General features: G+C 42.3%; 1 protein-coding gene, 2 long non-coding RNA genes, 1 other non-coding gene and 3 pseudogenes across 5 annotated transcripts; 5 read left to right on the top strand and 2 right to left on the bottom strand.

Moving 5' to 3' along the window:
- Positions 1 to 46,510: 46,510 nt before the first annotated feature.
- LOC134809960 (uncharacterized) lies at positions 46,511 to 101,080 on the top strand. Its single transcript, XR_010156919.1, has 3 exons — positions 46,511 to 46,594; positions 98,402 to 98,467; positions 98,875 to 101,080. It is a non-coding gene; the product is annotated as an uncharacterized LOC134809960 (long non-coding RNA).
- Positions 87,828 to 222,000, bottom strand: ANKRD55 (ankyrin repeat domain 55). Of its 2 annotated transcripts, XM_016953294.3 has the most exons (12): positions 221,907 to 222,000; positions 221,522 to 221,612; positions 172,149 to 172,271; positions 164,025 to 164,155; positions 158,589 to 158,698; positions 147,730 to 147,790; positions 131,664 to 131,792; positions 114,760 to 114,944; positions 104,454 to 104,621; positions 98,966 to 99,630; positions 90,325 to 90,417; positions 87,828 to 88,129 (listed from the first exon to the last, which is right to left on the bottom strand). In XM_016953294.3, exons 2-12 carry the CDS (start codon positions 221,577 to 221,579, stop codon positions 88,008 to 88,010), a joined length of 1,845 nt encoding a protein of 614 aa, XP_016808783.3. In that variant the 5' UTR covers positions 221,580 to 221,612; positions 221,907 to 222,000; the 3' UTR covers positions 87,828 to 88,007. The 2 variants fall into 2 exon arrangements, with proteins under 2 accessions (XP_016808783.3, XP_016808785.3); XM_016953296.3 differs by lacking the exons at positions 158,589 to 158,698; positions 164,025 to 164,155; positions 172,149 to 172,271; positions 221,522 to 221,612; positions 221,907 to 222,000 and adding an exon at positions 152,023 to 152,154.
- On the top strand, positions 111,604 to 132,087 carry LOC104006443 (uncharacterized). The gene is made up of 3 exons (XR_680179.5): positions 111,604 to 112,093; positions 114,270 to 116,560; positions 131,529 to 132,087. It is a non-coding gene; the product is annotated as an uncharacterized LOC104006443 (long non-coding RNA).
- Positions 113,500 to 113,609, top strand: LOC112209300 (U6 spliceosomal RNA). Its single transcript, XR_002944047.1, has one exon. It is a non-coding gene; the product is annotated as a U6 spliceosomal RNA (small nuclear RNA).
- Positions 123,979 to 125,496, top strand: LOC107974737 (large ribosomal subunit protein uL22-like; annotated as a pseudogene).
- Positions 181,117 to 182,475, top strand: LOC738164 (glycoprotein-N-acetylgalactosamine 3-beta-galactosyltransferase 1-like; annotated as a pseudogene).
- A 49,218-nt stretch (positions 222,001 to 271,218) lies between the features above and the next one.
- Positions 271,219 to 272,508, bottom strand: LOC100608916 (26S proteasome regulatory subunit 4-like; annotated as a pseudogene).
- Positions 272,509 to 285,721: the final 13,213 nt, after the last annotated feature.

The raw sequence follows: 285,721 nt of genomic DNA, 5'->3' as shown, positions 1-285,721 counted from the left end.
TATGTGTTAGTGAATTTCACAGGATCACATATGTGCAAGGGGGCCAGGCTCGGATCAAGGGGGTATGTGGCTGCTGGCTCTGATTTTTGTTCTGCTGGGCCTTGGTGGAAGCAACCAGTTGGGCAAATAGAGCCAGGCACACTATCCTTAATGTATTAGACAGTTGGTAATTCTTTGTTGTTTATGATGATAGGTTTGATAGGAATCTCTGGACATGGAGATAGAAAACCAGGTGGCTCTACCATTTATTAGTTCTATAACTATAGACAGATTACTTGTCTCACCTGAACCCCCATTTCCTTATCTGTAAAATGGAAATACAATCTCTTTCAATAAGTTGTTATGAAATCTAAATAAGATAATATATGTAAAAGTGCTAGACATGGAAAAATATTTTATAATTTTTAAGGTATATTATTATTGTTGTTATGATTATCATTACTAGTAAGTTTAATCATGGAAGACTTATGGACTGACTAGTAAACTAGGATAACTTAGTGGGGATCTGTGGTTTGGAGTCTCAAAATAATAATGAAAGCCTAAATGTCAGACCTTTTTTTTTCCCCTGAGACGGAGTTTCACTCTTGTTGCTCAGGCTGGAGTGCAATGGTGCAATCTTGGCTCACCGCAATCTCTGCCTCCCGGGTTCAAGCAATTCTCCTGCCTCAGCCTCCTGAGTAGCTGGGATTACAGGTGCCTGCCACCACGACTGGCTAATTTTGTATTTTTAGTCGGGACAGGGTTTCTCCATGTTGGTCAGGCTGGTCTTGAACTCCCAACCTCAGGTAATCCGCCTGCCTTGGCCTCCCAAAATGCTGGGATTATAGGCGTGAGCCACTGCGCCTGGCCCAGACCTTTATTTTACACACACACACACACACACACACACACACACACTGCAGTTTGTTTCACTGAAGACATTGGGACTTGGTTTCAATTAGTTTCTGGTTCAAACAATTAGTTAATGGCAGGATCAAGATGATAAACCACTGTTTTGGCCAGGCACAGTGGCTCATGCCTGTAATCCCAGCACTTTGGGAGGCCGAAGCGGGTGGATTACTTGAGGTCAGCCTGGCCAGCATGGTGAAACCCTATCTTTACTAAAAATACAAAAATTAGCTGGACATGGTAGCGGGCGCCTATAATCCCAGCTACTTGGGAGGCTGAGGCAGGAGAATCACTTGCACCCAGAAGGTGGAGGTTGCAGTGAGCCAAGATCACACCACTGTACTCCAGCCTGGGAGACAGAGAGAGACTCTGTCTCAAAAAGAAAAAAACAGCAAAAAAATGATAAACCACTATTTCAAGTAAATGTGAAATAGGACTGAGTGTTGAAGCAGCCTGAATCTGACATTAAATCCTATGGTGACCTATCACATGGAGACACAGAGGCTTGCGGGCAAATAACTGAAGTTCTTGATAACTAAGCTTGATGGAGGACACAGAGAGATTGTTCAGGCTAAGAATCACCAATGGATTTTTGTCATTTTAATGATATTATTAATCTGTAAATGTATTGTTTAAAAAACATTGCCATCATATAATTCTTGTTAATTGCTTAGGATAATAAATAATACCTGCCATTTATTATTAATCACCCATTACATGCCAGGCATTCTACTTAAATCATGTCACTTAATCCCTTCGACCATCTGGAAAGTGGCACTACTGTCCCATTTTACAGATGAAATCAAAGCTCAGAGACACTAGGGAACTTGCTCAAGGTCACACAGTGGGTAAATGTCAGAGCCAGGATTCTAATTCACATTTGTATGACACTGAAGCTCAGGCCCTTTCTATCACTTACAGTTAATGAGTGTGGATGACCCAGAGACTAAGATTGTTTCCTTCATGGCCACATCTTTAATTTCTGCCAATCTGAAAACAAAACTTCTGCACAAGCGTTAGTGTCCTTAACCAGAGCTGCTTGCCCAACACAGTCCACACCATTAAGATTCTCTACTGCAAACAGGGCTTTCGATCCTTCCCTTTTACAGTGAATTCACACTCAGTTTGACCCCAGCTCTCCAAAGTTTTCTATTTGATCTTGTTTTCTGTTTTCAATTTTCATAAGCATGTCAGATTCCTTTCTTGAATGTGAAGGGGAGGAAAAGAATCATTATATAGGCCGGGCGCGGTGGCTCACGCCTGTAATACCAGCACTTTGGGAGGCCGAGGCGGTCGGATCACCTGAGGTCAGGAGTTCGAGACTGGCCTAGCCAACATGGTGAAACCCAGTCTCTACTAAAAATACAAAAAAATTAGCTGGGCGTGGTGGCAGGCACCTATAGTCTCAGCTACTTGGGAGGCTGAGGCAGGAGAATCACTTGAGCCTGAGAGGCATAAGTTGCAGTGAGCCATGATCACACTGTTGCACTCCAGCCTGAGCAACAAGAGCGAAACTCCATCTCAAAAAAAAAAATCATTATATAAAGTCAAATATGGATACCTTTTGTTTGAATAAACATGAGAGGTAGAGATTAGGGCAAACACTCAGGTTAAATAGGATATGGCTACTGCTTAGGGTTAAAGCATGACAATAAATATTTTTAGACAACTAACTGAAAGACAGGTCTGTCCTCTCATTTTCCTGAGACCCATATACATACTTGAACATTAAGCAACGGGTCCTGGAGAGGGAGGTAAGAAGTATTTCACATTTCTATAATTTTGCTGAAATAATCTTACATGTAGAACATACACATCATGATTTTTTTTGGAAAACCTCATTCCACATGGAGGGCATTTGGGCTGTGACGGGGTGGGCAGATGACTAAGTCGGAGTCAGAACATCTCTATTTGAGCTCTGTAACTTCCTGACTATGCAGCCTTTGGCAAATCACATAATCGTTCTGAATTTCACTTTCCTAATCAGTAAAATGTGACTAACAACAGCTGTCCCTGACTATTGCAGAAGGATAGTATGAGGGCCAAATGGGAGAAGAGATGGGAAAGGGCTTTCTAAACTGTAAGGTGCTGGGCAGATGTTAAGAGTTAATGTCAACTCTTGGAGAACATCCTAGCTTTGTGTATTACTATGCGTGAGAAGGTGGCAGGCTGCGGAGGTGGTGGTGGTGTGCTAAGGAGGATACTGGCAGTTTTTATATTCAGATGCTAAATCACAGCTGTTGAGCAGGCAGAAAGCCAGGGCAAAGCCTGCTCTCTCTAGCTGCACCTGAAACCCCAGTTTCCTCTACCCTGTTCACTAACTGCCCTGCCTATGAGCAGGGAAGTGTAAGGCCCTTCACCTCCCACAATCACAAGCAGGAGGGAAAAAGCCAGCACTGAGCCACAGAAAGGCTGAGTCACTAGTAAAAACTACCATTTATCAAATGCTTACTATGTGTCAGGCAAGATGCTAAGCATTTTACATATATGATCTTATCTATTTCTCATATCAGCAAATAAAGCTGGTCTGATTATTATCCCCATTTTACAGATGAGGAAAGTGAGAGTCAGAGAAGTCAAATGACTTGCCTACGATTGTAATTAGACAGGAGTCTCTACCAAGAGTCAAATCCAGGAGATCTGATTGTAAAACCCACATCCTCAAACACTAAGCTATACTGCAACTTCTGGTTGCAACCTCACATGCTCAGCTTCCTGCCACCAAACACAACTCCATTGGTGGTATCCAGTTCCAAAGACAGCAAATACAGAAAAGGACTTTGGGCGCTGATGCTGGCCGGGCAACTCCATTTCCTACTCACCACGCAGACCTCCCTTAGTACAATAATGTCCTAACTTGAGGAGTGACCAGGCATTTACCTGGTAACCTGTATCTTCTCAATGGGGAAAGAAAAGGAGAGCAGAATATGTTTGTGCCTCGAGTGTCTGGCTAATAGTTGTCATAAAGTTGTTTAACTCTAGTTAGGCCACAGCAGAATTAGAGTTATACTTTTTTTTTTTTTTTTTTAGACAGAGTCTTGCTCTGTCTCCCAGGCTGGAGTACAGTGGCTCAGTCTCGGCTCACTGCAAGCTCTGCCGCCCGGGTTCACACCATTCTCCTGCCTCAGCCTCCCGAGTAGCTGGGACTACAGGTGCCCACCGCCACGCCCAGCTAATTTTTTGTATTTTTAGTAGAGACGGGGTTTCACCGCGTTAGCCAGGATGGTCTCGATCTCCTGACCTCGTGATCCGCCCGCCTCGGCCTCCCAAAGTGCTGGGATTACAGGAGTGAGCCACTGCGCCTGGCCAGAATTAGAGTTATAATTAAGGCAGGACGTGCCAAGGTGATCACAGCCAAAGGTCCCACTGTGACCTGGGAATGCGGTTGTTGCTAGCAGCGGCAGCAACTGGTACTTCACCCAATCCCTCATTTCCATAGATCAACACAATCTCCATCTATAGCAAACATTTACTTAGCATCTGTGGAGTGCCATGCTCAACATCAGGTGCCAGGAACATACACATGATAAGGCACTTTGACATGAGAAAAAGCAGTAGAAGGAAGTATATAATAATAACAGATTGGTGCTTCAGAAAGTACATGAAATTGAATTCTGAAGAGGAGGTGATATGGTTTGGCTGTGTCTCCACCCAAACCTTATCTTGATTTGTAGCTCCCATAATTCCCATGTGCTGTGGGAAGGATCTGGTGGGAGGTAATTGAATCATGGGGGCAGGTCTTTCCCACGCTGTTCTCATGATAGTGAATAAGTCTCACACCATCTAATGGTTTTATAAAGGGGAATTCCCCTACAAAAGCTATCTTGCCTGCTGCCATGTAAGATGTGACTTTGCTCCTCCTTTATGTGAGGCCTCCCCAGGCTTGTGGAACTGTGAGTGAATTAAACCTCTTTCCTTTATAAATTACCCAGTCTCAGGTATGTTTTTATTAGCAGTGTGAGAACAGACTAACACAGAAGGTGGTGACAATTTGGGATGGAGTAGTCAGGGTAACTTTTATGAAGGAGGGAGTGAATAAGACTTTGAAGGATGGGTGAGACTTGACTAAATGAGAAGGGATGGGATTGAAAGCAGAAATGTCAGAAGAGATGATATTGTGGGAGAAGGTCTAGTGCAAAGATAGGTTCAAAACAAGTGAGAGTGAGCACTGGTGTGTTAGAATGCTTTCAGCTATTTGAAGTAGAAATGGCTTAAACCAATTATTTTTTTCACGTAGTCCAGAGGTAAAATGGGCTTCTGAATTGCTTGATTCAGCAGTCAAAGTGTGCCATGAAAGAACCAAGTCCTTTTCATGTCTCTGCTCTGCAGTTCACAGAGTCATCGCAGAGTCAGGCAATATGCTCCCTTGTTCATATCCAACGAGAGAGATTGATTTATCTTTCCCAGAAATCGCAAACTAGCCCCTCTCTGTATGTCATTGGCTCAGGCTGGCTTGGGACCTGCTTATTCCTAAACCAATCATTGATAAAAGAAATGAAATATTTTAATTGGCTTAGACTGGTGGACTAAAACTTTAGCCTCCATTGGAGGGCTTGTAAAAACATATTGCTGCCTGCCCTACTCCAGAGTTTCTGACTCAGTGGGCCTGGGGTTGGAATTCGCATTTATGATGCATTACCATGTGATGCTGGTGCTGCAGGTCTGGGGCCACAAGTTTACTTTTTTTTTTTTTTTTTTTTTTTTTTTTTGAGACGGAGTCTTGCTGTGTCACCCAGGCTGGAGTGCAGTGGCATGATCTCGGCTCACTGCAACCACTGCCTCCCAGGTTCATGCCATTCTCCTGCCTCAGCCTCCCGAGTAGCTGGGACTACAGGTGCCCACCACCATGCCTGGCTAATTTTATATATATATATATATATATATTTTTTTTTTTTTTTTTTTTTTTTTTTTTTTTTTTTGAGACTGAATCTCGCTCTGTCGCCCAGGCTGGAGTGCAGTGGCACGATCTTGGCTCACTGCAAGCTCCGCCTCCCAGGTTCACGCCATTCTCCTGCCTCAGCCTCCCGAGCAGCTGGGACTACAGGCGCCCGCCACCGTGCCCAGCTAACTTTTTTGTATTTTTAGTAGAGACAGGGTTTCACCGTGGTCTCGATCTCCTGACCTCGTGATCTGCCCTCCTCGGCCTCCCAAAGTGCTGGGATTACAGGCGTGAGCCACTGCGCCCGGCCTTTTTATATTTTTAGTAGAGACGGGGTTTCACCATGTTAGCCGAGATGGTCTCAATCTCTTGACCTTGTGATCCTCCTGCTTCGGCCTTCCAAAGTGCTGGAATTACAGGTGTTAGCCACTGTGCCCGGCCCCTTTTTTTTTTTCCTTTTTTTTGAGATGGAGTCTTGCTCTGTCACCCAGGCTGGAGTGCAGTGGCGTGATCTCGGCTCACTGCAACCGCCGCCTCCGGGGTTCAAACGATTCTCCTGCCTCAGACTCCTGAGTAGCTGGGATTATAGGTGTGTGCCACCATGCCTAGCTAATTTTTTTTTTATTTTCAGTAGAGATTGGGTTTCACCATGTTGGCCAGGCTGGTCTTGAACTCCTGACCCTGTGATCCGCCTGCCTTGGCCTCCCAAAGTGCTGTGATTACAGGCATGAGCCATTGCTCCCGGACCGCAACTTTCAAGACCACTATTGTAGGATAATTAATTGAGGTGGAATAGATGTTGGGGTATCAATCCATGGTCTCCTATAAATGTCCTGGTTTGCCTGGCTGAGCTGGTGTAATTATGTCCCCCTTTACTGTCAAAAGTGTTCTGGTTCTTTTCTTTTCTTTTCTTTTTGAGATGGAGGCTCACTCTGTTGCCAGGCTGGAGTGCATTGGCACGATCTTGGCTCACTGCAACCTCTGCCTCCTGGGTTCAAGCAATTCTCCTGCCTCTGCCTTCCGAGTAGCTGGGACTACAGGCATGTGCCACCAAGCCCAGCTAATTTTTGTATTTTTAGTAGAGACGGGGTTTCATCATGTTGGCCAGGATGGTCTCGATCTCTTGACCTCGTGATCCGCCTGCCTTGGCCTCCCAAAGTGTTGGGATTACAGGTGTGAGCCACCGCGCCCGGCCGGTTATTTCATATATAAATTATGTGATCACCTTACCACACAGGGCTTTGAGTTCAAGTCAAGGTTCTTTCACTACAAGTGAACACAGGAGAGTGAACCAGTATTTGTCAATAAAATGTGTGATTCCAATTGGGAGATCTCTTCTTTTTTCCTTGTCCAAGGATCTATAAGAGACAGAGAAAAAAGCCATCAGTATAAATCATATTTCACATTAAGTATCCTGACTGATGTGTTTTAAGGGCATTGCTTTTAATTTATATGGAAACTATTCTTATAAATATAGCTTTTGCTATCCTTTTTGCTTAACATTCTTAATAGCATGATTTGATTTATAAAAAAATAAGGCATTGATTGCAACTAATTCATTTTATGTCTTAAGTTCATTGACTTATAGTTTTACAAAAATGTGAAACGTGTATTAAGCTAAACTATCATAGTTTTAAAACATTGGTCATGGCTGAGCATAGTGGCTCACACCTGCAATCTCAGTACTTTGGGAAGCCAGGGTGAGAGGATTGCTTGAGGCCAGGAGTTCAAGGCCAGCCTGAGCAACATAGCAAGACCCTGTCTCTACCAAAAAAAAAAAAAAAAAAAAAAAAAAAAAAAAAAAAATAGCAGGCGCCTGTATTCCCAGCTATCTGGGAGGCTGAGGCAGGAAGATCACTTAAGCCCAGGAGTTTCAGGCTGCAGTAAGCTTTGACCGTGCTACTGCACTCCAGCCTGGGTGACAGAGTGAGACCTTGGCTGCAAAAAAAAAACAAAAACACACTTTGGTTATAATGCAGGTCACAGTTAAACAGAGTTCAGAAATAGTGTTTGTTGCCAAGTATTTCTGGTTCATCCAGAACTAAGAGTTTTTTATTGAAAATTAACTATATCTGGCAATCTTAGTAGAGGCCATGTAATTTCTGAGAGCAAATAGTGAATACATATTTTTGTTTTTCTTTCTTAATCTAGTTTCTTTTTCTTGTTTTTTTCTACCTAAAGGTTGCCAAAGACTAAGTTTGAAATTATCTTACATATTAGATACCTCCAATCTTGTCATGGAATTAGATGTAATCTCTTTAAGGTCTTTCTTCAGAAATTGATTGCAAGCAGTTTGGGATGCCACTTAAGAATTTGCTTAAACCACTTCCTCCCAACCCCACAAAAAATCACAAACCCAAGCACAATCCAGATGAGAATCATAAACATCTCACTGCTCTTTGCAACAGCATGAATTGTGAAATTTTAGTTAATCCAAGAATTTTTTAATGTTGTTGTTTTAAACCTTTTATTAGATTTTCTTCTTATGCCAAAATAACCACATATGGTTCCAGTCCTTCAGGATAAGGACAGTTTGGGGTAAGTCTAATAGAATAGCAACATTTAAAAAGTTCAAATATGGTAGAATTGTTTTGTTTATATGGTAGAGATAAATTTTTGAGTTAGAGAGATCTAGCGGTCTTCTGTTCTAAACTTACATTCATTGTAGGAACCTCCTCAACATCCCTGAGAGAGAGGGTTCTTTAAACTGAATTATTAATTCCAGTAATAGAGAGGCTGCAGCCTGACGGGGAGGGGTGGCATTGGTTTTATTGTTGAACCACTTTAGCTAGTTTTCTTACAGTGAGTTACACAGTGTCTCCCAGTACAGTTTGTGTTAGAGGACTATAGACTATGCTATAGACTGTACTGTACCCTCCTCAAATTGATTTGTTGAAGCCCTAACTCCCAACGTGACTGTATTTGGAGATGGGCCTTTTAGGAGGTAATTAAGGTTAAATGAGTTCATAAGAATGGGATCTTGGCCAGGCACAGCGGCTCACGCTTGTAATCCCAGCACTTTGGGAGGCCGAGGTGGGTGGATCATGAGGTCAGGAGTTCGAGACCAGCCCGACCAACATGGTGAAACTCCATCTCTACTAAAAATACAAAAATTAGCCAGTCGTGGTGGCACACACCTGTAATCCCAGCTAATCAGGAGGCTGAGGCAGGAGGATTGCTTGAACCTAGGAACTGGAGGTTGCAGTGAGCCGAGATTGCCACTGCACTCCAGCCTGGGTGACAGAGCGAGACTCTGTCTCAAAAAAAAAAGAATGGGATCTCTTGACGGAAAGGCCATGGGAGGACACAGTGAGAAACTGTGGCTATCTGCAAACCAAGAAGAGAGCCCTCGTTATAAACCAAATTGGCCGGAACCTTGATGTTGGACTTCCCAGCCTCTAGAACTGTGAGAAATAAACCTCTGCTGTTTAAGCCACCACTGTGGTATTTTGTTATGGCAATATGAGTAGACTGAGATAGGCTATATGTAATGCCTTTTCTTATTTTTTTATTTATTTGTTCTTGAGATGGAATCTCGCTGTGTCACCCAGGCTGGAGTGCGGTGGCACGATCTTGGCTCACTGCAAGCTCTGCCTCCCAGGTTCATGCCATTCTCCTGCCTCAGCCTCCAGAGTAGCTGAGACTACAGGCACTCGCCACCAGGCCTGGCTAATTTTTTTGTATTTTTAGTAGAGACAGGGTTTCACTGTGTTAGCCAGGATGGTCTCCATCTCCTGACCTCGTGATCTGCCTGCCTTGGCCTCCCAAAGTGCTGGGATTATAGGCATGAGCCACTGTACCCAGCCTGTACTGCCTTTTCTATACCACATTTCTCAGCTATCAAGCCAATCCTAACACATCTATTCTTTAAAATTAAACTTCACAGGCCAGGCACAGTGGCTCATGCCTGTAATCCTACCACTGTGGGAGGCCAAGGTGGGTGGATCACCTGAGGTTAGGAGTTCAAGACCAGCCTGGCCAACATGGTGAAACCCTGTCGCTACTAAAAATACAAAAATTAGCCTGGCATGGTCGTGGGCACCTGTAATCCCAGCTACTCAGGAGGCTGAGGCAGGAGAATCACTTGAACCCGGGAGGCAGAGGATGCAGTGAGCCAAGACCACGCCATTGCACTCCAGCCTGGGCGACATGAGTGAAACTCTATCTCAAAAAAAAAAAAAAATTAAACTTCACAGTGAGTTCCATTTTTCTTTATTTGATACAATTTCCAGATTGTTGTTCCAACTTGCTGCCCACTTTGAGATCACATCAGTTTGTGTCTACCTCATCAAAATGATGGTGTCTAGAACTGAACATAATATTTTAGGTGAATTCTGATTAATGCAGAATATATTAAAACATTACTTTCTATGAGCTGAATTCCATATCTTCTTCTGGGCCACACATAATATAGTGTTGGTTTTGCTTTTTCAGAAAACACATTATATGCAGGTTAAACTTGTTGTCACATAAAATATGCATATTTTTAAGATGAGCTTTTTTTCTGGGCCTTGTAATCCAGTAGGCTTTTGGATTACCAAGTATGAAACATAACGAAAAAGTGCGAATGTTTAGAGGAACCAATATTTCACCATGCAGATGTGAACTCCAAAAAAAGAAAGAAGCAACAACAAAAACCAAAAAAAAAAAAAAAAAAAAAAAAAAAGAGATAAGATGTTAAATCCAAGAGCTAGTTGGTTTAATGGTAAAATGAATTCTGTATTTGAAACCTGGCCTAGTACACATAACTTCGTACTCAAAAATTGACGCTGTATAAAAAACGTTAGACTGAGTGTTAGAAGAGATGAATTTAAATCCCAGCTTTATAAGTGATGAGCTAAGTGGCTCTTGGGAAGTCACCTACTCTTTCTAAGCCTGAGTCTCCTTATCTCTTTACCTGTAAGGAGTTGTAGCATACCTCTCCTAACATACAGGAAAACACATACACACAAACACATGCCACCAGTTACCATCTACTCTCACGAGTATTTTACCAAATAAAAACATTTTAACACCAAAAAAAGGAAGAACAACAGAATTTCAGGATGACAATTGGCAAATATACATGCACATTTCCTTTAAGGCCTGGTGAAAACTGTCACTTACTAAAGGACCTTTTGGAAACTACTGAACTAGATCATCTCTAAGGTCTTATCTAGACCCTCAAGTTGGGTGTGGGGCATCTGAACACTGGATAGTAGTGAGATGATAGATTTGGGGGTGTAAAGTTATTCATTAATCTATTCATGTGTTAAATCAACAAATATTTATTGAATACCCACTATGTGCCATATATTTAAAAGCTGGGATATATCAATGAACAAAATAGACAAAAATGCCTGTCCTCACGGTACTTATATACTGGAGGGAAGAGACAGAAAACAAGTAGTAAACATAAAACAGAAGGCAATTATAGGCTGGGCGTGGTGGCTCACGCCTGTAATCCCAGCACTTTGGGAGGCTGAGGTGGGCGGATCATGAGGTTAAGAGAGCGAGACCATCCTGGGCAATGTGGTGAAACCTCATCTCCACTAAAAATACAAAAATTAGCTTGGCGTGGTGGCGTGCACCTGTAGTGCCAGCTACTTGGGAGGCTGAGGCAGGAGAATTGCTTGAACCTGGGAGGTGGAGGTTGCAGTGAGCCAAGATTGCGCCACTGCACTCCAGCCTGGCGACAGAGCAAGACTCCGTCTCAAAAAAAAAAAGAGGCAATTATATACAGTGTACTACTTTGGAAGATGCTGACTGCCATGGAAAACAAGAGAAAGCAGAGCAGGCAGGGTAGGCAGGGAGTCTGGGGACATTTTTCTGGTCACAGCACAGCAAGGAGCACTGGATCTCATTAACATGATAGGCACATTTTTTGGCTTCTACTTATTGCCTCAAACCTAGCCATGAGTAAATTGATTAATTTAGAAATTTATTACTTATTTCACATATTTAATATCTCTAATGCAGGGTTGTTGTAGATCATAGTAATTAATTCAGCTTGGGAAATTGTCACTGAGTTATTTATTTAGAATAACAGCTTGTGATTTTATTAGGGGTGTATCTGATTTTGAAAATGCCTTAATTCAATCAAGTGATTAATCATTTATCATTTAGTCAATAAATATTTATGGATTGCTTGTTATGCAGAAGGCTGAATTATATGTGCATGTATTAAAGTTATAGCTATAGAATTATTAAGTCTAGAATTCCTGAGTGTTTATAAAGGTGGAATTAGGTGCTGTGAAGTATTACAGAGTTAAAAACGGCAATATTTTTAACCCAGAGAATATAGCGTATTTGTTTGCTAATTTGCTTTACAATTATCTAAGAACAGGTTAGTTGATCTCACAATACTTCTCTGGTAGATAGGGTAGCATATTTTCCTTATTGCATATGTAGGGAGACTTGAGATTCCAGGAAGTTAGATGCCTTATCCTTAGTCACTTAGGGAGTGTAGTGTCGATATCGCAACGAGGACCTTAGGTTTCAGGGGTCATTGTTTAGCAACATCTGATCTTGAGCCAGTTGGTATAAGAGGACACATACCTTTGGTTCCTGATCTCTCTGGGAGACGGGGGTCCTTTAATGTGCCCACCCAGAGCTCCCCTTCCACAGCACCCACCTCTTTCTGGATTCTACATCTTTGATGCCAAAAGGCCTCAGATTGCAAAAATTATTTGGTGCTTCAGGTCTTCTGTCTCAGCGAATGGGGTTCAGGCCTCCCTCTGGTCTAGGTGTCGGCAAGTACAGAAGGAAGGTGGAGGGGTAAGAAAGGGGGCAGAGGAAAAGGCCAAAAGAGAGAAACTACCATGTTCATTTCAGCTCTTTCATCTTCCTGCAGCTCGCAGCTTACTAATTATTATTCTCCTTCCCAATTACAGAAAAAAGAGAAAGGATCATCATAAAGAGATTCTAGAAATGTGACCTTGACCATTTAGCTTTTGGGAATGACATGTCTAGCCTTAACTTTTGGACATTTTTAGCTAGCAATTTTCAACTTGGTTACAAAATGAGCAGAAGAAGTATTACCCTATGAAGGATTTTTTTTTTTTTTGAGTCGAAGTCTCGCTCTGTCGCCCACACTGGAGTGCAGTGGTGTGATCTTGGCTCACTGCAACATCTACCTCCCGGGTTCAAGCAATTTGAAGGAGATGTATTAAAAATACCTGAAGGGAGCCAGGCATGGTGGCTCATGCCTATAATCCCAGCACTTTGGGAGGCCAAGGTGGGCAAGTCACTTGAGGTCAGGAGTTCGAGACCAGTCTCGCCAACCTAGTGAAACCCTATCTCTACTAAAAATGCAAAAATTAGCCAGGCGAGGTGGCGCATGCCTGTAATTCCAGCTACTTGGGAGGCTGAGGCAGGTGAATCGCTTGAACCCAGAGGCAGAGGTTTTAGTGAGCTGAGATCATGCCACTGCACTCTGGCCTGGGTGACAGAGTGAGACAAGACTCCGTCTCAGAAAAATTTAAAAAATAAAAACAAAATAAAAATAACTGAAGGGAGGTTGTCAAAATATGGATCTCCCCCCTCTCCCAGGATCTCATTCTAGCAAAAGTTCTCAGCCTTGGCTACATATTAAAATCACCTGGAGAACATTCACAAAATGCCCAGGTATACAGCCTACCTCTAAGAGGCATTCTGAGTTCATTGTTCTGGGATATAATCCTGCTGATATTGTATTAAAGCTCCAGGTACTTTTAAGGTGCAGCCAGGATCACTGCCCTGGCGATCCTGAATTACTGACAGGAGTGTGTCCTAATCCTGGTGTGCTGCCCCCAGGTGTGTTGGAGTGTGGAGAAAAAAACTCGAGAACCATTAATCCAGTGTTTCTCAAAGGGTGGTCTGCAGAACAGCAGCATCGGCATCACCTGGGAACTTACTAGAAATGCAAATTCTTGGGCCTAACTCCAGACCTACTAACTCAGAAACTCTCAGGGTGTGACCCAGCAATCTAGGGTTTCAGGAGCCCTCAGGTGATTCTGATGCATGTTGAATTTGAGAACCACTGTCCTAATCTAACCTGTAGTATTCTGAACTGATAATCTGAATATAATTGAGTTAGATACCTTATTTTCTGATAAAAAGAACATTATATCTATAAGCAGGTGTAGGGAGCTTTGTTTAGCTAAAGAAATTAAAGTGCTATGATAGGAATGTTAGACATTAACTAGAAAGGAATCTGGGAATAGGGGCAGAGGTTGTTCATGATTTTCTTTTTGAGGTACAGGATCCTTCCCAGAAAAATCACACCATGTGGTCAGCCATCTTCTCTCCTTGAGCTAAAGCTCTTTTTGTGTTGACTATGAGTTTATATTTTAACCTACTCCAGGCAAACTCTTCCCCATAATCAAATAAAGTTTTCAAAGACAGTGAAGATTAGCAAACAAAGCCTTGCATTAGACAGAAGGGCTGGGAAACGCTAAAAGCAATCTTGAGCCAAGATGTCTCCCTGGTAATCCAGCAGGTCCACCACTAGGATAGTAAATAACTCTGATGACATCATGGCATGATGTCTGGTGACTCTCGGTCACCACAGTAGGGGCAGAAGAGTGAGGTTTTCTGATCCACTGATCCATTTGGTCCTTCAGTGACCCCGTTGGCGCTGATAGAATCTTTTTTTTTTTTTTTTTTTTTTTTTTTTGAGAAAGGGTCTGGCTCTGTCACCCAGACTGGAATGCAGTGGTGCAATCTCGGCTTACTGCAACCTCTGCCTCCTGGGCTCAAGTGAGTCTCCTGAGTAGCTGGGATGACAAGTATGTGCCACTACGACCAGATAATTTTTGTTTTTTTGTTTTGGTAGAGATGGGGCTTCACCATATATTGCTCAGGCTGGTCTTGAACTCCTGGGCTCAAGTGATCTGCTGGTTTTGACCTCCCAATGTGTTAAGATTACAGATATGAGCCACTGTACCTGGCTCATAGAAATTTTTTTTTTTTTTTTTTTTTTTGATACGGCGTCTGTCTCTGTTGCCCAGGCTGGAGTGCAGTGGCGCGATCTGGTCCCACTGCAAGCTCCGCCTTCCAGGCTCACGCCATTCTCCCGCCTCAGCCTCCTGAGTAGCTGGGACTACAGGCGCCTGCCACCACGCCTGGATTTTTTTTTTTTTTTTTTTTTGTATTTTTAGTAGAGACGGGGTTTCACCATGTTAGCCAGCATGGTCTCAATCTCCTGACCTCCTGATCCGCCCGCCTTGGCCTCCCAAAGTGTTGGGATTACAGGCGTGAGCCACCGCTCCCGGTCAGCTCATAGAATCTTTAGAGAAGAATCTTTGTAGGTGGGATGATACCCGCTTCTGGACATCATGTGAATCATCATGTTTCCAGCTTTTAAGCATATTAATGAGGATTTGAACAATGTCTTAAAGCAGGAGTACTGTTTTATTATGAAAGAAGCTTCCTCGTTGACAAACTTTTCATACAGAGTCAAACTTCATTCTAATGGCAATAATTATTATATTATAAGAAACTAGGGGGCCGGGCGTGGTGGCTCACGCCTGTAATCCCAGCACTTTGGGAGGCCGAGGCGGGTGGATCACGAGGTCAGGAGATCGAGACCATCCTGACTAACACCGTGAAACCCCATCTCTACTAAAAATACAAAAAATTAGCCAGGCATGGTGGCGGGCGCCTGCAGTCCCAGCTACTCGGGAGGCTGAGGCAGGAGAATGGCGTGAACCGGGGAGGCGGAGCTTGCAGTGAGCCGAGATCGCGCCACTGTACTCCAGCCTGGGCGACAGAGAGAGACCCTGTCTCAAAAAAATTAAAAAATTAAAAAATTAAAAAAAAAAAGAAAGAAACTGGGATCATGTTGAATTTGCCTGAAACAAATCCAAGGAGTTAGATTGCTTCAGAGGTCACCTGATAGAAATAGCTCATAAATTCCCTAGGAGTAAATCACTCTTACTAGGCCTGAAGACATGCTTCAAGTCAGAATGTGATAGTAATGATTCACTCTGGGATTTCATTTCAAGCCACAGGAACTAAAAATGCAAGTAGAGTTCCCAATGCGAAACGCAACCTGTAATCTTAATCCATTTAACTTCCTCAAATAGCTGTATTACTCAAAACAGCTGATTTCTTCATTGAGCATAGATGAATTTCCTCTGTGGCAAATGTCACCGTCTGACCCAAGGATATGTCTAGGCCCTCCTTACCACCTGTGAGCTCTCCTTCAAGGAAAGGCTGTTGAGCAAGCCCAATTGGTCTAGTTAAGAGCCTGTGCTTTAGAATCACTTAAGAGCCTGTGCTTTGGAATCAGATTACCTGTGTTGGAATCTACCAATATGGTTTGGTAGGAGCGTATTTTTGGATGTATCTCTTAACCTTCCTAAACTACAATTCCCTCAACTGGAAAATGGAGAAACAATAATACTGACGTCATAGTATCAGCAGTTGCACAGGATCTGGTATAAAGGTGGTCAGGTATAAAAGTGGTCAATAAATATTAGTTCTTATTTAAGGAGGTAATATTATAATGGTTAAGAGGAGGATTTTAAGGCCAAATTGTCTAGTTCGAATCCCAATTCTGCCGCTTACTTTGTAAAAGTTACCTAATCACTTGGGGCCAAGGTTGAGGACAGGTGCCTGGGAAATACTGGGAAGTACTCCAGGGAATAAATGAGAGCCTCCAATTTTTATTTTAATTTATTTATTTATTAAGATGGAGTTTCACTCTTTTGCCCAGGCTGGAGTGCAATGGTGCGGTCTCAGCTCACTGCAATCTCGGCCTCCCGGGTTCAACTGATTCTCCTGCCTCAGCCTTCCAAGTAGCTGGGATTATAGGCACCTGACACGACGCCCAGCTAATTTTTGTATTTTTAGTAGAGATGGGGGTTTCACCATTGGCCAGGCTGGTCTCGAACTTCTGACCTCAGGCGATCTACCCACCTTGGCCTCTCAAAGTGCTGGGATTACAGGCGTGAGCCACCACACCTGGCAGAGGCTCCAGTTTTTAAAGAAAAAAGGACAGCTCCGGAAAAGGGATTGAATGCAAAAGTTGTTCATCAGGAATTCTCATTAGTTTACAGGAATAACACTGAATAGTGATCGGCTATACATTGCTGAACTGTAGGCTATGAGTTATGGTGTCCAGGATATGGCATTTTTTGGCTCCTTTGTGTCAGTCTAGAGCTCATATAGCAAGTGGCTTCAAGAAGTGATTCTTGGGCCGGGCGCAGTGGCTCACGCCTGTAATCCCAGCACTTTGGGAGGCCGAGGTGGGCGGATCACGAGGTGAGGAGGTCGAGGCCATCCTGGCTAACACGGTGAAACCCCGTCTCTACTAAAAGTACAAAAAATTAGCCGGGCATGGTGGCGGGCGCCTGTAGTCCCAGGTACTCGGGAGGCTGAGGCAGGAGAATGGCGTGAACCCGGGAGGCGGAGCTTGCAGTGAGCTGAGATCGCGCCACTGCACTCCAGCCTGGGAGACAGAGTGAGACTCCATCTCAAAATAAAAGAAGTGATTCTTTAGCTTAAGGGAAGAGTGATAGTCCTGTCACATTTCAAATGCCTCTCTGGGCATGATAATTTAAAGGGGCTTGCATGCCTCAGATGCAAATTTCTTTTTCTTTCTCATAGCACACTAGGAGAGGGTACAAATGAGGCCCACCTATCGTGTTTTAAATACTTAGAAGTTGTACATCAAGTTAAATAACTCTTAAATAAAATGTTTTCTGTTCTCCTATCTTGACAAATATACCTTCATAGCAAACTAGGTTCAGGTTCAAATGTAGAATTTTTAGAGTTCCACACCAGAGGTTGGAGGAACAGAGGGAGCCAGCCCCTGGACACTGGGTCCTGGCCTCCAGCTACTTCTCCTACCCAGCTTCTTCCTGCACCCAGCCCTAGTGTCCAGGGCTCCCCAGCCCCCATCCCATACACATACCTGTGGTAACAGTGTGCTACATGGAAATCTCCAGGGAAGTGTCAGGTAGATGCTCTGGAAGTTGGTGTGCGCTCTTTGGGCAAAAGAAATTCCAGAGTCAGCCGAGCACAGTGGCTCACGCCTGTAATCCCAGCACTTTGGGAGGCCCAGGCGGGCAGATCATGAGGTCAAGAGATCAAGACCATCCTGGCCAACATGGTGAAACCCTGTCTCTACTAAAAATACAAAAGTTAGCTGGGTGTGGTGGCACACGCTTGTAGTGCCAGCTACTCGGGAGGCTGAGGCAGGAGAATAGCTTGAACCAGGAGGCAGAGGTTGCAGTGAGCTGAGATTACGCCACTGCACTCCAGCCTGGTGACAGAGTGAGACTCTGTCTAAAATAAATAAATAAATACATAAATAAATAAATAAATAAATAAATAAATAAATAAATAATTCCAGAGTCCAGGAATGCATTCTGAAGTGGAGTATTATGGACTAAATGTTTGTGTCCCCCAAAATTCCTGTGTTGAAGCCCTAACCCCCAGTGTGGCTGTATTTGGAGATAGGGACTCTAAAAAGGTAAGATTAAATGAGATTATAAGGATGAGGTTCTGATCTGATAGGCTTAGTGTCCTTATAGGAAGCGACATCGGAGAGCAGTCTATGCACAGGCACTGAAGAAAGGCATGTGAGGACAGTGAGAAGGGGTCACCTGCAAGCCAGGAGGAGGGTACTCACCAGAAATGGACTACACTGGCACCCTGCTCTCGGACTTCCCAGCCTCCAGAACTGTGAGAAATACACTTCTGTAGTTTCAGCCACCCAGGCTGTGGTACTTTGTTATGGCAGCCTGAGCTGACAGTGAGTGTGGGGCTGGTTCCTGGGGGACACACCCCTGCAGACTCCTTGGTCTGTGAGGAAGAAAGGCAACCAGAGAAAAGCTAGAGTCTCCTCTAAAGAGCAGGCCTTGGTGTAGGGACCCCCTTGAGCTGCAAGGACGGAAGTGCTCTTCAAAGGTGCTCAGGGAGAAGTGGAGAAATGTTGAATTTCATGTATACTTGGCCTGGGCAGAGAGACTCAATGTGGAAATTTAAGCCAAGAACTAAGTGGACCTGACAGTTATGGTCACAGGCTGTTTGGCTAGAAATTATCTTAGAGGTCATCTAGCCCTCATACAGTTAGAGAACTGAGCTCCAGGGACTTTCCAAAGGTTGAACAGAAACTTGTTGAGATCATGGCTCTCTAAAATCTCAGGCATATACCTTTGTATGTGTTAGGTTATAAAAGTTTCCCAATTTGTGGATTAACTTTCAGAGGCCTGCTGAATTTGCCAGGAGGAGAACTTTGAAGAATGCATTAAGAATTCTTGCTTCACTGCAGGCCAGAGCTACTTGTGTTTGCCTAACCTGGAGCTGATGAAACAAAGCATCTGGTTAAAAAATTATACATAAGGCCGGGTGCAGTGGCTCACGCCTGTAATCCCAGCACCTTGGGAGGCTGAGGCACGTGGATCATGAGGTCAGGAGTTCGAGACCAGCCTGGCCAACATGGTGAAACTCCATCTCTGGCCAGGCGCAGTGGCTCATGCCTGTAATCCCAGCACTTTGGGAGCCTGAGGCAGGCGGATCATGAGATCAGGAGATCAAGACCATCCTGGCTAACACAGTGAAACCCTGTCTCTACTAAAAATACAAAAAATTAGCCGGGAATGGTGGTGGGCGCCTGTAGTCCCAGCTACTCGGGAGGCTGAGGCAGGAGAATGGTGTGAACCCGGGAAGCGGATGCAGTGAGCCGAGATCACGCCACTGCACTCTAGCCTGAGCGACAGAGCGAGACTCCATCTCAAAAAAAAAAAAAAAAAAAAAAAAAGAAAAGAAAAGAAAAAAAGAAAAAATGCTCAACGCCACTCACTGATTATCAGGAAAATGCAAATCAAAACCACGCTGAGATATTATCTTCCCCCAGTTAGAATGGGCATTATTAAAAAGACAAAAACAAAAACAAAAACAAAACACAGATGCTGGCGAGGATGGGGAGAAAAGAAAACTCATCTCCACTGCTGGTGAGAATGTAAATTAGTACAACCACTATGGAAAACAATGCAGAGATTTCTCAAAGAACTAAAAGTAGAACTACCATAGCATCCAGCAATGCCACTACTGGGTATTTATTCAAAGGAAAAGAAATCAGTATATTAAAAAGATACCTGTACTTCTTTATCAAAGCACTATTCATAATAGCAAAGATATGGCATCAACCTAAGTGTCCATCAGTAAATGAATGGATAAAGAAAATGTAGTGTATATATATATATATACATATATATATGTATACACACACACACATATATATACACACACACAATGGAATACTATTCGGCCATAAAAAGAATGAAATAATGTCATTTGCAGCAACATGGGTGGAACTGGAAGTCATTATGTGAAGTGAAATAAATCGGCACAGAAAGATAAATATTGCATTTTCTCACTCATATATGGGAGCTAAAAAAGTTGATCTCATGGAGGTAGAGTAGAATGATAGGTACCAGAGGCTGGGAAGAGTGTGTGGGTGGGTGGTGAGGATTAAGAGAAGTTGGTTAATGGTGAAAACATACAGTTAGATAGAAGGGATAAGTTCTAATGTTCAAGAGCCGAGTAGTGTAACTATAGTTGGCAACTATGTGTTGCATATTTCAAAATAGCTAGAAGAGAGGACTTGAAATGTTCCCAACACATAGAAATGATAAAGACTCAAAGTGATGAATACCTTAAATATCCTGACCTGATCATTACACATTTTATGCATGTAACAAAATATCACATGTACCCCATAATTATGTATCAAAAAATGATCAGAAAGTATAAACATATCTTACTCAGGCTTTGCCTATGCTTATCCAATGAAATTATTTTTAAGACAGAAAGCAGGCCAGGCACGGTGCCTCACGCCTGTAACCCTGGCACTTTAGGAGGCAGAGGAGGGTGGATCAGCTGAGGTCAGAGGTTTGAGATCAGCCTGGCCAAGACGGTGAAACCTCATCTCTACTAAAAATACAAAAAATTAGCCGGGCATGGTGGCGGATGCCTGTAATCACAGCTACTTGGGAGGCTGAGGCAGGAGAACTGCTTGAACCCGGGAGGTGGAGGTTGCTGTGAGCCAAGATCACACCATTGCACTCTAGCCTGGGTGACAGAGTGAGACTCTGTCTTAAAAAAAAAGACAGAAAGCTGATATATTTTATCTTTTCCCAGTAGAGCTCCAAGTTTGCAGATGTTTTCTGCTTACAGCTTGGGCAGTCCAGGTAGTTTCCAAACCTCTCTCTTCTATTTCCAAGATAGAACTGTGGCCCTTTTCCTTCACAGTAGCTCTGCCTTGGACAGAAATGATCAAGGGCCACTACCACTGCTCTTAGATTTGAGTAGATAAGATTTGGGGGGTATCTCTAACTGGTATTCCATTTATCTCCCCAAAAGAGTAAAAGTGGCTCAAAATAATGTTCCAAATAATTTTCTCAAAACAATATAAGGTTCATTGGCTTTTTCTCATTATAAAAGACATTTTTGTTCTGTTTTGTTTTGTTTTTTGAGATGGAGTCTCGCTCTGTGGCCAGGCTGGAGTGCAGTGGTGCCATCTCAGCTCACTGCAACCTCTGCCTCTGAGGTTCAAGTAATTCTCCTGCCTCAGCCTCCCGAGTAGCTGAGATTACAGGTGCACGCCACCACACCCAGTTAATTTTTGTATTTTTAGTAGAGATGGGGTTCACCGTGTTGGCCAGGCTGGTCTCGAACTCCTGATCTCAAGTGATCTGCCCAAACTTGGCCTCCCAAAGTGCTGGGATTACAGGCGTGAGCCACTGTGCACAGCCTTGTTTTGTTTTTGAGACAGGGTCTTGTTCTGTCAGCCAAGCTGGAGTACAGTGGCACTATCATAGCTCACTCCAGCCTTGACTTCCCAGGGTCAAGTGATCCTCCTGCTTCAGCCTCCCAAGTAGCTGGGACTACAGGCATGCACCACCACACCTGGCTAATTTTTAAATTTTTAGTAAAGAGGAGGTTTCGCTAGGTTGTCCAGGCTGATCTTGAGCTACTGAGCTAAAGTGATCCTCCCACCTTGGCCTCCCAAAGTTTTGAGATTACATGCATGAGGCACCATGGCTGTCCAATAAATATTCTTAACATGATTATCTATTTCTAACTCTAATATCCTTAGAAGTGATTCTTAGAAGTGGAGTTACTATGAAAGAGCCTTAATACTTCAAGTCAAATTGCTTTTCGAGAGGCATTACCATTAATTCCAGCAACAGCAGTGTAGAATAGTGCCTGTTTCACTACATCCTCCTGGATAGACTCTTGCCTATTAGTGTAGCACTGGGATCTGACTTCTGAATCAGCCTGTCTAGAATTGAATTCCAACTCGACCACTTCCTAGCTGTGTGGATTGGGAAAAGTTGCTTAGCTGCTCTATACCTTGGTTTATCTTTGTTCAAATGGGCATAGTAATACTGCCTACTTCATAGAGTTATTATGAAGTTTAAAATAATATATTACAGGTACTCAATAAAGGCTAGTCTATTACATTAATAAAATTATCTTCCAATTTGACATGTGAAAAACTGTACTTCATTGTTGCCTTAAATTGCATTCTCTGATTACTACTGATTATAAACTTGAAAAATGTTTATTGGCTAATTTGTGTGTGTGCATGTCTGTGAATTGACTATTCATTTCCATTGACTTCTCCTAATTGTGGCTGGTGTTTTCTTGTTATAGATTTGTTGGAGCTCTTTATATACTGACATTAATCTCATGCATGTCATATACACAAGTAGTTTTCACAGTATTTAATTCGCTTCTAATCTTTATGATTTTGGGGGTTATACAAATGCTTAAATTTCTATGTAGTGAAAAGTGGAATCAAATATGATAATGTTTTCTTTGACTTTTTTTTTTTTTTTTGAGACAGAGTCTTGCTCTGTTGCCCAGGCTGCAGTGCTGTGGTGTGATCTCAGCTAACTGCAAGCTCCGCCTCCCAAGTTCATGCCATTCGCCTGCCTCAGCCTCCCGAGTAGCTGGGACTACAGGCGCCCGCCACCACGCCCGGCTAATTTTTGTTTGTATCTTTAGGAAAGACAGGGTTTCACCGTGTTAGCCAGGATGGTCTCGATCTCCTGACCTCGTGATCTGCCTGCCTTGACCTCCCAAAGTGCTGGGATTACAGGTGTGAGCTACCGTGCCTGGCTCTTTGGCTTTTTTAATTGCTTTTTCATTTAGAAATCCAGCTCTCTTCCCAGGTTAGTTTTTTTGTTTTTGTTTTGTGTGTATGTGTGTAGAGACTAAGTCTCGCTATATTGCCCAGGCTGGTCTTGAAACCCTGGTCTCAATCCTCCCACTTCAGCCTTGCAAAGTGCTGGGATTACAGGCATGAGCCGCCATGGCCAGCCCCATGTTAGTTTATAACACATAATTTATTATTCATAAATTGAATTTTTACATAGTCTGAAGTTTGTTTTGAGGTTCCCTAAAAGATTCCATTTTTAATCAATACTACTTTAATTATTCTAGGTTTAGAATAGTTAATTAAATAATAAATAATTAAATAAAATTATAAATAGTTAAATATTAACTGTTAAATTACGGATTGTATATTTATATTTCTTAATAATATATAATTTATTATTAATTATAATTCTAAATTAAATTATAAATAGCTAATTACACTATAGTTAATTAAATAATTAATACCTGATAGCCTTTTTTTCAAATATTTCTTAAAAATTCTTGAATGCTTATTCTTTCAGTTTATTTATTTATTTATTTTTTTGAGACGGAGTCTCACTCTGTCGCCCAGGCTGGAGTGTGAGTGCAGTGGCGCCATCTCGGCTCACCGCAACCTCTGCCTCCCGGGTTGAAGCAATTCTCCTGCCACAGGCCCCCAAGTAGCTGGGACTCCAGGCGCGCCACCACGCCTAGCTAATTTCTTGTATTTTTAGTAGAGATGGGGTTTCACCGTGTTAACCAGGATAGTCTCAGTCTCCTGACCTTGTGATCTGCCTGCCTTGGCCTCCCAAAGTGCTGGGTTTACAGGCGTGAGCCACTGCGTCTGGCCTCTTTCAGTTTATTAAGCATCGACAGATGTTAACATCTTGACAAGATGTTAAATTTTAACATCATGTTAAGTTCCCACAGGTGAATTTTTTTTTTTTTTTTTTTTTTTTTTTTTTTTGAGACAGGGCCTTGCTCTGTCACCCAGGCTGGAGTGCAGTGGCACAATCTCGGCTCACTGCAGCCTCTGACTCCCTGACACAAGGGATCCTCCCACCCTAGCCTTTTGAGTAGCTGGGACCACAGGTGCAAGCCACCACACTTGGTTAATTTTAAAATTTTTTGTAGAGATGGGGTCTTGCTGAGAGGTGGCAGCGTGCTGGCAGTCCTCAGAGCCCTCACTTGCTTTCGGCACCTCCCCTGCCTGGGCTCCCACTTTGGTGGCATTTGAGGAGCCCTTCAGCCCCCCCACTGCACCGTGGGAGCCCCTTTCTGGGCTGGCCAAGGCTGGAGCCCACTCCCTCAGCTTGCAGGGAGGTGTGGAGGGAGAGGCACGAGCGGGAACCGGGGCTGCGTGCGGCGCTTGCGGGCCAGCTGGAGTTCCGGGTGGGCGTGGGCTTGGTGGGCCCCGCACTCGGAGCAGCCAGCCACCCCTGCTGGCCCTGGGCAATGGGGGACTTAGCACCCGGGCCAGTGCCTGCGGAGGATGTACTGAGTCCCCCAGCAGTGCCGGCCCACCAGCGCTGTGCTCGATTTCTCACCGAGCCTTAGCTGCCTTCCCGCGGGGCAGGGCTTGGGACCTGCAGCCCGCCATGCCTGAGCCTCCCACCCACTCCATGGGCTCCTGTGCGCCCGAGCCTCCCCGACGAGCACCACCCCCTACTCCACGGCGCCCAGTCCCATCAACCACCCAAGGGCTGAGGAATGCGAGCACACGGCGCGGGACAGGCAGCCAGCTCCACCTGCAGCCCCGGTGCGGGATCCACTAGGTGAAGCCAGCTGGGCTCCTGAGTCTGGTGGGGACGTGGAGAGTCTTTATGTCTAGCTCAGGGATTGTAAATACACCAATTAGCACCCTGTGTTTAGCTCAAGGTTTGTGAGTGCATCAATCAACACTCTGTATCTAGCTGCTCTGGTGGGGCCTTGGAACACCTGTGTGTCCAAACCCTGTATCTAACTAATCTGATGGGGACATGGAGAACCTTTGTATCTAGCTCAGGGATTGTAAACGCACCAATCAGCACCCTGACAAAACAGGCCACTCGGCTCTACCAATCAGCAGGATGTGGGTGGGGCCAGATAAGAGAATAAAAGCAGGCTGCCCGAGCCAGCATTGGCAACGTGCTCGGGTCCCCTTCCACACCATGGAAGTGTTGTTCTTTCGCTTTTTGCAGTAAATCTTGCAACTGCTCAGTCTTTGGGTCCATGCTGCTTTTATGAGCTGTAACACTCACCGTGAAGGTCTGCAGCTTCACTCCTGAGCCAGCGAGACCACGAACCCACCAGAAGGAAGAAACTCCAAACACATCTGAATATCAGAAGGGACAGACTCCAGACGCGCCACCTTAAGAGCTGTAACACTCACCGCGAGGGTCCGCGGCTTCATTCTTGAAGTCAGTGAGACCAAGAACCCACCAATTCCGGACACATTGCTATGTTGCCTAGGCTGGTCTCGAAATGGCCTCAAGTGATCCTCCTGCCTCAGCCTCCCGCAATGCTGGGATTACAGGAATGAGCCACCACGCCTGGCTGACAAATCTTTTAAATTATATATATATATACGTATATATATACGTATATATATACACACACATATATACGTATATATACACACACATACGTATATATACACACGTATATATACACACACATATATACGTATATATACACACATATGTATATATGTACACATATATACATATATACTCACATATATTCGTATATATACACACATATATATACATATATACACATATATACGTATATATACACATATATACGTATATATACACATATATACGTATATATACACACACATATATACGTATATATACACATATATACGTATATATATACACACATATATACGTATATATATACACACATATATACACATATATATACGTATATATACACACACACATATATATTTTTTTTTTTTGAGACGGAGTTTAGCTCTTGTTGCCCAGGCTGGAGTGCAATGGTGCAATCTCGGCTTACTGCAGCCTCCACCTCCCTGGTTCCAGCGATTCTCCTGCCCCAGCATCCCGAGTAGCTGGGATTACAGGCATGCGCCACGATGTCCGGCTAATTTTGTATTTTTTTTTTTTTAGTAGAGATGGGGTTTCTCCATGCTGGTCAGGCTGGTCTCGAACTCCCGACCTTAGGTGATCCGCCCACCTCGGCCTCCCAAAGTGCTGGGATTACAGCCGTGAGCCACTGTGCCCGGACTTAAATTAGATTTGACTTAAAGCTACATATTAATTTTGTTTTAGGAACATGGAGTATTTCTTCATTTATTACAATTTTATTTTTTAAAGTTTTGCAAGTTTGCTGCTGTTTTTGTGGTTGTTTTCACATAGGCATACTCATTTCTTGCTAGGATTATTTCTATAGTTTTAAATATTTTTGTATTATATTTGGGCTTATTACTCCTATTAGGTTGTTTAACTTACTGATGGTATATGGAACATTTATAGATTCCTGGATATTTTGTATTTGATGACACTGAAGAACTTTCTTAGGAATTCTGAAAGGCTTGTAGTTGAGCCACGCTGGGTTTTCTAAGTGCCTAATCCAATCATCTGGAAAAAACATTAATCTTTTCCAAATCATTATGTCTCTTATTTCTGTTTCATGAATATTTTCAGTTGCTGAAAATGTGTGAAAAGTGCACTGTCTAAAGCAATCTCTTTTCTGCTCTCTTCACTCCTACAACAAATACAGTGAACTGAGGATGAGGTTGGGGGAGGGGAAGAAGGAGAGGAGCAGGGCTGGTGCTTATCTGGGAAGCGCAGAAGATGCCTTCGGGCTGCAGGCAGCAGTTTCTGTAGATCTAAGTGCTGGCCAGGGGCTTCCCAAGGCAGCTGTGGTCTAAGCTACTGATTTGCTGTATCAGCGATCTGCCACCTTCCTTCCCCTTGTTTTCTTGCCCTCTGCCTCAGCCTTGCTCCTCTCTCCCCAACCTCCCTTCTCAGCTCTGCTCCTCTCTCTCTGCTTCCTCAGTAGGGATATGGCAGTGGCCACAGCCTCTGCACTGAGGAGAGAACTTGCCAACATGTTTTTTGCTCCAGTAGGAGCTCGTTCATCTGTGGCCAAGATCAGACCTTGGCTCAGTGGCATGGGCTGCTTAGTGCACCTACCCTGATGTAATTCCTCCCTCTCTCCATCTTCCCTGCTCCCACCTTCCTTTGAGCCATCATCAGCTATCACCTTGACTCCTGCAATAACTTTCTAAATGGCTCTCCTCCAATACATTCTTTTCACAGGGCAATATTTTAAAAACATAAATCAGAATACACTCCCTTATTAAAAACCTTTCAGTGACTTCCCATAGCACTTAGAATAAACATAAACTCCTTAACGTGGCCCTGTGTGATTGGTCTCTTCCAATCTCTCGTAGCCTCTTGTACCACCTCTCCTCTTGTTCTCTGGAACACCGCTCTGTCTTCTCTTCTGTCCCTGGAACACACCAAGAGTGTATTCACCCTAGAGCCTTTGGACTTGCTACTCCCACTGTCTGGAACATCTTCTCCTAGCCCTTGGTGTGTGTTTGCCTCCTCATTATTCAGGCCTCATATGCAATATCCATATTCCCACCCTTTCTGCTCTCAGAGCACCCTGTTTGTGTTCTTCATGGCATTTACCATAATCTGTAATGATCTTGTTTATTTGTTCACTTATTTGTGTCTTTGCCACCTGGAATGTAAACTCTATGACAGCAGATAATTTTGTCTTGTTTACTTCTGATTTCCTGGAATCGAGAACTGTGGCACATAGAAAACACTAGAAAAATACCGTTTTTGCCTGGGTTCCCTCTATAAAATAGTCTGTTATCAGGGGTTGCATGCATTTTGGGAAGTGAATCATGCAAGAGGAATGAGGTTGGGGAAGTAAAACAGTGAAGGAGGGAAGGCCAATACAGATATCTGTTGTAAGTGGTCACTGCAGTGGACTACTCAAGACTGGATTGTGATGATGGGCATCTTCTGTGAAGCCATGTGTCTAAGAACTGTGCATTCTAGGGACAGTGGAAGGTGTATCTACCCACCAGATTCTGTTTCAGCTTTGGGTCAAGGGCTTACATTTCCATGGATGCATGTAGGACCAGCGACATGATTTGCAAGGCCCAGTGCAAAATAAAATTACAGGTCATTGTTCAAAAAGTATTCATAATTTCAAGATAGAGATAGTAGAGCCCTAAACCAAGAATGAGGCCCATCTGAGCACAGAGTCCTGTGCCACTACACAGGCCTCGTGCCCTTGCCCTCATGTGCTAGGCCAGGCAGGTTCCTGCAGCATCCCACTGATGTCAGAGTGTCAGAGAAGCCCCAGAGCATGAGAGCTGGAGTGATGAAGCATGGCTGAAGTCAGGTGCTGTCACGTTACACCTGTAGGAAGCAGGTTGCACAGCAGTGGCTGGAGCAAAAGGTGGACTGAGAGGATGTCAGGCCTTGTCACTTGAGATAACAAGATATCCAAAACAATAAATGAGTTTAGAGTTTCTACGGCTTACTGTCATTTGCCTAAAATTACAGAAGACTTATATGGTAATTTTGAGAGTAATTATTCTTGTAGTTTTGATTCCCATTGAGTATGATCATGGTATTGATTTAAATGACTATATTTCCTATGTGAGAAGCCCTATTCCTTATTATTATTTTTAATTGAGACAGGATCTCACTCTGTCACCCAGGCTGGAGTGCAGTGGCACAATCTTGACTCACTGCAGCCTGCGCCTCCTGGGCTTAAGCAATCCTCCCACCTCAGCCTTCCAAGTAGCTGGGACCACAGGTGCACACCACTACTCCTGGCTAATTTTTTTTTTTTTTTTTTTTTTTGGTGGAGACAGGGTCTCATCATGTTGCCCAGGCTGGTCTTGGACTCCCGAGCTCAAGCGATCAGCCTGCTCTGGCCTCCCAAAGTGCTGGGATTATAGGAGTGAGTTATTGTGCCCGGTTCACAATTTTCTAAGACATCTTAGATAGAAACTCTGTCCAATAGAATGTTCTGTGATGATGAAAAAGGTCTTGTCTACACAGTTTAATATGGTAGCCAATAGGCACATATGGCTATTGAGCACTTGACCTGTGAGGAACTGTTGGTTAAATTTTATTTAATTTTAATTCATTTAGGCCAGGCACGGTGGCTCACGCCTGTAATCCCAGCACTTTAGGAGGCCGAGGCAGGCGGATCATGAGGTCAGGAGTTCGAGACCAGCCTGGCCAATGTGCTGAAACCCTGTCTCTACTAAAAATACAAAAATTATCTGGGCGTGGTGGCTGGCACCTGTAATCCCAGCTACTTGGGAGGCAGAGGTTGCAGTAAGCCGAGATTGCGCCACTGCACTCCAGCCTGGGTGACACAGCAAGACTCCATCTCAAAAAAAAAATTAAATTAAATTTAAAAAGATTAATTCATTTAAATTTAAAGCACCATGTGGCTAGTGGCTACTGTATTGCAGAGTGCAGCTATTGATAGTAAACGACACTTGTACATTCTACCAATGGTAAAATTCAAGTCTTTACTTCTGTTCAGTCTCTCTGTGAGCTCCACTAACTCAGTAAGTTATCTCAAGCCTGCTTTATTTTAAGGCAATGGATTCTAGATCCAGGAAAAAAAGTTCCATTTCCCTATCTTGTGTCCAAGGCAGACATAGCTAATTGACCATGGCATTTTTATTTTCTCTGAGTTTAGAAGTAGCTTTGTCATCTTTCTCACAGTGAGGATCTGGAAAGCCACTACTCATTGAGAGGGGGTAACAATAAACTCATATTTATTGAGGGCTAACTGCGTGCCAAGTACTTTAAGTTACATTAGAAGTAAATCCCAGTCCCTCCAACCACACAGATCTGCATTGTCTTCTTTGTGTTGGGAACCAAGATACTCTTCCAACTGGGTTGGATGTCAACCTGCTCAGCCACCTCCATGGGACAGACCAATCAGTCATTCAAAGGACAAAGGAGTTTATTTCTCCCCTCACAATATTTGACAAAACTTAAAACATTGATCTTTCCATCTTCATTCCACTACAATAATTGTATGTTCATAATGGAGACTGGACATGGGGAAAGCAAAGTAAAAGAACATTTACTACGTGTCAATGTCAGCGCTGTGCAGGATGCTTTAGACATTTTTGTCATTTAGCAGCTATAGGAACCACATGGACAGGATATATAAAGCATCTTTAGTTTGTCCTTTTCTGCTGTGCCTCACAAGAAGTGAGTAATTAATTTTGTCAGAGGGTGTTTAATTCAGTTTACTTATTAATTCATTTACTGAGTCGATATTAATTAAGTGTCCAGTAAGTGCAAAAAGCAATGCTAGGTTCTGGGAAGCCACATAGACATCAAGGTCCTGGCCTCAAGACATTCAGCTTTGTGGACTATAAACGCAGTATAATGAGCCATGGCAATACAGGGAAGAGAGAGTTTGAGGAGACAAGGAAGGCTGCAAAGAGAAGGTGGCCTTTGAACTAAGTGTTGATGAATAAAAAGAATTCACCAGGTAAGAAAGGAGATTCTAGACTGAGGTAAAATTATGTGTGATAGCATAAACACAACAAAACCATATGGAATATTTCAGAAATGGCAAGTGTTTTAGTGTAGTTTACCAACACTAGAAATTCTGCTCTTGGAGTGACGTATATCTACTTATAATGGTACATTGTAAATTACTTTGCCATTGCATGATGAACTCAAAGCGTATATAAGTTAAGCTGTCAAGAAAATATCAGCATATTATATTATTGAAGTAAAATCAGAGGGAAAGTGATCTACTGCTAACTAGCTATCTGACTGCGGGCAAGTAAGCTTGGTTACTTTAGGTTTTAGTTGCCTTATTTATAAAATGAAGAGGTTGATGTAGAATGTATTATTTATCCTCTCCACTATTCTAAGAAGCAACAATAATACCAAGGGCTTATTCTCAGAATGAAGGAAAGAAGAAAATCAACAGGTACTTACTGAATCTGCCCCTAGTAAGTTGACAAAGGAAAGGAGATAAGTATATATTCATTGTCAATTTGCACAAAACAATTAAAAACTGCTAAGAAGATATTAAGGTGTTAGTTTGAACTTCTGAATTCTTTTTTTTTTTTTTTTTTTTTTTGAGACGGAGTCTCGCTGTGTTGCCCAGGCTAGAGTGCAGTGGCGCGATCTCCGCTCACTGCAAGCCCCGCCTCCCGGGTTCACGCCATTCTCATGCCTCAGCCTCCCGAGTAGCTGGGACTACAGGCGCCCGCCACCACGCCCGGCTAATTGAACTTCTGAATTCTAATGGCTGGGAGAGGGTGGGACATGGTAGGGAAAAGTGCAGATATGAATCTAAGAGGCTCGTTTTGAGGAAGGACTGCCAGATTTGTACAAAGCAATCAGAAAAAGGATACTACTATGCTCTTTCAATATCTTGTTCTTCAAAAACAAAAGTGATCATTCCTGGAACTCTGATAAGAAAGATTCCAGTAGGCAGGTCAGCGGAGGTTCAGCCAGGAAGGCTGTTTATTTACTTAACATTGCCATTGCCTGGACTGAAGAGAGATAATCACTTTTAGTTTCAAACTCGATCTAGTCTATAACACATGGAAAGGGATTTCATGTGTTTTCTAGGAAGAAACAGATGTTACCCATAAAAAACAAAGCAAAAAACCCCAAAAAATCTATATTGCTATTGCAAAATTTGAGTGTGAGAACTCATGTCATATTCATACACGATAAATGCCATATGTTATTTGTATAAAGAAAGGTAATAATGCATTTTCAAATAATTAGTTAAAATAATTTTGGTTGGTCAAAACTGTATTAGAAGATGAATTCTCTGAGGCCAACTGGTGACTGTCTGAGGCTCCCACATTTACAGATTTTATGTTATTTCAACAAATATCCATGGAGTGTGGGAGAGGCACTGTGCTAGGTGCCAGATATACACTGGAGGATGAAACAGACACAGCCCTTGTCCTCATGGAGCTTAGAGTCTGGTAGGGACAACATACCTACAAAATAAACACCATAATAGGTATTTCATTCATTCCTTAAAGGAAAACAACAAAGATCGGGGGTGGGGTGGAACTAATTCAGGGCAGGGCAGCCAGGAAAGCAGAGACCCTGGCTACTCTCTTCACTGACAGTTAAACAGATCCATTCAGCTGTTCACCAGGAATTTCTCAGTGTAACTTTCAGAGTAAGAGTAAAACAATTCCTTTTTTAAGAGACCAGGGTATCCCTCTGTCTCCCAGGCTGGAGTGTAGTGGCATGATCATAGCTTACTGTAACCTCAAACTCCTGGGCTCAAGTGATCCTCCCACCTCAGCCTCCCAAGAAGCTAAGACACCAGGCACATGCCACCACACCAGGCTAGTTTTTAAGATTTTTTTGTAGAGACAGGGTCTTGCTGGTCTTGAACTCCTGGCCTCAAGTGACCCTCCCACCTTGGCCTCCCAAAGTGCTGGGATTATAGGAGTGAGCCACCTCACCTGGCCATAACACAATCCTTTAAGCATCTAAGGGATTTAAGTATCATTTCAGGGTTTTGTGGTCACAAGAGTTTTAAAATCTCCATCCCTGACAGGTGAGTCAAAAACTATTCTCATTCATGGCACCCTGAACCACATAAAAATAACAATGTAAACCATACATCATTTGGGGATTGCTGGTTCCCTCAGATTTAGACGACATTTCCTGAAACCTCCCCCATCCCATGCTCAGTAGAAGTCAAGGCCCATTCCAATACTTCTGCAAATTCCATAGGAGTGGCTCTGACTCTGAACTCTTTGCTTTTGCAAATGGGTTTAGATCATGGAACATGTTGCTTTACTATAAATGTGGTTTGTGTTTTATGCCATGTTAACCTAGATGTGAAACGTAGTCTCCTTTTGATTGCCACAGAGCTCTTTTCTTTTTTTTTTTCCTTGAGACGGAGTCTTGCTCTGTTGCCAGGCTGGAGTGCAGTGGCGCGATCTCGGCACACTGCAACCTCCGCCTCCCAGGTTCAAGCGATTCTCCTGCCTCAGCTTCCCGAGTAGCTGGGACTACAAGCACGTGCCACCATGCCCAGCTAATATTTTTGTATATTAATAGAGACAGGGTTTCACCATGTTGGCCAGGATGGTCTCAATCTCTTGACCTTGTGGTCCTCCCGCCTTGGCCTCCCAAAGTGCTGTGATTACAGGCGTGAGCCACCGCACCTGGCCAGAGCTCTTGTAGGACATTTGTATGTATAGTAGGTTTTTTTAAAAAAAGATTTCAGAGGGGATGAAGTGAAGAAGAGGTTTGTATTAGTCAGGATAAGTCAACTGCTGTAACAAACAAGCCCTATTATAGTAACTTAGCAATAATAACAAAAGGATTCTTTCTTTCTGATATCACTGTTCAGTGGGGACTGGAGAGGGCCTGATCCATATAGTCCTTCACAGACTGGAGCTCTTCTCTGGCGGCTTCAGAATCTTCTAGGGTATTAGAGTCCCCAGCTTGATTCTCTGCAATCAGCCTGCAGGAGAGGGAAAGGCATGTGGAAGAACTGCTAGATTTGAAGAGAAGTGTTTGAGGAGACAAGGAAGGCTGCAACGAGATACTTTGGGAGTTATATTGGCCACATCTGGAGGTGGCACACACCACTTCTGCCCACTTTCCATTAACTCGTAGTCATATGGCTATACCTAACTGCCGTGGAGGCTGGGAAATATAGTTTAGTTTTGAGGCCAGGATGAAAACAGCTTTTGTAATCTGTCTCTGCCACAGGATTTATTCTGTAGTGGCACAAACAACTTCAAATTTAACGTTTAATCTCCTAGTTTTTAGGAAGTCCTTGGCCTTCTCACTTCTATGGATTTTTTTTTTTTTTTTTTTTAAGACAGAGTCTCATTCTGTCACCAGGCTGGAGTGCAGTGGTGCGATCTCAGCTCACTGCAACCTCCGCCTCCTGGGTTCAAGTGTTGATCCTTCCTTAGCCTCCCAAGTAGCTGAGAGTACAGGCACGTGCCACCAGGCCCAGCTAATGTTTGTATTTTTAGTAGAAACAGGGTTTCACCATGTTGGCCAGGATGGTCTTGATCTCTTGACCTTGTGATCCACCCACCTTGCCTCCCAAAGTGCTGGGATTACAGGCGTGAGCCACCACGCCTGGCCTACTTCTACGGATTTTTAATGTAATTTTCAGACTCATGCCAACTCCTCTTCCCCTCTCCACTTCATTCCTTCCTTCCTTCCCTTTCTGTCTTCCCATACGCTAATATTTTTGTTATTTTTTTTCTGGCAGAGTGTATTCAATGACCCCTCATTGCCTTGTCTCCAACAGGCTACTGATGTAACTGGGCAGCTTAACTTCGACATGCATCTTAAAACCTGTTTTCCTTTCTCTTAGGTTTCAAGATATAACCTTGACACAAACTGCAGAAGCCTTTTTCCCTTAGCCTTAAGATATCCATGTCCCTCCCCTTCTCACCATATATACTCCCTTCACATTTACCTAACTGTATGCTAGTATCTAATTATGTGCCTTCTTAGAAGTTCCCGGGGCTAATCTTGAGACAGGCAGACCAAGCCTGAGACCCAGCTGCAAAATTTGAGAGATTACTTCAAGACAACTAGTCAACAACCCAACCATTGTTGAGATGATGATGCCAGCCCACGCTCCAGGTAGACTGGGACCCAAGATATCCAACAGAACAAGACATGCAGACATTGTACTCAGCACAATTCTTGCCTGCCTTCCATATCAAGCTCCCCCCCGCCTTTTTTTTTCTTTTTTTTTTTGAGATGGAGTCTCGCTCTGTTGTCCAGGCTGGAGTGCGATGGTGCAATCTTGGCTCACTGCAACCTCTGCTTCCCGGGTTCAAGTGATTCTCCTGCTTCAGTCTCCTGAGTCGCTGGGATTACAGGCACCTGCCACCATGCCCAGCTAATTTTTCGTATTTTTAGTAGAGATGGGGTTTCACCATGTTGGTCAGGCTGGTCTCGAGCTCATGACCTTAGGTGATCCACCCGCCTCAGCCTCCCAAAGTGCTGGGATTACAGGCGTGAGCCACCATGCCTGGCAAAATTTTCCCTTTCTAAGCCCTTGCCTTTCCCCCTAAAATCAAAGTGATTACTTTGGAGGGCATCAGGCTACTTCCCCATTGCTAGATTTGGTTAATGAAGTCACTTTCTTTCTGCCATACCTCACTCATGTTAACTGTACTCTGCAAACGACGAGCGACCAAACCTGCATTGAGTTACACTGAGACTCTCACCATCCATCTAACTGTCTTATTTATATAGGCAGGAGGTGGGAAATACTGGGTAGAAGAGGGCAGGGTGCATGGTGAGGGCTCCACCCTCAAGCATGGACCCATGGCCCTAAGTGAGCACATGCATTCCTGTTTTCCCATCTGAATGTTGCCTTTTCCCAACCACCCTGGCCTGCCATGCCCCTGGCCCTGTACCCATAAAAACCCCAGGCTCCCCTGTCAGAGGAGCAGAATGGTGCAGCAGAGAAAGAGAAAAGTGTCTGAATGTTGAGAGGAAAAGAGGCAGCTGGACACCAGAGACTATGGTTGGAGGGGAGTTTGGCCAGGGATGGTCAGAGAGGAGTTCCTCTGGGGACAGCCAAACTCCAGGGGAAGATGATCTTCCCACTTCATCCCCTTTCCAGCATCCTATCCCACTGAGAGCCACTTCCATCACTCAGTAAAATTCTCCACATACACCACCCTTCAATCCTGATTCTTCCTGGATGCTGGACAAGAATTTGGGACGCACTGGGTGCAAGAACTCAAAAAGGCTGTCACACTGACTCTTCACTGAGGTGTTTAACCCTTAAGCCCTCTGTGGATGGCAAAAGCTAAAAGAGCATTGTTTATAACACGTGCCTTCTGGGGCTCCAGAGGTCCCGGGCAACACCTAGATGCTGCTGTAGTCTGGTACGGGGCTTGTTCCTACCAGTACCCAAAGGCACTCACCCCGGCTCCTGCACCTGCTCACCTGCGGCTCCCTCTCTCACAAGGGAGTTGAGTATGGAGGTAAACAAGCCACACCCCTGTTGCAAGGCCCGAGAAGGGGTCAAAGGAACTCTCCCATCTCATTATCAGAGAACCAAGGCAGTTCTTCGCTAGAGAATTCATTTATAGGACATCACATTTGAAACCCTCTGAGGCCTATATGACATATGGCATATGTCTGTATTTCTCAAACTGATGTAAACTATATTCTTCGGACTGTGGGACTTTATGCCTGGAAATTCCTGAAGCCACAAGCTAAAAACAACCTGTTTTTAGCTCAGAACAGTTCCCCCCAGGGCTGTGTCTGTGCTCTTCCCCTCCTTTTGGGAGAGTTGTTCCTTTGCACCCTACTGTTTTAATACACAACTTGAATCTTCTAAATATGATGGGTGTGTTTGCATATGTATATTATATTAATTCTTTTAATTAATTAAAACTGAAATATGGGCCCACAAATCCACTGCTTGTGTAAAGAAACAAAAACAAGAAGTGGAGAGGAAAAGTTTTCCTGTGGTCATAAGCTTTTCTTTTTTTCTTTTTTTTTTCTTTTTGAGATGAAGTCTAGCTATGTTGCCCAGGTTGGAGTGCAGTGGCTCAAGCTTGGCTTACTGCAACCTCTGCCTCTCAAGTTCAAGTGATTCGTCTGCCTCAGCCTCCTGAGTAGCTGGGACTACAGGCGCCTATCACCATGCCCGGCTAATTTTTTGTATTTTTAGTACAGATAGGGTTTCACCATGTTGACCAGGCTGGTCTTGAACTCCTGACCTAGTGATCTGCCCGCCTCAGCTTCCCAAAGTGCTGGGATTATAGGTGTGAGCCACTGCACCCGGCCTACAAATATTTTTATTTTTATTTTTTTTGAGACGGAGTCTTGCTCTTTCGCCCAGGTTGGAGCGCAGTGGCGTGATCTCAGCTCACTGCAAGCTCCACATCCTGGGTTCACACCATCCTCCTGCCTCAGCCTCCCGAGTAGATGGGACTATAGGCACTCGCAACCACGCTTGAGTAATTTTTTGTATGTTTAGTAGAGACAGGGTTTCACCGTGTTAGCCAGGATGGTCTTGATCCCCTGACCCTGTGATCCACCTGCCTTGGCCTCCCAAAGTGCTGGGATTACAGGCATGAGCCACCGCGCCCGGCTGCTCGTAAGCTTTTCAGTCATCCTTTCCCTTGTCCTTCCTGCTTATATGAAACAATAGGTGCCCTTTTCTTTCTAAGCTATTTAAGATCGTATATAAGTTCAAAATATGGTCTGTCACAACCAAAAGAATTCTGATTCATACAATAAACATAGCAACTTTCCTGAAGAGTCATTTTTTACTATCAAATTTTTGCAAATCTCCCAATGTCATTTTTATTTTAAACCATAGATATACAGTTGTTACTCAATATCCATGATGGAGATTGGTTCCAGTACCCCCTATGCATACTAAAATCCATGATGCTCAAGTCCCTAATATAAAGTGGTGTTGTATTTGCATGCAATCTATGCAGATCCTCTTGTATTCATACAATGCAAATGCTATGCAAACAGTTGTTATGCTATATTGTTTAGAAATAATAAGAAGAAAAAAAGGTACCTACATGTTCAGTACACAGTACAGATGCAGCCATCGTTTTTTTTTTTTTTTTGAGACAGAGTCTTGCTCTGTTGCCCAGGCTGGAGTACAGTGGCATGATCTCGGCTCACTGCAGCCTCTGCCTCCTGAGTTGAAGCAATTCTCTGCCTCAGCCTCCTGAGTAGCTGGGATTACAGGCACCCACCACCATGCCTATCTAATTTTTGTATTTTTAGTAGAGACAGGGTTTCACCATATTGGCCAGGCTGGTCTCGAACTCCTGACCTCGTGATCCACCTGCCTCGGCCTCCCAAAGTGATGGAATTACAGGCGTGAGCCACCGCGCCTAGCAGCCAACCATTTTTTCCCCCTGAACATTTTCCATTGGCGGTTGGTTGAATTCATGGATGCAGAACCCATGGATATGGAGTGCCAATTGTATATTATTAAACAGAATGTCGGAATATGCTCTAGGTCTCCAGGGCTGTGCATTCCTACCTAGAGGCACTTAGGTGAGAAAGTTGGAGGACTGCTGTCACTGTTTTAAGCTTAAGACAGGGTCAAATTACTTTTTTCCTTCTTGTATATTCCTTCATGGGGGAGGAACTTTTGCTGGGAACCTGTGAAATGATGAGCTTTTTATGCACTTTCTAGTTGGATGCATTTTTGAGATGTGGGGCAACAGAAGCAGGAGCCTGCAAGAGAGCAGCAACATCTGAAAAGTCTGCGGAGCCATCTGGCTTCAGGGGAATTTACTTAGTTTGCTTCCTGGAAGTTGTGATAAAATTTATAAATAATTTATAACACAAGGACTTCAAGAGAGGCATATTGGAAAACTCAGTGCTATCTCAAACTGTCTGGAGCAAATTATAAGCCTCAGCTATCTCCCCCACTACAAAAAAAAATGCAAGTTTTGAATGGAAAGGAAACACTTGTAGCTCCATTTCCTCTCAGGCACAAGCAGCTCTAAAAAAAGAAGCAATGTGAACAGAGCGTCTCAGAAAGAGTTGCAGCTATTGTTTGCAAAGTAAGGAGGAAGCAAAGCAATAATATTAACAGAAATAGTTTGAAAATAGAGCAAGCAAGGAGAATTGCAAAGTAGAAAGTATACCTAAGGGGGTAGAAACATCAGATAGGCTCTACCTCAAGGCATGGAGAGATCTTTGTTTGTTTCCTTTGTTCCACAGTTGAAATTATCTTTATCTTCCAATCTAAACATTGCTTACTCTTTGTTTCTTTTCTTCTTATTTTATGTGGGAGTTTCTATTTGAATTTTAGTCATGTTGTTTTGAGTGGATGATCAGCCACAGCAGGATATGCCTTTTTGTTTTAAGTGAGATTAAACACGAGTTAGATGGTAATCAGTGAGGCTGGTTACATACATAAATATCTGCACATTATTTTAATGTTTTCCATAGTTGTAAATTTTCACAGAGATCCATGATTCTATGAGGAGTCAGTCTATTATAAAATATGCTATCTACTCACTTTGAATCTTGTCTAAGTTAACCTCTTTTCTTTTCTATAAAATAGGTATTGAACTTTATGAAAAGAACCAAAATGATCTTCACTGGAGTTGGTTAGGATCATTAGCTTTATCACATAAAAGCTTCTGGATTTTTTTGTTTATTTGTTTTTTATTTGGGGTTTGTCTTAGTCTGTTTTCTGTTGCTTATACCAGAATACATGAAGCTGGGTAGTTGATTTAAAAAAGGAATTTATTTTTTACAATTATAAGAAATGAACTTATTTCTTATAAGGCTGGCAAGAAGGTCAAGCCTGACGCTGACAAGTCCAAAGTCACGAGGCTGAATCTGGTGAGGGCCTTCTTGCTGATGGGGACTCTCTGCAGAGTCCTGAGGTGGTACCGGGGTTGAGCATGCTAGCTCATCTTCTTCCTTTTCTTGTAAAGCCACCAGTCCCCTCTCATGAAAACTTGTTGATCCATTAGTCCATTAATCCATTAATCCCTCTTGACCCAAGCACCTCTTAAAGGCCTCAGCTCTCAATACTGTCACATTGGGGATTAAATTACAACACGAGGCCAGGCGTGGTGGCTCACACCTGTAATCCCAGCACTTTGGGAGGCCAAGTTGGGTGGATCATGAGGTCAGGAGATTGAGACCATCCTGGCTAACCTGGTGAAACCCCATCTCTACTAAAAATACAAAAAATTAGCTGGGTGTGGTGGCACACACCTGTAGTCCCAGCTATTTGGGAGGATGAGGCACGATAATCGCTTGAACCCGGGAGGCAGAGGTTGTGGTGAGCTGAGATTGCACGATTGCATTCCAGCCTGGGCAATAAGAGTGAAACTCCATCTCAAAAAAAAAAAAAAAATTACAACACAAGCTTTGGAGGGGATAGATATTCAAACTATAGCAGGACTGATCTTAAAAATCAGTTGCTAAACATTATGTTTTGTTAAACATGTTTCAGTTGTTCAACATGTTTTGTGCTAAATTCATAGACTGTATTTTGATCACATCAGTGGGAATGACTTTCATATCAATGGATCAAGATTAATTTGATGAGATAAAGTATAACTCATTTTAAAGAAAATTCTAAAGTCACTACATATGGTGTGGTGATTTCAGCTTGGCAAACACTAGAACAAAACCATTATGTAGCCAAAGCCCTGTGGTCTGTCATATACTCAAATACATACCATATGTGTTGTGTCAGCATGCCAGATTACTTTTGTACCTCTACTCTGTGGAAAATATTCAAATGCTATGGTAATGACCAGAGAAATAGTAATGATAAGTCAATGAGTCCCGAGTGTCCAAAGTGTAACTTGAATGGATTAAAGAATAACTAGGTTGTCTAACATCATCCTGATATGGACAGGAGGCAGGAAAATACTAGGTAGAAAAGGATGGGGTCCCTGGAAAGGGCTCTACTCTCAAGCCTGGACCCACAGCCCTAAATGAGAGCGTGCATTCCTGTTTTCTTGCCCAAACGTTGCTTTTTCAAAACCACCCTGGCCCACCACACCCCCAATCCTGTGCCCATAAAAACCCCAAGGGTCACTGGCAGAGGAGCAGAGCGGAGTGGCAGAGAAGGTGAGAAGAGAAGAAGCAGCTGGACATTGGAGAAAAGCAGTTTGATTTCAGAGGGATGGTTTGATGGGTGGGACTTTGGGGAAGAATTTGGCTGAGGATGGCCGAACTCCAGGGAAAGATTATCTTCCCACTCCATCCCCCTTCCAGCTCCCTTTCTCACTGAGAGCCACTTCCACCACTCAATAAAATCCTCCTTGTACACTACCCTTCAATCTGTTTATGTGACCTGATTCTTCCTGGATGCCAGACAAGAACTTAGGTATAAGAGGGCAGGGTATAAAAGGCTATCACCTTGACCCTCCACTAAGCTGGTTAATGCTTAAGCTGTTCACAGATGGCAAAGCTAAAGGAACACACTGTAACACACACCCTCTGGGGCTCCAGGAGTCACGGGCAATCCCTAGATGCTGCCACGGGATGGTAGGGGTTTCGTTCCCACCAGCGCCCAAAGACACTCACTGTGGCTCCTGCACCTACCTACCTGTGTGGTCTGCCTTCAGCAAGGAGTTTGAGTGCTGCAGGCTGAGTAAGTGAGCCACCCCTTTGCAAGTCCCGTGAAAAGGTCAAAGGAATGATCCCATCTCAGTCCTATGAACTGGTTCCCCAAATAGGCTGCTCATCAGAAACCAACAGAGAGGTCTAAAACTTTGTAAAATTTAAATCTAGTAAAATTCACACTTTTGGGGGCTCTATGAGTTTTGACATATGCTTGTCACTACCACCACAATCAAGTGACACAACTTGGGGTAGAACAGTCCATCACCCCTCCAGAAATGCCCTGTGCTACCCCTTTGTGCTCAAAACCCAGCCTCAGCCTTTCAATCCTGGAAACCACTAATCTGTTCTCCTTCACTATGGTTTTGCATTTTCCAGCATGTCATATAAATGGAATACAGTATGGAAAATGGGTTGTATCCCTGCGTATAATACACTGGAGAGTCATCCTTGCTGTTGCATGTTTGTTCTTTTTAATTGCTGAGTACTATTCCATTGTACAGATGTATCACTGTTTCTCTGTGTGTTACTCAACTGAGAGACATTTGGGTTTTTACCAGGTTTGGGTGATTATGAATAAAAATATTATAACTATTCATGTATATAGTATATACATGAATAGTTATATACTATTCATATATATATGAAGTATATATATGAATATATATATTCTTATATATACTTATATATATTCATATATATACCTATATATTCATATATATGTATATATGAATATATATGGATATACATATGAATATATATGAATATATATATGAATATATATATCATTGTAGGAACATGTTTCCACTTATCTTAGGTAAATACCTAAAAGTGAGATACCTGAGAAGTTTTGAAAAATATTCCCCTTCCCATGGATTTGCAATTTCTTCAGTATGGGGCCTTGGAATATATACTTTAAAAATGCTCCTTTAGTGTAATTTCTTTGTTTTTTGGAGACAAGAGTCTTGCTCTGTTGCCCAGGCTGGAGTGTAGTGGTGCAATCTCGGCTCACTGCAACCTCTGTCCCCCTGGTTCAAGTGATTCTTATGCCTCAGCCTCCCGAGTAGCTGGGATTACAGGTGTACACCACTGCACCCAGATAATTTTTGTACTTTTAGTAGAGACGGGGTTTCGCCATGTTGGCCAGGCTGGTCTTGAACTCCTGGCCTCAAGGGATTTGCCTGCCTCAGCCTCCCAAAATGCTGAGATTACAGGCATGAGCCATAGCCCAAGTGTGATTTTTTAATGGGTAAGGAATGTCCTTGCGAGTGGTGAAACTTCTTGGAAATAGTTAGAGGTAATGATTGCACATTGTGTATGTACTAAATGCCACTGAATTGTATGCTTTAAAATGGTTAATGGTTAATTTTATGTCATATACGTTTTATCTCAATTTTTAAAAAACCTAAAAAAATGTGCTCCCAGGTCATTCTGATATTTGGAAGATCTGATCTTGGAAGGTTGTAACTGGCTGGACTTTATGTTAAAAGATCTTTATTTATTTATTTATTTTGAGATGAAGTTTTGCTCTTGCTGCCCAGGCTGGAGTGCAATGGTGCAATCTCAGCTCATTGCAACCTCTGCCTCCTGGGTTCAAGAGATTCTCCTGTCTCAGCCTCCCAGGTAGCTGGGATTATAGACACCCGCCACTACACCCAGCTAATTTTAAAAGATCTCTATACTGATCTCAGCCTCTGGGTCTTGGTCCAATCTTCTCCTTGTGAATCTGTAACAAACTGAATTCTCTTTAGAAAGTTTGAGGAATCTTAAAAAATTGTTGATAGTTAGCAGGTAAGCCTGTAGCTTTTGTGCTATCTTGGAGATTGCTCCTGGCTCACATGGACCCAGAGTTCTGAGGTCATCATCTCTGCTGTGGTCTAACCAGAGCTCTGAGGGCTCAGCATAGGTCTGGATCCAGTTTCTCTGAGTGGAGTAGCGTGGGTGAGATCCTTCTTACCAGAGGATTCGCAAGGCTAGACTAGTCCTAGAGTCTGTTGAGACAGTCTACAGAATAATTTTGAGTGCTTGGGATTGACTGGCTATCAATTTGCATCTCTCTGGGGTTTTTACTATTTACCAATAGATATACAACTGGTTATTGCAGCATCGAAATAGATCCAATCTCATTCATTGGCACAAGTTACACCATAGAAGACCTTATATTCATAACCCTGACCGTGTTAGAGTATGGCCAGGCTTGCAGATATGAGAAAAACTAGCCGGACATCCTTACGGGACAGAGTTGTGATATAGAAAGAGCATAGGATGATGATAGTCAATACCTTGGTTCTGGAAGTTTCTTTGTCTTTAAAGACTAAAGCAGAGGCACAGAGTCAGAGAGTACCCCCTGTTCTCTATGTGCATCCATTCTCCATTCTAGTCTTTCTTCAGCCTCTGCTGCTATAGACACCCCTATGTCCTTATACTTCCTGTTTTTGTCTTTTCTGTGCCACTTGAACTTTGAGCCATCTGTCAAACCAGGGGATCCTTATACCCGAACACTTTCTTCTTCTGCGTTTTGTGTATGCCTAGCCACTTTGAGGATGAGGGAATAAGCCAAAGGGAGAAGGTGGTTGGGAGTTGGAGCTCAGAGTTGAGCCCTGTCCCTATGGAATTTCCTAAGCTGGCACCACAGTGGGGTGTGGGGAGTGCTTCTGAAAGACAGGCATCATCCCAAGCCCCGTGCAAGTTGGAGCTCAGAGTTGAGCCCTGTCCCTGTGGAATTTCCTAAGCTGGCACCACAGTGGGGTGTGGGGAGTGCTTCTGAAAGACAGGCATCATCCCAAGCCCCGTGCATCTCAGGTAGGACTGAGTCTTAGACTATGAGGAAGACATAGTTTGGGCTCCTTATTACTACCTCCAGAGGACCTAGCATCTACGGGGAGTCTTTTCTCTTCCCTTTTCTTGCCCTCTGGAATGGAAGCCTCTTCAGATAGATTCATCTCATTGTTGCAGAATTTTAGACGTTTGTCTTTTCCATTTGCTTGGTCATCTTGCCTTTTCCCATTAGGTTTCATGACTTGAATCATGAAAGGGCAGAAAAGCAGACAGTACTCTAGTTAAAATAAAACAGAGATGGAGGGAGGGTCCTGGAGAAGAAGGGTACTGTGTATGATGCTGGGGGGAGGAAAGAAGAGATGAGGGAACCGGGGGTGGGACCACAGAGAGCTTATAATTCTGACCTGAACTTGTGAAGAAGAGATCATTGATTTGAACGTTCTGCCATCTGCCTAGATTGCATTCGAACATGAGTAAGAAGAGAAAGTTACTGTCTACCACATATAACTTTCCTTTCCTACCCTCCCTCGATTTCTCAGACTGACTCAGGTACTGGAAGCATTTACTGAGGACTTGGCCATGGGAAATGAGAGACCACCAGGCAAACTCGCAGGGAAGATGATTTGTTTACTGTCTCTATTTCTCTTTCTCAACGTCTCCCCCGAGAACCTGGAGTCTATAGATTTCCACAGTAGAGAGCTCTGGCTCTCTACTCTAGTAGGACTTTGTGTACTGGACCATTTCTGACCACTTCTGTTTTCTCAACATTACCTTTTCTGTCTCCGATCCTCCCTCTAGAGTTGGTGTGAAACTAGACCTAAGGTGTGGTGAATAGCAGGGTCTTGACATATTTGCCCTTTCTCAGTTTCCAGGTGACAATTTATTCTCTCCTCATTATTGCCTGAAGAAATGAGCTAAGCAAGGTGTGAGGAAACATAGTAGGGCTGTTGGCAGAGATATCTTTTGATAGGGGGAACATTTAAATGGATATTTTGAAGGAAATTGGCTTGAATATATTGACCTGTGTATATAACTGATCAAAATTCTAGAGTATTGCCAGGTGTGGTAGCCTGTGCCTATAATCCCAGCACTTTGGGAGGCCAAAGAAGGAGGATGGCTTGCGGCCAGGAGTTTGAGACCAGCCTGGGCAACATAGTGAGAACTTGTCTCTAAAAAACTAAAACATAGGTTGGGCGCAGTGGCTCACGCCTGTAATCCCAGCACTTTGGGATGCCAAGGCGGGCGGATCACAAGGTCAGGAGATCGAGACCATCCTGGCCAACAAGGTGAAACCCCATCTCTACTAAAATACAAAAAATTAGCCGGGCATGGTGGCGGGTGCCTGTAATCCCAGCTACTCCGGAGGCTGAGGGAGGAGAATCGCTTGAACCCAGGAGGCAGAGGTTGCAGGGAGCCGAGATCGCGCCACTGCACTCCAGCCTGGCGACAGAACAAGACTCTGTCTCAAATAACTAACTAACTAAATAAATAAAAATTATTGCATGTGGGTTGTGCACCTGTAGTCCCAGCTACTTAGGAGGCTGAAGTGGTAGGATCATTTGAGCCCAGGTGTTTGAGGCTGTAGTGAGCCATGATTGCACCATTCTACCCCAGGCTGGGCCACAGAGTGAGACCCTGAGTCTTAAAAAAAATTGGCCAGGCGCGGTGGCTCACGCCTATAATCCCAGCACTTTGGGAGGCCGAGGCGGACGGATCACGAGGTCAGGAGATTGAGACCATCCTGGCTAACACAATGAAACCCCGTCTCTACTAAAAATAAAAAAAACTAGCCGGGCCTGGTGGTGGGTGCCTGCAATCCCAGCTACTCAGGAGGCTGAGGCAGGAGAATGGCGTGAACCCTGGAGGCGGAGCTTGCAGTGAGCAGAGAGCGTGCCACTGCACTCCAGCCTGGGTGACAGAGCTAGACTCCGTCTCAAAAAAAAAAAAAAAAAAAAAAAAAAAAAAAAAATTCCAGAGTGTTATATCCATCCAGTAAATGGTTATGGAGCTCTCCTATAAATTACTGACTCAAGGCAATTATTGTCTGGAATTTAACGAGAGAGAGAGAGAGAGAATTTGACAAACTTGGCTGGCATACACATTGATGATCCTTAAGGAAAACAATAAAACTGCCTCACAGGCTGTAAGGGAAAGCACACACTGTAATGACATCTCAGCAACTCGTAGCACAGTGCACATTTCCCACAAGGCTGTGGTTCCCCGTGTCCTCACCCGCCTTGGTTGTAATAGTGGCTAGCAGGCCATGTTCCATCATTAGTAACATCTCTCTTTGTGGGAATAGTGGTGTAATTGTGGACAGAAGTTCATGTTGAGTTCTATTTATAGCTTCTGGTGACTCATTAATATGTTACCTTAGCAAAGGGTAGCTCCAGAGCCAGCCTTTTATTACTGTATTAGTCAAAAACATTCTCACTGGGGTATTCTGATACAATGAAAAACAAACTGTAAAACACTTCTAGCAATTTGCATGTCAGCCTTTTAATTGGTGTGATATTAGCACCCTTGCACGCTTTATTGGAAGCTACAGTTGTCAAAGGTACCCATGTCTACAAGTGCTTACCAACATGTAGGTTCTGTGTTAAGGGAAAGAAAAAAGAATCCACTTGTAGTCTTCTGAAGAGTTAAACTCGCAGTTGATCTGGAAAATATGTTAACCAACCTTCAAAAGTATTTCCGCTCCCGGAAGTCTTCAAGCCCTCTGTGACTATGCCCTTTGTTACATTTTCACACATGTGACCTTCATACTCACCACTTTGATTCCAACAGCGAAGTCGAAGTCGTGGTCAGGAGTAAGACTGAGCTGGGTAGAGATAGTAAGGTAAGACTTTGAAGCTGCTGTACTTTTATCAATTCAGTCTGAAAAACAGTCTCTGTGGTTAAGCCCGTTAAATCCCTTGTGCTTTCATAGCAGCTTGGCTAAAGGTTATTACTATGAAGGCTGGAGGGAGAGTGGGAGATAACTTCGACCAGAGAGCTCTCGCTGAAATGGGTTCAAAGGAGTTACTCATCTTCTATTCCCTTTAGCGGAACCTCATAATCAGATAGCACTTACTCTGTGCTTTGTTAAAAATATAGCATACAGGCGGGGCACAGTGGCTCACGCCTGTAATCCCAGCACTTTGGGAGGCCGAGGCGGGCAGATCATCTGAGGTCAGGAGTTCAAGACAAGCCTGACCAACATGGAGAAACCCCGTCTCTACTAAAAATACAAAATTAGCCGGGCGTGACGGCACATGCCTGTAATCTCAGCTACTCTGGAGGCTGAGGCAGGAGAATCGCTTGAACCTGGGAGGCGGAGGTTGCGGTGAGCCAAGATCACGCCATTGCACTCCAGCCTGGGCAACAAGAGCAAAACTCCGTCTAAAAAAAAAAATGTAGCATACAATGAAGCTACCAATATCAAGTGCTAGCAAGGATTTGGAGCACTTGATATTTTTAAGAATTTTCTTACATTGCTGACGGGAATGCAAAATGGTACAGCCACTCTGGAAAACAATTTGGCAGTGTGAAAGGAAATTAAATCTTGGGATCCCAAACTCATTAAGCCAAAGGGAAAAGTCAAGCTGGGAACTGGGTCACACAAACCTGCTTCCCCATTTTTGGTTCCTAAATAAGATGGCTACAAGATGAAAAGCTACAAGCTTCCCCCATATTTTGACCACAAGGAAATTCCTTGTGAGCTGCAAGATCTTCTAAGGTGTTTCTGTTAAAATTTCACCATGGCAATGTAAACTGATCCTTATCTTTATGGATGCTGTCACCCCTGGCCCACCAGACACAAATGCATATCAGATTGTTCTCCTGGCCCATTTTCGTCTATGTTATCTTATGGAAAATGCAGATTCCCAGCCAGGCGTGGTGGCTCACACCTGTAATCCCATCACTTTGGAAGGCGGAGGCTGGCGGATCATGAGGTCAGGAGTTTGAGACCAGCCTGGCCAACATAGTGAAATCCCGCCTTTACTAAAAATACAAAAAGTTAGCTGGGCATGGTGGCAGGCGCCTCTAATCCCAGCTATTTGGGAGGTTGAGGCAGGAGAATTGCTTGAACCTGGGAGGCAGAGGTTGCAGTGAGCCGAGATCGTGCCATTGCACTCCAGCCTGAGCGACAGTGCGAGACTCTGTCTAAAAAAAAAAAAAAAAAAGCAGATTTCCTGCATTTTTTCCTCTGCCCCATTTGTCTATGTCATCTTATGTAAAAACTGCAGATTCACTGAGCCAGACAAAGGCATGAATGGCTATTTTTCCTTACCCTGCTCTTACATGAAAATTGTATACATCTCAATATCCTGCCCTTTCCCCTTTAAATTTGGAGCCCTCAAAATCATCTTCAGAGAAAGGCATAGACCTGTCTCCCAGGTGTGCAGCCTTAACTTTGGCAAAATAAACCTCCTAAAATTATTGAGACTTGTCTCGTCATTTTTCTTGATTGACAGCAGTTTCTTACAAAGTTAAGCATACACAAAGCATATAACATAACAATCTCACTCCTAGGTATTTACTCAAGAGAAGTGAGCAGGGAACGGTATGAGGTAGGTACAGAGCATTCAGGCAGAGAGGATCACCTGCAGGAGAGTGACAACTCTGAGGAGGTGAGGAGACAAGGCATTGTCATAGATGGAAGCTTATGGGGAGGCAACGAGATGAGGCTGCAGGCTGGGCTTTGTGGGCTGTGGTAGGAATTTTGGTTTCTATTCTGAGAATGATGAGAAACCATTAAAATGATTTAGGCAAGAGGGTGACATAATCAGATGTACCTTTTTAAATGATCAACCTGGCTGCAGTGTGGAGAGTGGACTGGAGGGAGGCAAGTATGCCCAGGGAGGTCATTGAGTTGTCTGGGAGAATTCCTGATGGGGCTTGGGATAGGGCTGTAACCTTAGAGATGCTCTCTTTTAATGCCCCAAATACCCCTAGGAAGGTTTGCACTGATGGCTTTTTTTTTTTGAGAGTCTCTCTCTGTTGCCCAGGCTGGAGTGCAGTGGCGCCATCTCGGCTCACTGCAAGCTCCACCTCCTGGGTTCATGCCATTCTCCTGCCTCAGCCTCCCGAGTAGCTGGGACTACAGGCGCCCACCACCACGCCTGGCTAATTTTTTGTATTTTTAGTAGAGACGGGGTTTCACCGTGTTAGCCAGGATGGTCTCGATCTCCTGACCTTGTGATCCGCTCACCTCAGCCTCCCAAAGTGCTGGGATTACAGGCGTGAGCCACCGTGCCCGGCCTCACTGATGTCTTTTATATAATAATATTTCTAGTAGAAACAAGAATAATGAATCACTTCTTTTCAAATACAGATTATAAAATACTCCATATATAAAAAAGAATTTATGTGATATTAAAGGAAATTAAATAACATAAAAAAAATCAGGACTTTCTTTCCTTTCTTCCTTTCTCCCCTCCCCTCCCCTTCCATTCCCTTGGGGTCTTTCTCTGTTGCCCAGACTAAAGTGCAGTGGCACAATCTCGGCTCACTGCAACATGCGCCTCCCAGGTTCAAGTGATTCTCCTGCCTCAGCCCCCTGAGTAGCTGGGATTACAGACAAAAGGCATGCCACCACACCTGGCTGATTTTTTTATTTTTCCTAGAGATGGGGTTTCACCATGTTGGCCAAACTGGTCTTGAACTCCTGACCTCAAGTGACCAACCAGCCTTGGCCTCCCAAAGTGCTGGGATTACAGGTGTGAGCCACCACACCCGTCCCGGTATCAGGACTTTCTAATAGTTACAGCTTGTAAGCATTGGAAGAGGCTGGCTTGGGAGGTGACGGGAGGCCAAGCTGTTGACAATTTGTCTAAGGGTGTGGAAGAAGGATTCCCAGGAGAGGAGAGAGGTTGGGTAGTTGACTGCAAAGGTGCTGATCCTAAAATCCTCTGCCACAATGCAACAAAAAGCAAAAATATTTGTTACAAGCAAAGCTCTTAAGGGGCATTTGAAAACCTGGGGTGTTGGTTTCTTAAAATCAAATGTGGAATTGTAGCTCCTGTTTTTGGTGAGTCCTTTGATTTTTGGAACATGTAAGATGGAACCATGTACATACATATACTCACTTATATAGCAATAAATGTGGTGGAGGTATTTTAATTTCTTGAGTCCCAGAGGTAGTGGGTTAAGAGCAGAGTGAGAGATTGGAATAAGGAGATGGTTGCAACGATTCCTTTTTCTATTCCACAGAAGCAGCTCACAGACTATGACTTGTGGGCCAAATGGCACTTGTTTTGTATGACCCATGAACTAAGAATGTTGCTTACATTTTGTTTGATTAAACTTTTAAATTTGAGGCCAGGCGTGGTGGCTCACACCTGTAATCCCAGCACTTTGGGAGGCTGAGGTGGGTGGATCACCTGAGGTTGGGAGTTCGAGACCAGCCTGACCAACATGGAGAAACCCCATCTCTACTAAAAATACAAAAAAATTAGCCAGGCATGGCGGCCCATGCTTGTAATCCCAGCTACTCGGGAGGCTGAGGCAGGAGAATTGCTTGAACCCAGGAGGCGGAGGTTGCAGTGAGCCAAGATTGAGCCATTGCACTCCAGCCTGGGCAACAAAAGCGAAACTCTGTCTCAAAAAAAAAAAACAAAAAAAAACTTTTAAATTTGAGGTAATTCTAAATTCACTTGAACTTATAGAAGATACATTACAGAAAAAAAACAGATAAAATATACTTCATCAAAATTAAAAACTTTTGTGCATCAAAGGACACTATCAACAGAGTGAAAAGGCAATTCACAGAATGGAGAGAAAATATTTGCAAATGATAATCCAATAAGGAGTTAATATCCAGAATATATGAAGAATACTTATAAATCAAAAACGAAAGTCAAACAACCCTATTAAAATATGGTTAAAGGACTTGAATAGACAATTCTCCAAAGAAGATACATTAACGGCCAATAAACAAATGAAGAGATGATAAAGACAAATAATCATTAGAGAAATGCAAATCAAAACCACTTCACATCCATTAGGGTGGATGTCACCAAAAATAACACATGTTGATGAGGATGTGAAGAAGTGGGAATGCTTGTGCCCTGCTGGAGGTATGTAAAATGGTGCAGCTGCTCTGGAAAACAGTATCACATTTCCTCCAAAAATTAAACACAGAATTGCCATATGATCCAGCAATTCCACTTCTATCCAAAAGAATTGAAAGTAGGGACTTGAGCCGGGCGTGGTGGCTCACACCTGTAATCCCAGCACTTTGGGAGGTCAAGGCGGGCAGATCACCTGAGGTCAGGAGTTCGAGACCAGCCTGGCCGACATGATGAAACCCCAATCTCTACTAAAAATACAAAATTTAGCTGGTCTTGGTAGCAGGCACCTGTAATCCCAGCTACTCGGGAGCAGGAGAATCCCTTGATTCTGGGAGGAGGAGGTTGTAGTGAGTTAAGATCGCGCCACTGCACTCCAGTCTGGGTGACAAAGCAAGACTCCATCTCAAAAAAAAAAGGAAAGCAGGGACTTGAACAGATATTTATACAGCAATGTTTATGACAGCATTATTCACAATAGCCAAAAAGTGGAAACAATTTAAATGTCCATCAATGGATGAATGGAAAAACAAAATGTGGTATATACATACAATGGGATATTATTCAGCCTTAAAGAGAATGAAATTCTGATACATATTACAGCATGGATGAATCTTGAATACATTAAGCTAAGTGAAATAAACCTGATACAAAAGGACAAATATTGTGTGATTCTACTTATAGGAAGTGCCTAGAGTAGTCAAATTCACAGAGACTGAAAAGGGGCTGTGGGAGGGAATAATGAGGAGATATTATTTAATGGATACAGAGTTTTATTTTGAGGTGATGTAAAAGTTCTGAAAATGGATGGTGGTGATGGTTGCATCATAATGCGAATGTATTTACTGCCAGTGGATTATAAATTTAAAAAAATGTTAAAATGATAAATTTTATGTTATGTATATTTTACCACAATAAAAAAGAAGTAATACAGAGAGATCCCATGTGCTCTTTACTCAGTTTTCCCCAACGGTAACATCTTATAAAATTATACAATATAATACACAACCTGTGAGGTGCAGTGGCTCACACCTGTAATCCCAGCACTTTGGGAGGCCGAGGTGGGCGGATCACCTGAAGTCAGGAGTTTGAGACCAGCCTGCCTAACATGGGGAAACCCCGTCTCTACTAAAAATACAAAAATTAGACAGGCGTCGTGGCACCTGCCTGTAATCCAGGAAATTGACAGTTATATAAACCCAAATCTTATTCAGACAGCCTCAGTTTTACATGTACTCATTTGTGTTTTTTTATTTTAAAATTATTGAAAATGATAAAAAGTAATATTTTGTGACACATAAAATTGATATGAAATTCAAATTTCAGTATTTGTAAATAAAATTTGATTGGAGCATAACCACATTCCTTCATTTATGTATTTTCTTTTTCTTTTTTTTTTTTTTGAGACGGAATCTCACTCTGTCACCCAGGCTGGAGTGCAGTGGCACAATCTCTGCACCTCTGCCTCCTGGACTCAAGTGATTCTCCTGCCTCAGTCTCCTGAGTAGCTGGGATTATAAGCACATGCCACCACACCCGGCTAATTTTCATATTTTTAGTAGAGACGGGGTTTCGTCATGTAGACCAGGCTGGTCTCGAACTCCTAACCTCAGGTGATCCACCTGCCTCGGCCTCCCAAAGTGCTGGGACTACAGGCATGAGCCACCGCGCCCAGCCCATTTATGTATTTTCTATGGTTACTTTTGTGTTGTAGTGACAGAGTTAAGTAGTTGGGACAGAAACCTATAAAGCTTGAAATATTTATTATCTGTCCTTTATAGAAACAGTTTGTTGACCTCTGTTCTAGAGTACAATCAGCTGCCAAAAAGAAAAAAAAAGGTTGTGAGTATAAAATTACTTAAGGGAAATGACTGGATAACGTGTTTAAATTTGGGCAAATGAATCATAATGAAAATGGTAAATTGTCAAGAGTGGTATTTATGAAACTTAGGTTGGTGCTACTTGGCCTTGCTGGGAACTTTGATTGTTCCCAAGATGCATTTGCTTAGCTCTTCTCACCAGGGCGAGTATTGAGTATTGTGCTTTTTGGTTCCCATGCCTTTGTACCAATGGATATGCTTTGATGCAAGTAACAGAAAACATGACTAAATGTAGTTTAAATTTAAAAATTTGTAATACCCCTCATTACAATTTTAGAAGAAAGGGGATTCTGGAGTTGCTTAACTCAACAGCTCAAAGATGAGATCAAGGACACAGGTTCTCCCCACTCTTCCGCTCTGCCATTTGCAGCTTGTTCTTAGGTTCACACCCCATGTCCTCAGTGTGGCTGTGGTAGTTCATCATGACCTAAGAGTGGAAGAGGGGAAGAGGCCTGTCCTTTTCTTCGTGTTCCATTGTAACATGATGTGATGAAAATTATTCCAGAAGTTCCCTACAGACCTCCTTTCTGAGTTAGTTCCCATACCTCTTCTAGCCTTAGTAAGGGGACTAGAATACCATGATAAGGCCTAGACTAATCAGAATTCATCCCTAGATAGAAAAGGGGGCCAGGCCCAGTGGCTCACGCCTGTAATCCCAGCACTTTGGGAGGCCAAGGCAGGTAGATCACCTGAGATCAGGAGTTCAAGACCAGCCTGGCCAACATGGTGAAACCCCGTCTCTACTAAAAATACAAAAATTAGCTGGGCATGGTGGCATGTGCCTGTAATCCCAGCTACTTGGTAGGCTGAGGCAGGAGAATTGCTTGAGCCTGGGAGGTGGGGGTTGCAGTGAGCCAACATCGTGGCATTGCACTCCAGCCTGGGCAACAGAGTGAGATTCCATTTCAAAAAAAAAAAAAAAGGTAAAGGGCCCAATATTTCAGAAACACACAGAGTTATCTAATTCTTGAATGAAACTGGGATTTTGCTAGCAAAGAAAAATGTGGGGGGATGGATGTGGTGGCTCACACTTGTAATGCACTTTGGGAGGCTGAGGCAGGTGGATCACCTGAGGTCAGGAGTTCGAGACCAGCCTGGCCAATATGGTGAAACCCTGTCTCTACGAAAAATACAAAAATTAGCTGGGTGTGCAGCATGTGCCTGTAGTCCCAGCTACTCAGGAGGCTGAGGCAGGAGAATCGCTTCAACCCGGGAGGCGGAGGTTGGAGTGAGCTGAGCTCCTGCACTGCACTCCAGCCTGGGCAACAGAGCAAGACTCCATCTCAAAAAAAAAAAAAAAATGTGGGAGAATGAATGAATGTGGGAGGTAACAAATGGTGTCTGCCATAGCCATAACTTGATGTCTGCAACCTCAGTTGTGGCGTTCACCATTTTCACTAAGCACAGGTGTGTAAAAATGATGTGCATATATTATTATTTTATTTTATTTTTGAGATGGAGTCTCGCTCTGTTGCCCAGGCTGGAGTGCAGTAGTGCCATCTCAGCTCACTGCAACCTCCAACTCCTGGGTTCAAGCAATTCTCCTGCCTCAGCCTCCCGAGTAGCTGGGACGACAGGCGTCCGCCACCATGCCTGGCTAATTTTTTGTATTTTTAGTAGAGATGGGGTTTCACTGTGTTAGCCAGGATGGTCTCAGTCTCCTGACCTCGTGATCCGCCCACCTCGGCCTCCCAAAGTGCTGGGATTACAGGCGTGAGCCACCTCCCCCGGCCTGTGATGTACATATATAAATGAGGAGATCTAAATGACTAGACTTCCTTTCTTTTTTCCTCCTCCTTCTCTTCCTCTAAAAACTGCAAGCCAACATGATGTGTCTTCTAGGGGCATGAGAGATGGAAAAAGAAAGCCTCGGCTTCCATGAGACTTTGTTCAGTGCTATGATCTGAATGTGTTTCTGCCAAATTCCTATGCTGAAATCCTAACTCCCAAGAAGATGGTACTACGAGATGATTGGAAGGTGATTAGGTCATGAAGGCTCTGCCCTTATGGGATTAGTGCCCTCATAAAAGGGGCCCCAGAGAGCTAACTGCCTTACCCTTTCCCCATGTCAGGACGGAATGAGAGGGTGCCCTCATCCAAACACTGAATCTGCTGGTGCCTTGATTTTGGACTCTACAGCCTTCAGAACTGTGATAAATAAATTTCTGTTTTTTATAAATGACTCCATCTATAGTATTTTGTTATAGCAGCTTGAAAGGACAAAGACGTTCAGTTTAAATCATGAATACAGACCCATTTGTACCAAAAATTAATACAGCAACAAACCTTTACTGAACACCTATCATGGGCCAGCTTTTGGGGACATAGCAGTTTAATAAAATAGAAAACCCCCCAACCCCTATGGAGCTTACATTCTACCAGGCAGATTCAGTGTATTAATCTCTAATGTGCCAGTTCACTATCTCCTTCCATCTGAGTCTTAAAAGTATTTTTTTTTTCTTTGAGACTGAGTCTCCCTCTATTGCCCAGGCTAGAGTGCAGTGGTGCAATCTCAGCTCACTGCAACCTCTCCGCCTCTCAGGTTCAAGCAATTCTCATGCCTCAGCCTCCCGAGTAGCTGGGATTACAAGCACCCACCACCATGCCCAGCTAATTTTTGTATTTTTAGCACAGACGGGGTTTCACCATGTTGGCCAGGCTGGTTTCAAACTCCTGACCTCCAGTGATCCGCTTACCTCAGCCTCCCAAAGTGCTGAGATTACAGGCATGAGCCACCGTGCCCAGCCTTAAAGTACTTTTTTGAATGTTGACTTTTCTTTCTTAGGTGATATAATTTAGTAGTAGTCATCTCAATTTGTGGGTGGAAATAAAACACTTAGATCATTCTGGTTTATGCAGAATCTCAAATTTACCCACAGCCAACCTGCCTCCTCTTTTGGAAAACAGGAGAAAAAAATCCGAGAAAGGGATCGCTGATTGAAATAAACAAAGAGGGCCGGGCGCGGTGGCTCACGCCTGTAATCCTAGCACTTTGGGAGGCTGAGGCGGGCGGATCACGAGGTCAGGAGATCCAGACCATCCTGGCTAACACGGTGAAACCCCATCTCTACTAAAAATACAAAACATTAGCCAGGCATGGTGGCGGACGCCTGTCGTCCCAGCTACTCGGGGGGCTGAGGCAGGAGAATGGCGTGAACCCGGGAGGTGAAGCTTGCAGTGAGCCGAGATCGCGCCACTGCACTCCAGCCTGGGCGACAGAGCCAGACTCCATCTCAAAATAAATAAATAAATAAAAGAAATAAACAAAGTGGATCAGCGGTATCAATGAGAAGGCTTCTAGGAGAGTGCAGCTGGAGTGAGTACAGGATGCTCTGAAAGGCGTTTGGGGGCTGAACACTTATGTGATAGGGGCACAGAGCAAAAGGACATTAGAACGAGAAATTCAGGGGTCATGGTGAGACTGTTCTCACTCTGACTTGAATCTGAAATCTTGACTAACGAGAAGTTTGAGATGGGGGCTAGTGAGGTTGGACCCTCCAGAGGAAGACTGGCTTGACCCAGGTTAACCCAGTGACTCATTCCTCTGCTAGGCCACTGCTTTCCCCACCCTAATGTCTGTCCTTGCCTGCTTCTTCCAGGAGGTCTTCTGTGCCCACAAACATAGCTCAAGTCTTGAAGCACATCCAGGGGGTTTGAGCCTCCCCCTCCCACGGTCAGAATCTCTTTCCTGTCTGAATTACTTGAGATGCCATTTGTAGGGCCAGAGTGCCTTCACACTCTTCCAGACTTGAGAACCTTCCCTGAAACTTCATTTGTATCCACTTGAACCTGGGTACACGGGATTGATATCCTACGTGCAACTGGGATCCTGCAGGTGCCCTTAGAGCATCAGGGCTTTATTAGAAATGAGGGTGGGGAGAGATACAGGGAGAGTAGATTCCGAGTGTGGCAAAGATGGGTTAGAAGCAGTTGTCATCATTAATATTCTCTGAGGTTAGTGACAAAATGCTGGCACACTTGACACTCCCAGTGAGCAGGCAGAAGTATGAGTGTGAACAAGGCAAGTGGGAAGGAACAGGCAGATAACATCAGGTCACAGTTACCTTCTTTCTTTTTTTATTTTTTTTTCTGAGACGAAGTCTTACTTTGTCACCCAGGCTGGAGTGCAGTGGCACAATCTTAGCTCACTGCAACCTCCGCCTCCCGGGTTCAAGTGATTCTCCTGCTTCAGGCTCCTGAGTAGCTGGGTTTACAGGCACCTGCCATGACGCCTGGCTAATTTTTGTATTTTTGGTAGAGATGGGATTTCACCATGTTGGCCAGGCTGGTCTCGAACTCCTGACCTCAGGCAGTCACCTTCTTTCAAAATCTTTTTTTTTTTTTTTTTTTGGTGTGGTATGCACATATTTTTTGCTACAAATCCAGATACCCATGATAAAACTATAACCAGAAAGCCTTTATGAATGGTTTATTAAATCATATCCCTACTATCTCAGGAAAGGATATATAAAATGTAACAACATATCAAGAATAATAATTAGAAATAAAGGAATAAAATGGAGTCAGGAATGTGACTACAAAAACACACCATAATTACTAGGCATGACCTGGCTGCAGATTTAACTTTGGGCTTACTAACAAACAATTCAAAGTGAGAACTGTGGCTGGTTATACAATTCACATAGTTGATAAGATTAAAAGGCCAGTGGCCCAAAAGTAGTACAATCATTCCTGGAACGAAGACTAGAAAAATTCTTTGGAGAGCCCCCAGGAAAAAGACAGGGTGAAATGTTGAGTAACGTGCTCAACTATATCCTTAGAGGAGATTCAGTGACAAGCTCTTTCTAACAGCATCTCTTGGTCTGGCAAATTCCTGGGACAGGGTGGGTAGAGGTGGTGGTTTCTTTGAAGTATCGGTCTGTGTCCATAACTTTGAAGAACCACAAACATACTGCCAGTTTAGGACATGTCAATGTTTTAGTAAGGAAAAAATATAACAGTCTATTTTCTAGTAGAAGGAGAAAGCCCTCCCTTCAAAGCCCTAATATCACCGATTCCCTGCCAGCACACACACACACACACACACACACACACACACACACACACCTCTAAATGTTCAATCCATAGCTTGGCTGAATGAAGGAAATGTTTTAATGTAATATGGGAGCCACCAATTAAGGAAATGAGGACCTGAGAGTAGGCAATAAATTGAAATTAAAATTATTCATTCTTAAATAATGGTGGAGCCAGATATTATGCGAGGCCTGAAGCTTATACAGTTTTAGGCGCTCTCTTTAAGGAAAAGAACATACAGTTCTGAACATAAAAGATGGTATGAAAATAAATATATGGAAAGAGGAAATAAATCACAACAAATGACTGGAGCCACAGAGATCTACATCCTTTTCTTCTGAGATTAAGTACTTTACCAGAAATGCTTACAGAGAAACACTTCCTGATTGTAACCTGCTATCCCTTTCCTACCGGCAACTAACCCCCAGCACTAGCGGGGGCCTGTGCAAGTGAGGCCCCCCACCTAAGCTTAAGTTTCATTAATTCATGGCTATATAGAAAATCGTCTCAATTCCCATACCGAGTCCATCATCATTTCCTAGAAGACTAAGCCTCTTCCTTTTCCTTGATACTGCACACTTTGAACTGTTGTTGATAAGATCCCAAATAAATCAATGCCTTTATTTCTTTGAAAATGACTTCATATCCATCTGGAAGAAATAATAGCTCCCAGTCTCATTCTTTTTAAAGTGATCATGTGTCCTCATTCAGCATGCAGGGCTCTAAATTTGGGTATCCTTGGCTGTCATGTGACAGAATTTCCCTAGAAGTGTTTTGGGACTAAACGGGAGGAATGTGAGATTTGCTCTGTTTTGTAAAGCAAACAGCAGGAAGTTGGGCAAATCTGATAAATCTGAATGCATTTTCTGTACTATCTTGTCCTCTATTCAAATCAATTTTATTTTTTCTTCTTGGATGAGGAGCCATAATCAGGTTTCCATTGACAAGCTGTGAAAATGTTGACTACAGTTCTGTAACTGAGTTGAAAGCAGAAAAGCCAGATGGAAAAACAATCTCCAACCTGAAAAGTAAAAAGCAAAATGTACTTCTAGAAAAATATTGCATGTGACTTGGAGAAAAATTAGAATAGGATCTGCCTATTTTAAAATGAAACCTCAAGCATGTGGTTTAGGCTTAGGGTGTTTCCTCTTTTTTTCTTGTAATTTTACTCTGAGATTGAAGCAGTGTTGGCATATTTGCCACACAATAGGTTTCCTGTAGTAGGAGGAAAGAGTCATAGGTTGAGTTTATATGAAAAAAGGCAAGGCCCGCTGATGATCATTTAACACAGAATGTAAAATGATCAGATTTTTTAAAAGTAAAATATCAGTTGAACGTAGGAAGATTCCCCAATATGCTATGGTGCCTTGTAGTAACTGAGTCCTTGCAGCTGCCTCCTGGCAGTGATTCCCTCCCAGACCTCCAAAAGGTTGTATGTGCTGGGGAACCAGGTAAGTGTGAATACCCAGTAGGGACAGGGCTCTGATCCAGGGCTGGAAGGCAGCGCCTGGGATCCTCAGGGCTGATTTAACAACCTTCTGATCCATGGGGTCTCTGGGGAAACATTTTAGAATTGACATCTTTGCTTGGAGACCACAGAGCTGCCGATAAGAACATAGCAAGCTTATCCACAAATGTGTTTTTATAGGAAATTTTGTGTGGGAAAGAAATGGGGAGGAATATACAAGAAGAAAAGAAAGAAGGAAGGGAAAGCAAACCTAAGCTCAGGTCCAACGTAGGGAGAAGAAACACTTGCTAATTGTTTTGAGGCATACAACTACAATGAACTCTCAGTAAGTCAGAATAGTCTCAAAGAGATCTGATCTGAATTAAAATGTAAACTAGACAATAATTTTTAAGGTAAATATAAATTTATTATTTTAAGGCATACTCCTTAATACTTAAATAGCTGAGAAAACAAGTAGAAATCCTCCTGGGATTGCTCAAGTGCCTTAAGGAAAAAAATTGTAATGAGGACTATTAATTGTTCTTATCTAAATAGATGCTGCTAAAACTACTTTAAGTATTTGAAAACTTCGTTTCCTTAAGAAGCTAAACATGATTTCAGCATTTGCTTTGCAAATCTTATTTTTCAAAATATTGCTTTGGCAGATTTTGGCTTTCTATTGAAATTATAAATTATTCTGTACTCTTTTAGCAGGGTGAGAAAGAATGTGGTCTTATTCCATGTGGGATAGATTAGTATACTGTAGCCATATATGTACTAGGCTCTGTACTGATGTCTCTCTCTTTTTTTCTTTTTTTTTTTGAGATGGAGTCTCCCTCTGTCGCTCAGGCTGGAGTGCAGTGGCACCATCTCGGCTCACTGCAACCTCTGCCTCCCTGTTTCAAGCAATTCTTCTGCCTCAGCCTCTCAAGTAGCTGGGATTACAGCGCCCCCACCACCATGCCTGGCTAATTTTTTTGTATTTTTAGTAGAGACAGGGTTTCACCATGTTGGCCAGGCTGGTCTCGAACTCCTGACCTTGAGCGATCCACCCGCCTCGGCCTCCCAAAGTGCTGGGATTACAGGCATGAGCCACCGCGCCCGGCTTGGATTTCTATTTGTGTGTTTTTTTTTTTTTTGCATATGTTTTTTGAGATTAAAATTTTTTTTTGAATTGGTAAAACATTTGAAAGAAATTGAAGAAACCCAGTAAAACATTTAAAAGAAATTAAAGGGCATGAAGTGAGATGTACATAAAATAAGTCTCCTTTCCATTCTTGTTCCCTAACCTTTTTCCCCAGAGTCCCCCATGGCTCACCAGTTTCTTACGTGTGCGTTCTAAGATATTGTGCTGAACATTTAAGATATAATATCTCATTTAATCCCATGTGGTAATTGACTACATATTGTCATCTTCATTTAATAGATGAGGAAACTGAAGCACAGAGCATACTTGCCCCAGATCACAAGGAAATAAGAGAACCAGGATCAGAGCCCGCACCAGTGCATCACTGCTTTACATCCTCCACATTATCTTCACTCCAGATGGCCACAAAGCCTGGTCTCTACTTTCTTGTCCCCACCCCTCTGCTTGTTTAAATTTGACTCATGCTTTAAGGCCTTGTTTAGAATAATGACAGCATTTACTGAGTGCTCACTATGTGCCAGGCACTTACATACACTATCTTATTTAACCTTCATAATAGCCTTAGGAGGTAAGTAAGTATTATTATCTCCATTTAAGAGAAGTGAAGCTGAGACTTAGAAAGCCACATAGCTAGTAAGTGGCAGCATAACACTGCCATGCTGGTCTGATCTGAGGCCCTAACCTCCCACCTCCGGCCCATTCACTCACAACGTTCTCCCCAGTTTGCAGTGATTTCACTTCTAGGAATAGCCTTAGCACTTCTTATCACAAACCACGATGGTATTTGCTTGCAAATTTTTCTGTATTGTTCTTTGGCAGTTTAACCTCCTAGATTCTTCTCTTTCAACCTTGCTGTCCACTCCTAGAAAGCAAAGACTCTATTTGTAATGCTCAATCATAATGCAATTGTACAAATCCTACTGAGACCTTACAAAATAGAACAAGAAAATGGACTAATGAAAATGGAACTCTTTAAACTTCAGTCTGGAATTACATCATTGGCATATTTAGCTTTTGAAAAATCAAATATATGTGCACTAGAATAAGTGAGAGAGGAAAAAGGCAACTTGGTGAGGTGGTACTGTCTGCCATTGCTCTCCCAGGCTCATGCCCCAGGGTATGCACCAGGAGGCTGGCACCTGCCTTTGCTGGATGGGCTCTCCATTTCATGGGTTCAGAGTACCTAAGTACCTGTCTCTGAGTGTGACTCTATTGCTTCAAGATGAATTTCTCTCTCTCTCTCTCTTTCTCTCCCTTCCTTCCTTCCTTTTTTTTTTTTTTTTTTTTTTTTTTTTTGAGACAGAGTTTTGCTCGTTACCCAGGCTGGAGTGCAATGGCACAATCTCGGCTCCACAATCTTGCAACCTCCACCTCCTAGGTTCAAGCGATTCTCCTGCCTCAGCCTCCCGAGTAGCTAGGATTACAGGCGTCTACCACCACACCCGGCTAATTTTGTGTTTTTAGTAGAGACAGGGTTTCTCCATGTTGGTCAGGCTGGTCTCGAACTCCTGACCTCAGGTGATCTGCCTGCCTCGGCCTCCCAAAGTGGTGGGATTACAGGGGGTAAGCCACCGCACCCGGCCTCTCTCTTTCTTTCTTGTCTCACTCTCTTGCCCAGTCTGGAGTGCAGGGTACAATCATGGCTTACTGCAGCCTCAACCTCCTGGGCTCAAGTGATCCTTCCACCTCAGCCTCCTGAGCTGCTGGGACCACAGGGGCATGCCACCATGCCTGGCTAATTTTTTTATGTTTTGTAGAGATGGAGGTCTTGCTATGTTGCTCAGGCTGGTCTGGAATTCCTGGTTTCATGAGATCTTCCTGACTCAGCCTCCCAAAGTGTCAAGATTACAGGTGTGAGCCACCACGCCCTGCTTCTTTTTAAAAAATACAACATTGGCTGCAAGGTGGCTCATGCCTGTAATTCCAACACTTTGGGAAGCCGAGGTGGGAGGATCGCTTGAGCCTAGGAGTGCTAGACCAGCCTGGGCAATATAGTGAGATCCAGTTTCTACAAAAAATTTTTAAAAAAATTAGCTGGGCATGGTAGTGCATGCTGGTTGTCCCAGCTTACTTAGGAGGCTGAGGGAGGAGGATTGCTTGAGTCCAGGAGTTTGAGGCTGTAGTGAGTTATGATCATGCCACTGCACTCCAGCCTGGGAGACAGAGTGAGACTCTGTCTCTAAAACAACAACAACAACAACAACATAGGGCAAGCAGGACATGGAACTAGGTTCAAATGCTGGAAGAAACTCTGACTCTATATCTTACTTTTAGGGAAATTAAAGGGATCTTAAAATTGAGCATACACATTTTTTACCTTTAGGACCTAACCCAATCTAAGGTGGCTGCATTTTGCCTAAAGTTGAAGGATTGTCCCTAGCCAGAAAAACTTCAGATCCCTTTAGTTCACATTCCAACATTGGGAAAATAAACTTGAAAAGTATTTTCCTTAGCAAAGAAAGATCTGGGTGTGAAACAAAGTTCATTTTGTTTTGTTTTGTTTTGTTTTGCTTTTTTCTTGATCATCAGTCTCCAGTGCCAATGTCTCAGTTTGCAGACTAACTGTAATTACATGTGTGGCCTCTCCTTAGGAGAAACAGCAACACACTCTCTGATGGATCAATTTGGCATAAACTGTGAAGTAAAAGGGATTCCATGCTGGGTGGAAGGTTGGACCAGAAGTTCTCCAAGTTTCCTTTCAAACCTCTCTGTGGCAGTATTCCAACTGTTCTAAGGCCATTGTGAAAGGTCTTCTGAGTAATTTATGGCCCCTTTTTTCCTTTAACCAAGCGCATTAGATGATCTCCAGATGTCTCTGTTATTCCTTTTGGAAGCAGTAGGGTCCTGGATCATTAGCTGGGCTGTGGGGACCGCTGCCTGGGAACTGTGAGGACATATTTAACCTGCTGATCTTGAATGTCTCTAGTTCCTCACTGGTCTTGCCTGCCTCTTGTTAGGTCAAGGCACTCATAGGAAGTGGATTAGTTGCATTTAAGGATAATTAAGTGTTGTTTGAAAAAATATTTGGACCCCGGGGCCCCAAGCAGGGGTAGAGATTTACTGTGGAGCTCTTTCCTGAAAGCAGAACAGGGATCTGGAACTCAAGGCCAGGGCCTTTGGGTTAGGAAAGCGGGGCACCAGGATGGGTGATGAGATTGGCTGGGGAGGGCTACCAGCCCCTGCCTTAAACTTTGGGCCTGCCCAGCAGTCTCTGTGTCACTGTTAAGGCCATCTTCACCTTGTGGTGACCCAGTTTTGGCTTTTCTGAGAAAAGGCTTTGTTGAGGCCAGGCGTGGTGGCTCACGCCTGTAATCCCAGCACTTTGGGAGGCCGAGGCGGGTGGATCCATGAAGTCAGGAGATTGAGACTGTCCTGGCTAACACTGTGAAACCCCATCTCTACTAAAAATACAAAAAATTAGTCGGGCGAGGTGGTGGGTGCCTGTAGTCCCAGCTACTTGGGAGGCTGAGGCAGGAGAATGGCGTGAACCCGGGAGGCACAGCTTGCAAGTGAGCCGAGATTGTACCACTGCACTCCAGCCTGGGCAACAGAGGGAGACTCCATCTCAAAAAAAAAAGAAAAGAAAAGAAAAGAAAAGGTTTTGTTGGCCAGTGACCCCTATACAGAGACCCTCAGAAAACTTGTTCTCCCCCTCTCAGATTTTACACCACTCCAGGGGTATATTAAGCTAGGTTGCCACCTCCTCTGATGACTCTCTTTCCCGTATCCCCTTTTCCACGTCGTGTTCTGCCTGCCTTTCACAATAAACTGTTATCTCCTGAAGAAAAAAAAACTGGATTTTGCCAGGGGAGGTGGCTCATGCCTGTAATACCAGCACTTTGGGATGCTGAGGGAGGATTGCTTGAGGCGAGGAATTCAAAACCAGCCTGGGCAATAAAGTGAGACCTTATCTCTACAAAAAAAAAGTTAAAAAATCAGTGGGGCGTGCTGGTGTGCACCTTTAGTCCCAGCTACTTGGGAGGCTGAGGTAGGAGGATTGCTTGAGCCCAGGAGGTTGAGGCTGCAGTGAGCCACGATCATGCCACTGCAATCCAATGGGCGACAGTGAGACCATGTCTCCAAAAAACAAAACAAAACAACTTGGATTTTATTCATCCCTCCATTCTTGGCTCTGAGCCTGGCCCATAGTCCTGTAAATTGGTGTTGGGGATCTGCCCGGGGACCTGTATGGGAACTTTCCCCATCTTCCTATATTGTCCTTGACTTTTTTGTTTATTTGTAACTTTTAAGATTGCACATTTTCAAATAAACAGAAAGTATAGAGAATAGTATAATGAATACTCCTTTATCCAGATTTCCCTTGATTGCAACACTTGCCATATTTACTTCATCTGTTCTTTTCGCCCAAATATTTAAAAGTAGATTTCAGATATAATGACGTTTTACCCCTAAATACTCATGTATGTGTCTCTAAAATAAGGATGTCTCCCCACAGAACCATAATACTGTATTCTATATTATTATCACACATTATCACACCTAATAAAATAAATAATAGTTCCTAGCCTGGGCAACATGACAAAACCCTGTCTCTACAAAAAATAAAAAATTAGCTGGGTGTGGTGGTGAGCGCCTATAGTCCCAGCCACCTGTGGGGCTGAAGCAGGAGGATCACTTGAACCTGGGAGTTCACTGCAAGGCTGCAGTGACGCATGATCACACCACTGCACTGCAGCCTGGGGGACAGGGCGAGACCTCGTTCCCATAAAGGAAAATTAGTAAGTAAATTAATTAATGTAATAGTTCCTGGCTGGGTGCAGTGGCTCATGCCTGTAATCCCAGCACTCTGGGAGGCCAATGCAGGCGGATCACTTGAGCTCAGGAGTTCGAGACCAAGCTGGACAACAGTGAAACCCTGTCTTTAAAAATACAAAAATTAGCCTGGCATTGTGGCGCGTGCCTGTAGTCCCAGCTACTCTGATGGCTGAGGCAGGAGAATCACTTGAACCTGGGAGGCAGAAGTTGCAGTGAGCCATGATCGTGCCACTGCACTCCAGCTTGAGCGACAGAGCGAGACCCTGTCTCAAAAAAAAAAAAAAAGTTCCTAAATATCAACTGCCCTCAGAAAGTCTTTTATAACTGGTTTATTCAAACCAGAATCTTCTCAGGGGCAACACATTGCATTTAATTGTTTTGACTCTAGTTTTTCTTCCCCTTTTCCTTCATGCTATGTTATTGACTTATTGAAGAAATCAGGCCAGTACTTTTGAAAGTCCCATTTTCACGGTGCTATTTAAACTTCACCAGACTCCCAAGGTAGAGCTGACTTAAGGAAACATCACAGCCACCACCGTGGGAGTCTCCTCCACTCTAGGAACCCTCCATTTCTTTCTTTCTTTCTTTTTCTTTTTTGAGATGGAGTTTCGCTCTTGTTGCCCAGGCTGGAGTGCAATGGTGCGATCTCGGCTCACCACAACCTTCGCCTCCTGAGTTCAAGCAATTCTCCTGCCTCAGTCTCCTGAGTGCTTAAGAACCCTCCACTTCTATCCTCCTCTTTCCTCCCATCATCCTGGAGCAAATCCCCAGGGCATTGAAACCCAAGGCTAAAGGCTCATCTATCCCATGCTCTCTCATCTTTTGCTTGGAGGTCCATTTCCTGGCTTTGCAGTCAGCTGGTGTGAGCTTTCCAATAAAGCAGGGCCTGGACAGCTCTCCCCACAGCTGCCAGCAACAATCTCAGGAAGCCCCAGGGTCCTTCACTTAAGTTGCTGTCAAAGCCTTTGAACTTGGGGCTCTGGGGCTTCATTATGGGTAGCAGCAAACAGGAGCCACCATTTTTCAAAATGAAGTTAAAATCCTCCCCTTCTAACTCAATACATCTCTTAAATTCATCCCAGAAAAATAACCTGTTTTCCAAGTGACGTTAGATTCAGCAGCACCACCCCTACCCTATTGCCCCTGGGACTGATGATCTCCAGGCAGATGCTTCGCACCAGTGGCTGCTCCTGCCAGTAAAAAAAAAAAAAAAAAAGAAGAAGTTTCCATTGATTTGCTTGAGAAATGTAAGTTTGGGGCTGTAGTCCCTGCCGCAAGGTCAATAGAGAATTGTCTTGCCTGAGGTGCCCCAGGAAATCAGCCAGGAAAAGCAGGGATCTACTTTTCATTTCATAGGTAAGGGAGGGGGTGAGAGGCTGGGGCAGGGAGAGAATGGAGAAGGGGAAGGTTCAGATAGCTGTGTGTTTAGATCAGAGGACTTGGGCTAAAGTCAGCAAGAAAACATGAATATTCCAACACAAAGAGGAGTGGAGTTACGCCATCAGGGGTGTGGGCTGGAAACCCTAAAAGGACAGTTGCCTCCAGCTTGACATAAGTGTCTAGCTGTTTACTTTGGCTCACTGGATTTCTCTTTTTTTGAGACAGAGTCTTGCTCTGTCTCCCAGGCTAGAGTGTAGTGGCTCAATCTTGGCTCACTGCAACCTCCACCTCCCGGGTTCAAGTGATTCCCTTACCTCAGCCTCCCTAGTAGCTGGGATCACAGGTGTGCACCACCACATGCAGCTAATTTTTGTATTTTTAGTGGAGATGGGATTTCACCATGTTGGCCAGGCTGGTCTCGAACTCCTGGCCTCAAGTGATCCGCCCACCTCACCCTTCCAAGTGCTGGGATTACAGGCATGCACCACTGCGCTTGGCCTGGATTTCTATTTGTGTGTATTTATTTTTACAAGGAAAAACTCTCCAACAGCTATGTTTCTATAGGTGGAGTAGATCACATTTTATTCTTCCTGAACATGGTAAAATGTTTCACAGGCAATTAAGAGTGGAGAAGAGAGAACTTTATACTTTTAACTAAATTCTCAATTTATGGATCAGTTAAACCTTTTCATTTTCTGGCTCTTCCTCTTAATTCTGTTTCTTGTTTTTCCTTTCTCTCCCTGCAAGGCTCCCCTTTTTGTCCCCACACTCCACTTTATTTTCCTACTTTTATTTCAGTGGCTGGCAAAATCAGAGTGTTATATTTGATTTTGAAAGAGTCACTATGGAAGCTTAGGCAATCTTTTTCTCTAGAACGTTGAGTAAGGTGGGTCTGAGCCTGTCCTTTTTGCAGCAGCTTAGGGAGGGTGTGTGTCCATATGTGTGTGAGTATAGGAGGGGGTGAGGGAACCCAAGTCACCCCCTCTTTGCGAGACACAAAAACCTGATCCCCAGAGTAGGGGCAGAAGGCCAGGAGTAGGAGAAGTTTCTCTGTTTACTCCTTAAGATCTGGTGGTTGGGGGCTGTGCGTCGTGGCTCGTGCCTGTAATCCCAGCACTTTGGGAGGCGGAGGCGGGTGGATCACCTGAGGGCAGGAGTTTGAGACCAGCCTAACATGGTGATACCCTGTCTCTACTAAAATTACAAAATTATCTGGGCATGGTGGCGGGCGCCTGTAATCCCAGCTACTCAGGAGGCTGAGGCAGGAGAATCACTTGAACCCTGGAAGGCTGAGGTTGCAGTGAGCTGAGACTTCGCCATTGCACTCCAGCCAGGGCAACAAGAGCGAAACTCCGCCTCAAAAAAAAAAAAAAAAAAAAAAAAAAGATCTGGTGGTTGGGGCATTTTGGCAAATAGCTTGGCCACCACTTTATTATATGGTTAGTTTTGAAAGCAGATTGCTGAGAATGACAATGAAAGACAGAACTTACACTTTTTTTTTTTTTTTTTTAAGTGAGAGGAGCAAGGCAACTAGTTAGCATCTTCAGGTTCTGGATAACCTGCAGTGTGGGCTTCAGGAAATTGACTAAGGGAATCTGAGAGTAGACTGCACTGGCCCTCTCTGGACTTCGACCTTTAGGTTCTTTTCCCCTTTTCCTTTGCCTCTGCTTCTCTGAGGTCAGCACTCACTTCAATAATCCTGTCCCAGGGCCACCAGATCTCCTTGAGCTTCAGAAAACCCTCCTCTCACTGTCCTTCCCCAATGTTTCAATGAATGAAGGCTCACTGAGCATCCAGCAATCAAACCTGTGATCCAGGTGGCACTCGGAATTCAGCAGTAGCAGTGGTGGTTCCCACACTGCTCACTGGACCTTGGCTAAGACACCACCTGGGACCACAGCTGATGGCTGGGTGTTAACACCTACCTATTGAAGAAAGGAAAGAGAACAATTAAATGACAAGTTTTGTTTTTACTCCTAAGTGAAACCACAATCAGGGATAATTTGTGATCGTAAAGTTGGCACATATACCTTTTTTTTTTAATCAGGGGAATTTTTCTTTTACTTTATAAGAGAAAATTAGAAGCCACTAGACAGGAACTCACTCAAATTCTTGCCACAAACTTACCTGCAGAGGAATTCATCATTTCCTCCTTCTCCTCCATCATAGTGAAAGAGACATCTCATTGACAAAGCCAGTTCTGAGGCTCTAAATCTCTCTTGCAGCCTCATTGACTTTGCTGCATTGCAAGTTCCTTTTCTCTCTTGATGCTTCACTTGCTGCTGATTCATTGCCATCAGCATTTAAACAAGCCCAAGTGTCTTCTATCCTTAAAATCTTACCCTTCCTAGCTTCCCCACCCCTTTAATTCACTTCTTTATCTGACTTGTTTTGGTTACAGTTAAGTTTATTGAAACAGGTGTCCACATTCACCACCACTTCCTTACCCTCCACCCTGAAACTCTCCTTGAAATCTGGCTGCTGCCCCAACATTCCTCTGACACTGGTCCAGCCAAGATCACTAACAACCTTGTTGCTCAATTTTAGGCTGTTTTCCCAGCATTATCTGACTTGAGCTCTAAGTAGCTGATACCAGTGACCATGGCCTTCTTAAAAGTGTCTTCTAGCTGGGTGAGTGGCTCATGCCTGCAATCCCAACACTTGGGGAGGTTGAGGTGGGTGGATTGCTTGAGCTCAGGAGTTCAAGACCAGCTTGGGCAACATGGCAAAACCCCATCTCTACTAAAAAACAAACTGAAAAAAATTAGCCAGACATGGTGGCATGCGCCTATAGTCCCAGCTACTCAGAAGGCTGAGGTGGGAGGATCACCTGAGCCTGGGAGGCCGAGGCTGCAGTGAGCCGTGATTGTGCCACTGCACTCCAGCCTGGGTGACAGAGTGAGGCCCTGTCAAAAAAAAAAAAAGAAACTGTCTTCCTTGGTTTGGTGACATCTATCTTTTCACCACCACTTCTTAGAATCCTTTGTGGGCTATTTTTCTGTTAATATGTTCATTGTAGAATCTTTGGGAAATTAAAAAAAATAGTCTACTTGTTATCTCCACATGGAAGTCTTTCTTTCTTTTTTTTTTTTTCTTTTTTTGAGGCAGGGTCTCACTCTGTCACCCAGACTGGAATGCAGTGGCATGATCATGGCTCACTGTAGCCTCAACCTCCCAGGTCCAGGTGATCCTCCCACCTCAGCTTCCTGAGTAGCTGGGACTACAGACATGAGCCACCATGCAGGCTAATTTTTCTTTTTCTTTCTTTTTTTTTTTCTTTCTTTTTTTTTTTGTAGAGACAGTGTTTCCCCATGTTGCCCAGGCTGGTCTTGAACTTCTAAGCTGAAGCGATCTGCCTACCTTGGCCTCCCAAAGTGCTGGGATTACAGGCATGAGCCGCCATGCTGGCCCCCACATGGAAGTCTTAGCAGCATTTTAGAATGCGGACATCCTAAATAGAGCTCATCATTTCCATTCCCAAGCCTGCTCCCCAACTATAGTCTCTTTCTCAGTGGATGGCTCCATCCTTTCTCCTGTTGCTCAAGCCAGAGTCCTGATGTTATCTTGGACTCTTCCCTCTCCCATATTTCTCATGCCCAATCAATCATCAAGACCCATCAATTTTATCTCTTGAATATTTCCAAATCCATTTATAATTGACCCTCGAACAACACAGGTTTGAACTGTGGGGATCACTTTTACGTGGATATTTTTCAACCAAACGCAGAATGAAAATACATTATTTGCAGGATGTGAAACCCACTCACATAGAGGGCATATATGCAGGTTCTGCAGGACTTGAGTATGCATAGATTTTGGTATGGAATTGCGGAGTTCTGGAACCAATCCCCCGCGTATATGGAAAGTATGGAAGGACAACTGTACTTTCTATTTTTTTTTTTTTGAGACTGTACTTTCTTTTTTTTTTTTTTTTTTTTGAGACAGGGTCTCTGTCTTCCAGGCTGGAGTGCAGTGGCACTATCTTGGCTCGCTGCAACCTCCGCCTCCCAGGTTCAAGCAATTCTCCTGTCTCAGCCTCCCGAGTAGCTGGGACTATAGGCGTGCGCCACCATGCCTAGCTAATTTTGTATTTTTTAGTAGAGATGGGGTTTCACCATGTTGGCCAGGCTGGTCTCGAACTCCTGACCTCAGGTAATCCGCCTGCCTTGGCCTCCCAAAGTGTTGGGATTACAGGCGTGAGCCACTGAGTCTGTTCTTTTTTTTTTTTTGGAGACGGAGGCTAAATCTGTCGCCCAGGCTGGAGTGTGGATTGCAGTGGCGATCTCGGCTCACGGCAACCTCCGCCTCCCGGGTTCAAGCCATTCACCTCCCTCAGCCCCTCTGGTAGCTGGGACTACAGGCACACGCCGCCATGCTTGGCTAATTTTTTTGTATTTTTAGTAGAATCGGGGTTTCACTGTGTTGCCTAGGCTGGTTTCGAACTCCTGAGCTCAAGCAATCCGCCCACCTCCGCCTCTCAAAGTGCTAGGATTACAGGCGGAGCCACCGCGCCCGGCTGCCGCCGCGTCTGTTCTTACTGCTTCCGTGTTAGTTTCAGTTCCTCTCTTTCTCGCCAACTCAATTTAACAACCTCCTAACTAGTCTTCCTGACTCCATTTTTTGCCCCATTCCTTTCCATTCTTCCTACTACAGCCAGCCTCCTCTGTAAACAGTCACATCTGAGCGCGTCACCCCGCCACCCCTCTATTACATAAACTCTTTGATAGAGGGTAATCCTCAGGACAAGGTCTACATTTGTCAATGTGACCTTCAAGGATCTGCATTTTGTGTTCTTTGCTTGCCTCTTTGGTCTTTTTTCCATCATACCTATCCCCACCCCTTTCAGCCATACTGAACTAATTGTACTATTCTAAGTGCCCCTTCTCATCTCCCAGGTTTTTGTTTTTTTTTTTTTTTTTTTTGAGACGGAGTCTCGCTCTGTTGCCCAGGCTGGAGTGCAGTGGCGCGATCTGGGCTCACTGCAAGCTCCGCCTCCCGGGTTCACACCATTCTCCTGCCTCAGCACCCCCTACAAGTAGCTGGGATCACAGGCGCCCGCCACCAAGCCCAGCTAATTTTGTTTTTGTATTTTTAGTAGAGACGGGGTTTCACCGTGTTAGCCCGGGTGGTCTCGATCTCCTGACCTCGTGATCCGCCCGCCTCGACCTCCCGAAGTGCTGGGATTACAGGCGTGAGCCACTGCGCCCAGCCTCATCTCCCTATTTTTTATGTGTAGTTCTTGAAATTTTTCTTTTCCCCTTCCTGGCTAACTGAAACTCATTTGTTGGATTTCAGGTTAAAGATATGAACCTCTCTTAAAGCCTTTCCTAAATTTTAGGTGCTCCCAGGGCCCCTACCAAAAGTCTTATGCTTTATTGTCAATGCCTGTCTGCTAATGACTGTAAGCCCCCAAGGAAAGGAATACGTCTGGTTGATGGGATCATTTCCCACACCTTGCACAGTGTGCAGCACAAATAGACAAATATTACTGAATATATGATTGTGATTCCAACCACTGCTTGTGGGGAAAAAGTGATTCAATGACATGGTCTGTCCTGAAACATTAAATTTTTTATCCTCACGTTCTTCTTTTTTTTTTTTTTTGAGATCGGGTTTCACTCTGTTGCTTAGGCTGGAGTGTAGTAGTGCAGTCTTGGCTCACTGCAACCTCCGCCTACCGGGTTCAAGCGATTCTCTTGCCTCAGCCTCCTGAGTAGCTGGGACTACTACAGGCACAGGCCACCATGCCTGGCTAATTTTTGTATTTTTAGTAGAGACCAGGTTTCACCATGTTGGCCAAGTTGGTCTCAAACTCCTGACCTCAAGTGATCCGCCCGCCTTGGCCTCCAAAAGTGCTGGGATTTTAGGTGTGAGCTTGCGCTCCCGGATCCCTCATGTTCTTTTCATCATAAAGAATAATATTCACACAGCACTTTACTGGGGGCCATTCCATTTTCCAGGGATAGGGATAGAAGCCAAACAAACCACTTCCTTGTTTCTTCCATTGAAATGATATTGAAATAAGGTCACTTTCATTTGTTTCCTCCTTTTATTCCAGTGGTGATTAAAACTGAAATCACTTTTCCAGGGATTGGTACATAAAAGCCCCAAGGACTAATCACTGATATTAAGCAACACTGACCTCAGGGCGATAGGTTTCCCGGTTATCCTTGATATATGTTGACAATATGCATCTAGCCATTCACTAGATGCCTGGAAATGTTAATGCAAAATTAGCATCACTTAACAACGGTACTTGTTTAGGGGTTGTTTTTAAAATTTTTGAGCTGGTCTACTTGTTTCCTATCTCTAGTAATTAAATGAATAATAAACGAATAAGCTGTCTTTTGGTTTGCTTGCGGGAATGCAATTGCTAGTACTGGGTAAAAGGAGGTCATTGTAGGGCACAGTGAAGTCATTATTTATGAGTTAGTGGAATTTTCAATGGTTTCCTGGAGCAAATAGATGTTTATATGTCTGATATTTTGAGCATATCTGACAGAGGCTGTAAATAATATCGTATCTTACACATCTGACTTTTGTGGTTGACATCTAGGGGGCCCTTTCCCACACTTACCATAGAACAATATGCAGAGACCTAACAGGAACAGCCAGGCTCCCTGGATTAAGCTACTCCACCACTTCCATCTTCATAGAGAGGAAATTGTACGATGCAAAGCTTCTTACTTAAACCACCATTCAGACCAAGGAGAAAGGTGTCAATAAGGTCAATGCTATAGTCAGGATCTGAACTGAAAGCTGAATAAACAAAATTAATATCCTGAGCCAAATCAAAATATTATTTTTATTTTGTTTTATTTTACTAGATCTTAGTTACTTTTTATTCTTAAACTAAAAAACGCATTCAGTGGAATCATGTAAACTCAAAATTGGGTCGTCAAACATTTTTTTCCCCTAGAAATGTTTGAATTGGAATAAAATCAAAGTATTCAAATGTTTCTTAAATAGAGCTTGTAGAGTTGTTTTATGTGAAATCTTGGTTATAACTGAAGACAAATGTCCCTTTGGAAATTTAAATTTCTCTGGGGTTCAGCTGCTTACCTGTATGTGAGTATCATCAAGAATGAAAGAGTAGGGCTAGGCGCGGTGGCTCACTTGTAATCCCAGCACTTTGGGAGGCCGAGGTGGGCAGATCACGAGGTCGGGCAGATCACGAGGTCAGGCAGATCACGAGGTCAGGACCATCCTGGCTAACATGGAGAAACCCCGTCTCTACTAAAAATACAAAAAAAAAAAAAAAAAAACCCAAAATTAGCCAGGCGTGCTAGCGGGCGCCTGTAGTCCCAGCTACTCGGGAGGCTGAGGCAGGAGAAAGGCGTGAACTCGGGAGGCGGAGCTTGCAGTGAGCCAAGATGGCGCCACTGCACTCCAGCCTGGGCGACAGAGACCCCGTCTCAAAAAAAAAAAAAAAAAGAATGAAAGAGTAGGTGTCGAAAGTCCCTTCATCCTAAACTGAGATGCTAGAGTTCCCAGCCAGGCAGGACATGCTAGGAGGTATGAACCAATTAGCCCATTATCCCCTCTAGGCTTCAAATGAACTAGTTGTGACGTTGGGAAGTTGAAAAGTTGATGGAGAGAAAGCCCTGGGTTAAGTTGGACTCCTGGGGCCTTTCCCCCTCATTCTCCAGAGAAGTTTCAAGTCCTCCCCCGCCCCCACTTCCCGCCTACCACCAACCTCAGCCGGAGAGGGGTTTCTAAGAGATGACCATCAGGAGAGACTCACCTGGGAGTAAAGAAGGTGTCTCAGGAGCAAGCTGCAATAGCGCATATCTCCTGAACACCAAATAGGAACCAATATCATCTTAAAATGAATCTTGCCCAAGAAAACTTTCAGAACAGAGAAAGGGCCCCAACAGAAGCACGAATAGTCAGAATCTGGGGACTAGTGGGAGACGTAAGCTGCCAGCCAGAGAGGAATTGTTCCCAGCATGGATGATTGAGTGAGATGATTTTTTTTTTTTTTTTTTTTTGAGACGGAGTCTCTTATTCTGTCACTCAGGCTGGAGTGCAATGGTTGTGATCTCAGCTCACTGCAGCCTCTGCCTCCTGAGTTCAAGCGATTCTTCTGCCTCAACCTCCCAAGTAGCTGGGATTACAGGTGCACACCACCACGCCTGGCTAATTTTTGTACTTTTAGTAGAAACAGGGCTTTGCCATGTTGGCCAGGTTGGTCTCGAACTCCTGACCTCTGGTGATCCGCTAGCCTCGGCCTCCCAAAGTGTTGGGATTACAGGCATGAGCCACCGAACCCGGGCAAGTGAGATGATCTTTTTTTTTTTTTTTTTTGAGACAAAGTCTCACTTCTTCGCCCAGGCTGGAGTGCAATGGCGCGATCTTGGCTCACTGCAACCTCCGCCTCCCAGGTTCAAGCGATTCTCCTGCCTCAGCCTCCCTAGTAGCTGGGATTACAGGCATGTGCCACCACGCCCGGCTAATTTTTGTATTTTTAGTAGAGATGGGGTTTCACTGTGTTGGCCAGGCTGGTCTCTAACTGCTGACCTCAGGTGATCTGCCTGCCTTGGCCTCCCAAGTTGCTGGGATTACAGGAGTGAGCTACCACGCCCAGCCAAGATGCTTTTTAAGAAGTCCCATTGGAGGCCAGGCATGGTGGCTCACGCCTGTAATCCCAGCATTTTGAGAGGCCGAGGCGGGTGGATCATTTGAGGTCAAGAGTTCAAGACCAGCCTGGCCAATATGGTGAAACCCTATCTCTACTAAAAATACAAAAAAAATTAGCCGGGTGTGGTGGCCACACTGTAATCCCAGCTACTAGGGAGGCTCAGGCAGGAGAATCGCTTGAACCTGGGAGGCAGAGGTTGTGGTGAGCCAAGACTGCGCCACTGCACTCCAGCCTGGGTGACAGAGTGAGACTCCATCTCAAAAAAAAAAGAAGTCCCATTGGAGAAAGAGGCAGCATTGCTGTGCCTGGCACCTGCAGGGCACTGAGGCCAGAGCGCAACTCTACTGGCCTTGCGACACTACACCATTCTCCCTCTTCCCCTTGGTCCTTAGGTCTGACCCTGAGGGTCTAAAACATTTGCTTGTGAGTTGGAGAGGAGGTGGATAGGGGAGAGAAGAAGCCAATGATACCTAGTCCTCCACTGCAGGGCTCCAAGCCTGAAGCAAACCTGAGCTAGAAGTTAAGAGAATAAGATAAGAGAATAAGGTTGGAGTTTTATATTAAACTGTTCTCAACTTTTTAAAACAGACTGTTCTCTGGCCTGGAAAAGCTATGGGACCTGCCTGAGATTGTATCTATAGCCTGGAAAAATGATCTATGGAGTAAGTTTACTATGGTGTGATGGGCAAGATCAAAATTGTTTTCATGTTCATATTCTGCTGAGACTAACTTCTTCAAAACATGGGTTACATATACGTTTTGCAATGTTTTGCTTAAAAAAAGTGTGACAATACTTTATGGTCTCCTTTTACATGTATGTGTCGTCTACACACATATCATATATACATAATCATAGGGTTTCACAGCCGTAAGGATATTTAGAGGTGTTCTGGTCCAACATATTCATTTTATAAACGAGGAAAATGAACTCTTATAAGATCTCTTTCAGTTCCAAAGTTTGAGGATTTTATGGTATTGACAAGTACTCATAGAAGACGTTGAAAGAAATCATACTTTTCTCTTAGGGATAGACATTAGAGTATCTTAAAACTAAGCCAGGTGTGGTGGCATGCACCTGTAATTCCAGCTGCTCTGGAAACTGAGGCAGGAGGCTCGCTTGAGCCCAGGAGTTTGAGGCTACAGTGAGGCACCCCAGCCTGGGGGACAGAGAGAGATACTGTCTCTTAAAAAACAAAACAAAAAAACAGTCAAGAATCAAGAACCCTCTGGCTCAGGGAAGGCACTAAGGATACTAGTTGGCTCATTGCTTCTGCAGGACATACAAGAATGATTGCTTTTTAAAAAAAATTAGACTGGGGTACCTGCCAGCCTAAATAACTGCAGTGCTTGACCAAGAGCCAAGCCTAGAAGGCCAAAGACAGAGTTCAAAGATTGCCCTTGTTTTAGACAAGATGATTTCTATTCGCCTTCAGAGAACATTTAGGTCCTACCCTGTCCAGGGATTTAGGCTTGCAGGCTTCTCAGATGCCAGTCTTTTCATGGAGCCGTGGCTCTGCATACCTTGGTTTTTCTCCCACCCCCGTGGCAGGGGAGAATCCAGAAGGATCTTTCAAGCACCTTTAGGGAGGAAAACAGAGAAGGCAATAGCCACGCTGCATTCATCATCTCCTTTTCTTCTGAGTTCTCCATTTAATAGCATCAAATTGCCTTTCCCCTACTGTTCATAAACCATTTCCATGTGTATTATTATAATGATCGGCAGGATGTGGGAAGAGAGAGACATCTCCCAGTACAGCCTGGCAAGCATTCTGCGGTTGACAGAGCACCAAAGATCCTTATAGGTCCCCTTTCCACATCCTTTCTCCTCCTGTGTTCCCAGTGGTCACAGCTCCCAGTAACAGCAGTGACTCAGTGGTTCAAACATCAAAGTAAAGAGGCAATTGTCTGGAGTTGAAAGTGGATATTTAGGCAAACACTGAGAGCAGTGAGGAGTGTGTGGAACTTGGCCTGGAGAAATCCCCTGGGTGATATGCATGGATAGAACCCAAAGTTCAGCCTCTCACTGACCTCTCTGCAACTAAGAGACTGAAGGAGAAGGTGGCTGCAACACAGAGATCTCTGCTTCAGTCCTGGGGATCCCCACTGACAGTTTCGGGTTGACTCCACTAAGAGACACACTGTAGACCAGCTCTGGGCTAACATGCCTCCTCGGCCTCCAAGAGTGCAGATTCCTCCCTCACTAGCCCAGGATGCTTGTCTCTAAGAATTCCAAAGAGGTGTGTCAGCTCTACAACAAAGCCAATAACCACTCTGTTTTGCTGAGATTGTCCTTTACACTTACAGATGATAAGGAGCTTTTCTAGAAAAAAAGAGGTTGTGATAAAAACTTTCTTCCCTTAGAATGTGAGGTGATGCAATGACTGAATCAATTGAACAATGCCCACATGTTTATTCTCATGGCATTCTAGTTATCTCCCATCGTAATTCCAGTCCTAACTTCTTGCTCTAAAGCATACTGATAAAAATCACCTTTTAACAGAATCATTATTGACCTCAGCCATTGTATTAATCAGAAGTAATAACTACTGTAATAGCTTTTATTTTATTTTATTTTTTGAGACGGAGTCTCACTCTTGTCTCCCAGGCTGAAGTGCAGTGGTGTGATCTTGGCTCACTGCAACCTCCACCTCCTGGGTTCAAACAATTCTCCTGGCTCAGCCTCCCGGGTAGCTGGGATTACAGGTGTTCACCACTACACTTGGCTAATCTTTGTATTTTTTTTAGTAGAGACAGAGTTTCACCATGTTAGCCAGGCTGGTCTCGAACTCCTGACCTCAGGTGATCTGCCCACTTCCACCTCTCAAAGTGCTGGGATTTCAGGCATCAGCCACCGCACCTGGCCTGTAATATCTTTTAAATCTTACTGTTTTAATACTAGACAGGTTATTTCTTGAAAATGTTAAAGTCCAATTGGATGCTTGGCAACTGGACTCAGATGGCTTATGCCTAGTGCTTCCACCATCTTTGGGGGCCTCAGAGTCTTCTACTGGGTCCTCTGCATCTGACTTCCCAAGAAAGAGCTTGTGAACTATGCTGTCAGAGGTTTTAGGGAAGCCAGGCACATCACAGCAACTCACATTCAGAATCAGCCCAAGCCAGATTGCTTTGAGCTCAGGAGTTGGAGACCAGCCTGGGCAACATGGCAAAACCTCATCTCTACAAAAAATACAAAAATTAGCCAGGCATTGGTGTCTCACGCCTGTAGTCCCAGCTACTTGGGAGACTGAAATGGGACAATCCCTTAAGCCCGGGAAATGGAGATTGCAGTGAGCCCAAATCACGCCACTGCAACAGCCTGGGCAACAGAGTGAGACTCTGTCTCAAAAAAACAAAACAAAACAAAAATGAAAAACAAACAAAAAAAGAATCAGCCCATGCCTCACCTCACTGCAAGGGGCTGGGAGATGTAGTTCTGCCATGTGTTGCTCAGGAAGAAGAGGAGCCCGTGGTTTTGGTGAGTGCTGTCTTGGTGGCAGCCCACCTCTCTGGGGGAAGCAGTATATACAGGGATGAGGAGGCCAGGGTCTAGAGCTGGACTGCTTGGTCTGGAATCCTGACCCAGACACTTCCTCATCATGTGGCCTACTCCTTTGTAAACTGGGCACAATAATGTTACTTACCCGAAGTGTTGCTGTAAGGGTTAAACAAGATGACTCCTGTAAGTCCTGAACTTAGAGCAGTGGCTGCACATAGTAAACACTTGAGAAACACTAGCTATTTGCAATGAATGTGAAGCCTTTAGACCAAGCCTGGCAGCACAGAACCTCAGCTGTTATTGTTCCTCCTTTCCCTTATTTATGATTTCAACGAAAACTTTTTTTTTTTTTTTGAGATAGGGTCTCACTCTGTTGCTTAGGCTGGAGTGCAGTGGTGCCATCATGGCCCACTGCAGCCCCTACCTCCTGGTCTCAAGTGATCCTCCCACCTCAGCCTCTTAAGTAGCTGGGACCACAGGTGTGCGCCACCATACGCAGAGGGTTTTTTGTATTTTTGTAGAGACAGGAATTCACCATGTTGCCCAGGTAGGTCTCAAAGTCCTGGGCTCAATTGATCTGTCCGCCCCAGCCTCTCAAAGTGCAGGAATTACAAGCGTGAACCACCGCACCTGGCCTAAAAACCTTGTTTTCTGATGTTCAAGGTCCTCCATCTGCTTCTTTGCTTTCCTGTTCTCTTCTTTGCTGCAAATTTAAGTGTCTGGTTCCATTCCTGATTTTGTTTCTCTCTCCTCCATCATACAACCTCTGGCTGTCAAAGTCTTCTTGGCTTATGCCCCACCCTGTGGCCTCCAGTTCTCTCTCCTCTATCAAATACCTCCTGACAATTTCCTGTTAATGAAACCTTGTTTCTATTGCACATTTAAAGAATCTCTCTAAATGAAGTGGAGTGTTCCCCTCTGATTTTCTATTTTTTCCCTTACATTGTATCAATTTTCACAGGGAATAAAACCCAGGAAAATCAGGGCTATTAGCAGCAGCAATCCCAGTAATCAGGTTTATGGAGTCTCTGACACACTGATGGGACAAAGTCAGAAAACAGAACCTGAGATAAGTTTCTGTAATTGTTTTATCTGTGCAATCTGGAGAATTTTGGTTGGCACATCTTCATAGAGAGCTTTATGAGAGTAGGCATTTTGTTATTCATAACTGTAGCTCCCTGGAACAGTACACATAATAGGTGTTCACAACTGGCTTGCTTAAAAAAAAAATCAGTGTTTACTTGAAGAAAGGAGAGTTAGCAGAAGGAGAAATGAGGACAAGGGAATAGATTCATTAAAGCCTACTCAACTAGTTTCTTCTGATATTCTCCACCACTACTTTTTATGGTATTTTTAATTAAAGGATTAAAGTTATCATTAACAAATATTTTTCTTTGCATTAGATAAGACAGTATAGAGAGACTCCGTCTCTATTTAAAAAAAAAAAAATTAGTGGGGCTTGGTGGTGTGTGCCTGTAGTCCCAGGGGCCGAGGTGGGAGGATCACTTGAGCCCAGGATGTCGAGGCTGCGGTGAGCTATTTTGCCACTGCACTCCAGCCTGGGTGACAGAGCGACAACTTGTCTCTAAAAAAATTAAAAAGAAAACAAAGAAAAACAAAAGAAAGTACATTAGTTCTAGATGAAATCTTGCTGTAAAAAAAAAAGAAAAGAAAGGACACTAGCAATGTTGGAAGAGCTAGCATATTTCATGAAAATATATGCCTTCAGGATCTCAATGGTCATTCTGATTCACCAGATTATTAATTTTTCTCTTGAAAATTGTTGAGGCCAGGTGCAGTGGCTCACGCCTGTAATCCCAGCACTTTGGGAGGCTGAGGCGGGCAGATTACCTGAAGTCAGGAGTTCGAGACCAGCCTGGCCAATGTGATGAAACCCCATCTCTACTAAAAATACAAAATTAGCTGGGTGTGGTGGCACATACCTGTAATCCCAGTTACTTGGGGGGCTGAGGCAGGAGAATAATTTGAACTCGGGAGGCAGAGGTTGCAGTGAGCCGAGATCACGCCATCACACTCCAGCCTGGGCAACAGAGCGAGAGACTCCGTCTCAAAAATAAATAAATAAATAAATAAATAAATAAATAAATAAAAGAGAAAGAAAATTGTTGAGAAGACACATTCTCCAGATCAAGTTTAATTGAAAAAAGGCAATTACTCATATGTTTATGTTAGTTAAATTCTGAAGTAACAAAAAATCAGAACAAAGCATTATATTGTATTCATTCTGATTTCTGATTTTAAAATAGTTTGTAAAGTTAACTTTTAAGTGTTGAAAATGGCTGGGTGTGGTGGCTCACACCTGTAATCCTAGCACTTTAGGAGGCCAAGGCAGGTGGATCACTTGAGCTCAGTTCGAGATCAGCCTGGACAACATGACAAAACCCTGTCTCTAGAAAAAATACAAAAGCTAGCTGGGTGTCATGGTGCACGCCTGTAGTCCCAGTTACTCGGGAGATTGAGGTGGGAGGATCACCTGAGCCTGGGAAGCAGAGGCTACAGTGAGCCGTGACTGTGCCACTGCACTCCAACCAGGACAATGGAGTGAGACCTTGTCTCAAAAAAAAAAAAAAAGAAAGAAAAAAATGAAAAAGAACAAATTAAATGTTGAAGATGAAACACAATTGAGAAACTACTTGCTGTTCTGTGCTTTGTTGAGAAGAATCAGCATCCCCCATTCTCTTCCCCACTTCCTACAGTCTCACAAGTCAGATCTTTCCTGAATAGACCTACTGATGAAGAAGTGAGGCCAAATTAACATGAAGTATCATTATGATAAAGAAATAGACAGTGATACCAACACTTATGAGACTGGGGCAGCTTTGCCAGATATATTAAGGTTTCTTTTTTGCCTAACCAAGAAGGTTACTGATTTGTAAGAACCAGTCCAAGTTGGGTGCAGTGGCTCATGCCAGTAATTCCAGCTCTTTGGGAGGCCAAGGTGGTAGGATTGCTTGAGTTCAGGAATTCAAGACAAGCTTGGACAACATAGTGAAACCTCATCTCTACTAAAAATAAAAATAAAAATAAAAATAAATTACCTGGGTGTGGTGGCACATGCCTGTAGTCCCATCTACTTGGGAGGCTCAAGGAGGAGGATTGCTTGAGCCCAGAAGTTTGAGGCTGCAGTGAGCTATGATCACTCCAGTGCACTCTAGCCTGGGGCAACAGAGTGAGACCTTGTCTCCAAAAACAAATGAGCAAAACAAACAACCAAACAACAGCAACAAAAAGTCCAGATTTTCTCATACTCTGAAATTGTACAAACTATGAAAAGACTGTTTGGCTCTAAGCTTCAGGGCAAGCAGTCAATAAATATTTGTTGAAAGAATGAATGAATAAATGAATGAATGAATGCATTATAATCAGCTATTGCTGGTCCAGAACAAGATAAGCCAAGGCCTGAGAATAGGTGCCAGAAAAGGAGATAATGTCCTCTTGACATTAGGACTGAACCCCTAGGAGGCCTTCCTGCCTATCTGAGTGATGTCTAAGGTCTTAGGCCGTATGTTTTAAACTAACCTTACTCCTTACCAACAAACAGTGATTGGTTATATAAATAGCCAAGTAATTCAGACCCATATATGTCTATTTTCTGCACAAAAGATCTGTACTTCGCCTGGTTGTAGAACCCTTGTCCATCCCCTTAATTCTGGAAGAGCTGGTGGAAGGGAAGACACTGTCATGTCTACTTCCTTCCTGACTTGGACCCCATTTCTAGGTGTTGGTGTTTACTTCTTAGTTACAAAGGGGGTTCAAGGGGGCACACATATATTTCCTGAGTGTTCATAGGGTGCAGGGAGTGATAACAAGAGCAGGCATGAAGCCATAGTCAGTTCTGCCTGCATTAAGACCAGGCTGCCTACCTTGAATAGAAAAACTGTCTAAACTGAGTGGTGAGCTGTTAATAGGCTCACAAGGTAACAGGGAGAAGCAGTGATCGTCCAAGCTCATGATGAGCTCTGAGGGGAAATCCCATTTCTGGGTGTAGCTGAATCATGCATACATGTATTACAGCAGTCCCCAACCTTCCTGGCACCAGGGACTGGTTTCGTGGAAGACAATTTTTCCACGGACGGGGTGCGGGGTGGGGGGCGATGGTTTCAGGATGATTCAAGCACATTACATTTATTGTGTACTTTATTTCTATTGTTATTACATACTCTTCATAATGTAGAATCAGTGGGAGCCCTGAGCTTGTTTTCCTATGACTAGACAGTCCCATCTCAGGGTAGTGGAAAACAGTGGCAGATCATTGGGCATTAGATTCTCATAAGGAGTACACAACCTAGATCCTTCTCATGCACAGCTCACAATAGGGTTTGTGCTCCAGTGAGAATCTAATGCTGCCACTGATCTGACAGGAGGTGGAGCTCAGGCAGTAATGCGAGTGATGGGGAGCAGCTGTAAATACAGATGAAACTTCGTTCACTCACCTACTGCTCACCTCCTGCTGTGTGGCCTGCTTCCTAACAGGCGATGAACTGGTACTGCTCTGTGGCCTGTGGGTTGGGGACCCCTGTCCTAGGAGATCTGTGAGCAATGTCTGAAGTGTTAGTCAAGGGAAACGGAGCTCATCCTTCTGAGGCTGAGGCCAGGCCTTGGCTTGCCCATTGCAGAGGACAATTCTCTGGGCTCTAAAATGTGGCTTTGCTTCCTCATAACCTGTCGTTTTTTATTATCAGTGTCTAAGTAGTCAGTAAGTGTCATTGGCTTCTCTTAAAAGCCTTTTGGAAGCACTTTTATGTCACATGAATAGAAGCAATGGAGATAATTTCCTTCCCACCTTCGTTCACTGTTATGTCTTTGGCCCAGGTTCACTTTCCGCACACTGGAGACATTGCTCATGGTCATCTGTTTGTAACTGGGTTCAGTTCTTGGTTTCACTGCTCATGTGGGGTCATTTGCAGTCTCCTCCGTCCTCCTCCCACCTTCCAATCTCACAGTCTACAGAAATTTCAGTTCCCTATCTTTCATGTCAGCCAGTTAGATTGTACCTCATCCTTTGAAGGGAACTGGGAATCTTTCTTTTGCTCTCATTTTCCCCCGTTTGTAGACCACTAGCAGTGGCAAGGTGGTTTACCATTCACCATTAATAAACATTTTACTAGGGGTTTAATAATCAACATGTTATTTCCTGTTTTTCACACATCAATGTGAAAACTACCTTTGTCTCTCTAGCGACAATTGTGCTGGTGTGACATACCGAATGGAAACTGTTCAGCTTTCAAAAACTCACTCAGCTGTCCAAAAAAACCAGGGTTAGACTGGAATGGGGTCAGAATACAAAGGCATTTGCTTTGAAAGACTATAGTTTCTATTGGAACATACAGTTTGTTGACAGTCTTCATCCACTAGTACTTACATTTCTTTGTCAATGTCTAGGAAATATGTGATTCTAACAGAATTCTCTGATTTCAAAATATCATTTTTCCCTTGAAGACCATCAGAGAGTCTCACTACTACATGTGAGAGGTGCTATCATGTTTCTTTATTAATTTAGTTTTTGATTTGGGCATTGTATTTTATGCTAAGGTAAAATATGTTCCTTCTTAGTTACCCCATTTAAACCTAGAGTGGATTCCAAAAGGTTGTTTTCAAAAGATTACCTTTAAAATGCCAGGATGCACATGCTTAGAGACATGCATTTGTAAATTTCAAAAAAAAAAAAAAAAAAAAAAAAGGTAGAGGCAAAAGTAAAATTAATGCTTATGATTGTCTTTCTGGAAGGCATTACAGATGGTCCTTGACTTACGATCATTCAACTTATGATTTTTTGACTTTACTTCAAGCACCCATACAATCATTCTGTTTTTCACTTTCAGTATAGTATTTAATAAATTACATGAGATAGTCAACACTGTTATAACATAGGCTTTGTGTTAGATAATTTTGTTCTGCTGTAGGCTATTATGAGTGTTCTGAGCACATTAAAAGTAGGCTAGGATAAGCTATGATGTTTGGTAGGTTAAGCACGTTAAATGTATTTTTGGGCTGGGTGCGGTGGCTTATGCCTGTAATCCCAGCACTTTGGGAGGCCAAGGAGGGAGGATTGCTTGAGCCCAGGAGTTTGAGACCAGCCTGGGCAACATGGCAGAACCTCATCTCTACTAAAAATATAAAAAAGTAGCTAGATGTGGTGGTGTACACCTTGTAGTCCCAGCTACTTGGGAGGCTGAGTTTGGGGAATCACCTGAGCCTGGGAAGTTGAGGCTGTAATGAGCCATGATCACATCACTGCACTCCAGCCTGGGTGACAGAGTGAGACCTGTCTCAAAAAATTAAAAAAAAAAAAAAATTCGACAATGCTATTTTCAACTTACAATGGGTTTATTGGGACATAATTCCATCATAAGTTGAGGAGCATGTGCATATTTCTCATCATGGTGGGATTTTCTAAAATGAGACTGAGTGCCAAGTTGTGCTGTGGTAGAGCTGAAACGGATAATAAGCTGGAGCCACAGCAATCTATTTATATTGGTTTACTTCCAGCAAGATGAGAACATTGGAATTCAGTGTTTGTGGAAGAAATAACACCTATGTTAAACCAGGTGATTACCAAAGGGGACGAAGAAAAATGAAAAAAAATTAGCAACCCTAACTTCCAACAACTCTAACTGGTTTAGCACAAAGTACTGAGTTGGTGGGCACTTTCCACAAATTGCCTGTATAGATGTACAAACCCAATAAACAAATTCAGGAAGAAGGCTTTGCCCAGGATATACCACACTATGAAATTTGAATGAATTTTCTGGAACAGGAAAATGATGGTTTGGGGATTATATATGTGAATTATGGGACTAGAGAGACCTCACTTTTCTTTCTTTTTGAGACGGAGTCTCGGTCTGTCACCAGGCTGGAGTGCAGTGGCGCAATCTCCCGGGTTCAAGCGATTCTCCTGCCTCAGCCTCCCGAGCGCCACCACGCCCAGCTAACTTTTTTTTTTTTTTTTTTTTGAGACTCTGTCGCCCAGGCTGGAGTGCAGTGGCGCGATCTTGGCTCACTGCAAGCTCCGCCCCCTGGGTTCACGCCATTCTCCTGCCTCAGCCTCCCGAGTAGCTGGGAATACAGGCGCCCGCCACTACGCCCGGCTAATTTTTTGTGTATTTAGTAAAGACGGGGTTTCGCCGTGTTAGCCAGGATGGTCTCGATCTCTTGACCTTGTGATCCGCCCACCTCGGCCTCCTAAAGTGCTGAGATTACAGCCGTGAGCCACCGTGCACGGTCAAAATACATTTCTTTACTTCTTTTGAAGTTAGGCATGTCTACACAATTTGACTTGGCAAATGAAATGTGAGAGTAAATAATGAGATTCACCTCTCATTTCCTCTGGTTTGGTCACCAAAGAAGAACATATTGAAATGGAATCTACATCAGCCAACTCTGCCGGCTGGTATGAGACATGTATTGTGAATAAGAAACAAACCGTGTCAGCCAGTGAGATTTGGAGGTTGTTTATTGTTAAAGTGGAAGCTAGCCTACCCTGACTGATGCAGGCAGTGTAGGGCTAGGTAATCTACTTGTGGATGGACATGGATTCAGAAGTAGCCTGTGACACAGCTGAACAACTTAACAGTCTGATGCCAAACAACTTAACAGGTTGATGCTTAAAGAATGACTCTTCAAAGATGAGAACAGCCCACAAACAAAACAAAACAACACAAAAGGAAAATTCTTCAGAAGCTATGTCCTGAAGCCCTTCTGTTTGTAACAGGACTTTCTTTCCCTCTAGCTACTGCCCAGCTTGGAAGGCTGATCCATACACTTTCTCCTTTACAATCTCTGATTCATGCAACTATCATTGTCAAAAAGAGATTGTGGACTAGGCTGGGTGTGGTGGCTCATGCCTGTAATCCCAGCACTTTGGGAGGCCAAGGTGGGTGGATCACCTGAGGTCAAGAGTTCGAGACCAGCCTGGCCAACATGGCAAAACCTGTCTCTATTAAAAATACAAAAAAATTAGCCTGGCATGGTAGCGTGTGCCTGTAATCCCAGCTACTCGGGAGGCTGAGACAGGAGAATCCCTTGAACCCAGCAGGCAGAGGTTGCAGTGAGCTGAGATTGCGCCACTGCACTCCAGCCTGGGCGACAGAGGGAGACTCCATCTTAAAAAAGAAAAAAAAAGAGATTGTGGACTAATGACATCTTTTATGATTGCTTTATACATTCCCCTTCCTTGCCAACTCCCTCTTTGCCTCTCTACTTCCTTCCTTCCTGAAAAAAAATGAAATGATCGAGTGCCTACTTTGTGCCAGGCATTGTATAAATTTCTAGAAGTGCAAAGCCAAAGGATTGTGATTTGGCCCCAGAGGAGCGTCTATCTAGTTAATGGTATAGTCTAACCTTTCTAAACAAATACTACTAATATAAAGTGGTGAATGTTATACAGGTACTTGAGATATTCACAAAATAACATCTAGGCTCCCAAATAACATAGAGTGGCCATCATCTTATGTGGCTAAGCCTTAAACTTTATGCAGACCTCTAGCACAAATCAATCCAAACAACACATAATTATCTTAGTAAGATCTGCAGTTAGTAGTAGTCATTCAAAACTTTGCTAAGTCTTAAGATTGCGAAAGTCTTGAGTAGGCAAGAGACCATTATTTTGAAACAGAAAAATAGTTAAATATGTAGAGTATTTGAGAAATGTGTGAGAACTGCCTATTCAACTCTGTTGGGCCAGGATGTAGATCTTTCCAAATCACATGACTTCTCCCTGTTGGCACAATCAATCATATCTGAAAATGATGACATATGGAAATAATTAAATAACAAAGAAGAGAGATAAACATTGTCAAGTGACTTGGGCTGTAGCCAGGAACTGACAATGTTAAAAAATATTTTGCAGAAGATTGTACATTTAAAAGCCGTAAACTGTGACTGATCATAGGAATTTATTTTTAAATAGGTTTCACTAGTTCAAGTTAGAATGACAATAAATGTGAAGACATGTTTGTCTGGGATGTGGTTTTTCTTTTTGTTTGTTTTTTGCTTTTATTCAGCAAAGCATACTTTTTTTCCCAAAACATAAAATCATTCAGCAAAAAAACAACCAAAGAACAATAACAAAAAAACAGTGCACATGCCACAAAGCAAACCAAACATAGCTCAGTTTTCCTACTGTTAACATATTTTGTCTTTTAATTTTGGCATGTCGAAGTCACAGAAATTCACAGACTTAATATGCACACCCAAATATTCTAAGTGCTTATTTAGGAAGTATCTTTATTTGGAATAAAGAATTTCGAGTTATAAAACTGATGGCTTATAGAATGCAGCTTACTAAATTGGTCTTCGTTCTTACAAACTAGAGTAATCTTGTCCTTTGAGAGTTGAAAATACATATTCATCTACATTTCTGCAGCAAGTGGCCCACAGTTAATTTTCATCACTGGTGGGGTTGGCAGAATGTTCACTCTCTTCTGCTGCTGTGCTGTGTCTTCGTTGACTTGGAATTGCAGGAAGCACTCGGTTTGTCCGCAGAGGTTCTCCAGATAGAACTGGGAAGAAAAAATAGAACAAGAGACTTTCAAGATTTGCTTCTCTCACAGGAAGGCGGCAGGAGAATTGTATTGTGTTTTAGGAGTGGAGGCATTTCTAAGAAGTGTGTCTTGGTGAGAGCTGGACTGCAGAGAGAAGCTGTGTATGTATATCTTGTATATATATCTGTTCAGGCTTGCTGCATGAAGTCTGGGATTTCAAATATGCACACACAGAAGACTGTACCAAGTTTGATCAAACATGATTGGGCTGTGCGTGCCTGGCAGAGCTCTTCCTTGGAGTGGAGTAGCTGTTGATGTTCAAAAACTGCTCACAAGGCTCTAAAGAAGGCCCAAGACATTTGTACTGTGCTTTTATGCAAACCTCAAAAGGCTCTCAGGCTTCTTTTAGGAAAAGCACTGTGGGCCCTTTCATTTCTTTTTTGTAGAGCTAAGTTGATCAAAGATCTTTATCTTTCCTTCTCTCCTGAAACTTAACTGTGAAAAGCAAAGCTCTTGGGCCCTGCCAAAGAAAACCTCTCTTCGGCTTCTCCAAGCTCCAACAGCATTCAAGACTGAGTGGCTCTTTCCTTAACTAGATGTTTTTGTGGCTACAGTTCTGATTAAAGACAGGTTCGGGCTTGAATTTCATTCAATGATAGAACTGACACCATCCAAAACGTTCACTTTACGCACATCTGTAAAGGGCAGAGGAACTGATCTGTCAAGGAAGAGGTCTTGGTTTCTGCTACTAACTCTCTGTGTGACCTTGGACATATCCCTCTACCTCTTAGTTTCCTTACCTGCCAAAAGACAGAGTTGTACTAAGACCCTATTGTTCATTGTCTTTACCTAAAGAGTTCTAGAGCTCTTGGTTTGTCTCCTTCAAACCCTAGCCTAGGGGAGAAAGACATACTGGATATATACTCTATGCAAACAGTGTGCCAAGTGTTTTACATACGCTATCTCATTTAGTACTCCGATAAATCTTATTAGAATAGCACTATTGTTATGGACGGTGAGGAAACTAAAGTACAGAAAGGTTGAGAAACTTATCTGAAATAGGACAGCTCCTAAATCGTCTAACCTGCACTTAGGAGGATGTGGAGGGGCTGTGTGTGTGTGTGTGTCTGTGATAAATGCAGTGGGGTGCAATTGGAAGAAAAAAAGAAAATAGAATCCAGTAAGTATTGCTTATTTCATGAGGCAGTAGACTCAGTGTCCTGTAGTTTTGTTCCTGGCTCTACAACGGGAATAATAATAAAACTTGCTTTATTATTATTATGCTTCAGACTATAGATATGAGAATATTCAAACTCAGAATCTCTGGGTGGGGGACCCAGGAATCTACTTCACAACAAACACCCCAGGTAATACTTAGGCACACTAAAGTTTGAAGATCACTGGCCCAATGGAGTATATTAATATTTTATATTAGGAGAGTTTTTTTCATATAAAATAAATCAATAATAGCAAAAGTAATCCTGATGAACGGCAATTTTTTTCTGCTTAGGAATGCATGGACTGTGAGTACAGAGGCGATGTACATTTCTATCTGTCCAGTATAGTAAGGAAACCGATATCAGGAGGCCAGTCTTAAGAGAGAATTTTTAAAGCATCTTCCTAAAGACATTAAATAATACATGTAAAAATAAACTTGTTATTGTTTCAATAGTTCAAACACAAAAATTCCTAAAGGGAGGGAGTATTATTTTTTTTAAAAAAATAAGCATTTAAAAAAAGGCTTTAAAGATGGTCTCTGTTTTCCTGTAATTTATAAGTGTTGGCACCTGATGTTCCCTTGAAAAATGAAAGTAGAGCTGGGCGTGGTGGCTCACGCCTGTAATCCTAGCACTTTGGGAGGCCGAGGCGGGTGGATCACTTGAGGTCAGGAGTTGGAAACCAGCCTGGCCAACATGGCAAAACCCCATCTCTACTAAAAAAAATACAAAAATTAGCCAGGCGTGGTGGCAGGTGCCTGTAATCCCAGCTACTTGGGACGCTGAGGCAGGGGAATCGCTTGAACCTGGGAGGTGGAGGTTGCACTGAGCTGAGATCATGTTCATTGCACTCTAGCCGGGGCGACAGAGCAAGACTCCATCTCAAAAAAAAAAAAAAAAAAAAAAGAAAAATGAAAGTAAACGGAAATAACATTTAGTTGTGTCTAGATATGTTAACACTTGCAAAGGAAGCTGCGGAAGATTCATAATACTTACATTTTTGATCTGGTAGGGGAGCTAGGTTGTTCCGAGTGAAAGGAAGATCCCTGATTTTGTGTCTGTTTGGGGAAAGATGCTGAAAATTTTGTCCTGAAGATAAACATATTTGCATCAATTACTTGAGACTCAACCAAGTGCAAATTACAGAATGCAATGGATAAGAGAATCATCAAAGTTGTTACAGATCACTAAATTTAAGGTGGTAACAATAACAATGAAAACAATGATAGCTACACTTTATTGCATTTCTGTTATATACCAGTCACTGTTTAAATGATAGAAAAAGGTACTAGAAATCATTTCTTGAGAGTACTAGTTTAAATAAAATTTTATAAAGAAACACACTGGGTTACTCACCCCATAAAAGTTAAAGTTGAAAAAAAAAGGAAATAATATAGATATGGCATCTCTTATATATTCATCAAATCTTTGATGAAATGAGTGGGTGATGAGTAGAGTATTTTCTTCTAAAGCAGAGTTTCTCAATCCTGGCTGCACATAGGAATTATCTAAGAAGTTAGAAAACATACTGCTTTCCTGGCCACATCCCAGGTTATTAGATCAGAATCTCTGGAGGTGGGGCATGGTGTCAGCTGTTTATCAGCTCCCAGCTGATTCAAGTGCAGCCAGGATGGAGAATCATTGACCTGGAAGACGGAATGGGGTAGATGCACTCGGGAAACCTATTCTCTAACTTGGACAGAAAGCAGTGGTGTGTGCAAGAACCATGTGAGCCAGCTCTTGAGAGCTGATGGCTACATTTTCAGAAATTTTGTGAACTGTTTGACATCACACTAGTGTCTTGAAATCAGCCATGGTGGGTGTATTTACGCAGTGAAAAATCAGCAAGCACAGATTTTTCTCCTGGAAAGCCAGCTGTTAAACATTCATCAATGTACTACTGACTTTAAGATACGGATGTTCGATACTTGAAAATAGAAGGGAACACACAAATGTGATTTAAATCCATTTTAAAATTGACTGGATGGTGTCATGAATAGGAGCTTGGTTGGGCTCTGGGGTCAAACAGAATTAGGCTTGATTCCCTGCTTCCCCACTTTTCAGTTATATGACGTTGGGCAAATGATATTACCTCTCAACACCTCAATTTTTTCATATACAAAATGGTGAAAATAAATAATTGTATATCTTTTCCACTTGTCATGAGGATTAAATTGGAGAACAAGAGTAAAGCATTTAGCTTATAGGGTAAAGTACTCAAAAGACCTTAACAAAAAAAGATTATTTGATCTTTTGCCTATCAGTCTAGTAAGAAAGAACCAGAATTGCTATAGCAATGCTCCTAGACTTTAAGGGTCTTCTGTTGGAGCAAAATAGCATAAGAAAAAAAGAAAAAACAAAAGGATTAGCCAAGAACACCTTGCATCTGTTTAAGTGAATCTCATGGTGGATGGACTGTGCAGAAGCGGCCACCTCAGCAATGTTAGTTGATGGAGATTAAATCTCCAGTCTCCCTGGTGGATATTTTGCCATTATATTTTATCCTTTTGAACACTGAACATCAAATAACTTCAGGAGCCATTATTTACAGAGAAAATATTCCTGCGTAGAATTAACATTAAAATTTATATTAGCGAACAGCTATTTATCCATGAACACTTGAGCAGAAATTTGTAAAACCAACAATGAGATAATAATTATGAGTTATGTTTATGGAACACTTACTTTTGTCAGGAATAGGGATAAATGCTGTAGGCATAATCTTATTTAACTCTGACAATCACTTTTTCTTGTGAGATACATTCTATTATCATCCTCATTTTACAAATGAGGACCTTGTGACTTGGAGGAGTTCTAAAAGTGCTCAAGTCACACGCTAGGAAGGGACACAGCCTAGACTTCAACCCTATAGGGCTGACCCTGTAACTTCTATTATTCTGCCTCCTCTAAGCAGATGGGAGCAGTGGGCAAAGAAGGGCTACAGCAGTGACTTGGAGATGAAGGGGAGTTAAACTTTATTCCATGTTGGCATTTTGCTCAGTTTTTAGGGACAGGGTGGAGCCGTGCATAGCCCAAAGCTGTCTGGTGCTGCAGGCAACTCCAGGGAGTGTTCAGCTTTGGGGACAGGGTCAAGGACCACTGTCCTAGAAAAAAAGGATAGGAAATGTTTTCACAGTTACAATGCGGAACCCGAGGTGACTGCAGGATTAATAATAATAATAATGATAATAACAATAATAAATAGATAATTCAGCAATCATCCATTGAGCACTCATTATATTCCAGACCCTAGAGTACAAAGAGGAGAAAGCAGGGCGTTCAGGAGGGGATTGCAATTGATGTGGGAGGAGAGACAGGTAAACATATGGTTTTGAAGCTCCATGAGTAGTGCTGTGATAGAGTTTGTGAGGGCATTGCAGAGGAAGGAATGGTCCAGAGAAGTTGAGGTTTTCTGGGATCCCATAGACCTTGTTCCAATATCTCCTCTGCCACTTCCTAGCTACTAGCTCTGTGACCTTAGGCAGATGAGCTAACCTCTCTGTCTCAATTTCTTCCAGTTATAAAGAGGATAAAATCTCTCCTGCAATGTTGTGGAAAGCGAAGTGTGTAGGTGTGTAGGTCAGCAAGGTGGAGCTATTCTTTTTTTTTTTTTTTTTTGGAGACAGTGTCTCACTCTGTTGCTCAGGATGGAGTGCAGTAGTGCCATCGTGGCTCACGGCAACCTCTGCCTCCCGGGTTCCAGCAATTCTCCTGCCTCAGCCTCCTGAGTAGCTGGGACTACAGGTGTGTGCCACCACACCAGGCTAATTTTCGTATTTTTAGTAGAGATGGGGTTTCACCATGTTGGCCAGGCTGATCTTGAACTCCTGACCTCAGGTGATCCACCCGTCTCAGCCTCCCAAAGTGTTGGGATTACAGGCGTGAGCCACTGTGCCCGGCCAGGTGGAGCTGTTCTTATTAGCAGTCCTAAGAAAGAGCCATATTTCCTACAGAGATCAGGGTGACCTTCACATATTATGGAAGGTGAGTTTTGAGCTGGTTCTTAAAAGATTGTAGGAATCGGTCAAGCACACAGCGGAGAGAACCCAAAATAATAACAAGGGCCAAGATGTCATAGAATGAAAAGGTATGAAATTGTCAAGAAACTGAGACATATTCAAGGAACTTCTGAAGAGGTAGGGGTGGGGATTTGAGATGGGCGGTGCAGAAGCTGAGCATGACCGTGCCGTGAGGTCTGACCGTGCCGTGAGGTCTGACCATGCCGTGAGGGCTTTGTTTGCCCAGTTTAGAACCCTGGCCTTTGTCCTGAAAAGATGCAAAACGTTTGATGGGTTTAGACAGAGGGATCACAGGATCAGACCTAACCAGCCAGAAGAGTGCATTGTTGCTGAGATAGTCTAGAAAATTCTAGAGAAGGAAGCTCTCTTTTGCAGGAGAAAGGAAATGCACACTTTTTTACTTTTCTTGTGACGGCTTATAAATAACCAGGCTAGCAGACAATACCACAGAGCTTTCTGTTCCATTTTCTCTGAAAGCTGCCTGCAATGAATTAAGCTGACGTGCTCCAAATTCCAAGTCTCTAGGATAAGTGCTTCATCCCCCATCTTGCTGCATCCAACCTCTGACAGGTCTCAATAAATGTTAAGCAATAATCATTACAGCTAAATGTTCAGGGCTGCTGATGTAAGCATTGGATAGTGGCTGCCTGGAATTTTAACAGCAGCACTACTAACTCATATTATTTCTACCAAACCCAGGGCAGGAAAGGAGGAAATCCAAAGATAAAGGGACAATCCAAGTTCAAGTCAGTGCTACAGTGGGATGATTTATCCAACTGCTTTACCACATTAAACTTTCACATAAAGTTTCAACTCTCCTAGACTAACAACAACGACAACACCCACTTCAGTGTAGTGCAGAAGCCTCAGTGATCTCAAAACAATTATTGTTAAAAATGATCACAAAAATAAAATCCGTAAGGCTAGGAAAGCTTTTTTTTTTTTTTTTTTGAGACATAGTCTCGCTCTGTCGCCCAGGCTGGAGTGCAGGTGCGATCTCGGCTCACTGCAAGCTCTGCCTCCTGAGTTCAAGCGATTCTCCCACCTCAGCCTCCAGAGTAGCTGGGACTACAGGCGCCCGCCACCACACCTGGCTAATTTTTGTATTTTTGTATTTTTAGTAGAGATGGGGTTTCACTATGTTGGCCAGGCTGGTCTCGAACTCCTGACCTCAGGTGATCCGCCTACCTTGGCCTCCCAAAGTGCTGGGATTACAGGCATGAGCCACCACACCCAGCCTCAGTGGCTCATATCTATAATCCCAGCATTTTGGGAGGCCAAGATGGGAGGATTGCTTGAGGCCAGGGGTTCTAGACTAGTCTGGGTAACAAAGTGAGACCCTTGTCTCTACAAAAAAATGATGATCAAAAAATTAGCCAGAGGAGGAGATGTGTCTGTAGTTCCAGTTACATGGGAGGTTGAGATGGGAGGATTGCTTAAGCCCAGGAGTTTGAGGCTGAAGTGAGCTATGATCAAGCCGCTGTACTCCAGCCTGGGTGACAGATCCTATCTCTCTCTAAAAAAAAAAAAAAAAAACCCTCACTCTCTTTTGATAAATCAACTATGATAAACACTCAGCAATCATTTAATGTTTGATCAAATGACTAAGCTCCTTTCCATTTTTGAAACCCTATGACTGTATCTAAACATGAGAAGAAAGTCAATTTAAAGTCAGTTGCAGAAGCATTTTAGTAAATCTATACCCCTTAAAGCTGATTTATAGGCTGAAAACACTTGGGAAATTTATCTTATCATGACTCAGTTGCCTAGAATGGCTCCTAGTTATAATCAGCACTCAGAAAAATTGGTTGGAAAAAAATATTTGATATAGGCAGATTCCACTGGAGAAATTCACCTTTCCCTTTCTGCTATTCTGCTGTCCCAGGATTTTTCTAGTTATTTCATTGTGTAAGTGAACAAATCCCCAAACCGTGTTTATTGAATTTCTTTTTATTTCAAATAAGATGGAAATTTTTGGGAGGCACATGTGTCAGAATGTACTAATTCTCCATCTAATATCTACTTCCTCACTTAGAAACAGAAATCCAATTTTGGAGGGATAGCAACGTGGCCAGCTAAAAGACTCCTTGTTGATAGCTGTGAATATATGACCAAAGTTTAGAGGCCAATGAGATGCAAGCGGAAGTGTGGCACTTAAGCCAGATGAGTTCTTAATGGGAGCTGATTCACATGGGGACACGCATTTTTCCCCCTCTCTACTTCCTTCCCTCTGCTCCATCAGCCCCTTGAGGAGAGAAGCCATACATTAGGTGACGGGGCACATAGATGGAAAGAGCCTATGTTCTTATGATTGTGGAGCCACCAAATGTCTGGGAACTGCCTACTTCAGACTTCTTTCATGTGATAGCAGTAAACTTTTTTTTTTTTTTTTTTTGAGACAGGGCCTCACTTTGTCACCAAGTCTGGGGTGCAGTGGTGTGATCTTGGCTCACTGCAACCTCTGCCTCCCAGGCTCAAGTGATCCTCCCGTCTCAGCCCCCCAAGTAGCTGAGACCACAGGCAAGTACCACTACTCCTGGCTAATTTTTTTGTATTTTTTGTAGAGACGAAGCTTAACCACGTTGCCCAGGCTGGTCTTGAACTCCTGAGCTCAAGCAATCCACCTGCCTCGGCCTCTCAAGGTGCTGGGATTACAAGCCTGAGCCACTGCACCTGGCCATGATAGCAATAAACTTCTATGTTGTTCAAGCCCCTGCGACTCTGGGTTTCTTTTACAGGAAGCTGAACCCCATCCTAACTGATATAAAAGAGACAGGCCAAGGCTGTCTTTGGAACGGAAAAAGAACAAGATTTTCAGATTTTCATATGATTTTCATAACAGAAGGTATTCGTTTGGCCGGGACAGGCCTAACTCTGGAAAACAGGATGGGTTGAGGCCCTGAAGTGTCAAAAGGTGGCAGACCACTGTGTTCCCTTCCTGATCCTTCTGCAGAAAAAAATGCAAACACTACCCATGCCACCAGCCAAGTGCTTCAGTGCTTTGTGGAGGAAGCAAAATCTTGACTGGAGTTTTTCTCAGACATCAGGAAACAGCCTTAATGTGCTTATCCATATTTATCCTGTGCCTAAATATGTATAAAAATACAAGTGAGGGAGCCATATTCTACTTCAAAGGCTTCAGGCACTGGGCACATGTCAAAGGGTGAATAGAGTCAAAATCAACTGCATATTAAACACAAAGGAATTTTGCTCATTCTAAAAAAATATATGGCCCTTTTCTACTTTTTAAAAAACATGTTGCGGCTGGGCACAGTGGCTCACGCCTGTAATCCCAGCATTTTGGGAGGCCGAGGGCGGACGGATCACGAGGTCAGGAGTTCGAGACCAGCCTGGCCAACATAGTGAAACCCCGTCTCCACTAAAAATACAAAAATTAGCCAGGCGTGGTGGCACATGCCTGTAATCCCAGCTACCTGGGAGGCTGAGGCAGGAGAATTGCTTGAACCCAGGAGGCGGATGTTGCAGTGAGCCGAGATCATGCCACTACACTCCAGCCTGGGTGACAAGTGAGACTCTGTCTCAAAACACACACACACACACACACACACACACACCCCACTGCCCAACAAAAACCCCCATTGCTGTCTTGGTCTTTCATTTTTCTACTCTTAGAGAAAAATGGCTTCAAGAAATAAATTATTTTTTCTCTTAATCCTACTGTAAGAAAAACAACAACTGAAAGTTGTTTATAAAGCCTGTCTGACACTCCATGGAGAGACGGTGGAGTGGTGTGGACTGGACTGAACTGAACTGGGGACAGTGGTGTCTAAGTGGACAGTGGTTACTCAGATCCAGCCAATTATTGCCATTTGGGAATTTGGGTTTAGTGTTGCCAGATTTTCTAGTTTTTCGAGAGAAGCTAGAATTCTAGATTTTTATATAAAATTTCATAATTTAAAAATATTGACATTTACTTAAAAACAAGCCAAGGTACTGTGGCACCGAACAGGTTTCGGAAGCTGTTTTGCAGCCTCTGCTTTTGAACAATGGTTCAAAGAATCACCTGTGGATCTTTTTTTTTCTTTTTCTGTAGAGATGGGGATCCTGCTACATTGACCCCCTGCCTCAACCCTTCAAAGTTCTGAGATTACAAGTGTGAGTCACTGTACCCGGCCTATGGATCATTTAAAAAATAAAAATAAATTCTTTAGTGTGATAAATTTATTTATAAGGTGGAGAATAGATACATATACATTTGTATAAAAATATAAATTCTATGCCAGGCGCGGTGGCTCACGCCTGTAATCCCAGCACTTTGGGAGGCTGGGACGGGTGGATCACGAGGTCAGATCGAGACCATCCCGGCTAACATGGTAAAACCCCATCTCTACTAAAAATACAAAAAATTAGCTGGGTGTGGTGGCATATGCCTGTAGTCCCAGCTACTTGGGAGACTGAGGCAGGAGAATCGCTTGAACCCGGGAAGCGGAGGTTGTAGTGAGCTGAGATCGTGTCACTGTGGAGGTTGCAGTGAGCTGAGATTGCACCACTGCACTCCAGCCTGGGCGACAGAGTGAGACTCCGTCTCAAAAAAAAAAAATCTTTATCTATATCTATCTATCTATCTATATAAATTCTTAGGCTTGGTGTGGCGGCTCATGCCTATAATCTCAGCACTTTGAGAGACCGAGAAGGGAGGATTGCTTGAGGCCATGAGTTCACCACCAGCCTGGGAAACACAGTGAAACTCCATCTCCACAAAAAAAAAAAAAAAAAAAAAAAAAAAAAAAAATAGCCAGATGTAGCAGTGCGCAACTATAGTCCCAGCTACTCAGGATGCTGAGGCAGGGGGATCGCTTGAACCCAGGAGACAGAGGCTGCAGTGAGCCATGATTGTGCCACTGCACTCTAGCCTGGGTGACAGAGTGTGACCTTGTCTCAAATAAATAAATAAATACATTCTTTAGTGTGATACATTTATTTAAAAGTTGGGATATGTACATATTTCATATCTAAAAATGGAGACATATGTGGGTAAAATATCTCTGGAAGGATAAACAAAAAATGCATTTTTTTTTTTTTTTGACATTTAGCTTTGGATGAGGGGCACTGGATAGCTGGGGAAGACGCAAGAGGGAGAATTGCTTTGCAACCCTTTGGTATGTGTTGAGATCTAACTTAAAATGTGCAAATGTGTTACCTTTCTACATGTGTCCACACAAAGCATGGCCATTTTCCCTGTTCCCTCACCAAGATTTTGGTTTAGTAGGTCTGGGGTGGAAATTGAATGCCTGATTTAAAAACAATCACACAAACAAACTCCTCACAGGTATTTGCCACACACTAGTTAAGAATCCTTGCTAGTGGAAATAGTAATATTCTTGCTCCAATCTGGTACATACCACACATATTTGCTGGGGAGATGAGAAGGCACATATTTGTACTTGATGATTACTTGAAGAGGGGAGAAGCAGAATGTTTTCACAGCTCAGAAATCTCAAATCCAGTGCACTTTGGGAGAAAAGGTGGCTCTAATCACTCATTTTATTCTCACCCTGCCTTCTAGGCTATTGTCACTCCAGTTCCTAGCTTAAAACTGTACGGGACATTTCCAGTATAGAGCCTGCTGAGAATGAAGATGAAATCAAGGACATTACCTGATGACGGATTATGTAGATGGCGAAGGTGTGGTGGCACGGAGACCTCTTGGTGACCAGGCCGGACACTGAGCAATCTGTCCAGCAGCTTATCCGAAGAAGACACAGTCCAAACTTTGTAGGAAAATACCTGATTAGAATCACTCTTCCAGGGGTTATCTAGTAACATCTGGCAGCCAGTTCTGTTATTTAATAAATCCTGCTCACTTCGACTTTTCTGAGATCGCTGGGCCATATGATGAGGAACAGAGCTCAGGCCTGCATGGGAAGTGGCCCTATGGGAGGCTGTTAGGAAGTTATTGCCCAGGGTGATGGGTGGGAGACTCTGCGTTCTGATTGGTGGAAGCCCCTTACGGGCCAGCGGTTTCTTTTCTGGTAAGAGATATTTTGAATTGTCTGAGGTTTTCTTCTTAAATTCAACCATAGCCACCTGATCACCAGGCTGTTCTTGGCAGTTGGTACCCACGATGCTATCAAAGGTGGTGATGATGTCATTGACTTCCGAGGTGTCCTCCTCTCTGTATCGGTCCCTGCTGGGATCCTTCTGATGGGCTCTCTGCTCTTCTTTCTTGTTTTTGCAGAATATTTGGTTGAGCATGTTGAACCGTCTCTCCTTCTTCTGGGGCCGACTGCTCTGGGAGGGAGGGGGTCGAGTAGGCTCTGTTCTATGCGAATATAAAAGAGCAGGGATGATATGTGAGTATGGGAAGTAGAGACATCACTCACCGAAATACCGACCCCCTATTCCACATGCTTCATCAGGTTTTCTGAGATCCTTCCTAGATACCTCCAAAGCCTTCTCAAGTTAAAGGCAGTGTGAAGAACTCACAGTACCCCTGGCAATCCCGCCCAGAAGAGGCTCTTTACCTTGGGCAGTCTTTGCCCAAGGAGGACGTTTCTTAGATTTTTCTTGCTCCTTCAGGGGATATCCTTTCAAAATTTACACTAGATCATCTGTTTTCAACAAGAGGTTAACTAAACTGAAAATTAGCTGAAAGTGTTGTTGTTCTCACATCTCAAGGACAGTCAGTAGGCACGCAAGTTGAAGTCAGAGATGAAGCCTAAGGGTTTGAGTTCAGGCTTCAATGAGCAGAAGGATGGAGGAGGTTGCTGAGGTGGGGGGAGTGTGGTTTTAGGCTTTCTCTGACAGAGATCCTAGAAAACCTGGACCGAGTGCTGACCAACTGACATTATCCCCCTCAGAGACCCCCTCCCCATTTTAAACTAAAACTTTCCTATCGAAAAGTACTTTTTAAAAAAGTATGCTGAAGAACAGGTACGGTAGCTAACGCCTATAATTCCAGAACTTTGGGAGGCTGAGGCAGGAGGATCACTTGAAGTCAGGAGTTTGAGACCAGCCTGGGCAACATGGCAGGATCTCATCTCTAGCAAAAAAAAAAAAAAAAAAAACCAAGGAAAGAAGCTTTAGTCTGGGCTCCAGAGAGGGAAGAGAAGGAGTGCATAACCAAGGTCGGGCGTGGCTGCAGAAGAAAGTGAGCAATGCCCAATGCGCAGGCAAATTATGAAGGAAAAAGGCCAGCAGTTGTCGAGAGGTTCCCCGAGGCACTGTTCTGTTTGTGTTCCTTGGAAAATTCTGTGTGATTCTCTTTTGAGGCTCCAATTGACTTAATGCTTTCTGCGGTATGAATTAACGATGAAACCTGACCCGTGTGTGTGCCCCTGCGTCAGATTGCAACATTACTTTCTGGAGTGAGATATCGCAATCTGCAATTTGAAAAACATCACCACTTATTTTGGATGCATATAACGAATGTTTTCTCTACAGGTCACACAGTGCATCCTTCGAATTTTTATTCCATGATGTAGTCTTATTTTTATTCTTTCACCTTCCAATGGGCTTTTTGAAATACTGAATTCTAGACTCCTAATACTACCAGAGAGAGAGCCCCAGGGCACTTCCGACGCTCAAGTTTCCCTATAAAGAATATGTCTGTGTGAATTGATGCTATTGCAGCATCTTGTGTAAGCCATCTCCTCCTCCTGTTACAGCTTGTGCTTTAGGCCTCTGGGTCTCAAAATGCGGTCCACTGAACCCTTGGAGAGGGATCCCCGACTTTTTCAGGGGTTTATGGCATTAAACTCTATTCATAATAACATCACAACGTTATTTGTCTTTTTCACTGTGCTGCCTTGCATCGATGGTGCAGTAGAGGTGGTGGGTAAAATGGTGGCTGCCTCAGTACAAATCAGGACAATAGTGGCGTCAATGTACTTGCAGAAAAAAAAAGTCCTTTAACTTAATAATGTCCTTGTTTAGGCAGTACAAGTTGTTAATTTGATTAAATATTAACTTGAGTACACTTGTTTGACAAAATAAGAAGCACTCGTAAGCAATTCTACTATATACGCAGGTGTGATGATTGTCTTGGGGTAAAGCAGCTGTGCAATTGTTTGAGTTGCAGGCTGAACCGGACACTTTTTTCACGGAACACCATTTTTATGCCTTGCAGACAAACTATGGTTATGTAGAGCTAAGTATTTGCAGAAATTTCTGCAAAATAAATAAAGTGAAATACACAGAAACAGAGAGTAAAACAGTGGTTACCAGAAGTGAGGGTGAGGTGGGGGAATGGGAGGTGTAGGTCGAAGGGTACAAAGTTGCAGTTGAGTTCAAGTATTTCTCGTGCTTCAGCCTCCCAAGTGTCTGAGATTACAGGTGCATGCCACCACGCCCAGCTAATTTTGGTATTTTCAGTAGAGATGGGGTTTTGCCATCTCGGCTAGGCTAGTCTTGAACTCCTGGGCTCAAGTGATCCACCCACCTTGGCTTCCCAAAGTGTGGAGGTTACAGGCGTGAGTCACTGCGCCTGGCCCATCTGACTAGGTATATTTATATCAAAATATGTATACTATATATATATATACAATAAAAATATATTAAAATGAATAAAGTGGGCCAGGCGTGGTGGCTCACGCCTGTAATCCCAGCACTTTGGGAGGCCGAGGCGGGTGGATTACCTGAGGTTGGGAATTAGAGACTAGCCCGACCAACATGGAGAAAACCTGTCTCTACTAAAAATACAAAATTAGCCAGGGGTAGTGGCACATGCCTGTAATCCCAGCCACTCTGGAGGCTGAGACAGGAGAATCGCTTGAACCTGGGAGGCAGAGGTTTCGGTGAGCCGAGAGCATGCCATTGCACTCCAGCCTGGGCAACAAGAGTGAAACTCCATCTCAAAATAAATAAACAAATAAATAAAATAAAACGAATACAGTGAATATTTCATTTCAAGATAAATAACTGACAGTTATTGTAGCCAATGACAAAAGTCTAGCTTTCAAGCAAAAACTAGAATTTTGGAAAACTTATATTCACATTGTAAGCTTGACACCATCTCAGTATATAAAGCTTGTCCAATAGATTGGTGGTGATGTTAACAAATGTGACTTTTTGATATTGTATAATGAAATGTGTCATTTGGAAGATCTTTATAATTAAGTGAACCAATATTTTCCAAATGACCAATGCAAGGTGTTAATAAAATCACGCATGTGTATAAGACCCATTTAAAGTATAAGGTATAGTAATGTATTCTAATGTGACAGAGTACAAAAAATTCATTGATATGGTGAGAATCCACATTGCAATTAACCTTTAAGAAACTACTGCTTGTTAAGTTTTGGTATCGTATCAAAGAAAAATACACACAATTATCTGAAAAGCCTATTGAGATACACCTGTCTTTTCCAACTACGTATTTATATAAGGCTGGATCGTTTTTATATACATCAATCAAAACATGATACTGTGGCTGGGCATGATGGCTCACACTTCTAATCCCAGCACTTCAGGAGGCTAAGGTGGGAGGACTGCTTGAGGCCAGGAGTTTGAGACCAGCCTGGGTAGCATAGTGAGGCCATCTCTACAAAAAAATTAAAAACCAAAAAACAAGAAAACCCAGCTGGGCATGGTGGCACATGCCTAAAGTCCCAGCTACTCAGGAGGTTGAGGTGAGGGGATCTTTTGAGCCCAAGAGTTCAAGGTTGCAGTAAGCCATGATTATGCCACTGCACACCAGCCTGGATGACAAGTGAGACTCTGGTTCTAAAAAAAATAATAATAATAATAAATAAATAAATAAATAAGCAAACCCCCAAACCAAAAAACAAAACACATTATATCGCAACAGAGAGAATGCAAAGAGTAGATGTGGAACCCACTTTATTCTATTTTTTTTTTTTTTGAGACAGGGTCTTGCTCTGTCATCCAGGCTGGAGTGCAGTGGCACTATCTCGGCTTACTGCAACTACTGCAACCTCCACCTCCCAGGCTCAAGCGGTTCTCCTGCCTCAGCTTCCCCAGTAGCTGGGGTTACAGGCACGCACCACCACATCTGGCTAGTTTTTCTGTTTTTGGTAGAGATGGGGTTTTACCATGTTGGCCAGGCTGGTCTAGCTGAACTTCTGACCTCAGGTGATCCACCCGCCTCGACTTCCCAAAGTGCTAGGATTACAGGTGTGAGCCACCATGCCCAGCCTGCAGCTGTATTCTATTAAGCTTGTATTAAGCTACCAAAGAGAGTTGCCAAAAATATAAAACAATGCTGCTCTTCTCATGACAATATTTTTGTTTTGGGAATAGAAATATTAAATAAAACATTTTATTTTTAATTAAAATATGCTATTTATGTTCACATGTAAATGTAATGTTTATTATTAATTTAAATGGATAACAATGCATATTTTATTAAAAATTTCTCATTTTAATTAATTAATTAATTTTTTTTTGAGACGGAGTCTCACTCTGTCACCCAGGCTGGAGTGCAATGGAGTGATCTCGGGTCACTGCAAACTCCATCGCCCAGGTTCAAGCTATTCTCTTGCCTCAGCCTCCCAAGTAGCTGAGATTACAGGCACTCACCACCATGCCTGGCTAATTTTTGTATTTTTAGTAGAGGTGGGATTTCACCATGTTGGCCAGGCTGGTCTCGAACTCCTAACCTCAGGTGATCCGCCTGCCTCAGCCTCCCAAAGTGCTGGGATTACAGGCATGAGCCACCGCACCTGGCCGCTCAGTTTTAATTTCTAATGCCATAAATATGGACAGATTTGACTCTCATAAACTAAAGTTATTTGGGGGCCCTTAATAATTTTTGAGAGTGTAAAAGGGTCCTGAGAACAAAAGTTTGAGACTCATCAAATTAGGCAAAAGAGGGATTTAGAGGATGTGCCAAAAAGGGAAGAGGAAAGAGAGAAAAGGAAAGAGATTCAAGTTCAGTGAATATTAGGCTGATGGATTTGGGTTCACTACTATCATTTTGCTCCAAGAACACTTTATTCTGTGTTAGATAATGGCAAACGTTAATTATATAATCATTTAATGTCTTTAATACTATGTAACATTAATTATATTATGAAAGTATAATAATATTATTATTGGTTTGCACCTTGGCAATTTAAAACATTTCATCCAAATTTATAAATATTTGAGAAGAATAGAAAAATAACTGGCTCCTGTTGTACTCACCTGCTCTCTTGGGAGAGGAGTTTGACACACGCCGTGTGACCGCAGTACAGGGCATAGGCCAAGGGTGTGCTCTCATTGATGTCCCGCAGGTTGCTGTCCATTCCCAACTCCAGCAGTGACTGGACACATTCGGCCTTCCCTGCAGCTGCAGCCCAGTGCAGAGGTGTCCTGGAGGGGCCATGTGAAAAAAGCACAAGCGTCTGAGCATGTGAATTGTTCAGGCTGCTTAGCCAGCAACAGCTCCTGCTCAAAGTCAGGTTGAGGTAGGGAAAATCTTGTTGCCATTTACAGTATAGAAATAGTAAGTGTTAAATGAGCCCGAAGGATGATGGTGGACATGTGTAGGGGCCTCTCCTCTAGCGCTAAGTATTCCCTGCCATCTACACTCTCTGGCCTTTCTAACAATTTCCTAGAAGAGGAAGTAGTGGGTCAAAGGGTATGAACAGTTTTGAGGTTCTTTATACATAGTGCCAAACTGCCTTCCGGAAGATTGAGTCAGTTTATCCTCCTACTAGCTATGTTTCTCCTCCTTCTGTAATACTGAGTATTGTCACTAACTTTAAAAATCTTTGTCCATTTTGGTAGGCAAAATATGCTTCACTGTCATTTTCCTTTTTATTTAATTTATAGTAAGGTTTGAACTTTTGAAATATAAGTTTGTTTGCCATTTGAGTTTCTTCATTGAAATGACTAATGCCTTTTGTCATTTTTCTATTAAAGTATAAGTGTTTTTCTTACTAATTTGTATGTGCTCTTTATATTAAAGACATTGATCTTTTATAGGTTATGTTTATGAAAACATTTTCTGTAATTTGTTACTTGACTTTTAATTTATTTTTATTTTTATTTTATTTTTTGAGACAGAGTCTCACTCTGTCACCCAGGCTGGAGTGCAATGGTGTGGTCTTGGCTTACTGCAACCTTCGCCTCCCAGGTTCAAGCGATTCTCCCCCCTCAGCCTCCTGAGTAGCTGAGATGACAGGCACATGCTACCACACCCGGCTAATTTTTGTATTTTTAGTAGAGACGGGGTTTCACTATGTTGGCCAGGCTGGTTCTGAACTCCTGAACTCATGATCCACCCGCCTTGGCCTCCCAGAGTGCTGGGATTATAGGCGTGAGCCACCATGCCCGGCTGACTTTCAATTTTTAAGTGATTTTTCTATAAAACTTAAAAAAAAAAATCACATTTAATTCCTTATTCATTTTTTCTTTCTTTCATGATGTTATGTTTAAAAAGTCCTTCATGGCTAGGCACAGTGGCTCACGCCTGTAATTCTGGCACTTTGGGAGGTTGAGGCAGATGGATCATCTGAGGTCAGGAGTTCAAGAGCAGCCTGACCAACAAGGCAAAACACTGTCTCCATTAAAAATACAAAAATTAGCCAGTCATGGTGGCATGTGCCTGTAGTCCCAGCTACTCAGGAGGCTGAGGCATGAGAATTGCTTAAACCTCAGAGGCAGAGGTTGCAGTGAGCCGAGATCACACCACTGCACTCCATCATGGGCAACAGAGCAAGACTCTGTCTCAAAAAAAAAAAAAAAAAAAAGTCCTTCATTGGCCAAAAGGTATAAAAATATTCACCAGTATTTAAACCTTTATTAAACTGTATAACCAGTGTTTTCTTAAGAGAATAAAAAGACAAGCCATAGGCTGGGAGAAAATATTTGCAAATCACATAGTCAACAAAGTATTACTAATACTGGTAATTAGAATATAAAATCTTTCAGAACTGGCTGGGTGCGGTGGCTCACACCTGTAATCCCAGCGCTTTGGGAGGCCAAGGCGGGTGGATCACAAGGTCAGGAGATCGAGACCATCCTGGCTAACACGGTGAAACCCTGTCTCTACTAATAATACAAAAAATTAACCAGGCATGCTGGTGGGCCCTGTAGTCTCAGCTACTCGGGAGGCTGAGGCAGGAGAATGGTGTGAACCGGGGAGGCAGAGCTTGCAGTGAGCCGAGATCATGCCACTGCACTCCAGCCTGGGCAACAGAGCGAGACTCCATCTCAAAAAATAAATAAAATAAAATAAAATAAAAAATTTCAGAATGGAACAATAAGAAAATAAACCAATTTTAAAAATTAGCAAAAGATCAGAATAGACATTTCGTCAAAGAAGATATATGGATGGTAAATAAGCACATGAAGAGGTACTCAATAACATCTGTCATTAGAGAAATGCAAATTAAAACCACAGTGAAATAACAATACACACCTATGAAGATGGCTAAAATAAGAAAAACAAACAAACAAACCAAAAAACCCAAAGAGAACAAAGCTTGACAATAACAGGTGCTGGTGAAGATATGGAGAAACTGGAACTTTCATACATTCCTGGTGGGAATGTAAAGTGGTAACAGCTGCTCTGGAAAATAATTTAGCAGTTCCTTCCGTAGTTAAACACATACTTATAACCTACAAATCCCACTTTTAAGTATTTTGCTGGAGAAATAAAAACTTACATTCACAGAAATAATGGTACACAAATGTTTGTAGCAGCATTATCTTAATTGTCAAAAACTGGAAACAACTCAATGTCCTTCAGTGGGTGAATGGACAAACAAACTGTGGTTCATCCTATTCCAGTAGTACTGGAATACTACTCAGTAGTGAAAAAGAACAGACTGCTGATACATGCAACAACATAGATGAGTGGCAAATGCATTCTGCTAAGTGAAATAAATCAAATAAATCAGTCTCAAAGGATGACCTACTGTATATTTCCGCTTACATGACCTTCTGGAAAAGGCAAAACTATACAGACAGATAACTATTGAGTGGTTGCCAGGGCTTAGGGATGGGAGGGGGCTTGACTATACAGAAGGACATGAGTTGATGTTGGAGTTGATGGAATTGTTCTGAATTCTGTTTGTGGTGGTAACATGAATTCATGCATGTTAAAACACATAGAACTGTACACCATAAAAGTAAATTTTACTGAACGTAAATAAAAAGAACACCAGTATTCTAGATTTATTTGGTTTAAAAATAAAAAACCATGGCTGAGCACTGTGGCTCATGCCTGAAATCCCAGCACTTTGGGAGGCAGAGGTGGGAGATTGCTTGAGCTCAGGAGTTCGACACCAGCCTGGGCAACATGGCAAAACCCAGTCTCTACAAAAAAAATATAAAAATTAGTTGGATGTGATGGGTACATGCCTGTAGTCTTCGCTTCTCAGGAGGTTGAGGTGGGAGGATTGATTGAGCCTAGAGAGGTTGAGGCTTCAGTGAGCCGAGATCCTGCCACCACACTCCAGCCTGGGCAATGGAGCGAGACCCTGTCTCAAAAAACAAAAACTAAACAAACAAAACCTGTGTGTGTGTCTATATGCGTATTTCGGTATGTGCACTGAGGTCAGAGCCAATTTGACTGTTTTTGTAATTACATAGCCAACTTTTCTCAACACCATTTTTTTTTTTTTTTGAGACATAGTCTTGCTCTGTTGCCAGGCTGGAGTGCAGTGGTGCAATCTCAGCTCACTGAAACCTCCGACTCCCTGGTTCAAGCTATTCTCCTGCCTCAGCCTCCCAAGTAGCTGGGATTACAGGCACGGGCCACCGCACCCAGCTAATTTTTGTATTTTTAGTAGAGACAGGGTTTCATCATGTTGGCCAGGATGGTTTCGATCTCCTGATCCGCCGTCCTCGGCCTCCCAAAGTGTTGGAATTACAGGCGTGAGCCACCGCACCAAGCCCTCTTAACACCATTTCTTCATGTGGTGGGATTATATTTTAAGATCCTGATCTCTATACATATTTTCTACCTCGCCTCTTTCCCCTATTTAAGGGGATGGTTGACTTTGTGCTCAACCTCAGGGGAGGGATATTGCAAAGTCAGGAAGGGAAAAGTCTTTTTGCTTTCAAAAGCCAAGCTTGGGACTGAGAGCAACTTCAGAGCAAAGGGAAAATACTTAACTAAACATCTGAATGGAAATGGCTTCCCCAGTACTGGAAAGGTGGTCCCCCTTCAATGGACGAGGTGGGACAGCTGGGCATGGTGGCTCACACCTGTAATCCCACCACTTTGGGAGGCCAAGGCAGGCGGATCACAAGGTCAGGAGATCGAGACCATCCTGGCTAACACGGTGAAACCCTGTCTCTACTAAAAATACAAAACATTAGCCGGGCGTAGTGGCACATGCCTGTAATCCCAGCTACTCGGGAGGCTGAGGCAGGAGAATTGCTTGAACCTGGGAGGCGGAGGTTGCAGTGAGCCAAGATCGTGCCACTGCTACTCTAGCCTGGGTGACAGAGGGAGACTCCGTCTCAAAAAAAAAAAAAAAAAAAAAGATGGTGTGACAAGAGCATAAAGGACCACTGGACTCAGGAGCAAAGGGGTCAAGAACCTTGCTTCACTAGCAGAGATACTAGGAGCGAGGGATGGGGAATGTCTGTGGTTTGTCCAGGCAATGGGACCACAGGCAGGCCAAGATGGCGCCCGTGCCCAAGCACAGCACTGACACAGCTGAACATCATCCGACCTGAAGGGATAAGGACAGAAGACGAGGGGCCATCCTCCATCTCTATTCCTATACACCCATTGTATAAAATTCCAGAACCAAGGCACACACAATAAGGCAAGTGGGGCGGGGGGCTTTAAAAGACGAGTTTAGGTTTCCTACTAATCTAGTGAGATAACTCAAAAATAGAAATTAGGTGAAATTATAGATAAAAATCATTATAACTTTTAAAACTCTGGGTTGTAAAATAACATAAATACTTGATATAGTAAGTGTTCCACCACTTTTTTTTTTTTTTTTTTTTTGGAGATGGAGTCTCGCTCTGTCACTAGGTTGGGGTGCAGTGGCGCAATCTCGGCTCACTGCAACCTCCGCCCCTGGGGTTCAAGCGATTCTCCTGCCTCAGCCTCCCGAGTAGCTGGGACTACAGGCGCCCGCCACCACGCCCAGCTAATTTTTGTATTTTTAGTAGAGATGAGGTTTCACCATGTTGGCCAGGCTGGTCTCGATCTCCTGACCTCGTGATCCACCCGCCTGGGCCTCCCGAAGTGCTGGGATTACAGGAGTGAGCCACCGCACCCGGCCAGTGTTCCACCACTTTTTAAAAAAGATTGTATGCTCCACGTGGGAGGGGAATGGGAGCCTTTCACTCACTGTGTGGTTCTGGCACATATAGAGGCTCCCAATAAGAAGGTCGAATAAATTGATACTTTTGTGATACTGCTTTCTTTATTGTACCAAAGACAAAATAATTCTGGGTAGTATTAGACCTTGATTTTTTTTAACTCTGTGAGTAGAAATAAGAATTTCAACTATTCATTTAAAGAGCACCTACTGTTTTCTAGGAGGTCAAGGCTTGGATTTGTCTTGGATGAAGGAGTCTGCCTGTGTTTTGGTAACCTGTCCCAGTGGGTTTTTAAGTGTGCCTAATGTACAGCAAATACTTCGATCTAAAACAGAAGTTTGAGAAGCTGAAGCTTAGCTGAAGCACATAAAAAGTCAACTTGCTGGGAGATAGAGTTGCATCTCTGAAGATTATGTTTACTCTAAAAAAAGGTTTCTTAAGTGTAGATTTATAGCTGCTCTGTGCCTATGCATTATTATTTTTGGAAGCTGTGGACTTGTAGTAGCTTAGGCAGTTGCCAGCAGGAGATCAGAGTTGAGAGCTTGGAGGTGGCCTAAAGACGATTAGCCCTGGCCATCAGGTCATCCTGGAAAATACTGTGAAAAGGCACTGGACGTTTGATTCTACACATAGTTGTATTCAAGATTGAATAAACTAGGCCAGGTATGGTGGCTAACATCTAGAATCCCAGCACTTCGGGAGGCTGAGGTGGGTGGATCACTTGAGGTCAGGAGTTCAAGACCAGTCTGGCCAACATGGTGAAACCCCTAATCTACTAAAAAAAAAAAAAAAACCCAAAATTAGCCAGGCATGGTGGCGCACACCTGTAGTCCCAGCTACTCGGGAGGCTGAGACAGGAGAATCGCTTGAACCAGGGAGGTGGAGGTTGCAGTGAGCTGAGATCGTGCCGCTGCACTCCAGCCTGGGTGACAGGGTGAGACTCTGTCTCCAAAAATAAAAGATGGAATAACTATATTTTGGATTAAGTACTGATGTCACAAAACTATGTTCTGATTTTTTTCTGGGGGTGTAGGGAGAGGCAAAGGGCAAAGGGCAAGTTGACATTCCTTTTTTGAGATATGGTCTCACTCTGTCACCCAGGCTGGAGTGCAGTGGTACAATCACAGTTCACTGCAACCTTCACCTCCCGAGCTCAAGTGATCCTCACATGTCAGCCCCCTGAGTAGCTGGGACTACAGGCATGTACCACTATGTCCGGCTAATGTTTGTATTTTTTGTAGAGATGGGGTTTCGCCATGTTGCCAAGGCTGCTCTCGAACTCCTGGGCTCAAGCGATTCATCTGCCTGAGCCTCCCAAAGTGCTGGGATTACAGGTGTGAGCCTGGCCCACATTCCTATGAATGGGGTCTTCTGTGCAAAGAATGACTATCCCTCTGGTAAGTCACTCGGGAAATGGGCAGTCCTGGGGCAGGAAAGGAGGTCATGGAAGACCTCTCCTCAGCCTTGTGCAGGGCCTGAACCTTGGGCAGAAGGGCACTTCTGAGAGGGCCAGGTGGTCTCTCAGGCCTGGAGGCAGCCTGGGAGCTGGACAGAGAAGGGCTGGGTTGGGTATATCTGTGAACGGGGTTGGACATGAGTATTTGGAGAGCATATATGTATGTATATTGTGTGGCCCCAGAATTACCAGGTACAGATTGTATCTTCTGTCAATTAAACACCTTTTTCCTGTTATGCTAGAAGCAGCAATTTTATAACATGTAATAGGGCCATGTATTTTTCAACACAGTGATCAATCACACTGCATATTTGAATGTGGCAGATGTGATTAGTTCCATTCTATGTGAGAGAGGTCTCCAGGAGACATTTATTCTGAAACAAGATGGGTCCCCAGCCGATTATGTCCTCCCATTTAGAGAGTGTATTGCCAATAAATTCAGCAGATGGAGGGCTGGATGTTGATCTAGTCAGGCTTACCAACATGTGATGATTCACTCAGAAGCTTTGTGAAATACTCCTTCATGACAATTACTAAGACGGACTGTTTAAATTCCTCTGACCATCAACATGGAAGCGATCCAGAAGAACAGGGTTTTGCTGAGTAACGAGGGGAGCATATAGATAATCTCTAATATACTCATGTCCTTGGGGCCAGTCTGTGGTACCTAATTTCAAGTTGTCTAAACTTTAGCTCCTTCTTATCTCTAAGCTTCAGGATGTCCTGCAAACACAGCCAATCTGCCTCGGCTGTCACAGCAGGGGGCTAAAGGGCAGGGCCCATGATTCAGAAGGAATTCAGCAGAGACAAGAGTGGGCGGATGTGGTGGCCGCTGAATGGCAGGAGATAATGGGTCCAAGGATGCAGCGTTGGTTGAGCTATCAGTGACTGAGGAATGATTAATGAAACATGTAAACATTCCCCAGAGAATTCCCAGAAATACACAGAGAGCAGGACTTGGTAACAGACTTTCCTCTCTGAAGACAAGTAAACTGCATATTAAAGCGGACTGTGACCTCATAGACTGATGAAATTTGAAACACTTAAGCTACATATGCTGCTTCTGGGTTATGTGTTCTGTGTCATATCTTAGGTAAGTACTACAATGTTTTAAGTACCATAGACTTATGATGTGTTTTACTATCTGGGAGGCCTAGTTCTTCATATTTTCCTTCTACCTCTTTTTATTACTACTTTACTTTTCTTTCCTTTTCACAAAAACTTTCAGTAGGAAAAACTTTCACTAAAAAAGAGAAGAAGGAAAGGGAAATCACAATTATTGTAAATGCTTAAAGCGCATAAACCTGTGCAAACTTGGAAAAATTAAACTATTTATTTTTGTTTTTTTTTAATTTTTTTTTGAGACGGAGTCTCGCTCTGTCATCCAGGCTGGAGTGCAGTGGCACAATCTCAGTTCACTGCAACCTCTGCCTCTCAGGTTCAAGCAATTCTCCTGCCTCAGCCTCCGGAGTAGCTAGGATTACAGGCGTGCGCCACCACGCCCGGCTAATTTTTGTATTTTTAGTAGAGACAGGGTTTCACCATGTTGGCCAGGTTGGTCTTGAACTCCTGACCTCGTGATCTGCCTGCCTCAGCCTCCCAAAGTGCTGGGATTATAGATGTGAGCCACTGTGCCTGGCCCTGAAAAATTCAACTATTAACAGAAGCTTATAGCTGCAGCATGAAGGCAGAATTTCATGTTTTGCTGCAGAAAACGTGGAAAAAAATGGAGGCTAGGATTTGATCAGTACATGAGGCCTCTGAGTTGAGTACTGGAGTGGAAAGGACTCTTCTGGATATTTTACTTCCTTTTGAACTCTCCTTATCTTTGTACTTTCTTTTCTCCCCTTAGTTTTACTTTCCACCCTGAGGCCTAGAGAATTACATTTTCTTTGCTAAGTGGGTGGTATTGCAAAATGGGAACTATTCTATTCAAAGCTGGTTCTAGGAGTGTTTTGAAGTAGATGAACTTTCCCTCAGCCTGCCTTTCTGAAATTTGTTCTTTTTTAAAAAAATGGTTAATTCACTTTTTTCCTAATGTAGCTTATGTTCTTCTACTTTCTTACTTGCTTAGGATCAACATTTGCTCTTAAGAAAACACTTACTTTTTTCTTTTCTTTTTCTTTTTTTTTTTAGACAGAGTCTTGCTTGCTTAGTAACCCAGGCTGGAGTGCAATGGCGCGATCTTGGCTCACTGCAACCTCTGCCTCTTGGGTTCAAGCGATTCTCCTGCCTCAGCCTCCTGAGTAGCTGGGATTATAGGTGTCCGCCACCACACCTGGCTAATTTTTGTATTTTCAGTAAAGATGGGTTTCGCCATGTTGGCCAGGCTGGTCTCAAACTCCTGACCTCAAGTGATCCACCCATCTCAGCCTCTCAAAGTGCTGGGATTATAGGTGTGAGCCACCACACTGGCTGGAAAATGTCTACTTTCAATGATTTATACTTTAATTTTACTTAAAGTCATTTAACCATCTCCAACTTCTGAGACCTATGTAGAACTCCCCATTTTTTCCCTGAGTTAAAAGAATTTCAGGTATTAATAGAGAAGATTAGCGTGGCCCCTGCACAAGGATGACACACAAATTTGTGAAGTATTCCATATTTTATAAAATAATTTTTAAAAAAAGAATTTCAGGTGTCTGGGAGTAGGAGGTGCTTTCTTGGGGCATCTAAAATTATGATAAGTAGGCTGGGCACAGTGGCTCACGCACGTAATCTCAGCACTTTGAGAGGCCAAGGCGGGCGGGTCACCTGAGGCCAGCAGTTCAAGACCAGCCTGGCCAACATGGTGAAACCCTGTCTCTACTAAAAATACAAAAGTAAGCTGGGCGTGGTGGCAGGAGCCTGTAGTTCCAGCTACTTGGGAGGTTGGGGCAAGGGAATCGCTTGGACCTGGGAGGTGGAGGTTGCAGTGGGCTGAGGTTGCCCCACTGCACTCCAGCCTGGGCATCAAAGCGAGACTCCATCTCAAAAAAATAGATAAAATAAAATAAAATAAAATAAAATAATTACAAGTAAGGGGCTAATTTTGCACTTCAATACAAGAGGATAAAGAAACCAGAGTGCTCAAGTCTATACTTATTTTTGATAGTCTTGTTTGTTGTTATATTTTTCTTACATTTCCATTGACTCAGTGCCTAACCAAAGCAGTTTAGATAAGCAGGGCATTATAGGTGAAAAGCTACAAGTTTGAAAGACAGGTGTACAAATCTTCATTTAGTATCTAACTAGCTCTGACAGAAGTCTTTTTACCTTTTTGGACCCAGCTTCCTTTTTCAGACAATACATCTTTGATGATCGAAAACAACAACAACCTGATAAAGTTCCTTGTAGTTCTAAGAGCCCAATAGTCCAGAATACAAGTCTCTATTATGTTCTTCTCTGGATAAAAGAACTTGTGGACTTTATAACATAATCCAAGAATGAAGAAAAAAAAAAAACCATAACCTACCTTTAGGAACAAAAAAGGGCACATAGCAGGAAGCTGAAATACAGAACGTCTTCTGAGAACACAGAGAACATTTAGCAAAAAGTGGAAAATCTGACAACACTGTACAGTCGCAGTCTTCCTCTCCATAACAATAATTTTTTCTCCTCTCACTAAAATAGAGCGATTTTTATTGTCACAAGCACATGTGTATTACTGGCAATAAGGATATAGCTGTATAGGACACCTCCTTAAACATCTTCTTTATTTTAAGATTCAGTTAGGGGGAAATGACTAGTTTCCCAGCACTTTCTGGTTGCCAAGGATACCTGTCATCCACATCCAGAGCCTGCAGGTTACACTCAGGGACTCTTGCCAGCTCATGAATAATATCGCTGAAGCCCGCTGCCGCTGCGATATGTACACATGTCTTCCCACTCTCATCATCATAGTTGATTATGGACGGCCCCTGGTGATGGCTCAGAATGATGGAGCACAGAATCCTATTTCCACTCTGGAAAAGAGAGTCAAAGAAAGCCCATTATATACAATCCAGTGTTCTTCCCTGTCTAGGCATGTTAAGATAAAAATACAAAGGAAAAAAGGGAAAGAAAGAAAGAAAGAAAAAAGATGAAAAGAGAAAAGGAAATGGAAAAAAAAGAGTAAAAATACATTCTATCTAAGCTCTCCAACAAGTGTCCACTTGTCTCAAGTCACTGCAGAGATTTTTGTCTCCCACAGGAGCTAAATTGTCTTCCATAACTAGTGAACGAAAGATGGATTGAAATTAAATACAGGTGCAATGGACTGACGTCAGAGCTAGAGTGATGGATAGGCCACCTAGACAACAACTTGCTCATTAGGTCTGATCATTTGTGTCCCCATTTGCTGTAGAGGCTGACCACCAAGAAACTGACAGAGCTCATCTTAATGTTAAAGAAGTGACTATGATGAGTACTGATTAGTGGCGCAATGATGCATTTAAAAAGCTTGTTTCTGGGTAGGGCCAAGGAGCAGGGGGCTGAGAATTTGTGCCAGGGAGCCTGGGAAGCAGAACTGTCTGAGCAGAGGCTACAATCTTGTATCAGACTTCGTTTACAAAAACAATTAAAAGATAAAGTGAGAATTTGCAGATGGGGACTACAGAACATTATGCCTTAAGCACAGGGTCCCATCTGAGTACCAGACCCTCTATGGCTGCACTGGTTACATATCCATAAAGCAATCTCTGGCTACAAACTTTTTCTTTCTCTTCCTATCATCTTCCCTTTTGCGTCTTCTTCCTCCATCCATCTTTCCTTTGTCTAACAATGATTTTAAATAACTTTGACCCATTGTTTATATTCTATGGCATGCCTGTCCTTAGAAGTCAGCTAAAGCTTACTTAGGTGACTTAGAAGTCACCTAAAGCTTAGGTGAGCACACCTAAGCTTTCATGCCTTTATCAACTTTTCTATGTTTGTTTCACTTCATGCTAGTTAGACATACATCGAAGGAGTCTGAAATACATTTTAGATAGTCAAGAGACACTTTTCTTTAAAAGCAGTAGCCATTCAATAAGGAAAATAGAAGCAAAAAGAGTGTCAGCACAACAATTCTTTTTTGTTTACAATTTCCTGGAAAAGTAAAGGAATTCAAGCTGTCAAGGTGGTTCAAAGGCCAAAACACCCTGTTCATAGTTTCCCCTCTTGGTAGAAGAAGAAGCATTAAGTGCAGATGGAGAAAACAAAACCCCACACTCGTACTCTCTTCCTTTCGCCTCCCTCGCCCCTGGGGTGGAGTCATTCTGGAAGTGGTAAACTGAAATAGAGGCTGCTGCTTCTGGGATCCTGTCAGCCAGTCCCAGGCAGCAGGTCTCTTGGCAGCTGGGGTACTGTCGACAGCCTCTCTGGATAAGTAAAGACAGACTCCACACCTTTACTCTTTTCCTTTTGTCCTAAATTCTCCAAACAATTCCTTTGTCTCTATACCTGAATCTCACTTATAGCACCATCGTTTGTATTTTACTTTTCTTTATAAGAAGATCCTCCCAGGAAGAATGGTGACAACTGTGTTTACTGTGTGATCGTCTGGGCCTGGCACCTTTCTAAGCCATTTCATGTACTAACTCATGAACAACAATCCCACAAGGTTGGTACTATTATTGTCCTCATATTGTCCTTCATACAGGAGAAAATGAAGGCATAAGGGATTAAGAAATTTGCCCTCTGTCACGGCTGAGAATGAGCAGATCCAGGATTGACTGTGGAGGCATTGGACTTCACCACTATACTATTCTGTCTGTGATTAAAAAGAATGGTCTATTAATTGGATCCTGCATGTTCATACTGGAGGAACTAAAGTGAAAACTGTTTAGACCTACATCAGTACCAGTGACATGTGCCTCGCCAACTGAGACCTCCTTTACAGTTAATCTTTGGGTACTTTAAGAGTTTCTCCTAGTAAGGTTTCCATGGTGCACCCTCAGGAGAATTTCAGGGAGCCTTAGAAAACACTAGTTTGTAAGTCAAGGCCCTGGATCACTTGCCTCCTGGTGACAGAATTCCCTTCTCAACAATCTAGACTGTGTGTCAGCCAAAAATATGCTTAGGCCTGGGAGGTAGGGAAAGTCACAGAGACCAGGAGACACTAGACAAGAAGAAATGGGATTGTGGTCCGGGTGGGTCCTTAGGAAGAATCGAGAGTAGGTTTACATTGGATAGAAATGTTATTAAATAGGGAAAGAAACAGTATTGTACATATCCTATTCTTAAGGAGCTCTAGAATTCTACACTGAGCTGCCAGATGATGATTGTGAGTTTGTTTTTGTTGTATTTATTTGTTTTTGTTCATGAGTAATCCATAACGTTGCCTTCATGTATTCTGAAAATGATTGGGAACTGAGTCCTAGTCGTTTTCTCTTTACCTGTCATGAGTGGGGAGAGTTGGGGAAGCCTGACTCATAAGAAGACTTGCCAAGAAGAAAGTCGAGTTAATGTGTAATAATTTTGCTATGGGCAGATTGATAAAACAACAACAACAATAAGATCTCAATATCCTAACTGTAGACATTCTAGGTGACCTTCAAAGGAGTCTAGTGGGCGATTTAGGACTAGTTGCTTATTTGCTAACATATGTCTAAAGAATATGTTCTATGGTGGTTTCTTCTTGGCAGGAACTCCAATCTCCTTCCTTCTCTTGAACACTGGGATGTGTTTGCATTGCTTGTCTTGTGATGGTGACCATATAAAGCAGAGGCCAGTGCTTTAGCCTCTGTGTTGCAGCCGCTTATCCCTCCTAAAAAGCTGGGAGGTTTTGTGATGTGAGAAGATGATCCTGGCTCATCGGTTGGAGCCAGACATGTTAGACTAGAATGGAGACAAAAGGAACATCTAGAGTCTATTCCATGTGAATGTTTGAGGGTTGAGGGTCTGGGGCTAACTAGAGAAAGAAACGTGCCTAATATCCCTGGCTTAGAATCTGGACTGCCTTCATGGTTAGCCCCTTTGGACCAAGCTTTTAGTTGGCCTGGACTCCAGAGGCTGCCAAGCCCAAAAGCCTGGGGCTGCCTCTTCTGGAGAGAGAGCAGAAGATAGAAATAGTGGGAGGGGGAAAAGGTACCTTTTTGAAATATACCAGAGCACTCTGTTCTTCTTAATAAAGTCTGTCCTCCGGAGAAACTAGTTAACCAGAGCCTAATCTACTGAGGTTTTATCAGAGCCTAATTGACCTTAGGGAAGAAAAGTGTTCAACTCCATCTAGCTCTAGCTTTCCACATGGGAGCAGAACAATACCCAACTCCAGCCCACTCTAGCTATCCTGTCCCACCTAAGAAGGGGAAAAAACATCCTGAGAATCACTTGGAATATTCACATTCCAGAGGCATAGGTTCACTAAAAGACAGGGACCAAATCATAGGATGATATAGTACATTTCTCTTCCCCCCATACTTCACCATTACATTACTAAAGCGCTATTTACAGGAGTTCCTCTTACCCACTACATCATGTCTGGCCATCGAGAAAAAATTATAAAGCATGCCAAAAGGTGAATAACACAATATCTACAGAGCAAGCATCAGTTCCAGACATGGCAGGGATATGCGAATTATCAGATAAGTAATTTAAAGCAACTGTGATTAATGTGCTAAGGGCTGTAAATGGATAAAGTGGACAACATGTCAGAACAGATGGGCGATGTAAGCAGGAAGATGGAGATCCTAAGAGAGAACCAATAATAAATGCTGGAGATAAAAAACACTGTGATGGAAGTGAAGAATGCCTTTGATGAGCTTATCAGTAGATTGGACACAGCTGAGGGAAGAGTCTCTGCGCTTGAGAAGATCTCAATGTAAACCTCCAAAACTGGAAAACAAAAAGAACAAAGACTGAAAAAAACAGAACAGAATATTCAGACTGTGAGAGAACTACAAAAGGTGTAACATACAGGCAATAGGAATACCAGAAGGAGAAGAGAAAAAGGAACAGGATAAATATTTGAAACAATAATAACAACTGAGAATTTTACCAAAAAAATTGTTAGACACAAAATCTCAGAGAACACCAAGCAGGATAAATGCCAAAAACAACAACAAAAAAACAACAAAACAAACAAAAAACCCTATGCCTAGGCATATTATTTTCCAATTACAGAAAACCAAAGATAAAGAAAAAGTCCAGAAGGAATCCAGAGGAAAAGAACACCTTACCTATAGAGGAGCAAAGAGAAGGATTACCTCTGATTTCTCAGAAACCATACAAGCAAGAAGAGACTGGAGTGAAATACTTAAAGAGTTGAGAAAAGCCTCCCATCAACAAGAATTCTGTACCTTATGAAACTGTCCTTCAAAAGTGAAGGAGCAATAAATACTTTCTTAGATAAACAAAAATTGAGGGAATTTGTTACTGGTAGACCTGCATTGCACTAGATGTTAAAAGTAGTTTCTTGACTGGTGCGGTGGCTCATGCCTGTAATCCCAGCATTTTGGGAGGCTGAGGCAGGTGGATCACCTGAGATCAGGAGTTCGAGACCAGCCTGATCAATATGGAGAAACCCTGTCTCTGCTAAAAATACAAAAATTAGCCGGGTGTGGTGGTGCGTGCCTGTGATCCCAGCTACTCGGGAGGCTGAGACAGGAGAATCGCTTGAACCCGGGAGGCAGAGGTTGCGGTGAGCCGAGATCGCGCCATTGCACTCCAGCCTGGGCAACAGAGCAAGACTCTGTCTCAAAAAAAAAAAAAAAAAAAAAAAAAAAAGTAGTTTCTTAGAAGAGAAGAAAAATGATATAGGCCAGAAACTCTGATTTATGTAAAGAAAAGAAGAACGCTGAAGAAGGAATAAGTGAAGGTAAAATAAAAACTTTTATTTTTTATTGTTAATTAACCTAGGAGATAATAGTTTGTTCAAAATACTAACAGCTACAATGTATGCTAATGCATCTATCTTTATATCTATATACGTATATATAAGCTTATGTATGCTTATATATAAGTAAAATGAATGACAGCAATCATACTAGGGACAGGTGGAAGGAATTAGAATCATTTAGTTATTATAAAGTATTCGCACTACCCATGAAGTGGTATAGTGTTATTTTGAAGTGGATTTTGATTAGTTGCAAACATACTTGGGTATACTCTAGGGCAATCACTAAAAAAGTAAAAAAGGAAGTATAACTAATATGCTAAGAAAAGAGAGAAAATGGAATAATACAAAATGCTAATTAAAACCACAAAAGGTGGAAAAAGAGTAGAAGACAAAAATAGGAACAAAGAATAAGGGCATGGGCGGATCACAAGGTCAGGAGATCGAGACCATCCTGGCTAACACGGTGAAACCCTGTCTCTACTTAAAATACAAAAAAAAAAAAATTAGCTGGGTGTGGTGGCGGGCGCCTGTAGTCCCAGCTACTCAGGAGGCTGAGGCAGGAGAATGGCGTGAACCTGAGAGGCGGAGCTTGCAGTGAGCAGAGATCGTGCCACTGCACTCCAGCCTGGGTGACAGAGTGAGACTCTGTCTAAAAAAAAAAAAAAAAAAGAATAAGGGCAGCAAATAGAAAACAGTAACAAATATGATCGATGTTACTCTAACTATATGAATAATCACTCTGAACATCAATGGTCTAAATGTACCAATCAAAAGACAGAGATTGTCAGGGTGGATAGAAAAATAAGACCCAACTATATGTTGTCTATAAGAAACCCACTTTAAATATAATGACACATATAGATTAAAAGTGAATGAGTGGTGAAAGATTTACCATGAAAACACTAACCAAAAGAAAGCAGGACTAGCTATATATTATAATTCTAGACAGAGCAGACTACAAAACAAAGAAAGTTGTTAGGGATAAAGAAGGGTATTACATAATGATAAAGAGGTCAGTTCTCCAAGAAGACATAACGATCCTTATGTACCGAACAACACAGCCTCAAAATATGCGAGGCAAAACCTGATAAAGCTGCAAGAAGAAACAGATGAGTCCGCTTTATAGTTGAAGACTTCAACATCCCTCTATCAGAAATGGACAGATCCAGAAAGCAGAAAATCAGTAGGAATATTGTTGAACTTAAAAATACAATTAATTGGCCGGGCACGATGGCTCATGCCTGTAATCCCAGCACTTTGGGAGGCTGAGGCAGGCAGATCACAAGGTCGGGAGTTCGAGACCAGCCTAGCCAACATGGTGAAACCCCATCTCTACTAAAAATACAAAAACTAGCTGGGCATGGTGGTGCATGCCTGTAATCCCAGCTACTGGGGAGACTGAGGTAGGAGAATGGCTTGAACCTAGGAGGCGGAGGTTGTAGTGAGCCGCGATTGTGCCACTGCACTCCAGCCTGGGTGACAGAGGAAGACTCCGTCTCAAAAAAAAAAAAAAAATACAATTAATTAATTGGATACAATTGATGTCTACTGACTACTTCATCTAACAGCAAAATACACATTTTTAACAAGCTCACATGGGACCTTCACCGAGATAGACTACAGTCTGGGCCATAAAACAAACCTTAACAAAAGTGAAAGAATAGAAATCATACAATGCAGGCTTTCAGACCATGGTAGCATTAAACTATAAATCAATAACAGACAACTGGAAAATTTCTGAACATGTGGAGATTAAGCAATATAAGTAACACATGGTTCAAAAGAAGAAATTGCAAGATAAATTAAAAAAATACTTTGAACAAAAGGAAGATAACATCAAAATTTGTGGGGTGTAGCAAAAACAATTTCTCAGAAGAAAATTTACAGCATTGAATGTATATATTAAAAAAGAAGAAAGATCTAGAATCAATTATATAAGCTTACATCTTAGGAAGCTAGAAAAAGAAGAGCAAATTAAATCCAAAATAAGCAGAAGAAAAGAAAAAATAAAAATTAGAGAAGAAATCAATGAAGTAGAAAACAGAAAATCAATAGAGAAAATCAATGAAACCAAAAGCTGGTTCTTAGAAAAGATTAATAAAAGTGATAAGCCTCTAGCCAGGCTAGAAAAAAACTGAGGGACACAAATTACTTAATATCAGAAATGAAAAAAGGTACTTCACTACAGATCCCATGGACATTAAAAGAATGATGAAGAAATACTTTAAACAACTCTATTTTCACAACTTGATAGCATATTTGAAATGGACCAATTCCTTAAAAGACACAATCTACCAAAACACCCACAAGGAGAAATAGATAATCTGAATACGTTTATGTCTATTAAAGAAACTGAATAGGTTGGGCGCGGTGGCTTACGCCTGTTATCCCAGCACTTTGGGAGGCCGAGGCAGGTGGATCACCTGAGGTCAGCAGTTCGAGACCAGCCTGGCCAACATGGCGAAACCTGGTGTCTACTGAAAATACAAAAAATTAGCCTGGCGTGGTGGCAGGCGCCTGTAATCCCAGCTACTTGGGAAGCTGGGGCAAGAGAATTGCTTGAACCCGGGAGTTGGAGGTTGCAGTGAGCCGAGATCGTGTCATTGCACTCCAGCCTGGGTGACAGAGTGAGATACTCTGTCTCAAAAAAAAAAAAAAAGATATAAATTGAATAAATAATTAATAACCTTCTAAAATGGAAATATGAGGCTCAGATGTATTCACTGGTAAATTTTACCAAACATTCAAGAAAAATATAACGGTTTTTTAAGAATCTCTTTCAGAAGATAGAAGCATAGGGAACTTCCTAACTCTTTCTGTCAGTCAGTATCACCCTAATACAAAACAAAACAAAGATATTATAAGAAAACTATAGACCAATAACTTTCATAAAGATAGATGTAAATGTCCTCAACAACATATTAGTGAATAGAATCTAGCAACGTAAAAAAAGAATTATACATCATGGTCAAATAGGATTTATCCAAGGTATGCAAGTGTAGCTCAACATTTTCAAATCAATTAATGTAATCAACCACATCAGCAGGCTAAAGAAGAAGAATCACATGGTTGTATCAATAGATACAGAAAAAGTATTTGAGAAAATCCACCACTTATTCATAATAAAAACTCTCAGTAAACTAGAGAAGAACTTCCTAAACTTGATAAAGAGCATCTGTAGAAAACCTATAGCTAACATCATACTTCAAGGTGAAAAATGAGAAGCTTTCCAACTAAGATCAGGAAGAAGGTAAAAATGTCTCACAACTTTCCTTCCTTCCTTCCTTCCTTCCTTCCTTCCTTCCTTCCTTCCTTCCTTCCTTCTTTCCCTCCCTCCCTGCCTCCCTCCCTCCCTCCCTCCCTCCCTCCCTGCCTGCCTGCCTGCCTTCTTTCTTTCTTTCTTTCTTTCTTTCTTTCTTTCTTTCTTTCTTTCTTTCTTTCTTTCTTTCTTTCTCTCTTTCCTTCTTTCTTTCTTTCTTTCTTGACAGGGTCTCACTCTGTTGCTCAGGCTGGAGTGCAGTGGTGTGATCTTGGCTCACTGTGACCTCCGCCTCCCAGGTTCAAGCGATTCTCCTGCCTCAGCCTCCCGTGTAGCTGGGACTACAGGCATGTGCCACCACACCCAGCTAGTTTTTGTATTTTTAGTACAGGCAGGTTTTTGCCATTTTGCCAGGGTGGTCTTGAACTCCTGGCCTCAAGCAATCTGCCTGCATCGGCCTCCCAAAGTGCTGGGATTACAGGCGTGAGCCACTGTACCCGGTTCCACAACCTCTTTTCAATATTATACTCAAAGTTCTAGTTAATGCAATAAGACAAGAACAGGAAATAAAAAGAATGCTGATTGGGAAGGAAGAAATAAAACCGTCTGTTTTCAGATCACATGACTATCTATGTATAAAATCTGAAAGAATAGACAAAAATAGCTCTGAAACTAAGAAGCAATTATAGCAAGATTTCAGGATACAGGCTAATATACAAAAGTTGATCATTTTTCTATATACTAGCAATGAGCAAATAGAATTTGAAATTAAAAATACAATACCATTTACATTAGCACCCCCCAAAATTAAATAGTTAGGTACAAATCTAACAAAATGTGATACAAGAGCTATATGAAAAAATCTATAAAAGTGTGATGAAAAACATCAAAGAACTAAATAAATGGAGATCTTCATATGGTAAGGGTAAGAGCAAAATAAAAATTATAAAAATAAATAAATAAATGGATATTGCATGTTCATGGTTAAGAAGACTTAAAATTGTTAAGATATCAGTTCTTCAAAATTTGATCTATAGATTCAATATAGTCCCTATCGAAATACCAGAAACTTATCTTGTAGATATCAACAAACTGATTCCACAGTTTATATGGAGAGGCAAAAGACAGAATAGTCAACAAGATAGTGGAGAACAAAGTTGGGTGACTGACACTACTCAACTTTAAGACTTACTATAAAGCTACAGTAATCAAGATAGTGTGATATTGGCAAAATAATAGACAAGTAAGTCAACGCAACAGAATGGACAGCCAAGAAACAGACCCACATAATCAACTGATATTTGACAAAAGAGTAAAAGCAATACAATAAAGAAGAGGTAGTTCTTTCACCAAATGGTGCTGAAACAACTGGACATCTACATGCAAAAAAGTAAACCTAGACACAGACCTTATACCTTTCACAAAATTGACTCAAAACTGATCACAGACCTAAATGTAAAACCTAAAATTAGGCCGGGCAAGGCGGCTCGTACCTGTAATCCCAGCACTTTGGGAGGCTAGGGTGGGAGGATCACTTGAGTCCCAGAGTTCAAGACCAGCCTAGGCAACATAATGAAACCTCATCTCTAAAAAAAATACAAAAAATTACCTAGGCATTGTGGCATGTGCCTGTAGTCCCAGGTACTCAAGAGGCTGAAGTGGAAGGATCACTTGAGACCAGGAGGTCCAGGCTGCAGTGAGCCGTGATTATGTCACTGCACTCCAGCCTGGATGAGACAGAGTGAATTCTAAAATTATATAAGAATTCCAGGAGATGCTCTTTCCCTAAGTGGCCTCAGCTAATCTGTGAAAATGATTCGCTCTTCACTTGATCCAGAGAGCCCCACAAAATCATGCAAATCAAGAGGTTCAAGTCTTCGTGTTCACTTTACGAACACTTGTGAAACTGCCCAGGCCATCAGGGTAGGCATATATGAAAAGCCACAAAGTATCTGAAAGATGTCACTTTACAGAAACAGTGTGTACCATTGTGACGTTACAGTGGTGGAGTTGGCAAGTGTGCCCAGGCCAAGCAGTGGGGCTGGACACAAGGTCGGTGGCCCAAAAAGAGTGCTGAATTTTTGCTGCACATGCTTAAAAATGCAGAGAGTAATGCTGAACTTATGGGTTTCGATGTAGATTATCTGGTCATTGAGCATATCCATGGGAACAAAGCACCTAAGATGTGCCCCTGGACCTACAGAGCTCATGGTCGGATTAACCCATACATGAGCTCTCCCTGCCACACTGAGATGATCCTTACTGAAAAGGAACAAAATGTTCCTAAACCAGAAGAGGAGATTGCCCAGAAGAAAAAGATATCCCAGAAGAAACTGAAGAAACAAAAACTTATGGCACGAGAGTAAATTCAGCATTAAAATAAATGCAATTAAAAGTAAAATAAAAAAAAAAGAATTCCAGGAGATAACAGGAGCAAAATTGAGATGACCTTGGGTTTGGTGATGACTTTTAGATACTGAAATAATAATCCATGGAAGAAAAAATTGATAACCTAGATTTCATTAAAATCAAAAACTTCTCTGTGAAGGACACTGCCAAAAGAATAACAAGATAAGCCCCAACCTAGAAGAAAATATTTGTAAAAGATGTATCTAATAAAAGACTATTGCCAAAATATGCAAAGAACTCCTAAAACTCAACAGTAAGAAAACAACAATGATATTTAAATGGGCAGAAGATCTTTATAGATAGCTCACAAAGAAAATTTGCAGATGACTAATAAGCCCATGAAAAGATGCACCACATCATATGCCATCAGAAAAACACAAACTAAAACAACCATGAGATACCACAGTGCATTGATTAGGAAGGCTAAAATCCAGAACACTGACAATACCAAACGCTGGTGAGGATAATGAACAACAGGAACTCTCATTCACTGCTGGTGGAAATGCAAAATGGTACAGCCACTTTTGAAGACAGTTTGGTAGTTTCTTTTTTTTTTTTTTTTTTTTGAGACAGAGTCTTACCCTGTCACCCAGGTTGGAGTGCAATGGCGCAATCTTGGCTCACTGCAACCTCTGCCTCCCAGGTTCAAACGATTCTCCTGCCTCAGCCTCCCGAGTAGCTGGGATTACAGGCACCCACTGCCATGCCCAGCTAATTTTTGTATTTTTTAGTAGAGACAGGGATTCACCATGTTGGTCAGGCTGGTCTCAAACTCCTGATCTCATGATCCGCCCGCCTTGGCCTCCCAAAGTGCTGGGATTACAGGTGTGAGCCAACGTGCCTGGTCATTTTGGTAGTTTCTTACAAAACTAAACATACCCTTATCATAGATCCAGCAACTGTGCTCCTTGATATTTACCCAAAGGAACTGAAAACTTATGTTTACACAAAAAGCTGCACACAGATGTTTATAGTGGTTTTATTCATAATTGGCAAAGCTGGGAAGCAACCAATATGTCCTTGCATAGATGAATGGATAAATAAACCTTGGTATATTCATGTAATGGAATATTAACCAGTGCTAAAGAGAAATGAGCTATTAAGTCATGAAAAGACATGGAGGAAATGTAAATGCATATTACTAGACAATTTGAAAAAGCTACATACAGTACAATTCCAATCATATGACATTCTGGAAAAGGCAAAACTATGGAGACAGTAAAAAGATCAGTGGTTGCTAGGGATTAGGGTAAGGGTGGAAAGAATAAGGGGAGCTCAGAGGATTTTTAGGGCAATGAAGGTATTCTGCATGATACTTTAATGATGGATACATGTCATTATACCTTTGTCCAATTCCACATAATGTACAATATTAAGAGTGAAGCTTATGGTAAACTATGGACTTTGGGCATTGATGACCTGTCAGTGTAGGCTATCAGTTGTAACAAATGTGCCACTGTAGTGGGAGATGTTGGTAACGGGGGAGGCAATTTATTGTCAGTGGGGCGGGGGGGCAGAAGATATTAATATGTGACATATTTCTGCAATCTTCCTCTCAATTTTATTGGGTACTTAAAACTGCTCTAGAAAACTAAAGTCTTTACATGAAATGTTTTTGTCCACAGAGAGAAAGAACCCAATAAGCCATTAACCCCATTGGCCTGAGATGAATAAATTTATTGGAGTGAATTCAATGAACACCTCTTTAGGGACCTACGGTTCACAAAGCTCTGTTCTGGGTGTTGAGACATTTGGGTGAATAAGGCATGTTGCCCTTAGGTCCACAGTCTAGAAGGGAAGACACAGGCACCTCACCAATTTTAAGAAAGTTCTAGAAGTAACGTGGAGGGAAGAATTTGGAAAGGGAGCTCAACAAAGAAGGTGACACTTAGTTGGGCTTTGAGAAATAAGAAAGAATAAGCAGATATTCTGTAGGCAGAAGGAATGATGCAGGGAGTGCAAGAAGAAAGAAGCATTTTACCCAAATGGAAGAGCATGACAGCAGGGGAGAGAGAAGGAATCTGTATGATGTATTGTGAGGATTACTAATATTCCAGTGTGATTAGAGCCAAGATTACGTGAGCTTGAGAGGAAAGGTCAGGGGTGGGGAACCAAGGACCAACAGTGACCATAATTGTTTTGGTATAATAATAGCTATGTTAGTACATGTCTTTGTGATTTGTTGGAAGAGCTCTGTAAGAATAGATTGGAAGGCCAAGTGTGGTGGCTCATGCCTGTAATCCCAACACTTGGGAGGCCTGGGTGGGAGGATCTCTTGAGTCCAGGAGTTCAAGACCAGCATAGGCAACATGGTGAGACTTTGTCTCTACTTTAAAAAAAAAAAGCCAGGCATGGTGGTGTGTGCCTGTAGTCCCAGCTACTAGGGAGGCCGAGTGGTAGAATTGCTTGAGCCCAGGATTAAACTTAGTTTCCCTAGTAGGCCTACTGTTTCCAATCTTTACTGCTTTGTTTATTTTGGTGAAATGCAAAGGCCTTATTATTTCAATGAACTATAGCTTTAAATGTGATCTCATTATATGGTCCAAGAGAAAAGCAGGAAATTCAGAAAAAGGAATAAATGACAACGGGAAATAGACTCATTCGCATGGAAAAACTCGAAAACGAGCACAATGCTAGCCCTGTGTTATAAATGAACAAGAAGTCTAAAGAAGGCAAGTGTAATAATGATTTCAGTTGACATTTGGAATTACCCTCAGTCTTTGCAGTGTAAATGGCAGAGTACACCACTTCTGAATTTTACTGCTAACCATAGGGAAGGAGAATGCACAATTTCTCCAGAGCCGGGGTTCTTAGCCTTTTGTGGGTAGTCACTGTTCCTCATTGAGGAGGTCAAGAAAGTTGTGGACTCCTTCCTCAGAAAAATGAATGCAAACATGTTCACACACCATATATACAGTATTACATACAATTGTAGGGGTTCTAGAGGGACCTATCTTTTTAATCTTTTTGCCTCCAATGCAAGACACATAGTGGATGCTCAAGAAGTATTTATTTAGTGATTGAGTAAATAAATGAACAAGGCATTATGCTTATACAATCATGGTCAAAATGCAAACATCTCCAATAGTAGGTAAAGTATTAGCATCCATTAATATGAATTCATTTATCATAGTGCTTCTAAACCCTAGCTGCATATTACAGTCTTCTATGGAAAGGAGGGAGCTTTAAATAATGTATGTGTGGCTGGGCGTAGTGGTTCATGCCAGTAATCCCAGAGCTTTGGGAGGCTGAGGCGGGTGAATCAGCTGAGGTCAGGAGTTCGAGACCAGTCTGACCCATGTGGTGAAACCCCATCTATACTAAAAATACAAAAATTAGGCAGTCGTGGTGGTGTGTGCCTGTAATTCCAGCTACTTAGGAGCCTGAGGCAGGAGAATTGCTTGAACCCGGGAGGCAGATGATGCAGTGAGCCAAGATCGCACCATTGCACTCCAACCTGGGCAATAGAGTAAGACTCCATCTCAAAAAATATATCTATATATATATGTGTGTGTGTGTGTGTGTATGTGTGTACATGCATGCACACACGGTTTTTTGTTTTTGTTTTTTATAGAGATGGAGTCTTGCTATATTGCCCAGGTTAGTCTTGAACTCCTGGCCTCAAGTGATCCTCCTGCCTCGGATTCCCAAAGAGGTGAGATTATAGCCACAGCTCCCAGCCAATACAAATATTTTTTTTAAGAGCCCAGGGTCTCACTGCGTTACACAGCTTGGTCTCAAACTCCTGGGCTCAGGTGATCCTCCTGCCTCAGTCTCCCGAGTAGCTGGGATTATAGGCACATGCCATTATGCCCAGCTCCAGTTTTGAAAAATATTGATGGCTGGGCCCCACCCCAGAACAACTGAATGAAAATCTAAGAGGTGAGGCCTGGACGTGAGTATTGTTTAAAAGCTCTTCAGATTATTCCATTGTGCAGACAGGGCTGAAATCAATGTAGTAGGTTAAAAGCTGTGACATTCAGTAGAGACAAAGAGTATGGGAGCTTTCAGGTAGCTGAACATGTGGAGGTTTCTGGAGGGTGGCACACCCAGAGAGGGCACGGAAGCTCCATGCCTGTTCCCCCATACCCTTGCCCTACCTGTCTGTTCATCTTCATCCTTTGCTATATAATTTATAACGAACTGGTAAACATAAAAAAAAGAGAAAGAATATGAAGGCATGGGTATAGTAACTAAGTTTCCTGTGGAGAAAATCAGGAACCCTAATAAAAATGACCATTTCGTCCAATTACATAGTACGTTACATATCACTATCATATGCATGGTCTCATTCTGACCATGCATACCCTTATCAAAGATACCTTTATCAGTTAAGCCAAGCAAGTGTTGACTTGCCTTAGATAAAGCCCAAGTGTATTAATGCAAACTCAGATATTCAGAGTTGAGTAGGTTGTTCTTATGATTTTGCCAAAGTGCCTCTTAAAGGATAAGAACAGGGATTCCCGGCCGGGTGCAGTGGCTCACGTCTGTAATCTCAACACTTTGGGAGGCCGAGCGGGGCGGATCACGAGGTCAGGAGTTCAAGACCAGCCTGGCCAACATGGTGAAAACCCATCTCTACTAAAAATACAAAAATTAGCTGGGCATGGTGGTGTGTGCCTATAATCCCAGCTACTCGGGAGGCTGAGGCAGGAGAATTGCTTGAACCAGGACCCGGGAGGCGGAGGTTGCAGTGAGCTGAGATCACACCACTGCACTCTGGCCTGGGCTACAGAGTGAGACTCCATTTCAGAAAACAAAACAAAACTAAACAACAACAACAAAAACCCAGCGATTCCTACCCTGTGAGGGCCCAGCGGGGGTCTGGGAATCTGTTGTTTTACAAGCACTGCTGGTGATTCCATTGCAAGGCCAGGTCTAAGACAGCAGCTCTACACTGGGGCTGGGATGGTGGAAGGGGGATGCATGTCAGTCAGAATTACCTGGGGAGGTTTTTCAAAATGCACATGCATCCTGAATCTAGGGAATCAGAATGCAGTGGTGTTGAGGTGACTATGTAGAAAGTGCCTGCTTCTGGTGCCACTTTCATCTCAGCTGAGAACCAACACATGAGGAGCTTCCTGGGAGCCCAGCCAGGTTCCTCTGTGGCCACTGCTACAGTGGTGACCCCTGACCAGCCAGAGGCCAGCCCCAGGGCATGGAGTCCTGGGCAGAGACTGGCAGCGATGGTGGCAGGGCAGGTGATTAGATACTGAAAGTATGTAGGAGGGTGCTATGGGCAGGTGGAGATGACAAAACAAGCCTTGCTCACTGCATAGCTTTGCAGAGAAACTGGTGCAGAGAAACTGAAGCCAAGGTTAGAGGGATGAAAACAGAGCAGTTTCCAGATCACTTCTGTTTTCCCCTTACATCAGGCACACATGTCAATCCTGAAAGTCCCAGGTGCCCACTTCTGCTGTACTTGGCACATGGAAATGCTGACTGAAACCACAGTCAGGGCAGCAGAAACTATTCTCACAGGGTCCTGGCAGTAGCTCAGACAGGTGCCCTTTCTGGGCCAACAGAAATCAACTGTGGGGGTGTCTGTGCTGAAGACAGAGACGGGCTGGCAAGTTTATGCAAAGGATGCTCTCCTTGAAAAAAGGAATAGATAACTTTTAGTTAATCATTTCCCTTGAAAATAGAAAGCACTTGGTTACACATTAGTGATTATTATTCTTTCACCTTACTCTTGGTTTTGCGCTCTCTGGACAATAGATTTCTTGAGCCTATTCTGATTTGTTTGGTTGTGTGTATTGACGTGGACTCCCTTATGTGATAGTGATGCAGGGTCATGAGCCACTACTTTCACTGTCGGGTGTAGAATTCAGGATCACCTGAAATGACTCTGCTGGGGAGGATTTGGAAGCAAGAAGAGAGTCAGAGAGTCATGGTTCAAAGACTTTGAAGGCATTTTCCCAGCAATTCTTTGAAGGTTTACTCTGGGACACAGTAAGCCGGTAGCAAACATTGAGATGGAGAGAGAAAGAGAGAGAATGAGAGGGGTATGTGTGTGTCTGTGTGTGCCACCCAAGGCAGGCTCTGCTTGATATTTTATAACTACTCCCCTTTGCATCTTGGCAGGATTTCTTTTCAACAAGTGGTGGAGCTGAATGAAGAGCTGAAACCTCCATCTTTAAAGTTTGATCTACTCAGAAAATTGTTAACACTGCTTTCCACCATTTAAACCTGAGACCAGGCCACAGGTCAATTTCTCACCTGGACTGCCCAGTGGAGAGCGGTTTTAAAGTCTTTATCCACAAGGGAGGGGTCTGCCCCCTTCTTCAGCAGCATTTGTGTGTGTTGAGGCTGGTTGTGGAAAGCCGCCCAGTGGAGTGGTGTCATTCCCTGCAAAACAACAGTCAGAGAGGACAGAGATGAGCACAGGCTCCCAGGAAGAAAACTGGAGCTCACACTTTCTCCTCAGGCCTGGGGGCCATCACCAGATGCGTTGGTTGTTTCCTGCTGGTTCATTCATTCATTCATTAGTCCATTCATTCCACAGATGTTTATTGTGTGTCTGCTTTGTGCCAGGCAAGCAGTTGTTCAGGATACAAAAGTTAATAAGGTAAATGAGATCCTTACCCTCATGGAAATTGCTCTGTGGTAAAGGAAGGCAGCTATTAAATGCACAAAAACATGTCAAACAATCTTCCAGATTGATAAATACTATGAAGAATGCACATAGGATGCTGGTGAGAGAGTAACCAAGGGTGGAGGGACTGTTCTAAACAGGCCTCTGTGAGAAGAAATGGAGGAAGAGGACAGCCAACACCAAGCACAGAGGCAGAGAGTAAGTTAAAGGAAGGCCTCTGTGACTGGAGTGCAATCCCCCACCACCAGGGCAGGGGTGCTGTCTGTTTTCCTCTATCTCTAATGCCTAGGCTAAAGGCTGGAGAAATAGCTGTTGAATGAACGAAGGAGGTAGGAGGGGAAGAGAGCAATGTGAAATGAGGTTGGAGAGGGAGGCAGGGGCTGATCCTGGGAGGGTGGGATGGGGGATAACTGTCTCTGCATAACACATTTGGATTTTATTCTAATTCAGTGGAGAGACAATGAAGGATTTTAAGCAGGTATTGGCATGATCAGATGTACACTGTTTAGAAGAAATCACTGTGGCAGCTTGGAGAACAGAGCTGGATAAATGAATGGTGAATCCCAGCTTCTTTCAGTGTTCAGGGTCATATGGGTTAGGTATAATTTAACATTAAGTGAGCTTATGCTGAGAAATGGTGGCCAAAAAGAGCCAGCGTTATCTGAGCGTATATATGATGAAAAGATTGGCTCTTCTCCTTGCTCACTCATCTCAATTCCATGAAATGTATCTAGAATGAATTGAAATGAAGATGCCTGATAAAGGGGGCAAAGGGCATGGGCAGCTTTGAAGACTCTCTTTCTATAGTTATCTCTGCTGATAGCATAAAGCTAGGAGACAACACCTTGGCTTTCTCTGTTCCTTCCAGGGTGAGCTGCATGGAGAAGATGGGCCTCAGCCTAGACAGGAGCACATTAATAATAGCGCAGAGCTAATATTTATTGATCTAGAGACCTGTATGAGTTCTTTTATCTATTGTCTCACTTAATCCTCCAAACAACCTTCTGGAGTAAGTACTGTGGTGATGTCTCCTACATGTTCACCAAGCTGTTTCCTCTTCCCCTAGGGCACACAGTCAAACTACATTCCCCAGCCTCCTTGCAGATAGGTGCAGCCACATGACTGAGTCCTTGCCATTGGAATGTGGACAGAGGAGATGGAAACCTTCCCCAGGCCTGGGCTAGAAAAAAAGCCCATGTGGTCCTCCACATCTTCTCTTTTTTCTCATATATCAACAGAATGCAGAGGACGACAAGGCTCTACAAGATGCTGGAACCATGTGATTGAAAAGCCTGGGTTTCTGATCAATGAGGGAGAATAGGACCACCCTGCCAAACAGCACTGGACTATGATATGAGCAAGAAATAGGCTTTTATTGTGTCAGGCTACTGAGATTTCAAGTCGTTTGCTAGAGCAGTTAGCCAGCTCTGATAGGTGCGATTGTACTTCTCATTTAATAGAAGAGGAAGCTGAGCTCTAGAGAAATTCCTGAGTTTGTGAGTAGGCATGGAACTGAATCTAGGGTTTAAGGTTTGTGGGACACTAGAATTAGAAAATCCCTTCAACCAGTTCCATATTTTAAATTCCTATATTATGGTTTGCTTTCAAGTTTCAAGTATCATATGACAGTGAACCTCCAGAGATACTCTTGAGGATATTTCAAGAAATTGGTTCCATATGAAAAACAATGCTGATATAAAAGCAATGGAACTTCTTATTCTTATTCCAATAGCTGAATATTTACTTGGAAATCAGAATACCTCCGTACATTCTAATTGGTCCTCTTCATTTTTAACTGGGCACGCTGGGGTTAGAAATCTAACACAAGGGAATTACATTTTAAAATTAAATTATATTTTAAAAATAATGCATGGATAGCCCGTTTCCCAGTTCTTAGTCCCATTTGCTTCATTGCAAATGAAGTGATGAAATGAAGTCATTGGCTTCATCACGAAGTGCCAAAACTTTTCAAGTTACTGGAGTGTAAGTTGCATGACAGCAGGGCCTTTGTTTGCCAGTCTGAATTCCTAGATCCTAGAATGGTGCCAGGCACATTATAGATGCTGAGTAAACACTTATTAACTGAACGAATGACTTACTATGCTCCACTGAATTTTTTTTTTTTTTTTTTTTTTTGAGATGGAGTTTCGCTCTGTCGCCCAGGCTGGAGTGCAATGGCGCAATTTCGGCTCACTGCAACCGCCACCTCCCAGGTTCAAGGGATTCTCCTACCTCAGCCTCCCAAGTAGCTGAGATTACAGGTGCCCGCCACCACGCCTGCCTAATTTTTGTAGTTTTTAGTAGAAACAGGTTTCACCATGTTGGCCAGGCTGGTCTCAAGCTCCTGACTTTAGCAGCCCACCTCAGCCTCCCAAAATGCTGGGATTACAAGAGTGAGCCACTGCACCCGGCCGAATTTCTTCGTAAAAATTTGGCTTTGCTTTTTAAAATCATACACAGAAGAAAGGCAGAACATGACCTCTCCTTTATAGACAATGAACTTGTCTGATATGATCATTGCTACCAACTCATTAGTTGAAACTTGTCAGGATTTTTGATGAGTGCTCCAAACAATCTTGTCCTTTGTACTACTGTACTATCTCACATCCAATTACTAACCAGGCCTAACCCTGCTTAACTTCTGAGGTCAGGTGCGTTCAGGGTGGTTCTGGCCATAGACCACTGCACTGTCAAACGTGAGGTAGATGGCAATGAGTATATGCAGAAGTATGATTTAGAGATGTGGGAATTCAGTGCGAAAATGTGGTTGTGAATTAATCTATGGTAATGCAATGTTAATTATTGTCTCCTAAATACAGTTTCAGGCTTTAAGAGTTATTCTCTTTAAACAACCGCAAGAAAACCCCCCTCAAAACCCAACTCTTGCATAGTTTGGTGAAGGGGTGGGGTGGGAGGAGTGCTATCATTTTTCATACACCTACTTGGTGCCAAGAGCTTTGTATATGCTATCTCATAGAATCTTTACAATGATCCTAGGGGGTTAGTAGTTTTAGGCCTATTTTACAGGCAAGGAAACTGAAATACAGATTAAGTAATTTGCCTAAGGCCATTGACTGAGTCCATGGTAGAGCTAGGGTTCAATACTTGTTTCTCTGACTCTGGAGAAAAAAATGTTCTTTCCACACATCATGGTGGTAGAATTTCATTTTGGGAATGAGCTCAGATGCTAAAAAATTCCTTTCTTTGTAATTGTAGCTGGACTCAAGGTTGTCTTACTTTCTAAAATGATGGTTCTTACTAGTGTAAGGATTGGTACCCTATATTTTTGTTTCATTTGGCATTGCCTCAAGGGTCCTCCTGAAAGTGCAGTTGGCAAACATTTATTTTTGTAAGATATATACACATACATAATACATATTCTCCCACCCAGTTCACCGTCACCACAAAACTTGAGAACATCTTGAAAATAACTGGTGATCCTCTGAATGGCTCCAAATCAAGACCCGAATTACTTCATTACTTTTCTAAATACTTGTGCAATATAAATGGGTTGTGAACACTCAGTCAAGTAAAGGGAAATTTCCTGCCACGTTTTTTTCTTTTTCTTTTTTTCATTTGGGCTGATGAGAAATAAGAATAAATCCTCTTAGAGTTAATAATGTGAAAACCAAAACTTTCAAAAGCAGCTCAAAGGCAGCGGTTGGTATTGCACACTTTATTTAGGAACATTTTCCTACAACTGCTTCCTTCTCCTTTCTTCTTCTTCTTTCTTCAACTTCTGTTGGGCCCGCAGAAATTGTAGTTGTTTTATGTTAAAATTCTGGTGACCAGTTAAGGGGCAAACATCAGGCTTAGCAATTGGTATCTGTACTAAGCAGTGACAGAAATCACGATTAAGCTGTGACGCACATAAAGGCAGATGCTGTGGCATATTCACCATGGTATGCTCCCTGCACTGAGCACACAGTAAGTGTTCAAGAAATGCTTACTGGAAGAATTAATTAGTGAATTGCAGCTTATCAAAGATCACTTGGACTCATAGGGAATATAAAATCAGAGTCTGTTGGATAAGACAGCCATCTTTGTCCAAGTTATGGAGATCTTTCCAACCAGTTACTTCCTGGAGTTTCACTGAGGGATAAACTGAACCTTCGAAGCATCTAGGAGCTGACAATCTAGCAGTCACTATCAGGCATGTTGCAACAAACACCCAGATGGCCCTGGTGACAGGAGAATTCTACTCTTCTGAAAATCAAGAAGTATTGATTGGCTCAAAGAGTGAGGAGGAACACATATTCAGTTAAAAATATAAGCTCTCCAGAATGTTTTGAGGGGAAATGTTAAGTTTTGGTTGACTTGGGATCTGATTTTAGATTGCTGATAAGACAAAATGTATGTTCTAACTGTTGGGTGCATAGTAGGGTTGCTTTGGAACAGTGTCTTGTGTTGAGTAATTCTGCGCCTTGAACCTGTGCCACCACAATTTCAGTTAAAGGCTTACAAGTCCTATCAGCTTCTCAGAACTTTTTTTTTTTTTTTCAAAACCACTTTTGTGTTTTCTCAACCAGAAATCTGCTTTAGTGCTTAGCAGGTTTCATGTTTCAGAACTGTACTTTTAGAGTGTCTCTAGCCAACACTGAAAGGCGCACAGAGAGAAATGTTGATGTGGCTGGGTGCTTGGTTTGTTCCCCGTCTTGGTTGGCGGTTCGGGGCGGGGTGGTGGAGGGGGAGGGTTAAGAATTATAGCAGGTGTCTGGTGGCTGAGAGGTCAGTAAACAATTCCAGATGCTTTGAAGGATCTAGAATTTCCAGCAGCTTGGCTCTGGTTGACATTTAAAAATTAACATACTTAATCCTCTAATCATATATGATCACCCCCAACAAAAGTGATAGAGGGTCTCCCTTAGATAAAAAATTGGAATTAATATGTACTTTAAAAGTAGATCTAGTTTTAAAAACTAGATGGTGTTACAAGTACAGTAATGAAAGCCATTTTCTTTCATTTTTATTTGAAAAACAATCTTATACATCAGAAAGCTTAGTAAATTAATTCATTGTCTTTGTTTTGGAATTTCCTAAACTGGGTAGATAGACGGTGAGCATCACGATAGCCAAAGACTGTAACTGAAGGCCAAGAATACTCTGAGATTGGATTTTAGGGCACTAGGAAGGGCTGCTAATAATGACACTCTTTAAAAACTTTCACTTTCTCCCTGTAATAATTATAAGAATAATATGTCTGACATTTTTAAAAAAAGACTTTAGAATGGGAGTTTTCATAATTTAAATCAGACAAGAAAAACAATAAAACGAACTTGGGCCATGGAAGTCTAGGAGCCAATTCTAACAAGAACAAACTTATAAAACAAAGCCTTCAGAATAGAAGCCTGTTGATAGATTTATTTTTCAACAAAAAAAGAACATCTACATTCTTCTGCACTAAACTGTGAACTCCATCATAGCAGGGATGAAGCCCACATGAGACATGGCAGGTACTGAACAAATATTTGTTGAATAATTAAAATAAAACAATCTTCCTGTTCCAAGGAGATCACCCTGGGAGGCTATACAATTATTCTACTCATTGCTCAAAATACTTTTGGGAGGTTTTTTTTTGAAATTGCCACTAGAGCAAGAGCTCTATCCATGGATAGAAATAAGGATGTGTGAGTTTCATCAGAGAAATAATTACATCTTTATTTTCACTAACTTCTTTTTTTTTTTTTGAGACGGAGTCTCATTCTGTCACCCAGGCTGGAGTGCAGAGTGGCACCATCTTGGCTCACTGCAACCTCCACCTCCTGGGTTCAAGAGATTCTCCTGCCTCAGCCTCTCTAGTAGCTGGGACTACAGGTGCGAGCCACCACGCCCATTTAATTTTTGTATTTTTAGTAGAGATGGGCGTCACCATATTGGCCAGGCTGGTCTTGAACTCCTAGACCTCATGATCCGCCTGCCTTGGCCTCCCAAAGTGCTAGGATTACAGGCGTGAGCCACTGCGCCCGGCCTATTTTCACTAACTTCTAATTGAAATTTAACATCTTTTTCAATTATGAATATAGGCAACAACCCACGGTAGTATAAACAGTACCTGTGACTTTGCCACCTCTATAAATTATAGGTACAGTGCTATTACATTAGTGATTGCAGATCACTACATGTCTCACTACTTCAACAATTGTAGTAGTTTGTGGTCCTACCATCAAATCTTATTTAATGCATTAATAAACAACCTTATATGTTATTATCATAAATTTGGTCTTTAAAATGTTTTCTAGCCTGGGCAACATGGTGAAACTCTGCCTCTACAGAAAAAAAAAAAAAAAAATTAGTTGGGTATGGTGGTATGCGCCTGTAGTCCCAGCTACTTGGGAGGCTGAGGTGGGAGAGTCACTTGAGCCTGGGAGGCAGAGGTTGCAGTGAACTGAGATTGCACCACTGTACTCCGGCCTCACAGAGTGAGACTCCGTCTCAATAAATTAATAAATAGGCTGGGCGTGGTGCCTCACACCTGTAATCCCAGCCCTTTAGGAGGCCACGGTGGATGAATCATTTGAGGTCAGGAGTTCGAGACCAGCCTGGCCAACATGGTGAAATCCCGCCTCTACTAAAAAATACAAAAATTAGCCAGGTGTGGCGGTGGGTGCCTATAATCCCAGCTACTCGGTAGGCTGAGGCAGGAGAATCACTTGAACCCTGGAGGTGGAGGTTGCAGCGAGCTGAGATCGCACCACTGCACTCCAGCCTTGGTGACAAAGCGAGACTCCGTCTCAATAAATAAATAAATAAAAGAATGTTTTGATAGCTGTATTTTAATATTTTGATTTCTTTCGCAATCTTATGTGTTTCATTTTCTGTAATTTCAGATATTTTTCCTTTTTGATATTTTTTTCCTTTTAAAAAGTAGTTTAAATAGAGATGAGGTTTAGCCATGTTGCCCAGGCTGATCCTGAACTCCTGAGCTCAAGCAATCCTCCTGCCTCGGCCTCCCAAAGGGCTGGGATTACAGGTGTGAGTCACTGCACCCAGCCTAATTTCAGGTATGTTTCTGAGAAGTTATCCATAGGTTTCACAAACACATGAAGATGTGTCCATGTCATAAATATGGGTAAGGACTCCTGCTCTAAAGTCTACAGGACATTTTTAAAAAATTCTAATTGGTATAAAATTTTATTTACTCATTTATATCTCATAAACACCTCTAATACCATGAAAATCTTAGTTTTTTGAGAGTAGGTTTTGGAAATAACAGTCACCTGGAGTCAAGTCTGGGAAATAAATTGGATAGCTGAGTCAACAAAACAAAAGAAGAAAGGGCCATAAAATAAAATAACATGACTTTTTCTTGAATTTAATTCTTTCTTTCTCCCTAGATATAACATATCTAGATATAATATATATCTAGGCTGGGCGTGGTGGCTCACGCCTATAATCCCAGCACTTTGGGAGGCCGAGGCAGGTGGATCACTTGAGGACAGGAGTTCGAGACCAGCCTGGCTAACCTGGTGAAACCCCGTCTCCACAAAAAATACAAAAATTAACCGGGCCTGGAGGCAGGCACCTGTAATCCCAGCTACTTAGGAGGCTGAGGCAGGAGAATCACTTGAACCCAAGAGGCGGAGGTTGCAGTGAGCCAAAATCGTGCCACTGCATTCTAGCCTGGGTGACACAGTGAGACCACATCTCGGAAAAAAAAAATCTATCTATATATATGTGTGTGTATATATATGTATATATACGTGTGTATATATACATATACATACACACATATGTATATGTGTGTATATACACATATATGTATATATGTGTATGTGTATATATATATATATAATTTTTGTGCCTCACTAAAGCTTTTATGCAAGCTACTGAACTAGAAACTAGGGATACAAAGATAAAAAAGGCATGGTCTGCCTCTAGAAGTTTATAGGGTTGGAGGAGAGTGGGAGAGGGAGGTGGGGGCTCCTAAGTAGTGGTGACCCTACTCCATTTTTTTTTTTTAGATGTTCGGTCTTAGGCTAAAACTTCTGATTCATTAAAAACTTTTGTTTGTTATTTTACCTTTTGCTAACTGTAAAATTAAAAATTTCAAGTCAGGGACTGTTTCTTCTGCTTTTGGTTCTATCTCAGGAATGTGGTAAGTAGAAGTGATGCTAAGAATTATGTCCAAAAGGTCACATCTGTTTTTGCAACTTAAATTTATTTTCTCAGAGTGGTTCTACAATTGAAGTTTTGTTTGTCAGACTGCTCACAAAAATCTGCTTACATAAGAATGTGCATTTAATATATCCTAAACAATATATATATCCTAAATGCTGTGCATAACAGTGCTTCTCTGGTTAAATGCATTCAAAGTTCTAACCCAGATGCCAACAGCTCAGAGCCCCTCTTGATAGAACACTCTTCCTGTCAAGGCTAAAATGAGAGCAGGAGAGGTTAGTTTCCATTTAACTCCCGGTAGCTGCAATAGACAAGCCTCACTCTATGTCAATGATTCTTCTGAGGTCCTGTTTTGAAGAACAAAAGCACAAAGGACAATCTGACCTATCTTGCTTTTTTCAGTGTTAACCGCAGTGTGGATAGCTTCTAAATAAGTCAGTTTATAATTAAGCAGTGTGGTTAATGAAACAGGAAAAACAAACAGATCATTGGAACACAACAAAGAGTTCAAAAATGAAACCATATATTTAAAAAAATCTGGTAACAAACAAAAACATAATTTAACATAACATAATCCAGTTCTTGGGGTAGAGAAGGCCTTCTTTAAAAAGACATCAGAAGAAAAAGCAGAAACAGACAAGAATGATCATTTTAATTATATCAGATTTTTACATTTCTGAATAAGAAAAGGTACTATGAACTATTTCAAAATAGCCAACAGCCTACGAAAAAGTATTTACAACCCAACAGCAAAGCATTAATATTCATCATATAAACTAAACTCCTATAAATCAATAAGAAAATGACAACCCAATGGATCAATGGACAAAGAATGTAAACAGGCAAGTCACAAAAGAAGATATAATAAAGACCATTATGTCTATGAAATGATGTTCATCTCATTAATCAGGGAAAATGCAAATAACAAGAAAATCCAGCAACAACTGGGAAAAAACCAGTACTTCCACTAAAAACAACAACAACAACAACAACAACAACGACACGCAGCTATTTTGGGGGAATAATTAGGCAGTGTGTATTAAAAATAAAAACATACACTCTCTACTACCCAGCAATTATTCTTTTAAGAGAAATGTTTGCACAGAGTATGCAAAGAGGCTTGTACAAGAAACACTCTTTAGACTGGTGTTTATGATGGTGAAAAATTGAGACAATCTAAATATCCATTCATAGGGGAATGGCAAAATAAATGGAGGTATTTTGATATTATGTAACATCATGAAGCCATTAAAAGGAATGAGCCACAGGCTGGGTGTCGTGGCTCACGCCTGTAATCCCAGCACTTTGGGAGGCCGAGGCAGGTGGATCACGAGGTCAGGAGTTCGAGACCAGCCTGGCCAACATGGTGAAACCCTGTCTCTACTAATATACAAAAATTAGCTGGGCGTGGTGGTGGGTGCCTGTAATCCCAGCTACTTGGGAGGCTGAGGCAGGAGAACGGTGTGAACCCGGGAGGTGGAGGTTGCAGTGAGCCAAGATCGCACCATTGTACTCTGGCCTGGACAGGGCAAGACTCCGTCTCGAAAAAAACAAAACAACAACAACAAAAAAGGAATGAGCCAGATCTATATGTATCAAAAATTCTAAGACAAATGCTTGAGTTGAAAAAACTAAGTTAGGCCGGGTGTGGTGGCTCACACCTGTAATCCCAGCACTTTGGGAGGCTGAGGCGGGTGGGTCACGAGGTCAGAAGATTGAGACCACCCTGGCTAACACAGTGAAACCCCGTCTCTACTAAAAATACAAAAAAAATTAGCTGGGCGTGGTGACGGGTGCCTGTAGTCCCAGCTACTTCGGAGGCTGAGGCAGAACCCAGGAGGTGGAGCTTACAGTGAGCCAAGATCGCACCACTGCACTCCAGCCTGGGCAACAGAGTAAGACTCTGTCTCAAAAAAAAAAAAACAAAAAAAACAAAACAAAACAAAAAAAGTTGCAGAACACATAGAGTGGTACCTTTTTTTAAACAATGAATTTAACTGTTACTCCCCACTACCCCTCATACAATGGAGGCTACATCATGCTTGGAGCTTGTTGAAAAAAGACAGACGAGAGAAGATTACTTGTTCAAAACATTGAGCAGCCAAATACAGGAACTCCACCAAAGTAATGAATGAAAAAGAAAGCCTGGGCTGTGTTCTTTCCATTTCAGAATTGTATTTATTTCTCAATGGCAAGAGCTTTTGCTGTTATAAATTTATCGTGATTGGCTCTCACTAGCAATGACCAATAACTAAATAAAATAAATAATTGGCAAAAACTGAATTACAGCAGAAGATTTAGTTTTAAAGTTTTTTTTTTTTTTTTTTTTTTGAGACAGAGTCTTGCTCTGTTGCCTAGGCTGGAGTGCAGTCACGCCATCTCAGATCACTGCAACCTCCATCTCCCAAGTTCAAGCAATTCCACCGCCTGCCTCAGCCTCTGGAGTAACTGGGGCTACAGGCATGAGCCACTACACCTGGCTAATTTTCATATTTTTAGTAGAGACGGGGTTTGGCCATGTTGGCCAGGCTGGTCTTGAACTCCTGGCCTCAGGTGATTCACCCACCTCAGTCTCCCAAAGTGCTGGGATTACAGGCGTGAGCCGTGGAGCTGGGCCTCAAAGATCTTAATTGGCTTCATTTGCAATTCTAGAACTGGGCTTCATTCCAAAATGTTCTGGCCAGGCATGGTGGTGCACGCCTATAATCCCAGCACTTTGGGAGGCTGAGGCGGGAGGATCACTTGAATCCAGGAGTTCTAGACCAGTCTGGGCAACACAGGAAGACCCCTGTCTCTACCAAAAACAAAAAATGAGCTGGGTATGGTTGTGCATGCCTGTGGTGCAGGGTTTCTGTGGTCCCATCTACTCTGGAGGCTGAGGCAGTAGGCTGCAGTGGGCTGTGATCGTGTCACTGCACTCCAGTCTGAGTGACAGAGTGAGACTGTCTTAAAAAAAAAAAAAAAGTTTTCCAACGAGCCCAGCAGAGGAGGTTGGTTTTGTAGACAGAGAAGGACTGAAAAAAGCAGAAGCAAAGAACAAAAAGCAGATTGGTTATTTCAAAGTTACTTTCCTTGAAAGATGAAAGATGAGAACAGGGAAACAGAACAACAGAGAAAAAACTGATTGCTTAACATCAGGTTACTTTAGGTTACTTTTTGTTGTCAGGATTAAAAGCAGAGGAAATTTCATTATTATGCTAAGTAAAACTAGCCTGTTTGGGAAATTTGGGTGTTATCTCTCTCCTGATTTCTCAGAAGGTCAGATAACAACTCGGTTTCAGTTTGGTAACTTGGAATTTAAGTATGAGGGACTCCATTTTGATATTTGGCCTGGTCTGTTGACCTAGTACAGGAGCTCAGTCAAAAACAAAATTATGAGTGCCTCAGAGTTATATGAGTGCCATCTCTACTAAAAATGGAAAAATTAGCCTGGCATGGTGGTGTCTGCCTGTAGTCCTAGCTACTCAGGAGGCTAGGTGAGAGGATCACCTGAGCCCAGGATGCGGAGGTTACAGTGCGCTGACATCGCACCATACCACTGCACTCTAGCCTGGGCCACAGAATGAGACCCTGCCTCAAAAAAAAAAAAAAAAACAACCCAAACCATGTATATATCTATATACAGATACGTATATATACACATACACATACATACATGGATACATAATATATACATACACATATATATCCCTATGTTTTGTTTTAAATCTTCAGTGATTTAAAGCAAAACCTCAGGGGAAAGAGGGTTGCACTGTTAGAAACTTCTGCTTTAAAAATGAGAACCAGAGATGAGGTAGCACACTCTGGTCACTCTGCCCCTGGTGTGGAAGCAGGCAGCCAGAGTGGCGGAGTCCATGTGTATGAAAAACACAGGCAAGCATTAGCAGTTGGTTTCAGATGGATTCCAGACAGCAGGCTGTGAATGGACCAAAGAGGAAGCTGTGACCATGGGTAGGAAGTGCCTTGTTGAGGCCCTTGCTCTGCTGGGTCTGCTTTCTGGGCTTAAAACCCAACGGGTCCATATGCTGGTGTAATAGCAGGAGGAATCTTTTTGCAGAAGTCCCTTTGCATGAGGAAGAACCAGGGACTTTTCCAATATTTACCACATATTCTATGTAAGGTGTTAAAATTACCACTCTTAGAAAGATCCATGTCTGCTTTCATTGTCTGCACCGCCAGGTGCCTCCTGGGGTGGAGAAAAATAGGGAACTATGTCTTTGCTGGGGGGTTGCTAGTTCTACTGAGGGGTGCTGGAGTTGTAGGTCTATAAGTGGAATTTAGCTTTAGGGTATAAATGAGCAAATTTGTCATCTTTCTAAATAAGACCCAGTTTAGGGATTACCCCAGAGGTTGGAGGTGGAGGAAGTAGTTGGCAACTTGCCCTGAAATCTAGAGGTTCACAATCTGCTGACATGGACTCCGCCACTCCAGCTCCCTGCTTCCACACCATGGGCAGAGTGACCAGAGTGTGCTACCTCATCTCTGGTTCTCATCTTTAAAGCAGAAGTTTCTAACAGTGCAACCCTCTTTCCTCTGAGGTTTTGCTTTAAACCACTGAAGATATGGGGAGTGAAAGCAGCAGGGGCTTTCTGATGTGGTCATTAATGCCAGTCAGAGGGAGGCCTTTAATCAGAAGGCTCAAGACAGATGGGTGGACCGGGCGCAGTGGTTCACACCTGTAATCTCAGCACTTTGGGAGGCCAGGGTGGCAGATCACCTGAACTCACTGTGGGGAAAAGAAAGAGAAATCAGACTGTTACTGTGTCTATGTAGAAAGAAGTAAACATAAGAGACTCCATTTTGTTCTGTACTAAGAAAAATTCTTCTGCCTTGAGATGCTGTTAATCTGTAACCCTACCCCCATCCCTGTGCTCGCAGAAACATGTGCTGTGTCGACTCAAGGTTTAATGGATTTAGGGCTATGCAGGATGTGCTTTGTTAAACAAATGCTTGAAGGCAGCATGCTTGTTAAAAGTCATCACCACTCCCTAATCTCAAGTACCCAGGGACACAAAACACTGTGGAAGGCCACAGGGACCTCTGCCTAGGAAAGCCAGGAATTGTCCAAGGTTTCTCCCCATGTGATAGTCTGAAATATGGCCTCATGGCAAGAGAAAGACCTGACCGTCCACCAGCCCGACACATGTAAAGGGTCTGTGCTGAGGAGGATTAGTAAAACAGGAAGGCCTCTTTGCAGTTGAGATAAGAGGAAGGCATCTGTCTCCTGCTCCTCCCTGGGCAATGGAATGTCTTGGTGTAAAACCCAGTTGTATATTCCATCTACTGAGATAGGAGAAAACCGCCTTAGGGCTGGAGATGAGACACGCTGGCGGCAATACTGCTCTTTAAGGCATTGAGATGTTTATGTATGTGCACATCAAAAGCACAGCACTTTTTTCTTAACCTTGTTTATGATACAGAGACATTTGTTCACATGTTTTCCTGCTGACCCTCTCCCCACTATTACCCTATTGTCCTGCCACATCCCCCTCTCTGAGATGGTAGAGATAATGATCAATAAATACTGAGGGAACTCAGAGACCGGAGCCGGCGCGAGTCCTCCTTATGCTGAGCGCCAGTCCCGTGGCCCCACTTTTCTTCTTCTACACTTTGTCTCTGTGTCTCTTTCTTTTCTCAAGTCTCTCGTTCCACCTGACGAGAAACGTTCACAGGTATGGAGGGGCAAGCCACCCCTTCACTCACAAGTTTGAGACCAGCCTGCTCAACATGGTGAAACCCCGTCTCTACTAAAAATACAAAAATTAGCCGAGCATAGTGGTGCACACCTGTAGTCCCAGCTACTTGGGAGGCTGAGGTAGGAGAATTTCTTGAATCTGGGAGGCGGAGGCTGTAGTGAGCTGAGATTGCACCACTGTACTCCAGCCTGGGCGACAGAGTAAGAATCTGTCTATTTAAAAAAAAAAAGACAGATGCGGGGGCATCTACCCCAGAAGAAAGTGATTAGGAGGCTTACCCCCGCCCCCTTGCCTATGGTCACCTAGCTTCCTTGAAAATAATGTAATCGGCATCTTTGTGTATGTACATTTTTAATGTTATCAGACTTTCTTAGTGAAATGCAACCAAACCAAGCACATATTTACTTTAAAATTCCATTGAAAACCAGGTATTTAAATTGATTTTAAGAACCTTGTTAAGGAAATCAGCCTGGCTAAGGAAGATTAGTACTGCATTTTAAAAGAGTTAAGCAGATCTAACAAGACTCTAAGCTACTCTTGGACAGCTCGGCTTAGTGTCTGAGCCACCTTCCCTCAAGAACTTTGTTGAAGAGTGTTGAACGACCTTTTTGGAAGCCTTCTACTTGCAACATGAATTAAACAGCAGTTACGATCACTGGGATTAATAATGTGATGTCTGGAGCAGGTAACCCGGAATTATTAATATTATCTGTCTGTCATCTTTTTCTTTTCTTTTTGGAGGGGAGATGTCAGAGTGACATCTGTCACAGAGTCACCCAGGCTAGGGTGCAGTGATGTGATCATATCTCACCGTAACCTTGAACTTCTGGGCTCAAGTGATCCTCCTGCCTCAGCCTCCAGAGTAGCTGGGACTATAGGCATGTGCCACCACACCCAGCTACTTTTTAAACTTTTTGTAGAAATGGAGTCTCGCTCTGCTGCCCAGGCTGGTCTCAAACTCCTGGGTTCAAGTGAGCCTCCCACCTTGGCCTCCCAGAGCACTGGGATTACAGGCACGAGCCAGTGTCCAGTCTTGTCATTGTTTTCCTTTTTCTTTCTTTTTTTTCTTCAGAGAGGGGGGTCTCACTTTGTTGCCAGGCTGGACTCTCAAACTTCTGGGCTCAAGTGATCCTCCCACCTCAGCCTCCTGAGTAGCTGTGACCACTGGCACGCGCCACTACACCCACCTCTCTGCCATCTTACAAGAGAGAGCATGTCTTCGGCTGAGTGCAGTGGCTCATGCCTGTAATCCCAGCACTTTGGGAGGCCGAGGCAGGCGGATCACCTGAGGTCGCGAGTTTGAGACCAGCTTGACCAACACGGAGAAACCCCATCTCTACTAAAAGTACAAAATTAGCCGGGTGTGGTGGCGCCTGCTTGTAATCCCAGCTACTGGGGAGGTTGAGGCAGGAGAATCACTTGAATCTGGGAGGCGGGGGTTGAGGTGAGCCAAGACGGTGCCACTGCACTCCAGCCTGGGCAACAAGAGCGAAACTCCATCTTAAAAAAAAAAAAAAAGAGAGCACGTCTTGAGCCACCGCTTGCTACTAAGTTTCTGGGACTTGAGAAGACAGGAGAGAGCAATATTTATTTCTCAATGTCCAGAGGGAAGTTACAAAATTTCAGTCGTATGGTAAATGCTGAAGTACTTAATGCAATAAAGTCCTTCCCTATCAGAAGCTACACACACCCGTGGTGGGGATAAGTTTCTGCTGAGGATTAATAGTGAAAACAGGTCTCCCTTTCAGGGTAGGAACACAAAACCATGCTTCATGTCTCCCCGTAGCTTTTAAGAGGAAGCACAATGGTTCAGAAACGCCCTTCCTTTCACCCTCACATGCAAAATGACCACTTGTTGCTTGAGAGTGTGGCTCACCTCATTGTCCTGGTGATTAATCTCGCTGATGTTCGACTGTTGCAACAGGACCGTGAGGAGCCTGTAAGGAAAAAATAGGAGAAATGGCTCAAAATAACAGGCAGTCACGGTGCGCTTGGAATCAGTATAGAAACATGACCTTAGAAAAACCGTCAGTTGAAAGACTCCAAATGAAGATGAGGGCCCTTTCCGTTTCTCTGGGAAAAAGATCCACAGAAAAGAAGCAAGAGTGTGATAGGTTAGAAGACACCTGTGTGGAGGGCTACTGTCTGCCTCTCCCACCCTCTCTCCATCTCAGCACTCCCGAGGGGCACAAGGGGATGGAGAAACTTTAGGCTCATTGTGTTCACCAAGCCTCTGTCTCCTAGCCATGCCCTTTAAGATCCAAAATCATGTTGCAATTATTATTATTATTTTTTTCTTTGAGATGGAGTCTCGCTCTGTTGCCCAGGCTCGAGTGCAGTGGCACGAACTTGGCTCACTGCAAGCTCCGCCTCCCGGATTAGCACCATCCTCCTGCCTCAGCCTCCCGAGTAGCTGGGACTACAGGCGCCCCGCACCACGCCCTGCTAATTTTTTCTATTTTTTAGTAGAGACGGGGTTTCACCGTGTTAGCCAGGATGGTCTGGATCTCCTGACCTCGTGGTCCGCCCACCTAAGCCTCCCAAAGTGCTGGGATTACAAGTGTGAGCCACCATGCCCGGCCACTTATTCTTTATTCACTTTATAGAAACTTACAGAGTGCTTTCGACCTGCTTCACTCCTAGCTGCATATGTCATGCCTTTTTAATGCATAGATTATACCAGGAGGTTGTCAGTATTTGCAAGTTTGCTCATTCTTTGTAAAATACACACATGCCTAAGCACAAGATGACAGTAATCAGTGTAAAACAGCTATCAGTGATTCTCAGATTCAGGCTCTTACCTGACTTGGATCTCCTGCTCAGTTGACTGAAGTCAACGCTCCATCTGGGAGAGGGGGGCAGCCGAGCATAGTGGAGAGGGGCCCGGGCTCTGCAGCCAGATGGCTTGGGTTTACATCCCAGCCCTGCCACTGATGAGCTCTGTGACCTCAGGCAAGTTACTTACCTTCTTCCTGCCTAAACTTCCTCATCTGTGAGATAGGAGTGATAAAAACTACCTATCACACAGCTCAGTGTGAGGATTAAATGAGTTCATATGCATACAACATATAGAGCATGCCTGGAACATGCTGTTATTTCTAGAGCGCTTAACCCCAGAAGTTTGGACCCTGGCTCCATCTCAGAATTGCTTGGAGAGAATTTTGTTTTTTTTTAAACCACAAATACCTGGACTCTGTACTCAGGGTTTCTAACTCAGTAGGTCTGGAGAAGCCCAGCTTCTACTGGCTAAAAAAAGCTATTCAGGAAATTATGGTAAACAGCCAGGCTTGGAAACAATTGAGAAAGGTGCTGAATGAATTAATCAATGGATACTCATCAAGATGATAAAGAATAGTGTATGGGCAGTCAATGGAGGAAATTCAGAAACTGCTTTTGGAAGAATTATTTGTAGAATGAAATTGTTTAGTCTCTTCTCCAATGAAATCTTTATTGTCTCTCAGATTGGAAGACATCTAAAGCCCTAAGTATTAAATTGTTACTTACGATAGAAGAAAAGAAAGATCCACTAATCATATTGCCTTAGCAGTAAATGTAATACACAGAGAGCTTAAATAGAGATGGACTTCTGGTTATTTGCGGTGGAGGTGAAATAACCAGGAAGCCTGTGGTTTCAATCTTGTTTTATCATAGTCTTTTGGGGAGCCAGGATAATGCTGAGGTTTAATTCTGACCTCACTACTGCACGATCTGAGTTTCTGTATCTTCATGTATATCAGAGGGGTAGTAACGCAGTGGTGTAAAGGATTGAGTGATCCAACAGGCAGAAAGACCCTGGGTCACATACACTAAAGGGACAATGGCTATGACTGCATACAGTACATCTCTTTTATGCTCTCTGAATTCTAGATGTAGCCTTTGGTAGGAAGACATATAAAAATAATTGCATTTTGGGTCACACAATTTTTATCTTTGCAATTATTTCACCACTGGATATATTTCCCTGTGGCTGCTTTGTGAGTGGGGGAAGGGCTTAACTGGTGACTGTGCTTCTCCTTTCTCTCTTTCCTTTCTGTCTTCTCTGGCTCATTATTGGCCATTGTTTACTCTCTAGGGCCCATTTGGTCTGAGGGACTGGGGGAGGAGGGGAGGGCAAGGCAGGAGGTCAGCTGTGGTCCAGTGTGGTTATCCTCGGTTACTCCTGAGCAGACAGAGATTATCTGTAGCCAGACAGGATCTTCTGGGGCTCTAACCAGATTAGAATGGGGGTAGGGAGAGCAGGACCTCTTGTCACATCCTGGGTGGCCTCCCAAGGTTGTGGGATGAACCGTGTGCCTAGATAGTTCTCTATTTGGCTTTCAAAGCCATTCTCTTCTTTATACTGCCCTGCTCTGAGGCTGACTTCTAGGGACGGCATCAACCAGGCTCCCTTGCCCTTGGCTTCCTATCAGGTTTTGCCGATGGGGGAACTGGCAGGAGGAGGGAGAGAAGCCAGCTCCCTTTCTGGCAATAATTGTATTTCTCTACCAAAGGCCTCAGTTCTTGCCAGGTGGCCCCTCTCCTACAGCTAAGCTACCACTGCAGCTCTCAGAAGTTTCCAGTAACAGCCCCTTCCTTGCCCCTTTAGGTCTAGAAAGTGATAACATTTTCCTGCTCTTTTGGGGAAAGTGGGGGTGGGGTAGGGGGTTAGAACATCAACCATCATCTCTTGTTGGTCAATTTTTGGTCAATTTTTTTTTTTTTTGAGACAAGCTCTCACTCTGTCACCCAGGCTGGAGTGCAGTGGCACAATCACAGTTCACTGCAACCTGGACTTCCTGGGCTGAAGCGATTCATCCTCCTGCCTCAGCCTTCAGAGTAGTTTGCACTACAGGTGTGCATCATCACGCCCAACTAATTTTTTAGTGTTTTTAGTAGAGATGGGGTTTCACTATGTTGCCCAGGCTGGTCTTGGACTCCTGAACTCAAACGATCCTCAGTCGCCCGAAGTGCTGGGATTACAGGCGTGAATCACCCTATCCAACCTTGTTGGCCAAGTTTAAATAGTCTTTCCCTAGACTTTCTCCAGTTGCCACCCTTTAATTCCCATGTCTTCTCTGTCATGGCTGTGACTGATATGTGATGATCTATGTGGCCCAACTCCATTTGACTGTGAAGTCTCTGAGATCCATTGATCGTCAAAGCTGGACACAAATAGACAGATCAAGGCCCTCTCCTGCATTCTTGCCCTCACTCTGGCTCTGGCTGTCTCTCATATGTTGTGAGAACAAAGAACCTGAGGCCCTTCCTGGCTTGCCAAGACCACCATACAGTGGCTCAGTGATACAGCCTGAACCAGAAACCAGGTGTCTCATTGCCAGCCCGGGACTTCCTTGCTGTTCTGTGGTACGGAGGTGACCTGCGAGATACTTGTCCAGCATCTATCTCAGTTCCTAGATGATTTGCAGCCCTCTGTTGTGCTTCCCCCGAGCTCTCATTTTGTGTTACCGTGGCCCAGGAGTCATTCTACACCCCTATCAGCCAAGTTCAGACTCCCTCCTGTCCTCGGATCTCTGAGTAAGTGATGTAAGACCCATCTCATCTCAGGTGCCAGGACAGCAGGCTTGGATCCCAGCAAGAGCAGTCCCAGACAGGTGGTGTGTTGAGTCATAAGAGCACTGATGCTGGGGCCAGACTGCCACTGTTAGAATCCCTGCTCCATACCAACCAGCCAGTGACCTTGGGCGAGCTCCCAGTGCCTACATTTTCTTATCCATAAAATGCAGAGAATAATACCTACTTCCTCAAGATCTGTCATGACTTTGACTCCATGCACACAAAGCACTTGGAATAGCCCTTACATGCCATAATAAAGTTTTATATGGCCAGGTGCGCTGGCTCACGCCTGCCTGTAATCCCAGCACTTTGGGAGACCAAGGTGGGCAGATCACCTGAGGTCAAGAGTTTGAGACCAGCCTGGCTAACATGGTGAAACCCCGTCTGTAATAGAAATAGAAAAATTAGCCAGGCATGATGGTGGGCACCTGTAATTCCAGCTACTAGGGAGGCTGAGGTCGGAGAATTGCTTCAATCTGGGAGGTGGAGGTTGCAGTGAGCCGAGATTATGCCACTGCACTCTAGCCTGGGCAACAGAGCTTGAGACTCTGTCTCAAAACAAACAAAAAACAAACAAAAAATTCTATAAAATGATTAATTTTTTAATAGCTCCTACCTTCTATTTTCTGGGTCTCCACTGATTATCATTAGGTGAATGGTGGGTCTCAGAGAAGGATCAGCTGGAAGCATCCTGGGGACAACTCATCCCTATGAGCTTTCCTGTTTCGCTGGCCCCTCTGAATGTTCCCAGCCCTGGAGCTGGCCAGCGCAGTGACAGGTGGGAAAAAATGGTCCCGCAACCAGCCGTCTCCCCTTCCTGTCCCTGCAGCTGCCTGTATTAGAGTGTGCTGCAGTGAGACAAACACTGCAGGTCAGAACACACCACCTGGTAACTAGAGAACAGGACCCCAAGGAAATGATTTTCTTCCTCCCTTGGGCTGCAGTCAAGAGTGATGAAAAGAGGCAGAGTGGCTGGCACTCTGACAGGGAGGAAAAAAAAGTCTGCCAGTAGCCATGGAGACCATGAAAAAGACCTTCAGAGAGCCCCGTGGCTGCTTTCAGAGAAAATTGCTGCTTGCCTTCCAACACTAGCATGTGCAGCGTTGTACAAACACAACTCTGTTCTCTTTGGAGCTTTGTTTTAATGATCATGCCCCCTCTTTCACACCAGCGCCCTCTGAATGTCCCAGCCAAGGAAGCAAGAAAAGACGTGGGGAGCTGAAAGGGAGAAAACTTGGACCTGCTGAGAAGCAGAGGGTTCAAAGTAGGAAGGGGAATCATGAGACGAAACCTGTGCATCTTTGCTTTTGTAAACCCAATGTGCCTTCATGTTCATGATTATAAATCACTTATCCCTGCATCAGCCTCCATCCCCACTGAGCGGGTGTTTAGTTAAGGATGCAGATTCATACTGTTTGGTTTGTTCAGGAGTTGTTTCCATCCGAGCACTAAAATCCCTCTGGAGGCAAAGGACTAATTGAAGTGTCCCTTAGCTTGTTTATAAGCAGCTTCGGTTTGAGGCTTCTCTCTGAATAACCTCCAGTGAGCACCAAATAGAAGGAGCTTGCTGTTTGGAAATCTAAGTGTTAGCAGATTTTAAATCAGTATAAAAACCTGAGCACAAGGGTACCATGTGGCCTGTACATACTGTTTATGATCAGGGGAAAATGCAGACATATGCCAGTTTACAAAGGTGTGCATAGATCCACACATAAAACACACCCCAACAACCATTGCAGTAAACCTGTGTGCCCGGCAGTAGGATGTAGGACTACATTTACATGGGCCTGTGTCTGTGCACACATTTTTGTGGACCTGAGTGTGCTGAGGTGAAGAAGGCCAGGATGAGCACCAGTGGGGTGGCAGTGGTAGTGTTTCATTCCTTAGCTTCTTATAATGTTTATGGTGTTTCTTTCTATCTTCCATCATCATCATCATTGATGACCATCAACATTATCATATCATCACGCCATCATCATCACCATGTTCACTTTCTGAACACAGACAATGTTCTAGGTGCTGAGTTCAGCGTTTCCACACATTTTCTCCTTTACTTCTGCCTACTTCCCTGTGAAGTAAGCAGGAATAATATATTTAATAGTACTTACTTCGCCAGGTGTGGTGGCTCACTCTTGTAATCCCAGCACTTTGGGAGGCTGAGGTGGGCGGATCACCTGAGGTTGGGAGTTCGAGACCCGCCTGACCAACATGGAGAAACCCCGTCTCTACTAAAAATACAAAATTTTCCGGGCATGGTGGTGCGTGTCTGTAATCCCAGCTACTCGGGAGGCTGAGACAGGAGAATTGCTTGAACCCAGGAGGCGTAGTTTGTGGTAAGCCAAGATTACGCCTTTACGCTCCAGCCTGGGCAACAAGAGTGAAACTCTGTCTCAAAAAAAAAAAAAAAAAAATAGTACTTATTTCAAGGGGAAGCTGAGCCTTGACATGTTAACTTGCCCAAGAGAATAAGAGCTGGAGCCAGATTTAAACTCAGTCAGTCTGACTCATACTCATGAGCTGGCACTCCTGGCCACCCTTCAGGGATCTTTCTTTTCTCTTTCTTTCTTTCTTTCTTTCTTTCTTTCTTTCTTTCTTTCTTTCTTTCTTTCCTTCCTTCCTTCCTTCCTTCCTTCCTTCCTTCCTTCCTTTCCTTCCTTCCTTCCTTCCTTCCTTCCTTCTCTCTCTCTCTCTCTCTCTCTCTCTTTCTTTCTTTCTTTCCTTCCTTCCTTCCTTCCTTCCTTCCTTCCTTCCTTCCTTCCTTCCTTCCTTCGGGTCTTGTGCTGTCGCCCAGGTTGGATTACAGTGGCACGATCATAGCTCACCGCAGCCTCGAACTCCTGGGCTCAAGCAATCTTCCAGTCTCAGCCTCCTGAATAGGTAGGACTACAGGAGCACACCACTATGCCTGGCTACTTTTTAAAAAAAATCATTTTTAGAAATGAGGTCTCATTATGTTGCCTAAGCTGGTCTTGAACTCCTGGCCTCAAGTTATCCTCCTGCCTCTGTCTCCCAAAGCACTATGATTACAGGTGTGAGCCACAATGCCTGGCCCCTTCAGGGATTTTAGATTGTTTTCAGATAAATATGGTGAAATAAGATAACGAGTGAAGAAACAAGACAAAGAGAAAACAAGGGCAGGAAAAAAAAAGACATGATCTATAGTCCTACATGTATGCCAGAGGTGGGACACAAATTGAGTTTTGAATTTTCTAAATATATAAAGAAAGAAACATGCTCTAAAGTCACAGTGTCTGTATAGTAAAAATAAAAAAAAAGATTTATCAGGAGCAGTATAGCAATTCCTTCTTCAGTAGAAATATTTCTTGTGGTTTCTCCTATAGAATTTTTCGGAGGTGCTAATGAATGATGAGCCAGTAAGTTTTGTAAGACTGTTTCTTATAAGGCTTCTCAACGGAGACCAAGGGCTTAATGTCAAAATATGGCCATTAAAATAAATTCGGTTTCTACTTTAAACATTTAATGCAGATGTATCAAACTCTGCCATGGACCTAAAATCTCTCAAACAACTATAAAATATGTAATTTTAACAATGTAATTCCATAGGGAATCCTTTAGGGTGGACTAGTTTCCAATATTCTGTAGGTAACCAAACTACAGTCATGCATCATTTAATGATGGGAATACTTTCTGAGAAATGTGTCGTTAGGCGAGTTCATCATTGTGTGGACATCATAGAGTGTATTACACAAACCTAGATGGTAGAGCGTACTACACACCTATGCTATATGGTAGAGCCTATTGCTTCTAGGCTACAAATATGCACAGCATGTGACTGTACTAGACACTGTAGGCAATTGTAACACAGTGGTAAGTATTTATGTATCTAAACATAGAAAAGGTACAGTAAAAATATGATATAATCATCTTATGGGACCATCATTACACATGCAGTCTGCCATTAACTGAAATGTCATTATGCAGCGTGTGACTCTATTTGATTTGCCGTATGGTTGTTAGGACTTAACCCAATTAATCTTTGGAGAGCATTTACTAGAAATAACAATTTTGGTTTTGGAATAGTCAATCTTAACTTTTTGGGATTATTAGTTAAAGCAGCTAGCATTGCCATAACTAAAGCAGAATTTTATCTTTCAGAATCAGTTAAGGGCTTTTTGGACAATATAACTAACTACGTCATCTGCACACAGAAGGATATTTATTTTTCTTATTTCAACTCATCCAAGGGTGGTGGCTGGGCTGTTAGGTACAGTTTCAAGAGAGGGGAAGCCACAACTCTCTGCTCTCCTAGTTATAGCAACTTAATGTAGATCCTCAAGAGTTGAGGAGTACCGATAAGCATAATAAGAAATAGAAACACAAGTCCACAAAGAGGAAGTACACTTGGGTTGATTTTCAATTTATTATTGCAGTGATTTCAGAGAATGAACCTAATCAACTGATCCAATTGACATTGAATGTAATTTTGACTGACAAGGCTTAGTTTACCCCTTAGGTGCAATGGGTTAAGAACAGAGACAGAGAGCTTTTCACCAAAATCCATGTTCCCCTTTCTTGGATTGGAGGCATTGTTGGGAGGTGGATTCCTGGCTAGAAACTATATTCCCCAGAGCACCTTATAACCAGATGTGGTTGTATGACTAGTCCTTATTGATGGAATATGAGCAGAAATGAATTGTGTCATTTGCAGGCTGAGGTTTTAAAGAACTGAGTGTGGCTTCTCTATAGGGTAGTCCCTGCTTAATCTGCGGTTTCGCTTTCCATTATTTCAGTTACCCACAGTTCACTGTGGTTCAAAAACATTCAATGAAAAATTCCAGAAATAAACAATTCATGTTTTAAATTGTGCGGCATTCTGAGTAGAATGATGAAATCTGCCGCTAACTACACTCCGCTCTCATTAGTCACTTAGAAGCCAGCTCGGTTAACAGATCAGCTGTCCCCGTATCGCAGCACTGTGTTCACGTTACTCTTATTTTACTTAGCAGTGGCCCCAAAGTGCAAGAGTAGTGATACTGGCATATTGTTATAATTGTTCTATTTTATTATTGTTGTTGTTAATCTCTTACTGCGCCTAATTTGTACGCTAAATTTTATAGGTATGTATGTAGAGGAAAAAAACATAGCATATATGGACTTTGGTACTATCTGAGGTTTCAGACATCGATGTGGGTCTTGGAACATACCCCTCCAGGGTGAAGGGGGACTACTGTTCTCCTCTTACCCCATCTGCAGGCTGAATGAAGGGCATTCTGTGCTCTTAGGGGATGAAGGTGCTACAGAATGGAAGAAGCTTGGGTCCCTGAATTGCCGTGTGGCAGGGAGCCACCTACCACCCCCGTACATTGGATGGTTACATGTCTGAGAAACTTTTTTTTTTTTTTTGAGACGAAGTCTCACTTTGTCGCCCAGCCTGGAGTGCAGTGGTGCAAACTCAGCTCACTGCAACCTCCGCCTCCTGGGTTCAAGTGATTCTCCTGCTTCAGCCTCCTGAGTAGCTGGGCTTACAGGCACTCACCACCACATCTGGCTAATTTTTGTATTTTTAGTACAGGTGGGGTTTTGCCATGTTGGCCAGGCTGGTCTTGAACTCCTCACCTCAGGTTATCCATCTGCCTCGGCCTCCCAAAGTGCTGGGATTACAGGTGTGAGCCATGGCACCTGGCCAGAAATAATTTTTATTGTGTTAAAACACTGAAGCTTTGGATTTTATGTGTTACAACAGCCACAATTACCATAACTTAAATGGACTCTTTTAATCTTCCAGAATCAGTTAATAGGTTTTGAAATGACCACTCTGAGTGAGGCAAGTAAAAGCAATTACGTAGAGTAAATTAAGACAGAAGAAACAGAAAAGGTACATTTTAAAGTTATTTTCTAAAGACCACTCTTGGGAAAACAGTATGATTTTGTGACTAAGCATTTTTGTGGGGTCATTCTTTTTTTTTTTTTCCTAATTCATCAAGAGGGAGTCATCCCCTCACGATGTCTATTGATTGTTAACTGTCTGGGTTTGCTGTTCCTTTTCTAAACATCCTTGTTTTGTTGGGCTTTGGGTAAATCCTAGTTTTCTGTTATTTCTGGACATAGTCCAATATAATAAGAGTCAAGCCTTGGGAATAGTCCTGGAATTTCCCAGGACCTTTTATTTTACTGTAAAAGAGATTGAAGTAAAGAAATCTTGTTATTCCTCAGCCTGGAAGATTATGGCCTTGGGCTCCTCAACCCAGACAGAGCTTCAGGTTTTAGTTCTGGACACAGAGTTGAGAGGGTGAAGTATATAGAATACACTCCTTGTGCTGCTGGCCTATGACCTAGGCTTGGAAATGCTCAATTCCTGTCAGAGGCATGTTCTGCACAGCAGAAAGGGTCCACCATGTTACTGATTCCACAGTAGAAATGCTGTTAGCAACTGCTCTGAGGGGCTTTCTAAAGAATGGGGACCGAGGCCATGTAGACACAGAGGAATGGAGAAGCTACCCTTGGTATGGACAAAACCTTTTCCTTCATTGCTCAGTTATCTTACAAAAAGGTGGCCTTCTTGATCATCCAATTTACTTCAGTGTATTTCTTCACAGGGCTTCTAGGAGCACACACTTCTGGTTTCCTTCTAACCCCCTGATCTCCCTGCTGCTGACTCCTTTGCCTCCTCCCAGCAACTAGAGGCTGGCATGGCCCTGGGTTTAGACATTAACCTTTCTGCCCAGTCACTGCTCTTTTGCCCTATTTAATTTTCTTCATAGCCCTCATCACTATTAGAAATGATCTTATTTATTTGTTAACTGGTATGCTTAAGAGCTTCACTAGAATATAAGCTCTGTGACATCAGAGATTCTGTTTTATTTACTGTAGAATTTCAAAGGACTAGAACAGTCCTTGGTCCATAACATGTGCTCGAAAAAAAGTTGTTGAATGCATAATTGACTGACTGATTAATGGAATGAGTGAATATATGAATTCTGATGATGACAAACAGCATGTCTTCTTAAAGATTAGGAGACAAAACTTGTATCGAAGTAGGAGGAGAGAGTTTGAAATTATTCTAGAATACTTTGTTGTGGTCCTATCTGCTGCAACTTCAAAAAATAAAAAAAGATGGTTTTCTTTTACTTTTTTATCAGCCACAGAGGGATGGATTAGATGACCTTCTCATACAAGTTGAGTCACTCCCAACTTGAGCATCATGTAAACCTGGCCACTTACCTCACATCGGGCTCAGCAGTGGCAGCATGCAGTGGCAGGCGGCCATTTTTATCTGGGATATTGTGCTTGGCACCGTTTCTGAGTAGACTCACACAGCCTTCAAGCCAGCCCTGAAATACAAGAGCAACCACATCATTATATAACAGAAGCTCACGTAACGTGGTCCAACAAACTTTCTCTAGATTTTTTTCCCTTTCTCTGGTTTGGTTAAAAACATATTTTATTTGACTTGAAGTGGTTAAGAACCACAACTCCATCTTAGATGCCTCAACAGATGGCCGAAGGTCTTGAAGTAGAGATTCCCAGGTTTATGAGAGGACCTTTCCCCTTTAGATGCAGACTGACCTTAGAATCTCTCCATCTCCCCCTCCCCATTTCTAGGGCCACTCACTGGTATTACATGTGTAAGCTCAGACACATGATAAATGGGCCTTGGTCTTCTATTGCAAGCTCCTTTTCTAGTAACCACAAGGACAGCACCTTGCTTATTCAGGTCAGTCCCCCTCCCAGTGCCTAGCAGTCTAACCTGAGCTCCACTGCAATGGCTGGGACCCTGCCACCTTGTTGACTGATCTTTCTGATGCTGAAAGCTTGAATTCCTAAATATAAGGCATCACCAGCACCTTCCAAAGGTTTCCCATTGCTATGTTTTATCCACCTGTAAAGTCCTCAAGAAACTTTATGTGAACTGCTGAAACCTGCTGTCTACAGTTGTCTAGATTGAGACCTGATATGGCCACATCTCATGCTTGTCTCCTCCTCGGTCAACATTTACTGCTGGGTCATCTTCTCATTGTCTTTCCCATTTCAAAGGGCAGGTATAACTTCAGGCTAGCCGTCCCTCCCATGCTACTTTAACTGACCCATACCTATTGATAACCAAGTTTGGCTCGCATGCTAAAGAGGATGTCTCCTACGTTCATCCAGAATGGCTTGGGTTATTTGCCCAATTATAAGTATACTTAAAAATAGATGAAATTATTATTATGAAGAATAATAGGATAACCCTCTATTTTGTTCAGAAGCAGGCTTCCCACCTTCCTACATTCGCGTCTAGGTAAACCTCAAAATTATCCAGCAAAATGAGAAAGATGACTGAAGATTTTTCCTCCTTATACTGAAAGCAATAAAAATCAAAATGTTGTCTGGGCAGGGTGGCTCACGCCTGTAATCCCAGCACTTTGGGAGGCTGAGGTGGGTGGATCACAAGGTCAGGAGATCGAGACCATCCTGGCTAACACGGTTGAAACCCCGTCTCTACCAAAAATACAAAAAATTAGCTGGGAGTGGTGGCGGGTGCCTGTAGTCCCAGCTACTCGGGAGGCTGAGGCAGGACAATGGCGTGAACCCGGGAGGCAGAGCTGGCAGTGAGCTGAGATCGCGCCACTGCACTCCAACCTGGGCGACAGAACGAGACTCTGTCTCAAGAAAAAAAAAAAAAAATCAAAATGTTAATAAATGCATGGAGAAGAAGGAAGATAATGATAAGAAAAGAACCTTTTGGTTTTGAAAAGTCTGGAAGGAAAATCAACAAAAATGCATCAAAATTCAGAGTATAAATATTGAATACGATTTTGTAGAATTGACCATTAATATCTAAGTCTTAAGCAGAAGCAAGTATTTTTCTGGCATTTCCAGTCTTGAGTCATAGTTTACTGATGCATTAAATCTGTTTCTAGTTGTTAATGTCTAAATCATCAAGTTCTCAGATTAAAAGAAATGAGACTCAGAGACCCAAAAGAAAGGCATGCTGGGCAAATTTCAGAGTTGCCAAAGATTTACAGTTTTCGAAAAGCAGATCTTTTGGTGGGGGAAAGTTTGAAACACTTTTAAAAATCATATTGCAACATTTCCTGGAACTCTGTGTGTGTCAATGGTTTTCTGATTTTTTTTTTTCCTGAAGATAAAAAGAAGAAAACCATTGAATATACTATCTGAAACCCTTGGTCAGTCACTATTAAGAACCAACAAATGAGTTTGATACCTACTATGTGCTGGCTGATTCCCCAAGTGTTAATTGTCAGCTGTGATGGGCATTTTTTTTTTTATTACATGTTACAAATGAAGGAGAAAGCACAAAGAGATACAGTGATTTGCCTAACCAACGTCACACACCTGTGAAATCTGATCATTTGAATTGGGTCCTTCTTGTTGTATCCAACTACTAAACCAGAGTTGAGAAGTCAGGGAAAAAAAGCAGGCAGGGCACATAACATTGCTCCCAAAATGCAATTAGCTGTGAGCCTGGCTGCTGAAACTGCCTGTAGTAACTAGTTTTATCTAATGGCTTCTGAAAAACCTGCTGCAACTCAAAGACAAATTTTACCCACCATGGTCACTCACCAGTCAGAGCTTGCCAGCTCCCCAAAACTCGACTAGTGCCAATGAACTTTCTGGAAAAACAATATGTAACATTTCTCCTTCTAATAAAACCTACAACTTCCTCTTCATTCTTTGGACATATCGAGGACCACGTGGTCTGTGTGTATGCCCCGAATTGCAATTGTTTTTTTTCTTGTTTTTTGAGTCAGGGTCTCACTCTGTCGCCCAGGCTGGAGTACAGTGGCACGATCTCGGCTCACTGCAGCCTCCACCTCCTGGGTTCAAGTGATTCTCCTGCCTCAGCTTCCCAAGTAGCTGGGACTACATGCATGCGCCACCACGCCTGGCTACATTTTGTATTTTTGGTAGAGACGGGGTTTCACCATGTTGCCCAGGCTGGTCAGGAACTCCTGACCTCAGGTGATCCACGTGCCTCGGCCTCCCAAAGTGCTGGGATTACAGGCGTGAGCCACCATGCCGGGCTCTAATTCTTATATATCAAATAATATGTTAAATGTAGAGATTCGCCTCTCTCTCTCTCTCTCTCTCTCTCTATATATATATATATATCTTGGCTCACCACAACTTCCGCCTCCTCCTGGGTTCAGGTGATTCTCCTGCCTCAGCCTCCCGAGTACCTGGAATTACAGGCATGCGCCACCACGCCCGACTAATTTTGTATTTTTAGTAGAGACAGGGTTTCTCCATGTTGGTCAGGCTGGTCTCAAACTCCCAACCTCAGGTGATCCTCTAGCCTCTTGGCCTCCCAAAGTAGCGGGATTACAGGCGTGAGCCACCGTGCCTGGCCTCAACTCTACATATTTTATTTGAGTTTGACACATCTGTGGTAAGGTTTTTTGTACACTGAGTTCAGAGTTGTGGCTGAGACTTAACTTCTAAGTGTCCTGTTTGCGAAATTTTTCTTTAATTCTTGAATTTGAACATTGCCAGGAGGGAGGGATAAGCTTCACCGTGCAGTCCCCAGGACAACCGCTTCCCGTGAGCCTCAGCAGAACAATGGAGGGTCCTGCCTTGGGGAGCCACAGGGAGATGGGGGCAGAGTTAAAAAGGTGGCACCACATGGTGTCCTGCTGGCAGACTCTCCTCATGCAGCCCTTAGAATATATTCCTAGAAAGAGTTGTCTGCTTTCCTAGAAAGGTGTCAGCTTTCCAGGCTGCAAGGGTGTCCACCATTATTCACCGTGATGTAGACGAGTACTTCTTCCCAGTCCCTTGCACAGCTCTCTAGTCAAAGAAATGTAAACTTTTGAATTTTTGAACTTTGAAAGGGGGACAGTTTGCTTTCACTACATTCTATTTGCTAGTGGCAGTCAACTTTAGAAACCCCTTCTATGCCCTTCCTCTACCCCCTTATCCCAGTTTTCTCTTTTCTTCAGCTCAGACACTGGAAAAGTCCATAGCAAGAGCAGTTCTTAAGGCATGTGCTAGAAGGGAGGGGGCTAGGAGGACAGCCATATGTCTGTCTGAGATATGGGACTTCGGCTAATATGCACAGACCAGTGGCTTTTAAACTTGACGGGCAAGTTTTTAAAAATCGCCTGGGAGGCTGAGGCGGGCAGATCATGAGGTCAAGAGATCGAGACCATCCTGGCCAACATGGTGAAACCCTGTCTCTACTAAAAATACAAAAATTAGCTGGGTGTGGTGGTGCATGCCTGTAGTCCCAGCTACCTGGGAGGCTATGGCAGGAGAATTGCTTGAACCTGGGAGGCAGAGTCTGCAGTGAGCTGAGGTCGCACCACTGCACTCCAGCCTGGTGACAGAGTGAGACTCTGTCTCCAAAAAAAAAAAAAAAAAATTGCCAAGGAGGTTTGTTTAACATGCAGACTCCCCCAACACCAATTACCCCAGTCCTGCTCCCAGAGTATCTGACTCAGAAGGTCTAGGGTATACCCCTGGTACCTGCATTTGACACTAATGTGAATAAGTTCTGATAACCCTCTACCATCAGACCAGCCTGGCATTTGCATTTGAAACAAGCACCCCAAGGGATATTGACACAAAAGATCTGTGGACCACAGTTTGAAAATTTCTTCCCAGATTTGCATGTGAGTTCTAGAGAGAGAGCACAAATAGAAAATGAAAAAGTAGGCTCTAAAGGAAATCTCTGTGAGACTTGGGCAATGCTTCATTGCAATCTATGATAGGTCATGGCAGAAAGGGGTGGTGTTTGGGAAAGGGAAGTGATTTAATTCAGCAGGACACCCTCAATGGGGCTGGTCCAGAGTGAATTCACCACCATCAGTGGGCAGCAATAGCAAATGCAAGCCATAGCAAATGCAAGAAGCTGCACTGGTAGCAATGGTGGTCATAGTGAAGATTTCTGGGTACCTCTCTGGAGAGGAAGAAAAAGGATGACCTCCATGTGGTGGTTAGGACTTGTTTGACATGGACTCAAGGCACCCCTAGGACCTCCCAAAAGGATTGCAGGAAGAGTTTGAGAGGAGAGGGTCTTGAGGATTTTCAGTAAGGCTTAACCAGGCTTGCTCTAATGTTGGGAAATGCTGAACTGAAATCTCTACCAGTGAGGACTAGTATTATGACACAGTTGTTAAATTGAGCCCTGATTGTGGGCTGAGTCCTCTGCTTGGCGTTGTCCCTTTAAGAGCCTGCTTTGTCTCCCCTGTTCTCTATCTTCCAGTCCCTCCCACCACCTTCCCCAGTTCTCGTTCTCCACATTCCTTAGCCTCAAGCTTCTACTCAACCAATCCTACCCCACAGATGTTAACTGGATCTTCACAGTATTCCCACCCTGTAGGGGTTATTTAGGGAGATTGTTTTTAGAAGCACCAAGTGTGTCCAGAAATATCCCAAGAGAAATTCTGATGCCATTAAGATAGAAAAGAATGTTTCCCTAATGGCCATATCACCTCTATCTTAGAGGATTGTTAGGAAGATCCAAAATGGCCCAAATTCATGAAACCAACTCTAAGTGGGGATAAAAACGTTGAAGATGATTGGAGTAAAGCTTCAAGTTCCAGCTCCTTTAGCCAGCTACATAGATCCAAGAATGCTCCTTTGCAACTGGGACCCCATAATGACACCCTTCGCCTACCCTGCTCCTTAGACCCTGTGACAGGCACAAGTCAGTACCAGGTAGGTGGCCAGGCATAAACTTGTGCGGCCATAAGCATCCTGCATGTTAATATTGGCTCCCATCTTCAACAGCAGCTTCACTGTGTCCACTTGACGTCCAGAAACCGCATGCATCAAGGGCGTGCATCCTGGAATGAGACATTTCAACAGCCTTTAAACATGTGTGACCCATGAAACTGATGAGCAGGCTTTATTGGCCTGTTCATTTATTTTGCTGTTTGCAGTACAAACCCAGCTGTTTGTATGGGACTGAAGGGAGATGAAGCTATTGTTGCTACATCTCTATAAACTATGTATTTTTTTTACTGGCTCTTTTCAATCTTCTGCAATTTTGCAATAATTGGCTGAGTAAAACATTTTGGGTAGATGATAAAAATTGCTTATGACTGTGTCAGGGATCAGCATAATTTAAGACATAACAGGCAGATTTATCCTGACTTGGCTTGAACCATGTAGAATCTAGGAGTGCCTTTGGAAAGCCGCTCTATCTAGGCAGATGGGTTCAGCACACTTTTACTGGGGGTGGCAGGTGTTAAGGGGCAGCAACAGTACCCAGCCTTGGATTGCACAAATTCTTGCTGAAAAAGTGGCCACCTGTACTGAAATGCTTCCCTGTTTTCAGAATCAATATAGGTCAAGGCATTTAGTTTTTTATGCGTTTTCTTCCTGAATAAAAATGGAGATGAAATTACACATTTTGATGAACTTTGCAGGGCTGTTGGAACAAGCCAGCCTCATGAAGCAGGATCCAGGTGCTTCTTATTCCTTCAGGTGAAGAACTCAAACCTCAGATTCACTCCCTGCCCAGTCGAGACTTGTGTAGATGTCTTTGGACTGGAGATTGTGATTCTTCTCCAGATGAACTGCAAGCTATGACCCTGAGAAATCCCCGAGAAAGGGTAAATCCCAAGATTTCTGTTTTCACTGAAAGAACACCGAGTTCAGAGTTGTGGCTGAGTCTTAACTTCTAAGTGTCCCTTTTGCCAAAGTTTTCTTTAATATTTGAATTTGAACATTGCCAGGAGGGAGTGATGAGCTTTGCAGTGCAGTCCCTAGGACACCAGAAATTGAGTTGCAGTCGGCAACTCAATTTCTCTCCAATTTTTTTCCTTCTGAAACTCTTTCAGTCATCTGTACTGGGAAAAAGCAGCAATGAAGTGCTATGTCTTAAAATAGTTGCAAAATTTCCTTCCTTTCCCTTCCTCCCTTCCTTTCTTCCTGTCAACAAGTGGTAATTATAACTATTGAGAGAAAAAAAGGACATGCTGCAAAAGGCAATTATTGAAGCAATCTGTGAATCTGAAATGCTCAGTAAGTAAAGCTAAAGAATCCCTAGATAGGCCGGGTGTGGTGGCTCCTGCCTGTAATCCCAGCACTTTGGGAGGCAGAGGTGGGCAGATCTCTTGAGGCCAGGAGTTCGAGAACAGCCTGGCCAACATGGTGAAACCCTGTCTAAAAATTCAAAAAAAATTAGCCGGGCATGGTGGCACGCACCTATGATCCCAGCTACTCAGGAGGCTGAGGCAGGAGAATTGCTTGAACCCGGGAGGTGGAGGTTGCAGTGAGCTGAGATTGTGCCACTGCACTCCAGCCTGGGTGACAGAGTGAGACTCCATTTCAAAAAACACACACACACAAAGAAACAAAAACAGAATCCCTAGATATTGTTTTCATAAAATTACATGCTATGTCTGGCTAATTTACATCTATCTTGAGAGCCTAGCTTCCATATAAATTTCTTCAGGGAACACCTTCCTGACCCTCCATTGTGAACTGGGTGTCCATGTTATAATTTTTCATCATCCTTCATTTTTCTCTAGTAATTCTTTTAATATTTTACAATTATGTATTGATTGAGCATAATCACGTGTTTAAAATTTGTCTCTTCTAAGCTATAAATTCGAAGTGGAAGGAACCACATCTCTCATGCTCATCACTGAATCCTCGGTACCAACCACTGTACCTGGTACCGGGAAGATATTAAACAGCAATTCTGAAATGCATAACCAAATGATTACTGAACAAATCTTTTCTTTCTTTTTTTTTTTGAGACAGCATCTTGCACTGTTGCCCAGGCTGGAGTGCAGTGGTGTGATCATGGCTCCCTGCAGCCTTGACCTTCTAGGCTCAAGCAATCCTTCCACGTCAATGTCTCAACGTACAGGGATTACCGGCGTGAGCCACTGCATCTGGCCCAAATATTTCTTAAGTTTAAATAATTTTCCTGAGGTGTCTCTAACTGAGGTTTAGGGAGGAATGACAGATTTATCTCCAAATGGGGTTCCAAAATTTATTTTAAGTTGGTACATTTGTCCTTGTAGAAAATAGAAAAAAAAAACCCTCAAAATAAAAAAAAATAAGACAGTACAGCATTGTTCCTGTACGTAAAATTCATATATAAAAGAAAAGGTCTTCCTTAAACAAAAGCAATAGGAAAAGTAACAAAAAACAATAGCAACAACAACAAAAATACGGTACTTAGGAATAAATCTAACCGAAGAAGAGCAAGACTTATGTGGATAAGAAGTATAAAACTTACTGGGTGACATAAAAGAAGAACTAAACATGGGAAGATACTATGTTTATGAAGGAAAAGACTCAATATAATAGAGCTATCAATTTCCTGAAAATGAACCTATACATTCATTGCAAGTCTAATAAAAACTCAACAAAGCCGTTGTGAAACTTGAAAAAAATCCTAAAATTTATCTGGAAGTTTAAAGTGCCAAAAAATTTTCAAGACAATTTTACAGTAGAATGAAAGAGGATTATTGCTTTTTGAACCAACAAGATTATACAGCCATGGTAATTAAAACAATAAATATATCAACAGAACAGAAGAAACAGTCCAGGAAATACTTAGACCTATGGAGGAACTCAATATATGACCAAAGTGACATCACAAATCAGTAGGAAAAAAAAAGGTATTCAATAAATGGTGCTGACAAACTGGCTATACAAAAGGGATATGTTAAAATTAGATCTAAAATTCACATCATACATAAATACTTTCCAAATGGATTAGACACAAATATGAAAAGCAAAATTTAACAACTTACAAAATATATAGATGAATATATTTTATAACATTAAGACTAGTAAGGCCTTACTGAAGAAGACATAAAAACTGCAAACTATAAAGAAAACATTTTATTAAATTCAATTATATTCAAATTAAAATTTTCTGTATTACATAAGATCCCATAAATGAAATGAAAAGGCCAGCTACAGATTGGGAGGTTATTTTAATTCATAAAGCCAAGAAAAAATTATGAGCTTAACTAAATAAATAACATCAACAATTCAATCAGAGAGAAATAAACAATGTAGGAGCAATTTGAGAGACAGCAGACACAAGTCAATAAATGTATGAGAGATTATAAATCTCTCAAATAATTAGGGAATACATATTTCTATATTTCTCAATGTCATTGAGAAATGACATTGAGAAATGACATTGAGAAACCACTTCATACATATTGGATTAGCAATTATAAAACATCTGAAATGCCAGGTGTTGTCAAAGATTTGGGAAACTCTTACATACTGTTGGTTAAAGTATAAGTTGGGACAACCATTTTTGGGGATAAATGTGGCAACATTTAATAAAATCATAGGTGCTTATACCTTATAACCCTGTAATTCCACTTCCAAGTTTATTTCATAAAGAAAATTTCACATTGATGAACAAAGAGATATAATCAAAGATGATAATGAAGAACTAAACTAACAAGAAATGGCATAAATGAACATTAATAGAGAAATACATAAATTATATTTATGCAAAGAAGTGTCATAGAGCAATTAAAATGTCTGAGTTAAATTAATCCAGATCCACTTGAATAAATCTTAAAGACATAATTTTGAGTGAAGAAAGCCAATTGCAAAGATACACACTATTATTTATGTAAATTTTATAAATCAAAATAACAACAGATTGCTATAAACCCAGGAAAAATAGTTCAAGCACAAAAACAGAAAAAGGAAAGATATACACCAGCTTCAGAATAGCGGTTAGTTATTTTAGAGGAATGTAGGGAAAAGGGGTGGAATCAGAAAAGAATAAAAAGGGCCTTCAACTGCTCTGTAACTTTTTTCCTTTAAAAAAATCCAAGGAAAAGATTGCAAATTGTCAAAATTGTTAAATTCTGCAAAATAAAGGGTGGAGCAACTTGGTTAGGTAAGGTGTGCAGGAAGGTAGCCTCAGCATCTTGCGTCCTTAAATGATCCACTTTGCCACATGGTAAAGTGTTCAAGAACTTTAAGACATCTGCACTACAAGATAAGGAGCAGAAACAGCACTAACCAAGGACACAGAATATTTGGGTTCCAGTTCCAACTATTTTATTAGCTATGAAACTTTGGCTAAGAAACTTAGCCACTTCGAGACTCATTGTCTTGTCCTGGGTGGTGCAAGGTAATTACAGTAAGGTTATGAAATTCCAAAAGCAACAATAATAGCTTGTATTTATTGAGTGTTTATTATGTATCAGGCATAACTTTGAATACTCTAGATGGATTAACCTAGCTAGTTTTGATTTTTGTACTGTCTTAGTCTGTTTTCTGTTGCTGTAAATGAATACACGAGACTGGGTAATTTATAAAGAGAAGAATTTTATTTCTTTCAGTTCTGGAGGCTGGGATGTCCAAGGTTGAGGGGCCATATTGGGTGAGGGCCTTTTTGGTGGTGGGAACTCTCTGCAGAGTCCTGAGGTGGTACAGGGTATCACATGGCAAGGGAGCTCATGAGAGATGACCAAACTAGCTTTTATAACAGACCCACTCCCGTGATTACTAACCCACTCCCACAATGACCCATGAGTGGATTAATCCCAATAATCTCCCAAAGGTTCCACCTCTCAACAATAGTGCATTGTGGACCAGGTTCCCAACACATGAAATTTGAGGGAACACATTCGAACTATAGCATGTAGCTTGAATGTAGTTGAAATTGGGTATACTGATTCCTTCCACTTTATTCTTTTTCAAAATTGTTTTAACTATCCTAGTTCCTTTGTATTTCTATACACATTTTAGCTAATCTTGTCTATATACGCAAAAAATCTTGCTGGGGTTTGGTAGAAATTGTGGTCTCCATCTCATGCCAAGATGTCTCTTCAGAATTTGTGCTAGATCTGTATACAAATTTGAAGAGCACTGCATGTTTACGATGTTGAGCCTTCTAGTCCACAAACATGGTATGCCTTTCCATTTATTAAGATCTTTGATTTATTTAATTAGCACTTTATAGTTTTCAACATACAAGTTCTGTACGTATTTTATTGTATTTGCACCTAAATGTTTCTTTTTATTGAGTGATTTTAAATGGTATTATAGTTTAAAATTTTGATGTCTGCATGTTCATTGTTTGTATACAAAAATAAAATCTATGTCTTGTACCCTGTGACCTTGCTGAACTCACTTAGTTGTAGGAGTATGTTGGTAGGTTCCTTAGGAGTTACTATGAAGACAATCAAATTGTGCAAAAAGTAATAGTTTTCTTTTTTCCTTTTCAAGATGTATGCTTTTGGCCCGGCCAATGGCTCACACCTGTAATCCCAGCACTTTGGGAGGCCAAGGTGGGAGGATCACCTGAGAGGTCAGAAGTTTGAGAAGAGCCTGGGCAACACGGTGAAACCTGTCTCTACTAAAAATACACAAATTAGCTGGGAGCAGTGGCAAGCACCTGTAATCCCAGTTACTCAGGAGTCTGAGGCAGAATTGCTTGAACCCGGGATGTGGAGGTTGCAGTGAGCCGAGATTGCACCACTGCACTCCAGTCTGGGTAAAAAATAAAAGATGTATGCTTTTTATTTCTTTTTCTTGCCCTTTTGCACTCATATTAAACTATGCTGAATTGGAGTGGTGAGAGTGGACATTCACACCTTGTTCCAGGTCTTAGGGGCAAAGCACTTAAACTTTCACCATTAAGTAAAACCTTAGCTCTAGAGTTGTTTTTGTTGTTGTTGATACTCTTCCTTATGTTGAAGAAGCTCTCCTCTATTCCTGTTTTTCTGAGATTTTTATTATTAATATGTGTTAAATTTTGTCTAAAGCTTTTTTTGTATTAATTGATATGAACATGTGATTTTTCTGCCTTAGTTGGTTAATTCAGTGGATTACATTGACTTTCAAATATTGAACCAGTTTTACAGCCCTAACATCCCTAAAACAAACTCTACTTGGTCATGGTGTATGATTCTTTTTGTTTTTGTTTTGAGATAGAGTCTCGCTCTGTCACCCAGGCTGAAGTGCAGTAGTGCGATCTCGGCTCACTGCAACCTCCGCCTCCCGGTTCAAGCAATTCTCTTGCCTCAGCCTCCCCAGTAGCTAGGATTACAGGAGCATGCCACCGTACCCAGCTAATTTTTGTATTTTTAGTAGAGACGGGGTTTCACCGTGTTGGCCAGGCCGGTCTTGACCTCAAGTCCTGATCTCAAGTGATCTGCTTGCCTCGGCCTCCCGAAGTGTTGGGATTATAGGCGTGAGCCACCGTGTCCAGCCTATTTCCGTATATGACTGAATTCTATTTGCTAATATTTGGTTAAGGATTTTTATATCTACATTCATGAAGACCACTGGTCTATAGGCTTATTTTTTTTTTACATCGTCTTTAGTTTTGATAGTGAAGTAATACTAGCTCATAAACATAACTGAAACGTGTTTTCTCATCTCTTTTTTTTGGAAGAGATTATGTGGAATCGATGCTGGTTATTCTTTAAAAGTTTGTAGAAATCTTCCAGGTGAGGTGGCTCATATCTATAATCTTAGCACTTTGGGAGGCCAAGGTGGGAGGATCACAAATCTCTGGTGAAATAATCTAGTCCTGAAGATATCTTTTTTGGGGGGGATTTTAAAATTATGAAGTCAATTTCCTAATTATAGGGCTCTTCAGATTACCTATTTCTTATTGGCTATTTCTTACTGTTCTGTTTTCAAGTTCATTAATTCTTTCCTTTGCATCCTCATTCTGCTGCTGAGCTTATTCACTGAGTTTTAACATTGTGATGATTGTATTTTTGATTTTTCAAAATTCTCATTTGGTTTTTCCTTATGTCTTTTATTTCTTTGCTGAGACTTTCTATTTTTTTCTTTAGTTTTAAGCATGTTTTCAATTGCTCATTGAAGCATTTTTGTCACGGTTATTTTAAAATCTTTGTGACATAATTCTAACATCTCTTTCATTGGCATCTGTTGATTATTTTTTCATTCAGTTTGGGATCTTCCTGTTTCTTGGTATGACAAATAATTTTTGATTGAAACTTGGACATTTGGGGTATTATATTATGAGATTCCTGATCTTAAACCTTTTATTTTAGCTGGCTTCCATGGGCACTGCTATAAAGGGGAAGTAAAGGGGTGCCACCTCATTATTGCAAGGTGGCATTAGAAATCCAGGTTTCCTACTCAGTCTTTGCTGGAATGAGTGGGGCTGGAACCCCATGGCTTTTTGTGGTGTTTGGCTGGAGTAGGGACTTATTGTCTAAAAAATGTTCTGTCTTTCTAGGCTGTTTCTTTCCTGGTCCTTTTGCCAGAGAGTGAAGGCTTTTGTTGTTTTTCTTGCTGTTTGGTCTGTGCCTGTTGACATTTCTGGGTTGCCAGCTTCTTCAGCATCAGCTCTGGGAGAGACAAGGCAAGAAGAAAACCCTGGGCACTTACACCATGTCATTCCTTGAGTCAGAAGATCTCAGCTCATCTGTCATTTTATCTCCATCTTCCAGAGTCTTTTTATGTTTATATATAACGTCCAGGGTTTTTAGTTGCATTTAGCAGAAATAATATGAAAGAAATGCATCTACTCCAACTTCCCAGAAGCAGAAATCCTTGCTCTTTGCCTTTTACAGTTACATTTTCTCAATATCCATTGCTACCAAAAGTAGCCTGCTCTTTCCTTACCCTTTCCTAACTACTTGACCTATCTATTTTGGTCATTCATACAAAGATATTGAAAACAAACTCAAACTGATGACTTCATTATAAGAGGTGATGTGGTACCTGCACATAGCCACAGTATCAAAATGGCTGGTCAGATATACATTTATTAACATTGCTCATGTCTGAAGGCCATCTCTAAAAAAATAGAGCAGAACATTCTGGATTCAAAATGCATACATATCTCACCTTCACTGTCACAGCATTCTAGGATAGAAGGGTCTTCCCGAATCACTGCAGTCAGAGCATTGACATCTCCATTAGAGGCTGCTTGATAAACCATGGTCAGGTCAACTTCCTCAGATGAGTCACCTTCATGCATCAAACAGACACAATGTTAGTGTGTGGAGCCAGTTCACTGAAAGAATAACAATACCCAAGTCGTCACCCACACAAGTGATTCATTAAAACTTCTCAAGTGAATCCAGGCAGAAGTCTGGGTCATCCTGGCTACACACTCCCTCACCACTTCTGAAGAAAGGTGGATCACTCATGCCATTTGTAACACTGCTGTGTATTGGAAAGGAACCTGAGGGATTGGATGTCATTTGAGATTTTCTGATTATTTCCAGGCATTCAGGCTTCTTGAAGCCAGGGAGCCCAGAGAGGAAAGTGGGAAGTGGGGCCCTCATCTTGGTTCTGCATTGCCCTTTTTGATCTGGAACATGTTCCTTGTCCTCCCAATAACTCAGTTTACTACCTTTCAAAGAGACATTGTGCTCTCCATTCTCCGTTCTCCAGATGTGGAGGGTGAGGCAGCCTTTCCCACCCTATTCTGTACCCTGAGGACTGACCCTTGCCGAGTGCTCCACCCAGGCTCCCTCACCCTCTTGCTTGCCCATGAGAGGCACGGGCAGGAGCCTGATGGGGAGAAGAGAGAGATGGGACATTTCTTCCTGCCTTCCCCTAGTGCAGTGTTCAGCAGGAGCCACTTCTCTCCCAACAGGAGGCTCTTTCTTGGCAGAGCCAGTCTCTTCCTCTGTAGAGTCAGTCTCTCTGGGTTCCCTGATAAAATGGTCCCCTCCCATCCTTCTTAGCTGTAAGGATGGGATTGGCTTCCCACTGATGTTAGTCTGTGGAGCTTCAGCATCCCTAGTTCATTCTTTCAGCCCTGCTTCATCTCTGCAAGCTGTCCCTTCATGAAAGTCTCTTCATTTCAACCACCTGAGATTTCATGAGAGGGCATTCCCAGAAGAAACAGAACTGTAGGCAACTCCTTTGAATTTGGTAGCCACCTGCATTATGCCTTGTGCACGACTGAACCAACTAATAGCATGGTCAAAGGCAACATCAGGCCAGGCATGATGGCTCAGGTCTGTAATCTCAGCACTTTGGGAGGCTAAGGTGGGAGGATGGCTTGAGCCCAGGAGTTCGAGATCAGCCTGGGCAACACAGTGAGACCCTCTCTCTACAAAAAATTTAAAAATTAGCTGGGCATTGTGGTGGGTACCTGTAGTCCCAGGTACTCAGGAGGCTGAGGCAGGAGGATTGCTTGAGCCCCAGAGTTCAAGCAGTGAGCTATGATTGTGCCACTATACTCCAGCCTGGACAACAGAGTGAGACCTTGTCTTAAAAAAAAAAAAAGAAAGGCGACAACAGAACTATGGGTCAAGTGGGGCCGGGTGCAGTGGCTCATGCCTGTAATCCCAGCACTGTGCGAGGCCGAGGCGGGCGGATCACTTGAGGTCAGGAGTTCAAGACCAGCCTGGCCAATGTGGAGAAACCCAGTCTCTACTAAAAATACAAAAAAATAAGCCAGGTGTGGTGGCATGTGCCTGTAATCCCAGCTACTTGGGAGGCTGAGGCAGGATAATTGCTTGAACCCGGGAGGCAGAGGGTGCAGTGAGCCGAGATTGCACCACTGCACTCTAGCCTGGGCGACAGAGCGAGACTCTGTCTCAAAACAAAACAACAACAACAAAAGAACTGTGGGTCAAGTGGAGAACGGGGAGGACTGGGAGGTGAGTTCTGCTCAAGAGGAGGCCTCCAGGGAGAGGCTGTGTTGATCGACTCACACAGTTCCTCCCATGCACGCCTCTTCTGCCCCCAAGCATAGCCACTGTTCAGGTGTGGTGGCTCACGCCTGTAATCGCAGCACTTTGGGAGGCTGAGGTGGGTGGATCACCTGAGATCAGGAGTTTGAGACCAGCCTAACCAACATGGAGAAACTCCGTCTCTACTAAAAATACAAAAAATTAGCTGGGCCTGGTGGCGCATGTCTGTAATTCCAGCTACTCGGGAGGCTGGGGCAGGAGAATTGCTTGAACCCAGGAGGTGGAGGTTGCGGTGAGCCGAGATGGCGCCATTGCACTCCAGCCTGGGCAACAAGAGTGAAACTCCATCTCAAAAAAAAAAAAGTAAAAAAAGAGAAAAAGGTTTTTTTAAGTTGTGTTTTTCTGCTAATGTGGACATTATGTCAAAGATACTTTTTAGTTTTCAGTTCGAATAGATCTTTCGTTGGCAGTGGTCCTAACCCTTTGCCTCGGTTTCTCTGTCCCAGTATTTTTGGGAAGTCATAAGTGACTTTTAGCCGGTTGACCTGTCTGTCCCCAAAGGAACTTGTTATTGGAAATGATTCACTTATGACAACAAACTGTTTTGTAAAGTGAGTAGTTGTTCCCTAACTTACTCACGGTAGTATTTTGTTGTTTTCGTTTGTTTGTTTTAGGCAGACTCACTTGCACATTTGCCTGGGGGCCAGAAGTGAAAGAGGAGGGGTGTCCAGGTCAAATGCCACTCCTGTGATGAGCGCAAGGACTATGGAGCCGGACAACCTCAGTATCAGCTTGCACTGACCAGCTGTGTGGATTTGGGCCGTCCCCTCTCCAGGCCTTAGTTTCCTTGTTTTTGTTTGTTTGTTTGTTTATTTGAGATAGGGTCTCGTTGGGTCATCCAGGCTGGAGTGCAGTGGCGTGATCTTGGCTCACTGCAGCCTTGACCTCCCAGGCCCAAGTGATCCACCCATCTCAGCCTCCTGAGTAGCTGGGACTACAGACATGCACCACCACGCCCAGCTAATTTTTGTATTTTTTGTAGAGATGGGGTTTTGCCATGTTGCCCAGGCTGGTCGCTAATGATCCTCCCATGTTGGCTTCCCAAAGTGCTGTGATTTATAGGTGTAAGCCACTGTTCCTGGCCAGTTTCTTTGTCTTTAAAATGAAGGTAATAATGATGATAATTAGGATAACTACCTACCTCTCTTATAAGTTTGTTGTGAGGAAAAAAATGAGTTAATATTTAATTCTGTGTGCTTTTAGAACAAGGCCTGGCATATAATAGTGTATATATTTGCTGTGACTACTGCTACTTAAAAAAAATTTTTTTGGTGCATTTAGAAAGCATTAGAAATCTGGGACATGTAGAGAAAATAGTCTCTTGTTGATGATGATTAGACAAAAAGTCCATACATTGCACAGAACATTAGTCCCCATTAGGAACCTTCCCAGGACTCTAGACATTTTGTTAAGATTTCTCACAGTATATTTGGGAACAAGAAATAGGGCCCAGAAACAGGACAAAGATGGAGCTGGTATCTGGTTGTGTGACCACATCCAAAGATGCTGGTGATATCACTTCAGGAGGAAGATCCTGGAGGTGGGCTGAGGAGCTCTGTGTTTAGCAGCCTGTTCATATGTTATATAATGTGCCTATATAACAGACATAAATGTATTCACAATCCATTCATCACTGAGTGCAATAAAATATGCAAGACACATTCATCACACTGTGGACCACATACAGCTGAGAGAAACAATGAATGCATTGCCTGATAGAATTATGATCCCCAAAATATCTTGCCAGAAATCTAATTAGATAGTATTTAATAGAGCTAAAGGTAGAGTAACATATTGAAAGACAGGACCAGCTGGATTTCCTAGGCTGACTAAGAATCCCTAAGCCTAGCTGGGAAGGTGACTGCATCCACCTTTAAACACAGGGCTTGCAACTTAGCTCACACCCAACCAATCAGGTAGTAAAGAGAGCTCACTAAAATGCTCATTAGGCAAAAACAGGAGGTAAAGAAATAGCCAATCATCTATTGTCTGAGAGCACAGTGGGAGGGACAATGACCGGGATTTAAACCCAGGCATTCGAGCTGGCAACGGCTACTCTCTCTGGGTCGCCTCCCTTTGTATGGGAGCTCTGTTTTCACTCTATTAAATCTTTTAACCGCACACTCTTCTGGTCCGTGTTTGTTACGGCTCGAGCTGAGCTTTCGCTCACTGTCCACCACTGCTGTTTGCTGCTGTCGCAGACCCGCCGCTGACTTCTATCCCTCTGGATCCAGCAGGGTGACCGCTGTGCTCCTGATCCAGCGAGGCACCCATTGCTGCTCCCAATCGGGCTAAAGGCTTGCCATTGTTCCTGCACGGCTAACTGCCTGGGTTCATCCTAATCGAGCTGAACGCTAGTCACTAGGTTCTAGGTTCTCTTCCGTGACCCACGGCTTCTAATAGAGCTATAACACTCACTGCATGGCCCAAGATTCCATTCTTTGGAATACGTGAGGCCAAGAACCCCAGGTCAGATAACACGAGGCTTGCTACCATCTTGGAAGCCCCCCGCCACCATCTTGGGAGCTCTAAGAACAAGGACCCCCGGTAACAATATCTTGGTCCACAAAATATCCAGTTGAACTGATTGAAGGGTGGTTAAGTATGTAGTTTTTGCACTCAACTTCCTCTCTCCCTGTTGATAAGATAAACCTGATTATTCTCTAGGGACGACTTCCTCTCCTCTTCTAGCCCACAGGCTGATTCAGTGGAATTGGCTATATCCCTGGTCAGGGGCAGAACATGTGGCTTAGAACTAAGCCACTCAGCACTAGCATTATCCTGGCCGTGGAGATGGATTCAGGGATGTGACCCAATTAGAGCCCATGAAAAGCAATGATACGTTTGATATGTTGACTGGGGTTGTCGAGAACAATACTGTCACTTTATTCTACCACCCATGAACCTGGAAGCCACCTGGTGACATCTTTCTCTTACCAGAGAAAGGTGGAGAGCTTTTCTCTGCCCTGCCCCCGCAACCCCGCCACCCCCACCCCAATCAAAAAAAAAAAAAAAAGAAAAAGAAAAAAGAAATCTTAGCCTAAGTCAATCTCCTGAAGCATTTCCCCAATGTTTTCTGGTAGTTTCATGTGTTACATTTAAATCTTTAATCCATTTTGATTTGACTTTTGTATATGGTGAGAGATAGGGGTCTAGTTTTATTTTTCTGCATATAGATATCCAGTCTTCCCAGCACCTTTTATTGAAGAGACTGTCCTTTCCCAAATGTATGTCTTGGTGCCTTTGTTAAAAATGAGTTGACTGTAAATGTGTGAACTTGTTTCTGGAATCTCAATTCTGTTCCATTGGTCTACGTGGCTGTTTTTATGCCAGTATCGTGCTATTTTGGTTACTATAGCCTTGTAGTATAATTTGAAGTCAAGTAATGTGATGCCTCCAGCTTAAGTCAATTTACATAGATTTTGTGTATTCGTTTGGATTTTCTTTTTAATCACTGAAAAAGTTCTGACTGATAAAACGTTTTAAAAAAGAACTTGGAGTTTTAGCTGGAAAATTAGCTCTATAGAAATAAACAGCATTGTAATAAATTAGTAGGAAGTCTGGCTGAATTACCAAATCTAGTAGCCATATTGAGGGCAGTGATAGGCCTTTTCCATTCTTAACTGGTCAGTGTCATATTGAGGTCTACGGTCTCAATTAAACAGGGGTATAGTGGCTGGAGAACATTCAGAGGTGAGTGACTGGAGGTATGAATGGACTTTAATCATGTCACGTGAAGAATGGTTGAAGGAAATAAATGTGTCTACTCTGAAGATTATTCCAAGGGTCATGATAGTAGCCTTCAGATAGTTAAAGAGTTTTTTTAATTAAAAAAATTGTGCAGGAGGCTGAGGCAGGAGAATGGCGTGAATCCGGGAGGTGGAGCTTGCAGTGAGCCAACATCGCGCCACTGCACTCCAGCCTGGGCAACAGAGTGAGACTCTGTCTCAAAAAAAAAAAGGAAAAAAAATGTGGTAAAAGATACATAAAATTTGAAATTTTAACCACTTAAGTGTACTTACAGTTCAATTGCATTATGTCCATTCACACTGTTGTGTAACCATCACTAAAACTCATCTTTTCATCTTCCAAATCTCTGTACTCATTAAACTGTAACTTCCCATTCTTTCCCATCCCCAGTCCCTGGAAACCACCATTCTACTTTCTGTCTATGAATTTGACTACTAAAGGCACCTCATGTATGTGGAATCAATAACCGTTGTCCTTTCGTGACTGGCTTATTTCACTTAGCATAATGTCCTCAAGGTTCATCCATGCTGTAGAATGTGTCAGAATTCTCTCCCTTTTTAAGATTTAATAATATTTAATTGTATGTATGCATCACATTTTGTTTATTCATTACCTGTCAGTGGACACTTGGGTTGTTCCCATCTTTTGGCTATTGTGAATAATGCTGCTGTGAACACGGGTCTACAAATCTTTTTGCATTCCTGCTTTTAATTCTTTTGGGTATATACTCAGAAGTGGAATTGCTAGATCATGTGATAATTCCATTTTTAATTTTTGAAGGAACCACCTTACTGTCTTCCAAACGGCTGCACCATTTTGTATTTCCACCAAAGTGCACAAGAGTTTCAATTTCCCCGTATCCTTGCTAACACTTATTATTTATTGTTTGGGTTTTAAAAAAAATAATAGCCATCCTAATGAGGGTGAAGTGGTATTTCATTGTGGTTTTGATTTGCATTTCTCTAATATTAGTGACAGTGAGCATTTTTCCACGTGCTTATTGGCTATAGGCATATCTTTCAAGAAATGTCTATTCAAATCCTTTGCCCATTTTTAATTGAGTTGTTTGGCTTTTTGTTGCTGGGTTGTAGGAGTTCTTTATGTATTCTGAATATTAAACCTTTATCAGGTATATGATTTGCAAATATTTTCTCTCATTCTGTGGGTTGCCTTTTCATTCTGTTGATAGTGTCCTTTGATGACAAAGCTTTTAATTTTGATGTAGTCTAATTTGTTGATTTTTTCTTCTGTTGTCTGTGCATTTGATGTCATAGCCAAGAAATCATTGCCAAATCCAGTGTCATGAAGCTTTTCCCTAGGCTTTTTTCTATGAGTTTTACAGTTTTAGGTCTTATGTTTGGGTCTTTGATCCATTTTGAGTTAACTTTTATATATGGTGTAAAGTAAGGGTCCAAATACATTTTTTTCCACGTGGCTATCCTGTTTTTCCAACATTGTTCATTGAAAATACTATTGTCTTAGTCTGTTTCCTGCTGCTATAACACAATACTATAGACTGGGTAATTTATAAATAAACTTATTTGGCTCATGGTTCTTGAGGCCAGGAAGTCCAAGGGCATGATGCCAACATGTGGTGAGGATGATCTCATGGCAGAAGGGTGAAAAGCAGAAGCGAGTATCTGAGACAGAAGAGGAAATCAGGCCAAACTCATTGTTTTTATCAGGCACCCATACCAGAAGATATCTAACTCACTCCTAATATAACAGTATTAATCAATTCATCAGAGCAGAGCCCTCGTGCTCCAATCACCTCTAAAAAGCCCACCTCTTAATACTGGTACAATGACAGTTAAATTTCAACACAACTTTCAGTGGGAACATTCAAGTCATAGCAACTATTCTTTCCCTATTGAATGGTCTTGGCACTCTTGTGGAAAATCAGTTGACCATAAATGTATGGGATTATTTCTGGACTTTCAGTTCTATTCTACTGATCTATATGTCTGTCTGTATGCCAGTACCACACTGTTTTCATTACTGTAGCTTTGTAGTAAGTTTTGAAATCAGGAAGTGTGAAACCTCCAACTGTTCTTTTTGAAGATTGTTTTGGCTATTTTGGGGTCTCCTGAAATTCAATATGAATATTAGGATGATTTTTCTATTTCTGTAGAAAACATCATTGGGATTTTGACAGAGATTATATTGAATCTGTAGATTGCTTTGTGTAGTATTGGCATCTTAATAATATTAAGTTTTCTAATTCATGGAACATAAAATGTCTTTCCATTTACTGGTGTTTTCCTTAATTTCTTTCAGCAATGCTTTGTAGTTTTCAGTGTACCAGTCTTTTACCTCCTTGGTTATTCCTAAGTATTTTATTCTTTCTCATACTATTGTAAATAGAGTTGTTTTTCAAAGGGCTTTTGTGCAAACAATTTTATGGTTAAATTGCTGTGTGAGACTCCAGTAGTTAGAAATAGCAGTGGGTGAGAGTGACAGAGAGACAGGTATTCTAATTATTATTAGAGCTTATAAAAATGGACCGAGTCACCTCAAGGAGTAGTGAGCTTCCTGTCACTGAAGATGACCTCTCTTGGCTAGATGACCACCAAACCTGTTTAGAAGGAATTTAGACATAAAGTGAAGCACAGTGTAGGGGGAAAAGGAAGACGTGTGAAGCAGAATAGCATGTACTTCAGAATTCCTTCTGGCCCTGCGATGTACACTAAACCACAGCACAACAAGGAAATAGGAAATGAAGGAGCTTCCCTAGAAGTTATTTAGAAAGAGCCAATCTAAGTTGCGGTCAATGCAAATAATTGGGCACAAACTTAGAAACTGTACAGAGAATTTCTATAGAAATGAGGAAGCATGATGTAGAAATAACAAGTACAAAGAAAAGTATGATTGACGATCTTAAAGGAATCTAAAATGAGAGCAGGAAAGTTTTTTTCTACTGACAATCAGAAACCCACTTATTAAGATGTCTAAAAGATCTACATAAACAAACAACACCTCAGTCCTTCCTTGTCTCCTTCCTATTGCTGCTCTCTCTCTCTCTTTCTCATCTATTTGTCATCTATGTTTCTTTCCACACTGCTTACATGAGGAGCATGTTTTGAATGGTCTTGCCTCTCTAACTGCTTTAAACAGATAGACTTCCGTACGGGTGCATAAAGAGAGATTCCAGAATACACACAGGGTGAGAGACTCTGAGGGTAGAAAATGGAAGAAACATGAAGAAATAGGAAGAAAGAAGCATGTGAAGACACGCAGATTATATTTTATTTAAAACTCTGCCGCTGCTGCCGGAGACTGATCTGGGCGGCAGTTGGCGGCCTCGGCTAGCGTCCAGGAGCCACTTCTGCGGGTGCCCAGAGAAGCAAAGGTCGCCGGTCCCATGTCGTCGCCCTCTCTGCCCCCCAGGAGGGGCAAGAGGGAGCCACGGCCGATGTCAGAAATACACTTTCCGAGATGGCCTCTAAATCCTGGCTGAATTTTTTAACCTTCCTCTGTGGATCGGCAATAGGGTTTATTTTATTTTCTCAGCTACTTAGTATTTTGTTGGGAGAAGAGGGTGACACCCAGACTAATGTTCTTCATAATGATCCTCATGCGAGGCATTCAGATGATAATGGACAGAATCATCTAGAAGGACAAATGAACTTCAATGCAGATTCTAGCCAACGTAAAGATGAGAACATAGACATCGCTGAAAACCTCCATTAGCAAGTTAAAATTCTTTGCTGGGTTATGACAGGCTCTCAAAACCTAGAGAAAAAGGCCAATCATGTCAAAGCTACATGGGCCCAGCGTTGTCTAAAAGTATTTTTTATGAGTTCAGAAGAAAATAAAGACTTTCCTGCTGTGGGATTGAAAACCAAAGAAGGCAGAGATGAGCTATACTGGAAAACAATTAAACCTTTTCAGTATGTTCATGAACATCATTTAGAAGATGCTGATTGTTTTTTGAAAGCAGATGATGACACATATTTCATACTAGATAATTTGAGATGGCTTCTTTCAAAATATGATTCTAAAGAACCCATTTATTTTAGGAGAAGATTTAAGCCCTTTGTAAAACAGGGCTGTATGAGTGGAGGAGCAGGATATTTACTAAGCAAAGAAAGCCTTGAAAAGATTTCTTGATGCATTTAAAACAGACAAGTGTCACGTAGTTCCTCCACTGAAGACTTAGCACTGGGGAGATGCATGGAAATTATAAATGTAGAAGCAGGAGATTCCAGAGATCCAACTGGAAAAGAAACTTTTCATCCCTTTGTTTCAGAACACCATTTAATAAAGGTTATCTACCTAGAACCTTTTGGTACTGGAATTACAACTATTATCCTCCTGTAGAGGGTCCTGGTTGCTGTTCCGATCTTGCAGTTTCTTTTCACTATGTTGATTTTACAACTGTGTATGTGTTAGAATACCTCGTTTATCATCTTCATCCATATGGTTATTTATACAGATATCAAGCTACCTTACCTGAAAATATACTAAAGGAAATTAGTCAAGCAAACAAAAATGAAGGCACAAAAGTGAAGTCAGGAAACCCTTGAAAGAAAATTATGAATGAACAAAGGTAAAATGTCTAGCATTGCCCTGAAGAAGGACTTCTGCATTTCTGACATAGAGCACTGGAATCCCAGTGAGGAATTCTAAGTGAACATTCCATATAGAAATCTTTCACTTGAATGACTATAAACTGAAGCTTTAAATGAGCTGTGAAGTCTGTTAAAATGTGTTTTGATACAGTCATATAAAAATATATCTATATATATAAGAAGAACTTGTGTTTTTAAAATGGTGGCCAAGTAGAGGAACTAGAAAAGAGATTTTGTTGTCTATTTTTGACCATCTGTATTATTGTTACTGAGAAACTAAAACAATTGAATTTGCTAAAACTACACTGCACCATATTAGTAATAAACAGATCTGCCTTAAAGAAAATTTTAGGGCTGGGTGCAGTGGCTCACTCCTGTAATCCCAGCACTTTGGGAGGCCGAAGCGGGTGGATCACGAGGTCAGGAGATTGAGACCACCCTGGCCAACATGGTGAAACCTCATCTCCACTAAAAATACAAAAATTAGCTGGGCGTGGTGGCGCACACCTGTAGTCCCAGCTACTTAGCAGGCTGAGGCAGGAGAATTGCTTGAACTGGGGAGGCGGAGCTTGCAGTGAGCCGAGATCGCACCATTGCACTCCAGCCTGGGCGACAGAGTGAGACTCCATCTCAAAAAAAAAAAAAAAAAAAAAGAAAATTTTATAAAGAAATATTGTTGCTCAGTGTTGTTAATACAGCTCAAGAGTTGAGTTTATATTTGCAGGATGATATAAATGATCCAACCCCCCCAACACATATAGTTTTTGTCTAATGGAAATTTTGCTGTGATTATTTATAATTGGCAGTATTTCTTCCAGAAGAAGCTAAAATAAGACTGGCACTTATCCTGAAGTTCCTTAATAAAACCGCACTTTAAAATTATCATGGGCCTTGACTATATTATATATTTGATTCTAATTAGTAATCCTTTACGGAATCTCTGTTGTCTCTTTTCTAAATATGTTTAGCCACCCTTGAATACCATTCTCCACTATTAATATTAATTTACTCAAAGTATTCACAGCATTCTGTGAACATGTATTTTATATTTGTTCCCAAATTTACCCATTGTTAATTATGGGTAACTAATAATAAATTTAATGCTATTTGAGGATGCTTTTCTTGTATCAGTGCCACTCTCAGGAATTACTAAGTGACATTTTAAATTGATTATTTTAAACTCTTTCTAACTACATAGTTATGATTTCTTTCATTCTCATCCTGTTGAGAGATGAGAACGTGTTTGTGCCTTTCATAACTTGTTTAAAGCAGAGTTTTAAAATTCATTTTTAGGATCTAAGGAGGCTATTAGTTACACTGGCAAGATTATTTTGAATGCAAGATTTTGACAAGAATTAATTAAAAAAATAGAAAATGCAGAGTGCTTAAATGTGATATATTGAAAGAGTAGATACTTAACTTATAAATAACAGTCTGAAGGTTGATGCTGACTTACTATTTTGGGATAATTGTCTTGCCAATGGATAATTCTAACAACGCAGAATACCTATTCAAGGCTGTCATCAAAAACATTCACAAATGTTTCATTCTATTTTTAGTGACTCTGTTTAAAGACTTTCTGAAAGGAAAGAACATTTTTATTTTTATTATCTTTAGCAATACTGAGTGTGTCATAACAGAATATTTTACAGACTTTCTATGAGATTATTTTTAGTGGCACAAAAGATTTACATTTCCCTTATGTTTATCATTATGCCAATTTTACATGGCTGTCATGCCACTGACTCTGCTGTTTAGCTAAATAATTTCTTTTTTTGGAGACAGAGTCTCACTCTGTCCCCCAGGCTGGAGTGCAGTGTCGCGATCTCGGCTCACTGCAACTTCTGCCTCCCAGGTTCAAGCGATTCTCCTGCCTCAGCCTCCCGAGTAGCTGGGATTACAGGCGTGTGCCACCATGCCCAGCCAATTTTTGTATTTTTAGTAGAGATGGGGTTTTGCCATGTTGGCCAGGCTGGTCTTGAACTCCTGACCTCAGGTGATCTACCCACCTCCGCCTCCCAAAGTGCTGGGATTACAGGTATGAGCCACAGCGCCTGGCTAGCTAAATAATTTCTATTTATTGTGCCAAAACATGTCAAAGTCATGACTCTTTGAATGGTTTATTTGAGAGGATGTTCATTTCATTGGCTAACCATGGATTACTCTGTCCACATAGTGAAAACATGCACCAGTTTTTACCTATTATCATGGTAGTATCATCTGCCAAAATTTCAAGGCATTCATTTTATTCTTTGAACAACTCTTTACCATAGTGTGGACATGAATTTTCATATGTGTTACTTGACTAGAAGTATAAATGGTTTACTATAAATATCCAAAAACCTTAAGATTTGCTCATAGGAAATGAATGTTGTCATGAATCCTGGGCTCTAGAGTCAGACTTGCTTGGGTTTAAATTCTTGCTCCAACACTTACTGTTTTTGTAACCTTGAGCAATTTTATTTAATATTTCCGTGTCTCAATTTTCTCATCTGTAAATTAGGGATGATAATACTACCTACCTCACAGGATTTTTGTGAGGATTAAATAAATGTAAGGTTCTTAGAACACTGTCTGTCCCAGAATAGGAAGCAATAAATAGAAGATTGTATTATTATTCTATTACCTTGGAGTGTAGCTATTGCATTTAAGTGAATAAAAAATTTGCTTTGACCAGATACTGAAGGAAATATTTCATACATTTCTTAATAAGTAATAGCTAGTATTTATTGAGTGCCTACTGTGTGCTAACTATTGTGCTTAGATAATCTGTGTATAATAGTGTTAATGCTCAAAATTTGGGTGTTATTCCCATGTTATAGATAAGGAAACTGAGGCCTGGAGAATTAAAGTAACTTTGTCACTTTCACAAAGCTAGTAAGTAACAGAGGCAGGATTTATATTCAAACCCTGTGTGTTCATTTGAACTGTATCAGGCTTGGAGTTAGTCATTTAGCATTATTTCCATTTTTATTTATATGATATATGACATCTGATACATTGGCCAGTAATACCCAAATTAACCCAGCCAAATTATCATAGTGATTCTTAAACTGTGGTTAGCATACTTGCCTAGGATGTTGTTAAAATGCTGATCTGCAGACCCCAGACTCAGAAATTCTAACTTAAGCATGGGGCCCAAGAGTATATGCATTCTTACCAAATACCCTAGGACAGTGATTGTCAAAAGTGTGGTCCCAACAAACAGCATCAACATCACCTGGGAACCTGTTGGAAATGCAACCTCTCTCAGGGCCCCATCTCAGATCTACTAAATCAGATACTCTAGGAACAGGGGCAGGGGCCAGCAGTTGTGTTTAAGCAAACTCTGCAGGTGTCTTTGTCATCCTAGTTTGAGAACCACTGCCAATACCTACATGATTTTGGTGCAAATAGTGTTTGAAACACACTGAAGATTACTGCCCCATTATTAAGACATTTTCCAAAAAGCATGTTTTAAATCAGTGTAGTCCAGGATCACATAATATTAAATATAAAATAAAGATAATTTAAAGGGTCATTGGATCCTTCATTTTGGCCAAATTTGTAGCTTCTCCAAAGTGACTAATATCAGGGTCCACGATAAAATCTGTAATTCTCCAAGTTTAGTAATTTTATATTGAGGCAGGAAGGGTTCATTAAGTACTAATAAGTACAAAATTTATTAAAAGCATACATAAAATCAGTGTCATCAAAAAGGTCTACAATTGTTAGTAAAAAAAATTTAAATTGAAGTAGTAAATGCTATTTTATAACATACAGGGCACTTTTCTGCCAATTCATTCTGTTTTGTGTGACCTAATAAAGCAAAAACAAAAACAATTCTCCAAGTATTTCATAGAGCACATAAAACCAGATTTCATGATGATGATGTATTCACTATCTTTTAGATTAAGATCTTCGTTATTTAGATAAATTATTTTAGTATGGTTTTAAAACATAAGGCTTTTGATGTCTTATGTTCTCTAATGATGGTATGCTTATATTTTCTAGTGGAAAGTTCATAGATAAAGCCAATTTTTGTCGCAGTTTGTTTTCAAATATCATAAATTTCAGAGGAGTTTTTCTTACTGTAATGAGATACGAAAATAAACCACTGATCGGCTTTTAATATTATTTGAATATGGAATTGGATTTGAGCATTAAATTTGCTAACTGGTTATTTTCACAATTGTTTTCTTGAGTATTAATTTTTCACTTCTTTGAGACTGTCAAACCATAGTTATTAGCAGGCTGATGCACTTTTGTACTTGAAAGAATCCCTTGATTGATTAAATTATATCTAGCATTTTATTCTCCATTTGTTTTCAGTTCATTAGACTATTATTCTTTGACAGTTTCTGCTTTGTATTTATTGCCCTTCTTTATTTGTTTTATTACTAATTCCCATTTTCTAGTTACTCTTAAATGCTGCCTTCAAAGGCTTAATTTGGCTATTAATAGTGATTAAAATTTTTATTACTTAATTGATAATTTTAAACCTACGAACTGGGTTTCCCTATGAGATTGAAAGTAAGAGTCTAAGAATAATGCCTGCTGGCTCTCAAGATAGTTGCCCTACTTAAAAATCTAGAATTTTAAATTAATTCTGCATCTACAATTATTATTATTACTGTTTTTTTTTTCTTTTTTTGAGATGGAGTTTCGCTCTTGTTACCCAGGCGTGATCTTGGCTCACCGCAACCTCTGCCTCCTGGGTTCAAGCAATTCTCCTTCCTCAGCCTCCTGAGTAGCTGGGGTTACAGGCATGCACCACCACGCCCAGCTCATTTTGTAGTTTTAGTAGAGACGCGGTTTCACCATGTTGGTCAGGCTGGTCTTGAACTCCCAACCTCAGGTGATCCGCCTGCCTCAGCCTCCCAAAGTGCTAGGATTATAGGCGTGAGCCACCGCGCCTAGCCACATCTACAATTATTAAAGGAAGTAAATTTATTTGGATTCTTCCACTCACCCTTTTCTCAAAAACAAAAAAAAACAAAACCCATTTGCTTTGTTTTTCTGCTTTATAGTGGGCCTGACAGAAACATACTGAAGCAATCTGGGAGACAACCTGTGATAGATCCTATGCTAAATGTTAATGTTATCTCTGTTGATTTAAAAACACGTGTTTAGGGGCTGGGCAGCGGTGGCTCACGCCTGTAATCCCAGCACTTTGGGAGGCCGAGGCAGGTGGATCACGAGGTCAGGAGATCAAGACCAACCTGGCTAACATGGTGAAACCCCGTCTCTACTAAAAATACAAAAAATTTAGCCAGGCGTGGTGGCGGGCGCCTGTAGTCCCAGCTACTCAGGAGGCTGAGGCAGGAGAATGGTGTGAAGCCGGGTGGCAGAGCTTGCAGTGAGCCGAGATCGCGCCACTGCACTCCAGCCTGGGCGACAGAGTGAGACTCTGTCTCAAAACAAACAAACAAACAAACAAACAAACAAACCCCAAAAAACCCAAACACGTGTTTATATATAAGAGTTGAAATAAAAACTTTAACAAAGGGTGGAATAAGGAATTTTACAAATTCTCTTTAGAGAAACCAGCTCTAAAGTTTTAGGGTTGAATTGTGCTCTATTTCAATTCCCTTACCTCTCTAGTTTTCAGTTTATATTAGTTAAATTTTAATAACTTTGCAGGGCCCGGCAAATTAATAACCTACATGAAGTATTTTATCAGAGGGAAACTAATCTTACTGCTAAGCAGTGTGTTGTACTACGTAGTGAATGTTTGTGTTTTGGAATCCAACAATTATTTAAGGTAATGGTGTTATGAATGGTTTAAAAATGTCTGGTGACTTGCTTATTTTAAGTGGTCACCATTAAGTCAGAAAAATGTATTTTTAAATGTTTCTTAAAGTGGCTTTTGAACATTTTTAAACAGTTGATTTAAATAATGCATAAGATAAATTACCATGTTCAAAGTTAAAAAAAAAAAAAACTTGGGTGTGGCTTGGTTTGGTGGCTCACGCCTGTAATCCCAGCACTTTGGGAGGCCGAGGTGGGCGGATCACAAGGTCAGGAGATCGAGACCATCCTGGCTAACACGGTGAAACCCTGTCTCTACTAAAAATACAAAAAAATTATCTGGGCGTGGTGGCGGGCGCCTGTAGTCCCAGCTACTTGGGAGGCTGAGGCAGGAGAATGGCATGAACCCGGGTGGCGGAGCTTGCAGTGAGCCGAGATCGCACCACTACACTCCAGCCTGGGTGACAGAGTGAGACTCTGTCTCAAAAAAAAAAAAAGAGGCCGAGGTGAGAGGATCACTTGAGACCAGTAGTTGGAGACCAGCCTGAGCAACATAGCAAGACCTCATCTCTACAATTGTGTTTTAATTGTAATATGTATATATATGAAATGTGTAAAAGTCTGTAAAAGCCTGGAAGAACGTGCATCAAAAAGTCTATAGAGATAATCTCTTGGATATTCTTCAGAACTTTCTATATTTTTCAAATTCTCTATAATGAATTTATGTTCTTTTATACCTGTCAGAATAAACCAAATTCAGGCTTACTAGCTTTAATAAACTAATACTAAGGGGGTACACAGAGCCTAGCATATCTATAACTAAGAAAGCAAGTCCTTGCTGTTTGATAACATCCTAAAAAAGAAAAAAGTATGTATTTTGCTAATTCTGACCTTTATAAATACTCTAGTAGGTTTTTTTTTAAAAGACATAGGTATGTATTTTAATTTTTATTAATTTTTACCTAAAAATTGGAAGAATAGACAGCCTTAAGATCATTTCTTTCCTTCATTTTTCATGGTCAAAAAACCTAACTGATTTCTGGATGTATCATAAATTATCCAATGTCAAGGGCTTAGCATTAATACTGGTATGTCAGACATGTAATAGGCTATTAAAAATGTTTTAGATTAGAGGACCTTCCTTAGAGTATCTCAAGTTTTACAAAAAGTTCCTTTTTTAGAGCTTCATATGGTGGCTCTGTCCTTGGGTTATTATGGAGCTCTTTGGGAAAGCCCTTGACTGCATTGGTTACTGGGCCCATTTTGTTGAAATTACCCAGAAGTTAGCTTGACATTTGTTCTGCCTAAGCTGTGACCCTTTTGCAAAAGGGCCAGGTCAGTGGAAGGGCACATTGGGTATTGCAATTTCAAGAGTTCAGACCAGGGTAATCTGGGGAGGCTTTCTTTGGTTTATTCTATTCTGAGGATTCTTGGGTGACTAAACACATCCTAGGGTCACCAATGATGTCTGGATTCATTTTGGACAACCACAGAGGACTCTGAAGCTCTTTCTTAGATTGTTCCTTGAAACAGAATTGATTGCCTCTGAAGAACTCATTCATCCATTTACTCATCTACCATATGCTAGTAAAATTGTTGTTACAAAGGCTACAGAATTTCTGTCCCTAAGAAAGACATGCCCTAGTGGGAAGACAAATGTCTTATTTATGATTGAGACATACTGGAGATATTATGGCAGGACGGGAAGAATCACTTCAATGAACAGTTTCCTGGGCATTCCTCTAATTCCCTCTCTCCTCCTGCGGGATTATCCTGAATGCTTTGAAGAAACTGCATTCTTAGGGGTACCCAGAATGACCTATCCACAAAGTGGCGTCTTTCCACCTTTAAGGAGCATGCCAGGCCTTACACTGCACCACGATGTCTTCATGGGACAACATTGCCACCCACTGGTAATAAAGAGTCTCTGTGGACCTTCACCTGGGCCCTGAGTCAATCTGGAACTCTTTGGCCATGCAAGAACAGGTTAAAGGTCATTGATACAGCTGGCTGGCATTGAAACAAAATTAGTCTCATGTGACTTTTTTCAAATATATCAGGTGACACAAAGCATACATATAGAAAAATAGTAAGAGCACAAGCTCTGGGGCCTCACCTCTAGAGTCTGATTCTGGCACTGCCACTTACCTGATAGCTATGTGACCTTAGGCAAGTTGCTTAACATCTCTATGTCCGTTCTTCACTTGCCAAATGGATAAGAATAGTGCCTCCCTCTTAGGGCTGTTCTGAGAGCTAAATGAATTAATTCATATGAAGTGCTTAAAGCAGTGCCTGGCCCAGAGTAAATATTCAAAGTGTGTTAATTAGTGGGGTGATTCCTCAAAGACCAAGAGGCAGAAATACCATTTGACCCAGCAATCCCGTTACTAGGTATATACCCCAAGGAATAGAAATCATTCTATTATAAAGATACTTGCATGCATATCGCAATAGCAGCACTATTCACTGTTAGCAAAAACATGGAATCAACCTAAATGCCCATCAATGATAAATTGGATAGAGAAAATGTGATACATATGCACCATGGAATACTATGCAGCAATAAAAAAGAACGAGGTCATGTCCTTTGCAGGGACATGGATGGAGTTGGAAGCCATTATCCTCAGCAAACTAATGCAGGAACAAAAAACCAAACACCACATGTTCTCACTGATAAGTGGGAACTGAATGATGAGAACACATGGACACATGGAGAGGAACAACACACACTGGAGCCTGTCAGAGGGGGTGGTGTGGGGAGAGGGGGAGCATCAGGAAGAAGAGCTAATAGATGCCGAGCTTAATATTTAGGTGATGGGATTATCTGTGCAGCAAACAACCATGGCACACATTTACCTATGTAACAAACCTGCACATCCTACACATGTACCCTTAAACTTAAAATGAAAGTTAAAGAAAAAAAAAAAACAAAGTGTGCCTGTTGTTATTATTATCCAAATTACTACTCTGACATAGATAGGCACTTGTGTCTTCTTGCTCTTAAACGAGACCCTTTGCCTTGTGCAGCAGGCTGTAGTAATTTTGTGAGCAGAAACATTTTTACCATTTCTCATGTCTTCTCCAGTCCCTCAGGGTGTATTGCCTGAGATGATAAGAGTGTTTTAGAAAGTATCAGTCATATGAGAAGAAGAGAGTTTCTTTCTAACATTTTAAAGGGAAAAATACCTTCGAACTTTCCACATGTACCAGTTGAGGGAACAAACATGCAAAGTGACCTTCATACCGTGGGAGTGGAAAAGAAGAGATTTCATTCTGTGGGGAGGAAGTCTTGCAACAATATTATCTCAAGGGTAAATATCTGACTGCAATCAGATCTTTCTTCCTAACCAAATTTGTGATGCAACACATGTTGTGTTTCTTTGAATGTTAGCATCTCTGTGCTCTTGCGGGGGTAGGTTTTCTGAGCTGTGAATGGCATTTCATGTTGAGCGTCTCTCCTGCATGAAGAGGACCTGGGGAATGGAATTTTCTGTTTTAAGGAGTGTGTCTGTGTTGAAATTCAGTAAAGATGCCTGTTAGAATGCACTTTTATAGAATGCATCTTTATTTTAATGATATTAATTCTTAAAAATATCTCAATCTTTATGTATGGGGCCTTTAGGATGGAGGCAATATACACATTTACTGATTAATTTAGTATACATGTTCTGCTCAGATGGGCTTTCTCACCCACTGGGGTTTTGTGGAAACTTTTCTGATGTTAAAATATTATGTCAAGAAATACTTTGGTAATTAGGCAGTGATATGGTCTGGCTCTGTGTTCCCACCCAAATCTCATCTTGAATTGTAATCCGAATTGTAATCCCTACATGTTGGCAGAGGGACCTCGTGGGAGGTGATTAGATCATGGGGGTGGTTCCCCCATGCTGCTGTTCTCATAATAGTGAGTTCTCATGAGATCTGATGGTTTTTTAAAAATTTAATTTAATTTTATTATTATTATACTTTAAGTTTTAGGGTACATGTGCACAACATGCAGGTTAGTTACATATGTATACATGTGCCATGTTGGTGTGCTGCACCCATTAACTCGTCATTTAGCATTAGGTATATCTCCTAATGCTATCCCTCCCCACAACAGTCCCCGGTGTGTGATGTTCCCCTTCCTGTGTCCATGTGTTCTCATTGTTCAATTCCCACCTATGAGTGAGAACATGCGGTGTTTGCTTTTTTGTCCTTTCGATAGTTTGCTGAGAATGATGGTTTCCAGCTTCATCCATGTCCCTACAAAGGACATGAACTCATCATTTTTTATGGCTGCATAGTATTCCATGGTGTATATGTGCCACATTTTCTTAATCCAGTCTATCATTGTTGGACCTTTGGGTTGGTTCCAAGTCTTTGCTATTGTGAATACTGTCACAATGAACATATGTGTGCATGTGTCTTTATAGCAGCATGATTTATAGTCCTTTGGGTATATACCCAGTAATGGGATGGCTGGGTCAAATGGTATTTCTAGTTCTAGATCCCTGAGGAATCGCCACACTGACTTCCACAATGGTTGAACTAGTTTACAGTCCCACCAACAGTGTAAAAGTGTTCCTATTTCTCCACATCCTCTCCAGCACCTGTTGTGTTTTTTTAATGATTGCTGTTCTAACTGGTGTGAGATGGTATCTCATTGTGGTTTTGATTTGCATTTCTCTGATGGCCAGTGATGATGAGCATTTTTTCATGTTTTTTGACTGCATAAATGTCTTCTTTTGAGAAGTGCCTGTTCATATCTTTTGCCCACTTTTTGGTGGGGTTGCTTTTTTCTTGTAAATTTGTTTGAGTTCATTGTAGATTCTGGATATTAGCCCTTTGTCAGATGAGTAGATTGCAAAAATTTTCTCCCATTTTGTAGGTTGCCTATTCACTCTGATGGTAGTTTCTTTTGCTGTGCAGAAGTTCTTTAGTTTAATTAGATCCCATTTGTCAATTTTGGCTTTTGTTGCCATAGCTTTTGGTGTTTTAGACATGAAGTCCTTGCCCGTGCCTATGTCCTGAATGGTATTGCCTAGGTTTTCTTCTAGGGTTTTCATAGTTTTAAGTCTAACATATAATTCTTTAATCCATCTTGAATTAATTTTTGTATAAGGTGTAAGGAAGGTTTTATAAGGGGATTTTCCCCCTTTGCTTGGCACTTCTCCTTCCTGCTGCCACGTGAAGAAGGATGCATTTGCTGCTTCTTCTGCCATGATTGTAAGTTTCCTGAGGCCTCCCCGACCCTGCAGACCTGTGAGTCAATTAAACCTCTTTCCTTTATAAATTACCCAGTCTTGGGTAGTTTTTTTGCAGCAGCATGAGAATGGACTAATACAGGTAGGTAGAAATCTTTAATTTTATGAAGGATTATGCTAGCCTTGCTGGCTTTTGGAAATTGAAAAGTAAGTTAAGTGTTGTTATGAAACCATCCTTCCTCCAATCTTCCTTACTTTCTTCTGAATCAAATACATGACTCCACCTACCTCTCACTTTCCAGGAATGGCAGGTGTTGGAGTCAGGCATTTGCCATTTTAACTGCCAACTCTGGAAAATGAGGAATTGGTTTGTTTAGTCTGGAGCAGAGCAGAATGTTCATGTTCAGTTGAACATGATAGCTGTTTTCAATTTTGAAAAAGCTGGGAGAGAGTTTAGACTTGTTTTCTTTTCTTTCTTTTTTTTTCTTTTGAGACAGAGTCTCACTCTGTTGCCCAGGATGGAGTGCATTGGCATGATCTTGGCTCACTGCAAGCTCCGCTTCCTGGGTCCGAACGATTCTCCTGCCTCAGCCTCCTGAGTAGTTGGGATTACAGGTGCCTGCCACCATGCCCAGCTAATTTTTGTATTTTTAGTAGAGATGGGGTTTCACCATATTGGTCAGGCTGGTCTTGAACTCTTGACCTCAAGTGATCCACCTGCCTCAGCCTCCCAAAGTGCTAGGATTATAGGTGTGAGCCACTGCACCTGGGCTGGACTTGTTTTCTGTAAATCCACAGGGAAGAACTAGTTCTGGTGGGTAGAAGTTGGAATTAATAAGACTTTTGAATGACTAGAGCTGTTCAGATACAGAGGCAATTACCTCACAAGCTAGTGCGCTCCTTATCACTATCTGTGTTTAAGCAGGTTCTGACCAAACCCATCTTGGCAGTGTTCTTGAGGAGACAGCTGTATTGAGTAGAAGGTTGATCTCCAAGTTTCCTTTCATGATTGATATTCTGCATGTCTAGCTAGCATCTGTGGAGAACCAAACAGTGAATCACCCATCATTGATGAACAATGACTGTTGGGCTGGGGGAGATTTGGAGAAGGGGGTCTTCCTTGGATCTTTTAAAAGGCACCCTCCTTGTGGCCCTCTACTGTGCCCACTTATAAAACTGCCCGTAGTGCCTTGGTCTCCTGAAAATAGTTTAAGAAAACAAGTGTAATTTGGGTGGCTGGCTCAAATGTCAGAGACTGAACAAGTCTATTGCCCTGCAGTCCCTGAGCTTTGAGTTATCCCTGACACCCTGTAGTGGCTGCATTCTGTCAGCTGGTCTCCCAGGGGTGCCTTCCTTTTCTGAACTCTGTTTTTTCTTCATCACTGATGCATTTTTTTTCTTTCTTTCTTGTTTTTATTTTTTTTTTCCTGGAGACAGAGTCTGACTGCCATCGCCCAGGCTGGAGTTTAGTGATGCAATCACAGTTCACCGCAGCCTCAACTTCCTGGGCTCAGATGATCCTCCTACCTCAGCCTCCCGAGTAGCTGGGACTACAGATGTGCACCACCATGACTGGTTAATTTTTTGTATTTTTAGTAGACATGGGGCTTCACCATGTTGGCCAGGCTGGTCTCAAACTCCTGGGCTCAAGTGATTCTCCTCCCTCAGCCTCCTAAAATGCTGGGATTACAAGCATGAGCCACCGCTTCTGGCCTCAATGATGCATTTCCACATTCCTTCTTAAAATTGCCTTAAAAATTTTACTGACCCTTTAAAATGTATGAGTATGCTTTCCGTACAGTCATAGATTGGCAGTAGTTCCCGAATGACTGGATTACAAAAATTATGAAAACACAGATAAGAAAAAAATATAAACTCAAAAGTGATCATTGAAATTTTGGTATGTTGCATACACTTGACTTATGCTGCAGGATGGGTTTGCATCCTACCCCACCTCCTTTACGGAGCCCCTGCATCATGCAATGGAGGAGTGGGGAGAAGTGTTAGCGGTAGGTGAGCTCAGAAGCCTGAAGGGTCTGGTTGTTTCATAGTGCATAGTTGTGTACCTCTGCTCTTTCCATCCCCCCCCACAACCCCCACCAGCAGAATCTGAACTGTCTCTTGTTCCCCATTCTGCACTCCAAATGAGCATGGCTGAAAATGGGTGGTGACTAACCCAAAGGCCACAAGAAGGACAAGGCAAGTTCCTGAGGAGAAGGCAAAGTGGTTAAAAGGTCCTCACAGCTGCAAGGCCAGGAAACAAAGAACAGGACGAAGCTCTGAAAGGTGCTACTGCCTGAGGTGGGTACAGCTCTCAGGGATTAGGACAGTGGCAGGTAGTGTCTGCCGGGGTGGCAGGGCTGGTGGACCGGCTAGCAGTGCAAATCTTAAATCTCCCACAGTATGATCTTCCTATGGGCTGGGATACAATGATAGAACCTGAAGAAACAACTGAAAGTCTCGAAGATGCTGTGTGAGTTTGGCTAACACTAAGGCCATTTTGTTGCTCACTTACTAAGTGAATCGCCCTTCTATCCTCTCCTCCCCTTCCCCCCTTGGAAGTTCCCTTCCATGAAAAGGGACTGGGTCAAGGATGATATTATGAGCATGTAACAACTGCCTTTTCAGGGGCCTGGAACAGGATGGAAACAGGCCTAACATCTAGGCAGGGTAGATGACTTTGTACTTGCTGGTCTTATGTGTGTGTTCCTGAGGAATGATTAGAGCAGTGAGAATGGAGAAATCCTTGTTGATCTGAGGGCATAGAAAGATTTTAACATTTAACTACCACCAACTGTTCTGTGCACAGTGCTGGAGTTACATGTATTTTTTATTTACAAAAATATAATCACACTATGTATAGTCATAAGTCACTTAATGCCAGGGATAGTTCTGAGAAACCTGTCAGTAGGTGATTTTGTCGTTATGAGAACATCATAGAGTGTATCTACACAAACCTAGATGGTATAGCCCACTACACACCCAGACTACATGGTACAGCCTATTACTCCTAGGCTGCCATCCTGTACAGCATGTTACTGTACTGAATACTGTAGGCAACTGTACCACAGCATTTGTGTATCTAAACATAGTAAAGGTAAAGCAAAAATATGGTATAGACAATAAAATGTGGTACACTAGTGTAGGGCACATAGCATAAATAGAGCTTGCAGGACGGGATGTTGCTCTGGGTGAGTCAATGAGCGAGTGGTGATTGAATGTGAAGGCCTAGGACATTACTGTGCACTACTGTAGACTTTATAAACACTGCATACTCAGCTTACACTACTTTTATAAACAAATGTTTTCTTCTATAATAAATTAATCTTAGCTTACTATAACATTTTTACTCTATTAACTCTTAAAATTTGTTTCAACTTTTTGGCTCTATTGTAATAACACTGAAAACAAACACATTGTACAGTTGAACAAAAATATTTTCTTTCTTTAAATCCTTATCCTTTAAGTTTTTTTCTATTTTTAAAATGATTTATTTATTTTCATTTTCTAAATATTTTCGTTAAAAACTAAGACACAAACACACACACATTAGCCTACGCCTACACAGGGTCAGGATCTTCAATAACTTATTTTCCACTTTCACATCTTGTCCCACTGGAAGCTCTTCAGGGACAGTAACATGCACAAAACTGTCATCTCTTATGAGAACAATGCCTTCTTCTGGAATACCTCCTGAGGGACCTTCTTGTTCGCTTAAAAAATAGCTTAAAAAGAAAGTAAAAGGAGTATAAATAATGATAAAACTATAGTACAGTAAATAAACTAGTAGCATAGATCACTATAAAGTATTAACGTACTGTACATAATTGTATGTGCTTTTTTAAAAAATTATTTATTTATTTATTTATTTTTGACAGAGTCTCACTCTGTTACCCAGGCTGGAGTGCAGTGGCACCATCTCGGCTCACTGTAACCTCCACCTCCCGGGTTCAAGCGATTCTCCTGGCTTAACCTCCCGAGTAGCTGAGAATACAGGCGCCCGCCACCATGCCCAGCTAATTTTTGTATTTTTAGAAGATATGGGTTTTGCCATGTTGGCCAGTCTGGTCTTGAACTCCTGACCTCAGGTGATCTGCTCGCCTTGGCCTCCCAAAGTGCTGGATTACAGGCGTGAGCCACCGCGCCCAGTACTGTGTGTGCTTTTTTTAAACAACTGGCAATGCAGTAGATTTGTTTATACCAGCATCATCACAAACACCTGGATAATGTGTTGTGCCATGACATTATGATGGCTATGATGTCAATAGGTGACAGAAAACGTTCAGTTCCATCATAATCTTATGGAACCACCATCATATTTGTAGTACATTGTTGACCAAAATGTCACTATGAGGTACATGACTGTATAGTTTTGTTTTTTGCTCTTTTTCACTTAATTTTTTTTTTTTTTTTTTTTGAGTCAGAGTCTCGCTCTGTCACCCAGGCTGGAATGCAGTGGTGTGATCTTGGCTCACTGCAGCGTCCACCTCCTGGGTTCAAGCGATTCTCTTGCCTTAGCCTCCTGAGTAGCTGCGATGACAGGCATGCACTACCAATCTTGCTGATTTTTGTATTTTTAGTGGAGACAGGGTTATGCCATGTTGGGCAGGCTGGTTTCAAACTCTTGGCCTCAAGTGATCTACCCGCCTCGGCCTCCCAAAGAGCTGGGATTACAGGCATGAGCCATCGCTGCTGGCCACTTAATATTAGATTATAAACATTTACCCATGTCATAAGATAAAATTTGAAAATGTTGCCTGTAAAATGTGACATAAAATCCCATGGACTGGACTCAGCATTACTAATATAATTATTTTCTCATTACTGGGCATTTCAATAGCTTACTTTTTGTGATTATAAGTTCTGTTGCTATTCTGAATAATACCAAAACATTTTTACATGTATATCTTTTTTTTTTTTTTTTTTTGAGACGGAGTCTCACTCTTTGGCCCAGGCCAGAGTGCAGTGGCGTGATCTCGGCTCACTGCAAGCTCCGCCTCCTGGGTTCACGCCATTCTCCTGCCTCAGCCTTCCGACTAGCTGGGACTACAGGCGCCCGCCACCGCGCCTGGCGAATTTTTGTATTTTTAGTAGAGACTAAAATACAGGTGTTAGCCAGGATGGTCTCGATCTCTTGACCTCGTGATCCACCCGCCTCGGCTTCCCAAAGTGCTGGGATTACAGGCGTGAGCCACCGTGCCCGGCTACATGTATATCCTTTTGTGCATTTGTGATTATTTCCTTTGGACACATTCCTAGAAAGGAACTTGGAAGTCAATGGATTTGACTCTTTGTGAAACTGCCCTCTACAAAGATTGGACCAATACACACTCCCAAGCAGTGCTTGAGAACACACTTCACCCCATTATCAGTGATAGTGTGCTTTATAATTTAAAAAAATTAATGCTGATGTGAAAGGAGAATAGTGATTATTTTCAATGGTCATTTTTTTCTTTTTTTAAAATTTGAGATGGAGTCTCGTTCTGTCGCCCAGGCTGGAGTGCCGTGGCACAATCTCAGCTCACTGCAGCCTCTGCCTCCCGATTTCAAGCTATTTTCCCACCTCAGCCTCCTGAGTAGCTGGGACTACAGGCGTGTGCCACTACCCCCGAAATCGTCATTTTTTTCTTTTATTCCTGAGAGAGAAGTATTTTTATGTTTATGTCCATTTTATGAATTATCTGTTGGTATCCTTTCTATTGTCTCTACCCAATTGATTTGAAAGTGCTTTATAGGCCGGGCGCGGTGGCTGAAGCCTGTAATCCCAGTACTTTGGGAGGCCGAGGCGGGCGGATCACGAGGTCCCCGCCTCGTGAAACCCCGTCCCTACTAAAAATACACGGTGAAACCCCGTCCCTACTAAAAATACAAAAAATTAGCCGGGTGCGGTGGCGGGCAACTGTAGTCCCAGCTACTCAGGAGGCTGAGGCAGGAGAAAGGCGTGAACCCGGGAGGCGGAGCTTGCCGTGAGCGGAGATTGAGCCACTGCACTCCAGCCTGGGCGACAGAGCGAGACTCCGTCTCAAAAAAAAAAAAAAAAAAAAAAAAAAAAGAAAGTGCTTTATATACAGTAAAGACACTAACCCCTCATCTGTTATAATGCTACAGTTACCTTTCCCTGTTTGCCAATTAAGTTCTCAGTTTGGTTTTGTTGGTAAAAAAAAATCTTTTCAGCATTTATATAGTCAAAATCTATGGATACTGCATTTTTAAATTGATTTCACTGCTTTTATGATTAGAAATAACTTTATGAAACCTTGTGCTTATTTATTTGATATTGAATTGTACTTAATATAAATTTGTAAACTTTCTTTTTGTATTCTGCAATCAATTTTTTTCAAAATAGTCAGTTATTAGTTCATTCTCTCTTTCCTTGCTTAATTGTAATGGCAACCTTATATATACTCAATCATTATTGACACTTTAGAGGAGGCTCCTCCTGTAGCCTGTTCACTGGAACTGTGGCTTGGGGAGCGGGGACCCCAGATATACCCTCTCTGTAGTGGTGTGCGTGAATTTGGGGGTACAGCCAAAGGCCATTTCAGGCACACTCCATAAGTCTTGTGGTAGGTCCCCAGTCAAAGTTCTTAGCTTCTAGAATTGTTGGTAGCACATCTGAAGGAATTAAAAGACTCAGAATAACCCTAAAGTTAGTGAAGACTGCTACACGATTACTTCTACAGAACAACAGTATCTCCGAGTCTCTATAAAAGCACCCGCTGGTACTGCATTGCTCATGTGATCTTTTCAGGACCGTTTCAATGCCTGAGTAACAGTCTTAATGATGGCCAGCACTTAACATAGAGCTCACTGTATCTCACTGTATGCCCAGCACTGTGTAATCACTTCCTAGAAATTGACTCTTTTAATTCTCACTGTATGAGGTTGAGGTAGGTACTACAATTATTCCCATTTTATGGATGAGGAAACTGAGGTACAGAGTAGAAACAAAGTGACTTATCCAAACTTGCACAGGTGGCAATTGGTAAAACCCAGGTAAGGCTGCAGCCTGTCAGGCCTTGGATCCCGCCCTCTGACCCCTGTGCACTGTAGTCTGGAAGCACTCTTTCACTCAGAGACAAAGCCCTCATATATTCCAGTGAACTTGTGACCTCTTTTTGGTGCTGGATGGACATTCCACATTTTCACATTCCATTCTCACTGACTCACGGCAGCTTGTACCCTTCTTTCCACCCTGTTGCACAAGCTGTGTGGCATGGTGTTTTGCCTGACACATCATTGTGCTAGAGTTTATACTCACTGTAGCAAAAATAAGCTTTAAATATTAACCCCAAATTGGAAGCACACCTGTGAACAATTGGCTGGCTGTACAACAGGGAGGGAATTAAGGCTAGTGGTAATAGCACAAATATTCTAAAGTGAGGTTGAACAAGTTCTTTTAAAACATTAAGATAAATATCAAATGGCCAAGGGACAAATAGTTCTCATATTGAAGCACAGAAAAAAAGTAAAAATTTTTAAAATTTATTTTCTAAGATTAGCATAAACTGGTAAAGACACACACACACACACACACACACACACGTACCTACAGACCAATTTGGTTTGTGAATACAAAATTGTAAGTTTTAAATTAAATTCTACTGGATCAATTTCAGTTGGGTATTGAAATAAAATAATGCATCATGGCCAAATACAGTTTATTCTAGAATATAAAGATACTTTGGTTGGAGGATATCTATTAATAAAATATGTCATACCAATAGAACAAAGGAAAAATAAGTGATTGTATGAGCAAACACCAGAAAGGCATTTATGAAATTTGACCCCTATAAGATAAACAGATAAAAAGTGCTTATCTATTTCAAACCAGTTGCAAACATTATACGTAATAGTGAAACAATAGAGAAGGGAAGAAATAAGACAAATTCTAACAAATGCAGTAAGATATGAAGCAAAAAGAAATGAAATGTAATAATTATAAAGGAAGAGCAAAATAATAATAATTTATTAATAGCTAACTTTTACAGACGAATTTTCTTTCAGGCACTGTCCTAACAATTTCATTGGAATTAGGCCATTTATTTGTTTCAGCAACTTTATGAAGTAGGTAGTATTTAACCCCTCCGCTCCATTTAAAGATGAGAAAATTGAAGCACAGAAAGGTTCAACAACTTTCCCAGAGTTGTACAGCTATTAAATGACAGGATTTGAAACCAGTCCATCTGGCCTGAAGCCGGGGTTCTCAACCACTATGTGGCACTGACCATCAGGGTTTGAATGATTTAATTATCTATCAGACAGCACATGGGAATTATCCATAGAATAAGTAGAATTAATAAGATTCAATTAAGTTAGTCAGATTTAAAAATAAATATAAAACGAGATAGTTCTATATTAAATAACATAAGGGGGAAAATAATTCATTACATGAAAATATAAAATACCCAGGAATAAACCTCACCAAAATATCATAATTTAAATGAGAAAAACTATATTGTGGTCCTGGTGTTCTACCTTCTAAGACTAAGATGCCTTCTGGATAAAAACTTTATTGTGGGATATAACAGAAAAGTTGGATTTATGGAAATGCATACCATAGTCCTAGACAGGAGGACTGAAGAGTATATACAATTTTAATTATTACCAGATTAAAATATGTTTACTCTCATTTCAATCAAAGTTCCAACAATTGTTTGGGAGGAGGTGTCAGGAAAACATTAACTTTTATTTGTAAAAATAAATAGATAATTATGTTTTAAAGAAAACAAAAGAATATATTTAAGTATTTGCTTATTAGTACACTGAATCTCTCTGGAAGGATGCATAAGACATTGGTTACATTATTTTGCTTCCAGGGAAGGGAATTGGACCACTGAAGGTAGGAGCGGGGATGGATTACTCATCGGACATTTTAAATACCTTAAAAGTGTGTGAATATATTACCATTCTAAAAGCAAAAACAAACAAAACAACAAACAAAAAGTAGGTAAGAATATCCAATAAAATTGAAAAAAAACAATATTGAGAGAGATTTCCTCTATCGAATAGTACAACATATAAAACTGTAATAATTAAAATAGTGAGATTCTGCTTCAAAACTAGATAGATTACTAGAGCAGCAAAGAGCCCAGAAACTTGCCTGAGACTAGCATGGCAGATGGAAGTAAACAGATAGGCTGGCTTACGAGCAAAGGGAGAGTTTTATCCAGAAGGCATCGTAGTCTCGGAAGATAGAACACCAGGACCAGAGGGCAGGGAAAGCAGAAGCACTGCAAAGCCTATGAGTGTCCCTGAAGGATTAATTTCCTTCTGATGTGGTTTACCTGCTCAGGCAATTCTGTCTCTTCCAACTTCCAAATGAAAAAGAGGTATGTATTAGTCTGTTCTCATGTTGCTAATAAAGACATATCTGAGACTGGATAATTTATAAAGGAAAGATGTTTGATGGACTCATCCACATGGCTAGGGAGGCCTCACAATCATGGTGAAAGGCAAAGGAGAAGCAGAGGCACATCTTACATGGTGGCAGGCAAGAGAGCTTGTGCAGGGGAACTTCCATTTATAAGACCATCAGATCTTGTGAGTCTTATCCACTACCACAAGAACAGTATGGGGGAAACCACCCCCATGATTCAATTATCTCCACCTGGCCCTGCTCTTGACACATGGGGATTATTACAATTCAAAGTGAGATTTGGGTGGGGGCACAGCCAAACAATATCAGGGTGCTCTGCCATGAATTCATTAGAGAGGAAGTGAAGGCTTGGAGTGTGGGATGTTCACTTGACCTGGGGAGACCAGTCATCCATGTGACCTTAGGTGAGTCATTTATAATAATCACTAGCACTTACTAAGTGATTCTGTGGGCCCGGCGTGGTGCCAGGTACTTTGTATGCATTACTTCATTAAATCTTTATAACAGTCCTCTGAGGATGGTTGTAATCATCTTTACAACGATCCTATAACCCACACCAACAGTTTCAAACAATCTTTTGTAGTATAATCATCTTAACTTACAAGGTAAAGAAAGCAAGGGATAAATATATCACCAGCTGGAGCACACAGTAAGCAGCAGCACTGGGATCTGAGTGTCCAGTCAGCTCCAGTGGCCATGGGATTTACTCCACTGTACCACTGCTAATCCCTTTATGTTTCAGTCTTCACATACAAACAGTGAAGGTGCTGGGTTATATATTCACTAAGATTCCTTCTAATTCTAAAGGGACTGCTATTCTAAGATGAAACACTTCCAGGATTCATCCTTAAATTGGTTCCTGCTATGGTCACCTGAAACCAACCAACCTATCTCAACTCCACTGTATATTCAGTGGTCCCTGCTGGGCCGGCCCAGTTGTGGCCAGAACTCTAGGATGCCATTTTAAAAATAATATTAAGTGATCAGATGGATAAAAGTGTCAATCTGGGTGAATTTCAGGTGCACCTCTTACAGTTTTTTAAAATAGCAGACTGTGTGCTGATTTACTGTGGTGAATTGAAGATCCCAGGAGTGGTCTAAGGGTAAAGTTGATGGGCCCACAACCAAAGAGCAAGATGCCAAGGCTGAAAGAATTCTTTTTTTTTTTAAATCAACTGTTGTTTTTGTGTGACCTTGTTTACAGGGTTAGAGATCTCTGAACTCTCTTGGAGAAAGGTCCACCTGTTGCTGCATAGAACAAATGGGCTGAGTAGGTAAATAACAACCCACCTTCAGAAGCTTCCGTGATAAAAGCCAAGCCCTGGCCTTGGCAATATCTAGTTCGCATCACATCAGTTCCTCCGGTTATATTTCACCCTTTTAACCTCCTTCTCCTCCTCCTGGGATGCTGGGGCCATTCTTTGCTCCAAGGGCAGACTGCCATGGAGACTGAATCCTCTCTGGAAGAGGTGGGGCTGTCACACTGAGCTGAGGCCTCTTAGCAGAGCTCATTCCAAAGGGAAGCCCAGCCCAGTGGAGCCACAGTGATGGCTGTTGTCCCTGCCAGCTCACCTTGAGCAAATCACAGAGGGAGTCGGGCACTCTGCTGAGGACTCTAGCCACCATCACCTTTTCCTTCTCGTGCTAGGTGTCAGAAAGGGGTTGATCGGGTGGACTGTCAGAATCTAGAAAGTATATCTTGGTATGAAGAGGAGTGTGGGAGGGCTTGGGGGTCAGAAGCCTGAGTTAACATGACAGCCTTGTCCTTTGTCCTGTGTGTCCTTGGGCAAGTTATGTAACCTCAGATGGACTAAAAATGGAATCTGTCTCAAAGTCTGTGGCACGGATTAAGTGAGATAATAGGAAGAAAGAGCATAGCACAGTGCCTGGTACATGGGAACTGCTTAATAACCCAGAGTGATAGCTCTTCTTTTAATTAGGAGTACTGGCTAGTATTCTTGGCCAGATCTCCTGTTTCTCTTTGGAGGTGATTCCCCAACCCTGGCATGGAGGGTGAATTGTCATGAATACATCTTGGTGGCTGAGAAGCTGGGAATAGGCTGGGGTTAAGAGATGCTGAAGAACATAGCTCTTTGCTAGTTAAAGGAGTGTAACACTTTCTATGCTGTATTCATTTATGTATTGCTTGAATTTTTTGAAAAAGGTAGTATTAATTTCATAATTAGGAAATAAGTATAAGGAAATAGATGTGAATATTTTATACTCTATATAATATATATTATTATCATATCTGTTATGGTCACCTGTCATCAGTGATCTTTGATGTTACTATTGTAATTGTTTTGGGTCCCATGGACCGCATCCACAGAAGATGGTGGACTTAAATGGATAAATGTGTTCTCTGACTGCTCCACTGACCAACCAGTCCCCCATCTCTCTCCCTCTCCTCAGGCCTCCTTATTCCTTGAGACACAACAATATTGAAATTAGGCCAACTAATAACCCTACAATGGTCTTTGAGTATTCAAGTGAAAGGAAGAGTCACAAGTCTCTCACTTTAAATCAAAAGCTAGAAATGATTAAGCTCAATGAGGAAGGCATGTTGAAAGCTAAAACAGACCAGAAACAAGTCCTCTTGTGTCAGTCAAGTTGTGAATGCAAAGAAAAGTTCTTGAAGGAAATTAAAAGTGCTACTCCAGTGAACACATGAATGGTAAGAAAGAGAAACAGCTTTATTGCAGATATGGAGAAAGTTGTAGTGGCCTGGATAAAAGACCAATCTAGCCACCACATTTCCTTAAGCCAAAGCCTAATCCAGAGGAAGCCCCTAACTTTCTCCAAGTCCATGAAGTCTGAGAGAAATGAGGAAGATGAAAAATAAAAGTTTGAAGCTAGCAAAGGTTGTTTCATGAGGTTTAAGGAGAGAAGCCATCTCTATAACACAAAAATGGAAGTGAAGCAGCAAGTGCTGTTGGAGAAGCGCAACAAGTTATCCAGCAGATCTAGCTAAGGTCATTGATGAACGTGGCTATAGTAAACAACAGATTTTCAATGTAGATAAAACAGCCTTCTATTGGGAGAAGATGCCACCTAGGACTTTCATAGCTGGAGAAGGGATGTCACTACCCAGCTTCAATGCTTCAAAGGACTCTTGTTAGGGGCTAATGCAGCTGATGACTTGGAGTTGAAGCCAGTGCTCATTTACCATTCCAAAACCTGAAGTCTCTTAACAATTATGTTAAATCTACTCTGCCTCTGCTCTGTGAATGGAATAACAAAGCCTGGATGATAGCAAATCTATTTACAACATGGTTTACTGAATATTTTAAGCCTACTATTGAGACCTACTGGTCAGAAAGAAAAGTTCCTTTCAAAACAATACTGACAATACATTGTCAATGAGCAGTAATATTTTGAAATGAATCATTTTTTCTAATCAAGCGCTCTGATAGAGATGTACAAGGAGATTAATGTTGTTTTCATGCCTGTAACACAGGATCCATTCTGCAGCCCATGGATCAAGGAGTAATTTTGACTTTCAAACTTTGTTATTTATGATATACATTTTGCAAGGCTCCATAGATAGTGATTCCTCTGATGGATCTGGGCAAAGTAAATTGAAAACCTTTGCTCTATTAGTTTCTGCCAGGGAAAACAAAAAAAATAAGAAAAACTCTGGAAAGAATTAACTATTCAAGATACCCTTAAAAACATTCATGATTCATGGCTTACGCGTGTAATCCCAGCACTTTGGGAGGCCGAGGCGGGTGGATCATGAAGTCAGGAGATTGAGACCGTCCTGGCTAACATGGTGAAACCCCATCTCTACTAAAAATACAAAAAAAATTAGCCGGGCGTGGTGGGGGGCACCTGTAGTCCCAGCTACTTGGGAGGCTGAGGCAGGAGAATGGCATGAACCCAGGCGGCAGAGCTTGCAGTGAGCCGAGATTGTGCCACTGCACTCCAGCCTGGGTGACAGAGCGAGACTCCGTCTCAAAAAAAAAAAAAAAAAATTCATGATTCAGGTTTGGAAGAAGTTAATTTCAACTCTCCAAACAGGAGTTTTGAAGAAGTCTTAGAGGAGTTCAGAACTTCAGTAGAGGAAGTAACTGCAGATGTAGTGGAAATAGCAAGAGAACTAGAGTTAGAAGTGAAGCCTGAAGATATGATTAAATTGCTGCAATCTCATGATAAACCTTGAATGGATGAAGAGTTGCTTCTTATGGATGAGTAAAGGAAGTGATTTCTTGAGATCATATCTACTCCTGGTGAAGATGCTGTGAATATTGTTGAAATGACAACAAAGGATTTAGAATATTACATAAATTTAGTTGATAAAGTAGTGGTAGGGTTGGAGAGAATTGACTCCAGTTTTGAAAGAATTTCTACGGTGGGTAAAATGCTATCAAACCATATCACATGTTACATACAGATACATCTTTTATGAAAGAAGGAGTCAATTGATGCAGCAAACTTTATTTTTGTCTTATTTTAAGAACTTGCCATAGCTACCCCAACCTTCAGCGGCCACCACCCAGATCAGTCGGCAGCCATCAACATTGAGGCAAGACCCTCTACCAGCAAAAAGATGGCTGAAGGCTCAGATGATCGTTAGCTTTTCTTTAGCAATAAAGTATTTTTAAAATAAGGTATGCACATTTTTAGACAAAATGCTATTGCATACTTAATAGATTACAGTACAGCATAAACCTAACTTTTACATGCATTGGGAAACCAAAAGTTTGTGTAACTCACTTTTTGCAATATTCACTTTGTTGCAGTGGTCTGGAGACAAACCCACTCTATCCCCAAGGTATACCTGTATTAGGTCAATAGACAAAATTAGAATGCAGATGCTAGATTAACAAAAAGCACACACACGTTGAGGGAGAGAGACACAGAGAGAGAGAGAGAGGGAGGGAAGGAGTGAGGGAGACAGAGACAGAAAGAGCAAATGATAAAGCAAACGGGGCAAAATGTTAATGTTAGATGAATCTGAGTAAAAGGCATACAAGTTTTTTTTATATGATTCTTATTTTTACAACATATCTGTAAGTTTGAAATTATTTTTGAAAAATTTAGGCCAGGCACAGTGACTCACACCTGTAATCCCAGCACTTTGGGAGGCCGAGGCAGGCGGATCACCTGAGGTCAGGAGTTCGAGACCAGCCTGGCCAACATGGCAAAAACCCGTCTCTACTAAAAATACAAAAATTAGCCAGGCATGGTGGCAGGCACCTGTAATCCCAGCTATGTGGGAGGCTGGGGCAGGAGAATCACTTAAACCACGGAGGTGGAGGTTGCAGTGAGCAGAGATCGTGCCATTGCACTCCAGCCTGGGGGATAGAGCAAGACTCTGCCTCCAAAAAAAAGACAGGGGATAGAGCAAGACTCTGCCTCCAAAAAAAAAAAAAAAAAAAAAAAAGAAAAATTTAAAATAATTTGAATACTATTGAATATTATATGCATGTATCTTAAGTTCTGAGAGCACACTTAGAAATGGAAGTACTTTCCATGTACACTGGAATGACTTCCCTTCTCTTCCTCCCTCAATATACCTGATAAAATAAGAATAGGCTCATTAATGAGCAAGTGCCATTCTTAGGTTTCACAAAGAGAAAACAAAGAGCCCTTATTAAGCACACAAACCTACATACTGATTGAAGGTAAATATTAGGGTAAAACCATCATGACTTTAAAAGATAAATCAGAAAATCTGACGTGTAGATCATTCGTGATATAAGGGAATTCTCAAACACAATTCAGCAGACCCTGCATTAAATGACCAACAGAGATTTACAAGTGCATTAATCATGTGACTCCCGGTTAGTGGTCTTAGCCCCACCCATATGCCACCTTCTGCACGAACCTTTGACCTCAGTGCATCCATACCCTCACCTTCTCACCTTGTCCCACATTTGGTGATGAGTGAGATGTTTGTCTCATGCTTGTTTTGTAATAAAAAACAGCTACAAGCTTATTGTATTTTCTTTTAGATTCCATATCCATTTTGGTTAAAATATCCTTGTATCAAAATAGTGGTATCAAAGGGAAAATCCATGAATATCAGGTACCCAGCACAGTTACTTAGTTCTGGCACTGTGGGGTTAGTGAGTAGAGATGACAGGAAGAGCTCAGCGTGGTGGCCCAGCTGCCTGCTGCACCAGAGGCTGAGCTGAGGGAGACCCTCCTGAAGCTGATCCAATGAGTTATGGGAAACATCAGGGTTGATTCAGATGTGGTTGCCCAAGTGAGTCTCTATTCTCTCCGGATACCACTCAAGGGTCCTCCCTCTTGGGATGCATACTCTGGCAAGAGGCCCCCTCCACCAGGACAGTTGGGTGGTCCTGTGGTGAAGAATACTGATGGCTGTGAAGGGTAATTATTTGGATAAGCTCAGCCAGGAGCTTCCTTCTGTAGAGTCCATAAGAGGAGCCATAAAGGGTGGAAGGAAAGGGATGCTCAGGTTATTGGGGGCACAACCTGTCCTAGGGGGTAAGAGATGGAGGCCACAGCACACTCCAGAATGGATTGGTCTGTCACACACTTTCTCAGGAGTTGGTTGGTTGGAAGAAGGCAGCATCACAAAGAAGGGGGCAGAGAAAGGTGGGGGTCAAACACACTTACTTAGACTTACTCAGGAGTGATCAAGAAAACTGAAAGAGGCGGGGCACAGTGGCTCACGCCTGTACTCCCAGCACTTTGGGAGGCCAAGGAAGGCAGATCACCTGAGGTCAGGAGTTCAAGACTAGCCCGGCCAAAAGGTGAAACCCTGTCTCTACAAAAATACGAAAATTAGATGGTCATGATGGTGGGCGTCTGTAATCCCAGCTACTTAGGAGGCTGAGGCAGGAGAACTGCTTGAACCCAGGAGGCGGAGGTTGCAGTGAGCCAAGACCATGCCATTGCACTCCAGCCTGGGTGACAAAGTGAGACTCCATCTCAAAAAACAAAACAAAACAAAACAAAACAAAAACACTGAAACAAACATGCTTGCCTAGACTTGTTCAGGAGTGGTCAAGAACAGGAAAAAAAGATTCTTCTCCCATCTCTCTTTCTCTCTTCTCCTTTTTCTTGACCAAGAGAAGGAGAAGGCTAAGCACTTTCTCAAAGGCAACATATAATTTGCTTCTAAACCAGTGCTGGTTTGCATCTTGTCTTTATTTATCTGGACCTTCAATCTGAAAATCAATCACAGAATTCTCCTCAATGTTCCTGGGTTTACTCCAGGCTCCCATTCAAGATCTCTGAGCCTGAACTCAGCAACTGAGCCCAAATCATTCCCTTTCCTTTCCTGTCTCCTATGCTTGCCTTTCAAAACTCCTTTCAGAGGACTCCTTTGTTCGAAACACCATTCAAAATTTGCTTATTCTTCCTTTGTAGGCATCTGGTTGTCATGCCAGATTTTTAACTTTTGCTTTTTCAGCAAAGCACAGATCTTTTTGTCTAGCATTCCCATTTTAGATGAGCAGTTGGATTTAAAACCTGCACATTGAGGGAGGTTCCAAGATGGCCAAATAGGAACAGCTCCAGTCTACAGCTCCCAGCGTGAGTGACGCAAAAGACAGGTGATTTCTGCATTTCTAACTGAGGTACCAGGTTCATCTCACTGGGGCTTGTCAGACAGTGGGTGCAGGACAGTGGATGCAGCCCACCGAGCATGAGCCGAAGCAGGGCGAGGCATCGCCTAACGCGGGAAGTGCAAGGGGTGGGGGAATTCCCTTTCCTAGCCAAGGGAAGCAGTGACAGATGGCACCTGGAAAATTGGGTTACTCCCACCCTAATACTGTGCTTTTCCTACCATCTTAGCAAATGGCACACCAGGAGATTATATCCCGTGCATGGCTCGGAGGGTCCCATGCCCATGGAGACTTGCTCACTGCTAGCACAGCAGTCTGAGATCAAACTGCAAGGCAGCAGCGAGGCTGGGGGAAGGGCATGTGCCATTGCTGAGGCTTGAGTAGGTAAACAAAGCAGCCAGGAAGCTCGAACTGGGTGGAGCCCACCGCAGTTCAAGGAGGCCTGCCTGCCTCTGTAGACTCCACCTCTGGGGGCAGGGCATAGCTGAACAAAAGGCAGCAGAAACTTCTGCAGACTTAAACGTCCTTGTCTGACAACTTTGAAGAGAGTAGTGGTTCTCCCAGCACGGAGTTTGAGATCTGAGAACAGATAGACTGCCTCCTCAAGTGGGTCCCTGACCCCCGAGTAGCCTAACTGGGAGGCACCTCCCAGTAGGGGCTGACTGACACCTCATATAGCCAGGTGCCTCTCTGAGACTAAGCTTCCAGAGGAAGGATCAGGAAGCAACATTCGCCATTCTGCAATATTTGCGGTTCTGCAGCCTCCACTGGTGATACCCAGGCAAACAGGGTCTGGAGTGGACCTCCAGCAAACTCCAACAGACCTGCAGCTGAGGGTCATGACTGTTAGAAGGAAAACTAAGAAACAGAAAGGACATCCACACCAAAACCCCATCTGTATGTCACCATCATCAAAGACCAAAGGTAGATAAAACCACAAAGATTGGGAGAAACCAGAGCAGAAAAGCTGAAAATTCTAAAAATCAGAGGGCCTCTTCTCCACCAAAGGAATGCAGCTCCTCACCAGCAATGGAACAAAGCTGGACGGAGAATGACTTTGATGAGTTGAGAGAAAAAGGCTTCAGAAGATCAGTAATAACAAACTTCTCTGAGCTAAAGGAGGATGTTCGAACCCATCACAAAGAAGCTAAAAACCTTGAAAAAAGATTGGAAGAATGGCTAACTAGAATAAACAGCGTAGAGAAGACCTTAAATGACTTGATGGAGCTGAAAACCAAGGCACGAGAACTATGTGACATATGCACAAGTTTCAGTAGCTGATTCGATCAACTGGAAGAAAGGGTATCAGTGATTGAAGATCAAATGAATGAAATGAAGCCAGAAGAGAAGTTTAGAGAAAAAAGAGTAAAAAGAAATGAACAAAGCCTCCAAGAAATATGGGACTATGTGAAAAGGCCAAATCTACGTCTGATTGGGATACCTGAAAGTGATGGGGAGAATGGAATCAAGTTGGAAAACACTCTTCAGGATATTATCCAGGAGAACGTCCCCAACCTAGGAAGGCAGGCCAACATTCAAATTCAGGAAATACAGAGAATGCCACAAAGATACTCCTCAAGAAGACCAACTCCAAGACACATAATTGTCAGATTCACCAAAGTTGAAATGAAGGAAAAAATATTAAGGGCAGCCAGAGAGAAAGGTTGGGTTACCCACAAAGGGAAGCCCATCAGACCAATAGCTGATCTCTTGGCAGAAACTCTACAAGCCAGAAGAGAGTGAGGGCCAATATTCAACATTCTTAAAGAAAAGAATTTTCAACCCAGAATTTCATATCCAGCCAAACCAAACTTCATAAGTGAAGGAGAAATAAAATCTTTTACAGACAAGCAAATGCTGAGAGATTTTGTCACCACCAGGCCTGCCCTAAAAGAGCTCCTGAAGGAAGCACTAAACATGGAAAGGAACAACTGGTATCAGCCACTGCAAAAACATGACAAATTGTAAAGACCATTGATGCTAGGAAGAAACTGCATCAACTAACAAGCAAAATAACCAGCTAACATCATAATGACAGGATCAAATTCACACATAACAATATTAACCTTAAATGTAAATGGGCCAAATGCTCCAATTAAAATACATAGACTGCCAAATTGGATAAAGAGTCAAGACCCATCAGTGTGCTGTATTTAGGAGATCCATCTCACATGCAGAGACACACATAGGCTCAAAGGAAGATCTACGAAGCAAATGGAAAACAAAAAAAGGCAGAGGTTGCAATCCTAGTCTCTGATAAAACAGACTTTCAACCAACAAAGATCAGAAGAGACAAAGAAGGCCATTACATAATGATAAAGGGATCAATTCAACAAGAAGAGCTATCCTAAATATATATGCACCCAATACAGGAGCGCCTAGATTCCTAAAGCAAGTCCTTAGAGAACTACAAAGAGACTTAGACTCCCACACAATAATAATGGGAGACTTTAACACCCCACTGTCAACATTAGACAGATCCATGAGACAGAAAGTTTACAAGGATATCCAGGAATTGAACTCAGCTGTGCACCAAGTGGACCTAATAGACATCTATAGAACTCTCCACCCCAAATCAACAGAATATACATTCTTCTCAGCACCACACCGCACTTATTCCAAAATTGACCACATAGTTGGAAGTAAAGCACTCCTCAACAAATGTAAAAGAACAGAAATTATAACAAATTGTCTCTCAGACCACAGTGCAATCAAACTAGAACTCAGGATTAAGAAACTCACTCAAAACTGCTCAACTACATGGAAACTGAACAACCTGCTCCTGAATGACTACTGGGTACATAATGAAATGAAGGCAGAAATAAAGATGTTCTTTGAAACTGATGAGAACAAAGACACAACATACCAGAATCTCTGGGACACATTTAAGGCAGTGTGTAGAGGGAAATTTATGGCACTAAATGCCCACAACAGAAAGCAGGAAAGATCTAAAATTGACACCCTAACGTCACAACTAAAAGAACCAGAGAAGCAAGAGCAAACACATTCAAAAGCTAGCAGAAGGCAAGAAATACCTAAGATTAGAGCAGAACTGAAGGGAATAGAGACACAAAAAACCCTTCAAAAAATCAATGAATCCAGGAGCTGCTTTTTTGAAAAGATCAACAAAATTGATAGACCGCTAGCAAGACTAATAAAGAATAAAAGAGAGAAGAATCAAACAGATGCAATAAAAATGATAAAGGGGATATCACCACTGATCCCACAGAGATACAAACTACCATCAGAGAATACAATAAACACCTCTACGCAAATAAACTAGAAAATCTAGAAGAAATGGATAAATTCCTGGACACATACACCCTCCCAAGACTAAACCAGGAAGAAGTTGAATCCTTGAATAGACCAATAACAGGCTCTGAAATTGAGGCAATAATTAACAGCCTACCAACCAAAAAAAGTCCGGGACCAGACAGATTCACAGCCGAATTCTACCAGAGGTACAAAAAGGAGCTGGTACCATTCCTTCTGAAACCATTTCAATCAATAGAAAAAGAGGAAATCCTCCCTAACTCATTTTATGAGGCCAGCATCAACCTGATACCAAAGCCTGGCAGAGACACAACAAAAAAAGAAAATTTTAGACCAATATCCTTGATGAATATTGATGCAAAAATCCTCAATAAAATACTGGCAAACCGAACCCAGCAGCACATCAAAAAGCTTATCCACCATGATCAAGTTGGCTTCATCCCTGGGATGCAAGGCTGCTTCAACATACGCAAATCAATAAACATAATCCATCATATAAACAGAACCAAAGACAAAAACCACATGATTATCTCAATAGATGCAGAAAAGGCTTTCGACAAAATTCAACAGCCCTTCATGCTAAAAACTCTCAATAAATTAGGTATTGATGGGACGTATCTCAAAAAAATAAGAGCTATTTATGATAAACCCACAGCCAATATCATACTGAATGGACAAAAACTGGAAGCATTCCCTTTGAAAACTGTTACAAGACAGGGATGCCCTCTCTTACCACTCCTATTCAACATAGTGTTGGAAGTTCCGGCCAGGGCAATCAGGCAGGAGAAATAAATAAAGAGTATTCAATTAGGAAAACAGGAAGTCAAATTGTCTCTGTTTGCAGATGACATGATTGTATATTTAGAAAACCCCATCATCTCAGCCCCAAATCTCCTTAAGCTGATAAGCAACTTCAGCAAAGTCTCAGGATACAAAATCAATGTGCAAAAATCACAAGCATTCTTATACACCAACAACAGACAAACAGAGAGCCAAATCATGAGTGAACTCCCATTCACAATTGCTTCAAAGAGAATAAAATACCTAGGAAACCAACTTACAAGGGATGTGAAGGACCTCTTCAAGGAGAATTACAAACCACTGCTCAATGAAATAAAAGAGGACACAAACAAATGGAAGAACATTCCATGCTCATGAATAGGAAGAATAAATATGAAAATGGCCATACTGCCCAAGGTAATTTATAGATTCAATGCCATCCCCATCAAGCTACCAATGACTTTCTTCACAGAACTGGAAAAACTACTTTAAAGTTCATATGAAACCAAAAAAGAGCCCACATTGCCAAGACAATCCTAAGCAAAAGGAACAAAGCTAGAGGCATCACGCTACCTGACTTCAATCTATACTACAAGGCTACGGTAACCAAAACAGCATGGTACTGGTACCAAAACAGAGATATAGACCAATAGAACTGAACAGAGCCCTCAGAAATAATACCACACATCTACAACCATCTGATCTTTGACAAACCTGACAAAAACAAGAAATGAGGAATGGATTCCCTATTTATTAAATGGTGTTGGGAAAACTGGCTAGCCATTCAGAAAGCTGAAACTGGATCCCTTCCTTACACCTTATACAAAAATTAATTCAAGATGGATTAAAGACTTAAATGTCAGATCTAAAACCATAAAAACCCTAGAAGAAAACCTAGGCAATACCATTCAGGACATAGGCATGGGCAAGGACTTCATGTCTAAAACACCAAAAGCAATGGCAACAAAAGCCAAAATTGACAAATGGGATCTAATTAAACTAAAGAGCTTCTTCTGCACAGCAAAAAAAACTACCATCAGAGTGAACAGGCAACCTGCAGAATGGGAGAAAATTTTTGCAATCTACTCATCTGACGGAGGGCTAATATCCATAATCTACAAAGAACTTAAACAAATTTACAATAAAAAATCAAACAACCCCATCAAAAAGTGGGTGAAGGGTGTGAACAGACACTTCTCAAAAGAAGACATTTATGCAGCCAACAGACACATGAAAAATGCTCATCATCACTGGCCATCAGAGAAATGCAAATCAAAACCACAATGAGATACCATCTCACACCAGTTAGAATGGCAACCATTAAAAAGTCAGGAAACAACAGGTGCTGGAGAGGATGTGGAGAAATAGGAACACTTTTACACTGTTGGTGGGACTGTAAACTAGTTCAACCATTGTGGAAGACAGTGTGGTGATTTGTCAAGGATCTAGAACTAGAAATACCATTTGACCTAGCCATCCCATTACTGGGTATATACCCAAGGGATTATAAATCATGCTGCTATAAAGACACATGCACATGTATGTTTATTGCAGCACTATTCACAATAGCAAAGACTTGGAACCAACCCAAATGTCCATCAATGATAGACTGGATTAAGAAAAGGTGGCACATATACACCATGGAATACTATGCAGCCATAAAAAAGGATGAGTTCATGTCCTTTGTAAGGACATGGATGAAGCTGGAAGGCATCATTCTGAGCAAACTATCGCAAGGACAGAAAACCAAACACCGCATGTTCTCACTCATAGGTGGGAATTGAACAATGAGAACACTTGGACACAGGGTGGGGAACACCACACACCGAGGCCTGTTGTGGGGTGGGGGGAGGGGGGAGGGATAGCATTAGGAGATATACCTAATGTAAATGACGAGTTAATGAGTGCAGCATACCAATATGGCACATGTATACATATGTAACAAACCTGCACACTGTGCATATGTACCCTAGAATTAAAGTATAAAAGAAAACAAAAAACAAACAAAAAAACCCCTGCACATCTGTGCGTGGGAACTTAAAAATCCACAACACAATGGAATAAGAGCTTGATTGTGAAAATAAATGTTTCATTAATTTGATTTTTCATTGATGTCTTTTTTTTTTTATTAAACCTTATTGCTGGCCAAGGAAAAGACATTCTGCGGTAGAAAGAACACCAGTTTTGAAGTGAAGCAGATTTAGCTTGGAATCCTAGCTTTGCTGTTTTACTTTGTGATAACATTGGGTAGGTCATAACCTTTTTGAATTTCCTCATCGATAAAAGGGGGTCATATCTGAAGCTGATATGAGGATTATATGAGCTAGTCTGTGTGCAGTCCTTAGGACAGAGCCTGGCTCTGCTAAATGCTCCATAAACATTCCCTCTTGTCAATATGTATCCATGTAAAGCCCTGCACAGAGTCTGCACCAAACAGATGCTCCCCCACTTCCCCCACCTCTTACTTGCCAATTTTTCTTCTAGCTTAAATGAGAATGGATTTTACCAAAAACCGAGTCACAGTGTTGCGTGCTTTCTGGGATCTGACCTCTTCTCACTCCCTGCAATGGGTTGAATGGTGGCCCTAAAGATATGTTCTAACCTCTAATCCTGGAACCTGTGGCTATTCCCTTACATGGCAAGAGAGTGACTATGACCTTATATATGAAAGGATGTGACTAAGCCAAGGACTTTGAGAGGAGGAGTTTATCCTGGATTATCTGGGTGGTCCCTAAATGCAATCACATGCATCCTTAAAGGAGAGGCAGAGGAACTTTGAGACAGGTACACAGAGGAGCAATGCACACAGATGAGGCCAAGTGAAGATGGTGGCAGAGACCAGAGTGATGAGGCCACAGCAGCCAAGGCTGGAAGGACCAGGGAAGATTCTTTCCTAAAGGTTCTAGGAGAAGGCCCCCAGCTGACTTTTTTTTTTTTTTTTGAGGTGGAGTCTTAATCTGTCACCCAGGCTGGAGTGCAGTGGTGTGATCTTGGCTCACTGCAACCTCCGCCTCCTGAGTTCAAGCAATTCTTGTGCCTCAGCCTACCAAGTAGCTGGGATTACAGGCGCATGACACCACATCCAGCTAATTTTTTATTTTTACTAGAGACAGGGTTTCACCATGTTGGCCAGGCTGGTCTCAAACTCTTGATCCTAGGTGATCTGCCCGCCTTGGCTTCCCAAACTGCTGGGATTTCAGGCATGAGCCACTGCGCCCGGCCTGCTGCTGACATCTTGATTTCAGACTTTTGGGCACCAGAACTGTGAGAGGATAAATTTCTGTTGTTTTAAGCTACCCAGCTTGTGATAATTGGTTACAGCAGCACAGAGACAATCACACACTGTATTAATCTGGGCTAGAAGACAAAGCCCTTCCTCTCTTTTTCCAGCAACTCGACAAGAGAAACGACCTGTGCAAGAGGGTGGACCACAGCCCACACAGGTGCGTGCAAACACACCGCTCAGCCTTGTCAGGCATATTTCCTCAGAGACCCTGGCACGGCCAGGCCCTCCTCACCCCCAACAACACAGAGGAGTGGGTGAGGCCCTGAGGCTACCCGTCCCCCCACCTCCCGCCGACCCCTCGCCTGTTTTTTTTTTTTTCCTGTTTTCTCTTTCAGGTTTGGGATTCTTTCAGGCACAGCAAAACTTTTCTTTCCACAAGTCGTGACAAAGCTTACAATGCAAGTATCTTCAGTTACATAATATGTAGACTTTAGCAGGAACCTCTGTGTTCTGTAGTAAATGGCTTTACTACAGGTCGCTTCCTGCGTGTGTGGGCTTTGAGAGGGAACACAGCCGGAAAGAACACGTGGGACCAGAAGAGATGTTGCTATGGTGAAATCTGAAAGCACAAAAGAGAGTCGAGAGTTCTAAAGACCCAGGCTTCCTCCCTCACAGTTTTGCAAAGCCAGCCAGAGACCATGCCCCTGGCCAGTCAAATGATATGATCGTTAGGCCTTCCAGCAGCGCTGTGAATATGTAATATAGTATTATCCACATTTACAGTCAAGGAGACAGAAGCCAGTGGAGATCAACTAGTTTGTGCAAGTTCATGTAACTAGGAAGAGGGCAGAGACAGGACTTGAGCAAATGACCATCTGTCACCAAGACCCTGGCATGCCTCGTTGCCTCTAGCTAAAGAGAAATATAGGAAAATGCATGTGGAGGGATTCAGGCTTACCAAACCCACCTCGTTGGAGCCCTGAAGGTCCTTCTGCATCATATTCTTCCACCATTCTCTGGGCAACCATGAGCCAGAGTCAGTGCTAGGCCAGGGATTGGCCATGTGCAGGAAGCTTCCTATTGCCCTGTTGTATGGATGGAGAACACCTGGGCCTCAGTCCCCTCTGTTGCTATTTAGTGGGGTGTTGTTATTATTATTAGGAAGGACCCAACTTTGAACCTCTCTGTGCTTTAGTTCCCGCATCTGAAATGTGGAAGAGGGGTAGGTTGGATGACTGGTTCTGCATCTTTGCTGTCCATGAGAACTTCCTAAGGAGTGTTGGTTGGGCCAACCACTGCAGTTAAACTGGAATCTCCCTGGGTGGGATGCAAGCATCAGCATTTTCAGAATTTCTTCAGATGATTCTTTTTTCTTTTTTTTGAGACAGAGTCTTGCTCTGTCACCAGGCTGGAGTGCAGTGGCCTGATCTCAGCTCACTGCAACCTCCACCTCCCAGGTTCAAGCGATTTCCTGCCTCAGCCTCCCGAGTAGCTGGGACTACAGGCGTGTGTCACCGTGCCCAGCTAATTTTTGTATTTTCAGTAGAGACGGGGTTTCACCCTGTTGGCCAGGATGGTCTCGATCTCTTGACCTTGTGATCTGCCCACCTCAGCCTCCCAAAGCGCTGGGATTACAGGCGTGAGCCTTGCGCCCGGCCCAGATGATTCTTAAGTACAGCCAATGTGAGAACCAACAGGTTACTTGATTGCTAAGGTTCTTCCAGCTGCAATGTCTTCTGTCCCCATCTGCATGTAAAGACAGTACTGCTAGGGTTCACTTATCCAGACAGTAACGATTCATGAAAAACCCTCAACTAAAGCCCCATGCTCAACTTTTCCCGAGAAAGTCACCTCCCTTTGGTTTGTCCAACAATATAATATTTAAAATCTGTATAATAGTCTCAACCCTTATGGTCTTTCATGCTTTTAAGAAAGAGGAAGGATTAATGGGGTAATAAAACTATTCAGGAATGGCTTAGTTAATTATTATTCTAGGTCTTGCTATAAATGGTATCCTAGGGTTCTGAAAAAAATAATTAATGTAATTTAGTCATCCAGCACTAAGCCCTCATTTGATCTGAGGACTACTACATTCAGGCTGAAGGTAGAGAGATGAGTAGTCTTTTGCACTTCAGAAACTCCCAGTCCAAGGTGATAATAACAACAGCAATAATAATAACAGCTGCAGCCAAAATGGGAAAATACTTATTGAATATCAGGCATTGCTAACAGGTGCTTTTTATATGTTATTTTAGATCCTCACAACAACTCTGCTAGGTAAGCACCATTTCCTTCATTGTATTCCTGGGGAAACTAAGGCCCAGAGAGGTTAGGTAACTTGCCAAGGTCACACAGCTAAGAAGTAGATGATCTGCCATTCTGATCTACATCTATAAGATTTAAAATCCCATGCTCTTTCCATCATATGATAAAACCTCTAGAAAGAGAGAAAGGATTGAGAAATAGAGATAAAGATGGCAGGGAGAGGGTTAACTTCCATGGGAGAGAATCCGGCCCAGGTGGAGGAATTGCTGTGAATTGCTCACATGAAAGGTGTTAAAAGAAAATCAGTCTTGTAATTCTGTATCTTAACTATGTTTGGGGCTCAATCCTGTTAGAAGGTACAGCACTGGAACATGTAAATTCATTATGAAGAGCTAGTTCTTCTTCAGTCAGTCCCAGCTCCCTCCAATTAGTCTTCAAAAATAAACCCATTGTATGTTTTGTGGCTCAGCAACGTCATTTTTTAGCCAGTGTGAGCTCTTTGGTTCTTAGCAGATTTTCACTTTTACTGACTGCCATCAGTGATATAAAATGTACCAGGAGGAGAGGATGGTGGTGGGCACAGCTGTGACAACCCCTTTCTCTATGCTGTTCAGATCCAAACACGGTATGAGCCGGACATTCTGAAGGCACACACACACACACACACACACAAACACTATTCCAAATGAGCTAAGACCTGGAGAACACACTATATACATATATACATTAGCTAACTCAGGAATCTAAATATAAATTTATTTTTGGAGAAACCCACTGGGCTAAAATAATTCACCCACGAAGCCAGATGTAGCTTGAGGGGTAATAAACATGCTATGGCCTAGAGCAGGAAAAGGGAAAAAAGAATGAAGCAGTACATTTTCTTAATGAGGCTTTTTCAAACCACCATTTCATGTTGTAGCCAAAACAGATAAAATCACCAAAGGAACTTAGGATCTTGAAGAATATTCAGAGACTGTAGAAAGTGGTTTAAATAATAGATATTTAAGAAAAGATTCTAAAAAATATTTATTTTGTTTATAAAATGGAAATTTCATGTTTATACTAAAAAAAGATTTACTATTACACATAAGTATTACACGAAGATGTATATAAACACATTGCATATGCAAAATGTATACACATAGACCACATGGCCAAATACGTGATATTATAAGGATAAGTTGATCTCACAGCAACATTTTGATGTGGAAAATTACCTCCACTCCAGAAATTATAAGTAAGGAAGATATACCCTGGCATTGCAAATAATAGCATAGGGATATGTCATTACACAACCTTGGATGAGATAACATATCAACCCGACATAAATACAGGCAACATCTATTCCTGAAAGGAATAAAAAAATGCTTATGAAGATACAGCAATGAGATACTGGGCTAATAGAATGATAAAAATACATGTGATGTGTTCTTACATTGCTTACTCTAATTTTTAAAAAAGATTTGGAAAAAACAGAATAAAGATGACATTATCTGAAATGGTGTGCTTGAAATCCAGTTTTTAAAATTTGAAGGTAGGAATACTTCAACAAGATCATAAGCTTATACAACAAATCATAAGCTTATTTTTCTGTTTCAGATGCTTATCAAACTAGAAGTGAACATTTTGAACAGGTTTGTTTTCTAGGTGAAATCCTCTTTCCACATCCTACATAGCAAATACTCATGCACACCCACGCACGCACGCGCACACACACACACTTCTCTTTCTCTCCTTACAACTGTAAATCCATACCATGAGACTAAGGATGCTAACAACCAAAGAATGTGTTAAAGCAGCATTTTACCTCTTTGCTGATCAAACACAGAAGGGGTGCTGAAATCCATGGTAGCCTGTCTCATCATTGACCATCAGAATGGCAAAAAGCATCCAGGTCTCTAGAGAGGAGAAAACACCATCTCAAACCTTACTGTCAACACGACAGTCAGAGGCAGCATCGTTTGCCAAGACCTCTGTTTCAGGATTAAATGTGCATCAGAGCTGCAGGTTGTTGTCAAGGCAAGGTGATGAAAATAGGTAAATGCTATTCCTGTAAATACCTGCTAGGAAAAGAGTTACTCTATGGCCTCATTCATCAGCTGTACATGGGCATAATACACCCTCCACCCCCAAATCAATAAACACAATTATTCAAACTCCAAAAATATAGTAAAATTGTATGGGCCACCTGCCTTGGATCTGGGCTGGGAAAACACAGCAGATCACGGAGCTTCAGCAGCTGGAATGTCGCTTTACACCAACAGAAATCTGAATGGGTGAGTGAGGATTCACAGGGCCAGACAGAGCATGTGCAAAGCTGCCAATGCAGTTCCCATTCGGCTGTGCTCTTGGCGGAGTGAGAACTGCATTTGGGTCATGTGAGCAGAGAGTGCCATCTCAATGGAATGGGATGTAAATATTGTAGCAGGAGGCTGCTGGCCATGTGCTGTGTGGAGTAATTATCCATGTTGGCAGTCTTCTTCACTCCCCTTTCAGCTCCGTTCTCCAATTGACAGGGAGGATGGGGAAAGGCGTCATTTGAAAGGTGACATTTCAAGGCTCGAGTGTCTGTGGTGATAAAATTAAAACAGTCTGCCGTCACAAGGGTGTTTATTGTAGCAATACATGTAGTAAAACCTGAAAAATCACCGGAATGTACCTCATTCAGGGAGCAGCTAAGTAAATGGTAGTAAATTCGTACTCTAGATTTAAAAATCTGACATAAATAAATCTGTGTATTTATCTGGTGACATGTCACTAATCTATTGTTAAATGAAATAAACAAGTTATATATTTCATTTGTTCATGTTTTAATAAAACCAGAAACCACTCACTGTATACATTATTTTTATATATTCAGACGAACACTGAAAAAGATGTAGAAAGACACGTACTAAACTGCTAATATTGGCTCCCTCAGGCCACTGTGATTAGAGTAGGAGATTTCTAACTTGTTCTGTATCAATCTCTGTATTTTTGGCTTGTTAATAACCGGTATCTATTATCTTATATTTGTAATAAAAATATGATATACTACATTCAAACAAAGTTCTATATTCTAGGCACAACCAGATTTTTGGATAAGTCAAACAGCCATATAGTAGATGCTTTCATAAATGCTATTGATAGTGGTAATAACTGTTTTCTTTTTAACTTAATTAGTGTGTGATTGTGGAAATAAAAGCAGAAACCATTTTTCTCCGTATATGGCCACCTCTGTTTTGATATGGACTGATCTAGTGTATAATTTGTGTTCATTGATGGGCAGGCTCCTTGCTTTTCTCCTGCCTCATATTTTCTCAATGCCTATCATTAATTTTCCATCAACAAATTGGGGGGCCTCTCTTCTTTGTGACAATACCGCTACTCACTCAAAAATACTATTCACGCTCCTTTCCCACATTAGCCCCTCCCCTCAACATGCCCTTGTGTTCTTTTTATTTAAAAACACAGGCAGAACATATGTCTTACAAATCATTACCCAAAATGTGCTCCTTAGGTAAATCTCTTACATTTCCCAACACCAGTTTCTTGCATTAACCATGAGAGCCAGATTTAGGGGCTGCGAGTGGATTGAGGAGGAAACTGAGAATTACACCAGCAGATTCTCAGCTAAGGAGAGATGGCTCAAGCTCATCTGGCTGACGGAGGTAAAAGGGTTTTTTGCCATTCAGTCCCAAACAAGAGAAAAACAAAGGGTTTAGATGAACTTCCCTTTCATTCATTTGTTCATTAATTCATCAACTGTTAAGGAAGGAGTACTGTGCTCCAATCATTTCTACAGGCACTAGAGAGGCAAGACAGGAAATGTTCCCACACTCAATGAGCTTACACTCATGGGCGCAACTTCTGCTCCTGGCCATGCTGGAGTAATAGGGACTGGATTCACTCTCCTTCCTTAAACAACTGGAAAATTGGGCAAAATAAGTAGAACAGTTTTCGGACAGCAGGAAGCACAGGACAGGGATCTTTGAGAGAAGATAAACAAATGAGGTCAGTGTGAGTCCCCAGCTTGCTATCTGGGGAGAGTGTCCAGGCTGCAGCACATGGAGGGGATAGAGGGCTGAATGGTTTGTGGAAGGGCCCACAGAAAGGAATGTCCTCATTCTAGTCCTCAGAACCTGTGAATATGACCTTATTTGGAAAAGGAGTCTTTGCAGATGTAATTAAATTAAGGGTCTCAAGTTGAAATCATCCTGCATTATACTGGTGGGCCCTGTGTCCAGCCACAAATGCCCTTATAAGAGACACGCAGAGAGAAGAGGAGGAGGCCACGTGGGCACAGGGGCAGAGAGGGGAATGATGCAGCAACAAGCTAAGGAACACTTGCAGCCACCAGAAGCTGGAAGAGGTATGGAACAGGCTGTCCCTTAGAGCCTTCAGAGGGAGGAGGCCCTGTTGACACCTTGAGTTCAAAATTCTAGTCCCCAGAGCTGTGAGAGAATAAATATCTGTTGTTTTGAGCCACCAAACTTGTGGTAATTTGTTACAATGGCTTCAGGAAACTAATACAAAAGAGGAACTCTCAAAATAAATGCAAAGTCTCTAAAATGATTACAAAACCAAATTAAAATATACAGACATTTTCATGTTTTGAAAAGGGTTGCTTTGGGCTCATTTTGAAAAAGGGCAGTCAAAGAGAATGGAAAGGGCATGAACTTGGGTTTGTCTCTTGTTAGGTGTGTGATTAGGACAAGCTGATGCAGTGCAGGTGAGCCCCGAAATTGGGAGTTAGCCTGAAGGGTTGTTGGCTTTGCCCAGGAAAGAATTCAAAGGTGAGCCCGTGGTGGAGACAGTTACTTTTACTGAAGCAGCAGCAGCAGAGGTACTGCTCCTGTGGATCAGGGCTACCCCATGGGCGCTGTGCCCGGAGGAGCAGTGTATGGGATGGTGGCAGCTATATTTAGACCGATTTTAATTACGTGCTAATTAAGAGGTGGGCTACTCAGAACTTTCTGAAAAAGGAACAGGGAGTTTCTGGAACCAGGTAAGGTAAGTTCTGGGCTCTTACTATAGCATTTGTAAACTGTCATGGTGTTGGTGGGAGTGTCCTTATGCTACTAAGCAGTGAGAACAACTGGAGGTTGCTCTCATTACCATCTTCTGGTTTTGGCTGGCTTCTTCACTGCACCCTGTTTCAACCAGATCCTGATCTGAGCAGTAGGGTTGCAACCAGGGGTCTTGACCAGTGCTTGGAAAACAAGTCCTGCTGATCTACCTCACAGTAATATAATTTTTGAGCCTCAGTGTCTTAACCTGTGGCATGGGAATCCCACTCTCTAACTTCTTGTGAGAGTTGACTATTATTATTCAGTCGGCTTCCTGGGCTGCAAACATAAGGAAGAGTTCTTTCTTTCTTTCTTTTTTTTTTTTTGAGACAGAGTTTCGCTCTTGTCACCCAGGCTGGAGTGCAATGGCGCGATCTCAGCTCACCTCAACCTCCGCCTCCCGGGTTCAAGCGATTCTCCTCCCTCCACCTCCCGAGTAGCTGGGATTACAGGCATGTGCCACCACGCCTGGCTAATTTTTTTTGTATTTTTAGTAGAGACGGGGTTTCTCCATGTTGGTTAGGCTGGTCTCAAACTCCCGACCTCAGGTGATCCGCCCGCCTTGGCCTCCCAAAGTGCTGGGATTATAGGTGTGAGCCACTGTGCCTGGCCAAGATAGTTCTTTCTATACAACCAAGGCCAGTGTACAATAAGATATGGTTGTTTCTTCAAGTGCTCTTTTTTTTTTTTTTTTTTTGAGACAGGAACCCATGCTGGAGTGTAGTGGTGTGATCTCGGCTCACTGCAAACTCCTCTTCCCAGCTTCAAGCAATCTTCCCACCTCAGCCTCCCGGGTAGCTGGGACTGCAGGCACGTGCCACACTGGGCTAATTTTTGTATTTTTTGTAGAGACGGGGTTTCATCTTGTTACCCAGGCTAGTCTTGAACTACTGAGCTCAAGTGAGCCACCCACCTTGGCCCCCTAACGTGCTAGGATTACAGGCATGAGCCACCACATGGAGCCTTCACATTCATTTTGATTAGAGCACTTATTCATGCCTATCCGGTGCCTGTGGTGCATTAACTTTTTTGATCTACAATGCAGGAGAGGAGGAGAAGGCAAGGTCTGTGGTCATGCAAAATCTGACTCTTTCCTTCCTTTCCAGTTCTTTCCTCACCACTCTCCCTCCCTTCCCAACATCCAGCCACACTGTCTGTCCTTAAACACACTGTTGTTCCCTTTTCCATGCCCTAAAGACTGCTATTCTGTCTCTCCTTGGAATGCTGTTTCCCCTGCTCAGTGCCAACACTGAGCTCTCCCTGACCACATTATCCAAAATAGTCCTCCACTTTCATGTCCCACCAGTCACTTTCTTTTCCAGAATGCTGTTTTGTGAATTTACAATGAGAAATAGCCCTGTTAGGAAAACAGGGCTTTTGCCCATACTGTGACAACTGTCTAGCCCAATGCTTCTGAGGCTAGCCTGTAGTGAAAAATCTGGTTTTTGAATTTCCAAACCATCATTCATCATGCATTCTGAAAATATGATAAAAATTAATAATAGAAACATAAAAGTAGGAGTTACAGAATACAAGTCCTAATTTTTATTATTAGATTCAACAGGCATAATATTACTTGTCGATAAATATAATCGGGCTGGGCATGACAGCTTGCACCTGTAATCCCAGCATTTTGGGAGGCTGGGCCCAGGATCACTTGAGCCCAGGAGTTCAAGGCTGCCGTGATCTATGACTGCGCCACTGCACTTCAGCCTGAGCAACAGAATGAGATCATGTTTCTAAAATATATAAAGAAAATTAGGGCCAGACACAGTGGCTCATGCCTGTAATCTGAGCACTTTGGGAGGCCAAGGCAGGAGGACTGCTTGAACCCAGGAGTTTGAGACCAGCCTGGGCAACATGGTGATACCTTGTCTCTACAAAATAAAATTTAAAAATCAGCTGGGCATGGTGGCATGTGCCTGTAGTCCCTGCTACTGGGGAAGTTGAGGTGTGAAGATTGCTTGAACTTGGGAAGTTGAGGCTGGAGTGAGCCATGATCACGCCACTGCACTCCAGCCTGGGTGATAGAGTAAAATTCTGTCAGAAAAGAAAAGAAAAGAAAAGAAAAGAAAAGAAAAGTAAATCAGAACAAACATGGTACACAAAGAATTATAAAAACTGTGGGGCCAGGTGTGGTGGCTCATGCCTGTAATCCCAGCACTTTGAGAGGCCAAGGCAGGCAGATCATGAGGTCAGGAGTTCGAGAACAGCCTGACTAACATGGTGAAACCCTGTCTCTACTAAAAATACAAATATTAGCCAAGCTTGGTGGAGCACGCCTGTAATCCCAGCTACTCAGGGGGCTGAGGCAGAAGAATCGCTTGAACCTGGGAGGCAGAGGTTGCAGTGAGCTGAGATTGCGCCACTGCATTCCAGCCTGGGCGACAGAGTGAGACTCTGTCACAAACAAACAAACAAAAAACTGTGCACATTTTTCACTGAAAGTGCAATTCAGTATTAATAATCTGTGCTGTCCAATACAATAACCACTAGCTACATGTGGCTATTTAAATTTAAGTTAATTAAAATGAAATAAAGTTAAAAATTCAGTTCCTTAATCACAGTTGCCACTGTGATTTTACTTTGTCATTATTAAAATATTTTCCTCTTAACTTTCATTTTAGATTCAGGGGGTACATGTGCAGGTTTATTATACGGGACTATTATATGATGATGAGGTTTGGGGTACAACTGATCTTGTCACCCAGGTAGTGAGCATAGTACCCAATAGCTTTTCAATCCTTGCTCCCCTCCCTCAATCCCCTCCATTAGTCCCCAGCGCCTATTGTTCCCAGCATTATGTCCATGAGTACCCAATGTTTAGCTCCCACTTAAAAGCAGAAACATGTGGTATGTGGTTTTCTCTTCCTGTGTTGATTTGCTTAGGATAACAGTCTCCAGCTGCATACTGCTGCAAAGGACATGATTTTATTCTTTTTCATGGATGCAAACTTTTAGTAGTGTTTTTTTGTTTTTGTTTTTGTTTTTGAGATAGGGTCTCAATAGGGTGCCCAGGCTCTAGTACAGTGGCGCAAACATGGCTCACTGCAGCCTTGACCTCCTAGGCTCAAGTGATCCTCCTCCGCCAGCCCCGCAAGTAGCTGGGACTACAGGTGTGCACCACCATGCCCAGCTATTTTTTTTTTTTTTTTGTAGAGATGGGGTCTCGCCATGTTGCCCATGCTGGTCTCAAACTCCTGAGCTCAAACGACCTGCCTGCCTCAGCCTCCCAAACTGTTGGGATTACAGGTGTGAACCACCACACTCGGCCTATGGCTGCAAACTTTTGTGCTTTGAGAAATGCTGGTAAGTCATGAAAAGACAAGCCACAGACAGGGAGAAAATATTTGTAAAACACAAAGCCAATAAAGGACTTGCACCCAGAATATATAAAATCCTTAAAACTTAATAGTAAAAGAAAAGCACCCAATTTTTAAAAAAGGCTAAGATTTGAATCAATAGTTCATCAAAGAATTAATACCAAAGGTAAATAAGCACATGAAAAAATGCTCAGCATCATTTGTCATTAGAAAAATGTAAATTAAAATCGCAATGAAATACCACTATGCACCAATTGGAATAGCTTTAAAGAGAAACAAGAAACTAAGATTGCACCATGTGCTGGTGAGGATGTTGGAACTCTCATACATTGCTGCTGAAGGAGGACACAATGGTGCAACCATTTTGGAAAACAGTTTTATGGTTTCTTATAAAGTTAAACATAAATATGGCCCAGCAATGCAACCCCCAGGTATTTAAAGAAATGAAAACATATGTTTACACAAACACTTGTATATGATTGTTTATAGTGGCTTCATTACCACCCAAAACTAAAAGCAACCTCAATGTTCATTAACTGGTGAATGGATAAACAAACTATGGTGCATTTATATGATGGAATACTACTCAGCAATGAAAAGGAATGAGCTACTGATATGTGCAGTTAATGGATGAGTCTTTAGAGTATTATGCTAAGTTAAAGAACCCAGACACAAAAGGCTACATACTGCATGATTCCACATATAAGGCATTCTGGCAAAAAGTGGAGACAGAAATCAGATGAGTGCTTTCCAGGGGGAGGGAATGGACAACAAAGGAACGGGATAGAACTTTTGGAGTGACAGAAATATTCTATATCTTGAATGTGGCGATGGTTACATATCCTGTATTCATTTGTCAAACTCATAGAACTAAATATCTCAAAAGGGTGCATTTTACTAAATGTAAATCATACCTCAATAAACCTGAAAGAATCAGCAATATGAATCTTACTTCTTAACCTAGATTTTAAAATAATTGTTTGTTAAAAATGAACAATTGTTAAAAATTGAAACTAGCAGATTTAAAAAATGAATAAATGCTCACTTTTCTCATATTTTATATAATTTTAGAGTATGGTTGACAAACTAACCCTAAAATGTCACATATGTAACACTGTCCTACTGTGCATGACTTTTCATGCACATTTGAGAATGCCCAGCTGGTCTACACTACAGTGAGACAAGTCTGCCATCACAGGCTCGAAGGTTGTGGCAATGTCCAATTGCTGTAACCATCTCTAAGTGGTTACATTGAAAAGTTCTTTCAATTTGTATACTTAACTTGTCACAAACTGGTGATAAACCAGCATCTCCTGGACTGGCGGCAGCCACAGCCCACACTTTGAGTAGTGCTGGTCTAAATCTCTCTTTCCTTGACTCATCCCATGGTGGGCTTCTTCTTACCATTCAGGTCTCTGCTCAGACAGCCTTCCCTGACTTTGCTATTCTATCTAAAGGGGTCAGTGCCTTCCTTCTCAATTCCAATTATAGTTAATAAAATCTCCTCATTTTTACTTTCTTATAATTATCACTATCTGTAATTAACTTGTAATTCATTGTGTCTTCATTGTCTGTCTTTCTGTAGCAGATACTGTCAGTCCCCAGACCTGTTAATGTGCTTCAGCTGGCTTTGAAAGGTCAGCATGGACATTTTGGTCTGACAGTATTTTTTCAGAATGCAGAAGGTCACTTTACCAGCTCTGAGGATGGGCAAGAAGTGCCAGGGAATTAGTCAACCCCCTCCCCAGCCCACAACAATCCTCAACAAGTGACTCTCAGGAGCTGGTCTATAAACACCAGCTTCCTTTGCCCTTGGATAGGATGATTCTGAGGCATGGTGTTTTACTCCGTTTGCCATTTCCCTTTCAGGATTAAACTCCTTCAGGGTTAAACTCCACTGCCACCTGTGAGAATAGGTCTAATAACGTTCTTTTTATGGGCTGCTGTTCCCTCCCTGTATTACTTTCCCACGTTCCTGATATTTCCTGCACTTCTCAATAAGTTACTTGCATTGGAATCATTGTCTCAGGGTCTGCTTCTAGGGAAACCCAAATTGAAATATTTCTCCACAAGAGGGTAAATTTCATAAGGGCAGGGTCTTTGTCTACTCTTTCTTTGTCTGCTTTGTCCACTCCATGTCCTTACAGCCTAGCACAGAGAGGGGCACAAAGGAGGTGCTCAATACATTTCAGTGCATGAGTGAAACTTCACTGAAGAACTTTCCTTGCTCAAGCTGACAACTTGCTCACTGACATTGTAACATTGGAACCCAATTAACCATCCTTCATGGGGTAAGAACTTTCTGACAAGAACTTCTGTAGTCCTTGAAATTTTCTAGTCTAAACAAGAAACCATGTACTTGAGGATTGGTTCTAGGGTTTCTGGAATTGGCTCTCAAATCTGATTAAATTTAAGGATTCTAATAGCTCTATTTCTAGAAGTAAAGAGAGCATTGATAGTCCACGGTGTGAAGTGGTAATAGAGATATGCAAAAAGCTGCACTGAATATTCCTAATTAATCACTAGACACAACAGGCAAGGAGTTGGGTGACTGTGTAGACGATACCCTCAAACATTTTTGGAAACTTAATGAATATGGCTGGTTGCTCCTAATGTCACTGGACAAAGTGATGAAAGAAAAGGATTAGCTCACGGATTCTAATTCCCAGCTCAGGTGCCATATAGATGACCTGGAGGTGTGTATATGTACCCTGAAGGAGAGTCTTACCTCCTGTAGCCATGAGGCTGAGGATGCTGAAATCAAATGCAGGCTCTCATGCTGCAGCTGCCTGAATTACAATGCAAATTGAACTCCTGAATTACAGCGCAAGTCAAACTCCCAGCTTCACAGGATGTCTGCTGTTAAAGTGAGGACATTGATTGGGAAAGTAGAGGATACTGTAAATTGGATAGAGACATGTGAGAAGACCCTGATGAAGCTGGGGGACATTGAGCATCTAAACTCTGAGGAGTCTTCTTTGCCAGTGGAAGTGGACTCCCAATCCCTAGTAGAAGCAGCCTCCCCATCTCCAGTGGTAGCAGCCTTTTCACCTCAGTCTGAGAAGATTGACCCTGAATTTCTGAGGAAATTGTATTGGCCTTCCTTGAGGCAGCTGCCGTGCACAACAATGCTGATTCTCTTCAGGAGCCACCACCATTTTTCCTCTGCTTCTAGACCTATAACTAGACTCAAGTCCCAGCAGCCCCTAAAGGTGAGGTGCAAAGTGTGACCCATGAAGTACATTATATTCCAAAATAATTACTTGAGCTTCCTAAAAATCCAGGAAACATGGGAATGGATACTAAGGGAGTGAGATAATGGTGAAAGGAACATAAAGTTAGATCAGGTTGAATTTATTGATATTAACTAATTAAGCAGAAATTCTGCATTTACTGTTGCAGCTCAGGCAGTTATAAAGTGTTCTAACAGTCGGGTTAGTGGGTTGAAACATGGACCAAAAAGTGGCCCAGGGTGAGCAAATTGGAAATACTGGACTTGCCTTGGTTTAATGTGGAAGAGATTCAAAGGCTTAGGGAGATTGGAATGTCAGAGTGGATTTGTCATTTAAGAACTACTCACCCACACTGGAGGGTCTAGAAGACATACTTTTAGCAGTACCGTGAGGAATAGGAATAAATCTGTGAGGGGAACCCCAGCATCTTTGAAGAGTTCTGTGATTGCTCTTCTCTGCAGACAGTGAGAACTGCAGTCATTGAATTGGGAAACCTAAATGCAGTGGGAATAATTGGATCCTAGGATGGTAGGGCTAAGTGGTGATACTCAACTGCCAAAGACAAGGTGGGCATAGTTACTGTTGTGAAAAAAAAAATAGAATCATGGCACCCCAAATTCACTATGCCACTGGGAAAGTTAAGCTTGAGAACTGAGTCATGCAAAAAGCTGTCTTCTTTCATCCCCAAACAGATAGCTGTATTTTCACATGCTGACTTTATCATATGTAGAATTACTGGGCATGAGAGAAATGTGTAATTGCTTTTTCCCCTATTCCCTCTTTTTTTTTTTTTTTTTTTTTTTTTTTTTTTTGAGACGGAGTCTCGCTCTGTTGCCCAGGCTGGAGTGCAGTGGTGTGATCTCGGCTCACTGCAACCTCTGCTTCCCAGGTTCAAGCAATTCTCCTGCCTCAGCCTCCCGAGTAGCTGGGATTACAGGCCCCCACCACCACACCTGGCTAATTTTTGTATTTTTAGTAGAGACAGGGTTTCACCATATTGGCCAGGCTGGTCTCAAACTCCTGACCTCAGGTGATCTGCCCACCTCAGCCTCCCAAAGTGCTGGGATTATAGGCATGAGCCACCGCGCCTGGCCAACTCTATTCCCTCTTTCCACATGTAATATGTAGACTCACTGAGTGCTAATCAGAGCCTCACAAAAAGGTGACCACTTGTTTCATTGCCTATCCTCTCTCCTTTATTTCCCTCCTCTTCTGCTTGCTCTGTCCTCTTTAAATACTGAAGTTCCTAAAACTCTCTTTGGAAAAAGCCCAGGTCACATATCCCACTGTGACCTGTGTTTCTTTTTCCTGGTTGCATCCTCAACCTTGGCAAAATAAACCTGCAGTCAATTGAGATCTACCTCAGTCACTCTTTGGTTTATGCTGTAATGGACAGCAGAGGTCCAAGCAGCAATCAGAGTTGTCTGAGTCATAGAAACCTATGGCATTGGCTAGTTGATCATGGCGTTTCTCAAAGTAAAATAGATAGGAAGCTTATGAAATTCTTAATCTGCATAAGCAGAAAAGCTCTAGGTTAAGTGACAAAAGTCTAACACGAATCATAAAAACAGAGAATCATGATCCCTCAATTAATTCCCAGAATTGAGCCTGTTTACAAACCTAGAACCCCTTAAATGAAGGGGAGGCTGGATCCCTTGAGGAAAGGCCCTGGTACCCTACTAAATGTTTATACTGTTAATCTTTCTCTCAGTTTCCCCCAAAAGAGATGTATGGCCTTTTTACTAGGGTAACTGTGCATTGAGAAAAGAGAAATAATCAGACCTCTCAGGGCTTACTGGACATTGGCTCTGAGCTGACACTAATTTCAGGAGACTCAAAATATCACTGTGGCCTGCCAGTCAGAGGAGGGACTTTTGGAGGTCATGCGGTCAATGGAATTTCAGCTCAGATCCATTTCACAGTGGGTCTAATGGGCCCCAATGCCATCCTGTGGTCATTTCCCCAGTTCTGGATGCACAATTAGAATAGACATACTTAGCAGCTCACAGAATCTCTACATTGGTTCCCTGAATCGTGGAGTAAGGGCTATTATGGTGGGAAAGGCCAAGTGGAAGCCACTAGAACTGTGTCTACCTAGGAAAATACTAAACCAAAAGCAATATGACATTTCTGGGGGAACTGTAGAGGTCATAAAGGACCTGAAGGATGCAGGGGTGGTGATTCCCACCACATCTCCATTCAACTTTCCAATATGCTTTCCAATTTGGCAGAAGACAGGTGGATCTTCGAGAATAACAGTGGATTATTGTAAGCTTAACCAGGTGGCAACTCCAATTGCAGCTGTTGTTCAGATATGGTTTTATTCCTTGAGCAAATTAAAACACTCTCTGGTACATAGTATGCAGTTACTGCTCTGGCAAATGCTTTTTTCTCTCAATACCTATTAGTAAAGACCACCAGAAACAGTTTATTTCAGGTGACAAGGCAACATTCTTGATGAACATAAATCCAAAAATCCTCAACAAAATACTAGCAAACTGAATCTAGTAGCACATTAAAAAGTTAATCCACCATAATCAAGTGGGTTTTATCCCTAGCACGCAAGGCTGATTCAACATATGCCAATCAATAAATATGATTCATCACATACACAGACCTAAAAACAAAAGCCACATGATCATCTTACTAGATCAGAAAAGAATTTCAATAATATTCAACATCCCTTCATGTTTAAAACCCTAAACAAACTAGGCATTGAAGGAATATATCTCAAAATAATAAGAGCCATCTATGACAAACTCACAGCCAAAAACATACTGAATGGGCAACCCAGTATAGGCAGGACTGTACTGAATTCTGGAAGCATTCCCTCTGAGAACTGGAACAAGACAAAGATTCCTACTCTCACCACTCCTATTCAACATAGTACTGGAAGTCCTAGACTGAGCAATCAGGCAAGAGAAAGAAATAAAAGGCATCCAAACAGGAAAAGAGGAAGTCAAACTATCTATGTTTGCAGATGATATGATTTTATACCTAGAAAACCTCATATTCTCTCTGCCCCAAAGCTCCTACATCTGGTAAACAACTTCAGCAAAGTTTCAGGATACAAGATCAATGTACAAAAATTAGTAGCATTTCTATATACCAACAACATCCAAGCTGAGTTCCAAAACAAGAACGCAATCCCATTCACAACAGCCATACACATACACACACACATACATATACACACACACAGACACACACATACACAATACCTAGGAATACAGCTAACCAGGGAGGTGAAAGAGCTCTATAATGAGAATTATCTTTCAAACAGATTCTTTTATTATTCTTTTCTGAAAGAAATCAGAGATGATACAAACAAATGAAAAAACATTCCATGCTTGTGGATAAGAAGGAATCAATATTGTTAAAATGGCCATACTGCCCAAACCAATTTACAGATTGAATGGTATGCCTATCAATTTATCAATGACATTTTTCACAGAATTATAGAAAAATTAGAAAAATTTTTAGAATTTTTCAGAATTTTTAGAATTAGAAAAAAACGATTCTAAAATTTATATGAAACCAAAAGAGCCTGAATAGCCAAAGCAATCCTAAGCAAAAACAACAAAGCTGAAGGCGTCACCTTACCCAACTTCAAACTATACTACAAGGTTACAGTAACCAAAACAGCATGGTACTGGTACCAAAACAGACACATAGACCAATGGATCAGAATAGAGAGCCCACAAATAATGCTGCACACCTACAACCATCTGATCTTCAACAAAGTTGACAAAAACAAGCAATGGAGAAAGGACTCCCTGTTCAATAAATGGTGCTGGGATAACTGGCTAGCAATGTGCAGAAGATTGGAACTGGACCCCTTCCTTACACCATGTACAAAAATCAACTCAAGATGGATTAAAGACTTAAACGTAAAACTTAAAACTATAAAAAATCCTGGAAGATAACCTAGGAAATAACATTCTGGACATAGGCCCTGACAAATATGCCTATGCCTATGTTGTCTTTCATGACAAAGACACCAAAGCAATTGACAAATGGTACCTAATTAAATGAAAGAGCTCCTGCATAGCAAAAGAAACTATCAACAGAGTAAACAGACGACCTACAGAATGGGAGAAAATGTTTGCAAATTATGCATCTGACAAAGGTCTAATATCCAGAATCTATAAGCAACTTAAACAAATTTATAAACAAGAAAAAATCCCATTAAAAAATGGGCAAAGGACATGAAGAGACACATTTTTTTTTTTTCAAGACAAGGTCTCACTTTGTCACCCAGGCTAGAGCACAATGGTGCAATCTAAGCTTACTATAGCCTCCACCTCCCAGGTTCAAGCAATCCTTCTGCCTCAGCCCCAAAAGTAGCTGGGACTCCGGGTGCATGCCATCATGTCTGGCTAACCTTTTTGTACTGTTTTGTAGAGATGAGGTTTCACTATATTGGCCAGGCTGGTCTTGAACTTCTGAGCTCAAGCGATCTGCCCACCTCAGCCTCCCAAAGTGCTAGGATTACAGGAGTGAGACACTGTGCTTGGACATGAATAGACACTTTTAAAGAGACATACCCGTAACCAATAAGCATATGAAAAAATGCTCAACATCACTAATCGTTAGAGAAATGGAAATAAAAAACCACAATTAGACCCATCTCACATCAGTCAGAGTGGCTATTACTAAAAAGTCAAAAAGTAACAGATGCTGGAGAGGTTGTGGAGAAAAGAGAACACTTATATACTATTGGTGGGAATGTAAATTAATGCAGCCACTGTGGAAAGTAGTTTGGAGATTTCTCAAATAAATTAAAACAGAACTACTATTTGATGCATCCATCAAGTGGAAAGTTTCCTTAATTTCAATTTTTCAGTCAGATTTGTGTAAGCTGATCCAATTGAGATGTCTATGTTATTGGTTATTGTTTCTGCTGTTAATCGTCATTTCTCTTCAATTAAGGTATAAACAAGTTGAATTTTTTCCTTGCAAATTGAAATGGATGATCTACTGTTTCAGGCTTCATTTCCAAAGTGGTCTCGTCCTTTCTTAAAATGAGTTATTCATTGATAAACGACTGATTTCTTTGGGAGCATTGAGCTCATAAACTTTTCATAAAAGATCAACGATTTCACCATTCTTCCACTCAAACTTCCCCATAAATATAATATTTGTTCTTGTTTCAATTTTAGCAGGATTGAGCTCATAAACTTTTCATAAAGGATCAATGATTTCACCATTCTTCACTCAAGCTTGACTATAAATTTAACATTTGTTTTTGTTTTTAGCAGAATTCATGTTGCTCTGATAGAGGCTCTTTTCAAACTGAAATCTTAAGCTTCTTAGTGCTTTCAACTAGATCTTGTTCAGACATGTTAGTATGAGTCTATTTCAGACATGTTAGTATGAGTTTATTTTGGTGTAAAAAACTTGAAATTCATACGTAGTTTTTTCATAAAACATATTTTCTATGAACTATTTGAAGACCCCTCATACGTAGATGTACAAATAACATACTGATATGGTTAGGCTTTGTGTACCCACCCAAATCTCACCTTGAATTGTAATCCTCATAATCCCTACAGGTCAAGGGAGAGACCAGGTGGAGGTAATTGGATAATGGAGGTGGCTTCTCCCATGCTGTTCTTGTGATAGAGAGTGAGTTCTCACGAGATCCGATGGTTTTATAAGGGGCTCTTCCTCCTTTGATCAGCACTTCTCCTTCCTGCCACCTTGTGAAGAAGGTGCCTTGCTTCCCCTTTGCCTTCTACCTTGATTGTAAGTTTTCTGAGGCCACCCCAGCTGTGCTGAACTGCAAGTCAATTAAACTCCTTTCCTTTATAAATTACCCAGTCTCAGGCAGTTTTTTACAGCAGTGTGAAAATGGACTAATACAATAAATTGGTACTGCAGAGAGTGGAGAGCTGCTATAAAGATACCAAAAAATGTGGAAGTGACTTTGGAACTGGATAATAGGTGGAGGTTGGAACAGTTTGAAGGGCTCAGAAGAAGACAGGAAAACGTGGGAAAGTTTGGAACTTCCTAGAGACTTGTTGAATAGCTTTGACCAAAATGCTGATAGTGATATGGGCAATGAAGTCCAGGCTGAGGTATCTTAGGTGGAGATGAGGAACTTGTTGGGAACTGGAATAAAGGTGACTCTTGCTATGCTTTAGCAAAGAGACTAATGGCATTTTGCCCTTGCCCTAGAGATCTCTGGAACTTTAAACTTGAGAGAGATGATTTAGCGTATCTGGTGGAAGAAATTTTTTGGTAGCAAAGCATTCAAGAGATGATGTGGGTGCTTTTAAAAGCATTCAGTTTTATGCATTCAAAAAGAGATGGTTTGGATTGGAACTTATGTTTAAAAGGGAAGCAGAGCATACAAGTTAGGAAAATTTGCAGCCTGATGATGCACTAGAAAAGAAAAACCCATTTTCCAGCCAGATGTGGTGGCTCATGGTTGTAATCCCAGAGCTTTGAAAGACTGAGGCAGATGGATCACTTGAAGTCTGGAGTTCAAGACCAGCATAACAACATGGTGAAACCCTGTCTCTACTAAAAATACAAAAATTAGCCAGGTGTGGTGGTACATGCCTGTAATGCCAGCTATTTGGGAGGCTGAGGCAGGAGAATCACTTGAACCCTGAAGGCAGAGGTTGCAGTGAGCTGAGATCACGCCACTGCACTACAGCCTGGGGGACAGAGTGAGAATCTGTCTCAAAAACAAAAAACAAAAAACAAAACAAAACAAAACAAAAAAAAAAAGAAAAAGAAAAAGAAAAACCCAAATTTGCAGAAGTAATGAGGAACCAAATGTTAATTGCTAAGACAATGGGGAAAATGTCTTCAGGGCATGTCAGAGGTCTTCACAGCAGCCCCTCCTATCACAGGCCTGGAGACCTAGGAGGAAAAAATGGTTTTTGGGGCCAGGACAGGGCCTTGCTGCTTTGTGCAGTCTCAGGGCTTTGTGCCCTGTGTCCTAGCCATGGCTAAAAGGAGCCAATGTACAGCTCAGGCTATTGCTTCAGAGGGTGCAAGCCTTGGCAGCTTCCAAGTGGCATTGCACCTGCAGGTGCACAGAAGTCAAGGATTGAGGTTTGGGAACCTCCACCTAGATTTCAAAGAATGTATGGAAATATCTGGATGCTTAGGCAGAAGTTGCGTGCAGAGACAGAGCTCTCATGGAGAACCTCTGCTAGGGCAATGAAGAAGGGAAATGTAGGGTCAGAGCTCCCACACAGAGTCCCCACTGGGGCACTGCCTAGTGGAGCTGTGAGAAGATGGCCACCATCCTCCAGACCCCAGAATGATAGATTCACTGCCAGCTTGCACCATGTGCCTGGAAAAGCCACAAACACTCAATGCCAGTCCATGAAAGCAGGCAGGAGGGGGACTGTAACCTGTAAAGCCACAGGGGCAGAGCTGCCCATGGCCATGGGAGCTCACCTCTTGCATCAGCATGACCTGGATGTGAGACATGGAGTCAAAGATCATTTTGGAAATTTAAGGTTTAATTACTGCCCTGCTGGATTTCAGACTTGCATGGGGCCTGTAATCCCTTTGTTTTGGCCAATTTCTCCTATTTGGAATGGGGGTGTTTACCCAATGCCTGAACCCCCATTTTATCTAAAAAGGGACTTGCCTTGTCTCAGATAAGACTTTGGACTTGGACTTTCGGGTTAATGCTGGAATGATTAAGTCTTTGGGGGACCGTTGGGAAGGCATGATTGATTTTGAAACATTAAAGGGATATGAGATTTGGGAGGCGCCAAGGATGGAATGATATGGTTAGGTTTTGTGCCCCCACCCAAATCTCATCTTGAATTGCAATCCCCATAATCCCCACGTGTCAAGGAAGGTAATTGAATCATGGGCACAGTTTCCCCCATGCTGTTCTCATGATAGTGAGTGAGCTCTCACAAGATCTGATTTTTTTTTTTTTTTTAGACGGATTGTCCCTCTGTCACCCAGGCTGGAGGGTGGTGGCTCAATCTCTGCTCACTGCAACCTCCGCCCCCCAGGTTCAAGTGATTCTCCTGCCTCGGCCTCCTGAGTAGCTGGGATTACAGGTGTGTGCCACCATGCCCAGCCAATCTTCTTTTTTGTATTTCTAGTAGAGATGGGGTTTCAGCATGTTGGTCAGTCTGTTCTCAAACTCCTGACCTCGTGATCTACCTGCCTTGGACTCCCAAAGTGCTGGGATTATAGGCGTGAGCCACTATGTCCAGCCCTGATGGTTTTATAAGAGGTTCTTTCCTGTTTGCTGAGCACTTCTCCTTCCTGCTGCCTTGTGAAGAAGGTGCCTTGCTTCCCCTTTGCCTTCTTCCATGATTGTAAGTTTCCTGAGGCCTCCCCAGCTATGCTGAACTGAGTCAATTAAACTCCTTTCCTTTATAAATTACTCAGTCTTGGGCAGTTCTTTATAGCAGTATGAAAATGGACTAATACACATACATAGTGATGTATATATTATAAAGAAGAAAGAAAAGTGTGTGTGTGTGTGTGTGTGTGTGTTTAAAGAAAACAAAGCTTTTGTTATTTTTTTGTTTTCTTTCCGCTTTTATTATTCAACATGAGATGTATTGACTTTATATCATAGTACTTATATATTGTTAATTTATACATAGCATTTAAGTTATAGGACATCAAGGAGAAGAGTAAGCATCACTTAAGGACTTTACATGTTCTTCCGGGGAAGGAGTTAGTGTGTTTTCAGTTGTATGTGGGATGGCTGTATCATGTTAGGTGCATATATGATGTGGTTATTGCCCTATCTGGAGATTAAGTATGGTTTATGGAGAGGTGTATAGGTGCCAAGTTGATGAGGGGTGGAAATGTGATGATTAATTTTATCTGTCAACTTGACTGGGCCATGGGATGCCAACACATTTGGCCAAACATTATTCTGGGTGTGTCTGTGAGTGCATTTCTAGATGAGATTAACATTTGAATCAGTAGACTGAGAAAAAAATTGCCCTCCCCAATGCTGGGGGGAATCACGCAAAATCTCGAAAGCTTGAATACAACAAAAAGGCAGAGGAAAGCTGAAACCTCTCTCTGTTTCTGATTGCTTGAGCTAAGACATGAGTGTTCTCCTGTTCTTGTACTAGGACTTATACCAGCAGCCCTTTATTCTTAGGTCTTTGGACTTGTGCCAGGATTTCTATCACTGTCTTTTCTGGGTCTTTAGCTTGCAGACAGCAGATTGTGGGACTTCTCAGCCTCCATAACTTCATAGGTCAATTCTTTATAATAAATCTAGTTGTCTCTCTCTCTCTCTCCCTCTCTGTTTGTCTTATCTATCTATCTAGTTGCCTCAAGCCTTTAGTAAATCAAATGTGTCATACTTATATACAGGCTTGGATGGGGTCATGATGTGTAGAAGAACACAGTTTAAATAAAATTCTGGATTATTCTACATTCATCCATCTCCTGGTACTTGTGAGGAAGAAGAAACTTTCAATCAAGTGTGAACCATGAAGAAGTGGCTCAGCAGTGGTTGATGTAGAAAGAAACACTGAAGGGCCCAGGGAAACTGGAAGGTCATCATTATCATCATTTTCATTATTGTTATCCTTGCTATATAACTCAAGCCAATCACCCAACATTCAAGCACCCACCTTCTTTGTGTATCAACATATAAGTTGCTTTATGTGTCTGTGTCCCTGTGGAATTTGAGCCGCTTCTTGGTCACATGCTTTTCTCCTCACCACTCTTAGCCTTCCTGCTCACCTCTTACCCCTCCAATCCCAGACCACTTCTCACCTTGATACTCCTTCCCTACCTGATCCTTGATTGGATGTTTCTTATGAGACCATCACAGTTGGGGATGAAAAAGCAGTGGCTGCTCAAGAATATTACCAAATTAAAACATAACTGTAGACAATATGACAAAAGAGTCCTTGCTGTTATCCTTGAAGTCAAGGGGTTTCTAAACTACTTCCAAGGTCATTCCTTTAAAAATCTGTGAGCAATGTTCATGAGCTAATTTGGACTTTTTCTAAGGATAGCCCATATACTTAAGAGTCCCACTGTTTTACTAAGAGCCATATTCTTGTATAAAATCCTGGAAGAACACTACTGAATATTGATGCCATCTGTCACTTCAAATTTCCAACTGTTATTTATACTATACCCATACCTCATTTCATGAAGCAACACTATGAACTCTTTCCCTATAAAATATGCCATATGCTTTATGTACATATTTGTTATACCCGTAAGACAACTTTCATATTGCTTTGGTCTTACAATTCATACCTTTTAATATTCATTCACTTATTTACTCAACAAACAAACATTTGGCACCTACTCTGCATTAGAGACTCTGATAGCTCAAAATATATGTCCTTTATAGAGATTTTTTGACCATTTCAACATTTGTTGCCCTATTTGGCTCTTAATCAAAAATTATATTTAGACACCTTTCCTACTGATATTGTTCATTGTTTTGTAATGTTAGTCTTTCTGTTGTTGTTGTTGTTAAGACAGGGCCTCGCTCTGTCACCCAGGCTGGAGCGTGGTGGCGTGATCACAGCTCACTGCAGCATCAACCTCCTGGGCCCAATCAATTCTCCCATACCACCACTCCCGGCTACTTTTTTTTTGAGACAGAGTTTTGCTCTTGTTGCCCAGGCTGGAGTGCAATGGCGTGATCTCGACCCCACCACAACCTCCGCCTCCCGGGTTCAAGAGAATCTTCTGCTTCAGCCCCCCGAGTAGCTGGGATTACAGGCATGTGCCACGATGCCTGGCTAATTTTGTATTTTTAGTAGAGATGAGGTTTCTCCATGTTGGTCAGTCTGGTCTCAAACTCCCAACCTCAGGTGATTCACCCGCTTCGGCCTCCCAAAGTGCTGGGATTACAGGTGTGAGCCACCATGCCCAGCTAGTCTTGTTAGTCTTCATATCCACAACTGAATTCTGAACTTCTAAGTTCTCAGAAAGCAGGAGCTGAATGAGAGGTCTTCTGTCTCTCACAGTGCTAAAACAATGCTATGCAAGTAGCAGTAACAGAGTCAGTAGCCAGTAATAGATAGTGGTTTGTTAAATGCTAAATGTTAAATGCCTGAATGGAAAAATCATACATATATATATATATATATTTTTTTTTTTTTGCAAAAATGGTGATGAAGGTGATGGAAGCCTGCTAGCTCCACAGTGCGTGCTCCTCTTCCCCGCCCCTTCCCAGTGTGTGTGATCCCATCCTAGTTAGTGCAGACCCTCCCCTTTACGACTTTGTTATATATTTTCCTTTTGTTTTTAGTTTCTAGGCTTCTATGAAACTTTATGCCTATAATGATAGAAAATTGAGTATTTATCATACTTATCAGGTATATCTAGCATGCTTAGGTTGATCTAGAACTATGATGTCATTCATTCAATCATACGATAAATATTTAATGAGAATTAACTATGTACTAGGCAACGGCCTTGGTGCTAGGGACATTGTGGTGACTAGAACAGGCGTGCGGTCCTTATTCACAAAAAGCTTTTACTTTAGAGGTAACTTAGGTGGGCGTTTGCTGTGGTCTTTTGGCATCTCAGAGTCCTTAGATGCTGAGGGAACATCTCTTAATGATTACCTTTATAAGAACATAATAGCCCTCCCCATAACTGGGCAGACAGAAGGCTCTTCCTCCCATCGCTCCAGCCCACTAACAAATGCTGCTCTTGCTGCTGTCTTACAGGCAACTTTCTTAGCCTACCTTGCCTAAATGAAAGATGTAAAGAGGTTCCTCATCCTGTTACACTACGTCGTACTTAGGCTCATACTAGCTAGTGGGCATTGCTATTACAATGGGTATCCACAGATCCGAATAATGTTAGCCTTTCTTTTAAAAATCTCAAATAGATAGTTTTGAACTTGTTTCTTCCTCTGAACTGCATTTGTTGCTTTACTAGATTTCCATCTCAACTGGAAACCTTGGGAATTGTATTCAATCATATCTGGATTGTGGCCTCTTCCACGGCAATCCAATGGATTTGGGAAATTACAGAAACAAAATGTGATAAAAACACAACCCACGATGCTTTTAAATGTCTGTGTGAACGGTGAATTTGCTGAACATCTCAAAATTGTTTTTGAAAACTTCTAAGTTGGACCCATATCCTTTCTGTCTATTTTTAACTCGTGAATTATTGGCCAAGTTTAGATGCAGTCGTGTGGTTTGAATTAAGTTAGCACATCATAGAGATCTGGCTCCAGCAATCTCACTCCTCCCCTCTGCTCCTTCCTGGCAGACTCTGGAGGGTTTGGAATAACATTATTCTTTGCATTAATTTTTCTGAGAGGAAGTCTTTGCAAGGAATCTAACTGAACTTGCCTCTCCAAAGTTTCTTGTAGAGTTAGGAAAACAAAATGTGAGGTTACCAAGAAGGTTAATGGAAGAGAAGTCTGTGGCTGTTTGCTTAAAATGGTTGCTAATGGGTCAAAAGTCTCACTCTGTAGAGTTGTTCTGGTTTGTGACCAGACCGTACCCCTATCAGCCAAAAACGTCCAGGAGGATTGTGTTGCTGCAGCAACGCCAATCCCTCCCAGTTGCAAGAAAAGCAACTTACAATGTGACACTCTTGGTATACGTGAGCCCCACTTTGATCACAGGCAGGCTAAAGCACTGCTTCTTAAATTTCAATGGGCACAAACGTGATCTGGGGGATCAACCGAAGATGAACTTTCTGATTTAGTAGACCAGGGTAGGGGCAGAGATTCTGGATATCTGGCAAGTTACCAGATTATGTTGGTAGTTGGTCCATCCTTTGTGCAGCAAGGGGCTAGACTATTTCTCAATTACTAAATAAAAAAAAAAAAAAACACTTAAGGGCTTTTCCATGGAGGTTCACTACTGAACAGTAAAAACTCATAAATATAAACTAAGCTCCCAAAGAGCCTCAGAAAATCAATCTCTAACAGAGGTTAGCCAGAGGTGGAGACTGGTTAATGAGTGGCAACTCTGACCACCTTGAATCCCCCTGTCTATTTTCAGGTAAAAATGGAGTCAGCTAATGGCTAGATGTTATCAGGGCCATACATGTCAGAGCTTCCTCAGAATTCTGCCCCATTCTAGTTCTATACACACAGAAAAATTACTGAACATATATCTAAGTATTTCTCCAGTATGTATACTGGAGATAATCATGTTACCCATTCTGAAAGGTTGTTGTGAGGATAAACTGGGGTAACAAGGCAGTGGTGTGCTAGTGGGTCCAGAATTGGTTCCTTCCGGGTTCTTGGTCTCGCTGACCTCAAGAATGAAGCCGCGGACCCTCATGGTGAGTGTTAAAGGTCTTAAAGATGGTATGTCCGGAGTTTGTTCCTTCAGATATTCAGACGTGTCCAGAGTTTCTTCCTTCTGGCGGCTTCGTGGTCTCGCTGACTTCAGGAGTGAAACCACAGACCTACGCAGTGAGTGTTACAGCTTCATTCCTCCCGCTGGGTTTGTGGTCTCACTGGCTTCATGAGTGAAGCTGCAGACCTTCCAGGTGAGTGTTACAGCCCAAAAAGCCAGTGTGGACCCAAAGTGTGAACAGCAGCAAGATTTACTGGGAAGAACCAAAGAACAAAACCGCTACACCTTGGAAGAGGACCCAACAGCGTTGCAGCTGCTGGATCAGGCGACCTGCTTTATTCCCTTATTTGGCCCCACCCACATCCTGCTGATTGGTCCATTTTACAGAGAGCTGATTGGTCCATTTTACAGAGTGCTGATTGGTCCGTTTGACAGAGTGCTGATTGGTCTCTTTTGACAGGGTGCTGATTGGTGCGTTTACAAGCCTTTAGGTAGACACAGAGTGCTGATTGGTGCATTTACAATCCTTTAGCTAGACAGAAAAATTCTCCAAGTCCCCACCCGACCCAGAAGCCTAGCCTGCTTTACCTCTCACTAGCACTGTCTAGAGCTGGCTAGAGAACTTCCTTATCAAAAAATGTTGTAATTGGGTTTTTCTCAAGAAATGGTAAATTGGGGTCTCTCAAACTGGATGCTACATGAGGTATGACCATATTCTGTCATTATCCCATGATTGGTCAATGCTTGGCTCTTTCACCTTGCCAAGGAAACCACTGAGCGTAATTTCAGAGTTTTGGGAGTTCATTGCTCCATCCGTTTTGATCTCCATCACAAGAAGCAGGACTCCAAACTGTACAGTTTCAGGATGGATCCCAAGATATTATTATCTCTCCAAAGTTTGTACTATAATGAATATGCCAAAATTAGCATGGGGAGGAACACAATGTACGTATATAGGTAATATAAAATGAGCCTGTGACCCAGTTACAGCTTTCATACATTTTTCTAAATAATCGTAGCTGGTAGATTAATTGGAAGATGGCAGCTCCCGTAGCAAGTAGGGGGGTAATTTCCCTCTGGTGCATTTGTGCTGAAAACATGGGTTTACTATTCTGAACGTAAGGGACATTAACAATCAGCCTAGCCATTCCAACACGGATAGATCTTTCATTCTTCTTTAACTGTTCTTTTCTATTCCTCTACATTTCTCTGTTTCCTCCCCTGACTCCTCTTCAGTGCCTTCTGGTGAAAAGAAAGAAGTGTCTTTTCTTTTTTGAGAATGCTAGGCTGCAATTAGTGTGCCTCCTTTGACACAAAAACTTTCCCCAGAGAGGTAGATTTACAACCTAGAGTCCACTAAGCACATGGGCGTTGGAGCTTGACTGGCTAAATTCTAATCCCAGTTTTATAACGTGATGCTATCTCAGTTACGCCTTATTTCCCTCATCTGTAAGATGAGAATATCTTAGTGCCTTCTTCATAAAGTTTTTGAGTGAAGTAAATTGACTTAAATATGTCAAGTTCTTAGGGCAATGCCTTACATTGTAATTCTGATAGACATTTTACCTTTAAGATTTCCATCAGTTATTCTATCTCTTTGTTGTTGTCATTTGTTTTTATTGAGATGAAGTCTTGCTCTGTTGCCCAGGCTGGAGTGCAGTGGTGTGATCTTGGCTCACTGCAACGTGCGCCTCCCGGGTTCAAGCAATTCTCCTGCCTCAGCCTCCTGAGTAGCTGGGATTACAGGCACTCACCACCACACCTGGCTAATTTTCGTATTTAGTAGAGGTGGGGTTTCACCATGCCACATTGGTCAGGCTGGTCTCGAACTCCTGACCTCAGGTGATCCACCTGCCTTGGCCTCCCAAAGTGATGGGATTATAGGCATGAGCCACTGCGCCTGGCCAAGTTATTCCATCTCTTTTGCAACTTCATCTTTTTCCCTCCTCAAGAAACTTTTCCTTAGCCTACACATATATCCTTCTTCAGGCCTTAAAAAAATAAAAACGAAACAAAACTGTGATGATGTGATGTTTCTTGAAACAGATTTATTCTTCGTTTCTTGACATGATTTTGGGAATTAAAAGGCTACATTTGCTATTTCCTTTCCAGACCACCCAATCTCTGCTTGATCCATTGTAATCTGGCTTTAGCTCCCTAGCTGCTGAGAGCAAGTACTACTGTGCAGATGCTCTGATGGACAACTGTTCTGATGGAACTGTTAGGATCCAGGTCACCTAGGGCCACACTGAAGTTTTTAATGGTTGGAGGAATTGATTGATAGCACCTGCTGTGAAAAATATACAGATTTAAATAATATTTCCTGCAAATAACAGGATTCCCAATATCTAAGCATTCACTGTTATTTTGGGGGTGGGAATGGGGCCTTGGCACTTTAGCCCAGGTGGTATAGAATGGTGGGAAGAATCGTGAACTTGGTGTCACAAGAAGTGGGCTCAAGTTCTCATTCTTCTTTGCACATGTTAGATGCTCAATCAATACTCGTTTAACTGAAATAATTATTTGCCCAGCAAACCACCCAGGACTCTTGCCTACTTAGTTTTATGCTAATGCATCTGCTATCCAGGTTGGGTCAAACACTGAGAGAGCCTAAATGGAGGTTAGGCATCTGGGCCTATAACCTAGGTGTCCACAGGCAGGAGTTAGTAAGCCCAGGGGCTTGGAAAGGAGTTTCTCTCTGAAGGGAGATTGAGACAGGGAGATGCAGGGTTGATGATGTTGGCTGCTGGACCCAGATCTGACCCTTTAGACAGAGAAGTGGGGCTCAAGCAAAATCCTCTCCTGCTTTAAGCCAGCTTGGTATTTCTCTGGTATCATCTATCTAGCTTTTCTCTATCTAGTTCTGCCTCCAGTTTCTTTTTTATTTCAAGTTAATTTTAACCTCTGAATTCCTCCTGTTATGTGTCTTGAGAAAAAGTCCCAATATTCAGAGAATCACAAACTATATTAGAGCAAGAAGTTATCTTAATCATCTTCAGTTTACACAGAGACCCAGAGAGCTGCTAATTAACCCAATCATCATCAGAGAAAATAATTTTCTTTTACTTGTAAGAAGAAAATTAAGGAGGTTTGAATTATCATTTGGCTGGTTAAGGCGACACTCCCATTGCATGAATGCAGTGTCAACAATTTAATGACATCAAGAGATGGGAGGTTTCCTTTACCCGCTCTCCCAAAGGATGTTTTCACATGTGGTTCTTTCAGATAACAGTTTTGAAATGTTGAGTGACACCCAGCACGTTTTCTATTTGATTTCACAATCTTTTTGTAAGACAGAATTAAAAAAAAATCTATTTCCTTCCCGCTGGAAATAGAGCAAGCAGATTTACATTAAGCTTACGAAGCAGAAAATTAAAATTTTTGCAAAACCATGGTATATATTATTTGGTCTACATTATGCTAAACAATTGGTTTGAGTCACTTTGGGCCCCTAAAAGTGACCATTTTTTGGTATGTTATAGACCCAGCCTGTATGTTTCTTGGTGAAATGGTGACTGAATCTTTCTTTGGCCTAATATGTCCTATTTGCCTGTGAGAGATCTGATGTATGAGTTATACGTGTAGCAATATGGCAGCCTTTAGGCAAGTTTAGATGAAATATTTCAGCTATGTGTAGGATTTAAGCTTCCAGGAGTTTATATTCTGACATTTCCCTCTTTCTCCCTCAGGGAAAGAAATTCTATTAAAATCCAAATTGAAAAATGGAGAAAAAAATGAGATCTCAATTTGCAGCAGGAAATTTTTGGCATGACTAGGCTTAGGGAGACAAAAGACAAGTTTGAAGAGCTAAATCTGAATTAATCTCTACATCTCTAATCAAACAGGTTTATGCTTTCCTTCATCCAGTTAAACAAACAAACTAAAATTCTATGGGCATACCTACACACATAATTGTTCTTTTGTTATAATATTTTCTTTGTTATAATTCAAGATAAAAATAACATACTAGGAAAGGTTTTGGCTATTTGCTCGATAAACTAAGATATGTCAGAAGTGATTTTCAACATCAGGTTATTAATAATATTTGATGGGAATAAAGGTTGTATGGTGATCTCTAAATTCCCTTTTGTCAGTGATAAACTCTACACCAGGATATCAGCCTGTTTAAATGCTTGAAGAAATGTTCGTGTAGTTCTGTCTGCATGCAACGGGCTCCTGTGTATGAAATTTCATGGCTACCATGCACAAATAGGAATCCAAATCAGAATTCTTATTTTTCTCTTAGTAAAAAACCCAACAGCTGAGTTAGAATGGTGTATTAGAACAACTCATCCAACAGCCATTGATTAAGAAGTAGGTATTGAACACTCATTAAGTGCCTGGCCCGATGCTGAGTGTCATTATTTGTTATTCTAAAATGCTTCATAAATGAGCAGCCCAGCTCAGATCTGATGCACTCTCAATTCCCCAAACCTTTGCCAAAATTGTTTTTGGCTGGAACAAAGATAAACATGTAGAATCTCTTTTTCTCTGACAGGAATAGCTGACTATATAGTATACTTCTCATTTTTCAAAATCCAATTCTCAATATATATGGCTAATTAAAAAAATACACCAACAGTGAGATAAAATAAATAGTAAGCTATACTCTTGGGAAACTATTTGCCACAAATATGCCAAAGAATTAATATCTTTCATATTTAAATATAATATGTTTCAATAAGAAAAACATCAACATAACAGAAAAATAGGTACAAGTGAATAGTTTATAGAGAAGGAAAAATAAGTCATCAATAAGGAAATGAAAAGATGCATTTTTTTTTAGTTTAGTACATGGTAGCTATTCAATAAATATTTATTGAATAAATGAAGAAATTCATTACTAAAGAAAAAGGGTTCAATATTGGTAGTAATAAAACATTAAAATTTCAAACAATAATTATATTTTGCCTCTCAAACTAGCCTATATTATTATATCAGTCTGAGTCTAATGAGGAGATAGAAACCAAGCAGTAGATTGAAGAAGGAAGTTTAATATAAATAACTATTAACTATCATAAAAGAGTCAACTATAAGAGATAAGGAAACTCTCTGTGATGCCCTAGAACTAGAGGAGAGTACCCAGGGAAAGACAAACTCGGAAAGAGGTTCGGACCTCAATGGAGGAAGTTTAGTTCAACCCACTGGATAGCAGAGAAGTGCATTGCTGGTATGCTCAGACTGGTGCCGGTCAGCAGTCACTATGAAGCCACCTTTCAGAGTGCAGGTGGGATAACGTCATCAGTAACCAGTGGTATGAACATGCAGGGGTAGGAGAGTGCTTTAGGTTGCAGCAGGGCAGCACAGGGGCCTGCATAGGGTATCCAGGTGTCAGCATGTTCAGAAGGCCTTTGAGATGTTAGTTTCCATGTCAAGAGGGTCACAGAAATGTTATTGGCAGTCTGAGGCTATAAGGATTATTGAGTTGTCTGAGTTTTCTGGGCCTAAGGTTGGTGCAGACGTCTTCATACCCACACTACTGGTTCTCATGCTACAGTCGGAAACCTCAGGAGAGCCTCTTGTCTCCTGCAATATCCCTGTAGTGCCTTCTTTAAAGGAGAAATGCTTAAAGGAATTCTATTATCTCAGAACATATATTGAAAAGTAAATTTGGAGCAGAGAGGCAATAAATTGATAATTAGTACCATCAGTTACCATTAAAGAAAAAGTATAAAGAATAATTTAAAAATATATTGATAAATATATTATTCTAAGTAATAATGGCAACCATCAAAAGTAATAAAATGATAAATTATTCACAATATTAACATGGAGGAAGTGAATTGAGAGTGAGAATAGAAAGACTTTTACTTTGTATTTTATTTCGTGCCTTTCTATATTATTTTTATTTTTTGGTAGTTTTTATGAAAGAATGCATTATTTTCAATATCTGCATCCCCAAAGTCAGATAATCAAAAAATTAAACCTATTCACTAGTTAGATAGAAATAGTAAGCAATTTTCCAAATTATTATAAGAAAGAAAGAAGCAACAAAAATCCAGGAAAAATAAGAAACAGCAAAAAGAAACAACTATAAACCAAACAAATAAAAACAAAAACAGAATATCTGAATAAAAATAAACATAATAGTGTTCTCAAATAATGTAAATGGATTAAATTCCCCTATTAAGTATAAAAACTCCCAGAATGATTTTTAAAAAGCAAAATACAAATATATGATATTTTAAAAAACATGCTTAGAACAAAAGGCAGAATGTAATGAGAAAATTAGGCTAAACCCAAAGTGAGACAGAATGTAAGCTACCACAGCTTTACAAGGTATGTGCCATCATTGTCCTCAATATCTGGTGAGGAAACTAAGACACAGCTACTGCGGCAGAACAGGGATTGAAACCCAGGTTGTCTGGCTCCTGAACCTGTGCTTGTAGCCATTATGCTAGATTGCAAAAATGGTCACAATTCTCAACCTCTGCAGCCTTATTTTTCCAGTTTCTTTGTAAGAAAGCAATTGCAAAACCACAGCTTTGAATATGAGAACGTGAATTCAGATGGATTTCAACAATTGTGAGGAGCCCTGTTTAATTCCAAGAGTAAGGTTTCTGTTATGACTTTTCACTTTTTGCATTAGGCTGGCAAGAGTGACTTAAATAACTGCAATAGAGAATCAAAATCCGTTCACTGCAAGATAAAAAACCTTAGCAGAAACCCCATTCCCCAAATTAAACAAGGCTGTTTATAATAATTGACACTTATTCTAATTCACTTTCTGGTATTCAGAGCTGTGGCTTTGTAATTGCTTCTTCAAGGGGAGATATTGGCATTTCTAGACTACAAAGCAGCACATGGTATCAAGATGTGTTTTGTTTCTCATGAATAATGATGCTGAACACCTTTCTCATTTGCATATTGATCATTTTCATATCCTCTTTTGTGGAGTGCTTGTTCAGGATTCTGGCTCAACATTAAAAATTGTGTTGTATATCTTTTTCTTATCAATTTATAGAACTTTTATACAAGAATATAGTCTAGATATAAATTCTTTGCCATATGTGTGTGTGCATGCAAATGTCTGCATAACAAATATTTTATACCAGTCTCAGGTTTGCTTTTTCCATTCTCTTAACCATGTCATTCATTGAACAGAATTTCTTTATTTTAATTAAATCCAATTTATCAGTATTTCCATGTGTTCTGTCTAAGAAACTATGGCCTAACCTGAGGTCCCTGAACATATTTACTGTGTTTTCTTCTAGAATTTTTATTGTTTTACTTTTCGTCTTTAGATATATGATCTACCTTGAATTAATTTTTGTGTATAATGTGAGGTAAGGGACAAGATTCTTTTTTTCCCATATGAATATACACTTGAACCACCACCATTTATTGAAAAGATCATTCTTTCTCCACTGAGTTTCTGGGATGCCTTTATCATAAATCAGATTTATCATAAATCCTATGGATGTGGGTCTGTTTCTGAAGTATAATTTATTCCATGATCTGTTGTCTTTTCTTGTTCCAGTACCATACTGTTTTAATTCCTCTAGCTTTGATATCAGGTTTTGTCTTTTTTCTTCTGTATTGCCTTAGCTATTCAGAGTTCTTTTTATTTCCATATCAATTTTACAAATAGCTTATCAATTTCTACCAAAAAAATTGATAGGATTTTTATTGGGATTGCATTGAATTTATATATCCATTTGGAATGACTTGATATCTTAAGAATGTTGCATCTTTGAATTCCGTGTTCATGATATTACCTGTCATTTACTTAGATCTTCTTTTACTTCTCTCAGCAACTATCTGTAGTTTTCATCATAGAGATCTTATACAACTTCTATCAGATTTATTCTACATAATTGATGTTTTTGGTGCTTTAAAAATTTTACCAATTGTTTGTCTCTTTTTAAAAATAGATTCATTTCCCAATGAAATTCTCCAACCTTTCTTCTATTTTGTCTATCATTTTCTCCATTCTCTTGACCATATTAATCACAGTTATTTTAAACTCCCTGTCAGTTATTGTTAACATCTGATTCACCTATAAATCTATTTACTTTAAATAAATTTCCACTTGGATTTCCATAATTTGGTTCAAAGCCTGGATGGTTCAAAGCCTGGAACATTCACCAAGGTTTTTCTATTTTGGAAAGGCTTTAATTATGACCTCTGCCTCCCTAGTAGTGAAATCTCTGATCAGATCTTCAGCTATCCTCCTTCCCTCCCTCCCTCCCTCCCTTCCTTCCTTCATTCCTTCCTTCCTGTCTCCCTCCTTCCCTTCCTTCTCTCTTTCTTTCTCTTTCTTTTCTTTCTTTCTTTCTCTTTCTTCTTTCTTTCCTTTCTTTTCTCTTTCTCTCCTTTCTTTCTTTTCTCTCTCTCCTCCCCTCCCTCTCTCCCTCCCTTCCTTCCTTCCTTCTTTTCCTCTCTCCTTCCTCCCTCCCTTCCTCCCCCCTCTCTTTCTTTGTGTCTTTCTCTCCTTCTATTTCTTTATTTCTTGTTTCATATTTTGTGTGCCAGCTTAGGAACCCATCAACTTTAGGGAAATAAGTTTGCAGAATTGTAGGCACCTTTGTTGTTTCCCTTCTTCAGGACTTTCCTAAGTCCTGGCTGCTTTGGCAGCTCCAAATTCTTACTTCTACTTTCTCAGCCCACTAAGACTGTTGTATTTGTATATCCCTATTCTGCAGTGTGTACATGTCCTCAAGAGAATATCTGGAATGTATGTGGACCTCATGCCATAGGGTTTTCTTTAAATCTCGCTTGTGCTTGGTGTCTCCAGTGCCTTCAGGCAATTGCTTTATGTATTTTGTGCAACATTTATAGTTTTTTTTTTAAATTTTTTTAGTATTTATTGATCATTCTTGGGTGTTTCTCGGAGAGGGGGATTTGGCAGGGTCATAGGACAATAGTGGAGGGAAGGTCAGCAGATAAACATGTGAACAAAGGTCTCTGGTTTTCCTAGGCAGAGGGCCCTGCCGCCTTCCACAGTGTTTGTGTCCCTGGGTACTTGAGATTAGGGAGTGGTGATGACTCTTAAGGAGCATGCTGCCTTCAAGCATCTGTTTAACAAAGCACATCTTGCACCACCCTTAATCCATTTAACCCTTAGTGGACACAGCACATGTTTCAGAGAGCACAGGGTTGGGGGTAAGGTTATAGATTAACAGCATCCCAAGGCAGAAGAATTTTTCTTAGTACAGAACAAAATGGAGTCTCCTATGTCTACTTCTTTCCACACAGACACAGTAACAATCCGATCTCTCTTTCTTTTCCCCACACTTCCCCCCTTTCTATTTGACAAAACTGCCATCGTCATCATGGCCCGTTCTCAATGTGCTGTTGGGTACACCTCCCAGACAGGGTGGCTGCCGGGCAGAGGGGCTCCTCACTTCCCAGACAGGGCAGCCGGGCAGAGGTGCCCCCCACCTCCCAGACAGGGTGGCGGCTGGGCAGGAGCTGCCCCCCACCTCCCGGACGGGGCGGCTGCCAGGCGGAGACGCTACTCACTTCCCGGACAGGGCGGCTGCCGGGCGGAGGGGCTCCTCACTTCCCGGACAGGGCGGCTGCCGGGCGGAGGGGCTCCTCACTTCTCAGACGGGGCGGCAGGTCAGAGACGCTCCTCACCTCCCAGACGGGGTGGCGGCCGGGCAGAGACGCTCCTCACCTCCCAGACGGGGTGGCGGCGGGGCAGAGACACTCCTCAGTTCCCAGATGGGGTTGCGGCGGGGCAGAGGCGCTCCTCACATCCCAGACGGGGCGGCGGGGCAGAGGCGCTCCCCACATCCCAGACGATGGGCGGCCGGGCAGAAATGTTCCTCACTTCCTAGACGGGATGACGGCCGGGAAGAGGCGCTCCTCACTTCCCAGACTGGGCCTCCGGGCAGAGGGGCTCCTCACATCCCAGATGATGGGCGGCCGGGCAGAGACGCTCCTCACTTCTTAGACAGGGTGGCGGCCAGGCAGAGGCTGCAATCTCGGCACTTTGGGAGGCCAAGGCAGTCGGCTGGGAGGTGGAGGCTGTAGTGAGCTGAGATCACGCCACTGCACTCCAGCCTGGGCAACATTGCGAGACTCCGTCTGCAATCCCGGCACCTCGGGAGGCCGAGGCTGGCAGATCACGCGCGGTCAGGAGCTGGAGACCAGCCTGGCCAACATGGCCAAACCCCGTCTCCACCAAAAAATACGAAAACCAGTCAGGCATGGTGGCGCGTGCCTGCAATCCCAGGCACTCGGCAGGCTGAGGCAGGAGAATCAGGCAGGGAGGTTGCAGTGAGCTGAGATGGTGGCAGTACAGTCCAGCCTCCGCTTGGCATCAGAGGGAGACCGTGCAAAGGGGAGAGAGGGAGGGGGAGGGGGAGGGGGGAGGGAGCGTTTATAGTTATTTTTGAAGAAAGGGCTAGGTGATGCAAGCTATTTTATCATAGCTGGAGTCCTAAATCTTCTCAGTATCTAGCCTTAAAGTATTAAAGTATCTAGCCTTGAGCTGTCTGTTATCTTCAGTAAGTCTTCTAAACTTAATGGCTTCCTTTTCATAGTTTCTTCGGGGAATTAAAAGGAAAATGACTGTTTCATGTTTAGGCTGGCACAGGGTGAACAGAAGAGACCAGTCATAGAAGATGAGATATGAGGGGACAAAAATGCAGCAAAAGCAGAAAATAAAAGCAAGTACTGCCTGGGAGAAATGCACAGATTACTGGGAGCTGGTGCATTGCCAGTGCACATGGAATGAGAACTATTTAGTGAGAATTTTTCTTTCCTACTCATATGTTTCTTCCTCTAAAGGGAGCCCATTTATCACAACTCTGGGTCTCTCTCTGTTTCTTTACTCACTGTGTCTCTGGGGAGGTGGAATGACTCATTTGTTTGAGAAATATGGGAAGAATTGTGGTGTATGTTTAGCTCAACTCTGTCCTCATACTGCCCACAGAAAACACGAATTTACTTATTGTCAGTAATAATACTGACAAATTTGGGTAGTCCCCTTCCACGTGGCAAAGTCTCCTTGAATCTGACACTGGGACAGGGTGTGCAAGCCTTGAGTTCATTCAGCAAGAACATATGATTCTCAACGTAGACTCTTAGAACTTTGCTTTTATCTATCAAAAGGTTGCTATTTGTCCTGTATATATATATTTTTCCCCTTCTCCTCAACTTGTTTAGGACCTAGATGAAAAGAGGGGTGCTATTTGTTGGGATATTCTCAAAGATCTTAACATGGACTGTCTTAGTCTTGATCTCCTAGAAAACAAAACCTAACGGAAAGATCTGACAGTTGGTTTAAGAGGTGCAAGCCAGGGGTGTGAAAATGTTGAAAACAAATAGAAGTTAATTAAGGAAAGAGGTGAAGCTATGGGGTGTGATGCAGGATGCTGGCTTCAACTTCCCAAAGAGCTGTAAAGAGATAATAGGGCATCTGTCTTCATTTGGCACATGTGACTTTTTTGGAGTGTGTGTGTGTGTGTGTGTGTGTGTGTGTTGTGTTTTTTCTTTTTGAAACAGTCTCACTCTATCACCCAGGCTGGAGTGCAGTGGTGTGATCTCGGCTTACTGCAACCTCCCATCTCCTGGGTTCAAGCAATTCTCGTGCGTCAGCCTCCCAAGTAGCTGGGATTACAGGTGTGGGCCACCAAACCTGGCTAATTTTTGTATTTTTAGTAGAGACAGAGTTTCACCCTGTTGGCCAGGCTGGTCTGGAGTGCCCGACCTCAGGTGATCCGCCAGCCTCGGCCTCCCAAAGTGCTGGAATATAGGCTTGAGCCACCGCGCCCTGCCTGTTTTGGAGAGTTTTTAAAGAGAAGCCATACTATGAATGGATGAAAGGAAGGACATATGTCTGCCTGATTCTCTTTTTTCCACCTGAGTACTAACCAGGCCCCACCCTGCTTAGCTTCCGAGAGCAGGCGAGATTGGGCTCATTCAGGGTGGTATGGCCAGACTCTGATTCTCTTTCACTTCCTGTTTCCCAATGGTCAAGGTTTACTCCATGGAAAGTTAAGGCCCCTTACACTTCTGGATGGCATCATCTAGCCCCTTCTCAGCTGCTCAGGTGCCGTGCCCCACTACGTAGCATTTCATCTGTGACACTGGGAATGAGGCGCCAACTAAGAGAAGACAGCAATTGAGGGAATCTTGAAAAAGGGCAAAGTTTATGTCCAATACAGAGACTGGAGATGTTTTCACTTTAATCTTCCTAGACTTATGGACAGTACCTGCAGTACGTGGATCACTCATGTGAATGGCTTTCAGATTACACCAGGTAATGCTTTCTTTGTCCCAACAGTGTGATGGTCATGGGGAAAGCTTCCAGCCCCATGGGAAGCCAGCAGTGGCAATAGTTTGGGGAAGGCTGTTCTTTCAGCATTCCTCAAATCAGTGAACTTACTCAGTGGAGGGTTGGTTTGGGATGTGTTCTTGGGTTGAGGGTTTGGCCTCAATTAAATTTAAACAATAGATTCCTGTAACATAAAGAGTAAAATTATAACATTATAGAATGTTATATATAGCTGAAAGGGATCTTACTCTTCCCATTCTTTTCTGAATGATTTTGTGAAGAGCCTGACAAAATCTCCTTTTCTTCTTTCTCTCTTTCTTCCTTCTCATTCTCACAAAGCAGAGAGATAAAGGCAAGAAGCCTATCACTCAAACACTGTCCAATGTCCCAGTAAACACAGAGCTCCTGAAGGAGATAACCTTTCAGAAAATTGCCCCTGCTAGCGTATTCCTTGTTTGGGTGCCAGGTGAGGGGAGCCCTATTGTGTGAATACACAATGTGCCCAGTCTCTCTCCATCGAGGTCCATCACCATCTTTCTGCTGGTTGGAGATTATCACTGGCAACGCCTGCAGAGGAACCTGGGACCATATCTGCCCACTCTAGTCCCTCCACGAAAACCGCAGGAGGATTGCCCCTTACTGACCACCTGCTGGCATGCACTGATGAAACTTCAGGTCACACAGTTGCTGCCACGGAGGTGAGAATTGGATTGGGTGGGTTAGAGCGAGTTTTGGGGCGGCAAGGCATAAAAGCAGATGGCCTGCCCTAACTGGAGGGTTTGTGCCTATTTTGCAGATTATAGAGATCTTTTGGGAAGTGGATGTGAAGGGCTCTGGAATGTTCCTGCCTGTGCCATTCCAGGGTGAGTTCTTGGGTGTTCATGCGGAAGGCCCGAATATTCTGTTATGGGTATCTTTCTACACAAAAACGTTATGCTGTACCCTCTACAACCTGTGTTCTAGTCAGTGCTAGACTTATCTGCAAAAGTGTCGGCAGAGAAAATGAGGTGAGGGTCTCTGAGAGACTGGCATTGAAAACTGGCTCTAGGGTTCTATGGGAAGAGAGGAGGGATGGCTGGGAGGCGAACTAATTTCCCAAGGCTAGAGCCTGTCTTAACGTCTCCTTTGGGGGAACCCAAGTTCTACCAAAGTTTAAAGTGGCAGAGTTTGAAGACAATACAGGCCCCAGGCCCATAGTCTGTGGATGAAACCATAAATCTATCCCTCATCAGAGGGAGGCAGAAAGATGCTTCAAGCATGTAAATCCTGCCACTGAAGAGGTAGCGTCTAAGTGGGAGAAGAAGAAACATCATCATATGTTGGTCTAGAACAGAGATTCTCAAGTGTTTGGGTCTCAAGACTCCTTCACTCTCTTACAAGTGATTGAGGACCATAAGGAACTTTGGTATATGTGAGTTGTATCAACCTATAGTTACTATACTTGAAATAAAACCCGAGGACTTAACAAAGTTTATTAATTTTAAAAATTCCAATAATAAACCCAATACCAATGAACATAAATACCACATATTTATGAAAATGACTTATTTTCTAAGACAAAAAATTATCAAAATGACACTGATGTATGTCTCTATAAAATGTTTGCAAATCTCTTTGATATCTGGCAAATCTCTCTTTGAGAAATGCTTTCTATCAGAAGACAGCTGGATTCTCATATCTGTTTCTGCACTACTCTGTTTGATATCACACATCATGTAGCCTCTGGAGAGCACTAATGCACACTTGAGAGGATGAGATGGAAAAGGCGATTGATGCCTCAGTGTTATCATGAAAACTAGTTTTGACCTGAAAGAGGCTTAAAGTTTCCAAACCACACTTTAAGAATACCCGGTCAAGAATTTTCTGGTGAAACTTATTTATTTACTGTTCTTTTAAAAACAAGGGGTTTTTAATATCCATGAAAAGATGACTATTGATTCTTATTTGGCAGTAGAGAAAGTCTTAATGGTTAAAAAATTTGTAGTTTAGTGAAAATCATTTCTGGGGAAATGTATTTGCTTCCATATTTTTTCCTGCAGCTTTCAATCTTGCTGGTAAGTACACTTCTACTTAGATGCTCTTTGCTTTGTGACAGAGAAACTCATATTTCTGATTTTTTCTTTAACTGAGATTTTTCATTCCTGTGATCTCAGGCCTGCCGTGAGCCAAGGGACTTTGGCTGGGGCTGGGGATGGGATGAGAGGGTGGGAAGGTTAAGAGCTGGATCTGCCGTTTGCTGAGTGTGTGACCTTCACCGATTTACTTAGTGAATCCAGAAAGAAGCTTTTTATTGGAAGTAGCCAAAACAAACAAACAAAGAAAACAAAACAGAAAAACCCAGCCTGAAAGCCTTAAACAAGAAGAACAATGTATTTTCTCATATATTATGAAGTCTGAGGTAGAATTTCATTAGAGTTGGTTAATTCAATGGCCCGATAAGGGAGAACTCAGGTTCTTGCCATCTTTCTACTCTGCCATCTTCAACATACCAGTAGTATCTTTAGCTACTCTTCTTGGTACCCTGAGTCACATCTGGACACAACATCTGATGGAAGAAACAGGAACTTTTCTTCCCATATGTCTCTTTATTGTCTAGTAATCATTTCCAAAAGCCTCCCCCCTTCCACTAGCAGACCTCATCTAATGAATTATTGAACAAAACTAGGTCACTTGTTCCTACCTAAGCCAAACCCCAGCTATTGAAAGTGGGTTTCTGTGATGGGCCTCCCTAATTTGTATGCATGCCAGAGCCGCTTGGGGAGGGGTGGACATTTGAAAAAAATTTGAGATTGGTCAATGAGGAGGGAGCGTATTGGGTAGAAAACCGCTCATGTCTGCTACACTTAAATTTGCTGAGCCTCATTTTCCTTATCTGCAACATGGAGTAAGAATAGTATCTGCTATATGGCACATGATGCTAGCTATTATTTCGTTGTCATTATTATTAAGCTCCTGGATAGTATCATGAGAAACAGTTGATTAAGGAGAATTGCTCCAAAACTTGCTTTTTGAAATCTTTGAGTACCACATACATATATGTAGGAATGGATGGCAAATCTCACCAAAGTTTATACAGTCAAATTGGAAGAATAGCCTCTCTTCTATAGATCTCCTCCTCTATTGATAATATCTCCGATCACATATTGATAATACCTTTTATTTTTTGACTTCATGTCTTGGATGAGTTGAAGCTGGATTGGTCCTGGCTTATATAAGTCCGGGAAAGGGATTCGGGACAAAGTTTTGTTTTGCTTTTGTCACAAAAACATTCTGGATTACACATATATGAGCTGAGCTGACTGCAGGGTGCTCAATGCAGAGAAAGTTCGGATTATTTAAATAAACGATTTTATACTCATTTATTTTTTGACTGTGCCATGCACTACAGTAGGTCCTTTACATATACATGTTTTTCTAATCCTACCAACAAAAATGTATTGGTGCGTTCTTCTCATTCATTCAACATATATTTGATTGCCAGTAATCTCATTTTACAGACAATAAAATGGAGGTTTACAGAGGTTGACGCACATGGTTACAGTGATATAGCTGGTAAGTGGCCACGTTGGGATTTGTGCTTAGGTCAGCCTGACTTCACTCCATGCAAAGTCTTCATGCCTTTGTTTCCTGAGAGCTTCCTCAGTGTTCAGTTTCACCAGGCTTCACCATTAAGAATGGAGGTGGGCAGGATCAGTGACAGGGTGTTGGCTCACACTCAGGGGTGAAGCCAGATCCCAGGATGGTCTGTTGTTAGATGGTCCCCTCTGGTCACCGCACTTCCCTGGAATTTGGGTTTGTTCCTCTTGGCTCCTGCAGGTGGCAGGTTTGTACCAGTCAGTGCTTGCCTTCTCCTTGCCAAGAGACTAAAGTGGGGAGAATGACTTTGTTGGCAAACTGTAGACATCAGATGCATCACTTTCTGGACTCATTCTGTAGGATGGGCAGCTGGCTCTTTTCAGCTACCCCCATGCAAGAAGATGGAATAAACTGCATTTGAATTGGAATTTTACTTATGAAACGTGCCCTCAAATATTTAATACACACTTATCCCAATGACAAATGTTGAGGCACTTAGGGAATGTATTGGCACCTATAGCTAACACATCTATTATGTTTATCCGTACAATCGCCATAAGCTTCCTAATGTGGTGGGTATGAATTATTTAAGTAGCATAGTGCTTGGTGCTTATGACTTCTCAGTTGATGTTTGTAGAAAGCATTAGTGAATAACTTGGAGTAAGATGATCTGGGTTTGAGCTTTTAGTTGGTTGTTTCCTATTTGGGAAGCTTTTAGTAAGTCAGATGTTCTCTGAATCTCAGTTTCCTCATCTGTAACATCAATCATGATGATAATTCCTAAGCTTACTTTTTATGGGAATGAAAGGCATATGAAAAGGACTTGGTATAGTACTTGTCAGAGATGGTTATTATTTTTAGGTGACCACACCAAAGTTGTAAAATATGTTAGTGTTTGATACCTCCTGGTTGGGATTATAATATAAAATGTCTGGGGCTGGAATTTAGCCAGATCCCACTGGTGACACCTCATCTCTGGTTGGAATTTCCTGCCCTCTTCTCAAAGTACATACCTTTGTCACTTCACATGGATAATTGTTGAAGTAATTTACTTATTGTTTGTCCTGGCTTCAATGTTGCCTTCTTCATCTCCAATTTCTTTCATTCATTCATTCATTCATTCTTTTTTTTTTTTTTTTTTTCCAAGACAGAATCTCTCTCTGTTGCCCAGGCTGGAGTGCAGTGGCATGATCTCAGCTCACTGCAACCTCCGCCTCCTGGGTTCAAGTGATTCTCCTGCCTCAGCCTCCCTAGTAGCTGGGACCACAGGTGCCACCGCCACGCCTGGTGAGTTTTTGTATTTTTAGTAGAAAGCCATGTTGGCCAGGCTTGTCTCGAGCTCCTGGCCTTAACTGATCCTCCTGCCTCTGCGTCCCAAAGTGCTGCGATTACAGGCGTGAGCCACCACACCCGGCCCTTTCTTTCTCTTTTTAAATATAATTTTGTCATCTTTCTTCTGGACAATAGATTATCCCTTTAAAACATTTTTCTTGTAAGACATTTACTTTTGTTAAATGGTGAAAAGTTAACAGTTTCTTATCTAGATTTATAAAGATTTTTTAAAATTTTCAACTTTTATTTTAGATACAGGGGTACATCTGCAGGTTTATTACATAGATGGACTGTACCCAGGTCATGAGCATAGTACCCAATAGGTAGTTTTTCACCTCATTCCCTCCCACCCTCTCCCATCTAGTAGTCTGCAGTGTCTGTTGTTCCCATGTTTATGTCTATGTATGTTCAATATTTAGCTCCCACTTTTAAGTGAGAACATGCAGCATTTGGTTTTCTGTTCCTGCATTAACTCACTTAGGATTATGGCCTCCAGCTCCATCCATGTTGCTGCAAAGGACATGATTCATTCTTGTTTATGTCTGTGGAATATTCCATGGTGTATATGTTCTACATTTTCTTTATTCAGTCCATCATTTATTGGCACCTAAGTCAATTCCATGGCTTTGCTATTGTGAGTAGCATGGCAATGAACATATGAGTGCATGTGTCTTTTTGGTATAATAATTTATTTTCCTTTGGGCATATACCCAATAATGGGATTGCTGGGTCGAATGGTAGCTCTGTTTTAAATTCTCTGAGAAGTCGCCAAACTGCTTTCCACAGTGGCTGATCTAATTTACATTCCCACCAACAGTGTATAGGTATTCCCTTTTCTCTGCAGCCTTGCCAGCATCTGTTTATTTTTTTTTATTTTTTATTTTTTTTTACTTTTTAGTAATGGTCATTCTGAATGGCGTGAGATAGTGTCTCATGGTGGTTTTGATTTCCATTTCTCTGATGATTAGTGATGATGAACTTTTTTTTTTTTTTTTGAGATGGAGTCTCGCTTTGTTGCTCAAGCTGGAATGCAGTGACGCGATCTTAGCTCACTGCAACCTCCACCTCCCAAGTAGGTGGGTTCAAATGATTCTCCCATCTTAGCCGCCCAAGTAGCTGGGATTACAAGTGCGCCACCACACCCTGCTAATTTTTTTTGTATTTTTAGTAGAGATGGGGTTCCACCATGTTGACTAGGCTGGTCTCTAACTCCTGACCTCAAGTGATCCTCCTGCCCAGGCCTCTCAAAGTGCTGGGATGACAGGCATGAGCCATCGCACCCAGCCAGATGAGCATTTCTTCATATGTTTGTTGGCCACTTGCATGTCTTCTGAGAAGTGTCTGTTTAGGTCCTTTGCCCATTTTTTAATGAGGTTATTTGGTTTTTGCTTGTTGATTAGTTTAATTTCCTTATAGAGTCTGGATATTAGACTTTTTTCAGATGCATAGTTTGCAAATATTTTCTCCCGTTCCCTAGATTGTCTATTTACTCTGTTGATAGTTTCTTTTGCTGTGTAAAAGCTCTTTCGTTTAATTAGGTTCCACTCATCAACTTTGTTTTGGTTTCAATTGTTTTTATTTCCCTCTAATTTCTGAAGGCTTTTTTCAAGGAGGCCCTTCCATAATCCTAACTTCCATGTGCTTTTGTCACCTGACCACCATTATCCACCCACTTACATCCATGCAAAAAGGGTGTGCAGTGGCAGCAGGGTAACTCTTGGGACCCCAATGAGCTTTGTGCATTTTCACTTCTCAGCCTGTGTGTGCTCTCCCTCTCCTTCTCCCTCCTTCCTTGGAAGGTCTTCTCCATCCTCTCTTTACCCCAAACCACATCTACATCTCCAGGATCCCTCTTCCTTGAAGGTCTCATCCATCCCATGCTGATCTCCCCACTTTGAACTCCCTTTGCTCTTATGAGGCATTACAGATTGCTGGATATTTAAAGGCATGGTCTTTGGTGTCGGACAGCCTGGAATAAAATCCTGGCAAATGATTTAAACTTTATGTGGGTTGGTTTCCTTACCCCTAAAGTGGCAATAATAATAGTACCTACTTAATAAAGTTGTTTTGAGGATTCAACAACATGATTTATATAAAGCATTTAGCACAGTGGTTGGAACAGAGTAAACACTCAATACACTGTCACTATTACTATCCTGATCAGTATTATCAGTAAAAAGATTACTTGAGACTTCTTTATTGCTTGTATCGGATTGGGCCTCATCTTCCTAGGTAGATAGCTTCTTATATTCAGGGACTGTGTCCCATGTTTCTTTGCTGCAACCCTTGCATTCATTGCCTTATATACTCCCTGAACATGGTAAGTACACCACAACTTCTTATTGCTTGATCAGTCTTGTCTAGTATTAAGAAATAAAACCGATCTTTGGTTAATTTTTAGTAAAGCCACATAGACACTGATTGAGGATGCCATTGCCATGTGCCAAGAATATCTACAAAGCTTTCTGATTAGAGACAGTGGCCCATTCAGAATTCACAGAGTAGCCTGTCTGACTGTAATATACATTTTATTTAATTTTTTGAGACAGGGTCTCGTTGTTGCCCAGGCTGGAGTGCAGTGGTGTGATCTCGGCTAACTGCAGCCTCGACCTCCTGGGCTCAAATGACCCTTGCACCTCAGCCTTCCATGTAGCTGGGACTACAGGCATGCGCCACCACACCCATCACACTCGGCTAATTTGTGTAATTGTTCTTTTTAGAGATGGGGTTTTGCCGTGTTGTCCAGGCTGGTCTCAAACTCCTGAGCTCAAGTGATTTGCCTGCCTCAGCCTCCCAAAGTGCTGAGGTTATAGGTGTGGGCCACTGTGCCTGGTTATAATATACATTTTATTAAAACAAAGAGTTTATATCCTTTTTAAAGTTTATTTTTTTTTACTGTAAGTTCTGGGGTACATGTGTAGAATGTGCAGGTTTGTTACATAGGTACACACGTGCCATGGTGGTTTGCTACACCCATCAGCCTGTCATCTACATTAGGTATTTGTCCTAATGCTATCCCTCCCCTAGTCCCCCACCCCCCGCAACAGGCTCCAGTATGTGATGTTCCCCTCCCTGTGTCCATGTGTTCTCATTGTTCAACTCCCACTTATGAGTGAGAACATGAAAGTGTTTGGTTTTCTGTTCCTGTGTTAGTTTCCTGAGAATGATGGTTTCCAGCTTCATCCATGTCCCCGCAAAGGACATGAACTCATCCTTTTTTATGGCTGCATAGTATTCCATGGTGTCTATGTCCATTCTATCCATTCTTTATCCAGTCTATCATTGATGGGCATTTGGGTTGGTTCCAAGACTTGCTATTGTGAGTAGGGCTGCAATAAACATACGCATGCATGTGTCTTTATAGTAGAATGATTTATAATCCTTTGGGTATATACCCAGTAACAGGATTACTGGGTCAAATGGTAGTTCTGGTTCTAGATCCTTGAGGAATCACCACACTGTCTTCCACAGTGGTTGAACTAAATTACACTCCCACCAACAGTGTAAAAGCATTCCTATTTCTCCACATGCTCTCCAGCATCTGTTGCCAAACAAACAGTTTATTTCCTATACAATTTGCTCATTGTCTATAAGATTGGGAAATAAAGGAGAAAAGTGTGACAAGTGACTAAATAATTTCAGTGATGACTAGGACATTTGTGAAGTTTATCAGCCAACAAAACATAATAAAATTGAGTTGGTCCCTAGTCTCCCAAATATCCCCTCTCCGCAGCTCTGGAGGGCTGTGACGTCAATGAGGAACAATGGCTCGCGTCCACGGTTCTGGTTGTTTTCTCCTTCAGTTTTCACAATTTTTTTTTTTTTTTAAGTGCTAACCTGCTTTCTTTCTCTCTGCCAGGGGTGGATGTGATTACAAAGCTCTTCTCAGCCTCAGGTAAAGATTATTGTTACCTGTGGTCCTGAGAGACCTGGCTCTATTTCTCAAACCTTTTGTATTTGTGCTGGGAAACCCTAGGGTTAAATGTCACTTCTCTAGAGAGCTGGGGGATCTTTCGCCACCACAAAGTGGCCTAATCCCACGCACTGTCTGAGGGTTTCTCTGGAGTCCCTCTGCTGGCCATGAGAAAAAAGAGCAGAAAGCAGTTCTTTAGAATAAGAAACCCAGAATTTTGTATTTGAAAGTGATACATAGAGATGTAGAGAGGCAAGACTTTTCCTGCTCAGCAAAGGGAAGTCACACTCAGGTTATGATCTAAAGCAGTGAGACTAGGTGCAAAATCAAAATTAATTTAATACAGGGTACTGGAAAAAAATAATTCCTTTGAGGAATACCTGGAATGTACAACTAATGTTTGGTTTTTAGAACAAGGCTGGAAGGCATGTTCCTTACCCACAAATACTCCGCCTTTCCCCCAGCTTGCTTTGGTCTGGCCTAATTCATGAGTCAGATTACCAAGGTATCATACAAATAGACAGACGCCATACAGATACCAAAGTGAACCGATGGAATCAAACACTTGAGTGTGCGCAATTGATGCAGCACTCTGATTACGGACTGGGCTTTGTGGTCCATTGGCCCTGGGTTTCGTTAACTGTCCAGGCTCCCTCCAGAGACTCAGGGCATGTTTTGTTGCTGTGGATGGTGCTCTTGCTCTATCAAAGGGACCGCAAGAGAGCATGCGCTTCAGATGATGACCAGTATAGGTGCTGAAGGACTTCTTATACAAAAAGAAGCAGCTCCTGGTGTTTGTCACCAAAAGGATGAGAAAAAGAGAAATGAAAATCAACCACATATGCAACAATGTCATATCTTCTCGACTCATTTTCTGATCAAACGAAAATGAAAATAAAATCCATGCACTATACAATGACTTAGAAATATCTACCAGCCCAGAGGAGAAGTAGATAAAGAGTGAAAATATTTCAAAGGAGATGGATGAGAAATAGATGGCACTTGGTGGAAAGTCCTGATAATACAGCAAAGGAGAAACTGGTCACTTGTGTTTAGGAAAGGGCAATGTACTGAGGGGCCTTGGCCATCCCTGAGGTGCAATGCATGACAGCAGCCAGTGGGGGTCAGAGGTGCTCCATGGCTTAGAGCGCCTTTAACCCTCAGCCTGCAAATCCTGCTCCCAGGAGACCAGCTGGACCTCCTTTGGAGCTGGTACTTCCCTCCAGGCAGAGCAGAACTGTGAAAACATAGGAGGTGGTTGATCTCATATGCTTTACCACAAGCTCAGTTTTGACTTCAAGACAGTTTGCTGATTTTATTTTTTCTTTCACTTATTCTCTTCCCGTTTCTCTTGTTCCCAGCAAAAACCTCTCTGTTGATCATGGATACAGGACAGTCATCTCTCTGAGTTAAGCATGTGAACACCCAAAATCAAGGACTATAGCCTGTTTCCTGAACCCTTATCTCTCTAGGGTACAGAACTTTTTTTAAGTCACTGGCAGTTTGGAGACAATGCTTAAGTGGGTGGGTGGTTCTGGTTGGTTTATAGGTACACACGGGCATCCGGGCTGGAGGTAGCTCACACAAGCTCATGAGAGCCAGTTGTGTAATCTCTTCCCTGCCCCTAGTTAAGTGATGTCATGTTGGTAGCTTGACGTTGGCCATGGTGGGAGTATTTATGCTACAAAAATAGCCATTTACTGCAAATCAGGACTACCCCTCTCCCCGCAGCACCCCAGAAAGCTGGTTGTTAAATACAATGAGTACACCAATGGCCCCAGGGCAGGTTTAAGAGTCAGAGAAGGTATAAATTGCTGGTCAGGCCTGGTGGCTCATGCCTATAATCCCAACAGTTTGGGAGAGTGAGGTGGGAGGATCACTTGAGCCCAGGAGTTTGAGACCAGTCTGGGCAACAGAGTGGGACCCCATCTCTACAAAAAATGAAAAAAATTGGCTGGGTGTGGTGGCACACACCGGCTACTAGGGAGGCTGAGGCAGGAAGATCACTTGAGCCCTTGAGGTTGCAGTGAGCCATGACTGTGCCACTGCACTCCAGCCTGAGTGACAGAGCAAGACCCTGTCTCAAAAAAAAAAAAAAAAAAAAATTACTTAGCCTCATGTATGTTCATGTTCAGGCCACAATGCATCTAGTGAAAAGAAAAAGGAGCAGTGTTTGATTAGCTGAGAGGATCTTCCAGTATGAACCGTTCCAGAAACTATAGTCAACAATCCTTTAAAGATGCCTTTCCTATTAAGGGCAAGCAAGAAATTAAATAAAATTTTTGTTTGTAATTTTTAACAGTTGAATTGCAGTACTAAGTGGCTCATGAAGCCATGCACCATCTTTTTCCTTTCAATTTTGAGCCTTAGGAAAAATGTGAGCTTTCTTAGAAAGCTTGTAACATCAGATTTATCGTTTTTATGAAGCAAAAATCCAGAATAAAAACAGTGGCCACCAGGAACCATTGAACAATACATGTTTGCTCATGTCATGTTCATGTACAACTCATGGATTTAAAGGCATAAAGTTAGCTTTTCTCAGAGAAAACACTCTATCACATTCATGGATTAACTTTCACCCTGGCCAGTCTATCAAAGTTACTGGAAGACACACACATTCAAGGAGTTTGCTGTATTATAACATTTGCAACACTTTCTGCAAAGGAAATAGGTTTAAGTCATTAGATCACAATATATATTTTTATCATTAATGAAATGTTTTCAGATAGATTATCGGCCCCATGGGGTTTCTGGCCATGCAAGGAAGATGGCTAAATGGGGGTGCTAGCTCTCTGGGCTTGGGAGATGGAGTAAAAGCAGTGGGCAGGAGGGCTGAGGAAATAAGTCATTATAATGAGGCGGTGGGAGCCAGGTTTCACTGCAAGAAAAGAGTAATAAACATAGGAAAGGAGAAAGCTAGAATGAACGCTGTGGTCTATGGGATTAGGATGAGAAGTTTAGGTGTAAATTTAGAGTTTGCACTATGTGGGATTGGATAAAGAAACAAAACGTTGATATACATTTCTGTGAGTCTGTGCATACACTTTATATCTTCATGTGTGCGTATGTATACACATTCACACATGTACACAAATACATACATTTCCTAGCTTTGTACTAGAGAAATCTTGGGAGTAGTGAAATCCAATAACAAAGATCCTACCTAGAATTTAGTTTCTAAATATTATACTATTTTTCCATGAATATGGACCAGAATTCCTTGGAGAAATGGCAGATCTCACAGGTGGACCAGGAAAAATATGCCAAGTTTAAAATATCTTGTTGTGCCAGAAGGTAAGAAAGTAATCAAATAATGATGGCAACATAGAGGACATGGGACAGCCGGAAGGGGTGCCAGCTGGCCCAATCTGGGATGATTTGTGTGTCCAAGTAACCACAGTATTAGATTATATCCCATTGATTAAAATAGATATCCATGAGTCTATCCTGATATAACAAGCAAATGAACACATAAATGGAAAGAGAATGCTCTTTCCTAAAGTAGAATGCCAGCTAATGAATGCTGAAAAAATTAAGGACTTAGAGCAATTTGAGAACCATAGTAATTATTTTAGGCAAAATGCATCAATAGATTTGAAAGCTGGAAGGTGAAAGTTGAGTAAAGAATGGGATGTTTACACAGTCTAGGGGTATCTCTCCAGGAAACACTTGTTGACTGCAAAGTAAAAAAAGGTAATTGGTGGTAACTGGGAGATACAGGGTTTCTTTTTGGAGTGATGAAGACATAGTAGAATTAGATCATGGTAATGGTTGCACAACATTATGAATTTACTAATAATCACTGAATTGTACACTTTCAAACAGTGAATTTTATGTTACATGAACTTATCTTTAAAAAAATAAAATTAATTTGACAAATCAGTTACATACTCTAGGCCTGGGGAAACAACAGTCAAGAGGTAGAGTTAGCAGAACCAAGTGGCTCAGAGGCAGACCCATTGACTGAGCTCAACCCCCTGGAGATGGGCATTGCCTGGCTGTTGCTAGTGCCTGCCAGGGGGAATGGGAGGCTGGTTCTGGGGCTACTGAAAGCTGGAGCCAACTATGCTGCTGGAGCAATACTGCTGCTGGAGAGACACTCCCAGAAAGTGCAAAGACCAGGAAGGAGGGTCCCTTTCCTTCCTCCCAACCTCCAGTCACACTCTAAGGCTTCTGCCGGCAGCATCTAAGGGGAAATGAACCAGACGGCTTACCATAACTAAGAGCAGAGTATAGAAAGGTGGGCTTGGATCCAAGAGACAATAGATAAATAACCAACACGCAGAGAACAATGGAGAATTAACAGCTCATACAATGAGGGGAGAGGATTCTTTTCTCATATAATTATTTTCTTTTCTAAAAGAGTGATTCGTTAGATCTTAAACTAAATGTTGCTTAATTTTAGAAGAACTTCAGGAATATTTTTATAAATCAGAAAAAAATCTTATTCCTTTATATATGCTAATTCTACATCTGAAAACATTTTTCGGTTCTTACATTGCTCCCACCTCCTTGACCCTTAGGTATAATGGAGAGAATTCTGCATCCTAATATGCATATGCATTCCCACCTGGGTGCCTTTGCTCTGGGTGCCTTCCCACCCAGAGGCCCTTCTTTCCTCTTCTCTGCCTGAGTTCTATTCTTCTTCCATCAATGAAGCCTTTTCTATGCACATCAGTTAACAGTGACATTTTCTTTCCTGCTTCTGAGTCCTCATGGGACGAATTTCCAGGTTATGCTTGGACACACATTGTCTTGAGTAACCAGCTAAGTTTTCATAGATGTGTGCTCATGTCTATTTATTACATGGATGGTTCCTGACATGCCCAGACAGTGTGAAGCCTCAATGAATATCCGTTCATGACTGAGCCTCTATGGACATTTGAGAACAGCTTTAAAGTGAATAACTGTATAATAATTTTATGGAAAATATTCAAATTTTCCAGGAAAAGGGATGATCGGATGACAAGAACACCTCTGTTTCTGTCCCCATTATTTCTACTAGTCACCCACTTTTGCATGAGCCAGAGTTGATACTCTTATTAAATGCTTGGTGTTTGGAAAAGTTTGTGAGGCCAACATTTGCCTTAGGTACTGGTCAGACAAAGCTGAACCTGATGAGAGAGAAGGGGTCATCAGATTGCACATACTTAAAAAGTAAAGAAACTCTAGGTAGTCTTGCCTCCCACCCAGGCTTAAAGAGTTGGCATCAAGGTGCTCAAATGGACCCAACACAGAGACTGGCGATGCTTTCAGGTTTGGTTCTGTTTGCTGCTCTTGTAAACTCATTTTGTGTCCAAGTGGCTTGCTCTGTCAGATGAAACCTTGGAAAGGTAAAAAATACTTCTCAAGTCAAATTTTCATCTTCCTTTGAAATCTCTGAACCCATTAACTCGGGACATTAACCAGCACTTTCATGTTACCCACCTGAGACCACCTCTTGTTCAGCATCAACCATCTTTTTTTTTTTTTTTGTGAAAGAGCATGCTTTATTTGGAAGCAGAGTGCTGCACAGTGACCGACAGATGAAGGCCACACATTGGGCACTTACACATCGTACTCCAAAATACACACAGGATGCTTTGCTAATAAAAATCAATGGGAACAGGGATTCCTCTGGGCAACTCCCCCAACCTCATCCCTTTCAGGGGTTGGGAAATCTCCCAACCATCTTCCTGTTGGCAGCGGTGTTTCACTAGAGATAAAGCCCCTCAGGGATGCCTTCGTGTTTCTTATAAAGAACACTTTCTTTAGATTTTTTGAAGTCTTCATTTGTTGCTTTCATTCTATGTTCTCTTAAGGCCATCAGACCAGCTTCTGTACAGATTGCCTTGATGTCAGCACCAGAGAAGTCATCTTTAGCCATGATCAAGTCATCCAGGGTTACATCATTGGCCAGTGTCATCCTGCTTGTGTGAATCTGAAAGATGTGCTTCTTAGTCTTTTCATCAGGCAGGTGGAACACGATCTTCTTGTCAATGCGGCCTGGTCTGATAAGTACTGGATCCAAAGTTTCTATTTGTTTTGTGGCCATGATAACTTTCACATCTTCCCTAGAATCAAATCCACCCAATTGGTTCAACAGTTCCAATTCCAACATTGTTTGCTGAATTTCTCTCTCACCACCAGAATTGGAGTCATATCTTTTTGTCCCAATGGCTTCAATTTCATCAATAAACATGATGGATGGTGCATGTTCTTCAGCAACTTGAAACAATTGCCGTACGAGTTTGGGCCCATCACCTAGGTACTTCCGAATAAGTTCAGAGCCAACCACTCTCAAGAAAGTGGCTGAGGTTTGGTTTGCTACTGCTTTGGCTAACAAGATTTTTACCTGTGCCAGGTGGACCACAGAGAATGACCCCTTTAGGAGGCTTTGTACCCATCTCTTCATAATATTCAGGATGGGGGAGAGGAAGCTCCATAGATTCCTTAATTTCCTGAATTTGGTTGTCCAACCCCCCAGTATTGGCATAGGTCTCCTGGGGGGCCTTCTCCACCTTCATCATTGTGACCAGGGGACCCGCGTCATCCATCAGCACCCTTATCACCGCATGTACCTTGTGTCTGAGCAGAACCGAGCAGCCAGGTTCCAGCAGATCCTTGTCTACAAATGAAAGAATGCTGTCATAGTGTTCTGAGCCCACAGATGTAGACACAATGGCATGATTGTCATTGATGATCTCTTCCAAGTTTCCTACTGACATTGGGGTCCCCCTCAGATCATCCACTTTTGATCTTCCCTCCTCTTGCTTTTCTTCTAATAGTTTTATTTGATCCTGATTTCTAATGAATTCTTCCGCCATGAGAAGATAGTCTTTAATTCTCTCTAACTTCAGTAATTTTAACCGACACTGAGTGTGAAGGGTCACCAGTGGCAGTTTACTGGCAACATCTTGTCCCTTTGTTTTTTTCTTCTTTTTCCGCCACTCTAGTTGGTACAGGAGGTTACTACTTATTTTTCTTGTCCTTGTCATCCTTCTTGCCATGTCTAGGACCATGACCATCACCCTGACTTTGACCCACCTTGTCTTGGCCACTTGAGCTGCCACTGCTGGAAGTTCCTCCACCTCAACTATCATTTCTAAGTTCTTAATTTTTGATGCGTATTTTCTCTTGGGGATACTCACACTGGAAGGCTACCAACTTATATGTTTTCAAGAGAATAAACAGGTACTACATAAATGAATGAAGTGGGCTTGGTGTAAGACACTGGGGAGGGTAAAATATACAGAATGTCAGCTCTTGATGGGTGTTAAGGAGAAAAGTAAAGCAGGGAAAGGTGTTGGGATATGTACCTGTGGGACAGAGTAGGTGTGATGGTCAGGTTCCTGTGTCAGCTTGGCTAGGCTATAGTACCCAATGCTTAATCAAATACTAACCTAGGTGCTGCTGTGAAGGTATTTGGGGATGTGATGAACATTCACAAATAGTAGACTATAAGTAAAGCAGATTATCTTTCATAATGTGGTTGGGCCTCACCTCATCCCTTGAAGGCCTTAAGAGCAAAAATTGAGGTTTCCCAGAGAAGAAGAAATTCTGCCCTAAGACTAAAGCATCAACTCCCACCTATTCCAGCTGCTGGCCTTCCCTGCAGACTTCAGACTTGCCAGGCTCCACAATCCCATGAGCCAATTCCTTGAAACAGATCTGAGTGTGTATGCATGTACATATTCACATATATGTACACACACACACACATACACACATTCACATCCTATTGGTGCTGTTTCTCTGGGAAATCCTGACTGATCCAGGCTCAATTTTGGATTCAGAAGCTTTTGGACATTCAGTTTGCTAATTTCAAGTCTTTGCTCAACTGTCACATTCTCAGAGATGCCAGTCCAATCATTCTATTGAATATGAAAAATTAATCATCTTCCCAATCTGTATTCCTGATCCCCTGACCCCACTCTATTTCTTCCCACAGCAATGTAATTTTTCACATAACTGTGTTACTATTTGTTGTGTTTATTTTCTATCACTCTTAGTATATAAGCTTCATGATAGCAGGTGTCATAGGATGACTTCCCTGGGAACAAAACTCTGAGCTGGAGATTTGCGTGCAAGGAGGGTTATGGCGGCGGGTGCTCTCAGGCACAGCAGCCACAGGGTGTGAAGGAAGCAAGACTGGGCACAGAGAGGACTTGAACTGTGATTCAGTTGCAACAGAGGTCTCCACTGATTCCCAGGGGAGCCCTGAGGCTGGGGAAGTGCTTCAGGGATGTCCTGAATTGAGACAAAGGGGGCGGGCCCCAAATCAGCCAGTCATTGGATGCAGAGTGTCCCCAGGAAGGGGACACAGCTCCCTTTGGCCAAGGGCAATTCATAGGGAGGACTCAATGTGGGTCATCAGCCAGTAACAATCCTGGCAGCTGGGGAATGAGCAGAGTGACCCTGAACAAGGATCTGGGCAGTGCACCTGGCAGGCAGCAGCCATCTTTATTTCTCTATTGCTGCATCCTCAGTTCCCAGGACAGGGCCAGGATTGTTGAATGGATGGGTGGGTGGATGAATGAATGAATGAATGAATGGTTTTCAGAAAGGTCGGCATGTACAAACAGGATATGGCCACTGCTCTCAGTTGATGGGCAGAATGACAAGAGGATAAAAATAGAAAATAGGCTAATATGATCACAAAAACCATTAAGGCAGTAAAAAACAAAGAATGATAAATGAGAGAATAGAGGCTTAGGGCTATTCGAGGGAAGGGCAGTAAATACATTTATATGACAGGGCTTAGGGCTATTCGACGGAGGAGCACTAAATACATTTATATGACAGAGTTTCCATGTCTTACACACAGATCCTGAGCAGTTGTAGGCCCAGGGTGTGCTGTTACTGGCCTGAGCAGGACCCAGGGTTAAAGAAAGCATCCTGCGAACACAAGGAACAACTGGCTCCCGTGACAGAACTTTTAACAAGCCTTTTCTCAAATCTGTTGACTTAACGCAGGCCAGGGAATTCTTTGAAAGGCAACATGGCTATAAATCAGCAAGTTCTGCGAACATGCATTCCAGGGTCTTGGAGGAAAGGGCTGCACACAAAAGCACCTCTTCTAAGTCTTCAGGAATGCTGTGGTGAGTGGCCCTGGAGGTCTCGGGGTTAGACTCTGGGGCTGGGAATGAAAAGCATCCAGGAAAGGGGAGCAGGGAAGCCCCAGCAGAGCAGCGCAGCTTGCTTCTAAGGACAGCAATGGACACCTGGCACCCGGAGTGGTGCCTAGCAGATTCTAGTCACTCAATGAATGTCTGCTGAGTGACTGAAGAATAGTCAGGGACCTTGATTCTGGCCCTAGTTCTGTCATTCACTTGCCATGTGACCTTCAGGAAGTCTCTTTGCTTCTCTGAGTCTTGTTCATCCTGTCTGTAAAATATTGGGCTTAAGCACAAATGGAATCTTTGGGAATGAATGGCTCATGACAGTCTGAATTTATTTACTTTATTTATTTTTGAAATGGGGTCTCACTCTGTTGCTCAGGCTGGAGTGCAGTGGCACCATCATGGCTCAACCTCCTGGGCTCAGGTGATCCTCCCACCTCAGCCTCCTGAGTAGCTTGGACCACAGGCATGCACCACCATGCCCAGCTAATTTTTGTATTTTTTCTAGAGACAGAGTTTCACCATGTTGCCCAGGCTAGTCTCAAATTCCTGGGCTCAAGCGATCTGCCCACCTCAGCCTCCCAAAGTGCTGGGATTACAGTTGTGAGCCACAATGCCAGCTGAATTAAAAAGCATTTGAAGAGGTGCCTGAAGCTGTGGAAGGCAGGAGACATAAGAAGCCCATATGGCAGAGTTTCCTGAGCTAATGTGAGCACATGCGATGGTCAGGGGCTGCTAAGGGAAGTAAGCAATTCCTGCTATGGCTGCCACACCCCAGTGGGACTTGCAGGGGAATAACAGGACACTGTTGTGTCCACCACTCCCGGAGAAATGTCTCTTCCAGAGCTGCTGAAAACACAACAGATCTCCCTCTGGGGCAGCCTGACGCCAGAGGCCGAGGGGAAAGAGGAAAGTGCTGTCTGATGCCCACTGCAACTTCCATTCTATCTGAGGCAGGCCATTTCCTAAGGCTTGGAGGCTGGCAGAATGGCAATCAATTTCAGTCAACTGCCTGCTCACTTCCATCAGTGGCTTGATGTGGCACAAAGAATGACAGGCTCCCACTCAGAATAGGAGAGTTCAAATTCTAGCTTTTCTAACCCCTGCAAATCTGGCAACTGACTGAATTTCTCTGGATCTATAAAATGGGACTAATTCTATCTACATCACAGGTATGATTAAACTGGAGAAGATTTGTATAAAACCAGCACAAGTTTTTCCCCCCCACCCCTTCTCTCCCTTTCTCCCTCTACCTTCACTCCTTCCTTCTGTGCAAGCCAGCCTAGCTAGCTGGAACAGGACATAAACAAGGCCAAGGGCATGAGTTTGATGCCCATATAGGACCAGAGTCCTGGATAGACAACTTGCAAGTTGTGTGCTCATGCTTCTCATCACAGAACAAAGGCAGTTTGCCACTGACCAGTGTCACTGTGGACAAATACTATTTATTCAGCAAGGATGCCAAGCATTTTTAATCCCTGACTCATCAGGAAGAGGAATTTGGCAAAGAGGGGAATGGGGGTGGGGAATAAATGGGAATAAACCCAAGTGAGGCAAGAATGTAATTAGGAGGGTCAGATTCTACTGCTCTGGAGCACAGAAGGAGAAGGGAGGAGGTGGTCCTTTCCCTTGGAAGAATTGACACAAGGACCCCAATTCTCCCTTTGTAAACCTGGAAAAGAGAGCCCCTTGAAAAATTTTGGGGTTTTCATTCTCCCTCCTGGAGTTGCTCTGAATCCCATGGCTGTGGATCCCTGCGGAGTGGTGATATAATGGAAATGAGTCCTCAAATATCTCCATTTGCTCTAAGCAGTTTTTGTGTGCCATGTGGCTGTAAGTGTAAGTACTATCATGCAGGAGGTATGTCCATTTTTTACTTAAATCTGGGTCCTTATATTAAAAGTAGTTGGAGTTTAGACCCACATGACAGCCAGGCCTGATAGTTGGGTTCCCTATTTCATTTGACACTCTCTTTTGCCCCATATGTCTCCACACTAGGGGTTCAGCAGCCTAGCCATGGGAATGGACTTCATAGCGGCTCCTTCTTCTTGGCTGGGGGCCCTGGACCCTGATGAGGGCTGCCCAGAGCCTTCCCCTGCAGTGTCACCTTCTTGTGAGCTGAGTCTGAGGAGGTGCTTGGCTTCCCCCACCGTGTAGAGATGGTGGCCTGCGTGGTGACAGTCATTTGCTTTCCCTGCTTTGGTTGGTTGCCTCGCTCTGCCTGCTCCCTTCTTTTCCTCCAGCTCTTTCTTCCCCATCACAATGCCTTGTTATGATCTCCTCTTCCCCTCCCCATGATGCTAGAAACTGCCTCTTGTCTCACCACCCCTTTCTTCTTTTCCCAAGATTCCTGCCTCCTCTTCGAGCTCTCTCACTCCAAGTTTAAGCCGTGAGAATTTCCTTCTCTGCAGTACCGAAAGATGCTCTTAATACCAGCTCCTACTCCAGTGGGCCCAAAAAATTCCTCCAGGCAAGTGGGCACAGAGATCATCTTGAGAACTGAATAAGTCTAAAGGGGGAGAAAGTGGCATTAATTGAGCCCTAACTCTTTGCTAGGGAACTTGCATGCAATATACATCTAATCTTCACAGCATTCTTTTGAGATCCTTTACTACCGCTTTGTGGATGAGCAAATTGAGGCTCAGAGAAGGTAAGTGCCTAACCTGAGGCCTCAGTTAGTGAATGGCAGTCATCATCTTTTCCCAGTCTGTCTGACTCTGGAGTCATTCTCATTTCCACACTTCCGCCCCTCGCTGAATCCACAGTAATCTTCACATTCACCTCTGGCTAATGCAATTCCATCTTGATTCTTAGGAAAATATGATGTGTCAGGTTGAATTTTAAACACAGCATCTGTATTAATCCCTTTCCATGCTGCTGATAAAGACATATGAGAAACTGGGAACAAAAAGAGGTTTAATTGGACTTACAGTTCCACATGGCTGGGGAGGCCTCAGGATCATGGCGGGAGGAGGAAGGCACTTCTTACATGGTGGTGGCAAGAGAAAAATGAGAAAGGAGCAAAAGCAGAAGGTCCTGATAAACCCATCAGATCTCATGAGACTTATTCACTATCAGGAGAATAGCACGGGAAAGATCAGCCCCCATGATTCAATTACTTCCCCTTGGGTCTTTCCCACAACATGTGGGAATTCTGGGATATACAATTCAAGTTGAGATTTGGGTGGGGACACAGCCAAACCATATCAGCATCCTAGAAATTAAAGTTGGAGAAGCAGAAATAAATGTGTCAAGATGATTTGTAGGATGATAATGAGATGAGACACAAGCTCCAACGACTTGAGTTGAAAAATGCTAAATGTGTGTGTATTTTGTGTTTTGGGGCATGTTGTGTGCATGTGTGTGTGTGTATGTGAGAGAGAGAGAGAGAGAAAGTGAGAGAGAGAGAGAGAGAGAGAGAGAGAGAATAAATCCAGCAAATTAATAAAAGCATCAATCTAAGGCCACTGGTCCTGAATGCTAGGGCAAGATGAGAAAGCAGCTCAGGAAGTGATTATAATGAACAGGGAGACTCTGACCTGGGAGAAATCTTGTTACTCAGGATCAGGAAAATGTTAAACTCTTCTCAGCTAGTGTTTTTTTTATTAAAACATGCTGCATATAATTAATCACTCATAAATATACATTAAATAAGATGTCTGTAAAAGAAACACATATAAAACAAGGTCATGTATTGTTTGGTTTATGAAATGTTGTGACCAGAGGCTGGAAGGAGCCTGGCTCTTCCCAGGAGCAGTGATTCAGTGTTCACTAATTCATTGTCTGCAGAGACTTTATAGACTAGACCATAACTAGGCTGAATAACAAGAATTGACTGTTTCCTGTCTTGTTTACTGTTGTCTCTCCCACTAGACAGTGTGGTGTACCAGGACAGGCATTATGTCTGTTTTCCTCACCCCTAGATCCCTGCAACCCCTGGCACATAGTAAGTGCCAATAAGTGATTTTTTGTTTGAATGAATGAATGAAAGAGGAGGAGAATCATGAAAGTGTAGGGTCATAGAAGCCAGGGGAGTTTTTAGTACTAGCGAGTCATTAACAATGTAGACAAAGCAGAGGGATTGGTGAGGGAAGGAGGGGAAGTGCCCATTAGCTGGCATATGGGAGCCTGGGAGACTGGTTTCAGCTGAGGAAGGAGGGGAAGTGCCCATTAGCTGGCATATGGGAGCCTGGGAGACTGGTTTCAGCTGAGGAAGGAGGGCAGAAGCCAGGCTGTAGCAACTGAGGAATGGACAATGAGGAAGAAGAAAGAGTGTAGGCTACATTTTTGAAAGTTTGGGTGAGAAGAGGAGGAAAGGGATTTGATAGAAGCTAGAGGAGCACCTGATCAAGGGGTGGGTGTTTCAGGCCTGGAGAAGTGCTCTCATAATTATAAGCTTTGGGGGCAAGCATCCCAGAGGGAGGAAGAGGCTGGGCGTGTAGCACCTGGAAAGAAAGGAATGTGGCTCAGGGCAAAGGTTAACTCTGAACAAGAAGAGGAAGATCTGAGCTGCAGCAGCTAGGGAAAAGGAAAAATGGATGAGTGTGAATGTAAATGTACTTTCAGTGAAGGGGGCAGGAAGGTGAAGGGGGTCCTTCCTGATCACCTTGGTGTCTCCTGGTGCATTAGGAGGCCAGGTGTGATGTAAGAGAAGGAGAGAGAGGTCTTGTGAAGACTGAGCTGAGGCTTGGTGAAGGTGAGGGAGTTCACGCTGGATGAATCAAAGGATTAGTGGATAGATTGATGCTGGAGATCCAGGATGCTGTGTTGGCCTTTGCAGCCAGGGTGAAAAGAGCAGATGAGGCTGGTTATGGTGCTGCTGCCCAGCCTGTATGTTTTGCTGGGCAGGTGCAGTAGGAGGATTGTGGTGTGAGGGAGCTGAAGAATCTGTGAGAGAAGAGGACTTGTGATCAACAATGAAGTTCAGGCTGGAGCAGGCTGATGATTAGGAGAAGACAGAGGATCAGGGGCTTGTGGTATCTCTGAGGTAGAAGAGCAGATATGGAGGGATGAGGAGATGAGATGGGGGGTCAGGGGTTCATGAGGGAAAGCTTCAGGTGATGATCAAGCCCAGAGTGTCACCATGCCTGTGGGTGGGCAGCTGAAGGTCAGTAGAGTTCCTGGTATTCAGGAGATCCAGGAATTGCATGGATCCAATCATCCAGCTAGTCTTGCATTGATTTCGCATCGGTTTAGTCTTGACTGATTTTTGCATTGATTAGATCTTGCACTGAATAAGCTTTTTACTGTGGTTTTTCAGGCCTGAGGCAGGTGACAGTGAAACAACCTGTTGAGGTTGTTTCAGTGAGATTGTTAAGCATCATATGTCCAAGGGAAATATTAATTTCACCAAGTCAGACATATGTAAGACAGCCATCCTTTCCTCTATATATCACACAAAGCCAAATGGATCTATTATTTGAAAGAAACTTGAAAGAAAATTTTGCATATCTACAAGGAGTGTGGTATGAAGGAAAAAAGATTAACATATCCAAATAATGGTCCTGGCTCTGTCACTAACTAACCTTGTGATCCTGGGCAGGTTTAACACTCTGGACCCCAGTTTACAGACACCTACTGCCTCCAGAACAGTTCTTCCCAGTCCGACTTCTTAACCCATCGTATTCAGGCTTTCATCCCCAGCACAACCTACCTGCCCATTGAGAACTGTTAGTGACTCCAAATGGTCCATCCCGGTGGCTTCTTACCTGGTCTTGATCTCCTTGACTTCAGAGAGAGTGGCACTTGGCATTGTGGGCCATCGCCTCTGCAGATTCTTCTTCTTCTTCTTCTTTTTTTTTTTTTTTGAGACGGAGTCTTGCTCTGTCTCCCAGGCTGGAGTGCAGTGGCGCAATCTCTCACTGCAAGCTCCGCCTCCCGGGTTCACGCCATTCTCCTGCCTCAGCCTCCGGAGTAGCTGGGACTACAGGCACCCGCCACCACGCCCGGCTAATTTTTTGTATTTTTAGTAGGGACAGGGTTTCACCGCGTTAACCAGGACGGTCTCAATCTGCTGACCTCATGATCCGCCCGCCTCGACCTCCCAAAGTGCTGGGATTACAGGCGCGAGCCACCGTGCCCGGCCCAGATTCTTCTTAACTTTGCTTCAGAAGCGCCATCCTTGAGGTTCTCCTACTCAGCCCCCGTATGTCCTTCTCTGTTTCCTGCATCCTCAGACAGTTGATCCCAAGGATGGACCCTTCCTCTTTCCAGGGCTCCTCCCTTGGCATTCTCTTTCAGTTGCTTAATTTCAGTCATTACCTCCTTGCAAGGGATTTAGTTCTTTATCTTCAGCTCTGGCTTTTGTCCCTTGTTCTAGTTGAAGTTTCCAAGTGCCTGTTGGACATCTCTGCCAGCACTAGGAAATTCACTAGTTGCAAACCAGAATGCATTTTTTTCCCCCTGTTATCCCTCTCTGTTTCATATTTCTATCCATGGAACCATCGTTCTCCTGTCACTCAAAGTATTTTCTCTCTCTCTCTTTTTTTTTTTTTTTTTGCAAATAACTGTACTCTAAAAGAATCATAGCACCTTGGAGAAGTTCATCTGAAAGGGATCCCAGAGGTGGTATCTCACAGTGGGAGGCATTGTGGCTATAGGCAGGTGTGGCCTGTGGACTTGAGTCAATCTGTATTTGAATGCTGGCTTAGTTACTTGCTTGCTGAGTGGCCTTTGGAAAGTTACTTAACTTCTCTGTGCCTCAGTTTCACACTTGTAAAATAGAGATAATACCTTAAAAGGTTATTGTTAGCATCAATTAGATGATGTATGTGAAGTCCTTAGTAAAGGGCCTAGCACTTATTAAATATTCAATGAATAATATTTATTATCGAGGATACTACCCACTCATTTTTCAGATGGTGAAACTGATGACCGAAGAGATAAGTGAATAACAGGGAAAGAGTTGGGACTAGAAACGTGTCTGATGACTTCAAGATCTGTGTGCCTACCTACATTTTTTTTTTTTTTGAGATGAAGTCTCCCTCTGTCACCCAGGCTGGAGTGCAGTGGCATGATCTCAGCTCATTGCAACCTCTGCCTCCCGGGTTCAAGCGACCTCAGTCTCCTAAGTAGCTGGGTCTACAGGCATGTGCCACCATGCCCAGCTAATTTTTGTATTTTTAGTAGAGATGGGGTTTCGCCATGTTGGCCAGGCTGGTCTTGAACTCCTGACCTCAGGTTACCCACCTGCCTTGGCCTCCCAGAGTGCTGGGATTACAGGCGTGAGCCACCGTGCCCAGCTACCTACATTTTTTAAGGCAATTTATGTATAAGCTAGGGAGTAATGATTGGAAACAGTAAGAAAACCATCTTTGGAGGGGTTTATTTTTATATCTGAAGTTCCTCCGGGAAGGGGTCATGTCTCTAACTTGCTGTCAAGTCTTAATTATTTATGCTAATTGGGACCAAGAAAACTTGGTTAAATGAAAAGTCCATATAGTCTCCAAATGCCTTTTAAATAACAACTTCAACCTTTTCTTTAATTATCATTTATCTGTTTGTTGGAGGTACTACAACAATGTAGAAACAGAACATGAAAAATAGCAAAATGCTTGAGTCACAGATTTCTAACTATGTTTCAAAAGAGAATTACAAATAAGTTCAGCTCAAAAGAAATCTCAAAGATTTTGAAAAATAGACATGGAATGAAGGCATTGTGATATATAAAAATAAATGAAAGAAATTCCACATACATTGTTATCAATGTCTGGAAGTGCTCCATGTTTGGGAGGAGATTAGCCCCTGGTTGCTAATGCTGTTTTTCATATTTACTTATCTTGTTAACTTCATTAAACCTAACAGGAAATAATTTCAGCATCACAGCTAATTTATTTTGACATCCCAAGAGTGCTATTTTATTTTTTTAAATTGTGCCTGCTGCTTTGTATCAAACCATACCCCAATTGAAGGGGCATCTGTTATTGGAATGTCTTTTCAAAAATAACAGTGGAGTCTAAATGTCTGGAAGGTTTACAATAAAATCTTCTATTAGGAGCCAACATTTGCGATGGGAGGCTTGGGTTTATTTTACTTTATTTTTTAAGTCTTTCCAGACTTTTGAGAAAGTCATCATGTGTGATCATGTTTCTTCAGCTGAATGTGGTCAATTCAATCTGGCTCACTGAGGGTTGGGGAAGGGGAATCTCCCAGGAGGCATGAAGTAAACAGCATGTTCTGGATGTGTCTATTGGGCAGAGGTATGAGTTCCAGGTTTTGTTTCTTTCTGAGTTAGAGTCTTGCTCTGTCACCCAGGCTGGAGTGTCACAACTCACTGCAGCCTCCAACCTCTGGGCTCAAATAATCCTCCTGCCTCAGCCTTCTGAGTAACTAGGACTACAGGTGTGTGCCACCATGCCTGGCTATTTTTTTTTCTTTTTTTGTAGAGATGGAGTCTCACTATGTTGCCTAGGCTGGTCTTGAACTCTTGGCCTCAAACAATCCTCCCAAAGTGCTGGGATTACAGGTGTGACACACCACTGCACCCAGATGAATGCCATGACTTTTAAAGGGAACTCCTTATTTCTACCTAGAGTCAGTTTCCAGTGGCTTCTGCTTTGAACAGTTTGGTCATCCTGTTACAGTAGGTAGCTAGTCAGATATGAGCAGGGCAGGAAAGGGCCCCCTGCCTCCCACTAGGAATGTCAGGCGACCATCAGGTGATGGTTGAAGGTTGTTAAACTGCCTCTCTAAAATAATAATTGGTCGCAGCCAGCGCCAGGGAAAGGCAGTCTCCCAATAGAGTAAAAAAACCGGGCCAGACGTGGTGGCTCATGCTTGTAATCCCAGCACTTTGGGAGGCTGAGGCAGGTGGATCACTTGAGGTCAGGAGTTCAAGACCAGCCTGGCCAACATGGTGAAACCCCGTCTCTACTAAAAATACAAAAATTAGCTGGGTGTGGTGGCACGTGCTTGTAATCTCAGCTACTTGGGAGGCTGAGGCAGGAGAATCACTTGAACCTGGGAGGCGGAGGTTGCAGTGAGCTGAGAACAAGCCATTGCACTCCAGCCTGGGTGACAAGAGTGAAACTCCGTCTCAAACAAACAAACAAACAAACAAACACCAAAAAACCCCTGAAACTGGTGATTAGCAGCTTCTCAATAAGATCTCAGGAGTTGGGTGAGTGGGCTCAAGCATGTGGACTGAGAGGTAAAATGGCGGAGTTTAACTGGTATATGACCTTCCGGGAACATTCTACTGGCAAGGGAAGAAAGCCTCAAGTGAGCATGCATGTAACTCCAGTAAACACTGTGCATGCTCCCCTCCCAATCACTAGCAGGCTGCTGCACATGAAGATGGCCCACCCCAAAGAAGAGTCATGGGAAAAGCAACGGAAGACCCTGGAAGCATGGCAACATATAAAACCCCAAATCAAAAGGTCAAACCAGGCACTTGATCTCTCAAGTCGCCCGCTTGATCCTCTTCCAAGTGTACTTTTCTTCCTTTCTTTCCTGCTCTAAAGCTTTTTAATAAACTTTCACTCCTGCTCTAATACTTGCCTCTGTCTCTCCTTCTGCCTTATGTCCCTCAGTTGAATTCTTTCTTCTAAGGAAGCAAGAACTCAGGTTTCTGCAGACCTGTACGGATTCACTGATGGTAACAGACCTGGTGCCATGTGACTCAGATACATTCCACTGCTAACAATCCAGCAAACATTTCATGTTTGTTTGATACCTGCTAATAATATAGTAGCATCCAGAGGCAAGAGAAAGGTGTGGGGGGGACCACATGTCCCCTTATTCCCAACCTCACTACTAGAGAGTATGGCATGTTAAAATGAAAGTAAGGCTTGGATTGAATTTTGGCAGACACATAAATTAATATTTATTCATAAACATGAAAACAAATGCAAAACTATTTTGAAGGCAGAATGGACCAGCCTAGGAAAATGATCAGATCTTCATGCAGTTAAAAATGCAGGACCATCGAGAAGTGAGACCTGAAGATGGTAATAAACTGCTGGGCGTGCCAGATTCTGCAGGCCAGGGTGGTAGAGCTGTGCTCCTTCTGCCTATCCCTTATGCCAAGTAAAAACCCTCTGGGTTAGATTTTGAGAAACTATTTGAAGTGCTAAATAACCACCTTTGAAGGTTATTGATTCCTGATTGGGATTCCTAATAGCTAATTAACTGCCCTGAGGGGTAGGGGTAGATTCCTGATTAGGATACTTTGAACGTTTGCTAACTGCTGATAAACGTTTGCTAACTACTGCTAAATGTTTGCTAACTGCTGCTAAGAGTTAATTTATATACACACTACAGCATACTGTTCATAGCCAAATACAGCATCACTGTTTTCCCAATCTCCCAAGCTAGACATCTCAAAGTCATGCTTGTCACTGCCAAATGCCTTGCCCATCAACAGTTCTGACATGTCTAACAGTCATCATCTCTCAAATTTGGCTTCTCCTCTTATCTCCAGAGCCATTGGCTTAGTTTCAGCCCTTATCAGAAACTTTCCTTGAATTACTGTAACTGCCTCCTAACTGCTCATCTTAACCTTCCTGTCTTTCTATAGTTCATTCCCTACTCCAGAGTTCTTACCCTAAAAACAAGTCTGACCCTGTCACTCCCCTGCATAATTTTTTTTCAAGGTTCCCAGGGCCTACTGAATAGTATCAAACCTCCTTAGCTGATCTCAAGGCACCTACAATATGGCACCTTATGCTCCAGACTGCACAAGCATTTCACAATTTCCCAAATATTCTGATCGGGTTTATTCAGATCACTGGCAGGTGCAGTTCCTGGTTTCATTACCTGGCAACATTGCTCCTTATTTGAAGGCCTTCTTTATTTTCCTTCCCCTGAGAAGGGGACAGGTCATTGTTTGTTCAGGTCTTTGTGTTCCCACAGCCCTTTCTATTTATATTCATGGATAGTAGCTACTATGTCATGTAAATTAAGGTTGTCAGGTACAATGGAGGATGCCCAATTAATTTTGAATTTCAGATAAATAATGAATAATTTGTATTACACATAGGTCTCATGCCAT

Source organism: Pan troglodytes, chromosome 4, assembly GCF_028858775.2.
Source record: "Pan troglodytes isolate AG18354 chromosome 4, NHGRI_mPanTro3-v2.0_pri, whole genome shotgun sequence".
Classification (NCBI taxonomy): Eukaryota; Metazoa; Chordata; class Mammalia; order Primates; family Hominidae; genus Pan; species Pan troglodytes.
This window is presented reverse-complemented; position numbering and strand designations above follow the sequence as displayed.

Bases quoted from the DNA above. Each gene is read 5' to 3' on its own strand.
- ANKRD55 (XM_016953294.3), bottom strand. From the start codon at position 221,579: ATGATGAGACAGGCTACCATGGATTTCAGCACCCCTTCTGTGTTTGAT. The intron at 104,622-114,759 runs GTATCCTTGGCA...TGGCCCCTCCAG, and splicing joins GCTCTGGATGTGGATGACAG to GACACCTCTGCACTGGGCTG. The intron at 90,418-98,965 runs GTAATGTCCTTG...GTTTATCTTCAG, and splicing joins TCTACATAATCCGTCATCAG to GACAAAATTTTCAGCATCTT.